General features: G+C 37.6%; 21 protein-coding genes across 35 annotated transcripts; 13 read left to right on the top strand and 8 right to left on the bottom strand.

Annotated features, from left to right (window-relative positions):
• The first annotated feature begins 7,501 nt into the window (after nt 1–7,501).
• On the top strand, nt 7,502–12,002 carry noxo1b (NADPH oxidase organizer 1b). Its single transcript, XM_079594968.1, has 8 exons — nt 7,502–7,796; nt 7,889–7,969; nt 8,052–8,124; nt 9,180–9,363; nt 9,554–9,762; nt 9,848–9,964; nt 10,051–10,168; nt 11,035–12,002. The coding sequence occupies exons 1-8, from the start codon at nt 7,656–7,658 to the stop codon at nt 11,624–11,626; spliced, it is 1,515 nt and encodes a 504-aa protein (XP_079451094.1). The 5' UTR covers nt 7,502–7,655; the 3' UTR covers nt 11,627–12,002.
• Nucleotides 12,003–13,252: 1,250 nt separating this feature from the next.
• rnf151 (ring finger protein 151) lies at nt 13,253–19,443 on the top strand (the record flags this gene model as incomplete). Its single annotated transcript, XM_079594382.1, has 4 exons — nt 13,253–13,258; nt 15,751–15,896; nt 18,529–18,625; nt 18,711–19,443. The coding sequence occupies 4 exons, from the start codon at nt 13,253–13,255 to the stop codon at nt 19,200–19,202; spliced, it is 741 nt and encodes a 246-aa protein (XP_079450508.1). The 3' UTR covers nt 19,203–19,443.
• Nucleotides 19,431–38,856, bottom strand: tex2l (testis expressed 2, like). Of its 2 annotated transcripts, none has more exons than XM_079594967.1 (12): nt 38,731–38,856; nt 33,250–34,503; nt 32,115–32,315; nt 31,658–31,943; nt 30,015–30,247; nt 27,019–27,165; nt 26,777–26,876; nt 25,353–25,485; nt 23,800–23,934; nt 23,079–23,291; nt 20,606–20,726; nt 19,431–20,434 (listed from the first exon to the last, which is right to left on the bottom strand). In XM_079594967.1, the coding sequence occupies exons 2-12, from the start codon at nt 34,492–34,494 to the stop codon at nt 20,270–20,272; spliced, it is 2,979 nt and encodes a 992-aa protein (XP_079451093.1). In that variant the 5' UTR covers nt 34,495–34,503; nt 38,731–38,856; the 3' UTR covers nt 19,431–20,269. The 2 variants fall into 2 exon arrangements, with proteins under 2 accessions (XP_079451093.1, XP_079451092.1); XM_079594966.1 differs by lacking the exon at nt 38,731–38,856 and adding an exon at nt 37,603–38,004.
• A 5,376-nt stretch (nt 38,857–44,232) lies between these two features.
• On the top strand, nt 44,233–47,061 carry neurl2 (neuralized E3 ubiquitin protein ligase 2). Its single transcript, XM_079595611.1, has 2 exons — nt 44,233–46,729; nt 46,816–47,061. Exons 1-2 carry the CDS (start codon nt 46,012–46,014, stop codon nt 46,929–46,931), a joined length of 834 nt encoding a protein of 277 aa, XP_079451737.1. The 5' UTR covers nt 44,233–46,011; the 3' UTR covers nt 46,932–47,061.
• A 1,118-nt stretch (nt 47,062–48,179) lies between these two features.
• On the top strand, nt 48,180–49,445 carry msrb1b (methionine sulfoxide reductase B1b). The gene is made up of 4 exons (XM_079596101.1): nt 48,180–48,428; nt 48,644–48,786; nt 48,875–48,989; nt 49,115–49,445. Exons 1-4 carry the CDS (start codon nt 48,374–48,376, stop codon nt 49,132–49,134), a joined length of 333 nt encoding a protein of 110 aa, XP_079452227.1. The 5' UTR covers nt 48,180–48,373; the 3' UTR covers nt 49,135–49,445.
• Nucleotides 49,446–50,246: 801 nt separating this feature from the next.
• Nucleotides 50,247–54,932, top strand: meiob (meiosis specific with OB-fold). The gene is made up of 14 exons (XM_079596098.1): nt 50,247–50,384; nt 50,676–50,749; nt 50,982–51,039; nt 51,121–51,252; nt 51,410–51,482; nt 51,585–51,780; nt 51,937–52,037; nt 52,128–52,180; nt 52,267–52,362; nt 52,473–52,571; nt 52,675–52,819; nt 53,942–54,128; nt 54,382–54,468; nt 54,554–54,932. The coding sequence occupies exons 2-14, from the start codon at nt 50,678–50,680 to the stop codon at nt 54,656–54,658; spliced, it is 1,404 nt and encodes a 467-aa protein (XP_079452224.1). The 5' UTR covers nt 50,247–50,384; nt 50,676–50,677; the 3' UTR covers nt 54,659–54,932.
• mlst8 (MTOR associated protein, LST8 homolog) lies at nt 54,933–60,239 on the top strand. The gene is made up of 9 exons (XM_079596099.1): nt 54,933–55,096; nt 55,320–55,476; nt 56,407–56,458; nt 56,578–56,740; nt 56,820–56,895; nt 56,990–57,142; nt 57,532–57,656; nt 57,780–57,943; nt 59,507–60,239. Exons 2-9 carry the CDS (start codon nt 55,348–55,350, stop codon nt 59,623–59,625), a joined length of 981 nt encoding a protein of 326 aa, XP_079452225.1. The 5' UTR covers nt 54,933–55,096; nt 55,320–55,347; the 3' UTR covers nt 59,626–60,239.
• bricd5 (BRICHOS domain containing 5) lies at nt 60,179–64,770 on the bottom strand (the record flags this gene model as incomplete). The annotated part of the gene is made up of 6 exons (XM_079596100.1): nt 60,179–60,305; nt 61,745–61,898; nt 63,562–63,669; nt 63,747–63,893; nt 63,977–64,105; nt 64,717–64,770. The coding sequence occupies 6 exons, from the start codon at nt 64,768–64,770 to the stop codon at nt 60,211–60,213; spliced, it is 687 nt and encodes a 228-aa protein (XP_079452226.1). The 3' UTR covers nt 60,179–60,210.
• Nucleotides 64,771–65,403: 633 nt separating this feature from the next.
• Nucleotides 65,404–67,441, bottom strand: pgp (phosphoglycolate phosphatase). The gene is made up of 2 exons (XM_079596003.1): nt 66,582–67,441; nt 65,404–66,493 (listed from the first exon to the last, which is right to left on the bottom strand). The coding sequence occupies exons 1-2, from the start codon at nt 67,186–67,188 to the stop codon at nt 66,168–66,170; spliced, it is 933 nt and encodes a 310-aa protein (XP_079452129.1). The 5' UTR covers nt 67,189–67,441; the 3' UTR covers nt 65,404–66,167.
• Nucleotides 67,442–68,472: 1,031 nt separating this feature from the next.
• On the bottom strand, nt 68,473–74,609 carry zdhhc4 (zDHHC palmitoyltransferase 4). The gene is made up of 7 exons (XM_079595903.1): nt 74,473–74,609; nt 74,123–74,255; nt 73,965–74,038; nt 70,657–70,835; nt 70,451–70,576; nt 68,947–69,191; nt 68,473–68,859 (listed from the first exon to the last, which is right to left on the bottom strand). The coding sequence occupies exons 2-7, from the start codon at nt 74,243–74,245 to the stop codon at nt 68,569–68,571; spliced, it is 1,038 nt and encodes a 345-aa protein (XP_079452029.1). The 5' UTR covers nt 74,246–74,255; nt 74,473–74,609; the 3' UTR covers nt 68,473–68,568.
• A 16,270-nt stretch (nt 74,610–90,879) lies between these two features.
• Nucleotides 90,880–128,740, top strand: grid2ipb (glutamate receptor, ionotropic, delta 2 (Grid2) interacting protein, b). 6 transcript variants are annotated; one of them, XM_079594853.1, is made up of 23 exons: nt 90,880–90,997; nt 93,138–93,391; nt 95,411–95,743; nt 95,820–95,974; nt 102,703–102,972; nt 109,327–109,412; nt 110,121–110,190; nt 112,162–112,455; nt 114,097–114,248; nt 114,337–114,462; nt 115,539–115,621; nt 115,720–115,864; nt 116,698–117,011; nt 117,910–118,680; nt 118,788–118,875; nt 119,975–120,220; nt 121,073–121,269; nt 121,351–121,506; nt 121,668–121,754; nt 121,917–122,046; nt 122,640–122,758; nt 122,920–123,084; nt 127,605–128,740. In XM_079594853.1, the coding sequence occupies exons 2-23, from the start codon at nt 93,146–93,148 to the stop codon at nt 127,674–127,676; spliced, it is 4,305 nt and encodes a 1,434-aa protein (XP_079450979.1). In that variant the 5' UTR covers nt 90,880–90,997; nt 93,138–93,145; the 3' UTR covers nt 127,677–128,740. The 6 variants fall into 6 exon arrangements, with proteins under 6 accessions (XP_079450979.1, XP_079450982.1, XP_079450980.1 ...); XM_079594856.1 differs by lacking the exon at nt 90,880–90,997 and adding an exon at nt 91,843–92,011 and having other exon boundaries at nt 120,143–120,220; XM_079594854.1 differs by lacking the exon at nt 90,880–90,997 and adding an exon at nt 91,879–92,011.
• A 1,410-nt stretch (nt 128,741–130,150) lies between these two features.
• On the bottom strand, nt 130,151–163,609 carry arhgap17a (Rho GTPase activating protein 17a). Of its 6 annotated transcripts, none has more exons than XM_079595169.1 (21): nt 162,949–163,079; nt 152,080–152,199; nt 150,220–150,259; nt 147,207–147,311; nt 147,024–147,100; nt 145,702–145,813; nt 145,512–145,588; nt 145,310–145,427; nt 141,226–141,294; nt 141,012–141,093; nt 139,485–139,612; nt 137,956–138,067; nt 137,787–137,868; nt 137,626–137,706; nt 136,638–136,751; nt 136,463–136,554; nt 136,209–136,365; nt 135,590–135,853; nt 134,683–134,813; nt 132,981–133,532; nt 130,177–131,624 (listed from the first exon to the last, which is right to left on the bottom strand). In XM_079595169.1, exons 4-21 carry the CDS (start codon nt 147,297–147,299, stop codon nt 131,509–131,511), a joined length of 2,457 nt encoding a protein of 818 aa, XP_079451295.1. In that variant the 5' UTR covers nt 147,300–147,311; nt 150,220–150,259; nt 152,080–152,199; nt 162,949–163,079; the 3' UTR covers nt 130,177–131,508. The 6 variants fall into 6 exon arrangements, with proteins under 6 accessions (XP_079451298.1, XP_079451295.1, XP_079451296.1 ...); XM_079595170.1 differs by having other exon boundaries at nt 152,080–152,196; nt 162,949–163,051; XM_079595168.1 differs by lacking the exon at nt 152,080–152,199 and having other exon boundaries at nt 134,683–134,810; nt 162,949–163,420.
• Nucleotides 163,610–164,450: 841 nt separating this feature from the next.
• lcmt1 (leucine carboxyl methyltransferase 1) lies at nt 164,451–177,246 on the top strand. Its single transcript, XM_079595174.1, has 12 exons — nt 164,451–164,652; nt 164,754–164,844; nt 165,182–165,273; nt 165,362–165,483; nt 165,687–165,763; nt 172,245–172,306; nt 172,411–172,513; nt 174,842–174,962; nt 175,924–176,025; nt 176,472–176,563; nt 176,686–176,783; nt 176,876–177,246. Exons 2-12 carry the CDS (start codon nt 164,759–164,761, stop codon nt 176,896–176,898), a joined length of 978 nt encoding a protein of 325 aa, XP_079451300.1. The 5' UTR covers nt 164,451–164,652; nt 164,754–164,758; the 3' UTR covers nt 176,899–177,246.
• A 1,512-nt stretch (nt 177,247–178,758) lies between these two features.
• aqp8a.1 (aquaporin 8a, tandem duplicate 1) lies at nt 178,759–182,535 on the top strand. Its single transcript, XM_079595176.1, has 5 exons — nt 178,759–179,162; nt 179,413–179,539; nt 179,654–179,868; nt 181,889–182,023; nt 182,255–182,535. Exons 1-5 carry the CDS (start codon nt 178,903–178,905, stop codon nt 182,295–182,297), a joined length of 780 nt encoding a protein of 259 aa, XP_079451302.1. The 5' UTR covers nt 178,759–178,902; the 3' UTR covers nt 182,298–182,535.
• Nucleotides 182,536–183,971: 1,436 nt separating this feature from the next.
• aqp8a.2 (aquaporin 8a, tandem duplicate 2) lies at nt 183,972–186,262 on the top strand (the record flags this gene model as incomplete). The annotated part of the gene is made up of 5 exons (XM_079595177.1): nt 183,972–184,231; nt 184,560–184,686; nt 184,775–184,989; nt 185,839–185,973; nt 186,078–186,262. The coding sequence occupies 5 exons, from the start codon at nt 183,972–183,974 to the stop codon at nt 186,118–186,120; spliced, it is 780 nt and encodes a 259-aa protein (XP_079451303.1). The 3' UTR covers nt 186,121–186,262.
• Nucleotides 186,263–187,579: 1,317 nt separating this feature from the next.
• Nucleotides 187,580–188,517, bottom strand: hbae5 (hemoglobin, alpha embryonic 5). Its single transcript, XM_079595945.1, has 3 exons — nt 188,194–188,517; nt 187,889–188,096; nt 187,580–187,792 (listed from the first exon to the last, which is right to left on the bottom strand). The coding sequence occupies exons 1-3, from the start codon at nt 188,286–188,288 to the stop codon at nt 187,664–187,666; spliced, it is 432 nt and encodes a 143-aa protein (XP_079452071.1). The 5' UTR covers nt 188,289–188,517; the 3' UTR covers nt 187,580–187,663.
• Nucleotides 188,518–198,086: 9,569 nt separating this feature from the next.
• Nucleotides 198,087–205,818, top strand: LOC306989062 (hemoglobin subunit beta-2-like; the record flags this gene model as incomplete). Its single annotated transcript, XM_079594381.1, has 4 exons — nt 198,087–198,506; nt 205,154–205,224; nt 205,362–205,584; nt 205,690–205,818. The coding sequence occupies 4 exons, from the start codon at nt 198,087–198,089 to the stop codon at nt 205,816–205,818; spliced, it is 843 nt and encodes a 280-aa protein (XP_079450507.1).
• Nucleotides 205,819–208,590: 2,772 nt separating this feature from the next.
• Nucleotides 208,591–209,232, bottom strand: LOC306989954 (hemoglobin subunit beta-like; the record flags this gene model as incomplete). The annotated part of the gene is made up of 3 exons (XM_079596067.1): nt 208,591–208,719; nt 208,803–209,025; nt 209,141–209,232. The coding sequence occupies 3 exons, from the start codon at nt 209,230–209,232 to the stop codon at nt 208,591–208,593; spliced, it is 444 nt and encodes a 147-aa protein (XP_079452193.1).
• Nucleotides 209,233–210,880: 1,648 nt separating this feature from the next.
• Nucleotides 210,881–211,574, top strand: LOC306989942 (hemoglobin subunit beta-like; the record flags this gene model as incomplete). The annotated part of the gene is made up of 3 exons (XM_079596055.1): nt 210,881–210,972; nt 211,088–211,310; nt 211,394–211,574. 3 exons carry the CDS (start codon nt 210,881–210,883, stop codon nt 211,520–211,522), a joined length of 444 nt encoding a protein of 147 aa, XP_079452181.1. The 3' UTR covers nt 211,523–211,574.
• A 701-nt stretch (nt 211,575–212,275) lies between these two features.
• hbae4 (hemoglobin alpha embryonic-4) lies at nt 212,276–214,732 on the bottom strand. The gene is made up of 3 exons (XM_079594965.1): nt 213,878–214,732; nt 213,271–213,475; nt 212,276–213,130 (listed from the first exon to the last, which is right to left on the bottom strand). Exons 1-3 carry the CDS (start codon nt 213,967–213,969, stop codon nt 213,002–213,004), a joined length of 426 nt encoding a protein of 141 aa, XP_079451091.1. The 5' UTR covers nt 213,970–214,732; the 3' UTR covers nt 212,276–213,001.
• A 12,504-nt stretch (nt 214,733–227,236) lies between these two features.
• rhbdf1b (rhomboid 5 homolog 1b) lies at nt 227,237–267,797 on the top strand. 4 transcript variants are annotated; one of them, XM_079596238.1, is made up of 19 exons: nt 227,237–227,339; nt 227,454–227,519; nt 247,683–247,830; nt 247,951–248,093; nt 257,281–257,494; nt 257,703–257,909; nt 259,133–259,255; nt 260,023–260,186; nt 261,220–261,471; nt 261,625–261,736; nt 261,816–261,890; nt 263,011–263,172; nt 263,257–263,357; nt 263,443–263,506; nt 263,590–263,684; nt 265,265–265,340; nt 265,529–265,629; nt 265,780–265,933; nt 267,020–267,797. In XM_079596238.1, exons 3-19 carry the CDS (start codon nt 247,711–247,713, stop codon nt 267,437–267,439), a joined length of 2,583 nt encoding a protein of 860 aa, XP_079452364.1. In that variant the 5' UTR covers nt 227,237–227,339; nt 227,454–227,519; nt 247,683–247,710; the 3' UTR covers nt 267,440–267,797. The 4 variants fall into 4 exon arrangements, with proteins under 4 accessions (XP_079452364.1, XP_079452362.1, XP_079452363.1 ...); XM_079596236.1 differs by adding an exon at nt 253,133–253,246 and having other exon boundaries at nt 227,237–227,519; XM_079596237.1 differs by having other exon boundaries at nt 227,237–227,519.
• Nucleotides 267,798–288,358: the final 20,561 nt, after the last annotated feature.

Below are 288,358 nucleotides of genomic sequence, written 5' to 3'. Positions count from 1 at the left end.
CAAACCTACAGAGCAGTTTTAAAAAAAATTATCTGGCTTTTGTCCTTCCTTGATGAAGTGAATGGCTTTGGCTGTAGCTTGAGTGTATCGGCTGTCCTTGATCCCCTTGCTGATTGCCTCAGCGATGGATTTGAGGACCTGGTCGTGCCTCCATCGATACCGGCCCTCACCCAGCGCCTTGGAACAGCTGCTCAGGATGTGTTCTAATGTCTGTTAGGGGGTAACAGTTAAGAGACCCGAGACCAGATATGATGAAAGAAGGACCAGGAGTCGTGGAGTTCAATCAAAAAGATAAAAATTTACTGAAGAATAGTCCGCAGTTCATCGGTAGAGCGAGCGTCAAAGTCTCACGAGGAGGTCGCAAGCCAACTCTACCTTACACAAAAATAATACACCAGTTATACCATTTTGCAAGGGCAAGCATCGCATCATCATACATCTGATTGGCTAAGAGAACATAAAAGCCTAAACAATTTCACACATGTGAGCAGATATAGGTGCCTATCGCCATTAGTTAGGATAGCTGTCGCCGATCCTTAGATTTAGGTCAGCGTTGACCTCGAAGGTTAGAAGAGAGCGCCGATGCGGCTGAGCGTTGTGTCCCAAATGCCTACGTAGAAAGTCAAACGCACACACACAGAACACCACAAAAAAATTCTCAAACACAAAAGAATAAATGATTATGTGATAATGCATATATTTGATTATTGATTTATATAAAAGTAATGTAAGCATTCAAAAGGATATAGAAATATATATATATATATATATACCGCCACGGTTCCAAGGATGGCCTTGTCTCTGCCTGCTGGACTGCCTCGGCTATACTGTAATATATACTGTAATAACTACATATTATATCATTATAATATAATATTATCATTATTAGTAATTATTTTGAAAATTATCATATTTAGCAGTAATGTGTTAATATAGATATTACAGTACAATTCCGTTTAAATTAATTACAGCAGAAGCAGACCAAATGACAAAATATAGTAAAAATACAGTAAAGTACTGTTTTGTAGTTTTTACAGTTACTGTAAATCAAAATACAGTAACTTGCTGGTATCCGTGCTGCCAGTAATTTACTGTAAAAATACAAGAAAATCAGTGTATAACAGTATGAAAGCAAGAAAAAGATCTTAATTTTAATTACATAAAATTCCTCTGCTTTATAGGTGTTACGATTTTCAGGATGAACCCAATTGCAGACAGCTTGCAGAACACAAGGTTTATTGATGACAAAAAACGGGGAAAAACAAAACCCATGAGGGGGCAAAACATAGACTGGACAAGGGTGACTAAACTTGACTAGGACTAGAAAGATTACAGAACAACAAACACAATCAGAATTCTCACCAGACAATACGTTTGACAGAATATCCACTAGGTCTCACAACATCAAATAATGAACCGGCACAGGACTGCAAACACATGGGGATAATATAGGGAACACTAATGACGAAGACAGGTGAAACTGACTAGACAATAATCACAAGACGAGGATAACAAGGGGGCGGGGTTACGTAACGAGACAACACAAGCACATGGCCCAAACAGGCCATGTGTTTGCACACAAAACATGGGTCTGTCATGATCCTGCCTCAAGACTAGAGAAAATCAAGGACACGAGGGCAGAATCATGACAATAGGATGGAAATTTTGACAGAACAAATAGCCCCAAATATTTAGGTGAAAGTAACAGAGTAAACTATTCTGGGAAATAAGTTATATTGCTATTGTTATTATTTTGGATCAATTTTAAGCATCAAACTTATAAAACTCATAAAACATTGAGGACTGCCTGTGAATGAATAAATATAAGAACAGTAAACCATCTGTTGTAAGTAAAATAATGACAAAGCATACGCAAATAAAATCAATAGGTTCCCTAAAAGCAATTCAATATATGACTGTAATAAACTGGTGAATGCTTTGGCAAGGAGATGAATAGAAGTGGTGCTGGAAGGGGTGAGTATTAAACTTTATTGTGCTCAAACAAGGAAAAAGAATAAATAATATTTCTCGTTACAGGAAGAGCTTTTGTCATATCCAAGAAACTGACTCCATGTTTATGGCCTGTTTTTTGAAGACCCAACCTAATAGTAACCTTGAGACTGAGGTCTGATTGTAAATTTGGAATAGTGCACATGGTGTGCATATGGACTAAAACATATTCAAGCAAGCCAATAAAATCTACTTTTAAGTTGTGATGTATCTTTGAAAATTAGCTGCTGAATATTGTCACTTTATTTTTCTGAATATTGTCACTCATACACATCACATGGACCTCGTTTTCAGTTTGCTCTGTCCTCTCATGTTTAATTTGTTGTCATGGATGTAAATTTGATCACTCATTATCAGCTCACATTTAAGTTTATGCTTTGTTGTTTTTCATTGTCAGGTATTGTTTATCAAGTCTTGCTTGTGTATGCTTATCTTTATTTGGATCATATTGTGGATTTATTACAGCCTGTTTGGATTTATCTTATTCTTCTTTGTCGTGCTCATGTGTACTAGCCACATACCCATGACAAATAGCTTTGTCTTAAATACTGTAATTTGTAAATACAGTGAAATTGAAAATATGACTTGAACCTGCATATGGGCCCTTGATGTGAGCTTTCACTGCATTGGTCACACTGTAATCACACAAAGAAATGTTGCTCAAATAACACTAAGGACGAAACGTTCTAGCCTTTTCTTTTAATCATATTTGCATAATGGACAAAAAAGAGTATATCCTGAATAATCAATCATGCTGACAAGCCTACATTTATTTAACCTTAACATTCTAGAGGAAAGAAGCAAGATGTCAAATTGAATTAAAGCGAAACAGAAAAGTGGGGAGAGTTTTTTCTTTGTTTCTTTTATATGCTTTCAATAGATGGATTCTGAAAGAGTATGCTGATATTTTGCTAATGTATAATGAGACATGGCATAGTCACAAAGCAGGGCATTGTTAAGTAACAGTGTTGTTAACTTGTTTTACTATAAAAGAAGTTCACTGTTATTTTATAATAAATAAAACCATGTTGCGCAACCTATACACAAAAAGCTATTGTCCAAAGTCACCCAAGTTGCTCTTTTCTAAACCCACACCCACACACCCAAAAGACTGTTATTACGGAGAAATCTCAGAATACGACTGACTGGCAGCTGGTAGTTGTTGTAAGTATCAGCAGACACTCAATATATTAAGTTTTTAAAAGTATTAAGATTGATAAAAGGATGGACGGATGTGATATAAATGCTTTTCCCGAGCTTGAAAGTTTAGTACTTTAGATAAGAAAAACAAATGTGAAAAGCTTCTTCCTTGTTCATTCTCAGCAGTGAATATACAGGTCCTTCTAAAAAAAATAGCATATTGTGATAAAGTTCATTATTGTCCATAATGTAATGATAAAAATTAAACTTTCATATATTTTAGATTCATTGCACACCAACTGAAATATTTCAGGTCTTTTATTGTTTTAATACTGATGATTTTGGCATACAGCTCATGAAAACCCAAAATTTCTAAAAATAGCATATCATGAAAAGGTTCTCTACACGAGCTATTAACCTAATCATCTGAATCAACTAATTAACTTTAAACACCTGCAAAAGATTCCTGAGGCTTTTAAAAACTCCCAGCCTGCAACCGCAATCATGGGTAAGACTGCAGACCTGACTGCTGTCCAGAAGGCCATCATTGACACCCTCAAGCAAGAGGGTAAGACACAGAAAGAAATTTCTGAACGAATAGGCTGTTCCCAGAGTGCTGTATCAAGGCACCTCAGTGGGACGTCTGTGGGAAGGAAAAAGTGTGGCAAAAAACGCTGCACAACGAGAAGAGGTGACCGGACCCTGAGGAAGATTGTGGAGAAGGACCGATTCCAGACCTTGGGGGACCTGCGGAAGCAGTGGACTGAGTCTGGAGTGGAAACATCCAGAGCCACCGTGCACAGGCGTGTGCAGGAAATGGGCTACAGGTGCCGCATTCCCCAGGTCAAGCCACTTTTGAACCAGAAAACAGCGAAGAGAAGCAGCACTGGACTGTTGCTCAGTGGTCCAAAGTACTTTTTTCGGCTGAAAGCAAATTTTGCATGTCATTCGGAAATCAAGGTGCCAGAGTCTGGAGGAAGACTGGGGAGAAGGAAATGTCAAAATGCCTGAAGTCCAGTGTCAAGTACCCACAGTCAGTGATGGTCTGGGGTGCCATGTCAGCTGCTGGTGTTGGTCCACTGTGTTTTATCAAGGGCAGGGTCAATGCAGCTAGCTATCAGGAGATTTTGGAGCACTTCAAACTTCCATCTGCTGAAAAGCTTTATGGAGATGAAGATTTAATTTTTCAGCACGACCTGGCACCTGCTCACAGTGCCAAAACCACTGGTAAATGGTTTACTGACCATGGTATTACTGTGCTCAATTGGCCTGCCAACTCTCCTGAACCCCATAGAGAATCTGTGGGATATTATGAAGAGAAAGTTGAGAGACGCAAGACCCAACACTCTGGATGAGCGTAAGGCCGCTATCGAAGCATCCTGGGCCTCCATAACACCTCAGCAGTGCCACAGGCTGATTGCCTCTATGCCACGCCGCATTGAAGCAGTCATTTCTGCAAAAGGATTCCCGACCAAGTATTGAGTGCATAACTGAACAATTATTTGAAGGTTGACTTTTTTTGTATAAATAACACTTTTCTTTTATTGGTCGGATGAAATTTGCTAATTTTTTGAGATTGAATTTTGGGTTTTCATGAGCTGTATGCCAAAATCATCAGTATTAAAACAATAAAATACCTGAAATATTTCAGTTGGTGTGCAATGAATCTAAAATATATGAAAGTTTAATTTTTATCATTACATTATGGACAGTAATGAACTTTATCACAATCTGCTAATTTTTTGAGAAGGACCTGTACAACTCCCCAATTTAGATGCTTGAGTGTTGTCATACATTATTGTGCATGAGACCTGAGGCATTTAAAGGCTCCTGAATTATGTGATGACATATTAAATGACCATTAAACTCGGTATGTCTTACAATTGTATTGTGGCTCAGATAAATAGAAAGTAGAAATCTTTTGTAACATTATAAATGTCTTTACTGTCACTTCGAATCAACTTAATACATCATTGTTGAATAAAATTATTAATTTTTATATAAAAAAAAAGATCTTACATACCCCATATTTTAAATGGTAAAGTATGATGGTTTCCACAAAAATAAGAAAGCACAACACTGTTTTCAACAATGATTTCTGAAGGATCATGTGACACTGAAAATAATGTTCCAGCAAGTCTGCTTGATCAATTACCAAAGAAGCATGTCAATATTGATCAGGAAAATATGATGGGTTTTTTTACTTTTTTGTTTTATCAAAGTAATGTGTTGCAACATATCATCAGTCTCCTGAAAGCTACTAAACAAAACAAAAAATAATAATCTGGTGCAAGTTAAAGGCAATTTTTGATCAACACAGAAAGAAAGAAAACAAGCATTGACTATTGATTATTCTTTCTTTTTTTATTAGTCTCATTAATGAAACAGAGGCATACTTTGTTACAAATCTATTTCCAAATCCAATGCAAATGTGCACATCTCAGCTATTAGCTATGAGCAGAGTGTCCTGATTATATTGGCAAATCAACAACATTTCATATGGCAAGAAAAATAAATGTATTGTAGCGAAACATATAGAAAATGATGCTTTAATGTACTATTACTATTTTTAACCTGACAAAAAAAAATGTAAGCAACATAAATTGAAAACCTATTTCAGCCGTATTTTAGAAATATTTTGGCAACTTTTCTAAGGGACTTTCTTTAGGGTGTTTTCCAAGTGGTCATCACATTGTTCATTACTGCAGCTGGCTCCAGATCAAGTCTGTGGGCACATATTTTCTCTCGTGTTGCCCCGGTTCAGTGGGTGGTGCACGAAAAGCACGTGTTTTGGTGCCTTCATCCGGACAGCCAAAACGTGCGCTCGGGGTCCTTTTCCAGGTGATGATGTGTGCATGCACGAGGCATTACAAACCCTCACTGCTGATGACCTTGAGCTGATTCTGAAGAGGAGTTTTGGCGGTTCTTCAAGGCCAGTGTGACGCCAGCAGCTTCAGATCAATGTTCCAGCTGTCTGCCCTCTCATCACCCTCAGTTTGAAGACACACCTGTGAGCCCCACTTAGCCTGCCCACCCCCACAAAACCACCAGGTCATCATGGGAAAATTACTAAAGGATGACAGGCCTGAATGAACTGCTCACGTTGGTTGTTTTGATGAAAAGTCATTATCCCTTACGGGAAGGGTACTATTTAAACCGCTAAGACTCAGTTAGTTATCCAATTTTTTTCTTTAAGACTTTTCATAAATGTTTTAAGTCAGGTACATAAAAATGTAGATAGGTTTTAATTTGATACTGAAAAGACTGATTACCCCTGACTAACTGCTACTGTAGGTCATAGTTCTAGTTCACCCAAAAATGAAAATTCTTTCTTTCAATTCACCCTCATGTCGTTCTAAACCCATAAGACTTTTGTTCACCTTCTGAACACAAATTCATTTCTTTTGATGAAATCTGCGAGCTTTCTGTCCCTCCATGGACAGCTACGCAACTACCACTTTGACGCTTGAAAAAGTTAATTAAGGGATCGTAATCCATATGACTTGAGCAGTTTAGTCCAGATTTTCTGAAGAGTCTCGATTATTTTATATGATTAACAGATTTAATTTGGTTTTAGCTGCTTGATGCGTGAGAACAAACCTCATTGGTTTGTTTGCGGAAGCTCAAACATGCTGCATAACACGAGAATGAATCTCATTGGTTCTCGCACGTCAAGTGAACATGCTTGTTTACCACAACTGATGTGAGAGTTGATGAATGTTTATGAATAAAAGCCTAAATTCAATCTGTTCATAAAGCGATCGTGTCTCTTCAGAAAATGTGGACTAAGCCGCTTACGTAATGCATATTAGTTTTGGATTAGTTTTATGATCTCTTTATGAACTTTTTTGAAGCGTCAAAGTGGTAGGGACAAAAAGCTCTCAGATCTGATAAAAAAAGATAATAATTTGTGATATTTTAAATCAACGATTTAAATCAACGACTCAGTTCTCGCGCATGCGTCGTGGCGCTCTCGTGAACTCACGTCAGAGGCCCACACAGAAGAAAATGAATAGTTGAATAAAGTCGTTATTTAAAAAAAAAAAAGTGCGCACAAAAAGTATTTTTGTCGCTTGATAAACTTAAGGTTGAGCCACTGTAGTCACTTGGACTATTTTAACGATGTCTTTACTAACTTTTCTGGGCTGGCAGATGCTAGATAGATGCTAGATAGATAGATAGATAGATAGTGTTGTTGTTTTCTTGTAAGTAGGCCTAATAAACTTCAGCTCAGACAACAATGACGTTTTATCAATGACAAAATTGTGTCATAAATTTTCCCCACATTGGTTTGAAGACAACACTGACGTTTCATTCCTGACAAATTATTGTGTCATCATACTTCTCCCTCTCTCACTCAATTTCGCACGTGCCCGCAGCCGCTTATCAGGCTATAGCCGCTTAAGGATTTTTTTTTTTGCTTATCAGATTTCTCTTTCACTGTTCACTCACGTGAGATAAACAACACGCCCATGGCTTTCGGCTATAGACTATAAATTACGAGGATGCTGGTGATGCTGAAAGAGAACAAGGAAGGAGAGATTTCTTACTGTGATCATTTATCAGAAACAGAGTCAGCTATGTGTGACCCTCGCTTTCCTGTCGATGTCCGTCTTATCGGAGTACTGAAAAAGGACAAGGACAAAGTAAGAATATGATATATTCGTAGGATAACTTTAAATACTGTCAATGCTATTGGATGTATGATTATAATTGTTTGTTTGTTGATTTGTTACAGAAATACATTACATCTGTGCTATGGTCAGACCAGAGTGAGCTGATAGTGTACCGATCCCTCCGAGACTTCAGAACGCTCCATGTAAGTTTTACAGCCATCTACTTAGCACAAATTGTTACTAAAATGAAAAACTCATTATTTAATTTACATTTCTTTCCAACAGAGGCAATTAAAAAATAGGTTTCATGTGGAAAACCAATTTCGGAAAGAGGATAGAGTGTTACCCAGATTTGGAGGTATGATTAACAGTTTTTTAGGAGATTAAAATGCACGTTGAAACATTTAAATGTACAATTTTTGGTAACACTTTATTTTACAGTGTCATTGTTACATGTTATGTACTTACCATATTAATAACAGTAAATTATTCATAATTACATGCAACTAACCCTCAACCAAATCCTAATCTTACCCCAATTCAAAAAAGTTACTCAATATTACTCACTACGTAAATATATAATTACTCTGTACACTCTAAAAAATGCTGGGTTGTTTTAACCCAATGTTGGGTCAAATATGGACAAACCCAAACTTTGGATCAAAAATGCAATTTAAAAATTTAACCCAATGGCTGGGTTTGTCCATATTTGACCCAAATATTGGGTTATAACAACCCAGCATTTTTTAGAGTGTAAAAATTACACCTTAAAGGGATAGTTCACCCAAAAATGAAAATTCTGTCGTCATTTACTCACCCTCAAGTTGTTTCAAAGCTGTATGAGTTTCTTTCTTCTGCTGAACACAAAAGAAGATATTTTGAAGAATGTTGGTGACCAGACAGTTGCTGGACCCCATTGACTTCCATAGTATCTTTTTTTCCTACTATGGAAGTCAATGTGGTCCAGCAACTGTCTGGTCACCAACATTCTTCAAAATATCTTCTTTTGTGTTCAGCAGAAGAAAGAAACTCATTCAGCTTTGAAACAACTTGAGGGTGAGTAAATGATGACAGAATTTTCATTTTTGGGTGAACTATCCCTTTAAGATAAAGTGTAACCCATTTTTTTTCCAAGTAAAAATTTTGTTTCAGCCTGACTTATAATAGCATGCATAAAGTAGTAACAAATTCCTGTATTTACTTTACATATTGATGCTCACATTGCAAAGCCTTTCAAATATTAATTATAATAATATATTATAATTATACTATTTTATGTTGGAGGGAAACAGCTGAACTTTGTCTAAATGTCCGCAGTACTCCCATTAACCCCCTAGAGGGCCCTGTTAAATACAACTCTTTTATCCACAATGTATTTGTTTTGTTGTTCATTGAGATTTCTGTTGTTTACAGCTCTGTGCATAATGCCATCATTTCAATTGAAAGCTCTGGCTAAGTCACTGTCCCGTCTGAGGAATCTGGAGAGCTACTGTTCCAGCCTGTTGCAGTGTGACACGGCTGTGTCACATTCCACAGAAGTCATTCAGTTTTTCCTGCCAAATGAGAAGGAGCTTCTGCCAGAATATACACAAAACAGGTAGGCCGTGTAGATTATCTCCCTGCGGCAAATAAGTAGGTAACTGCAGCATTCCAAGAATAGAAAACTAGCTCACTTCATATTTCTGATTTGATCTGTTTTGGTTGGCAGAGTTTAACATCCGTGTCAACCTGCTGGAATGTGTTTGTGCAGTAAATGTCGGTTAAAGCTGCTCTTTTCTCCCTACAAGTGTGATGATTCTGCAATCAAACAGCATCCCCACTGTCAACGGAGGACCTGACTTGGCAAATAAACGTCTGAGCAATGGCAACGTGACCCAGCCTTTTGTGTCCAAGACATATCGATGTGTGGCTCTGTATGAGACTAAAGATACAAAGAACAAGCCCTTTAAAGTAGCTGTGGATGAAAGACTGGATGTGCTCATCAAAGACAAAGCAGGTATGTATATTCCTTAAGGAAGTGAACTAAAGTTCATAGTGCAGATCCTTACAGCTTCTTAATATTTTTTCCGTGGTGTGATCAGGTTGGTGGCTTGTCGAGAATGAGGATAAACGTCTAGCTTGGTTTCCTGCTCCGTACCTGGAATTATGTGATGAGGAGGAAGAGGACGAGGATGAGTTTGACTCCCCTACTTTTGAAAGTAAGAGTACAGCTGTTACAAAAACGTTATGCGTTATTGAATCTCCAAAGATAACCTTGCTAACTGAACCATTTTCGTTCCCCTAGTGTCTCTGTATTGCGCAACAAGAAGTTACACATCTAAAAAAGAGGACGAGCTGTCTCTGAGCATCGGTTCTGTTGTGGAGGTGTTACAGAAGTCTGATAATGGCTGGTGGCTTGTTAGGTAATTAAAGTCGTTTACTCCAATTACATTGATATTCAGAGAATGATAGGAATTATCTTAAGACCGATGAACAGTATCAATAGACACAATGTACAGGTATGTGGACGATTATTATCTGATTGGCCATTTGCAACATTCTGCATAATGGCTGCATAAACTATATGATTGACCTGCCCTAGCAACCTATTTCCTACATAGCATGTCTTTCGTTTGCTTCTGACATATTATGCAAACTAGCAAGTAGCCTGGCAAGTAGCCTTGCAATAACCATAATATAGTCAGTCTGCCATTATTTAAAAAAAACCTCATATAAATACTACATAAATATTAATATAATTTACATTTATTCATTTAGCAGACGCTTTTATCCAAAGCGACTTACAAAGGAGAAACAATAGAAGCAATTAAACTAGCAGTAGGACAACAGTATGTAAGTGCTATGACCCTTCACAGTTTAATCTAACGCAATTATTTTTTTTTATAATTTGAAAACTGTTTTCTCTTTTAATATATTTTTTATGTAATTTATTTATGTGATGGCAAAACTACATGCCATTTCTTCATTCTCACATGATCCTATAGAAATCAATCCAATGTGTTTTGATAGATAGATAGATAGATAGATCGATCGATCGATAGATAGATAGATAGATAGATAGATTTTTTATCACTGACAAATAATGTCATAACTTTTCCCACTCTTGCTTTGAAGACAACACTGACGTTTTATTACTGACAAATATTATTGTGTCATAACTCCCAAAACTAATATTTAAATCTCTAAATGCAAAAAGGATTTTCTCTAAATGTACATGATGTGTCTGTCCCATACAAACCTTAACCTTCAGCTTGTATTCCCTGTGCAGATACAACAGAAAGGCAGGATATGTGCCCTCCATGTACCTGAAGCTCTACAGCAGCCCCAGCTTTGGCCTTCAGACTCTTCAGAGGAAACTTCACAGCTCCGCTATCAACCTGTCCGTCAACAACTCTTTAAAGCCTGAGCCTCAGGTTCACTCACGAAACAGAATGAATAGTTTCCTCAGCTCCAGCTCTCTGGAAATGCTGTCAGAGCCCCAGAGCCAGAACAGCGATCCGGGACAGCTCGAGGAGTCTGGCAGCTTCAGCGATGATGGAACCGACTTCAGCTTCAGTTCCTCGGACACCACCTCCATGAGCCCAAGCATGTCCAGCTCAGAGGGGGAAGAGGGCCTGAGAAAGCAGGATAAAGAGCCAGACAGCATTGATAGTGGTATGTCCAGTGGCCAGTCCAGCCCCATCAGCTCAGACACTGGCCACGCTATGAAAGGAGTCGTAGCTCCCAGGATACCACCCCGACCACAAACTCAGGAGATCCTACGCCGCTGCACGACCTACACCCGTAAAGTTGCTCTGGCGACATCTGCACGCCTTTTTGCGCCTGAAAGAGAAATCATTGTAGATGGAGGTAGAGATTGAAAGGAGTGGGAGAGCGTATGGGTGCAAATGATAATAAGAGACTTTCTACCTATTTTTCATCATCTTTGAGTCTTAAGGTAAAACAACATTAATCTGGGTTTATTATCATCTCCTTGTAATTTGGGGCTATATTAGATATATCTCAAATTAATCATGCGTTTTAAACATAACCTTATGGTAGTTACAGTGTACATAATATTTAATGGATTGGTTTTTCAGTATTATTATTATTTTTTTTCATTAACCTTATATTCAGACTGTTATATTTTTGTCTTGAAGTTAATAGTATTCCATACTGGAAAAAAAAAATGTTTTGGACCTTTGCTTGTATACTTGCATATGTTTCAATAAATGTTTTGACTGCATTTGAATGATTCTGATGTATTGGGACGTTTCATTGAATGAGGTAATTTAATATATAGGCTACAGACATATTTGCATGCACACATAAATAATTATATACATATATAATATATAGATAACACAATACAGAATCAAGCACTAAATATATGAATAATTTCCAGATCATAAAAAATAGATTGCTGAAGACACTGTAGAAAAGACGTGTCAGCATTGAGACTTGCTATGTTGCACCCAGCGCAATTGACTTTTTAGTGAAGGTTCAGCGAAAAGAGGAGGCGTGTTCCGGCGCAAACGTTCCCTGGTGCCATTTTGCAGTTTGAGAAAACAATTCCGCCACAGACCAGGAAAAACCTAGTCTAAAGTCAGTTGCACGTTATATAGCTGCTATTTTAATGGCACATGCTTGGCCATAATGTAGCGTGTGCACAACGCGCATACACTTTGCTTCTCTCTTCTACACAGACTCAGCAGTTCCCATTTTTGCAAACCATACAGAATTACAAGGGAAATATTACCACACGAGTGAAATCATTGTGGTGTCCATGAAGATGTGAAAAAAAAATAGGCATAAAGCTTACACATTTACCCAAATTATTCAGGCTAATTGTAGTAATGACGGATCAAACCTGTTTGATCAATAGTGGTACTGGCAAGACACATTGGTATAAGGACATCTGACAAAGTGGGTTGTCTGTCAAGAACCAGGAAACAAAATTCTGAAGACTGCAAAATCAACTTTACCGCGTGCGCCTAGCAAATTCGCCGTTATAATATCAATCCACCATGGAAGAGCGCCTGCTTTTAAATGGATTGTGAGAGGACGCTATGGTTGATTTATTGGACGTTACGCCCAAACCACACCTATGAGTAATGTAGATGTAGCTACTTCAGACCAACCCATTTTAGATTTGCATCGGGCGCAAGAGTAATTTATCCCGCCAGTATTAATAGCAACAACGCCCGAGATCCACCCACAAAGTTAATTGGGTTTCAGATCGTTAAAATAGGGCCCTTGCAGTGTAAATGCAGTCTAAAGATACTCACAGCACCTTCCTGTACAGCAATCCTTAAATAATGATCTTCACACGAATCACCTGTGAACATTAATTTCATTAGGGAGTACCCATTCACATTAAGTGTAGGCCTACATAAAACATTGAGTCATCATCACACTATGTTCCCTGGCTTCATACTGCAAATGTATAATTATATTAGGCCTACTATCAGAGTGTTGAGTTTGTCTTTCTGAAAATTCCCCCGCCTATGACGGTAAGCTAGACAAGTCAGCTATACCGGTAATAAACTTTAAACATTAACATAAGAAGTGCCTAAGATTTCTTTATAGGCAGCTGCATTTCCTTGCATGAAAAATTAAAACAGACATTCTCAGGGACAGTTTGTCACCTTTTATTGCTTGTTTGTTGATTATTACTATTAGATGTGTACGTGTTTGAGGACACTTGTGACAAAGTCAAATACTTCTGTAAATTTCCCCTTGTTAGGCCTATTGCGTCAAGTGAGTCATCTTTAGTTATGCCTGCTTGTAACACAGGTTGTTTCAAAGCAAGCAGCTTTAAATGATTCATTCATTTCAGCTGTACAGCAGCTAAATTAAATATTGTCAGCTGAAGTCAGTTCAGTGTTAATTCAGTTCCGTTGTAAAGATCATCAATTATTAAATGAGTAAATTTTCATCTATAAAGCAGTTCTGCAGAAAAACAGTGATGTCATGGTCCAGCTCAGTGCAGTTCTCATCCAATAGTGTCAGTGCAGTTAAATCAATAACATGGTTGAATTTTAAGCTGTGTTGGGAGTACTCATTACATGTAACTTGAGTTACATAATCAGATTTCAAGTAGGCCCTAACTAAATTAACACATTACTTTTTCAATTTACAAAAAACGTTTAAGTTAGCCTACCTTTTCAAATAGGTAACAGTTACTTTTTCACATTTATTGACTGGCAGCTCTCCTGTCCCCCCATGTTGAGACAAATAGCCTAAAGTGAGGAGGTTTTGTGTGCGATGTGTAAAAATGATGGTTATTTTAGTTCTAGACTAAATGTGAACATGCATTTACTCATCTCACTATAGCACGAAGACATTTAGTATTCCTCAAAATGAATAAAAACAGTAAAATGCAATCTCAGAATTTTAAGCAAAACTTTAACTACCTTAAATTACACAAATATACTTTATGTATTTAATCTCACCTTATTAACCAATGTCTTTGCTGCTGGCCTTCAATGATCTAATTCAACCATACCAATAAGCAAAATGACTTTAGATTAGATTTAGAAATAAGAGTGTTGAACTTCCTTCTCTTGTATCCTATTGCTCTTTAATCCAGAATAACAGCACCTGAGAGGTTAGTTTGAGCTGCGCCCTCTACTGTACAGGCGTAAATATGAATTTCCTTCAGCCTGAGGCTTATTCATTTCACTTTTGGTGTGAAAGGTCCTTAATATTTGCCAAAAATATAACTTTTTTTGTTGTTATCAAAAAACAAACAAGCCCAGCCCAGGTGAGAAAAAGTAACGCATTACTTTTATTAAAAAGTAACTAAGTAATGCAATTGGTTACTTTTTCTTTGGGAGTAACGGAATATTGTAATGCATTACTTTTAAAAGTAACTTTCCCCAACACTGATTTTAAGTGTCCCCAACCAATAATAATATTATTGTTCTATATTGATTATTTTGCTTCTAGTTTGTCCTGCATTCTAGATTTTTTTTTGACTGTTTTGATTGTCAGTTTCATCTAGATTTTTTTTTAATTCATCCACTTTAATATATTTATGCAAAATCTGTTATGTAAACTAGGAAGTGTAATAAAAAATAAAAACATTAAAATAAAGGGACAATTATGCAATCAAAAGTAGCCTAACACAACTTACCCATTGACACATCTTACCCCCATTCTCCCCTGTACATATGAATGGTGGCCAGTACAATCTGGTGTTTTCTTTATTGTAAAAACATTTTTAGCTTTTAGCTAACGCTTTTCTAGTAACAGTTGTTGACTAAGTTTAATTGTTAAAGTGTGGAACATCAATTTCCCATGATTTATGATATATTCTATTGTGTAGAAAGTGCTGCTGTGTGTTCATTGGCCATTCAGACCTGTGTGTTTAGAGAATAGGCCTTGTAGCCTCTAGAGCAGGCAGCCATTGAAGTTCACCGGTTTCCATAGCAATGCTTTTGTCTAATAAGTAAAACCTAGATGGTACCAAAATAGGGTCCCTGTGGCTAGTGTAAAAAAGTTTGTCAGGTGCTAACCACATTTGTCACTTGTGCTAGAATGGAAAAGAAGAGAAAATTGGACATCTGCAATGCATTTCTGAATGATCCAGGGTCAAGTGATCTCCTTTGGGATGTTTTGCTCTGTGTTGTGATGACAGATCTGTCTGTCTTTTTGCCTCTCCAGATTATTTAACATATACAGCGTATTAGCCGTGTCCTCTTAACACAAGTGAAAATGGTGAGTTTTTCTTTTTTTTAATGACATAAGATCAAATGTGATAATTGTGGGGAAAATACTGTATGTACATATTACAAGCTTTAAACATTATGTTTAAAAAGTATGATAATATATGACATGAATAATTTTACTATAAAAGGGTGGTTTGAAATAGTTTGATTTAATATTAGTAATATTAATAATTGGAAAAAAAAGTAATGATGCTAGCAGTCAGCACCCATATGCCATCACAATATATGAATGAAATGTTTGTTTATGAGAATTGTTTTTATTTTGGAATTAGACTGGAGGTTATGAAGTGGAGCAGTTTGTGGAGACCCCAGATGATGATCTGATTTGTGTCATCTGTAGAGCCGTTCTACGCACCCCTGTACGACTCAAATGCAACCATGTCTTCTGCAAGGAATGCATTTTACAGTGGATGAAAAGGTAGCAATTTTCAATATTTTATAATAATACAAACCTGATTAGATGAGGCTGGGAAGTGTTGTAAATGGATTTCAACAACAAAATTAAATTAAATAACAAAAATGAAAAGTGAGGTAGGAAATGAACATTTCCTGTCTGGGTTATAATTTGATTTATAGCTTAATTGCCATAACTGGCATTGTCTGAATTAGCAGGTTCTCTTGTTCAAATTTGAAATAGCCTACATTACACACAAGCTTTTTACATCTGCATGTTTAAAAAATATCATGGCTAACCAGATGGGATGGATTGTAACACTTTCCAGTAAACGTAAGTTTGAGGTCGGTAATGTTTAATGTTTTTGAAAGAAGTCTCTTATGCTCACCATGACTGCATTTATTTGATCAAAAATGCAGGAAAAACAGTAATGTTTTGAAATATTATTACATTTTAAAACAAGTGTTTTTAAAATGTGATTTATACCTGTGATCAAAGCTGAATTTTCAACATTACTCCAGTCTTCAGTGTCACACGATCCTTCAGAAATAATTTGCTTATTTGCTGCTCAAGATAAACATTGATAAAATATCTTATGCTTAATATTTTATATAATCTTGTTTTATAATAATCGTATGCTTAATATTATATATTAAGATTAAAATTGTATAGATTATTTTATTTTATGCTTATTTTATAATTGTTATGTGTTTATTATTTTTTAATAAGATGTAATATTTTTACATCTCATGCTTAATATTTTTGTGTGCATTCTGTGCAGATATGCATTTTTTTCAGGATTCTTTGATGAACAGAAGGTTCAAAATACCAGCATTTATTTGATTTTTGTGACAAAAAGACAAATCTCTAGTGGCACTTTTTATCAATGTATCTATGTATTAAAGGGTTAGTTCACCCAAAAATGAAAATTCTGTCAGTAATTACTCATCCTCATCATGTTGTTCCAACACCGTAAGACTTTTGTTAATCTTCGGAACACAAATTAAGATATTGTTAATTAAATCTGAGAGCTGGCTCACTCCTCCGTATGGCTTCTATTGTAATTGAAACTTGCCGGTGTTGTGCCGAATTTCGACCCCTGCCAAATTATTTGACCCCCCTTGTTGAAGTCAGTACCTGATTGCCTAATCCTAACCCCACCCCTAATCCTAACCCCTCCCCCACAACTAATCCTAAACCTACCAATGCTAGGGGGGTAATAATTTGGCGGGGGTTGAAATTCGGCACAACACCGGCCCAGAAAGTTAGTAAAGACATCGTTAAAATAGTCCAAGTGACTACAGTTGCTCAACCATAAGTTTATCAAGCGACGAGAATACTTTTTGTCCGCAAAACCCCCCCAAAATAACGACTTTATTCAACTATTCATTTTCTTCTGTGTGGGCCTCTGAGTGAGTTCACGACATGTAGTGTAACAGTGCAACGCTTCTGGGTTGTACGTCAGAACATAGGCTCACTATTGGCCGACGCTGGTCATGTGTGTGATGCGTGTAAAGGGCCTTTCAGACAGAAAAGTTCAGATAGATAGTGAAAGATAGTTCAGCGTTGCCCTTCAGATACAAAGCGATTTGCTCTGCTCTACGCTCAGACAGTATATAAGATGAACACAGATGGACACATAGGTTTCAATAGAGAAAAGTGAAGTCAATTAGAAGCACTCACTTCCTGATGGGTGAACTTGCGCAGGCTCAAACTGAGCTTGACGATGTAGATGTGACGTGAACAACCTGTCTTACAGTTGTAAGTTCTCTAGTAGCTGTTTCGAGAGAAATCTGAATCATTCCCTTCCGAATCTCGCAGAGACGGAGAGCGTGAGTAGGAGCTGTCCATGAGCTAGCAGCAAGATCTTGCGAGCTTCTCCGCCTGTCTATACGGTAATTTCTGGTCTGTGAGACAGAGAGTCGGGTGGTTATGACGCAATCGTTAGCCTATTTTTACAAAAACTGCTTCTACGGGGCCATAACGTAAGATACAAGGTAATGGAGACTTTTATACATTGTCGTGTTTCTTTAGAAATAAATAATGGACAAATGGAGTCTTTAAACGCCTCAGATGTAAAGTCATTCGCTGTCAAAGTGACGCCAAAATTAATGGGAGTCAATGGAATGCTTACAGCAGGTGATGGTCTGCTAAAATGGCAGCTGATGAATTACCCCCTTGGCTACGCTACGCTGGCCAGAGCAAAGTAGGCGGAGTTTTCAAAGTTCAAGTTTGGATGCCCCGTTTTCTATTGGCATAATAGAAAGCTGGTAATCGTCACAGAGTACAGCGGCAAAAAAACATCCTTGCACGGCGCAAGCCATTGAAATTAATGGGTTTCATAGCGCAGCGCCGCGCATTCCGCGTCCTGTCTGAAAGGCCCTTAATGCTGACCAATAGCGAGCCTACGTTCTGACGTACAACCCAGAAGCGCTGCGCTTGTTACACTGTTAATTTGTGTTCTGAAGATGAACGGAAGTCTTACGGGGTTGGAATAACATGAGGGTGAGTAATGGACAGAATTTTCATTTTTGGGTGAGCTAACCCTTTAATGTGTCCCTGCTGAAAGAAAGAAAAAACTGACCCCAAACTTTTGAAAAGTAGAGTACATCTGCTTTGGATGTTTGAGCAAATGTTAAAGCCAGTGTTGTTTTAGACAGGTGAAATGCCCTTGCTGCAGGCAGCCTATTGACCAGAACCAAATGCTGGTTTTGTTTAAGCTGAGTAAATCCATTGGCCGTTTACCAATCAAGGTACGCAACATTTTAGTCTAATATATAGTTGTGTCTCATGCTTAAACTGTGAATGTGGAACAACACCATGTGTCTGTGTCCCTAGTGTCGAAATGAACAGCAGGGCTGCAGAACCACTTTCCCGCTCTCGAACGAGTACCTCCACATCTCCAACTGTCCGTATGAGTGGCAGCTCTGTCCTCATGAAGGCTGTGGGCAGCAGGTGCTGAGGAAAGATGCGCAGGCACATGACCAGAGCTGTAGCCACTGGCGACAGCTGTGTCCCATGGGCTGCGGGACGCTTCTCGTCCGAGAGAACCAGGCCAGACATAACTGCTACCGAGAGCTACAGCAGCGCTACGTATCCGAGCGGAGGAAGCAGAGGGCCATCGCTGCCAACCTCCGCAGGAAGATGCAGCGCATGCAGAGCCGGATGGCACAAATAAGAAGACAAATCAATCTGATGTGTGAGAGCCTGGAGGTCGACGATCTGGAAATTGAAGCAGTGGAGGGACCCAGCACTTGGACAGGCGCTAGTGCCGCCAGTCCGAGCAGCAGCAGACCCCACCACATCTGTTCAAGAGTCAGATATAGATGACGGGAATATCCTTCAGGATTCAAAGAAAGCATTCGAGTTAGTTTTTTATGTGCGAGTTTTATTAAATGTATCTTTCCCTTTTTGTAATCATCTGGGATAGTTCACCCAAAAATGTTTACCCGCCTTCATGTCATTTCAAACTTGTATGGCTTTCTTTCTCCTGTGAAACATAACAGAATATGTTTTGAAGAATGTTTCAACTGTCCATACAATTAAAGTCCATGTGGTACAAAACAAGACTGGAAAAGAAAAAAAGGGAAAAAAATCTTCTTGTGTGTTCTGCAGATTGCAGAGTAAAGAAAGTCATACAGGTTTAAAAACATGAGGTTGAGTAAATGATGACAGAATCCCTTAAGGGCAGCACAACCAACCAATTTGACAGATTTATTGTTTGTATAGAGAAAAGCACGATAAACAGAAAAAGATATTTGTTTTAGCACATTCCTCCTAGAGCTTTGGGAGGTTAATAAAGTGAGACATTGATGCTAATGCAAAAATATTAAAAAGAAAAAACAATGACTGTAACATTCAAATGCCTGCTTAAGTTATTACAGAGTACAGATATTACAATCTTGAAGTGACACTTGACAAGAAAATGTGAAATCGTACAAAAACTGTCTTTGATACAATATATTAATTCATAATGTAAAAAGCAAACACTTGTGGAACATGTATGTAAGACTTTTTTCAGAACGAGTTGTATTTATTTCTAAAAATGAATTATTTAATAAATTCTTTGTTTACTATTTACTTATTATTACTAATGCTTATCTAATTTAAGCTATTGTGGAAGTTCAACAAATAATCAGTTGTCCTTAGTTTTTATATATAAACTTCTTAGGATATAAACACAATAAAGTAATAAAATGGTTTAAACACATATTAAGCCAATGGTATGATAGGAATAACTTTTTGGGGTTTCCAAGAAATGGGAATGTATGATAATGGGAGATAATAAAATAAGAGATAAAATGTGTGGGATGTTTAAATTAAGCTGATTACAAGTTACACTGCTATGAGCGAGTTCCTGGTCCCGGTGTATTGACTTGTCTGTCCACAAGGAGGCACTACTGTAGTTCTGCAGAATGTTCCAGATCACACCTGTCAGTGGAGGCCACAGAGGAATGCTGGGACAGCTTTGCAGGGTGTTGTTGGGAAGCTGTCGGGTTGTCCATCCCAGAGTGCATTAGCGGCAGGTAAATGTCATCCATGTTGGGCAAAACAAAAACTTCCTGGAAAATTATTAGGAAACCGGATAATTGTTATGGAGGTTAATTCAAATATTTTAAAGTACATAATTTAACTGAAATAATAAATGAAATATAATAAAATGAAAAGCTGTCATATACTTGTCATGTTTGGTAAGTTCTAAGTTAAGCTATCACAATCTCATCAAAACAAACCTGAAACTCATCTTGAAGCTTCTTTTCAATCCATTCAGTCACATGACAGAAAGTCACTTCTCGCTCTCCCAGTTTGGGCCTGACTCTTAGATCAAGTTTCGGAGGTCCGCAGAAACCATACCTAAAAGAGAAACAACAAAATGCGTATTATTCTGGTGCATGTATCCAAAGACACGTCTGTAAACCTGATGAACAGCAAACCTGAAAGATTTACAGGCAAAGAGAGATAGGTGTGAGATGCTATTTGACTAATATCTCTATTTGACTAATATCTGCTAAATGAATGAATGTAAATGTAATATCTGTCAGGTAGTAGTTACCCAGGTAGTAGTACCTAGACATTCTAGGTATGGTATTTTATGCAAGACTTTATTTTAATTATCACTTCAATATTACGTAAAAAAAAAAAAAACTGTTACTTAACAAACCTAAGTCACTTTGTAATAATGTCAAGTTAAAAGTTTTACTTTAGAGAACATTTTAAAGGGGTCCTCTTATGCCCTTTTACGAAGTCTTGATTTTGTTTTTGGAGTGTACTAGAATATGCTTTCATGCTTGATTGTTCAAAAAACATTATTTTTCACATATTATACATTACTACAGCACCTCTCTCCCCAGTCTGGCCCGAAAGCGCCGTTTATTTCCTGTTTCGATGAAGCCCCTCCTTCCGAAATACGAAATGTGCTGTGATTGGTTAGCTGGCTCAGTGTGATTGGCAGCGCTTAGCGTGTGTTCGGCAAATCTCACGCCCCGCACCATAACCGCAAGTTTCAACTGCTCAGGTGTAAATATTAAGGATGGCTTCAATTTCAAACTAATTCAAGCCTGATTTAGACTTAAGAATCTTAAACAAGAGGATCGCCCAGAACGGATTTCAAGCACGGACTTTGCTAGCACAGATTTCACAGGACGTTTCAGAGTGGTAGCCTACTGTGTTTTTTTATTTTTTATTTTCTTATACATTTTAGACACAAAGTTACACGCCATTTAATCATGATACTTGTTGGAAAACTATGGTAATACAAACAGTTATCGATCACAAAACCATGGTTAGTTTTCCTAAGTAACGATGAACAACCTTGCAAAAGCAAGAGCTTACAAAAACTACAGTAAACACTATATCAACACTAATTTTGGCTAATAACTTATAATTGGAACTGTTAATAGAAAACGCAACTAGACCCCATATAATAAGACATACTTACAAGTTGTGATCCACAAACAACAGAATGCCCTGACAAAGTGGTAACTGCTCCGTTTCAGGAGAAGCTTTTGTGCGTGGCCAGCATTGTCACAGATAAACTTTGGGATTATAATGTTCAGGAACAGTGTTGAAAATACATTTTACTCACTCTAAGTTCGTCAGCCTTAGGAAGGTCAAACAAATGAGTTTTGGAAACGGGGTGGACAAAACTGTGTCTCTTTGACATAGCAGCAGCTCAACCAGGCCTTGCTCCTTGTTTTTGCATATTCCGTGGGTGTGGATTAATTAAATGAGTAACATTGTGACTTCACAAGATCCAGAAAAAACGCGGTGTAGACCAAACGAGGCATCGTTGTAGTTCTTGAACTATCTCCCTTTGGGGTGGACTTTGAGCTTTGTAACCTTGCAGATCTATTTTATGCTCAAACAGCAACATTACACACTAACTAAAGTTGAAAAAGTGAAAAAGCATAATAGGACCCCTTTAAAACATTACGTTTTAATACTCTTTTGTCATGCTTTATTTTGATGTGTTGACAAACATAGTAAAGCGCAAGTTAAGTATTTGATTATATGTAGTGTGTTGTTCAACATTACATTAATTTAGTATATTTTAATTGTACTAAATTGCTACTTTATAATTGCAAAATGTTACAAATAGACTTCTACTAAATAGATGGTTGAATAGAAATGACACATTTGAGTTACCATATATTGTATGCCTGTCAGTACATCCAGCAGTATAATTTAACCATATTTCAAGACAATAAAAGTAATTATGAAACTACATATATAGATGTAACATATAAATAATATAAATAATAAATAATACTATAAGTTTAAACTATACTTTCATTTAATTGAAATTAACATGCAATTAAGTGTCTGGAAACATAACATTCAGTCCGGACCTAAGTATATTAATTTAAAGTATATTAATTCCATTAAAAAACATTTTTTGGAAACAAAAATTGTATACTTCTTTTTCACAAGGGGCACCAACAGTGAAATTTCATTGGTCCATAATTCTGCTCCTCCGCTTTGCATTACTGAATTCATCACATCATGCCCAGTTAGCAGACTTTGTCTCTAATCCTTAATTATCAAATCGAAATTTAATTACAACAAAGTTAAAGAGTGAATGACACCAATCATTAAGGAGCGTGATTGCTTTCGATAATCTCTGTAAACATTGTGTAAGCTTAAGCAAAGCTTCAATCCCCAATGTAACATTAACAGCGTGTTCAGTTGTGTGAGAATGGCTCGTACCATATTCTGTCTGTGGGGGGAGGAGGAATGTTGACGGCCAGGGTTCCGGAGAGCTCTTTAACTTCCACCGCAAGCAGCAGAGGGGTGTTGGACATTTCTTCTATCTTCTTCTTTATGTACTCATTTTCTTTGGCCTTCTGGAAGTACTTCGACTTGGCAATCTTGTCGACAAACTTCAAAATCCGCCTACTAGTGCTGCCTCCAGCTGCAGCCCTGTGGGAGGCAAAGTGAATTTTTCATCAGATGGCCTTGATTTTTAAAGAAATAAAAAAAGACAGATTATGTTTTATTGGCATAATTCACCCAAAAATCATGTCACTCCAAACCCTCTTGGCTGGAACGCAAAAGGGGACATTTAGCAAGATGTCTAAGCTGCTTTTTTCCATACATTGAAAGTGAATGGTGACCGTGGTTGTCTCTAGTCCCATCCACTTTCACTGTATGGACAAGAAGCGGGGTTTACATTCTCTGAAATATTTCAATATATTGCATGTCCAATTGAAGAAAGAACAGTTTGGAACGACATGAGGGTAAGAAAATGCAATTTTCGGGTGAACTATCCCTATAATTTCAGCAAGCCACTTGACCATATCTTGATGTTTAATTTACAAAGAGCATTTCTTAAATACATCCCATCCAAATAATGCAAATAATGCAGATCTCAGAGAATAACGAATTATATTTATTGAATTATGTTAATTGTTGAGTAAATAATAATTACCCCTCAACACCAGCTAGAGGCTTTTCTGTCAGGGTTCCTTGAGTGTCAGCGGATGAAACTTCCTCCTCATCAGAGGATCCTGCACTTGAGGATTCCTCATCACTGTCAGCCAGCACAGAGAGCCTGGACCTGCTACTGCACAACACATCCAGACAGGACCTCATCATAACCAGATAAACATAAACCCACAAATGACACTAGGATTGTACTGAGTCTTAATGTTTTTTTGTCTCTTATGCTCACCAAGGCTGCATTTACTTGATAAAAATACAGTAAAAACAGTAATATTGTGAAATATTATTACAATTTAAATGAACTGTTTTCTATTTAAAGTACCCCTATTATGCTATTTTTACATGCATCAAAGGTAAAAAAAACGTTCATTTCCTCATAATATACATTTGCACATCACCAGATTTTCAATGATTCTCAAACGACTCGTCAGATTAATCAATCTCTCTTTATCCCTCCTTTGCGCGAGCTACTCTGCTCTGATTGGCCAGACAGCTCAGTCTGTTGTGATTGGTTTACCTCGTACAGCACGCGTGTTGAAAAAAAAACGGCCATTGCCATAACGACGTCAGCTCTGCGTGTCCTGAGGCTTCCTACACCGCAAACTAAACACAGTAACTAACAATGACGTCGATTTTGCCATATCAATGCGAGCGCGAGTCCGATGATGAAACATTGAAAGAACTATTCATTCAACCCGAACCTTCATCACAAGGACGACTCGAGCAGGACGTTTCTCAATGATACGCTACACAGTTTGAGGTACATTATGAGATGTTGCAACTGTAATTCCTCACCATCAGCATAAACAAGTGCATGTCCATCAACCGACTATTTTACTTGTACTAATTTATTTACAGAGTATTTTTCTAATATATTGTGGTGAACACATGGAAACTGTATCAATAGCAGTGCATGTATGCAATTTATACATTAGCCGATCTCTATTGGGCAGTGAAAAACAACTGGCTTTACCTTCACATTGTAGAGCACAGCATCGTCTCAACATGATGCTATCCAGTATCCACAGGAATCAGCTGAAGTGTTTGAGGGTTCAAATTTTCCCTGGTGTCGGCGCGCAATAAGTGGGCGTGCAATAGGCTAATGTTTCTTCTTGACGTCACAACATTTAAACATATTTTTATTTAGTTTATTCCTGTGTTGCATATCTGAACTTTCAGCAACCATAACTCTTCAGTGTCACATGATCTTACATCAGAGATCCTTCAGAAACCATTCTAATATGCTGATTTGGTGCTCAAGAAACATGGCTTATTATTATCAATGCTAAAAAAAACGGTTGTGCTGCTTAATATTTTTGTGGAAACCAATATATAGATATTTTTAATGAAAGTTCAAAAGAAATAATAAAATATAAAATATTTGTTGTAATCTAACAGTGTTTACTGCCACTTTTGTTCAATATAAATATAATTTTTCTGCAGGTTATATAGTAGACTTTATATATGATATAATAAGTACTTGATAATGACAATGTTTGTCTAAATTCAGAAAGGTTATTTTATTATCCAAAAACTTACAACACATTGATTGTCTCCAACTCTGTCTCTGCCTCAAGGACTCCCTCCTTCCCAAGTTTGGAGAGGTTGATTTTAGTCTCTAGAGTCATCTGTAGTGCTCCTGTGTACTCCACCTCCACATGCAACCATAGACCTGACACAGAAAGATATTTTTCTTTTAATAATAGCAAAAGTTACCTGTTGTTGTTATAACTGTTGTTACAAAAACTTTTATATTCAGCAATAAATATCTAGTTCTGTCATGAAACTCTTTACCACATAGCACAAGCTGATTGGCCTTTGGTGTTTCTGCAACCAATGAGATTGCTTGCTCAACAACTAAATAGTCTGGTTCAGTATTCGCTGTAGGCTAGTCCTGCAGCATGCCATCAGAGACCCATCTGGATCAGATTCAGAATGATTATCAAAATATAGATGGAGTCAATACAACACCCCTAATCCTGGCACAGTCCTATACCTCGTCCTCGGTCGACATTTCATTCAGTAACGTTAGGCAGTTTTGATTTATATGCTATTTCATGTTGATGATCGTGGTGTTGATGACATGTTTACATATGATATCGCAAGATTCTGCATCTTCTTCACCTGTGTTTTGATATTCAGTACTCTTTCATAAGATGCATAATAGCACCCCCTACCTTATAAAAGTGAAAACACGGAAAGCCGTAAAAACTCGTCTTTGGCAGGGAACTGAGAAGCGCTTTCTCATAAAAGACTAGATAACTTGTCAATGGTAGGGAAATAATTAAATAAATGCTTATTCAGAAAATGCGTGGTTTCTTCTTATAAATTAAATAAAAAGTAATAAAAAAGAAAGCTCAGCTCACATACATTAATTTCCTATTTTAATATTGACTAATAATGTTGTAAGGCGCTGAAATCAAAGACTCTAAGAGCCTGTGTTACTAACCAATATGGTCAAGATTAAACCGATACGATCTGTTAATGGATGAAAGTCCATATAATTATAGCACAGTAAAATGCCCACAAGTCTTCTAGCACACATTATAAATCCATAAATGGGATGAGACCTGAGCGAGGGAGCCAGACAGTTGAAAGCCATTACATGTTACATAATGCTCACAGATCATGATGCGGAGAGTAAAAGACGCACACTGTGCCCTACACAATAACAGCTTCACTTCTCGTGGGGATAATACGTCCCGCATATGCTTCACATTGAGCATTTGACCATGCAGCTGAGCGCGTAAACAGACACGTGTACACGCGCTCACACACGAGCTGCTATTCGCTGAGGAGAGTGACGTGATGTTATGCGCTCCTTTGATCCCTGAGATTACAGAAGGATAATAACATCTCATCTACTGCTCAGTGCAGGAACATAACACATTCGCTCAAGCAGTCGTGATGGATGAATGACCTAATATGCTCTTTTATAAGAGGCTCTTAGGAGCCCCACTCACCTCTGCTGTTGACCTGTGGGAGTGAAGTGCCTGTTATCTGGGGCATACTGGAGCCCATGGCCAGTTCGGTGAGGGTCAGTTCATCCATGAAGTAAGGCAACTGTGGTAAAAGAGGGTAAACTCAGAAACACATGCACACAGGGCAGGACTATTATTATCATTATCTATTTATTTCACTTGAGGGAAAAACAAACACTTTATCCAGTTAAATAACATGACATAATTCCTGTCTGTTCCCTTACCCGAATTCTGCTCAGCTTTCGCTGTATTTTCTGTTGGACTTTATCAGCCCAGTACTTTTCATGGAGGAAGTCCCAAAAGATTCGACCAATTATTGCGTTCAACCAGACAGGCTTTGTTTCATCCTCACTGCAACAAAAGGTCTGCTCCTAAGACGGCGATGGAAGAAACATTGTAATTTTCTACAATGTGGGGTAAGCTGCACCCCTTTTGACTTAAATAGTCCTCTAGCAAGGAGAAATTAAATAGAGGTAGAAATGATAGTTCTTCATATATTTCAAGGTATTTGCTCTCAACTGAAAACACTGTGCCAAAAAATATTGCTTCTGAAAAAAGTGGTTCAGTGGCACAACTTGCTCCACTTTAGGGGTAAACTGTCATATCTAGAGATATGTTAAATAATTTGGAAAATATGTGAAAGATGTGCATTTTAAAAATTAAATATAAACTTTTTATTATTATTAATCCAAGTCCAAAATCCCACTCCAAAACTGTATGAAATTGTATGAATTTGTTTATGACATTATGAAAGTGTGCCTCAAAACAGCATTTTGAAATGTGATTAAATTAGCTTCAATTACGTTTCAGAATATTTTAATGCTGTAAAACATCTTTCAGCATTTTGTAATATATTTCCTGCATTTGAAGGCAAAACTAACAGGTGAAAAAAAGCTTAATTTAATAATTCATGGGTAATCTTTAGTCAAATAATTTATCAAGTTTTATATTTACCCAGTTTTATATAGCAATTTTACCATCATGTACTGTATAGCCAAAATGTTTGAGACCTGGATAAATGTGCTTATACATACCGGCCATGTAGAAAATTGACTTGCCAAAAAACATTTCAGCATTAAAAAAGCGCTTTTCTAGTCAGCGGCACACTAGCGTTCAAATGTTTGAGGTCGGTAAGAAATCTAAAATTTTAAGCGGCGAGGATGAATTCAATTACTCAAAAGTGATGGCCAAGCCATTTATAATGTTATTAAATAATTCTGATTTGCGTAAATGCTGTACTTTGAACTTTCTATTCATCAAAGAACCCTGAAAAAAGTATGTTTCAAAACCATTAACGGGGTGTCTATATACAATAGATCGCCTTTTTGGCAGAGGCTATTTACACTAACTCCACCAACTATTTTCTGATTCAGCCAGACAAAATTCCAAAAGAAATCCCATTGAAAACAGGATTGGTTGCGTGGTGGAGAATAATGCAGGTGGCGTTAGCTTTTAAAGTGACCGATCTGAGTTTGAATCCGCCTTTTTCCAAACTCATTCTTCTCCCTTTCCCCATTGCATATCAGCTCGGAGAGGTTATTAAAAATATGAAGAAGATATTTGAAAAGTGGAATAATAGTGTTTAATAGTGTGAATAATGTATTGTATTTATCTGGTTAGTGGTAGGTGTAGGGGAGGGCTTTAGAGACAAGGACGATTAAAGGATTAGTTCACCCAAAAATTTAAATGATGTCATTATGTCATTAATCTCTAAGACTTTCATTCATCTTCAGAACGCAGATGAAGATCTTTTTAGTGAAATCTGAGAGCTTTCTGTCCCTCAATTGACAGCCTACGCAGACTCCAGTGGTTTGACCTCGATTTTATGAAGCGAAAAAACATTAATTTGCCACATTATTTACAAAATATTTTGAGATTAAAATTTTGTATATAAAGTGGTAAATGATGTTTTTTTTTTTTTTGCACAAACAAATCACCACTTCATAAAATTGAGGTTAAAGGAGTCACATGGATTACATTTTTGGGTGAACTAAACCTTTGTCCATTAAGTCAGCATCCATTTATGACTTTAATAAATACATATAATCCTATACACTGAATGTTGTTATTATTGTATACTGTTTTATAATATACTACAATACACTGAGGTGCAAATAGTATCTGCCAAGTATAGCATCTAACAACAATTTATACACCTAGTGCAAATAATTGACTTAGTGCAAATAGGCGCTGCTGAGCTACATGAAAACTCAAACAGAGCACAGCTCATATTATTTTTACTGTATTTTTGGTCAAATAAATGCCTGGTTGAGCATAAGAGACTTCTTTCCAAAACATTTAAAAATTATACTGACCCCAAACATTAGAATGGTAGTCTATGATGAATCATTGGAGAATATATGAAATATTTGTATTTTAAAATGAAAATATGAATTTGATCATTGATAAATAAGCTAGTTTATTAATTCCATTCCACTATTTTTTGGGGGGCACATTTTCATATTGTCAGTGTCATTCTGTTTGTTTTGACTTTCACTCGTGACATGTGTTCCTTTGTTCTAGTTTCCCGCCACTCGTCAGTCACCATGGACACTAACTACGTTCACCACAGCTGTTCATCCTTTAGTTAAACGTCTCTGTGTATTTAATTCCTGCCGTGTTTCAGTTCATCATCCAGTATTGTTCGTGTGTGATGTTTGCACACTGTCTCAGTTCTGCGCTATGTAAATAAACCTTGTTGTTATTTGTTTACATCTTCTTAGTCTTCCTTGGATAACTGTGACACATATACTATAGCCAGTAAAAGGTTGAAATCCAGTAAACAATTAAAAAACTTTTGTAATTGTATTTCCTGCATTTAGAGGCAACACACATTTGTTTACTGTTTTTACAATTTTAGCAACTGCCACTAAGCACCTGACACACTTCCCACACCCACAGGAATGAATCACGTTGAATAATTAATGGATAATCTTTAGCTAAATATGTAACCTAGTTTTAAACATTAGCAATTCACCATCGTGTAAAGCCAACATGTTTTAGACCTAGATAAATGTGCTTTGACATACAGTAGGCCTACTTGCCATGCAGAAGATTGACTTTGACATGCTTTGGCAACATCTGTATATCAGTATATCAGGCTTTTGTACATGGTCACGTGACAAAGATTATTCACAGTTTGCTCGTTTACCGGGAAGACAAAGCTCGTCCACTGACACAAAGCGTTCTATGACACAAAGCATGTTTGTTCGAAGCTCACCTGCTCTTTGTCAGTAGGACTGCCCTGGGTGCTGCTTTGGCAGGGGCTTTGAACAGGACTGGCGTGTGCCGAGAAGACCAGACTGGTCATGTAAGAAGTATAGTCTGGTACAATGTTCTCCTTTACTCTGCCAGCCAGATCACTGTGGAACACGTCTTCACTGCTGTCCTTGACTGAGCCGTCACCACCATGTGACAGACCAAGAGTGTTCTCCTCACACAATACAGATTTATCTACAGAGCAAAAGAAATGATTAGAATAATGTTTTCACTTTGTTTAATTCTCATACATTTTAACTAATCGAATATTGCTTGTACCACATCTATCCATATTTAACCATATTCATACTGAGTCTGACTGGATGAATTTTAACTGAATGGATTTATGTTGATTCTAAGCTATTTTTTTATTAAATCAATAAATGCAAATAGTTAATAATAATACAAATAATACTAGTTAACAATCAATTGTTACCATGAAAATCTTTTTTCAGTGCAGAAATTTTTACTTCTTTCTTACCTTTTTCATGTATTTATGACTGACAATATTCATCACATTAAAGGGACAGTTCACCCAAACATGAATTATGTCATTAATTACTCACCCTCACGTCGTTACAAACCTGTAAGACCTTCATTCATCTTCGAACACAAATGAAGATATTTTGTATGAAATACTAAATTTTTGACCCCCTATAGACAGTAGTTGCCACTTTCGAGGCCCAGAAAGGTAGTAAAGACATTGTTTAAATAGTCCATGTGACTACAGTGGTTCAACCTTAATGTAACAACAAGAATACTGTTTGTGTTCAAAAAACAAACAGAAATAACAACTTTATTCAACAATTTCTTCTCTTCCGTGTAAGTCTCTGACACTGTTCACGTAAGCACCACAATGTATGCGAGTGATGCTGACGAAGAATCCGGCCAGCCGGCATTCTGACGTAGAACCCGGAAGCGCTGCACTGTGTTTACAAAGCGAAAAGCGTCAGAGACTGACGCGGAAGAGAAGAATAAAGTCATTTTCTGGACACACAAAGTATTCTCGTCGCTTCATAAAATTAAGGTTGAACCACTGTAGTCACATGGACTATTTTAACGATTTCTTTACTATCGTTCTGGGCCTTGAACGTGGTAATAACGTTGCAGTCTATGGGGTGTCAGAAAGCTCTCAGATTTCGTCAAAAATATCTTCGTGTTCAAAAGATGACCGAAAGCCTTATGGGTTTGGAACGATATGAGGATGAGTAATTAATGACAGAAATTAGCATTTTTGGTGAAGTAACCCTTTATGTTTATTAGTTTGTTTATATTAAAACTGTAATCGAAATGAATAGAAATTTGATATGCAATTCAAATACATAAATCTTAAATTTAGGCCTACATTTTTTTGGAGTGGTGGCATATTTATTCATTCTTTGTTTTTGACTGAGACAAAGCAAAGTTCAAATATTCCCTTATCAACAAAAATAAAATAGATTAAAAGAAATTATCAATAAATGACATTAAAAGCCTAATCAAATACGTTACATAAATCAAATATCAAAACGTTTTGTTGACATATTTTGTCAAATGTTTTTTGTTGTTGTTGTTTTTTGTATGTATGTTGTACGTTCACTTCATCATAAATTATTGCAACTTTACCACCAAATATAGATTCAAAAAGGTCCTCTTCTTTGTGAATGGACACAGAAAACAGTCGATGGAACCATTCCTCTTTCTCCCGTCCCGTTCGTCCAAAGAGGTAAAGTGTGACAGGAATGGAAACATTCATAGATCCAGGGGGTTTCTCTATTTTCTGAACCTCGGCCGGACCCTCTACTGTTTCGTCTTCTTCCACAGCTCCTTCTCCTTCAGCCAAACTTATGCAGATAGGATACTTCCTGTTCCACACTCTCTTGTGTGCCAAAGCCAGTGGCAGAAGAAATACCTGTTACCAAGGCAACAACTTATTATGATTATGTGACATCTATGCAACATTCTGCCACATTAGAATTCAAGCTATTTGGGTTTAGAGACCATAAGCAAAACTGTGTTGCACTGCCACTGAAGGGCAATGCACCTCTTTCTACGAAGGGGATAAAATCAGTGGGACACAAACCTTGCTGCCAGTGAGTCGAAATATCCGTGAGTGGGTGAATTGCTTTTCGTAGCAGGGCTCATCAAAGGCAGCCCAGCGGGGAATGTTGTTACGTGGGTAGTCAAGCCGCAAACAGGGTCCATCCAATGTGACATACACGGAGTGCATGAGAGATGGCTGATAAGTCTCTGGATCATAAGTGTAAATCTGGTTCATCCAGCCCTGGAACACAGATACACTTTGCTTAAACTCTACTATAATCTCTGCATCCTCGCTACAAAGTTTTAGCAAAAAGACTGACAAATTCAAGAAGTAGGGCATCAGGATAAGAACTGTGTCGAGCAGTGGGTATATTTTATTCTGCATCAAGACACTGAAGAGCAGAGTTTATAACATAGCAGATTAGTAATAAGGATTTTGCTCAGTTTTTTGGAGAGAAGCAAGATGCTTGATGCTTACTTTAGACACTGTGAAATTCACTGCAGTGTGTTAAAAAAACTGATTCCCGAAGGACATTGACACATTGAAGTGTAGGTTTTGGTTTAATAGCAGTCTGGAAGTCTCTGTTGCTTTTCTTAGCATTTAACCCTATAATGAAAAGCCCAACTGTCTTCTGCCCCCTCATGGATTGTCCATGTTCTTCAGGAAGTAGAAGGACTAACAATTTCCTAAATGTCTGCCTCTGTGTCGTGATGCATTTGTTTTTGCTGGGAAATTTGATAAAGTCAAATACCTGTAGAAAATTTAGTTTTGCCATCACAGGAATAAATTATTTTCAAATAGAAAACAGTCATTTTAAATTGTAATAATATTTCACAATATTAAGTGTTTTTTTATTTTGTATTTTGTTTTTATTATTTTATTACCCATACTTGCGGTATTATTATTTTTTTATATATATATATATTTTTTTTTAAATAATGCGCCCTTGGTGAGCATAAGAGTATATATAAGCGGATATTATATATATTACAGTTATTTTTAACATATTGTCCAAAAATTCAATAGAATCTTTTGCTATTCTGACTATTATTTTATACTGGGTTACATTACAAGTGCATGCATTGTATTAATGTATTCAAGTTTCAATTGCAAGTACAGAGTATAACACCAATTATTTTTTAACAAATGTATACGCAATGAAAATGCAACTCACCTTGAGGGAAGGTACATTGCTCTGCAGGGTTTCAAAGAGAATGTTATTATAGGGGGTCCCATGTAGTCTATGTTGGTGACTGGTTGACAGGTCTCTGATGGAGCCCCAATGGATGAGCACAAGCCCCAAAATTAATCCAAACACTAAACCAAGGAACAGGCCTGACCAATACGCTGACAAAGGAATGATAAAATAGCAGTATGACACTAATGCAATATAACCAAGAGCCACTCCTGGCACTGGAGAGGAGCGTTGCTTTGTCAAACCTTCATCAGTTTTGTTAATGCTGGTCTCCATCACAGGTCCAATGTCTATCTGTGTGCTATGGTGGTCATGGGAGAGGGAGGACTTCTGCATACACCGTTTACGATGTCTCACAGGCCAGTTGCACTCCGGTAGAACCTCACTTTCTACTTTCCTAGCACGTTTTGGAGATTCGGATGCAGTCAAATCAGTGTTCGATTTCCCGATTCCGACGTTTTTGTAGCTTGGAGAGTCCATCGATCCTGTGCTCCTTTGGTGCTTGGGGCTGCCAACACTGTCCTCACGCATGATCTTACTGAACATGCTCAGAGGTTCCTGCATGGCCTCTGAGAGCTTGCGTCGGGTGTCCTCCAGCTCCATTTTAAAGAAGCTTGCTTTGGGCTCAGTGGGGGACAGGTTGACCGGAGATGGAGGGGCGGTGCGGGAGTCACCATTGCGGCTTTTGGGCTGGGTGAATTGCGTCCACAGGTGTAGATTGAGCTTGGAATCAGACCTGGATTGAGACACTTCGGGCTCACTGCGAGAAAGCTCGGTGGAAATCGACTTTACAAGGCTGAGGAGTGGTTTGGGCTTTAAAGAGGACTCTTTCAGTTCCAGTTCTGTAGATAATGACTTCACTAAGCTGGCCAAGGGCCGGTGAGTAGGCGAGAGGAAGCCATACCCCGGAAGAAAAGAGTCTCCCAGGGAGCCTGATGAAGGTGGAGAGAGAGGAACGTTGAATGCAGGTGAACTGAGACCCCACTCTCCTTCTGTCTGAATGTCGACCGAACATGGTCTTCGGAGGGAGCTGAGTGACTTTTTGCCATCACAGTCCAAGGTGAATATGAGGTCATTGTCATCAAGATTGTCCCATTCACCCTCGGTGTCCGTCAGCTGGATCACTATTCCCCTCCGGTCCGTGTCATGCTGTGGCTGTAGACCCGGCCTCTGGATCTCACTGGACAATTTGTGGCTTCCTTCATTCCCTGTCATCCCTGCCATGATTTATCTCTACACAGCACAAGTAAAACATTTTTGAGTCAGCAAAAACGAGACAATGAAACTATTTTGCCCTAGTAGATATCTGGGCAACACAGTTATTTTGCTTCCATCAGCAGTTTTTAAAGCATTACAAAGCATTATGACTATGAGAAAGATTCTTTCTTTGGCAATGCTCATTTTGGACAAAACATTGACTGGATCAGTTTTGTTCCACAATGAAGTAACTTCTACAACTCCTTTCCCTCTACAGCAGTGGTTCTCAACCACGGATGACTTCAAATTATTTAAATGATTTATGTTAAAATATAAATTTACTCAAGAACATACAGTTCTTCTATAAACAAATTTTCTTCAGCACTCACACACCAGTTTCTGTTAATTCACGAGTTCACACTTACAAATAATCAGATTGAGTATATTTGCATATTTGGCGTGCTGTCCGAGGAGAGGGTTCCGAGCTCGGTATTTTGGCCCGAACCCAGAGTACTCCCTCCGGATCTCTGGTTAGGATAGTAAGTAACCAGGTGAGTGTGAGGAGATGGAGATGCTAAAAACTGTCGGGGAACATAGGTGATTGGGCTACGTATATATATATCTAGGCCTCCTCTCATGCTGATTGGAAAGATAATTTGAACGTTTTGATCCACTTCAAATGTTGACTACTGTATAAGTTTTGGGCGATAACAACTTTGAAATTCTAAACACTTTTTTAAAAAGTCAGAAAGCACTGACACTATGTTGTTATATAAGGATTTAAGAAAGATTTAAGAAAGTTCATGCACTTTGTGCCTGATTTTATCCTACTATATGTGTAGAAGGCAAAGCAATGGAGCAAGAAAGCAAGAAAGATTATGCTGAATATTTGCATTTACTCTGTTAATGTTACATTTCAGCATGTGTTCTGGTCCCTAAAGTGCTGAAAATACACTAAGATTATTGTTTTCTTTCTGTCCTCAATAAAAGTAGGCCTATTTAAAAGAGGTTATGTAATACTTCATTTCAGAATACACAAACAAAACCATTTATTTGTAACAGAACCCATATTCATTTTGTTTTTCCCATAAATTGTAATCATTTCCATATATACTGTAGCATCCTAAAATACTATTAAAGGGTAAGTTCACCCAAAAATTAAAATAATGTCATTAATGACTCACCCTCATGTCGTTCTAAGCCCGTAAGACCTCCGTTCATCTTCGGAACACAGTTTAAGATATTTTAGATTTAGTCCGAGAGCTTTCTGTCCCTCCATTGAAAATGTATATACGGTATACTGTCCATATCCAGAAAGGTAATAAAAACATCATCACAGTAGTCCATGTGACATCAGTGGGTTAGTTAGAAGTTTTTGAAGCATCGAAAATACTTTTTGGTCCAAAAATAACACAAAATAAGACTTTATTCAGCATTGTATTCTCTCCCGGGTCTGTTGTGAATCTGCGTTCAGGACTCCACAGTGACGCTGCTGACGGAAGACGCTGATGACGTGTTATCTGGTGCGCCCGAGCTTCGTTTACAGTCTGAGGGAGACGCACGCTATATTCAAGCTATTCTACATTGTTTGCGTGGATATCATTTTTTTAATGGTGCATAAATGTGCATGTCGCGGATGAGACACTTTTACAGCGTGCGTTTCCCTCAGTTTATAAACGAAGCTCGGGTGCACCAGAAATACACGTCATCAGCGTCTTACGCCATCAGCGTAACTGTGAAGGATTGACAACAGACCCGGGAGAGAATACAATGCTGAATAAAGTCTTATTTTGTGTTATTTTTGGACCAAAAAGTATTTTCGATGCTTCAAAAACTTCTAACTAACCCACTGATGTCACATGGACTACTGTGATGATGTTTTTATTACCTTTCTGGATATGGACAGTATACCGTATATACATTTTCAATGGAGGGACAGAAAGCTCTCGGACTAAATCTAAAATATCTTAAACTGTGTTCCGAAGATGAACGGAGGTCTTACGGGCTTAGAACGACATGAGGGTGAGTCATTAATGACATTATTTTCATTTTTGGTTGAACTAACCCTTTAAGTCCATCAAGGGAACCAGAATGAGAGACTAATATAAGCTATATATCTCTTAGGAGAAAACGGGACTTTAGTTGAGTCAACTGACTCAATTAAAAGCAAAGATTTCCCACTATCTTTCTAGGTCAAGTAAGGCATTTAAAAGTAAGTTAAAGACAGCCTTATGTGGTTATGTAACCCTGTGACACCAATTCTCCAGCAACTGGCAAACTCTCTTTAATCCCTACTCCATTCCAAACGGACTGATGAAATAATAAACCAACAGACTGTCCAAGGGCACATCTACACTATGATGTCAGAACTCATGTGTCATCTAATATACTGAACAATCAACAATGCTGTATAGGATACGTGCATAAACAGTGTGCCTATGACATCATTTGGTGAGGTAGAATGAAATATGAGTGGCTTTCTTTCAAGCTGAGTTAGCTGACCATGAAAGGGTTACAAATTCTGCTAAATAATATCTGTCAAAATACAGCTATGACTTGCAACAGGGTAAAAACATGATGCACAATGAAACATTCACTCCCAAAATGTTATTGATTACTAATTTAAATATCAGACTTGTATGGCCTTTGATAATCTCTTCTGATAACTACCACTGGCAGTAAAATTAATGTTGATGGACAGCCTACTGGAAGACAACCATAGAAAGATCTAGACTAAATGTTGGAAATAAACATGACATAATTAGAATGTGTTAAATAGAACAATTGCATGCAAATTATAACACATCACAGAAATGCACAGTCCTTAAAACTCCTTCAAATCTATCTGACACGTTAAAAAAAACAAAAACAAAAAACAGATGGATTATATTCATTAATAATTCTCAGAGACACGTGCCAAACAAATAGGTACTGAGCAATACGATAAACTTGAATTCATTGCAATGAACAGCAACACAGCAGGAGATTCATCACAGATGGTGTTCCTTTCCAGGATTCATGCAATGATCGGGGATTTTCGTATAAACTCGATTAAAGCAACTTTGTGACATTTAAGAAGCACTGGCAAATTACATTTTCTGTGATGACGAGATCATTTTAAAATAAGGAACTCACCCAATTTCTGCACCATCGCCTGATCTCCAAAAAAAAATCAGCTTTTGTGTCCCGTCAGTTACACTGAGTCGCAGTTACGAGAATCATTTCCAGAGAGGAGACAGATTACACTTTCTTAAAACGTCTTGCATGAATCATGAGTCTGACTCTGCACACAGCTTACCATCAGACTTTATGATATAGCTAAAACACAGTTACAGACCGATGTGCGTTTATATAGTCCGTTAAGGCTGTGCAGATGTGCATGTGTCGGTCGGTAAATCTGGACTGTGCAGCGCGTGCAGCTACGGAGTTTTGAATTATTATAACACTTATGCAGTACATCGCTGATATATTAGGCTTGTGAAGCTGTGTATCCCCATAGAAACTAACTCCTCCCCCTCACAGGCTCCATCCAGATGTGATTTTGCGAACAGCAGCTCTTCAATCTGATTATAGGAAGCATGGCTGGAGTCCACTTTAATCCCGATTTAAAAAATAAAAAAGCATCAACACGCTCATGAAGACACAACAGGACATTTCAATGACCCATAAGCACTCTACATTTGTCCTGAATCTGTGACAGTGACCACGTTTACATGCACAGCACTTTCAGACTAAGATTAATTTAGGCTATTCTGGTTATGCTTATTGGAAAATTTAATGCAACATGCATAAAATACAAATTTTCTCAGGACATAAAACTAGAAATGCTCACTCTTAATATTTTATGCGGGAATTTATTAATTTTGGACAATTTAATTGAAAAAAGTCTAATTCATGTCCTTATTTTTTCTTTTAATATGCTACACAAGACGAAAACACAAAGTATTATTATATGGGGTTTTTTTATGTTTGTAAAATGTAAATGTACTGTTCACTCCAAACATGTTTCTGTCAGGACAACTCTTGGAGAGATTGCCATGGTAATAAATATGGCAATGTTAATGTATTTGGATTAAGTACAGAGACTTGCTGCCAATACATCCAGACACGCTGCTGTGGCAGTGGCACATATAACATGAAATAACCCTCACTGTTACTGTACTAGTGGAGATATACAGGTGGAGCTGGGGAAGGTGGAGTGTTTCTTGCCCTGTCCAAATACCCATACTTGCGGTCTTTGCACCTGACTACTTGACTACTTACATGACTTATTTCCTGTATTTGGCCCAAGTCTTCGAGTTGGCGTGAAGACTGTGCAAGACTTTTGATTACCCAATGGCAGGGGTTCCGCTAGCAATTTTGGGCCCTATTAAAGAATATGAGGTTGGGCCCCCAACCACGCCCATTCCATTAATAAGATCGAACTCTGGGGCCCCCAAAAGTGCGTGGGCCCTCAGATTCGTCCTAACTTTCACCCCCTTAGCGTGTTTCACCCCCAAGTGTTTATAGAGATTTTCAATACTTTGCATTTTAAAATAAACTTCTAAATGTTTGTTCAGCAGTCGCTATGTAACTAACAGAAGACACAATATTAAAATTGTGGTGCTTCTAATTAAGTGATAAAAAAAGCAGTTGCAAGTACAAAATGAACACCCTCATCAGCACTGCATGCGTCTTGCGGAAGAACAGCAATACTCTCTGTTTATGTCTATGATGAGTCATGCAGTTACTGGGCTACTCCGCAGTGGTCCGACCCGAGTCTAAAATGGTCCAAATATAAACACTTATTATAGGTGTACCGTAGTGAATGACAAAAAAAAACTATTTGGAAAATGGATTCACGATGTACTCGCTCATTATATCATTATATCATAACTGTCAGGGTTCTGTTACTTCGGTCTGGGTTATATTCTGGTTGTGTCACGAACACACACAGGAACAGGTAGATCCAATCGCAGTAGTTTATTTAAAGGGTAATCCGTACTCACAATCAGTCCAGGCAAGGGTCGAAATCAAAAAGGCAATCCAAAGAACACAAAACATACACGATAAACAGGAACGGAAGTGTGGGGACAATATACAAGGACTCCGTGACAAACACTGAAACTGACAGGGTATATATACACAAGTGCTGAAGGAGGTGACAAGAAACAGCTGAACACAATGAACACTAAGTGACAGACAGGATCATGGGAAATGTAGTGAGAATGTGGATGACACCGTGGGGAAGAGGACATCTAGTGGACACCAGGAATACACAAACCAGACACTGTGACATAACCCCCCCTCTACGGAGCGGCTACCAGACGCTCCAAGACCCACAAAAAACAAACAAAACAAGAGTCCAGGCGGGAGGTGGAATGGTGGAGGATCAGGGGGAGGGATGGAGGGCCAGGACCATGAAGGAGAACAGGAACAGGGGATGACAACTTAACCGGCGGCCGTGGCGAAGCAGACAGTCCAACGGGCGGCCAGGGCGGAGACGACAGTCCATCTGGCGGCCAGGGCGGAGACGACAGTCCATCTGGCGGCCAGGGCGGAGACGACAGTCCATCTGGCGGCCAGGGCGGAGACGACAGTCCATCTGGCGGCCAGGGCGGAGACGACAGTCCATCTGGCGGCCAGGGCGGAGACGACAGTCCATCTGGCGGCCAGGGCGGAGACGACAGTCCATCTGGCGTCCAGGGCGGAGAAGACCCCTCGGGCGGCCACGGCGGTGAAGACCCCTCGGGCGGCCACGGCGGTGAAGACTCCTCGGGCGGCCACGGCGGTGAAGACCCCTCGGGCGGCCACGGCGGTAAAGACCCCTCGGGTGGCCACGGCAGAGACGACCAGGGTGAAGACGACCACTCGGGCGGCCATGGCGGAGACGACCAGGGTGAAGACGACCACTCGGGCGGCCATGGCGAAGACGACCAGGGTGAAGACGACCACTCGGGCGGCCATGGCGAAGACGACCAGGGTGAAGACGACCACTCGGGCGGCCATGGCGGTGAAGACCAAGGAGGGACAGGGACAGACCCTGGCTCAGGAACAGTCACAGACACCACCGGCTCAGGAACAGTCACAGACACCACCGGCTCAGGAACTGGAACAGACACCACCGGCTCAGGAACTGCAACAGACACCACCGGCTCAGGAACTGCAACAGACACCACCGGCTCAGGAACTGCAACAGACTCCACCGGCTCAGGAACTGCAACAGACTCCACCGGCTCAGGAACTGCAACAGACACCACCGGCTCAGGAGCTGCAACAGACACCACCGGCTCAGGAACTGCAACAGACACCACCGGCTCAGGAACTGCAACAGACACCACCGGCTCAGGAACTGCAACAGACACCACCGGCTCAGGAACTGCAACAGACACCACCGGCTCAGGAACTGCAACAGACACCACCGGCTCAGGAACTGCAACAGACACCACCGGCTCAGGAACTGCAACAGACACCACCGGCTCAGGAACTGCAACAGACACCACCGGCTCAGGAACTGCAACAGACACCACCGGCTCAGGAACTGCAACAGACGCGGACACCGGCTCAGGAACTGCAACAGACGTGGACACCGGCTCAGGAACTGCAACAGACGCGGACACCGGCTCAGGAACAGACGCGGACACCGGCTCAGGAACAGACGCGGGCACCGGCTCAGGAACAGGCTCGGCAGGCGTGACGTGAAGCTCAGGCTCGGCGGGCGTGACGTGATGCTGGATCGGGGCCGGCAGGGCGAGCAGCTCGGGCGGGGCCGGCAGGGCGAGCAGCTCGGGCGGGGCCGGCAAGGCGAGCAGCTCAGGCGGGGCCGGCAGGGCGAGCAGCTCGGGCGGGGCCGGCAGGGCGAGCAGCTCGGGCGGGGCCGGCAGGGCGAGCAGCTCGGGCGGGGCCGGCAGAGCAGCATGCCTAACCGGCGCGTCAGGGATGGCAGTCACCTCTGGGATGGTCTCTGGGTTAAGAACCACTGGACGGTCCTTTGAAGAGGTCCTTCTCCTTCTCTTCCGTCTCCGGACCACCGGAATCGGAACCACCAGAACCGACTCAAGAGCAGACACTGGCTCCGGCTCTGGAACAGCAGACACTGGCTCCGGCTCTGGAACAGCAGACACTGGCTCCGGCTCTGGAACAGCAGACACTGGCTCCGGCTCTGGAACAGCAGACACTGGCTCCGGCTCTGGAACAGCAGACACTGGCTCCGGCTCTGGAACAGCAGACACTGGCTCCGGCTCTGGAACAGCAGACACTGGCTCCGGCTCTGGAACAGCAGACACTGGCTCCGGCTCTGGAACAGCAGACACTGGCATGTCCAGGATCCGAGCCAGACGCTCCAAATAGTCCATCATTGCCTTGGCGGCCCCACAAATGGGCATCTCTAGACCAGTCTCTGACTGGGCAGACGGGACGTGAACAGTCTCTCTGGGCAGACGGGACGTGAACAGTCTCTGACTGGGCAGACGGGACGTGAACAGTCTCTGACTGGGCAGACGGGACGTGAACAGTCTCTGACTGGGCAGACGGGACGTGAACAGTCTCTGACTGGGCAGACGGGACGTGAACAGTCTCTGACTGGGCAGACGGGACGTGAACAGTCTCTGACTGGGCAGACGGGACGTGAACAGTCTCTGACTGGGCAGACGGGACGTGAACCAACTCTGACTGAGCAGACGGGACGTGAACCAACTCTGACTGAGCAGACGGGACGTGAACCAACTCTGACTGGGCAGACGGGACGTGAACCAACTCTGACTGGGCAGACGGGACGTGAACCAACTCTGACTGGGCAGACGGGCTGTGTCTCCTCCGTCCATGATGGCGTCTCGGTGGCATCGAACTCACCATCTCTGGGGAATTTACCGTCTCCTCTACGAACCTGGTGGCTATGGTCTCCTCATTCCTTCTAGCACACATTGAAAAATAGGCCAACAAAGAAATTGAGGATCCTTCATCCTTTCCCGGAGGGAAAATCTCGCCACGCGGTATCCACATACCGACCGGATCCTTACTGCTGGATCTATTTGTGACGGAGTCCTTCTGTCACGAACACACACAGGAACAGGTAGATCCAATCGCAGTAGTTTATTTAAAGGGTAATCCGTACTCACAATCAGTCCAGGCAAGGGTCGAAATCAAAAAGGCAATCCAAAGAACACAAAACATACATGATAAACAGGAACGGAAGTGTGGGGACAATATACAAGGACTCCGTGACAAACACTGAAACTGACAGGGTATATATACACAAGTGCTGAAGGAGGTGACAAGAAACAGCTGAACACAATGAACACTAAGTGACAGACAGGATCATGGGAAATGTAGTGAGAATGTGGATGACACCGTGGGGAAGAGGACATCTAGTGGACACCAGGAATACACAAACCAGACACTGTGACAGGTTGGTTCTGACATTCCCAGTTTGTCCTGTGTTTATGTTTAGTCTGGTTTATTGTGAGCACATGGCTTGTCTTGTATTCCTTGTGCCATGTGCTCTCCTGTCTATTGTCTAGCCCCTCCCATCTCGTTACCTGATAATTGATTAATCTTCCCCACCTGCTTTGTTTGTTACCCTCATTTGTTTGCTCCCTAATTAGGCCTTGTCCACACGAACACGGGTATTTTTATAACCGTGACTTTTTTTTTTTTTTTACGCGGTTCACCCGTTCGTCCACACGGAAACGCAGTATCAGGTCACTGAAACCGAACATTTTTGAAAACCCCTGCCAGGGTGAGGATTTTCAGAAACGCCGGTTGCAGTGTTGTCGTGTAGACAGTAAAACCGGAGTTTTTGCCTTGCGACGTCAAAGTGTGCACCGTTATCCGCTGTGTTTGACGTCAGATTGTGCGCCACTGACGGCTTCTGATTGGCCAACGTGGCTTTACGGTTAGGGTTATATCGCCGCCTGCTGGTGTGTAATGCTCTTGACGGCGCTTGATAGCGTGTTTTTGCGTTTTCATGTAGACGGAGATTTTTTTAAAAACCAGGAGGAAAAACCATAGACAGTATATAAACTGGACACAGCGACCCCATAGGTTTCAACGGAGAGAAATGAAGTCAATTAGAAGCACTCACTTCCTGATCGCAAGGCGAACTGCGCAGGCTCAAACTGAGCTTGACGACGTAGATGTGACGTGAGCAACCTGTAGGTCTTCTAGTAGCGGTGCCGAGAGAAATCTGAATCATTCCCTTCCGAATCTCGCAGAGACGGAGAGCGTGGGTATTTGCTGTCCATGAGCTAGCAACGGGAGCAACTTTATCACTCTCTATGGGCTTCTCCCTTGACTTTATGCCTCCACGTCCTCCCGATTGCTTGCGAGCTTCTCTGCCTGTCCATACGGTAATTTTTCGACTTGTGCGACAGAGTCGCGCGGGTATGACGCAATCGTTAGCCTATTTTTACAAAAACTGCTTCTACGGGGCCATAACGTAAGATACAAGGTAATGGAGCCTTTTATACATTTTCGTGTTTCTTTAGAAATAAACAATGGACAAACGGTGTCTTTAAACGCCTCAGATGTAAAGTTATTCGCTGTCAAAGTGACGCCAAAATGAATGGGAGTCAATGGAATGCTAACAGCAGGTGGGGGTCCGCTAGCCAATGGCGGCGCCCAGGTCGGCTTCAATGTCTTTCGGAACACTGCCCCCCTGGGAAAAACTCTGGTTATAAAAATACCCATGTCCGTGTGGACATGGCCTTAGTCTCCCTGTGTTTGCAGTCCTGAGGCTGTGCTGGTTCGTTGTCTATGTTTCCCTCGTGTTTCATGTTCCCGCCTGAGACCGCTCTTGTTTTCCCTCTTGTGTAGGTTTGGCTTTGCCTTTTATTTACTTAATAAACATCCTTATTTCCACACTTGTATCCTCGCTTCACTTTTGACCATTCCGTGACAATAACAAATTGAGTTAAAGGCGTCCTTGATCATGATGTCACTTTTTTTTTTACTTTAGTTAGTGTGTAATGCTGCTGTTTAAGCATAAACAACATAGGGACTACAACGAGCTTCTTCCATGGTTGGTGACATCACAAACCCTAAAGTTCAGTAGCCCCGCCCACTGATTCGAGCACGACAAGTAACTATAGGTAAATAACAGACGTGGATCTAGTAACTAAGCGATAAACATGCCATTGAAGAGTGCAAAATGTTGTGCAGTGCCAGGTTGTGGAAAAAGTAGCTGCATTGGTTTTGCAGAGAGCCTGACATTAAAATACTATGCTGTGCCTTCTATATTGAATCCGAAAGGAACGGCGCAACACACTTACAGTAGGTGAGTGAAGTTTTTACTGTGTCACTATTGCTTCGTTACAGACTCTCACCAAAACTTCTCATTAGAATCAACTATTTGAATTTATTATAGTTAATAACACTTTTCACGATTAGTAAACCTTGAGAACTGTATGTCAAAACGTACAAAACGTTTTCAAGAGAATTCCACCTGTAAAGATGTTAGCCAATCACAGCAGTGGGCGTTTACACTGAAGTCTCACAGCAGACACACCCCTTAAAACAGGGTAGGAAAAATGCCTTTTATTTTTTAATTATTGTAAAAATCATACTAACATCATACTAACGTTTTAAGTGCACCCCAGGAAACATTATAAAATAATAAAATAATGACCCCTTTAAGGACCTATCATGTGGCGCCATCTAGAGTTTCATGACAGAACTTAGTAGTTTTTCAATAGCCTTACATTTTATTTAACATCATCCTGAAATTACCTTTGTTTGGACATGTGCAGAAAAAAAATAATATTAAATGATGGTGGAAATATTCTGAATATGTTAGCAGCTTATTTGCTGTCTGAATTTTAGAAACTAGCCTACTGTTTCCGGTTAGGGGAATCAGATTAATCCATTCATACTAACATACTGTAATCATAATATGACCACACCGATTGATATAAGAATATTCTTTAGCATGTGGACGAGGTAATTCAATCTGACTTTTTTTTATTTTTTTATCTCCCAGAATGCAGTGCAAAAAAGAACCTCACTAATATTTCTTTATCTCAGACTGTGCTGAGGTGCGGTAAAAGAGGACAATTTGGCCTAGATAAAAGATTTGTAACACTGTATTAGCACAGCTTTATCTGTACTGAGAAGATGTTATAAGATATACATGCAAGCTCACTTTGTACTTCCTTATGAAAACCTTCTTTTTTTTTTCTCTAACAAAAAAAAAAATCTGTAACAATTTGGAGAATTATTTTCAATGAGCAGTTCTAATCTGAAGGCTAAAACTCCTACCAGTCATTATTCTTCACTCAGCATATCTGACCAGCTATTTAAAACCCCCAATACCACATGCAGCAGGTCAAAAATAGTCTGCCTTCCAGGACTAGAAACTTCCCCAGGCCACAAGGATACCATGGTGGAGGTATATGCTAAAAAGACAAGGACTATGCCCAGAGAAGAGGAGAGCAAACACTGAGGATAATGTAAATATTCTGCTTGCGAAAGAGTGAGTGACACATTGTTTTATCTTCAGTGCATTTGTATTTTAGGCTTGGAAATTTTTTCACTTATCTTGTTTAATTTAACTTGTAAAGAACTGTCAAAATGGCAGCTTTTTTTGGTCAGTTTATGGAATTTAACTCAGTTCATGGGACAAATGTGAAACTAGACCCCTCAGGGACTCAGGCCACCCGAGTAGAAAGCTTTGCAAATGGCGTCTGCTTCAGTAAAGACCCTTTAAGCCCTGGCGAGATCTTTCTAGTGGAGATTGAAGAGAAAGAACTGGGTTGGTGTGGTCATTTAAGGATTGGACTTACTGCCCTTGACCCACGAACACTGGAAACTGTGCCAGAATACTCTCTGCCCGATCTTGTGGAAATGGGAGACAGCTGGGTGTTCGCAATAACAAGAAACCATAATAAAGTCATTGAGGATGAAGGAGAAGTAGAGGGTGGTGAACAGCCAAATATAGGTGATGAGGCAGGAAACAAGCCTAAAACATTTTTTACAGACACTCATCTGTGTGTAGAAAACATGAGCATACCAAGAGACAAGTTGGTGGGACGCAGTCGACCCGGGAGGTACAGTCACATCCTGGATGATCTGTACAAAACCAATGCTTTACCCCCAACTGCCCGTCGCAGTCGGATAGGGGTTGTCCACGTACCTAAGGGACAAGGGTATGGTGACATGCACATTATCATCAATGGTGAAGACATGGGAGCCTCTGCCAAGAAGATCCCCACCAATAAGCCGCTGTATGCTGTTGTGGATGTATTTGCAGCTACTAAATGTGTCCGGATTGTCCAGGTGGAATATGGCTGTAAGTTTCATTTTTACTTGCTAATATGGTTTGACATTATCGTATGACAGACTATAATGATTCCACTCTCCGCCCCTGTGTTTTAGTTTCTTCATTGCAGACGCTCTGCCGAAAGACAATTCAGAAACACATCATTCACAGAATGGCTTTGGACTGGTTGGAACTTCCGGAGTTACTCAAACACTATTGCAAATATGAGTGAGCAAAACCTAAACATCTGGGTAGATGCAGCAAAGACTTTTAAGCCAGAGTCGCTAGACAGTTTTTCCTCTCCCTTTTGAACACAAGAAACATGTCATCTGAACAATTTAATAAATGTTCTTCAAACTCAAGCTTTGTTTACATGCAAATTATTACATCAAGAGTGGCATGAGCACATATGTTGCTAAAACTTGATAATTCTACTCATTTTCAATAATTTCAATTAGTAGCTATATTTGGTAGGCTACTGTGATATGTTTTATGATTTTAAATATATATATATATATATATAAAGAAAACATTATGTACAATTTTGAATAAGAATAAGAAATATGATATATAATGAAAATCATTTATATTATATATAATGAAGAGATATTTATGATGATTCACTATTTCTACTTTTGTAGGTCACTTTTCATTTGTAGTCTTCAACTTTTATATCCTAAACTGTTATTTAAAAAAAAAAAAAATCCATTGGATGTTGTTTAAGAACATTCCATGGAACATTTCAGCATTCGTTATTTAGCCTGCTATAACTTTATTATTAATTGATATAAAAAGTATAATTTATACCTGTATTCATACAAATATTAATTTATATAGCCTATGTATCCTTAGTACAATTGTGTCTGGACATTTCTTTTATGTTTGTAAAATGCTCATTTAAAAAGTATTTTCTTTGTTGTTGTTTTTTTTAAATGAGATAAATGCTAAATACTTACATTTTCACTTGTGGCCTCAGATTTTGGACCCCATATATTTTTTTAATAATATATATGAACATTCAATGCAACATTTCATAGTATTCTATTAAAACGTATTATCATTATTTTATTTTATTAATCATTTTAATTAAATAAAGTATACGTTTTTGCATATTGAGGTAGCACTTTACAATAAGGTCACATTTGTTAACATTAGTTTTAATGTATTAACTAACATACTAACAATGAGCAATACATTTGTTATAGTATTTATTAATCTTTGTTAATGTTAGTTCATAAAAATACAGTCGTTCATTATTTGTTCATGTTAGTTCACAATGCATTGACTAATGTTAAAAAATACAACTTTTGATTTGAATAATTGAGTAAATGTTGAATTTAACATTAACTAAGATTAATTAATGCTGTAGAAGTATTGTTCATTCTTAGTTCATGTTAACTAAAGTAGTTAATTATTGCTAACTAATGAAAACTTATTGTAAAGTGTTACCCATATTTCTTTATCAAACAATAATTGTACCACGTAGATTTGAGTGTTGGTTGATCTGCACTGACACCTAGCGGTTCTTTGGAGAAAGTTCAACCGAGCAGTTTTGTAATGGTCACGTGACCGGAACGTTGTTGTCGTCGTTGTTTAGTCAATTTCTAGCTTGTCCTCGTACTTGATCTGCACATAAATTCGCTGTTTGATTTATCTGTTGATCTCTGGCAAACAATGTCATTTTGTTCATTTTTCGGGAAGGAGTTGTATAAAGATCATTTCAAACCCGGTAAGTATTTTTTTTTCTAATTCATTATTTAACCTGCTCCCTTTACATTTAGGAGGATTATGATGTAACGTTAACTGTTAATAAATTGGATGAACGAACTGATGCAGCGACAGTCCCTTTACTATTTGCAGTACTACTCTATAGCTAAGAAAACTAAATGTTTGTGTTATGTTAATGTAAAAAGACCATTTTCCTGATTTATTGTTTCTCTGCAGGTATATATGTTTGTTCCCAATGTGGACATCCACTCTTTTCAAGCAGATCCAAATATGCCCATTCCACCCCTTGGCCTGCCTTCACAGACACCATCCGGGAGGACAGTGTAACTAAAATGATGGAGTCATTAACAGCCTTCAAGGTCAGATCAGATTAAAAACATTAGTTCCTATTTAAAGACACCACAAATATGTTCATATGTGTTCATACATTTTAACATGCATGTGCAGGTTCTGTGTGGCAAGTGTGGTAATGGACTAGGCCATGAGTTTCTGAATGATGGGCCGGAGGAGGGCTTATCACGTTTTTGAATATTCAGTCACTCGCTTAAGTTTGTCCCAAAAGGTAAGTTATCACCACCACCAGCAAATGTCATTTTCTATATAATGTGGTGGTATAATATGGCTTTATACTTATTTACATAACTAAGTAACCACTTGAATTCATCCTCAAACTTTTTTTCTCATCAGATAAGGTTGATAAACACTAAGCGAAGTGATTGTCCATGCTGATGAGGCTGCTGTTGCTTGCACACTGGTAACCGGATGTTCAGCTCATGAAGTGGACAAGGAGAAGCCTCGGATTCGGGGTCCTGTTCACAGATATATTATGACCGTCCCGGAAACTACAGAGACTAATGTATTTGATATATTTTTATACTAGTCTACATAAGCTAATATGAACATGTTAAAGATTTCTCATGAATGAAAGAAAATACTTGCGGTACTGATAAAACCAGTCTGTATTTGCTGATGTAAAATGTTAACTGTAAATCTTCAATAAAGCAATTTACGTGTCATTATCTCTAGATTATTATTAGGCCTATTATCATAGCTACTATTAACAACAATAAAATACTTTTTAACATTATAATAACCTTATATATATATATATATATATATATATATATACACATACATATATATACATACATATATATATATGTGTGTGTGTAAGTGGCCCCTGATTGATGGCGTTAATGGGAAGACTAATTCTGAAGCAAATAAACATAATAAAAATAACTCATAATAAAAATTGAAATGGCCCAAAAACATGGCGACTGGGTTTTTTTTAGTAAGCAATCAGCTTGAGGAAATTTAAGGTACATCTTCGTGTTTGTGACCAGCAGTGATTACTGAGTTTTGATTGATAAAATATTTATGATTGATAAACTATTAAAAAGTACAACTGAACATCAGTTCACAATGAAAATTTAGGATAAATTGTTACTGCCTTTAGTTATTTTGGAATAAGTGTAAAAACACTATAACTTGATGACATTTATACTTGGTTTTAATAAATGGAACATTAATACATTCATAAAATACAAAATAGAATTGTATTTGGTTTCTTTCATGTTTTTTTTCTGATAGTGTAATATTTATTTAACCAAAAAAAATTGACATTAAGTGAACCACTGCACACCACTACTAACACACCACTGCACACCACTAACGTGTGTGTGTTTCAACCGAATTGTTTATCCGAAATCTTATTGGTTTATTGATTCCTGCTGCATGAATTGTCTTTGTATTTTGAATTAAAACAATTATTTTTGTTTCATTTGTTGTTGTTGTTTTTAAATATTATCAGCAGTGACATCCATAGACTGTAGGTGACATCATGTCTTGAACCGCCAAAGTGACGCTGCTCCGCTCGCGCTCCAGAAGAAACGGTCACATTTCGTCATAGCTCGGAGTCGAGAGAGAGACCGTTCATTCTTCGCGCGCCCTTGACTTTGTAAGAACGAAGAGTGATTTTCCACGAAGCTTAACGTTAACCAATAATAACAATTTGATTGATTGATTAATTAAAGTGTATTTTAATTATATAACGAGTTATAGGTTACAAATGAAGTAACAATTAGCAGCGAGACTCGTTTACTGCTACCTCAGCGTTAGTTCGTCAGGTCAATAAGAATGTTGCTAGCTTTTTTTCTTTCTTTTTTTGATAACTCTAATTTACTAGTTGGATATTACTTATTGTAATTACAGTCATGAGTGTTTTTACGTTGTGTCACTGTTGTTACAGAGATGAAAATGACGTACGCTCCAGTACAACTATATGTGCCAATATGTGACCTAAACATAAACATCACACACTCGGTGAGAACTTATTGAGGCAAATATCAGAAGACTTATTCTTGAGTGCCTGGTTATGGTGGTAAACTAATTTTAATGAAAAAGTTGGCGAATTACATATTATAATTATTTATATCTGTTTATTCTATGCTCCTTAGTTTTGTGTTGAGTAATCGCTTTTAACAAATTGACCTTTTAATGCCTGTAAGGAATGTTTTTAATTAAAAAAATAAGGCCTTTTTTGTTCATTTTCCAGAAAGTGGTTGGAGTAATAATTGGGAAATCTGATTCAAGAGGATTTCCAGACAGGAAAAGTTGGTTACATTACAAATATCTTTTCTGTTTTCATTTTATTATATTAATTTTTTTTTAACAGTCTTTCCTTTTGATTTCAGATGTTGGCTCTGAAAGGTTCACATTCAGCTTCACCGTAAAAGATTCACCAGAACATTTTATCAACGTGTCTGCATGGGGAAACGAGGAATACATCCAAGGACTGAGCAGTCGCTTTCAGATTGGGGATTGTGGTGAGATTTAGCAGTAGTAATCATTCATTTTAGATGTCACATTCTTGTGTTAATAAAACTAACTACTAATAATAGATGAAATACAAAAAAAACGTATAATAATAGATAAACTACATTGAACTGAAACTGTGAGCCAAAATAGCATCTTCTGTTTTAGTTGCAATTGAAAATCCCCTCGTTGTGACCAAAGACTATGAGAAAGAAGAAAGATTTTGCCCTTCAACTCCCAGGTAAAATTAAAAAAAGAGGATAAAAAAAAAATCACATCTAACTAATAAATATTCTGTATCATGCTGTATTTGTAAGTGATGCATAACCATATTTCATCTCAGTACCTACAGGCTGTTGGTAACAGAGACTCACTCAAGCATTAGAATATGCTCAGATTTAGAAACGGAGGCCAGGATTTTGCCGCTATTCCACATCCCAATTAAAGACCCAAGGGACTTCTATTCATTGGGAGACATTACAGCAAATGGACAGAGTCTGGATGGACACATTATTAACATTCTTGCAGCTTTGCAGTCGGTTAGATTCCAACAATATACTGTCAGCCCTTCTCACGGATGTCAGGGAAGTTAACATACCCTGACATCAGTGGCTGGTGGGCAATAAAAAAAAAGCAATTTTCCACCCTGCTGATGTAAAGATCATTTTCAGTGATTGAGATTTTGTCATCCAAAGGTTGGAGAGGAGAAATTCTTCTCAAAATCTGATGGGCGCAAAGGACAGAGGCTAGAAATAAAGCTCTTTGATGACACTGGGACATCATTTCCTTTAGTGTGGTGAGTAAAATTACATTAATTCAGTTTGGTTTTTAAAATTAACAGCAAACATCAACTAAAAAAAGTGATTTAATTTTTTTTTTCATCCAGTTGGGATAAAGAAACCATTCGGCTGGTACAAACACTGACACAAAAAGAAACAGGTAATATGTTTATTTGTCTGTTTATTTTCCAATTGCAATTTCTAATATGCGAGGAATTGAATTAATTGTACTTATTTTTTCCCCAGTGCTGTTTATTGCAGATGCTCGCATCACCTTTGACAGTTTTCGTAGTTGTATGGTCGCAACAGCGACCTCAAAAACAATCATAACCGTCAACCCTGGTAGTGATGTGACATGCTAGTTTAAAGAATCTATTTAAAAACGTACTATTGTAATGTTTTAACAATCTGACTATCGTTAAAATCCTTATATTCTTTCAATTGCATTGTAGATACAGCAGAAGCCAACCAGCTGTACACGTGTATAAGGGAACTGTTAGAAGCCGGAGGACTGGATGACCAAGACATGCTCTCGGGTGATGATGTGCCATGTAAGTCGCTTGATCTATATACATCTAGACCTCTACATCAACAATGCAGTATGTGTAGCTCATAGTGTAACACACAGTAATACTGTATCCTTACATTTCTCAGTGGATTCCATTAGTGATGTTCTGACTGTGAACCAACTCAAAGCCAGAAGTCAAGAACATGCTGATGTCTTTCATTGCATAACATATGGATTCATCACAACTCTTGATCTTAGTTCCTCCATCTCCAAAGTCATTCGCATGAAATGGTAAGTGTGCAATGCTTTGCCAGTGTTGTGCAATGACCTAATCTGGGTCCCCACGCATCCTGGAAAATGAGAGAAAATGTAAAATCTCCTGTTTTCCTTTAGCCGAGAATGAAGAGTTTATTGCTCCCTGAAACAATTACCGTTAGTAGCAGAAAGTGCTGTGTTCAGGGACGCTGAGATTTGACACGTGAGAGAAGTATTTTGAATGGTCTCATATCGTCCCTTGCATCAGTTAGCTAATGTTATTAACTGTTAAAATGATTGCTGCAAATGTCAACCGATAAGCAGCTACCTAACCTTAACATTTCATTTGTTAACTTATTAACTAATAATTTTTATGCATAATATAAGGCAGAGGTCAGATGGCAACCTACAGCAGTGACACAGACTGTTTTATTTAGTTCTGATTGTTGTCAAAAAATACTTTGGTACTATTTCTATACTGAAATTTAAAAAAATGGTCCCGACTGATAGCTGACTATAGAGCATCAAAGGTTTCTGTGTTTTTTACAGCATTAAGCATTGTAGCCAATGTTGAGCACATGAACATCAATAAGAGGTGTTTAAGAAGTTAATTAGAATCCTCTCAATAGTGCTCTAGATTATAAAGGGTTAGTTTGTACAACCCTGACTGGTTTATTAACTTTTAACTAGATTATAAAGGGTTAGTTGCACAACTACGGGTTAGTACATAACCCATTCACCATTTTAATAAAAGTTTCATTTTTCACGCTGCTAAGTACACACTGCAAAGTTTCAGGAGGGACAGCCATTTTTGAATGTGGGAATGGCTTTAATTGATTGGAAATTAATTGGCTTTTATTGAAAAAGTTAATTTTTCCAATATTTTTTTGCTATGGTATTGAAATTGGTTTCGAGAATCATTTGTCATACTGTATAATTAAAAAAATATTAAATAACTGATTTTATAGTGAAGTCATGGCTATAAACTGTATGTCTTTTAAAGACTTAAAATAAATATATTACTTTAGTGCCTGATCCTTGTCTATTATTGCCGCCGTAGTGAAATTGAAAATGTCCTATAAAATGATCACTGAAAAAGAGTGGTAACCATGCCTAATGTTCACAAACCTGAGTTTTAATTAATAATTTCTCCACTAGTGCCAAATGCAAATTTCGAATCAATGAGGAGATTCAGACGTGCTCCAATGATGCGTGTCCAAATCAAGGACAACCGCTCCAGGCCACTAAAGGCTTTGATCTGCTGCTGGACATCAGTGATCATACTGGGACTTTGCAGTCGTGCAACTTGGCAGGAACAATGGCTGAGAAAACCCTGGGCTGTAAAGTGAGTGCATCTAATACTTGCATTAATGCTGGTCAAGACTCTGTAAATGTATCATCTCACCTTAACTTTTACAACTATTTTGTCTCTGATAAAAACCTTTGTGCATTGATACCAAAACCCTTGGGTTCATTAACTTGACCTGCGTATAATAATATATAAACATTTAAACAAACTATGTAAATAATATATTATAGAATGTGTATGTCTGTGCGTACTGTAAAGAATAAAAGTCAAATATATTTTTTCGTGCCAGACGGAAGCGTTTTTGTGTCTGTCGGAGTCTGAAAGGACAAGTCTGCAGTGGAAGTTCCTTCTGGAGAGATGCAAAATATATCTAAAGGTTAATCATGTTGTTGACCATTTGCCACTTTATTTTCAATATTGAATATTTAAGGATGTCATTTAATCTTCTTTTTAAATTGTAGGTTCTTCCATCTCCTAAAAGCAGAAGTGGAATGAGGGCAAGGATTTTGTCATGTGCACTCGCTGACCCCGTTGAAGTGAAGCAAAACCTTGCCTCTGTGGTTTGATGCTGTTTTGCAACAAAGCGACAGCATGGTTCCTCATGTGAAATCAAATAAACTATAGGCCAACTTGTATTCAATTCACTTTGGTTCAAATGCATATAGTGACTAATAATATATGTATTTTTGACATTTTGCTGCAATGTCGCATTTGATTTCATTTTTGTATTGTAACTGGTCTATACATTAATTAACTTGATGTATGTTTCTTTGCATGTTCGTTTCAAACTAATTTAATTTGCTCAAATGCTTTAACTAATAAAAACAATGAATACTGAGCATCGCTGCCTCGGAACCTTTTATTTAATAATTGTTTCTGGGAGGACTGGTTTGGAGGGAGCGCCTCTTAGGTTTGACATTAGTAAATAATGTTAATTTCGCTGTTGAGATCATAGTTTTATTACATTTATCTAATCGAATTTCTAGTGCATTGTTCGCCCTCAGGTAAGAACATTGTCTCTTTCTTTTTTTCTAATCAAGTTTGTCCAATTGCATATTTCAAAGAGCTAAAAACAATGTCAAGCTATCACAACAGATTGTTCTCTTGATCTTGTTGCCAACCTAAACAGAAACAAGTAACCTTACATTAAAACGTATCGAGGTATATTCGTGAAATATTCGTGAATTTTTAACTGCCACAGCTAAAACGAGTCATTCTCCTGCGAAGTTGTGGTTAGGTCTGGATTGAGTTCATCATGAATGTGAATCAAGGCACCGTGGGCAGTGATCCGGTGATTCTCGCCACTGCTGGTTATGATCACACCGTGAGATTCTGGCAGGCTCACAGCGGCATCTGCACAAGGACCGTCCAGCACCAGGACTCTGTATCCTTCACCAACAACAGCGCTCACTTTCATGACTACGCTTCTTAACACACTTAAGAACACTTTTAAAAGGGTCACTATGTATTAATGTCAAAATAGAAGTTTTGGTAACACTTTTTTTAGTGTCCTTGTTGTTACATGTACTTACTGTAGTACTAACAGCAAATTATGCGTAACTAACCTAAGTTACCTAACCCAAACCTATTCCCAACCACAACCATTTAGTAAGAACATATTGTTAATTAATATTACTTATATAATTACATATAAGTATTATACAAGTACATATAATTACATGCTAACAAAGTCACCCTAAAATAAAGTGTAAAGCATGTTTTAATAATCTTTGGTTGTGCTTTACAATTATTTTAAAGTGTTGACTACAAACAGCACATGTAAAGTACTTGATTATAATTGTAGTGCGTTGTTCAGTATTAGTATACTATAATTGAATTGTACAAAATTGTAACTTCTCATTACAAATGTGTAATTACAAATCTATTTAAATAGATGACATATAATTTCAATAGAAATAACAGTTAATTTCAACATAAAATAAGTGTATTTTATTCATCATAAATGTCTGTAAGTACATACACTAACCATATTTGAAAATCAATAGATGTAATTATGAAATGACATAAAAATGTACTTTAGTCCTACCTAAGTGGGTCAAAAAGTGTACACTGCAGATTCATCTTATTGCATTTAATAAAAATGTAACATATTATAAATTTTCATTTAATTGCAAAGAACATGTGACTAAGTTTATTAAGACATTAAATTCACTTTGCACCCAAGTCATTTTTTGTAAAGTATAATTTTTCTGCAATAGCCTAAGTACTACGTGTACTTTCCAACGTGTACTTCTTTTTCACAAGGGACTGCTGGTACAAAATATACTTTAAAGATGCTTAACTCAAACACCAGCAGGTAAATTCTCTTGAAGTAACGCCTGACAGAAGCATGATTGCTGCTGCTGGTAAGTTCAGCATGTACCTCATTACGTATACAACTACAAATAGTGCCAACTGTTTTTGTTTTTCTTTTGTTCTTATACTTGTGCAGATTTCACACTGTACTTTTGTTCTTGCATTTCAGGTTATCAACACATACGCATGTATGACTTAAACTCAAATAATCCAAACCCTGTGATCAATTACGACGGTGTCAGCAAGAACATCACGTCTGTCGGCTTCCACGAGGACGGTCGGTGGATGTACACGGGTGGGGAAGACTGCATGGCTCGCATCTGGGACCTGAGGTAGCGAAAGCTTTCTGCCGTATGTATAAAGTCTGTTTTGAGATGTTTTAAGTGCTACTTAAGTACTGTTTTCATTCAGGTCAAGAAACCTACAGTGCCAAAGGATATTTCAAGTCAATGCACCTATTAATTGTGTGTGTCTTCATCCCAATCAGGTCAGTTGGATAATATTTCATTATCTGCTGCTGATGCTCACAATCAAACCAGTCGAAAAAACAAGTCAATTTTCTCGAATTGTATTTGCTTTAGGCTGAATTAATCGTTGGGGACCAAAGTGGTGTTATCCATATCTGGGATTTGAAAACAGACCACAATGAACAGCTCATCCCAGAGCCAGATGTGTCCGTCAATTCAGTCCACATCGATCCTGATGCCAGTTATATGGCTGCAGTCAACAGCTCGGTCAGTAACCAATAACAGTCCTTAAAGGGATAGTTCGCCCAAAAATTAAAACTCTTTCATCATTTACTCACTCACATGTCGCTCCAAACGCATAAGACTTACATGTATCTTTGAATGAACGAAAATAGACAGAATGTCTATCCACCCAAAACTCAGATTCTTCAAAATATTTATAAAGAGATTGTAAAATAAATCTTTAATATCTCTTTATGAACCTTTTGAACTGGCAGAGATTTTGGTGAATAGTCCTCATTGGAACGACATGAGGGTGAGTAAATAACAACTTTCCCATTAAACCGTCGTGCTAATGTGTACTGCATATATTCATATTATATCTGAACCGTTTAGTTGAGGTTGGTCAGATTTGGTTTATTTGTCTTTCACTGTAGGGCAATTGTTATGTGTGGAATTTGGCTGGAGGAATAGGTGATGAGGTGACACAACTGATACCCAAGACCAAGATCCCAGCCCACAAGCGCTACTCGTTACGCTGCAAATTCAGCCCAGACTCCACGTGAGTGTCTTGCAAAACACTAATCTGAGGAACAATGGCAGAACAGTGAAAAATGTAAATTGTTGATTCTTGTTTACAACTACTATACAAATCAATGCATCATTTTTTTTGTCTCTTTACTAGATTACTGGCCACATGCTCTGCTGACCAGACCTGTAAAATTTGGAGGACCTCCAACTTTTCTCTAATGACAGAGTTGAGCATTAAGAGTAACAACCCTGGAGAGACGTCCCGAGGTTGGATGTGGGATTGTGCCTTCTCTGGCGATTCACAGTACATAGTTACAGGTGAACACACGCTTTACTTTACAGTCCTGTTCTGCATATATATACGATGTACTTATTTTAGTAAACTGGATAATAACTAGGAACTGGTCCTGAAACTACCCCTAAACCTAATCCTAACCAATGTAGTTGGTATGGTTAGGTTTAAGGGTGTAAGGGTGTCAACCGTGTGATTGCAGATGTTACTAAATAAATTAATTACAGATTTAATTACATGCAGGTATTTTTTAAATACAAGCACAATGTAACAACATGTTTGTACACAATAAGTGCATTATATCAAACTATTCATTTAAATGTTAGTACAGAGTACTTTAACCCCCAGTTTCACAGACTAGGTTTAAGGCTTGTCCCCGACTAAAATGCATTTTTTTAACTGAATGCAACTTGTACTGACGTATCTTAAAATATGTCAGTGTCATTGTTTAGTCTCCAGATGCACACCAGTAATGTTTTTTTTTCTAAGCCATGTTAATAAAAGCTACTTTAATGTCCTAATTGAACTAAGGCCTAATCCTGACCTAATCTAAGCCCTGTCCGTGAAACCAGACCTTAATATAAAGTGGCTCCAACAACGACAAAGCAACTATTGCAAATCCATTTTTTCTTCGTGTCAGAAGTACCACAAGCACTTTAAGTACGTCAACAAATGGGAGGAAGCCTAATTTTACTGTGAGGAATATGTCGTGTCGCGCCACATCCAGTGTAGACAGCATCAGTACTGATTATAATGGCTTTTTCCGCGTCGCGTCGTGCCGTTCGTGTCTGGTGTAGACACAATATAAGAGATTATTTTGTGTTGTTGTTTTGATTTGGTTCTTGTTTGGCTTGTTTTTAGTTTTTTTTTGGTGTTGTATTCTGTCATGAAGAATGTTACACATAAAAATACTTCATGCCAATTATTCTGGTCAGTGTGTCAGAAGTGTACTTCCTGTTTCTTAATGTTTGTTGCCTCATTGAGCATAAATAATTGCCAGCCTTTTGCAATAGTTGCGTATGCGTCCTGAGTGAGAAAACTGGATCTCAGCATCATTGAGCCTCTGTAAGGTGAACTCAAACGGGGCAGATCTTGCTGGGAAACCAAAGAACTTACAAGACCTGGCGTCAGTTGCATAATCTTAGCCACCATGTTCACCATTTTATGTAACTGACTAAAAAGTTAGAACGAGTTTTGAAGAAAAAAATTTGATCATTTAAATTAAATAAGTTTATGCAAACTCGTTTTAGTAAATCTTGGCCACATTGTACTAATTAGTTCCCTCACTTTGATTTATTTAAAACAAGGGAATTCATTGTTACAACACGGCCACGATTTAGGAAAACAAGCAAATTATTATATCGTAACAAGGGAACAAATTAGTAAAACGTGCTTGAGTATGAGTAAGTCGTTGGAACGAATTCTTAATTCGTGACTTCGTTATACATTTTTTTCCTGCATGTCGTGTGTTCTCCATGCATCAGGACAGTGCTAAATAAATAAAAATTCAAATGTTTTTAATTTTTCTTTCACAACTGTATGTTGCCCTGCTTATATGTTAATTGTTGTGTATTGTTGTGTATTTTCAGCGTCCTCTGATAACCTGGCACGTCTGTGGTGTGTGGAGACCGGAGAGATCAAACGGGAGTACAGCGGCCATCAGAAGGCTGTCGTGTGTTTGGCCTTCAATGACAGTGTCCTTGGATAGTATACCTGGATCTATGTACCATCCTCATGGTATTAAATGGACTTGTTGCATTAAAGATAACCCTCAATGGCTATGATGATGAAGACAGAAAAAAACTCTCAAAATGTTGTATCCGTATCATTGCTAATTCAAATGTATGGTAGGATACATATGCTTTGTTGCATATACCCAGTATTTGTATGCATCCACACATTTTGTCAATAGATTTGACAGTAACACAATCCAAATACATTTAGATTTTGATTATTATCCAGACATGACTGAATGATTCCCTTCTTGAATTAAAATATATGAGTGACTGAACACAATGGTGCTTTATTGTAGACCAGCAGTGTTTTCCATTACTCGTCTGCATCAGGTTACAGTCTTTGAGCCAAGTCATGTTCAAACCACTGCAGAAATGGGGCTAAATACAAGAGAAGGTGAAGATAAGGATTTATCAGATAACATGACAAGATGGTTCTGGCTTCGTTGCCAGATTGGCATTAAATATGGCATTTGTTTAGTTTCCAGTTGCTCTCTCTCATCGATGTCAACACGTTTGTTTGTTTGCCTGGCGTGTGCTGGTACACTGGTACAGGAATGTCACTCTGGCAGGTAGTAGAAACACACAGAAACGCAAATGTTGCTGGGGAAGCAGATGTCGATGCAGAAGTAAATAAGTCTTTGTTTCCCGGGACCTTCAGGAAAAAAAAAGGAAAGAAATCTCAAGGTTCTTATTTCTATAGATGTGCCGATGACAATCATAATCAATGTCCTGTTCCTTGTTCATGGTCTGCTGGTTGTCACTCTTAAAAGGTCACAACTCCATCTAACTGGACTACTGGATCAGGTTTCTGCCACACTGCGCTCTTTATAGAGAAACCCAGCTTGTTAAATGTCTTCTGTACATTTCTTGTCACAAAAATCAATTGATACAATGTTTTATTTAAAAGTAGAATTGACAGTACAATTTTTAGCTTAGTACAGCATTTGTGGTATTGATTACCACTCAAATTTATTTTCTCCTTTTCTTTAATTTTTAAAAAAAATCTGGGTTACCAATGGAAATGAATGGGGCCAGTTTGTAAATGACAAAGTACTCACTGTTTCAATAGTATAGCAACAAAATATAAACTTTGATTTTTAACATGATTTCAGTGTAAATCAAATAAATCCATTTTCTACCTTTCCTGTGAAGTTATACCCAAATTTACAACTTTCTCGCCATGGGAACGTAACACCTAAAACCCTAAAACAACCATAAAAAGGTTAGTAATATGTTTTAAAACGAATGCGGGTTTAATGTAAGGGTTTATGGCCTGGTTTTAGAGACAGGGCTTAGAATAAGCCAGGATTAGCGCTTCGGTTCAATTCAGGACAGTAGCTTTAATAAACATGCTTAGAAAATCAACATTACTGGTGGGTGTGCATGTTGAGACAAAACAAAAGCACCGACATATTTTAAGATATATCAGTGCAAGTTGCTTTCAGTTCAAACATCTCAAACATGCATTTCCTTGTCTGTTAATGTCTAACATTATATTCACTATATTTCTGCTATTAAATCATCGAAAACATTGGCCACTTCCACTGTACATGCTTCACTGTAACCTCGATTTTTGCCTAAAAAAAGTTTTTTTTTGTTTTTTTTTTGGTAATCAACATTATGCCACAAATGCCGTCATTTGATTGTTTTTTTTTTTTTTTTTTTTTGAAAGGCTTCCATTTATTTGATCAAAAATACAGTCATAAAATGTAATACTGTGAGATGTTATCACAATTTAAAACAACTGTTTTCTATTTTAAAATGTAATTTATCCCTGTGATGGCAAAGCTGAATTTCAATGTGAGTGGCGTGTCGGTTGTAGAGAACCTGCTCCTGCTTTGGTGTGCACATAGCAAAGGAAGTAAAGGGGAGAGAGATACAGAGGAGAATTCCCCCAAAAAAGAGATTCCCACACAGAGAAAAAATGTCAGAATATGTTTCTGACCAGTCTTGAGTGTCACATGATCCTTCAGAAATCATTCTAATATGCTGATTTGATGCTCAAGAAACATTATTATCTATATTGAAAACAGTTGTGCTGCCTAATATTTCTTGTGGAAACTGTTCTTTGATTGTGTGACATAATCTTACCATCAGATCTTCTAGTCCAGTACACAGAGGCCTGCTGACAGAGGGACTGAAGAGGTTCTTGAAGGGTGGAAGCTTCAACACGACTGCCGGGCAGCACTCCCAAAAACTCGGTGTGTTTTTCAGTCTGATTTCCCACCACCCAGACCTGACGAACCTGTGAGAATCATCACATATCTCACCGTATATCATTGCAGGGTAAATTATCCTCTAATGCTGTGATGCCGACTCACCATATTGTTCCTGTGTGAACGCATACGCTGTATAACTCCTAAATGTATAATTGTGTCTTAAGGGGTTTAAGTGTTTCCTCTAGTACAAAAGCCATTTGTAATTACACCACTTACTCCACTGAGAGATCAGATAGACACTTGTTAAAGCGGAGTGATGCTTGAGCGAGCCTGATACGAGCAGTTTATGCCTCTCAATAGCTCATTGTGCACCAAAAATTGGAAATCTTGTTCAAATAAAGGCTATTGACCACGGATTGGGTTTCCAAAAAGTTTTCTAATGGCTTTAATCAAACGCAATGATGCAAGAATCTCAACCGAGACCAAAGTTTTAAGTGGTCAGCGATACTTATCGGTTCAACAACCCATGCCATTCTGCACAGATCATAACCCAGCGCATGAATCTTGTTAAGTGCTGAGAGAAGTGTGTCCAGCGCAGGTCTCTGCTCTGTTTGCGGACGGGAGCTCTGTCTTTCCAGTAGTGACTTATAAGAGGAAAAAGCCAACAGAGTGGCCATTGTGCACCCTGTGGTCCTATCCTGTAACGCGATCCAGCCAAGGTGGATCAGATGGTCTGTGGAATTCGGACTCGGCTACACTAAAACCCTCCTGAGCTGGTGCGGTCCATTACTCCCTTTCTGGAGTCACGGAGGAGAAAGCAGCCAAAAGTGCTCTCTAATCTTCCCAAGAGCACTGGGGTGGAGCTGCGTTCAAGTGTCAGTCAATTTGCCAGCCAGCTTTACGTTTAAATGGCATATAGGGTCTTAGCTGCTGAATGTGATCCGGTTAAATACACCGTAGCAGTTGACATTCTCATTCATGCGGTAAAAATACGAGACTCGACAATGTATTCATGTGATGGCAAAGCTGAATTTTCAGCAGCCATTGCTCTTCAGTGTCACATGATCCTTCAGAAACCATTCTGCAGATTTGGTGCTCAATAAACATTTCTTATTATTATCAATATTGAAAAAAGTTGCGATGCCGAGTATTTTTTGTGGAAACCGTCATACTGTCTTTTTTCAGGATTCTTTGATGAATAGAAAGTTTTTAAAAGAACGCTTTTGAAACATTATAAAAGTCTTTACTTTCACTTTTGATCAGTTTAATAGACCTTACTGACCCCAAGCTTTTAAACGATTGTGTAAAATATTTGAAATATCATGCAAAAGTTCATTTATTTCAGTAATTCAACTTAAAAGGTGAAACTAATATATTATATAGACTCATGCAAAGTGAGATATTTCAAGCCTTTATTTGTTATAATTTTGATGGTTATGGCTTACAGCTTATGAAAACCCCAAATTCAAATTTACAATATTGTGAAAAGGTTTTCATAAGCTGTAAGCCATAATCATCAAAATTATAACAAATAAAGGCTTGAAATATCTCACTTTGCATGTAATGAGTCTATATAATAGTTTCACCTTTTAAGTTGAATTACTGAAATAAATTAACTTTTGCACAATATTCAAATTTTTCCAGTTTCACCTGTAAATATATATATATATTCCATATTTAATAGAATGTATTTTTGCAGGTTAACTTCAGATCTTTTGGTCTGGCACAAAACAAGCAGAAATCCTTTACCTGTTGCTCCGACTTGTTTAGTTGAGATTGCACATTCTCGTAATCCAAACTTTCCATCCGGCGAAGAAAGCAGCTGTCTTGGTTGTCAGGTTTATAGCATACCAACCCCTGAGGAAGAGAGATAGGGAAATGTAACCGAGCTTTAGAGGAAAAGCCTAATCTGTGCAGAAAGAAAAGAGCCTTACATGTCTCATGTCAAAAATCACCGTGGAGGTGTAGTTGACATGGGAAGTCACAGAGTAGGTCACTACACTGTTGTGCTTGTCAATCAAAGCCGTCTGATTGATCAAGTCACCCATGTGATCGGGAATTCTGACGACCTGCAGGGAAGACTGTGTGGGAAAAGGGTTTTTCAGAGCTACCGTGTTTAATAAAGCTTGAAAATGTTCACATTTTGAAATGCTCGGACTCTTACTTGTGTCTTATGCTGAAGCCCTAGATGTGCCGTCACACTGAGAGCAATGATAACAATGAGCAGCATGGCAGTGAGACTGCACCAGAGAACTTTGTGAGGAACCCTGGAGGAGCTGATGGGACCACAGTGCTAGGAAATCCAAACACACATTCATCTCCCTCCGAGTAACATTTAAGGCCATTGCACATTCACATTAAAGAATATTTATGGTTTGTACACATAAATAAGCAAGACATAAAACAGAGCTAAGCAAAACACAAACTGACATATTTGTGCTACACTCTTAAAAATAAAAAAATCCAAAAGGTTGGTTTTGCAGTGATGCAACGGAAGGACCATTTTTTACTTAGAGTTAAGAACATCTTAATAATCGAAATAACCATTTTTCACATACTGTAAAAAAAAATTTATGATTTATCACAAAACATTTTTTTTTTGTAAAATTTACTTAGATAATTTATGTGGTTCAGATAACCTAATATTTTGAGTATCTATTGATTAAACCAATCTCTTTCATTGTATTATATTTTTATTTTTATTTCAATGGACTTAAAATTGAAAGGTTATTTACTTTTTTTAAGTTAAACCAACAATATATATTTTTTACAGTCTATTAAAAAAAATGCACACTGGAAAGGTTCCATTGTTGCTAAAGAACAATAAAATAACTTATTTTTAACTTAAGAGTGAAGCATGTTTTCTGCTAATGGAAACAGCAATGTAACCACATGAACTCTCACCATGCTCTGTGGGTCCTCCAGACCGGCTTCTGAATGCTTCCAGCACCTCACCATTCTGCCCTGTTTTACTTCTCCTCACGGTACCTGTCTTACTCTTTTCTGTATAAGCCAATGTTCATGACTGAGACTGACCAGCAGAGCCTGCAGTATAGGTGTCTAACTTCTCCCTGCCATCCTCTGCCCCCCACCTCTTGCCTTACACCAGGTAGTCCAACCCACTGGCTGACTACCCCTAGACCAGACAATAGACAAAGGGGACAGGTAGATCGGCACTGTGGACAGGGCTTTTCGTCGCAGACCCAGTTTTAAGGCATCGACTGGCCTTGCCTTTAGGCTGCTGACTGACCAAGGTGACTTTAATAACTTCAGTTGTGGTCATAGTGAGAAAATTGAAGTACCCAAAACTGAAACTTCTGTCATCCTTTACCCACTCAAGTCATTCCTAAACTATACTTGCTTTCTTCTGTGGAACACAAAATAAGACGTTTTGAAGAATGATGGTAAAGGTTTTACAATATAATTTCTTAAAATATCTTCTACACTTACAAAAAGTTGCTGCCTTAAAATTTTAAGTATAATCACCTTGGATGTTTAAGTGACCTCAACTTTACATTAAACTGACTTAAAAATGAGTTGAGTCTTATAAAGGTTATTTATAAGGCCTTATAAAGGAGTATAACTTATAAAACAAAGTTGAAAATATTTTGATGAGTTAAAGCAATGTAAAAACAATGTTGTCGTAACTTATTGATCACATTTTATTTTTTTTGTGTATTATGTTCCTCAGAAGGTTTGTACCTACATGAGGGTGAGTAAATAATGACAGAATTTGGGGTGAAATACCCCTGTAAGTACATTATTAAGAGAAAAAAAGTACACTTCATTAATAATTCTTATTTATTTGATCAGTCACGTAAGATGAACACTTTGTTCAGACCGTGGTGAGAAGTAAAATCCTACCAGGTTGATGGGTTAAAGAGTGACGACAAAGCTGTTATTTAAGTGCAAAATATAATAATTACAAAAATGTATAACATTTTCTCACTTATGTTACAGGTAAAGTGAATTAACAGTAGAGTTGAACAAGTACTTCTAATAAAATAAACAAACAAACAGCACAATTTTGAGGGTCATTTGTTTTGTAGTACCCGAGTGTTACTGGTCAGAAAACACATTACAAATGTCACAAATTATTTTTTTAAAAACACAATAAAACAAACAATAACACTGACATATAGCCCTTATATTAACTTTAAAATCAGTGGGATATTCAAAAAAAGAGGTAGGCCAGTTTAAAATGAAGCCTTGATAGTAAATCACACTGCATATTTGTGAAAACGTACAATTTCTGTTAAACTGTAATAATAAAATAGGTTATTTTGTTCCATACTGACACCCATATATTGATAAATATTCTCTACTAAAGTCAGTAAATATCAAGTAAATTCTGACTATGCCTGTAGTGCAGGTAAAATATCAGCAATGCTGTCTACATAGTAGTCAGGCACCATTCTTTGGCGATGTGGACATTCGCTCTTCTGGTTTGCCTCGGCTTCTGCTACAGTGGAAACTCCTGTAAGGGTCAGCAGGGTCTTCATGCCACAGTTTGACCCTAGCATGATGTCAGTGTCCAGTCTATCTCCGACCATCAGGCATTTCTGAGGGTCCAGGTCGAACTGGCTGGCCACACACTCGAACATGAAGCTGCTGGGTTTTCCCACCACTTGAGCTTGGCGTTGTGCAGCGGTCTCTACCGCCTTTAGGAGGCACCCTGTCCCTGTAAATAAACAGAAGACAAGGTCGTTGTGATAACAAACACGACATTCAGGTGATTCATATTTGTGACGTCATTCACATTTGCTTACCGGGGACGGCTTTGCCTCCCTCCAGAGGCAGCCTCGTGTCCGTGTTGGTGCCCACGAACTGACAGTCGGGGTTACACAAGTACTGCAGAGCTCTGTTGAGCTTCATGTAACTGAAATGCTCATCAAACCCGACCAGTACAGCTTGGACCTCCTTATCGAGAGGAACATTGGCCCAGTCGATTTGAACTCCAGAGATGGGGTCAGGCCCCACACCGACCGGCTGGATTCCCACCTCCTCGAGCTCCTGCTTCATCGCGTTGCTCCCAATTAAATAGACTTTTCCGTCGAGTTTACACACATTTTTGAGGTACATCGCCGAGCAGTACGCCGTGCCGAACACCTCGTCCGCGGTGGCATTGAACCCGAGCTTGCCTAATTTATCCGCGTACATTTGTCGGGTTTTCGTGCTGTTGTTCGTGACAAAAAACACCCGCTTTCCGTTTTTCTTCAATGAATTGATAACCTCAGGGGCTCCGGGGATGGTCTGATCCCCTCGCCATATCACGCCATCGCAGTCAAACAGCACACTGTCCACCGAGTCGAGTAACGTTAACGTTAACTGTCTGCTCAGCGCGCCGCTCAGACTCGTACACTTAGATGAAGCCATTCCTTAAGTTACTCTCGTCCTGACAGCGATCGTCTTTCTTGTCCTCGGCCCGTCCTAAAAAAACATTTGATCTACAAATAGTCCGCTGCTGACTAACGTTAGATCGAGATGAGAGAATGACAGCGAGCCGAAGTTTACTAGTTGCTGCAACGGAACACTAGCGATTCATTCGTTTGTCAATGACACTCTACTGTAGTACGTGACGTTTTATAATAGTAGACACTTCCGCACCGGTTTAAAGGGCCAGTGACTCAAAGATGGCATGATGAAATAGACCTTAAAGGAATAGTTCACCTAAAACGGATTTTAAAACCATATAATTATCGCTATCTTTATAGTTATCGTCCTTGGTGTGAACAGGCCATTAGTCAGGTTAGGCTCTATTTTTCTATTTTGTAATCTTAAATGAAAACGAGGATGTGAGGGAAATGTGGTATTTCACTAGATTATATTTATAAGGTGTTATAACTACAGGAATAATATATATTAATTTTTGTAGGTGAAAACCTAGAAAAGAGTTAGCATTTTAGCACTTCTGGTTACATCATCGCAAAGTCAATGGCTTTTTAAATGGGTTGGGTTAAATGCCTAAAATAAAGCCGGTGGTTAACAAGCTCAAGCACTTTGTGATTAAAAAAAAATATTTTTACTTTAAGGCAAAAGTCTAAGTCTAAGACTAATACTACTTCAACCTTTCACCTAACACTTCAAAATAAAATAAATATTTTTACCCTATAATCTAAACGAATCACAAATCCCACATTAATTTAAAACTTATACAACAAAATAAATTCACAAACCACTATTATCTAATGACAATAAAATTTGATAATTTGTTCAGATCATGAACCTTATATTACAATTATTAAATTTCAAAATATAATCTAACCCTCACATCCTAAATAATAGCAATAATATGCTCGTGTTACCATGTAAGATTTTCCAAATCTCGTCATGATAACACGAGCACAAGTCTTACTCCTAGTCCTCCAGAAATATAGGTTTAAAAAACAAATCCTTGTAACAAAAACACTGATAAGCATGTTTATAAAAATTAGACATTCCATATGACTTTAGGACAGTACTTTATTGAATGGACTGCATATCCTTGACAGCCTATCCTTGCATATCCTTGATGCCATGGGCATCTATCCCGAGAGTACTCCAAGTACTCTGTATATACTGTATACATATTATATATACAAATGTGAAACTATTAGAAAATTCTTATTAAAAATAAGTCAGAGAAAACAAAAAAGAAAGCGAAAGGATACCAATAATACATAAAGCTGAGAAAGTATTTATTAAAAATCCCATTCACCCAAATAAAATAGTTTAGTACAAATATACTGTTAAAAATAACAACAACAACATTTTCGCTTAATTTTCTTTTTTCTGAACAGGACATAAGGGCCAAAAGATTTCCCCAAAATTTGTGAGGATTCCCCTGTGATAGAAACCTCTAAATGGATTGTATGAAGTCTGGCAGTTGTGTCCAGTGTACGGATGGCAATGTTGACAGTTGTGACCTTTCCCTTTAAACCACTCATTGGCGGTTTGATTTATCAAAGACAAATACATGTGAAACATAGAATAACCCGCCAAAAGGAAAAAGACAAATACCAGGAAGCCCAGCATGAAGACAATCCGTGGAAACGTCAGAAAGAGATGCTGTACAAAGAATGCAATGGGACAAGATTTATTAGAGAGATACTCCATGTACCACAGCACAGTTATTAGTAAAGAAGTTATTATTACCTGGATGATAAAGAGCGGTCCAGCGGGCTGTCGCACACCCTGCTCGTCAATGTAGTGAGCGTGCAGGAGTCCAGTTCGCAAAACAGTTTGGAGCAACATGTCTGCTGTAAGGACTGCGATATCACCTGCCATGACACACACACTCAGGAGGTACAGCAGGAAGTATCTGATGTTCTGGGCACCGATGCAGTTGTTCACCCACACACAATGATGGTCGAATCTCTGGACACATCGATTGCAAACCCCTGAACAAATGATATCAACAGCATATGTGGAATAATGTTGATTACAAAGTAACATTTTAAAAAGTACAAAAGAAATGCCATTTTTGACAGTACATTGGGCCATTAATAATAACAACAACAATAGTTTGTTTGCTTATAACTTGTACATTTTGTTTCTTTTTAAACTAAGGGACCAGGGAAATTATTTTGTGATAGCTTGTATTGAACGCTGAAAAGTCCGTTAAATTAGTTAATGTGAGAGAAAATGGGGTTAGTAACTATTTCTAGCTAGCTATTCATAGTTATTAGCTAAATATTAGTAGTATGATGCTAGATCTTTACTGTGTAAAATATGGTAACAATGTTTTAAGTTTCATGAATTTAACTTAAATTTCATTCATCTTTTTCACTTCCAACAGTACAATAGAGTCAAACAGTGCCCGCCCCCTTTTTCAGCGACGCTGGTTCCGGAAGGATTATTTCCATTCATGTTTCCAATTGGGATTTTAAAATGGTGTTTGTAAAAGAGTTATAAGCCATGAACCAAGCCAATCAGCTATAAGGTGAATCATAACATTACAAACTTTGATTTATGAAAGAAAAAAAGTTTATGAAAATCGGGACAGGTAAAAGATTGTGTAGTTTCGGTTTTACAATACCATGAAGCATTGGAGATGGAGAAATATAAAACTACTCATTAAAATGTTGATTTATATGTATAAAAAAAACATTTTTAGTTTATTGAAAAATATGCATTTACAAACATTTCAGTATTTTGAGAGCATAGAGAGATCGCCTCGATTACGTTATTCGCAATGCTTCATGGGAGTGGGCGGAGCTAAAGAGCTTTTTTCGAGACTGATTGGTGTAATTTTCTGTACTGCATCATGGGTAATATAGTTTTTCACCAGGAATTCCACTGTAAAACAATTATAAAATAAGCTGAAATAATGCAGGCTGCAGCTTCAGTAGAAGAACTTTGCGAACAACCTCGTCGCTCACAGTAGAGCTGTCTTTAAAGGTTCATAAGTTATTGTTCACAATCTTTTTCCTGTTTTTACATCCAGAAAAGGTTGTTTTTACAACTGTTGCACTCTATTAACCGTACTTTGCTTTAAAATTACATGGAATGTCCCACTAGATCTATTTTCTAAGTTTATAGTAAAGGATATATTAGTAAGATAACTTACCTTTTATAACTTTCTTTTTTATGTTAAAATTATGATATTTTTTCAAAGTGCATATTCCAAAGTTCAAATGAAGGATTAACAAATACTTACTACAGTGTTTAGATCGGGCAGGTTTGACCAGCTGACAGGTTGAACACCTGACTCCCTGCTGGAACAGTTTTTCATCATACTGGTAGACCTTCAGTTGTGTAGTATGGTTTGCCTTGGTCAGTGTCCCTTCAAAAGAAAAGTCAAACTGAATGGATTTGATTTTTTTTTTTTTTTCATGAAAATGAGACAAGTCTTCATTTGCTTACCTGGGTCTCTACTACAGCACAGGTAGAACAGATAGGACTTCAGAGCGAGGAGGACATAGGGAATGCACAGGCTGATTGAACTTGTGCCCATGTCCAAACAGAAGCCAAAGACCTCATAGGAGAATTCTCCATACACAACCACTTCAAGTAACAGGTGCAAGTAAAGGAAGATGTTGCTCCTGATGTAAAGGAAATGATTGGACATAGGATGTCAGGGAATGTTCAGGGAACACAAATACTGATAAAATAAAGACTTTGAATGTAAGATACATTGGATCAAAGTGTCTGCCAAATGCATGGATTTAAAAAGAAAAAAAACTGTAAAAGCACCACTGCCACTAACTTTAAAAGCAGACTAATTTGTTTGGAAGTTGATAGTAAATTGCATATTATATTATACAGGCAACTTAATATGTTTAGCACACACTCCGTTCAGAAGTTTGGGGACAGTACAATTTTTATGAAAGAAATTAATACTTTTATTCAGGAAGGATGCATTGAATTGATCAAAAGTGACAATAAAGACATTTATAATCTTACAAATTTTTTAAATAAGTTCTTTCTTCTGAACTTTATATTCATCAAAGAATCCTGAAAGATGATGTATTCCAGTTTCCACAAAAAATATTACACCAAATCGGAACATTAGAATGTTTTCTGAAGGGTCATGCGACACTGAAGACTGGAGTAATGATGCTGAAAATTCAGCTTTGCATCACAGGAATAAATTACATTTTAAAACATAATAAAATAGAAAACAGTTATTTTAAACTATAATAATATTTTACAATACTACCTTATCTTTTTACAGTCATTGAGATGAAATAAATGCAGCTTTGGTGACTTTCCAAAACAAAACTTGTATTTTTGAATAATATATGAATTGATAATGAAAACAAAAACAAAAGAAAAAAACAACTCTAGACCAAAATAAACCATTTTGAAATGAATCTAAACTAATCTATTCAAGGCCAATAGAGCTCCTCTGTTTCTCTTGGCTGAAAACTGAACACACTTACAAGTTGGTAATGTACATATGCTTACAAAATTATCTGGTTTCAGCTGCATTTAGTTTTTGAGATGTTATGAAATTAAAATGATCTGTCAGTTTTTAATATACAGTAAAAAAGGTTGTAGCAAAGCATGTCAGAGGGTTGTTCCATAAAAGACGCTAAGAAAAGCGGGGATTAAACTCCAAAACCCGACTTGAATAAACCTAACAAATAAGTTGGGGCTAAAGCGGTTTCATAAAAGGTCATTCAAGTTCACGGAATCCCACTAATTTGATCCAGGTTTATCTAGTCTAGATAACTGCGTGTGCACGCGTCTCTTACTGTAGGCAGCCCTAGAGGTCGATCATAGATCAAATCGATCCACCATCAAACAGCATATATATTTTGTGCAGTTTTATGCGTTTAAGACATGGTGTTTGCAAAACTTACATTTCACAGGAATATTCTCCATCTGTAAATCTTAGAAAGTCGTGCAAATATTTCCATTTTGCTGCTAGACTTCACATTGAACGAGCACTGCTGCGTGCCAAATGGGAGCGCAAAAATTCTGACTAATATATATATTTTGCTTGGACAATTAATAGGCTATGCGATATTTTATAACACCAGAAATATCTTCTAATTATAATAATTTATCTTTAGGATGTTGGATAAGTTGCAGTGAACTTATAGCTCACTCATATATTTTATATTTAAAATAATAATAGAAATTGAACAGAAGTAATTCAGGGAAGAATTTAAGAAACCAAATATAATAAAGATACAAAATATAGTTTTGGGTTTAGGACCTAAGCTACTTAATAAAGATTACTTAATAAAGACTTATATTATTTAGAATGCGGAGAATTACAGCTTTTAAAGCAATAATTGTTATTTTGGAGAAAGCAAGAATGTTTGGTTAGATTTAGTTTATACAGTACATTATGGACAGGATAACATGACAATAATAGCAAAAGTATACATTTTGAAAAGATATGTGCAACTCTAAAATCAAAGAATATTACATAAAATAAAGGAATAGATATTAGCCTACATTAAATAACCTTCCCTCCCTTTTAATTCTAGTTATCTGTTATTTGATTTATTTAATATTGAATATTTGATATTTAAATAATATTACTTGAATAACTTATTAGGAATTATGTGTCATCATAAGAGTTTAATATAAATATGTGAATTTTAAATTTATTGGTTATTTTTCTTATTATGTGTTTTTTAGGCTATGTGTTGGTAAGTATTATCACACAAGAAAAAAAGTAGAAGGAAAAATAAAAAAAACAGTATAAAAGTCCATTTGTATAATTGTGTTAAATGTGTTTGAATTGAAAGACATAATAAAGTACATAAAATATATATATGCTAAAATATTTGTTGTTGGACATTATATGTGCCTTATTTAGAATTTTAAACCTACAATTGAGTGTAAATAACTGTAAAGGGACTATTGCAATGGGGTAAATCAAGAGTAGGTTAATATAGCCAATTTCTAAGCTCAGATTCATTTTACCAGTTAAAATGCAGTCTGTGCTTTTGTAATTATTCATATAATTTTTTTTTTGTTTATTTTTTTTTAGATTGTAATGTTCTTCTAATAAGCATACAAATGTACTACAGCTGCCAAATAAAACCAGAGAGAAATGCATTCATAAATCTTTAAAACTATCTAATTAAATCTTGGGCACAAAACATTCAGCCAGTAAGAAAAGAAAACCTGTAGGATATATATATATATATATATATATATATATATATATATATATATAGGCTACAATGATAAATGAGACACTATAGACCTACAAACGTGTTGAATTATATTGTATACTATCAAGTGTTTATGTAAATATATATATATATATATATATAATATATATATTTTTTATTATTATCTTATATAACAACGTTAACAAACATTTTTATATACAATTTAACAAGTTTGTAGGTCTATATTATCTCATTTATCATTGTAGCCTTATTTAAGTTGATTTTCTTGTATATTTATTTTTGGTTTGATAGTGGTTAATAAAGTCAAATAATGGTATGAGAGAGTGTCAGTCATTTGGTCAGTGTTAAAGGATCTGTGAAACAACTGCGGCTTAGCCTGACAGTTAGCCTGCCCTGGACCAGGCTAGTTTCCCAGCATAAGTTGCCAGAGTAACTGAGTTTGAACTATTTTAAGTTTGCTTTATGAAACAGAATCAACCGACAATAAGCCTGACTAACCAAAATAAGCCTGGCTTGTATTTCGAATCTTGTTTTATGGAACAACCGGTGTGACCTGTTCAAATGTTAATTTACCTCTGATGGAACAGTCTATGCATAGTCCTGTAGCAAATGTTTTGGAGACATTGTGGGATCAATTGAGAGACAACCTAATAGAAAAAAACAGTTTATAAATTACACTATAAACAACTGAGGAAATCATTCAGTTTGCAGGAGTTGTCCTGCGCTCTTACCCCAGTGAATGTGTCGAAAAGCCGACCGAGAGGAGTTCGCTGATGTCCTGAATACTTACAAACCAGAGCAATGCAGGTGAGCACTGCAACCACATATATACCAAACAGAGTGAGGAAGTCCATTTGTCACTACCTAAGAAGCACAGGACTGTGAGTGAGTAACTGACTTCAAGTTTGTACAGATGCTTATGTATAATCAAAACCGAATGTACTCGTATTCCGAACCACAACTCATCAATAAAACCATATTCAACTGTTTAAAAGTTTATTTGTATACAATACTGTATATTGACACACAGGTCTAGCACTAGCAGTGTATACAAAGAGTGGCGAGCGAAGGAAAGTTTTACCTTTTATTCATCTAAGCACCATCCTCCTCACACCTTTACTCTTCCGTACAGACCGTAGTGTGAAGTAAACGTGACCACGAAACGGTGTTGCCAGATCTCAAAATCTCACACCCCTACTTTCCTCCCCAAAATAATCTATTTACAAATATAATTTTACGTTTAAAAATAAAATAGAACGTATTTCACTTTTGTATTCTGGGAAAGAAAGAAAAAAAACCCGAATAAGCGACTTTTTACTGCGGTCAAGCCAGCCGCGGTTTGAAAATACACGGTCAAGCCAGCCGCCAAAAAAAAAGCGTGTGCGCCTATTACTATGAATACGGTAATTTCAGTAACAGCAGCGTGAGAACGCGCTTTCAGAGCGCGTCATTTCTATCTCTATCTATCTATCTATCTATCTATCTATCTATCTATCTATCTATCTATCTATCTATCTATCTATCTATCTATCTATCTATCTATCTATCTATCTATCTATCTATCTTTCTTTCTTTATATCTATCTTTATCTTTTTTTTCTTTATATCTCTCTATCTATCTATCTCTTTCTTTCTATATTCTTTCTTTCTATTTCTTTCTTTCTTTCTTATATCTTTTTTCTTTATCTTTTATATTTTCCTATCTATCTATCTATCTATCTATCTATCTATCTATCTATCTATCTATCTATCTATCTATCTATCTATCTATCTATCTATCTATCTACAGTATCTATCTATCTATTTCTTTCTTTATATCTATCTTTTTATATATATTTCTTTCTTTCTTTATATCTATCTATCTTTCTTTATATCATTTTTCTTTCTATCTATCTATCTATCTATCTATCTATCTATCTATCTATCTATCTATCTATCTATCTATCTATCTATCTCTTTCTTTCTAGCTATATTTTTTCTATCTATCTATCTGTCTATCTATCTATCTATCTATCTATCTATCTATCTATCTATCTATCTATCTATCATCTATCTATCTATCTTCTTTCTTTCTATCTCTCTATCGATCTATCTGTGAGAGACGATATAAAAAGATGCCATGTTTCGAGAGTATTTGTACTTTACTCTGTTATCCTTTTAATTTACACTCACATTGTCTTAGCTAGTTGTGTATTTCTTTGACTAATGTTTTTTTTTTCTTTATAGGTCACATCTCAAGAATTTTTATGTAGAGGTTTACAGAAAAATTATTTGCAGCAAAATAAAGTATACACTCTTTCTAAATACATCTTTTTTTCTTCTTTTTTTTCATATATTTTTTGTACAATATAAAAATTTGACTTCAGAGGCCTATAAAGACCTCATTTCTAATAAGTAGAAAAAAATAATGGTCAGTTCTTATAGGGGACGTCCCATACAGTATACACACCTTATATCAAACCATTTTACTGTAGCATTTTGGAGATATGTCACATTATTCGACTTCAGAGGCCCATAAAGACATCATTTCTAATAAGTAGAAAAAAATAATGGTCAGTTCTTATAGGGGACGTCCCATACAGTATACACACCTCATATCAAACCATTTTACTGTAGCATTTTGGAGATATGTCACATTATTCGACTTCAGAGGCCCATAAAGACCTAATTTCTAATAAGTAGAAAAAAATAATAGTCAGTTCTTATAGGGGACGTCCCATACACTATACACACCTCATATCAAACCATTTTACTGTAGCATTTTGGAGATATGTCACATTTGACTACTTCAGAGGCCCATAAAGACCTCATTTCTAATAAGTAGAAAAAAATAATGGTCAGTTCTTATAGGGGACGTCCCATACAGTATACACACCTCATATCAAACCATTTTACTGTAGCATTTTGGAGATACATGTATGTCACATTTGACTACTTCAGAGGCCTATAAAGACCTAATTTCTAATAAGTAGAAAAAAATAATAGTCAGTGCTTATACGGGACGTCCCATACAGTATACACACCTCATATCAAACCATTTTACTGTAGCATTTTGGAGATATGTCACATTTTACTACTTCAGAGGCCCATAAAGACCTCATTTCTAATAAGTAGAAAAAACGAATGGTCAGTTCTTATAGGGGACGTCCCATACAGTATACACACCTCATATCAAACCATTTTACTGTAGCATTTTGGAGATGTGTCACATTATTCGACTTCAGAGGCCCATAAAGACCTCATTTCTAATAAGTAGAAAAAAATAATAGTCAGTGCTTATACGGGACGTCCCATACAGTATACACACCTCATATCAAACCATTTTACTGTAGCATTTTGGAGATACGTCACATTTGACTACTTCAGAGGCCTATAAAGACCTCATTTCTAATAAGTAGAAAAAAATAATGGTCAGTTCTTATAGGGGACGTCCCATACAGTATACACACCTCATATCAAACCATTTTACTGTAGCATTTTGGAGATATGTCACATTATTCGACTTCAGATGCCCATAAAGACCTCATTTCTAATAAGTAGAAAAAACTAATAGTCAGTTCTTATAGGGGACGTCCCATACACTATACACACCTCATATCAAACCATTTTACTGTAGCATTTTGGAGATATGTCACATTATTCGACTTCAGAGGCCCATAAAGACCTCATTTCTAATAAGTAGAAAAAACAAATGGTCTGTTCTTATAGGGGACGTCCCATACACTATACACACCTCATATCAAACCATTTTACTGCAGCATTTTGGAGATATGTCACATTATTCGACTTCAGAGGCCCATAAAGACCTCATTTCTAATAAGTAGAAAAAAATAATGGTCAGATCTTATAGGGGACGTCCCATACACTATACACACCTCATATCAAACCATTTTACTGTAGCATTTTGGAGATATGTCACATTATTCGACTTCAGATGCCCATAAAGACCTAATTTCTAATAAGTAGAAAAAAATAATAAACAGTGCTTATACGGGACGTCCCATACAGTATACACACCTCATATCAAACCATTTTACTGCAGCATTTTGGAGATATGTCACATTTGACTACTTCAGAGGCCCATAAAGACCTCATTTCTAATAAGTAGAAAAAACAAATGGTCAGTGCTTATACGGGACGTCCCATACAGTATACACACCTCATATCAAACCATTTTACTGCAGCATTTTGGAGATATGTCACATTTTACTACTTCAGAGGCCTATAAAGACCTCATTTCTAATAAGTAGAAAAAAATAATAGTCAGTTCATATAGGGGACGTCCCATACAGTATACACACCTCATATCAAACCATTTTACTGTAGCATTTTGGAGATATGTCACATTATTCGACTTCAGAGGCCTATAAAGACCTCATTTCTAATAAGTAGAAAAAAATAATAGTCAGTTCATATAGGGGACGTCCCATACAGTATACACACCTCATATCAAACCATTTTACTGCAGCATTTTGGAGATATGTCACATTTTACTACTTCAGAGGCCCATAAAGACCTCATTTCTAATAAGTAGAAAAAACTAATGGTCAGTTCTTATAGGGGACGTCCCATACAGTATACACACCTCATATCAAACCATTTTACTGTAGCATTTTGGAGATATGTCACATTATTCGACTTCAGAGGCCTATAAAGACCTAATTTCTAATAAGTAGAAAAAACTAATAGTCAGTTCTTATAGGGGACGTCCCATACACTATACACACCTCATATCAAACCATTTTACTGCAGCATTTTGGAGATATGTCACATTATTCGACTTCAGAGGCCTATAAAGACCTAATTTCTAATAAGTAGAAAAAACTAATAGTCAGTTCTTATAGGGGACGTCCCATACACTATACACACCTCATATCAAACCATTTTACTGCAGCATTTTGGAGATATGTCACATTATTCGACTTCAGAGGCCTATAAAGACCTAATTTCTAATAAGTAGAAAAAACTAATAGTCAGTTCTTATAGGGGACGTCCCATACACTATACACACCTCATATCAAACCATTTTACTGTAGCATTTTGGAGATATGTCACATTATTCGACTTCAGAGGCCTATAAAGACCTAATTTCTAATAAGTAGAAAAAACTAATAGTCAGTTCTTATAGGGGACGTCCCATACACTATACACACCTCATATCAAACCATTTTACTGCAGCATTTTGGAGATATGTCACATTATTCGACTTCAGAGGCCTATAAAGACCTAATTTCTAATAAGTAGAAAAAACTAATAGTCAGTTCTTATAGGGGACGTCCCATACACTATACACACCTCATATCAAACCATTTTACTGTAGCATTTTGGAGATATGTCACATTATTCGACTTCAGAGGACCATAAAGACCTCATTTCTAATAAGTAGAAAAAACTAATGGTCAGTTCTTATAGGGGACGTCCCATACACTATACACACCTCATATCAAACCATTTTACTGTAGCATTTTGGAGATATGTCACATTATTCGACTTCAGAGGCCCATAAAGACCTCATTTCTAATGCAGTGCAGCAGCATTTTTGGCTGAGGGAATTCCTGGAGGGACTTCATCAGAGCCAGTCACTCCCGAAGATCCAAGGGCCTTCATAAAATGTAAGAGGTTATTTTTTTTTGTTATTTTTTGTTATTTTTTATATAGGGTTTTTTGATTATTTATTTCCGTTTATTTTAGGTTTTTCGCTGGTCCCAACAGATTCTGATGGTTATATCTGTCTTTTGGAGCCTCCTGTCCCAACAGAACTCCAGGCAGTTGTAAGCCTCTCCCCCCCATCCCGCAGAGTGTGGAAGAACAACAGGAGGTCCATCAACTTCTGGTGCACAGATGAACACACTTCAATGATTTTCAATAAATGCCACAGTTTAATTCTGTAGAATTTTTTCAGTTGCCAGTTAAGGAGTTATATAGACTTCATCTTATTAAAACCAGCAATGAATAAATGTACAGAAAGAATGAATGAGGTGTTTAAACACCGCTTCCTCTTTAAAAAAGGGGAGGAGACAGCAAGAAACTCTGGGTTTACAACCTGCTCCCGACCAGGTTAGGTTCACAGAGTAAGTTGCCATGGTAACTGACTCTGAGTATAAGTTACCTCTCTGTCAGAAACGGGCTTGACTTACTCTGCTTTCTCGGGTTTAATATACCTCCCATTCTGAAACGGAAAACCCAGAGTTTCCCCCATTTCAGGGTTAACATACTCAGAGTTTTCACTTAACCTCCTTTCTGAAACCGGCCCCTGGTGTCTACTACAGAGGACATTCTAAATTTAATGACATGACAAATTAATATATTCAAAAATCTTTTTTCATGGTTCTGAGGAGGATATTTTTTCATATTTATATATTTTAGTTTACATGCTAACAGTGTTTTTTATCGTTTTTTATACGGGACGTCCCATACAGTACACCTCATATCAAACCATTTTACTGTAGCATTTTGGAGAAATGTCACATTTTACTTCTTCAGAGGCCTATAAAGACCTCATTTCTAATAAGTAGAAAAAACTAATGGTCAGTTCCGTGTTTTTACGGTGTAGTCATTTACGTATTTTTATCTGAGAGTACTTGTGTTATTTTTTGTTTTTGTTTGTATAGTTCAAAACACTAAACTAGAAAGTATTGTAAAATAATAGGGAAAAACACTTATATGTGTCATGATTAGTATTTCCCTGTCTTGTCTATTAGTTATCCCAGGTGTCTCTCTTCCCACGTCCCTTGTTTTCCTGTTTAGCTCGTTTGTCTCTGATTATTTAAGACCTGTGTTTCTGCCCTGTCCTTGGGAGTTCTTGTTTAATGTTTAACTGTTAACGTCAATGTTGGTTGTTCCGATTCCCGAGTACCGTTGTCCTGTCTAGTTTGTAGTATTTTGAGTTAGTCTGTTAAATAAAGCGTGTGCTGCATTTGGATCCTGCCTCATCTCTGCTTCAGCCGCACCGGCGTTACAATATGGTATGACATGCAGCATCATCTGACGATGTTTCATTCTCTTTCACTGTTCCGATGCATGATCAACTCATGTGCGCGCCTGTGAGGCGGGGCCATTCAGTATATCCTCTAAATGCGCACAGGTATCTGAAGTAGTAAAATGTGACATATCTCCAAAATGCTACAGTAAAATGGTTTGATATGAGGTGTGTATACTGTATGGGACGTCCCCTATAAGAACTGACTATTAGTTTTTTTTCTACTTATTAGAAATGAGGTCTTTATGGGCCTCTGAAGTAGTAAAATGTGACATATCTCCAAAATGCTGCAGTAAAGTGGTTTGATATGAGGTGTGTATACTGTATGGGACGTCCCCTACAAGAACTGACTATTATTTTTTTCTACTTATTAGAAATGAGGTCTTTATAGGCCTCTGAAGTCGAATATTGTGACATATCTCCAAAATGCTGCAGTAAAATGGTTTGATATGAGGTGTGTAAACTGTATGGGACGTCCCCTATAAGAACTGACCATTATTTTTTTCTACTTATTAGAAATGAGGTTTTTATAGGCCTCTGAAGTAGTAAAATGTGACATATCTCCAAAATGCTACAGTAAAATGGTTTGATATGAGGTGTGTATACTGTATGGGACGTCCCTTATAAGAACTGACCATTATTTTTTTCTACTTATTAGAAATTAGGTTTTTATAGGCCTCTGAAGTAGTAAAATGTGACATATCTCCAAAATGCTACAGTAAAATGGTTTGATATGAGGTGTGTATAGTGTATGGGACGTCCTGTATAAGCACTGACTATTATTTTTTTCTACTTATTAGAAATGAGGTCTTTATGGGCCTCTGAAGTCGAATAATGTGACATATCTCAAAAATGCTACAGTAAAATGGTTTGATATGAGGTGTGTATACTGTATGGGACGTCCCCTATAAGAACTGACTGTTAGTTTTTTCTACTTATTAGAAATGAGGTCTTTATGGGCCTCTGAAGTCGAATAATGTGACATATCTCCAAAATGCTACAGTAAAATGGTTTGATATGAGGTGTGTATACTGTATGGGACGTCCCCTATAAGAACTGACTATTATTTTTTTCTACTTATTAGAAATGAGGTCTTTATAGGCCTCTGAAGTAGTCAAATGTGACATATCTCCAAAATGCTACAGTAAAATGGTTTGATATGAGGTGTGTATACTGTATGGGACGTCCCGTATAAGCACTGACTATTATTTTTTTCTACTTATTAGAAATTAGGTCTTTATAGGCCTCTGAAGTAGTCAAATGTGACATATCTCCAAAATGCTGCAGTAAAATGGTTTGATATGAGGTGTGTATACTGTATGGGACGTCCCCTATAAGAACTGACCATTATTTTTTTCTACTTATTAGAAATTAGGTCTTTATGGGCCTCTGAAGTCGAATAATGTGACATATCTCCAAAATGCTGCAGTAAAATGGTTTGATATGAGGTGTGTATACTGTATGGGACGTCCCGTATAAGCACTGACCATTATTTTTTTCTACTTATTAGAAATTAGGTCTTTATAGGCCTCTGAAGTAGTAAAATGTGACATATCTCCAAAATGCTACAGTAAAATGGTTTGATATGAGGTGTGTATACTGTATGGGACGTCCCGTATAAGCACTGACCATTATTTTTTTCTACTTATTAGAAATTAGGTCTTTATAGGCCTCTGAAGTAGTAAAATGTGACATATCTCCAAAATGCTGCAGTAAAATGGTTTGATATGAGGTGTGTATACTGTATGGGACGTCCCCTATAAGAACTGACCATTATTTTTTTCTACTTATTAGAAATGAGGTCTTTATGGGCCTCTGAAGTCGAATAATAATGTGACATATCTCCAAAATGCTGCAGTAAAATGGTTTGATATGAGGTGTGTATACTGTATGGGACGTCCCCTCTAAGAACTGACCATTAGTTTTTTCTACTTATTAGAAATGAGGTCTTTATAGGCCTCTGAAGTAGTAAAATGTGACATATCTCCAAAATGCTACAGTAAAATGGTTTGATATGAGGTGTGTATACTGTATGGGACGTCCCCTATAAGAACTGACCATTATTTTTTTTCTACTTATTAGAAATGAGGTCTTTATGGGCCTCTGAAGTAGTCAAATGTGACATATCTCCAAAATGCTGCAGTAAAATGGTTTGATATGAGGTGTGTATACTGTATGGGACGTCCCGTATAAGCACTGTTTATTATTTTTTTCTACTTATTAGAAATTAGGTCTTTATAGGCCTCTGAAGTAGTAAAATGTGACATATCTCCAAAATGCTGCAGTAAAATGGTTTGATATGAGGTGTGTATACTGTATGGGACGTCCCGTATAAGCACTGACTATTATTTTTTTCTACTTATTAGAAATGAGGTTTTTATAGGCCTCTGAAGTAGTAAAATGTGACATATCTCCAAAATGCTGCAGTAAAATGGTTTGATATGAGGTGTGTATACTGTATGGGACGTCCCGTATAAGAACTGATCATTATTTTTTTCTACTTATTAGAAATTAGGTTTTTATAGGCCTCTGAAGTAGTAAAATGTGACATATCTCCAAAATGCTACAGTAAAATGGTTTGATATGAGGTGTGTATAGTGTATGGGACGTCCCCTATAAGATCTGACCATTATTTTTTTCTACTTATTAGAAATGAGGTCTTTATGGGCCTCTGAAGTCGAATAATGTGACATATCTCCAAAATGCTACAGTAAAATGGTTTGATATGAGGTGTGTATACTGTATGGGACGTCCCCTATAAGAACTGACCATTATTTTTTTCTACTTATTAGAAATGAGGTCTTTATGGGCCTCTGAAGTAGTCAAATGTGACATATCTCCAAAATGCTGCAGTAAAATAGTTTGATATGAGGTGTGTATAGTGTATGGGACGTCCCGTATAAGCACTGTTTATTATTTTTTTCTACTTATTAGAAATTAGGTCTTTATAGGCCTCTGAAGTAGTAAAATGTGACATATCTCCAAAATGCTGCAGTAAAATGGTTTGATATGAGGTGTGTATACTGTATGGGACGTCCCGTATAAGCACTGACTATTATTTTTTTCTACTTATTAGAAATGAGGTCTTTATAGGCCTCTGAAGTCGAATAATGTGACATATCTCCAAAATGCTGCAGTAAAATGGTTTGATATGAGGTGTGTATACTGTATGGGACGTCCCCTCTAAGAACTGACCATTAGTTTTTTCTACTTATTAGAAATGAGGTCTTTATAGGCCTCTGAAGTAGTAAAATGTGACATATCTCCAAAATGCTACAGTAAAATGGTTTGATATGAGGTGTGTATACTGTATGGGACGTCCCCTATAAGAACTGACCATTATTTTTTTTCTACTTATTAGAAATGAGGTCTTTATGGGCCTCTGAAGTAGTCAAATGTGACATATCTCCAAAATGCTGCAGTAAAATGGTTTGATATGAGGTGTGTATACTGTATGGGACGTCCCGTATAAGCACTGTTTATTATTTTTTTCTACTTATTAGAAATTAGGTCTTTATAGGCCTCTGAAGTAGTAAAATGTGACATATCTCCAAAATGCTGCAGTAAAATGGTTTGATATGAGGTGTGTATACTGTATGGGACGTCCCGTATAAGCACTGACTATTATTTTTTTCTACTTATTAGAAATGAGGTTTTTATAGGCCTCTGAAGTAGTAAAATGTGACATATCTCCAAAATGCTGCAGTAAAATGGTTTGATATGAGGTGTGTATACTGTATGGGACGTCCCGTATAAGAACTGATCATTATTTTTTTCTACTTATTAGAAATTAGGTTTTTATAGGCCTCTGAAGTAGTAAAATGTGACATATCTCCAAAATGCTACAGTAAAATGGTTTGATATGAGGTGTGTATAGTGTATGGGACGTCCCCTATAAGATCTGACCATTATTTTTTTCTACTTATTAGAAATGAGGTCTTTATGGGCCTCTGAAGTCGAATAATGTGACATATCTCCAAAATGCTACAGTAAAATGGTTTGATATGAGGTGTGTATACTGTATGGGACGTCCCCTATAAGAACTGACCATTATTTTTTTCTACTTATTAGAAATGAGGTCTTTATGGGCCTCTGAAGTAGTCAAATGTGACATATCTCCAAAATGCTGCAGTAAAATAGTTTGATATGAGGTGTGTATAGTGTATGGGACGTCCCGTATAAGCACTGTTTATTATTTTTTTCTACTTATTAGAAATTAGGTCTTTATAGGCCTCTGAAGTAGTAAAATGTGACATATCTCCAAAATGCTGCAGTAAAATGGTTTGATATGAGGTGTGTATACTGTATGGGACGTCCCGTATAAGCACTGACTATAATTTTTTTCTACTTATTAGAAATGAGGTCTTTATAGGCATCTGAAGTAGTAAAATGTGACATATCTCCAAAATGCTGCAGTAAAATGGTTTGATATGAGGTGTGTATACTGTATGGGACGTCCCCTATAAGAACTGACCATTATTTTTTTCTACTTATTAGAAATGAGGTCTTTATAGGCCTCTGAAGTCAAATTTTTATATTGTACAAAAAATATATGAAAAAAAAAGAAGAAAAAAAGATGTATTTAGAAAGAGTGTATACTTTATTTTGCTGCAAATAATTTTTCTGTAAACCTCTACATAAAAATTCTTGAGATGTGACCTATAAAGAAAAAAAAAACATTAGTCAAAGAAATACACAACTAGCTAAGACAATGTGAGTGTAAATTAAAAGGATAACAGAGTAAAGTACAAATACTCTCGAAACATGGCAAAATCTGTGACAAATCGTCTCTCACAGATAGATCGATAGATAGATAGATAGAGAGATCGATAGATCGATATAAAGAAAAAGATAGATAGATAGATAGATAGATAGATAGATAGATAGATAGATAGATAGATAGATAGATAGATAGATAGATAGATAGATAGATAGATAGATAGATAGATAGATAGAAAAATTATATAAAGAAAGATAGATAGATAGATAGATAGATAGATAGATAGATAGATAGATAGATAGATAGATAGATAGATAGATATATAGATAGATAGATAGATAGATAGATAGATAGATAGATGGAAAAATTATATAAAGAAAGAAAGAAATAGATATATATAAAGAAAAAAGATAGATATAAAGAAATAAATAGATAGATAGATAGATAGATAGGAAAAGATAAAGAAAGAAAGAAAGAAAGAAAGAAAGAAGAAAGAAAGAATGAAAATATATATAGATAGAAAGAAAGAGAGATATAGAAAGAAAGAAAGAATATAGAAAGAAAGAAAGAGATAGATAGATAGATAGATAGATAGATAGATAGATAGATAGATAGATAGATAGATAGATAGATAGATAGATAGATAGATAGATAGATAGATAGATAGATAGGAAAAGATAAAAGAGAAAGAAAGAAAGAAAGAAAGAAAGAAAAAAAGAAAGAAAGAAAGAAAGAATATATATATATAGATAGAAAGAAAGAGAGATATAGAAAGAAAGAATATAGAAAGAAAGAAAGAAAGAAAGAAAGAAAGAAAGAAAGAAAGAAAGAAAGAAAGAAAGAAAGAAAGAAAGAGAAAGAAAGAAAGAAAAAATATAGATAGAAAGAAAGAGAGATATAGAAAGAAAGAATATAGAAAGAAAGAAAGAGATAGATAGATAGATAGATAGATAGATAGATAGATAGATAGATAGATAGATAGATAGATAGATAGATAGATAGATAGATAGATGAAAGCGCGTTCTCACGCTGCTGTTCCTGAAATTACCGTATTCATAGTAATAGGCGCACACACTACTATTTTTGACGGCTGGCTTGACCGTGTATTTTCAAACCGCGGCTGGCTTGACCGCAGTGACTTTTTGGTGGGAAAAACAATCTCAGAGCGGACATGGCAACACGATACGGAACTTACTCAGTCACGACAACTGCGTTGTCAAAGTAAAAGTCGTCCCATGCTTCTTTTTTTTTTTTTAATGAATTAGATAGGCTGAAGCATCTCCATCGATTATGCGGCTGACTCTCGGACCCTGAAGTTAGGCACGTCGTGACCTTCCAGGTCGCAGATTTGGGTTGCTGGGCGCCAGCCTGTCCCGAACAAGAAGTCAGTCCATCTCCAGTAATACCAGTTGTTCCTTAACCTGTAACCAAGAAGACACACAGTACAGACACACAGCTTCTTCCAGGTAGGATTTGGTCAGGCTCTAATGATAAACAGGAGAGTCTTCTCAAAACATCAAGATAACATGTTCTTTATCTCAAGGAGAGGACACTTTAACAGTAAAGTAAAGCTTTAACAAAGAAATGGTCCCTTTACACTACTTCAATGACCCTTGTGACCATAGTTGTCAGGGTAGCCTACCCTAGAAAAGCAGAAGGATGCATTGACATGTTAAAGAAGTCCATACTTCATTTCTGGAAGCCGGGCTAAATGAGCAAGCACTGTTACTGCATTCCTGACATTGAGCCAGAGCCTCAGTCACCTCTCAGATATTCCACAGACTTTGAAAGGATACACGAAAGAACATTTTCGATTATCACACTGGTAACTTCAATAACAAAGTAAAATCTCACAAGCCTAGAGAAGTCATTCAGCTCATTTGATATTTAGAAAGAAAACTACTGATTAATTGATTATAGCCTAATAACTCATATATAGTATAGCTGTATATATAGTTAACTAAAACTAAAACCATAAAAAATTATGTTACCTATAAAATACACTTTAAATGAAATAAAATATAAAAAAAATTAACCTATTTTTATTGCAACTTTTCTCATTTTAATTTAGTTTAACTTGATAGCTGATACTTAAATAACTAAAACGGAAATAAAATTCAATAGACTACATAAACATTAAAAAATTAATAAGGATAACAAAAACACAACTAATTACTTTAGCTAATTTAAAATATGAATAAAACACCTATATAGAATAGTATCTCAAAGATATATATATATATATATATATATATATATATATTAAAAAAATAGCGTAATAAATATGTGAGCACGGTCCAACAGAATGATATCAATTTAACCTCATATGCCACATAGAAAGGTAGAAAGGCAGGACATCTAGTGGTGAACATATGAGGCTACAGGTGAAAAAGTCACATTCTCAAAACTAAATTTCACTCTGAACACACTCACAGACAAACAGATAAACCCAGACATACACAGTTGTGTTCAGTTGTTGGATTAGCAACAGTTTTTTTTTTTTGGAAAAAGAAATCAGACATATTGATTGATAATATAATAAAAATATGTTTTATTTGTTAAATGCTTTTTTAGATGCTCAGATGATGAGAGTGAAACCACAGCCATATGACTTGCTGAACCTGTTGTGTTTGTTGATAAGCAGGTGTTTCATGGATGGATCATTGACGTATCTTTCGTACAGTAACTGGCTTTGTATTTTCTCCTCTTTTCTGATCTTCTTCTTCTCTCTCTCTGCAGTGAGCTTTTTCTCTGCCAGTTGATAAATGAGAAGAAGTCCCTTCTGCTTTCTGCTGGACTTCTGGCTGGTTTTGCTGCTGCTTTCAGGCTCCTGTACGTGTGTCTTTTTCCCCTTTGCAGGAGGTGGAGTAATATCTGCCGCCTGCTCTGTCTTTCTATCCTCTATCTTTGCTTGTCTTTCAGGCCTTCTCTTTTCATCCTTTCTTTTTTTCTTATGTGTGACTTTTGCACCATCTCCATCCATCTCCATCCAAGCAAGCTTTGCTTTTGCTGGTGGTGGAGTTGCATATTCAGTCTTTATCTCCTTTTTCCTTCTCCTTTCTTGTCTCAGATCCACCTCCACTATTTCTACACTGTAAAAAAAAATATATATATTTTCATGATTTGTTATCACACTTTTTATCTTTTGTCAAATCAAAAATAATGAATGTGGTTCATAGCATAATATTTTGAGTTACTATTAATTAAACCAATGTCCTTCATTGTATGTACTTAATTTACAATATTTATATCAATGAACTCAATATTTTAAGGCAAAGGTAACTTGCTTTTTTAAGTTAAACCAACAATAATTGTTTAGTGTACACACCTCATCACTTTCATTACAGGAGTAACGTTATCTTCAACCTCTCTCTCCTTTTTTATCATCTCTTCCTCAGCCTTGGTATCTTGAGCAGGACTGACATCCATCCAAGCATGTTTTGGCGTTGCTGGTGGAGTTGCACCTGGAAGTTTTATAGTTGAAGATAGTTGTGTAGAGCTTAGAGCATGATGAGTCTGTCTCTTCTTCTTTTTCCTTCTCCTCCCTCTCCTTTGAGGTGGACGCTCTTGCTCCGCCTCAGCTGGTGCCATCTGAACCATCAGTGGTTCTGCCACAGTGGAGAAAGATATTTCCTCCTCAGAAAAAGTGGAGTGAGATACCAAGGTGCTTCCTGGACCATCAGTGTTTCTGCCACTTTAGTGAAGGAACTTGGCGATTTATTCACCTCATCAGGGGGAGTTTCCTTTTCAGCCATCAATGGTTCTGTGGAGAAAGATGTCCATGTTTCCTCCTCATCTGGTAGAGGATGTTGCGGTGCCACCTGGATCAACAATGGCTTTGCCACTCTGCAGGAACGTGGAAATATTTTCACTCCAGCATGTGGAGTTTGGGATTCAGGCTCCTCCACTGGAACCATCAGTTCTGCCGCACTGGAGAAATCTGGCAATATTTCCAGCTCAGCAAGAGAGTCCTCGTAGTCCATCTCTTCCTCCATGTGTGTATCTTCTGGAGGTCTCTGGACGGGCTCCTCCTGAATCCTGCATAGGTTGTCATCACTGCACTGTCTTGACAAGTGGTGTCTTGGCAACAAGAAGCTAAAGCACCCAAAAAGTTTGCTCAGAAATGTCATTTTCGCAATGGATCACAATCGATCACAATGGATTGTCACTTATCCAAAAATACAATATAGCAAAAATCAAAATGTCTGCGATGATACTTCTGCAATAGATTGATCAAATATCCCAAAATCCGAGTTGAACAAGCAAATATCAACAGTTGATAACACTGCTAATCGCTGTTTTCCTCCTGAACTCAACAGATCAACTTTGCACTTTACCGCGGCCGGATATTATGACATCATATAATGGAATTCTAAACAGCAGCCGCCAACATGGCCAAAGTCCTTGATTTGAGTCTGCTATTTTCAATAAATTGTTTGATTCGGTTCACCAACTTCTCTGAACAGGGACGGGTTCATGACAGGGACGGTTCTCGAGTCAAGGACTCAAACGCTATAAAAACGCCAAATTAATAAAACGTTGGAAGAGCAATTTTTTTTTGGAAAGTTGAGTCCTAATGGCCTAATCATGCTTGGGTTTAGTTATTATATTACGTCGGTAAAAAATATATTTAAAATAAATGAAGGGATATTTTTATATAATTAAATGAAGGGATATTTTCAGGGAGATGTGTTGTTATTGTGTTGATTGATAAAACGAACATTTATAAAGGCATATCAAAACAACATTTGTCAATTTTTTGAGGTTTCGTTTCTGCACTATGGGAGCGGATCCTGCAACACTTAATATATAAAACCTTTATATATATATTTTTAAATCTTGAATTTAAGCCGTCTTGGTTTTTTTTTTTTTTTTTTGTAAAAAAAAAAAAAGAAGAAAAAAAAAAAAAGCGCATATAGACACGATCGCTTGTTCCTCCACGAACAGCGGAACTGCTCACTGATTATCGACCCGCCTTCAGATCGCTGAGTATCCACACATTCAGGATGTTTTTATTTTTCATTTGTATTTTGTGTGTGTTTAATAATTCAGAATTGATCTATCATAGATACTGCAGCTATATTCAGTCATTTAGCGTCTCCCTGTGGTCTTGTTTGGTATTGCAGGTTGACTTGTGCTTATTTGTTCAAGCGCCCTGGATATTATTTGGGGACCACGTGTGATTTAGAAATTACATTTTACAGTCTATGGAAATTACCCACCCACCACCCACATCTGAATTTCGTGTGGCGCGCATTCACACGGGATAAGCGGGATGATTTTACTAGAATACTTATCCCCCGGATATGATGTCAATAGGTAGGTCTAGCTTATGATAGGCTATAACCAGAGACATTCTCTGCTATAACATAAACAGAAGAATGGGGGGCTAGCAGTATTGATTCGGAGAGGAGGGGGCCTTGGAGTAAAAAAGGTTTAGAGCCACTGCTCTATGCCTGTCGCAACAAGTAGGGGAGAAAAGACTCCACTTGCATTTCATATTTGGATAATGATAACTGATTGAGTAGCTACTATCATTCATCAGATGGCATACAACTTTGCTCTGCTAACATACCTACATTCTGATTAGTGATTACAGTCTTTAATTATTCTTCTGAACTTCAGCCCCCCCCCCCCCCCCCCCCACACACACACACACTTTGCTACATTTTGCAAATGTATTCTTTTAAAACATTAAATTATTATTTCTCAGAAGCAGATAGTTAATAAGTGTAGGCCTACTTGTTTTCAGTTCAGGGTTGCCATAGCCTTCTAACTGTTTCCTCTTACAGTTATCATGTTACAGACCTGCACATTCACTAGAGGTGATGCCTCAAAAGAAAGGGATACCACCAAAGCCCTTCGAGAATACTCCACCGAGCAAAGGCAGCTGGTATTTTCTTTTAAGGTAGGCCTATGCATGCATTTGTAAATCTATGTGTTAACAATATTTGTATGAATATGAAGAATTAATATGTGTTTTTAAAGTGATTTAAAAATACTTGGTTGTCAGACCACAACATATAATTTCAAATCAATTATAGAAGTTAAATGTGAGCTAACAAATTATTGAAAGCTGGAGAATGGTTTTATTTTTGGATATTTCAGTTACCACTCTTTTAATTTTTTCAAATGTTATTTTTATGTCTATGGATTCTCATGTAAAAAACAAGTTAATTCTGTTTAATTTATTATGTCTAATTTATTCCTGCAGTTATAATAACAGAGCCATTTTACATTTTAAATAATGAAGAGAGTATTTTCTGTCAGTGCAAGATGACATATTTTCCTTTTTTAAGTTGTATTGCAATAAAATTATATATTTTTTCGATATACACAACCACATTTCTGTTGAATTGGTAAGTTGAGATGTTGATTGAGGAACAGTGTGTTTGGAGACAAGCATTGGCACTAAATAATTCAGTTATCCCTGTATAACTTGTCTGCTTCAGTCCTACATAATACGTCTATTACATTTTACTGCTAGTTATACCGTTTCCTCATTCAGATTGTAACCGCACTTCAAACCGCACTACACACTGTTTATACTGTAGTGGCGTGTGGACTTTTTATATCTGCCCAGGCCAGAACTCAGAAAGCAGTCTGGAAGACCTCGGTTGCACCTGAGCTGCATGTCAGCTCACTCAGTAAATCAAATTTTTCCTCCTGAATCCCCCTCGGATGCATGACAGCATGTGTCCCTGCCATGTGGCACGAGAGATCTCGAGATGCAGCATTTAATCTGTCTAATCCAGAACAAGGGCTTTAATAGCACTGCTCCTGTTCAAAGATGTGTGACTGCGCTCTTCAGTGCATTCAGACGTTCTAATTATCCACCATCGTCCTGCCGGATCCCCAAGCTGCTACTGGGCTACTTTTTGTCCCTTGGAGAGACAGCTAGAAGAGAGAGCATGGGAAGGAGGTATTTATAGAGAAATGGGGCCTCACTTTACCCTTTTTAGAGAGAGAATCATTAAGGATCTGTGCAAGGTGTCCCAGTTTCTTGATTTGAGCTCTGCAGGCAGGACTAGGAAGACTCGGCAGAGATGCAGAGTCAACTTATAGACAGGAACACTCTGGCACTCGATGCAGTGTCACCCTTTTTTTAAGTGGCAGCGCTCTGCGTGCCACACGGCGATGGGGGGCATTCGCAAGGCGTTTCCCCTGAAGCGTTGTGCGGTTCAGTAGGAGGATCTCGGTGACACCGTAGAAGACGTGGACCAGGCGTTTCACCCATAGAATTTTTGATACCTGTTGACTTACGACAAAATGAAGAAATTCCTCCAGAATAAGAAAGGGAGATACTCCTTACGGCAGAACAAGCCGGGTCCTCGCATTCCGCCCAAAGATGTTTGTAGTAAGTGTTTAGTGTTCAAGAATTTTGTATTAGTAGTATAATGTTGGATTCATACTTGCATGACTTTCTTTCAGCAGCATATTTAGAGTCAATTTATATGCACAAGTAGGCTAATGCTTTGATGAGTGACCTTCTATCAATCTACGGGCCTAGGCTTTGCATGGACTAACCCATAAACACAATATTTTACCAGCCATTTAATTGTGAATGTTGATAGTGGGGTTATTTGAATGTCTTTTTGTGTTCTGGTTTCACTAGTGAGCACTTGCTATGCAAACTGATGCTGTGTTCAGGCAAATCTGTCTCCCAATATCGGATGATTTGGGAGCCTCTGTTCTTTTTCAATGAGGTCAATGTTACTGGGAGGTCTAATGTATCAGCTGAGACTCTGTATTTAGTGAAGAAGGTTACGTGGTTCCCTTTATGTTGGCCTGCATTACTTTGTCTTGTCAGGATAGGCAGAAATTCACATATCGTGACACATTTTAGCTTCCAGGTGTATTTATTTTAGGTGCTTGACATATTTTAGTGTCTGGATATTGTTTAAGCATGTGTCTGCAGTGCAAATTTCCATTTTTCTCAGGAGACTTGATCATTCTGGTGTGGATAAGCAGGTCTTGGCTGATTGACATTTGGACCCTAGTTTACTGTTAGAGAGCACATATCATCTTATTTGCCATCTTTTTCACAGTCCTCACCATGCCAGCATCCAACCAGAGCTGGCCAGAGGAGTTTGGCTTTCAGATAGGGGGGAACGGGCCCAGCTACATCCTGACTGTGGAAGAGGGAAGCAGTGCTCAACTGTCTGGACTGCAACCTGGAGACCAGGTCTTGGAGATTGAGGGGCAGAATGTTTCCAGTCTTAGTGCTCAAGAGGTTGTTGCCCTTGCCCAGTCACAACGAAACATCCCGCCCAGTATTGGAGTGGTTTCACGCATCCAACAGGTGGGTCAATAACATGATTTTATAACAATAACAATAAAAAACTTGTCAGAATGTACAATGGCACAGAGTGGCACAGGCTATTTACACTAACTCTGCCCACCATTGTCTGATTGAACAAGACAAAATGACAAACAGTGGCATGGAGAGTATGGCGAGTGGCATTAGCTTTTGACACAACCAACCCGAGACGAGTTCAAATTCGCCTTTTTCCGAACTAATTCTTCTCGCAAATAAGCTTGGAAATGCTTTTATTTGGGGGAAAAAATTGGAAAATATTCGAAAATTGGAAATAAAGTGTCTAACGGGTATTTAATAGTGGTAATAAAGTGTTTATTGGGTTGGTGTAAAATAGAGCTTTAGGGATAGGGACAAGTAATGTCCCAATAAGGCAGCATCTATTTATGATTTTAGAGGTACACTATGTAACTTTTGGCGCTGTAGCAGTTAATAAACAAATCTGCATGTGTCTTGTGGGAGAACATTGTAGCCGGAGCTACTTCTCTCTGTTTATGTATATGGCAAGTAATGCAGGTACTGCAACTCCGCAGCGTTTGGCGTCCAGCCCCGTCTTTAATAGTCTGACAGGGTTCGTACAAGGTGCTTAAAGTGTTGGAAGTACTCGAAATAGATTTTTCGACATTTAATTCCTGGAAAAACTTTGAATTATTGAAAGACTATATACAGTATATAGCCGAACCCTAACGCTGCTGCACGTTTGGCTATGAGTGTGATATTGTTGCTCATATATTTCCAAGTATCTAATATAGCTTTCGTTCATCAGGTCAATAATATATTCATGGGGAATAAAATCAGTTCAAATGAGGAAAGCGATATCTTTATCATAGTATCCTTTCAATGATTAAGGGGATTTTGCATGACGCATTTCTGGAATTCCGTTTCAGTCTGTCCATCTGTTTTATTAGTATGTTTATATTTAATTATTTACCTTTTTATTTTATTTTATTTTATTTTTATACAATTTCAAAGACAATAAAGATATTGTTTGATAATGAGATATCTGATTGTAGTCCTTGAAAACCAAAACAGTAGTGCTTGAAAAGTCCTTAAAAGTCCTGGAATTAAATTTTACAGCATCTGTACGAACCCTGGTCTGAATATAAACACTTATTAGGCATACCGTACTGATTCAGAATAAGACTAAAACAAGATGGCTTTATGGTGTACTCGCTCATTTTTATACATTTTGTAAATTTTAAACAAAAAAATACATAGTGTCCCTTTAATTAATGTAATCATATGCACTGAATATGTTGTTATTATTGTATACTGCAAATAGTATATGCCGCTAAGTATAAATGGGATTTAACTACTATTTAAACTTAGTGCAAAGAAAATGTATTAAAGGGGTGGTATAGTGTCCTTTTCACAAGATGTAAAATAAATCTCTGATGTCCCCAGAGTATGTATGTGAAGTTTTAGCTCAAAATACCCCACAGATATTTTTAGTTAAAGTTGTTACTTTTTGAGAGTGAGCTAAAAACGCAACGTTTTGGTGTCTGTCCCTTTAAATGCAAATGAGCTGCTGCTCCCGGCACAGAGGGCGGAGCTAAAACAGCAGCTTTGATTTACCTCACACAGACATGCACTGAAAATTTCAAAAACGTTCCGCCTTTTATGTTCAAACCGGAGTCAGGAAGATGGAGAGACTCAAGAAGTGACAACATGTAGCTTATGTGTAGTTATCTTCTAGTCATTGATTAGCATTATTATGTCTTGATAATCTATAAATCGTATTCCAGGGGCGGGGTTTATGTAAATTTTAGGGTTGGTGATGTCACTAAACCAGGAGTAATGTCGTGTAGTCCCTACCAGCCATTTGTTGTAGTCCTTAAAAAGCAATTTCTTTAAAAGCAAATATCTCCCTTTGCTTTGAACTTTGAGCTTCGTATCTTTGCAGATGTTGTTTATGCTCAAACAGCAACATTTATTTTATGATATTTTCTGTTTCTGTCAATAACAACGGGTAAAATGTTGTTGCATTTCACTGACTGTCTGCAGATGGATATCACTCCAGGCCCTGATGGTCGCTTTGGATTCACTATAGTGGGAGACTGCCCCCTGCTGGTGGAGGATTGCTCCCCCTGCTCCCCAGCGGGTCGTAGTGGTCTCCGAGCTGGAGATTATGTCATGGAGGTGAATGGGATCCCTGTGAAGCACCATGAGATGGCCGCGGCTTTGATAAAGGCCTCTCAGGGCCGAACACTTCGTCTCGGGGTGCTGTGTATGGGCAGTCGTCAGAAACGCAGCAGCGGATGCATAGAGGGGTCTCTGAAAGACACAGACGGCTTGCGTATGGACCGCAAACACAAGGCTCTGGAGTTCAACAGGAGGGTGAGTGAGTTTATCTGACAGACTTTGAATGCACTTTTACGAATCGGTATGATTATCTCAATGGTTCCTTTTTCAGGTTGAGGAGATTTTGAGGAACGATCCAGAGGTGAAAGAGAAACTTTTTGCTGTGCTGAAACAGTTTGCTGCTGAGAGGAAGGTGGACTGGCTCGCTTCCGTTCTTCCTGACATCTTGACAACCGAAGAGCAGCAACAGCTCATCTCGAACATCAGGTATCTATGACAACTCCATCTGCCACCTACAGTGCTCATTTATTTTTTCATCTCAGGGCCACTCTCTGACCCAGATGTTCTCAGCTACTGCATTTAGCCGTGCAGAACAGACTGAAGGCCACCAGAGGGCATCAGTTTAGTGTAGGTTTTGCTAAATATATGATATTATGGTATGATATATATGATTTTTAGTAAATGTTTTGCTGTTTTTATTATTATGTTCTAGAAAGTCATACTGTGAGAAACATATTTGCAGTGAGAGAATTAATTAGCATGGCTTTTTTCTGTATAAACTGGGTTGACCTAAAAAGGACACTGATAGATGTGTCTCCATCTGGTGCTGCAATGCAAACTGATAATCTTCTAACCCTCTGATGTATGCTGACGCCGTTTATAGTGAAATTCCCTTTCCAGTCAAGCCTATGCCTCAATGCCAACTGGGTCAATAACATAAGACGGCACTGAGAGAGAATCTAGTGTTGATCCATTTGTTGGCTTCTCTCTGGACTCTGTCAAGTTGTTTGGCAAGTGATGCTTAGTAGGTCAGCTTACACAGTCTAACAAGTGAAAAGTGTTCAGATGTTTTCACTTAATTAGATGTTTGATTATAATACACCTTTAAAAAAATTTGGGGTCTGCATGATTTTTTTGCTTACCAAGGCTGTGTTTATTTGATCAAAAATAAGTGGAAAATTGTGAAATGTTATTACAGTTTAAAATAACTGCTTCCTATTTTAATATATTTTAAAATATAATTTATTCCTGTGATGGCAAAGCTAAATTTTCAGCATCATTACTCCAGTCTTCAGTGTCACATGATCCTTCAGAAATCATTCTAATATGCTGACTTGGTGCGTTACAGACAATTTATTATAGTAATATGACATTTCTTATTATTATCACAGTTAAAAACAGTTGTGCTGCTTAATATTTATATGAAAACCATGATGCATTTTTTATTCTTTGATAAAGATTCAAAACAAGAGCATTTATTTGAAGTCGAAATCTTTTGTAACATTATAAATGTCTTTACTGTAACGTTTGATTACTTTAAATGCATCCATGTTGAATAAAAGTTTTACTATCTTTCAAAAAATGGTATGAGAATGGTAGTGTATGCAGTTCTAAGAAATATTTGTATATTAGTTTTAGTTTGGTGAAGATATTTGATGTGCAAGATAAATCAAGTAAAAGATTTCAACTGTATATTACATTTTCACCTACGTCAAGTCAATTTATAAGGAAGAACATCATTAAGGTAATACAAAGTGTTTAATATCATGTTTGCTAAACAGAGACAAGCTATTTTCTCTGCACAGTAGGTGTTGTTCCTTTGTCTTATGAGATAATAACCTTTGTCACTGCGTGTAATCCTCTTTAGAGATGTGTCTGGTGAAGGGGAGTGAATGGGGATGTCACCATATGTTCAACAGCTTGGGGATCTTGAGTTCCCTGGGATTTTTGTACTACGTAATGCTAAATGTGCTGATGTTGAATAGATGGCATTTGTGAAAATAAATTAACCATCTGTATTGGACTGTTGGCACTTAGTATTTGTTATTCAGTATATTTTGATCCGTTACATTTGAACATTACCTGGGACGGATTTTAAGCATATCTGGGTAGATTAAAGGGGTGGTATAATGCCCTGTTCATAAGATGTGAAATAAGTCCCCAGAGTGTGTATGTGAAGTTTTAGCTCAAAATATATTTGTATATAGCATGTTAAAGTTGTCCCTGATTGAGGGTGAGCAAAAACGCACTTTTTGTGTCTGTCTCTTTAAATGCAAATGAGCTGCTGCTCCCGACACAGGGGGCGGACCTACAACAGCTTGTGTCCTTTTACCTCACTCACACAAAAACTTTTAGCCTTTTATGTTCAAACCGAAGTCAGAAAGATGGAGAGACTCTAGAAAAAGTGACAACATGAAGACAACATTTCTGAATGGTTAGTTGGTGAATTTATGTAGCTTATGTAGTTATCTTCTAGTCATTGATTAGCACATTCTGTCTTGATAATCTATAAATCACATTCCCGGGTGTGGAGTTTATGTCAATTTTAGGGTTCATGATGTCACTAACCCGGGAGGAATGGCGTGTAGTCCCTACCAGCTGTTTGTTGTAGTCCTTAAAAAGCAATTTTATAAAATAGAAAATGTCTCCCTTTGCTTTGAACTTTGAGCGTTGTAACTTTGCAGATGTTGTTTATGCTCAAACAGCAACATTACACACTTACTAAAGTTAGAAAAGTGAAATCATAATCAACCACCCCTTTAGTTTGCATTGGCCTACTAGGACATTTGCCAGCTCCTAAAACATTTGAGCTATGCTCTTTTAGTTGACAACAAATATGTATCTGGGTGCAATCATAATTTCTAGAAATCCCTCATTTAGGCCCCATTGGCAAGCCAGTTTAAGGTGTCATTGTCTATTGTGCCATCTTCAGTTTGAGTAGTTAACACAAGTTTGTTGTTATTCGTGATTCAGGAAACTGAATGCTTTGAAGGGAGAAAGATATTAGAGAACAAGAGTTCGGGTCGGTAAGATTTTTCACCAAGACTGCATTTATTTGAAATAAATAAATAACAATAATAATTGTGAAATATTATTATAGTTTACACTTTAAAATAACGGTTGAATATGTTTTAAAATGTAATTTATTCATGTGACAGCAAAGCTGAATTTTTTTCTGGGTCACACGATCCTTCAGAAATCATTCTAATTTGCTGATTTGGTATTCAAAAAAAATCTTATGATAATCATGTCGAAATGTTGAAAACAGCTGTGCTGCTTAACATTGTGGAAACAGTGATACATCTTTTTCAGTATTCTTTGATAAATAGAAATAACATCAGTTGTTAGAAATAGAAATCTTTTGTAACATTTTACCTGTTTTTATTGACACTTTTGATCAATTTAAGGCATCCTTGCTGAATAAAAGTATTCATTTCTTAAAAATAAAATCTTACTGATCCCAACCTTTTGAACAGTACTGTAGGCCTAATACAGTTTTTTATATACATTTAATATATTTGACCACTTACAGTAGCTTGTATCCTATAAGCCATACTATCCCCACCTACTGAAGTAGCATCACACATTATATGTGTACTTTTTTCTGGTGCAGATATGTGCACATGCAAGTTTCTTATTAGTTACTTGTAAGTTAACATACATTTTTATGTATACAATTATTAGACTACAAAATGGCTATTATAGTTGTTGAGGGCCAATTAATGTACAGTTTACCCAATTAAACACATGAATTGATAAATCATATCACACTGGTATCATTTAATCTTCTCTTTTAGACTCACATGGCAGTTTCTCTTCAGTGCTGATCTTCTGCAGGTCATTGTATTGAGGCAGCGGTCTCGACACAGTTGCAGTCAATGGTTCTTGATGGCTCTGGGGCTTTTCAGTTGGGTTAAAGTGACACTCATTGTTCTAAATATATCGTTTAAGTAGTCACTTCACTTTCATCTGGTTCTGAGTCATGATACACTTAAAGATGAGTTGCTTTGGGTGAGAACGTTTCATTTAACTTTAATATCATTCATTGATCTATCTAAATGGAATTTATTTTGCAGTATTTTGCTGAGAACATGATCGTGATAATAATTTGATATGTTGATTCATCTGCAGAATGGTTATGAAATGGTTTTTTGTCTTTGCCATGAAACTTTACGTCTAAGATTTTAACTGGTCATATAAAAAAGGTTTGTGTTCATGTTGGGCCAATGATATTTAGTTTAGAGATGTGTGTCATTTTTGGATTACAGTGAACTGAAACAGAATTCATAATCATTTTGTAATTGTGCAGTCAGAGTATGTAATTAAAATATTAAAACAGAGCTACTCATATTAACCTTTTCTCAAAATGTCCCATTCAAGTGTATGTTTTCTTAATGCAATTTGGTTAGAAAATAGACAGAGCATGGCACTGTCTGACCCCCTTAAATAAATTTCACTTTACAAATGCAAATTCCGTCTTTCTGAGAAGCTCAATAAATGTTAATGCACTGGTGTATGCTGTCATTCAGAATACTCATGCTAGTGCTGTAGTATTAAGGTTTGTAGTGGCCTGTTGAGGCACTTAATGCTTTATTTATTCTTGTCTGCTGTCTGAAACCGCTGCCATTAATGCAGCGATTGTTGCGCCACCATAATAATGTGAACCTGAGGCAACTCTTCTCTCTAGAATTGTCTAATGGTGTGTTTTTGTCAATACTGTCGCCCAGGCAATGGGGAGAGACAAATGTTATTGTGAAACTGTATCATTTTAAATCATATTTCCTGGTAAATGGTTATGATTGCATAGTACCTACAGATAGTACAGAATAATAGAGACTGTGCTTATAAAACTGAGTTGTGAACACCCCCCGATAATCTTTTTTTCCCCTTGGTCGAACATTATTAAAGTTAGAGCTTATTTAGAGACTTAATCTTAGTCTCTGGCTTAGTGCAGGCGCTAATGGATCCGAATGTTGTATCTCGTAAATTACTCCACTAACTCGGGCGGTGCAGCGAAAAGAGGAGGCGTGTTTCGGCGCAAACGTTCCCTGGTGCTATTTTGCAGATTCAGAAAACAATTCCGCCACTGATCAGGAAAAACCTAGTCTAAAGACAGTGGCGCGTTGCGCGTGTTATTTATGATATTTTAAGGGCGCATGCTTGGCCATAATGTAGCGTGTGCACAACACGCATAGACTTTGATTCTCTCATCTACACAAACGCAGCAGTTTTCATTTTTGCAAATCATACATTATTACAAGGAAAAATATTAACACACAAGGGAAATCATTGTTGTGTCCATGAAGATGTGAAAAAATAAATCTAGCTTACACATTTACCCAAATTATTATACGCCTGTTTAACCAAAGCTAATTTGGGTGGGTTACTCCCATCCCCAATGTCACTTCTCGGTGTTTTACGGCCCTGGCAAGAACGTCGCTCTCCTCGGCTGTGAACCGCTCCTGGCGTTCGCCTGGCAAATCCGCCGTTAAAATAGCAATCCGCCAGGGAACTAGCGTGCCTGCTCATAAAAGGAATATGAGATGACACTCTGATTGGTTTATTTCACGTTACGCCAAAACCACACCTATGAATAATGTAGCTACTTCAGACCAACCCATTTTAGATTTGCGTCGGGTGCAAGAGTAATTTATCCCGTCGGTATAATAGCAACAGCGCCCGAGATCCGCCCACAAAGTTACTTGCGCTTCGCGTTTGATACTTGCGTTTCAGATTGTTAAAATAGGGCCCTAAGTTGTCAATTTTTTGGATATACCAAAAAACTTTTTCAGCAACACCGGGTGATCGCGCAAGACTTTTGTGTTTGGCTCGAGGTCATGGTGCAAAGGACCCTAGGTTGAAATTACTCCGAACCATCCCTATAAGGGATAGTTCACCCAGAAATGAAAATTTTCATCATTTACTCTCCTTCATGTCATTCCAAATCTGTATGAAAACAGAAATATATATTTTGTTACAAAAATTCTCTTTGGGTGAGTAAATGATGACAGAATTTTCATGGATTATCCCTTAATATATATAGTGCACTTTATGTTAGCAGCTCTGATATGTTTAGTATTAAAATAGCTTATGTGAGACAGTCTGTGATATAAAGAAAAGTAAATAAATTACATTCAGTTTGTGTTTTTATTACCTATTAGCCTCATTGAATAAATAGTTTGTCAGTGACAATTATGGAGACCTAAACAAATATCAAGAGAATTTATACCATGACTCAGCGAAATGAATGTGATTTTTATTTGATCAACACAGAAATATTTTAAATGCAAATGTCAGTGCATCACCTTCAGAGAACAAAGCAGACAGAATTGCGCTGACGTTACACTCAAGGTTATTAAGGTTACATTTGCCGAGGTTTTTCAATGGGGGTCTTTTTACTGTTTCCCTGGTGGGTGGCATAACAGGCTTTTCCATAACCGCCAACGTTGGATAAATGTGACAAACATGGCCTTATTTTTATACTCCATCCTATAAAGGCGGAGCTATCAGAGTCAAAATTGTTTTTGCATCCTGTCAAATGTTTTCCCCAAACAGTTCAAATCGTTTCACTAATTTCAGTATGCGCTGAATCTCTTCAATTATATTTCGAATGTCATGCTATAAGTGAAAGAATTTGCAGTGTTGCATCTAAAATTTGATGCTCTTCCCAGAGAGCATGAAACATCACTAACAGCAAAAAGAGAATGAGGAATAAGGAGAGAGAGGAAGGGAGAGAGAGAGAGAGAGAGAGGGAGAGAGAGAGAGAGGCGGTAGTGTTATATACTCCCACACCTTTGCTATTGCTGGATTCTGGTATCTGTACCAGAGCTTCTGGAGTGGGAGTTTCAGATGAAGACGGTTCTCAGAGAGGCTGCTACAAGTTGGAATTCGATGAAAAATCTGGATGTCCTTCATTTCTTGGCTTACTTTGAGTTTTTTTTTTGTCTCTGTCACCCTTTCCTGTTCTCTATCCATCACTATTGAATACACTCATGGATTTTAAACAAGTGTCACAGTGATCCTCCTCATCTGAATGACTGCGTTGGACTCGAAACCGAAGCTTCTTCACTTTGATTCGTGATAGAAACCATTGGATGGGAAAACTGACTGGCTGAATTGAACTAGCAACCTTTAAAGAGTCTGAACGATAATGGCTCCTCGTAGCTGATTTAAACCTTTTTTCTCTGTTGCCTTCCTGTGACCATGTTTGCCAGGATCTTCATTCCCAAGAAGCATCGGCAGCGCTTTGATGAAGCCGTCTCTCAGAGTCTGCTCAACCGTGTGTGTCGTAGCAAGAGCCTTGGCGAGCCCCAAAACAGGCTCCGCCGGAGCCGAAGTCAAGACCACCACGAGCGTCCTCAAGGCTCGAAACGGGCCAGTTCTGTGCCCAGAGATACTGCAGATGACCCGGCCCAATCCGACCGTGGCCTTAGGAAGAGCACCACCATGGTTTCCAGCCACTATGTCACTGGAGCCAACCAGAGGTATGTATCATATGCCTTCTTAATGTGGTAGCTTTTCGATGTTCCTTTCGTGTTTCGAGGTTTCCTTTTCGATGACCTATTATTTTACGTATGAAAAAAATGTGTTGTTAGATTTCATCTTCCATGCTGTTTTGAAAAGACAATTTTATCCCAAAACACTGCAGGAAGTCTCCTCAAACGCACAGAACACTGTGTAATATGTGGGAGACTTTGTGTGTGGGTGGGTGAGAGAAGCACTATTGAGTTGTGTTTGTTTCTGTGCCTCATGCTTTCACACACACACATGCACACACACATGCACAGACTGTCCACATCACGAGCACTTTTTCATATGATGATCTAGTGCTTGAGTGTTTTATAATGCAGGATATTTAATCAGCTTATCACACTTTTTTGATCATTAAAATCGTGACTTAACCTAAATGGAAAATGGCCATCATATCACATTCAAGCCACAAGGCTGCTTATTTGAAATTCAATCAAAATAAAAGCAGATCCTCTTGTTGTTTGGTTTTTCCTCTTGTACATTTGCTTGTAATTGACATTTACAGTGTGCCTTTCTATATGATGTCATCAGTATTCTTTATTTGAGAATTGAAAATGCTGTCCCCTTACTGGGGAAGTATCAAGCAGAGTGTTCAGATTTATTAAATACTACAGCAAAAGTAGATCTGATGTGCTGACACCCTGTAGACTAGGCTATATTCCACACCTGCTCTTCAATAAATAATGCTTCCTTGGCTCAGTCCTTATGTAACCCCCATAGAGAGTTTTCTATTTTTTTAACGTGTCTTTGTGTATCTGTCATCCCCTTTCTAATCCGCCATCAGTGTTTGGTTCTAGCGGCCCATCTTTGTGTAAAATGGCACTGCGACAAGAAGCAAATGTTTCTATTGCTTTCCTTTATCTCTGTTTACTCAATGGTTCCAGTGTCGCCTTGAGGTGTTGCCACAGCAACTGCTAAGGCTAGCTTTACTCTAATGATGTGTCATAGGTTTTCTTTAAGAAGCAGGGAAATCGCATCTACAGTATATGGCCATTCAAGTGGTGCTTCGTTATACTTGTCTGTTTTGTTTAATATAGGTCATTATCATAAGAATAAGTTGCTATGAATCAGTATTTGGACGTTTGGCCTCTGAAATATGTTTGTCATTTACTGTCAATAAACAAACTAGGATCAGTTTTCATTAATGGAGCTTGTTTCATAAGTCTTGTACAGATTTAAAAATAGAGATTTTGAGTAAAACCTATTTCTAAGGACTTGAGTAGTGGCAAACAACCAGCAATTTATAACAACCATCCTAGAACTTCTTAGCAACCACAACTGCTCTTTTGAATTAAGCCAGTAAGCAACCACACAGAACACCCTATCAATGCCCTAGCAACCACCTAGAACACCTTAACAACCACAAAAAAGTCAAGTCACCTTTATTTATATAGCGCCTTTTACAATGCATATTGTTTCAAAGCAGCTTTTACAGTGATAACAGGAAAATAATGCAACAAAGCTTGTTTCAGCTGTACAGCAGATCTAGAAGGAAATAGCGATATAATCCAGCTTAAGTAAGTTCAATGATGGTTAATTTTCCTTGTAAAAAAGTGATTAATTTAGTTCATTTATATATATAGCCTCTCTTGAGAATACAGTGATGTCATCGTCCAGCTCAGTTCAGTTCTCATATAATGGTGCCAATGGAGGCAGGTAGAGCCCGAAGCCATTTGTTTCGAGAATAATGGCTGGCTAATGAAGTTATTGGCTGGCTAGCCGGCTCAGCCAAAACCTAAATGGCTGCTGCAGCCGCCAAACCTTTCATAGCTGCAAATGGCTGAAGCTACCACTTCAGGTCTACAGATGTCTATGTTATACTTTTGTTGAATTTATGAGAAATCTACAGACGCAAACAGATGAAGTGTAGTAAAATAAAGACCTAAATGTGTATTTCGGACTTTTTTTCACCACAAGTCTGAAAGAAGACATGTTATTGAAGACAAATATCCAAAAATCTCAAAATTGACCAGTAAAAAAAAACTATGTTTTTGCCTGCCGTGTCTCGCCTTAATATAAACAGTATTCAGTATTCAGTATTCATTATATATCAGTATTATTTTGGACAAAGTTTTGCACATTTCACTTCAATGTACACTGAAGCATGCGTCGTGAATTATCAATGTGGAAACGGTGGTTTGTTACTGCAGTAATATCACGTTCAGTGCTATAAATCTCTCCGTTCCAGAATATTTGGTTTATAACATCAATCTTTGATTCAGGTGTTTGTGCAACAGTGCCCTGAAGATTTAACAAAAGTCTGGGTAGGCCTAAGTTAAAAAAAAAGTAAGTAGGAATTATGAAAGTATGTGAGAAGGGAGATCAAAATTACCTTGCTTGCTTCTTTCCGCCATTTCACCTCAGTGCGAGAAAAAAATGCATCGCTTCTTCTGTACGGAAAACGAGCAATTTTAATTGGTCGTCAATTCACTGTGAGTCTGTGTATCGTAGCAACGAGCACAAGACTGTGCTGTTATGAATCCAGTGGGAAAGTAGATCTTGTGTATTGTTTATATATTTAGTGTGTGTATGTCTCTATGTGATAGAATTATAATTTTTATTCAAATAATTCTAGCCGGCTCAGCCAAACTTTATCAGATGGCGGCTCAATTTGGCTTACGAAATTATTGGCTGGCGGCGGCTGAAATTCTAAATGACGCAAATGGCGCAAATGGCGGCGGCTTCGGGATCTAGAGGCAGGTCAATAATATTGTTGAACCAAAGGTGACAGTGGCAAGGAACCAAAACTACATCAGGTGACAGAATTGAGAAAAAAGAAACTTGGGAGAAACCAGGCTCAGTGGGGGGGGGCCAGTTCTCCTCTGGCTAGCGAACGAACAGTGTATGATTATGATTCAGGAAGCAGTACAGGTCAGAAGTCAGAATGTATTGGAACATTCAGAATATTATCCAGTTCCATCTGGTTGAAGATCGGAGTCACGCCGGTATGGAGACGAGTTTGTTGTTGAGAATCAGTGCCGTTGGCTGTCGTGTTGATGAGGCCTTCAAAGGGGAGAGTCTAGTTGACACATCTCTGCTGACACTTCAGGGATGTGGTCGTGTCTAGGCACAGGTCCAACATCTGATCTAGATATGGAGTAAACATTAGTGTAGATGCCATTCTTCTTATGATGTAACAAGTACTCTCAGGTTTAATGGGAAGTGTTCCCGGTTCCGGCTGACCTAGTTTATGCAGCCTAACAATCATATAACTGATTTGAATAATAGAAATGTATAATGTTCTATGTGTATGGCAGGCTAAAGAGATGTGTTTTTAGTCCAGATTCAACTTGACAGAGTGTGTCTGCCTCTCGAACAGACTATTCCAAAGTCTATGTGCTAAATAGGAAAAGGATCTACCGACTGCAGTTGATTTTGATATTCTAGGACTAGGTATTATTCACTGGCCAGAGTTTTGAGATCGCAATAGATGTGAAGGACTATTGTGCGTTAAGCGCTCGCTCAAGTACTGGGTAGCTAAACCATTTAGTGCTTTGTAAGTAATCAGCAATATTTAAAAATGTATACGTTGTTTAATAGGCAGCCAATGCAGTGTTGACAGAACAGGGCTAATAAGGTCATACTTCCTGGTTCTGGTAAGAACTATAGCTGCTGCTTTTTTGACAAGCTGGAATTTGTTTATTATGCGTCCAGAGCAACCACCCAATAGAGCATTACAATAATCAAGCCTTGAGGTCACGAATGCATGAACTAACTGTTCCGCATTTTTAGTTTTAAAACATAAGTCGTTGTGGCGAGCAGGACGAGGTCGAGGGACGTGAGAGAGCGGCGCGAGACCGGTGGCGTGATTAATGATGAACGACACCTGCGCGACGCACCGGTCTCGTGCCGCTCTTTCACGTCCCTCGACCTTGTCCTGCTCGCCACAGTCGTTATTTACCGTAGATATATTTTTAAGATGGAAGAATACGGTTTTACAGATGCTAGAAACGTGGCTTTCAAATGAAAGATTGGTATCAAAGAGCACACCCAGGCTCCTAACTGACAACGAAGACTTGAAAGAGCAGCCATCAAGTGTTATACAGTATTCTAGGTTACTACGTGCAGAGTTTTTTTGTCCAATAATCAGAAATTCTGTTTTTTTTTCAGAATTAAGTTGTAGGAAATTACTAGTCATCCCATTTTTATATCAGCTGTGCATTCTGTTAATTTTGTGAATTGTTAAGTTTCGTCGTGAAGAAATATAGAGCTGAGTATCATCAGCATAAAACGAATGCCATGCTTCCTAATGATATCTCCCAAGGGTAGCGTGTCTGTACATGCAATGGTCCTAGTACTGAGCTTTGCGGTACTCCATACTGAACTTGTAAAGTTTTAGATTTCTTTAGAACAACACCACGACAACTGCTCTTTTGACTTGAGCCTTTAAGTAACCACCTAGCAACCACACAGAACACCCCACCAATGCTTTAGCAACCACCCAGAACACTCTAGCAACCACAAAGTAACACCATTGCAACACCATGCAACTTTTTTGAATTGGGCCAGAAAGAAACCACCCAGAACACCCCATCAAAGCCCTAGCAACAACCTAACACACCCACAAAACAACACCTTGGCAACTGCTCTTTTGACTTGAGCCAGTAAGTAAGTAACCACCTACCTACCACACAAAACACTACAGTAATGCCCTAGAAACCACCTAGAATGCCTTAGCAACCGCAAAACAACACATTGGCAACTGTTTTAACTCTGGCCAGCAAGAAACCACCCAGAACACCCTAGCAACCGTAAAGCAACCCCTTGGCAACTGCTCTTTTGACTTGGAAGTAACCACCTAGCAACTACATAGAACGCAACCGCAATGCTCTAGCAACCACACAACGGTAAAGCAACACATTGGCAACTGTTTTGTTGCAATCAAAGCCCTAGCAACAACATAGAACACCTTAGCAACCGCAAAACAACACCTTGGCAACTGTTTTGATTTGGACCAGTACGAAACCACCCAAAGCACCCCATTAAAGCTCTAGCAACAACACAGAACACCTTAGCAACCACAAAACAACACCCTGGCATCTGTTTTTACTTGGATCAGTAAGAAACCTCCCAGAACACCCAATCAAAGCTCTAGCAACAACATAGAACACCGTAGCAACTGCAAAATAACACCTTGGCTTCTGTTTTGACCTGGGCCAGTAAGAAACCACCCAGAACACCCAATCAAAGCGTTAGCAACAACATGGAACACCTTAGCAAACACAAAACAACACCTTGGCAACTGTTTTGACCTGGGTCAGTAAGAATCCACTAAGAACAACCATCAAAGCCCTAGCATAGAACATCTTGGGAACTGTTTCGACCTGGGCCGGGTTTCCTGATAACGATGTATTTTAGCTCTTAAGAGCGCTCTCTACGTGCAAGGTTACGAAGGTTACAAGGCTATGTGCTACTTAAGAGTCGCTGTCCATTTGTGAAGTGCTGAAATATAACATTATATGGAATCGTATTCTGAACGTTTAACCTAATAATCGTCATCTATTGTGGATTAGCAATCAAGACAAGTCTATATAAACCTACAGGCGGAGGCACTGACAAAATGGCTGAAAAAAAAAAAGAAAGAAGAAAAGATACCTTTCAAAAAGATGAAATTAAAGAGTGCCCTTACTTAACAGGGAGGAAGACTGCATGGGACCACATGATGGCCAACCAAGAAATGCCCTATACATGGCTGGTTTTCGTGCACGTCAGCAAGTCATTGACAGATTTTTTTTTATTCATCCCATTTTGCCCAGTCTTTGAAGCATATTTCCCACATTACTTCTTTTAAGAATTGTTTTGTTCATTCATTTAATTTAGTTTTCTTACGATGCACTTGGGGATTTACGATTACTCCAGAGCACTCGTAGATCCACGAAGATTTTCAAGTGCTACTTAAGTTACGATGCTTTTGGGAAACAGACCATAATATTAAGATCAGTTGTATGATCGTTTTTACGAACTTCTTAGGCTTACGATGCTTTTGGGAAACGCAGCACTGGGCCAGTTAGAAACCACCCAGAACACAAATCAAAGCCCTAGCAACAACATAGAACACCTTAGCAACCCCAAAACAACACCTTGGCAAATGCTTTGTCTTGGGACAGTAAAATCACCCAGAACACCTTAGCATGTGTGAAAAAACCCACTCACAGCACCTTAGCAACTACATAGCAACCGCACACTACACCCTAACAATGTGGCAGTTTTGCACATGTTCTTCAGAAAGTGTAAGAATCTAAGTATTGTATATTACCACACCTACAGTCAGTCAATATTGTCAGTAATCCCTCTTTTACTTCCTGCAGAACAATCCGTGTGTACCGGGGTAAGAAGAGTTTTGGCTTTACTCTGAGAGGTCATGCTCCTGTGTGGATCGACTCCGTAATGGCAGGTGCGTATGAACTTGTGATGAATAACGATAAGCACTTGCTACCTTTCAGTACTTATCAGAGTGAAAAGAGACCTGACTCGCAGGGGAATCAGGCTTTTCTTTTTCTCAAGGTTTCTGATCTGATGCAGAATTATACATCCTGGGATACAGAACTAGCGCTAGAATACATTTTTACCATCATATTTTTGCCACCAGAATTTGTGGGATGTTGAGGGTCATATCGCTGTAGACGATATAAAAAGGCACATGGAAAGCACAGCTGTGGTCAGAGGCTTGTTTTCAAGGGGGATGTAGTGTTTTTTTTGGTGCATTGTGAAAAAGGAAGGAGTGGGCTGTTGTACTAATGAACAAGCTTTGGGTACATTTGTACTGAAGTCTGCACAATTGTACGTTGCGAGTGGAGAGAGGGCGGTAAGTGTGTGAGGGTCTTTATGACGATATTCGCCCACTGCAGGCCTGTGCTGAGGCTAGTTAACACTGACTCAGCCACCCTGCTTATGAAAACAAGTAGGAGTCCAGCATCGTGATGAGAAAACAGATTACACACCCTCTCAGACCCTTTGACGGAGTATCTTGTAGTGTTTTAATTACAAACAATCACAAATGGCAGCAGTATTACACATTCGTAAGATTCACTACTTGTGGGTGTGTTTATTATTTACTGTATGTGTTTTTATTCTCAGTCACAAACCCTTTTTCCCATTACAGGTAGTCCAGCTGAGGCGTGTGGCCTTAAACCGGGAGACCGCATATTGTTCCTCAATGGCCTAGACATGAGGTGTGTTTATTTTTCTCATGTTTTGATGATGCTTTAAAAGTTGCATGGCAGTGAAGTGTTATTACAGTAGATACTGTGGTAAATGTACAATTACTGTTCATTGTTTCATATCACTTGAGGGGTAGATATTATTTCCTATTACATTATTAGCTTTGCCATCAAGCTTAATATACTTAAGAATTTAAGAAATTAAATGGCCTCAAAGTAGTTAAGTGATTTCTCAGAAACATAATCAAGTTAACCTAATGTGTAGCAATTTCACAAAACCCAACCATTTTTTTATTTTTTGGGTTTCGGGTCAGTAAGGTTTTGAAATAAATTAATACTTTTATTCAGGAAGGATGCATTAAATTAATCAAAAGTGACAGTAAAGACATTTATATTGTTTCAAAATATTTACAAAAATGTTTATTTGAACTTCCTATTAATTAAAGAAATTATGAAAAAAAAAATGCATCTTGGTTTCCACAAAAATGTTAAGCAGCACAACTGTTTTTAACACTGATAATAGTAAGAAATACAACAAACAAGATTTTTTTATATATATATACAGAGTAATGGCTGCTGAATATTCAGCTTTGATCAGGAATAAATTACATTTTAAAATATATTAAAATAGTGATATTAATATATATATATTAAATCAGCCTTGGTGAGCATAAGAGACTTCTTTCAAAAACATAAAAAAAATCTGACTGACTCTTGAATGGTAGTGTCACTATTTGCAAGTAGATGTAACTCAAATGAGCCATTTAAATAGTGTTTTAACTAAATTTCAATTGGCAATGGAGTTAAACATTAATTGGGGCAGGGAGTTTTCATCTCCCAGCATGCGTTGTGTGCGGCTGGATGATAATATTTTTATTTTATTTAATAATATTTATTTTTCACATGTTCATTTGTTGGGAAAGACAAGTAATACATACACCTTTTAGTACTTCATGTGATTGTTAACTTATATGAGGATTTGAAGGGAGGTATTTTGAGGGTTAACAATGTTGTTTTGAGTAAAGCTGTTAGTTAGGTCAGAAACAAACAAGCTATTATTAAATTTGCTGTATTCATAATTTCATATTATACATTTGTATTATGCATTCTGCTCCTTAACAAACCTTTGTTGATTTAGGCCTAAATGTAAATCCCTTTCCTGCGGCCATGATTTAGCTGCTTCTTGGCTGTGTACTTAATCTCAAGAGCACAGCAATTTACCCGACTACTGTAGATGCTCAAGTTCATGCTGCCTCTGGGGGAATGACAAACACTGAATTATGCCAATAATTTTTTTTCCACCAACACCAAGTGTACAAAATGTACATATATGCATAAGTATTAATTAAAAAAAGATGCTACTTGCACCCCATTTTGTCCCATATTATAATCCCTCTCTGATCTGTACAGATGTACAAATGTCTATGAATCTTTATTTAATCTATTAATATTGAATTAATGGAATTAGTTGGTTGATTTTAAGTAAATAGTTAACGGTTTAGATGCTTTCGGTACGCCAAAATTGTATGTTTTTGTGTCTATGCATGCAAACATAAGTAAACGTATAACCACACTTATGTAAAATACATACAAATACTAATGAGATCACTTTGTTAAAATAAATCAGTTATGGTTTGAATACTAAAGATCTTTATATATGAGTTAATTAAACAATAATAATTTGTAAATTACAGTGACAATGAATGCCTATAAATGTATGAACAATCTAGAGGCTACAATAAAAACTATGATTTAGCTATTTTGCAGGTGATTCATAATGCTTAAAAGTATTATAAAATGCTTCCTAACATTATGTTATATGATTTTATATTATTAAAGTTAATTAAATAATTAAAAATATAATTTAAGTTTGATTTTAACAAAACCTTGAACAAAGACTATTGAAGAACAAGATGCATCAATGCTAATAGTTATTCATTATTTATTCAAATTACACATGAATTATATTCAATGCACATTTAGGAACTGCTCCCATGAGAAGGTGGTGTCCATGCTGCAGGGCAGTGGTGCCATGCCCTCTCTCGTGGTGGAAGAGGGCCCTGTAGACTATCCGCTGTCAGATTCGGAGCCGGAGGAGACCCCCACCATCCAGCGCTCACGTTCCCCGGCCCTCAGCTCCCTGCAGTGGGTGGCCGAGATCCTGCCTCCCAGCATCCGTGTGCACGGCCGTACCTTCAGCCAGCAACTTGAACACCTCCTCACCCTACAAGAAAGATACACCATTTGCAAAGCTCTGGAGACATTCTTCCAGCACAGGTCAGGTCAAAATTCATAATGACTTGAGTGGGAGAAGACACATGACTTAGTTGAGGTTGGCAGCACTGAGATTAAAAACAGTCTTGTCTAAGTTGTTTTAGTACCAACTTCGACCTTAACAACAGTATTGTGTATACACGTCAAAAGCTTGGAATAAAAAAAAAAATAATTATGTTGTCGATAGAAGTTTCTTATGCTCACCAAAGCTGCATTTATTTGATAAAAAATACAGTAACAACAGTAATATTGTGAAATATTATTGAAATTTTGTACAAAAAGTTGTAATTTGTATTTTAAAATGTGATTTATTTCTATGAGGGCAAAGCTGAATTTTCACCATCATTACTCCAGTCTTCAGTGTCACGTGATCCTTCAGAAATTATTCTAATATGCTGATTTTGTGCTCATGAAACATTTCTTATTATCAATGTTGAAAACTTTTTTTTTTTTGTAAAAATTAATAGTTTTATTCAGCAGGGATACATGACTGTAAAGATAACTTTATATTCTTCCAAAAGATTTCCATTTCAAGTAAATGGTGTACAAAAAAAATGTATCATGATTTCCATAAAAATGTTAAGCTGCTAAAACTATTTTCAACATTGATAATAATTTGAACCAATATTAATAATGGAGCAGCAAATCAGTATATTAGTATGATTTCTGAAGGATCATGTGACACTATAAACTGTAATGGCTGCTGAAAATTCAGTTTTGCCATCGCAGGAATAAATTACATTTTAAAATATACTAAAATAGAAAACATTTTAAATTGTAATAATATTTCACAAATTACTGTTTTTACAGTATTTTTTATATTTTTGCAGCCTTGGTGAGCATAAGAGACTTCTTTCAAAAACATCAAAGAATCATAATGTCACAGACGGATGATGATGATGATTAAGATGAGGTGTAGAGCATGAAAATGAATTTTATTTAACAAAAACAAATTAGCATAATCCAAATTTAAGGATAATCCAAACAGAAGAAGAGCAACGTAACAGCGTGTATCACACAAACAACAGCAAACAATGAGGAACTGAAACAATGAGGAACTGAAACAGAGGGCATTATATACATTAGAACAACTAAACTACTGAGGGGCAGGTGTGCTCTAATAAAAAAAAAAACAATGAATTACCATGACAACCAGTGACAAGCGGGAACATAGGAACACAGGAAACAAAGAGAAACAAACCAAAACACAGACAAAACGTGACAATTATTCCAAACTTAAATTTCTTTTAGTTAGAGGAGTCATTGTATTTTATAGGTATGACTGTACTAGTGACCAATGCAATTGTTTGTCCAAAAATATACAATGAGAAATGTGTTAACCAATTCTAGGCAACAGAGCTAATTGACATTCGTAGACTGTAACCACCTTTCCGTGTGATTACAAATGTCATAGCACGCTTTTCCCACAGCGAGGGATTTTCTGCAGCTTGGCAGCAGAAAGGCAAATGTGAGAAGCATTCAAAAATAGCTTCAGCCTCAAGCACAAATAGATAGGCCTACTCATAATCAGAAACAATCTGTGGTTTCTTCCATATTTAATAAATAACGCTCGCCGGTGCGACTGCTTGCTGAGAGAGCAGCCCAATTATTTCTAAAATGGCTCCCTCTGTTGCATGTAAACAGGAATGTGGACACGCTCATTGTAGATGTGTTTCCTGTGCTGGACACTCCTGCCAAGCAGCTGATTTGGCAGTTTATATACCAGCTGCTGACCTACGAGGAACAGGAACACTGCAAGAGCAAGATCGCCCGCTTCCTGGGCTTCAAGATTGCAGGTTAGCCGTGAGTCCACGGTGTGAATGTCATCCCTCTAGTGGCTTTCTGTCCTGAATGCATTGTAATTGTTCATGTGTATTACTGCAGAACCAGAGACAGGTCCAGAAACACACAAACGGAGCAGCTCCATGCGAGTGTCAGGTACCTCTCACAAAAACAATGTGAGAGAGAGAAGCTCGGATGACTGCATTATCGGCACTCACCTTGGAATGGGTATGTCATTTTCCACTTGTCAGTGTGCTGGGTTTTAATTGATGAGCAGGGTGCAAAATGAACCTTTCCCACACTAAACATTTACAAAAATAATATAATATAATAATATATAGAAGACTCTATACTATACTCTATACATGCTCACTGCATGTGTTAATGCAAGGATGCATTTATTTGATCAAAACATACAGTAATAAAAATATATTGACATGTTATTACAAAGTTTAAGTATGATTTTTTCCTGTGATGGCAAAGCTTTGAGCAGTGACTCTTCAGTGTCACATGATCCTTCAGAAATCATTCTAATATACTGATTTGGTGCTCAAAAAACATTTCTTATTATCATCAATGTTGAACACAGTTGTGCTGCTTAATATTTTTGTGGAAACCATTACACGTATATTAGGGATTATTTGATAAATAGAAAGTTCAAAAGAGCAGCATTTATTTGGAAAATGTTTTTACTTTCACTTTTGGTCCATTTAATGCATCTTTGCTGAATAAAAGCGTTAATTTCTCTCAAAAACTTCTAACCTCATCCTTTTGAATGGTAGTGTAATTTATTATTATTTTGATTTCCTTTGAATTATTTAGATTTTCCCCTTGCATACATGAGATAAGCTAGTCTCAATGCCTCTATGAAACTACATGCGTCTCAAAAAAAGTCAAAACCGACATTTCATTTACTCGCCAAAATCACTTTTTACTCCCATTTGATGATTGTTCATTTTGGATCCTGCTGATAATATGATATAACTAATATAGTTTATATAGAATACTGTATCTGCTACTACGCATCGCTTCATTTTAACATTTGTTCAGCTATAGCCATGCCATTCTGTCACTCTTGTGGGATAAACAAGCAGTCTGAACTCCTCTCAGTCATGTTTATGATTCACCAGCATCTATTAGGAAATAGTTATAAACTGCTTGCCAAGCGCTGTGCGCCTCTCATCCGCCCCCCTTCCAGAGCTACTGCTAAAGCTCACTGCCCTCAGTCTCTTTTTAGCTCTTAAAGGGCAGGCGGCTTTCAGTGCACATGCTCTGTTTCTGGACTGGCTCTCTCTGTGTCTCAGGAACATTCACTGACCCTGTGACTCCAGAAGAAAGACAGTGTGGGGATGGGACTTCCTTCCCAGAGTCCCCAGATCTCGACCACGTGGGTACCATTTACTGCTCATCCGCAATTCATTGCACGGTCATCACTGCTATTATGAAATCATGCCTAGTCTCATCTAACCACGCCCCAACCCGTAGATGTCAGGAGTGTACACGGAGCTTGGGAACGTCTATCCCGGGAAGAGCAACCAATCTCTCCAGAGTCACTCCTCACCCAGGGCTGTCGGCTTGGGCCACGCTGAGAACAATACATACACTTTGTCTTTCTCGCATAATAACGCAGGTATTCTGAGCTTACTCTGACATCCACAATTGTCACATGGTGCCTCAGATAAAGAGACGATATAGAATCACAATATTGGCTGCGTTAGGACCTGTGTGACCATTTGACACTAAATGTGCTTGCTTATGTAGATAATTTAAGATTTTAACACAGGGGTTTTCAAACTCGGTTCCAGGGAGCCATAAGGGACTGCAAGGTGTTTTTTTTTCTTTGAAAGAATTTAAAAGAATTATAAAATATACTTATTTCAAACTAAGTTAACACACAGCTTTTTAATTAAATATCTTTTTTGCATAATTTCTTTAATATTATTGTTTTATCTCTGCTTTATAAAGACTAGTTGGTTGTTATTAACCGTAATTATATTATTTTATTGACAACACTATATTTTAAAGGTGATAATTTTTTGGGGGAATATTATAAGTTGGCAGAAAAAAATGGATTAGGGTAAATATTTATCGTGATAATTATTATACACATTTTTTTTTTCAATTTTGAATCTTTCTCTTCAGAATTATACTCTAGTTCTAGTATTAAAAGTGGGTTTAAAAAATAAATAAATAATAAGTTTTAAAAAATCCAGGTAATATTCTAATACAGTAGTTGTTTTGCTGAAGTATAATGACAATATAAAAAAGGTTACAAGTACAAGTTCCTTACAAGTAGCGCCGTGGAATCAACAAGTTTGAAAATCCCTAATTTAATGTATGTATGTTTTAGTTTGTGTTTTTTTTTTGTCAATTGGAAACTTTTTAGAACATTTAGTAATATCTCTCATAGTATTCCTGTGTATTATTTATAAAATGTTCCTCATGATTTCGTTCATTTTGCAGGGAGCCGTAAGTCAGGCCTCTCTCTTTCATGGACTGAACCCATACCTGGCTCTCAGTATGATCCTTACCAGCAGACTGTCCCTTCTCCAGACAGTGTGGAGTCTAATCCTTATGTTAGTTTGGATAGTCCCCCTGTCTCCCCCCTGCCTTCCGATGAACCTAGTCCTCTGCCCCAGCGTAGGAAGCTCTTCACCTTCTCACGCCCACCTCGCAGTCGAGACACAGACAAGTTCCTGGATGCTCTGAGCGAGCAGTTGGGCCACCGGGTCAATATCGTGGATGACTTTAAGGGAGGAGAGAATGACTATGAGGAGGTTAGTGTCAGACACAGAAAGATTTATTTTTTTAATTTTCAGATTGGTAACCTGAAATTTGCGGGTTCGATTTTCAATACTGGCAGGAAATGACTGAAGTGCCCTTAAAGGGATATTTCATCGCTGGAAAGATGAATGTGTATTTGAATTGGGTCATTTATGTAGTAGAAATATGAAATTATTTTAGAAGTTGGTGCCTTCTAGACTGAGAAAAGCCAGAAAATGTATTTTTGGCTCATGTGGATGAAAGACAACAACTCCCAGAGTGCACTTGCTTCGCTGCCCTGACACTCCCAAGCCACACCTACCGGTTACAGAGGGCAGTATCGGAAGAAATGATACAACTAGGCTACTAGTTGACGCGAAACTGAAAAGACGCCGTTTTATTTTTAGTCTCCGTGACGATTTAGTTGATAAATTAATTTTAATACTGATCGGATTTATATCCGTTTTGCGAAAAACCCCTATGGGCGGGTTGAAAACATGTGGAACCAGCTCCTACTACTGGCTGTAGTCTCTAGCCTCTGGCCAAAAAAGCCTCCGATGACGCTAAATGACAATTTTTGCGTCATCGGAGGTCTTTTTCCAGACATACAATACAGAAATCTCTCGTCTCAGGGGGACATGAGGGAGGGAAGCACGGTCATTCGTAAATACTACCGGGTTTCTACTGATACAAATCTTAATGCTAATCGGTGAAGGCTCCCAATCACTCCCCGTGCACTGCAGTGAACTATTATTTTATTTTTTTATTATTATTATTTGTTTTTAAATCTCTTGTCCTATGTAGGGTCACATTTCTGATTTTTGATTTATTTGTTGTTTTTGCAAGAGCATTATATACATTTATGTACCATGATGTTTTTTTAAGCCCTAATTGTCTTTGTGACACTGTCAGATGAGTTTCCAGGATGAACAGGAAGTGAACATGCCTCATGAGTTAAGCAGTGCCAGCAGTGAAGACAACAGCTGCAGTGATGATTCCACCTCAGTCACCTATTCCTCAGGCTCTGACCACATCCCCCCTCCCCCCCGGAGTCCTCCGCCCCCGCCACCACCTCTCCAGTTCACCGACCCGCCCTCGCCCCTCCCCCTCACCCCGGAGCACTTACCCCAACCTCCTCCAGCCTTCCAGCACCACCCGATAATAGTCCCGCCCCCACCACCACCTCGCCCCTTCCTCACTAACCGCCCTTTGTTACACAAAGTGCTGCCCACCAGTGATGAGCTCAGGGCTCAGCGCACCCTTGTCCGACGCTCCTCTCCCCAGCCCAGCGCTCAGTCTGTTCTCCAGCTGCACCAACCAAAGGCTCATCCCATCCTACAATCATCCCCGCACACCTCCCCTCAACCCCCACATGCAAGCGCACAGCACACTCACCTACGACATCACACCCAGTCCATCTACCAGAGCCAGCAGACCTCTGCACCCAGAACCTCCCCGAGCCTGACCAAACAAAAGAGCCTCCATTCCCAACCTTCCCAGCAAAGCTTTGAAAGCACACTCTCAAGCAAGGTACCCCCACCACCGCCACCTCCTCTACCCCCACCTTGTGATCCACCACCTTTGCCCAAATCCAGTCCGAAAGCCTCTGACAACAACCACATGAGCGTGAAAAGACTGCGCTGGGAGCAGGTGGAGAACTCTGAAGGAACTATCTGGGGACAGGTTGGTTGTGATGCATAACAACCACAGTGCACATCAGAATTGAATGTTTAAGTGCAAGTGGAAGTCATGTGATGATGCATTACTGAGTGGATATATCTGTTTGTTAGCTTGGAGATGATCCTGACTATCATAAACTCAGTGACATGGTCAAGTACCTGGATCTGGATCTGTACTTCGGCACACAGAGGAATTCCAGTAAGGTTTCTTTTATTTTTTTATATCCGGCTCAATGTGATATTGCATGTACATATCATCATCCCCTGTCATGCAGTGCTGTGAAAAAGTGTTTGCTCCTGACTGTTTCTCTGTGTTTTTACACTGAATGTCATCAGATCCTCAACCAAAATCTTTGAATGTTTAAAAGTTGTCTTCATGAACAAAAAAAACAACAACAACAAAAATATTTCATCATTTAAATGCAGTTATTTGAGTGTTACAGAACAATGTGAAAGAATTTAGGTAAAGACTTTAATTAAATTATGAAAATAATTTCAAGAAATAATAATTTTATTTATTTATTTAATGTATCGGTCATTTATGAATGTATTCATTTATTATGTAATTTATTCAATAATACAGTTTATTACAAAAGTTTGGGGTTGTTAAGATTTTTAAATGTTTTTGAAAGACGTCTTTTATGCTCAATAAAAAAACTGTTATCTATTTTAATATATTTTAAAATATAATTTATTCCTGTGATGTCAAAGTCAACTCAGGAATCACAATCACTTCAAGAAACATTTATTATTATAAATTATATTATCTATGTATTTCATTATATTATCAACATAGTATTATCAATGTTGAAAACATTGTGGAAATAGTGATACATTTTGGATTCTTTGATGATTAGAAAGTTCAAAAGAACATATTTTTTTTAGAAATAGAAATCTTTTGTAACATTATAAATGTCTTTACTGCCACTTTTGATCAATTTATAGCATCCTTGCTGAATAAAAGTCTTTTAAAGTAAAAAAAAAAAAAAAAAGTCTCATTGAACCCAAACTTTTAAATGGTTTTGAATGGTAGATATACAGTATCATCATGTATGATGATTTAATAATATCATAGAATTTTTTTTTTATATGTACTCCCATAATAAAATTCAACCACATAAAATGATAAAAATGCAGAAATTCAGGGGGCAAAGACTTTTTTTTATAAATTATTCATATGTAACATCTCATCAGTCTTTATATTGCTGTTTTCATCCACATGTAGCATCCTTTTTGTAGCTTTTAATTTTGCTGCTGAAAATGAACTCAATTACCTTGTCTATTTTTGTACTTTTCAGCTCATCTCTCATGGAGAGCTATGTCTCTCAGATCCCATCATTCCCATCCAGTTATCGGCATCACACAGCCTCTTTTCATTCTCATAACCCTCCATATATTGTTTCCACTACTGGTGCAAGGAGAGCACATCCTTACATTGTTATTAAATGTGTCAGTCTCTCTTCCAGAGCCCACTTTCCTGCCCGAGAACTTTAAAAAGAAAGACGTGGTTGAGATACTCTCCCATAAAAAGGCCTACAACGCTTGTGAGTATAAGTAGGAATGTGTTGGAGTGCAATCATCTAGATTGAGCTCTGGGTTGAGTCAGGTTTGTTGTCTCGTGTGACGTAGATGTGTAGGAGTGGGTTAAAGAGGTGCTGTAGGTATTTGCTGCTGTAGCAACAAAGGTATAGAATCCATGTCTTATTAAAGGGTTAGTTCACCCAAAAAATGAGAATTATCCCATAATTTACTCACCCTCAAGCCATCCTAGTTGTACTGTATATGACTTTCTTCTTTCAGTCGGAGTTATATAAAAAAATATCTTGGCTTCTCCAAGCTTTATAATGGGCGTGAATGGTACCTTAGATTTTGAAGCCCAAAAAAGTGCATCCATCAGTAATTCATACGGCTCCAGGGTGTTAATAAAGGCCTTCTGAAGCACAGCAATGCATTTTTGTAAGAAAAATGTCCATATTTATAACTTGGTTTATATCACTGGCTTCACTGGGTCAGAGGTCACTCTTCCGCCAGAACTAGACTCACATATAGCCGTTACCAGAAGTGATTATAGTTTATAAAGTTATAAATATGGATATTTTTCTTACAAAAACGCATCACTTCACTTTAGAAGGCCTTCATTAACCTCCTGGAGCCGTATGGATTACTTTTATTATGGATGGAAGGATGCGCTTTTTAGATCTTCAAAAACTCAAGCTCTACTCACCCACATTATAAAACTTGGAGGAGCCAGGATATTTTTTTTAAATATAACTCCGATTTTGTTTGGCTGAAAGAAGAAAGTCATATACACCTAGGATGGCCTGAGGGTGAGTAAATTATGGGATAATTTTCATTTCTGAGTGAACTAACCCTTTAAATCTGGCTGCGCTGTTCAGCTATCCTCATAGCGCATCTGAAGCTGTCCCCGAAAGAACTGCGGGAAATCCTCGTGACCATGAGCACCGAGCGCCTGGAACCCGCACACATTAAACAACTGCTGCTCTACGCTCCCGACGACGAGGAGGTCAAACAGTTTCAGCATTACGATAAGGACCCCGCCAAGCTCAGTGAGCCCGACCAGTTCGTCCTACAGGTGCTTTTACCTTTTACCTGTTTTTCCTGACTTCTGTTATTAATGTAAATAATAATTGATTCTGATGGGCTTGTTCTACAGATGCTACTAGTTCCTGAGTATAAAACCAGACTTAGGAGTCTTCTTTTTAAGACCACTGTGCAGGAGAAAACAGAAGAAATGAGAGCCGCATACGAATGCATATACAAAGCCTCATTAGAGCTCAAAAACAGCAAGAAATTGGCCAAGATCCTGGAGGTAAAACACTTATTTCAGCAGATATGCCACTAATAATGAATTATAAGTGTTAATAAAATCCTGGATCTTATGCAAAGGAGTTGGTGTTTCTGAGCCATTCATTTTTAAACATCTGCTATCTTAATTATAAACATTAATCTTACAATATGCACTGTTTTTAGTTTGTTTTAGCAATGGGAAATTATCTCAATAATGGTCAGCCCAAGACGAATAAAACAACAGGATTCAAAATTAATTTTCTTACTGAGGTATGTTTGTTTAATTAAACATTGTTCATAATATATATATATATATATATATATATATATATATATATATATATATATATATATATATATATATATATATATATATATATATATATATATATATTTTACATTTGTCTAATTATGAATTTAAATACCCCCCAGTTAAACACAACTAAAACAGTTGATGGAAAGTCGACCTTCCTCCATATTCTTGCCAAATCACTATGCCAACACTTCCCAGAACTCCTCGGCTTCTCCAGGGACCTCATAACAGTGCCACTAGCTGCCAAAGGTAAGCTGTCAGTACAATTTCCTATTAGATTTTTGTATATACACTGCTGTTCAAACCTTTGGGGTTGTTAAAATGTTTAAAGGGGACCTATTATGCCCTTTTTCAAAGTCTTGACTTTCAAGAAACCAGTTTGAGATGATTTGGGCTCTGTGGCATGGTGCGTTATCCGGCTGAAAGTAGCCACTTAAATTACATTTCTTCCCAATTATAATCCTCAATTTGAACTTTAGCAGATTGTCTTGTCCATGTCTACATGCCCAAAATACATCAAGTTGCTTTAAATGTTGAAAACAGTTGTGTTGCTTAATATTTCTGTGGAAACCATGGTACATCTTTTCAGGATAGAGACGAAAAAGTATTAATTTCTTTACACACACACACACACACACACACGCACACACACACACACACACACGCACACGCACGCACACACGCACACACAAAACTTACTGGCCCCACATTTTGAATGGTAATGTATTTTTCTCTTTTGCTGTTGGATCAAATGGAAATGCAAAAATAATATTTGTTATTGTGTCAATTAGGCCTAAATGTATTGATGAATGATTGATGTTCACATGTTTACTGAAATGCAGTAAATCAGAGGACCGTTACTGCTGATCTCAGTGACCTTCACTCCACCATCCAGGACATAAGAACTTCCTGTGTAAAAATCCCAGCTACTTCAGAGGATCGCTTTGCAGCGGTTATGAGTGTATCCACCAATCAACAGCGTTTTTATGAATAAATTTGATTGTGACAAGAACTGAATAAAAACTAAAGTAGTTACTCGTACAGATTGAGTCAGCACATAATGTTATCCTGTGAAAATATATCTATAAGTTGCAATGTATCAGCCCTTGACCCTGATATTAGAGCTTCCTGGAAAACTGTCATCCAGCTGTGCAATCCCTAGACTCCTTGCAGCAAAGAGCAATGGATGAGTTTCATAAAGTGGCGTCCTACTTTGGAGAAGACAGTAAGGCCACAACCACAGAAACCTTCTTTGGCATCTTTGCTGAGTTTATCTCCAAATTTGAGGTGAGTTTTTTTTAATATTTCAGTAACACTTTACAATAAGGTCCTATTAGTTAACATTGGTTAATGCAGTGGTTCCCAACACTTGAGAGGCCGTTCACATGACACCGTTTTCAAGTAAAAAAAAAATGTATGCGTTTTGGCCGTTCATTTACCTGACACTGGGTTTTGGGGGCTTGAAAACACAAACATTTGAAAACAGTTTTCAAAGTTTAAGTTACCATTAATCATCAACATATAAAATGAATGAATGAAATTGCATGTGCATGCTTATTATGTGTTCAGTCTATATGTGCATCGTTTTTCTTTTCAAAGCCAACTACTGGCCTGGCATTTATAATACAGCGTATTTAATCGTTTTGGCGGATCCGTGTGAACGGTGATCATTTAACAACATTGTAAATGCAAAGGAAAAACGTTTCTGTTTTTATTACATCATTGTCGAGTAAATGTACACTTAGATGTCTCCCTAATCAAACACACCAGATTCAACTCATCAGCTTGTTAGTAAAGGCTCCGAGACTTCAGATGGGTGTCAAATAAGAGAGACATCAGAATTGTGGTTGGGAACACCTGGGTTAATGCATTAACTAACATTATCCGTAACACTTTACTTAAAGCCTTTATATATAATGCATTATAAAAACATTTTTAATGCAATCATTATACCTTGTAATGCACCTTATAATGCATTGTATGGTCTCATAAATAATTGCAAGCACAGTTATGATACATTATAATATAATATGTTATGCCTTTAGAAAGACATTTTTGATGTAACAAGGAATCTGCAAATATTATAATGCATTTTAACTTTGGTTACAATTATTTATGAAAACATGCAACGCATTATAACGTACATTATGAATACCTTTACAATGCAGTATGCAGTACATAAAGGCTTTACGTAAAGGTTTACCACATTATCTAACAATGTGCAATACATTTGTTACAGTATTTATTCATCTTTGTTAATGATAGGTAATTGTTTGTTGATTCATGTTAGCTTGGGGCCATTAAATAACATTACCAGATACAACTTTGATTTGAATAATGTATTAGTAAATGTAATTAGTAAATTAATAAATACTTTAGAAGTATTTTTCATTTCATTGTTAGTTCATGTTAACTAATGTACTGGTAGTAAACTAATTTTAACAAATGGAACCTTGTATACGGTCATGTGAAAAGTACACCCTTTTGAAATCTATGGTTTTAAGTATCAGGACATAATATAAAATTATCTAGTCTTTGGCAGGTTTTAAAATTAGGTAAATATAAACCTCAGATGAACAACAACACGTGATATTTACACCGTGTCATGGTTTATTTAACAAAAACTATGCCAAAATGGAGATGCTATGTGTGACAAACTAAGTACACCCTTACTGCTTCCATAGGAATTTAGAAGGTACTGTAAGTAGCAGTCAGGCGCTGCTAACCAAATGCCTTTGATTAACTGATCATTAGCAAGCGTGACCAACTCTATAAAAGCAGAAGTTTTGCTGGTAGAGAGCATTCAGGAGTGTGTTAACACAATGCCAAGGAGACACCTTTTATACAAAAATTACAGACCTCTGATTAGCCAGCTGTACATACGCATATCTGCGTCTTTATGCAGAGCTGATAGGCTTATATGTGATGAAATATAGCCCATTTAATTTTATCTTAACATGTTTATAAGCCCACGAAGAGTATGTCCTTTTTGGGTACGAATGGTTTCAGTTGTTCCTACATTTTTTTCGTGATTAGTAATACATTTTAGAAGGAAAGTTATCGATGAATCATGATTTGTTCGTGAAAATGTTCGTACACAGATTTCACTCACAAATATGTGTGTATGCATACTTAGTGAATGAGACCCAATGTCCTTTGGACTGACGAGACCATAGTGGAGATATATCAGCACAAACACCTTATACCAACTGTCCATCACAATGATGGAGGGGTGATGATTTTGGGCTTGTTTGGCAGCCACAGGACTGGGACAGCGTGCAGTCTTTGAGTTGACCATGAGCTCCTCTGTATACCAATGCATTCTAGAGTCAAATGTGAGGCCATCTATCCGACAGCTAAAGCTTGGCTGAAATTGGGCCGTGCAGCAGGACAATGATCCCAAGCACAATAGCAAATCTTCAACAGAATGGCTGAAAAAGAGTAGTCAAGTCATCTTCATTTATATAGCGCTTTTAACAATGTAGATTGATTCAAAGCAGCTTTACAGAGATAATTGTATAATTTATCTTGAAATTTATTGATAAAATAAATGTATTCTTGAATAATGTTATTTTCCAGCTAAAGTTAGTTTTGATTGATTCACTTCCGTCGAAATGATCATTTGTTATTAAATTAGGGGGCGCTAACACGACACCGTTCTCTCTAAACAGACTTTTAACGCGAACCTGTGAGAAACGCTGATGGCGCTCACGTGCGCATTAAGAATGAATTCTATAGTTATGTGCGTTTTAATATATGTGCGCAGGTTTGTAAATTCCCTACAAACCATGCCTAAACAAAATACTTGTCTTGCCTATAAATTGATAAAGAATTTTATTTTATCACTTCGGGGTAGGTATGCAAACCGAATTTTCCCACAATGCAATGAGTGGTAAAGGGATCCTCCATAGGGAGAGGCTAGTTGGCACTTCAGCACTGCATTATCATTGGGTCCAGGCGAAGGTCCTTCGTCAGATCTGGATCCGGCCTGGATCCGGCAGGCTGCGGGAAAACCTTGAGATAAACAAAGACACTAAAATTAGCGTAGATGTCATTCGATCTTATGATGTAACGAGTACATCAGGATTAAAGGGAAGTTTAAAATGTATACGATGTTTAATAGGCAGCCAATGCAGTGTTGACAGAACCGGGCTAATATGGTCATACTTCCTGGTTCTGGTAAGAACTCGAGCTGCTGGGTTTTGAACTAGCTGTAGTTTGTTTATTAAGCGTACAGGGCAACCACCCAGTAGAGCATTACAATAATCTAGCCTTGAGGTCATGAACGCATTAACTAATTGTTCCGCATTTGTCAATGAGAGCATATGGCGTAATTTAGATATATTTTTAAGATGGAAAAATGCGGTTTTACTGATACTAGACACGTGACTTTCATAATGAAAGATTGGTATCAAAGAGCACACCCAGGGTCCTAACCGACGACGAAGACTTAACAGAGCAGCCATAAAGTGTTAGACAGTATTCTAGGTTATTACGTGTGGAAGTTTTTTGTCCAATAATTAGAATCTCTGTTTTTTTAGAATTTAGTTGTAGGAAATTACTAGTCATACAATTTTTATATCAGCTATGCATTCCGTTAATTTTGTGAATTGGTAGGTTTTGTTAGGTTTTTAAGAAATATACAGCTGAGTATCGTCGGCATAACAGTGAAAGCTAATTCCATGTTTCCTAATGATATCTCCTAATGGTAGCATGTACAGAGTGAACAGCAGCGGTCCTAGTACTGAGCCTTGTGGTACGCCATACTGAACTTGTGATCGATAAGACATCTCTTCATTCACTGCTACAAACTGATAACGGTCAGATAAGTATGATTTAAACCATGCTAGTGCAATTCCACTAATGCCAACATAGTTTTCTAGTCTATTTAAAAGGATGTTGTGGTCAATGGTATCAAATGCAGCACTAAGATCAAGTAACACTAAAAGAGAGATACAACCACGATCGGATGATAAGAGCAAATCATTTGTGACTCTAACGAGAGCTGTCTCTGTATTATGGTACGGTCTAAATCCGGACTGGAAATCCTCGCAGATATCATTTCTTTCTAGAAAGGAACACAGTTGTGAGGATACTGCTTTTTCTAATATCTTTGACAGAAAAGGCAGATTCGAGATCGGCCTGTAATTGACTAATTTTTTATGATCAAGTTACGTTTTTTAACAAGCGGTTTAATCATAGCCAGCTTAAAGGTTTCAAGGTGTTTCATTGGCCCAGTCAAAGTCAAGACCTCAACCTGATTGTAAATGATGTGGCGGGACCTTAAGAGAGCTGTGCATAAACAGATGCCCACAAACCTCAATGAACTGAAGCAACGTCGTAAAGAAGAGTGGGACTAAATTCCTCCACAACAATGTAAGAGACTGATGACGTCATATAGAAAAATGATTAGTTCAAGTTATTGCTGCTAAAGGTGGTTCTACATCATATCATAGGGTGCACTTAGTTTTTCACACATGGCTTCTCATTTTGGCTTTATTTTTGTTAAATAAATAATGACACGGTGTAAATATGTCATGTTGTTAATCATCTGAGGTCGTATTTACCTAATTTTAAGATCTGCTAAAGACCAGATGATTTTTAGTATGTCCTGACTCTCCTGATACATAAAACCAAAGAATTCAAAAGGGTGTACTTTCTTTTTCACACGACTGTAGCCTATTTTTGCTTTGATCATCATGTGCCTTATGTTTTTGGTTGTTCCCAGTTTTGTTTTGTACAATTAACAATAAAAGTGGGGGTAAAAATCACCTGAGGTGAGAGTTTGCTGTGTTTCTCTTCAATAGAGAGCACTGAGCGAGACACAAGGAACTGAAAACCCCAGAAGCCCCCGAATAGCCTCGCCGTTGGCCTGGTGAAAGCAACAGCATCTGCTGTCTCTAACCCAGAATGCCCATGTGCCAATAAACACGGAGAACTTGATAGCGTGAAAGGACAACCCTTACTTTAAAATGTCTTGGATGAATTAAAAATATCTTTAGAATAAAGAATATATATTTTATACAGAACTTCAGCCTGTTCATTGAGAAAGTATATTAATATAGCTTAATTATTATTAATTTTGTTTTGAGATTTGCTGCTTAGAATGTAACGGGAACATAAACACTTCATGTGGAGAGAATTGAGGGTATTTTTGATGGTATATTTTTGGTATGGTGAATGAATGTTTACTCATCCTCAAGCCAAATGTATTTGAACACACAATTCTTCACAGTATTGTGTTTTATTGTTGAACTCCATTGTGATTCGCTGATACCACAGCCGAACAAGAGTGCACACCCTTCTCTAAAACTAGTTTCCGAATCTGTATTGCAAGACTAGTTGTACAGTTGATCGGTGGTTCCATCTCGCATGAGAATCTGTGGTAAGTTTTACATCATGAATCGGTTTTCAATTATGAAAAGACGACGATAAAGAATCACATTATTAAATGGCAGAAGGGTTCACAAACCATCTGCTGTTTTAACACGAGTATGTAGCTTGTCTGACTTTTTTAGGTATTATTGTTTAAGGTAACATAATGCATTTCTTCCTGACGCCTTCTGTTCTGAACAAATGCATGATCTTCCTTATTGCCTGTCTTTGTGTCACGTGTATTTTTCTTTGTCAGATCCTCCGTTATTTCTCTAAATCAAAGACCATAGATGAGAAAACACAATTTGCATTTGCATGTAGCAAAGTATTTCTATTTATGTAATGTGTTAACGTTTTGATTGTTTCTGTATCAATTTGTTATATTGAACTTGTTTTATCAAATTAATTAGTTGTAAATTAATATTTGTGTACAAACTGTTGGCGTGACTAGCCTAGTGTTTTCCTGAGCAGTTCTATATCGGCTTCAATATCAACAGGCCACATATTGCTGCGTTTTATTGAGATGTCTAATTTGTTTTGCCTGAATAAATACGCTTTTGCGTACATTAATCTCTGTGTAATTATTTTTTATTACTGTAACTGTTTTAATGGAGCTGTGGCTTCTCTGAGTCACGCTTAGATTTTTTTCCCTCAAAACGAAAAATTACTTTTGGGAAATAGTTGCCTATACGATGCTGATATTTATCTCAGTAATTTCCTGTTATTGGCATTATTCTTCAGGGTAGACAGTCTTTATTTTTCCACATATGAAAAGGAGGCAATAAAGAATGAACATATGTTAGGTTGTATGGTTGATTGACTGAATAAATTATGGGAAAATTCTTAAAATTGTATTGTTTCTTTTTAACAGCTGCTTTATTGTTATAATTAACCACAATTTTACATTTGAATTAAAGGTGTAACTTCAACCTTATTAAACATATATATGTTTTTTTCAAGGCACTCTTTCCATATCCAATATGAACGTCATCATAACGTCCTTGTTACCAGGCAACGCTATAAGTGCTTCAAATACCAAAGATCTTAGATATGTATTTATATATCACCCTGTCATCATACAGAGTAAGGAGGATACATGAAAATAACTGATAATAAACCTCAGCCAGCCTCTTCAAGACCCTCAAACCCTTTAATCATTCATGAACTCACACACACACAATCCTATGAGGTTAAATTCTTTCTTCATAAATAAATGATACATTTTAGAATGTTGGAATGATATCTTGTTTATATCGGATCCTTTACACTAATCTAAGGTGCAGAAACATCTGAATGAGGAGAAAAGCCAAATGTAACCAACAACACAAGGTACACTGTAAAATATTATTTTCATGATTTATCACAACTTTTTTTCTTTTGTCAAATCAATTCAATTAATGTGGTTTAGAGTTTATGTTGATTAAACAAATCTTCACTGTATTAACTAAAACATCTCAATTTTAAGGCAACCAGGTAACTAAGTTAAACCAACAACATTTTTTACAGTGTACAGCACAATTGTTTAGGTTTATTTAGATCCAATATTAATTCATAGACATGTATTAGAGCCGTCTTGATTATGATTGGCTATTGTGTTTGTTCTGCAGTTAAATGTTTGTTTATAGGGAAATCCACTACACTGCATAACTGACCGGTGTCCTCTACAGTTGTAGGAAGTTGATCGCCTAAAGCTGTGCTCAGTACTTGCTTCTCATCACTATGGTTTCTTTCGTTACATAAAATAACTATTTATTTTGTAAGTAGGCATGTAAAAAGAATGTACAGTACATGAGTAGAATGTAATAAGTAGAGGATGGACTTACATTGTTTAGATATGATTTCCCACAATGACAGCTTCAACTGACAACGCAAAAAAAGACTTGAGGTTGTTCAATTAATGAGCATATAACATTTAATTCTCAGATGTAACATTTACATTCAGTTGAAGTCAACAACTACATAATGAAACACTGAAAGACCAGTTCTTATTTCACTTTTTTATTTCACTTTGAAGCAGTAATACAAAGCATTTCTTTTGCTTTTTTCAAAATTCTTCTGACATAAAGCCTCTGACCTCCAAAAGCACCATCAACATTTAGTTTCATAAGTGTGAAGTCAGTTTACTTTCCAAACCTTGGTAAAATAGCTTTTGTAAGTGTACTTAGGTAAGGCAGCATGGTAAAGGCAAGGAAAATGTACAAAGAAAAGCTAACAGTGAGCATGATCGCCTACATTTTTCTCTCGCATGAGAATCGATCAGAATCATGTGAACGTGATGAATCAATTCATCAAACATCATATCATGATTGACAGGCCGATGATCAGTCTAGTGATCGTGTCAAAATGGTTAAGTTGCAATTTTGAATTATTTTAATACTTGTAATGGAGACTTTATAGAATATGAGACGAGGAGGAAAAAAATGTAAGCAATAACGTCTGCTCTTAGCTATTATACAGTAAGAATAACATCCAAGTGGCACATTTTCCCCCACTTTGGTACCATATCTGGGATAAAAGGAGGGAAATACAAAGCTATTCTTGACAAGGCCTGGTAAACATACAAACAAAGCCATTACATAAGGTTTCCATACCAGGATATCACTAAAGCACATGTTTTGACCTTTTCCATCACATAAACTGACAGCGGAACACTTTAACTCTAATTTTAGCAATCAAATGTCCAATAACATATAGCCTCTTTCACATACGCACCAGTCAGGATTACTTTTACACATAGCTGAGTGGCGCTCTACCACATATATTTAGGTCCAGTCATATTAATGCCCCAAAATTATGAAAACATCAGCTGTGAAAGGCAGAAAATGAATCATTCAGCATTTGTATACTTTAAACCAATGTATTGCATGTAGCTAGTATCCAAACTGAAATAGTAAGGCTTGCAAATGAAAAGAAGGAATGCACTGTATTGGCTGACTGGAGACCTGCAGTCACAAGCTATACAAAAAGCCAGAGTTTTAGCTTTTGATTTAGTGTCTTTCACTTTTTATTTAGAGTATTTGCTTTGTTTAGCTAAGGCCACTTAAGACTCACCTCAAAGTACCTCATAACAATCAATTTAGTTTCTTGTTCACCAAATTCGCCCATCACTGTACAGACCTAGTTCCTCATGCTTTTTGCTGTCATCAGCAGCTTTAAATAAACATGCTACATCTTGGGGCGTTTGTATCCCTGGTGCCACTGGGATTGTTGATTGTCTTAAGCGTAGGATATTTGAGAAGTACAGTCAAGATGATAAACACTTTGGTAATGTGAGAAGAGCAGCCCTTTAGCAAACCTTTTGGTTAAGGGAAAAGGGTGTCAGGGTCAAGGCCATCTTTACAGGACGGTGCTCTCTGTGTCAAGGTCTGAGTCCTTCAGTTGGGTAACAGGCTTCTCAACGGCGATGTCAGGAATAAGAGCTCGACCAAGTGCTTTAAATGTCATCCCCGAATCTGCAAGACACGAGATTAGGAAGTTAGACCATACAGAGTGATGGATTGTTAGTAATAAAAATCATTCAGCTTGTTTGAGACAAACAGAACTAATGAATGGAAATGCTGTTTGACTTGCTGTGACGGCCATGCTGACAGGAAGAAATCAACCAATTTTACAACCAACATGATACCCATTATTTTTAAGTTTCCAATAACAGCTATGCAGAAGTGAGATTTAATAACTGATTTATTTAAGCTTTTTTGCACAACCCCAGGAAGTTTTATTTTATTTTAATATTAACTTTAACAGTTGATTTTATCATATCTCACCCTAGGCTTTATATATATATATATATATATATATATTTTTTTTTTTTTTTGGGCACTATTCTTTAGAAACCTATCAATTGGCTCCATGTATTACTTGACATGGTATTTAAAAAAATATTAATGTCCCCCTATGGTGAAAATCAAGCTATTAATGTTTTCTGTCTATGTGGTGTTTTTAATACGCTTTAAGACAAACCATGTACAAATGCATTAGTCAACACCATTGCTGGTATTAGTATGCAAGTATTTTCTCCTTAAAACTGCAGTGAAAAAAAATGCAGTTTGAAATCGCTGGTGTTTCTGATGTCACAAACTACCTTGTAACCAATCACGTCAACGAGTAGATCTATGAGCTGGCGTGAGTGGAGGCGGGGCCTAATTTGCTAAATTTTCATAGAACCACGTATACTAAATGAAGCAAGGGTGTAGACTAACGTTCTAGCTATTTTAAGGCATGAAGACATTTTGTTCGAAGAACAAACATTTAAACGTGTCATTTTTGGTGATCAAATATGAGTTAAGGGAAAAAATTATTGACTACAGGGGGACTTTAAAAAAATGCTCTCACGACAATGAAGCGACCAAATGTTTTCACAGCCAGGTAGTGCAATTCTAAAATGTTAGTCTATTAACTTATATATATATATAAATAAATTCTTTAACTGCTGTTAAACTTAATAGCAGGACACATTCATTTATACAGTGTGATCTCTGTGTAGGCTTTCTGATGTGAAATCATGTCTTTATTAAACTACTAAAAAACAAACCATCTTTATGTAAAAGCAGTGGTATTACAATTGAATCCAATTCATCAACAAAAAAAAGGAATGAGATATCTCTTTTTTGATTTAGCAACTTCATTTATAACAAATAAAGGCATCTCAGCAGACAGAATGTTGATCAAACATTGGATTCAGACTGGGTTTATTGTCTTTCTACGTCCGTATCCTAACTTTCAGCATTCAGGCACAGCCTACACCTCACAGAAATGCAAACAAACATGCTGTTAAACAAGCTAGTGTGACAGAAATAAAAGAGCTTCACCCATTGTTTTGAAGGCAGCACTGCAAATTCCATTGCTGTCGCTTCCTGTGGCTGGAGGCTGGGGTGGAGGGGGAACAGTAGGTCTGTTGCGTGGTTTAGGCACAGGCCTCGGGCGAGGAAGCGATCCTGACTGGAACACCGGGGGAGCCGTGGGACTGGGACTGTCGTGAAACAATGCCATGGGCGGAGGGGTGCTTGGAGGAGTGGGAGTGCTTGGAGGGGAGGGGTCTTCTCCGGGGTCACCAGGAGCGGTGGGTTGGGGAGGGGGCGTGGCCTGTGTGGGAGGCTGGGGGGGTGGATGGTTGGGTGCCTGAATGGGAGGCTGGATGCTCGAGTAGCGACGTGGGGTCGCGTTTGCTTGAGCCTGAGTTTGTGTGGGGCTCAGATTGGTGGGAGAGTAACTAGAAAGTGGTCTAGGGGAGGGGCTGAGGGACTGAGGGGTGCCGAGGGACTGAGGGGTGCCTGAAGAGGTTTGCTGTGCTGACTGATTGGTTGGTTGGCTTGGTGGAGGGTTGGCTGGTTTAGGAGGAGCTGGGGCCGGCTTCTTTGTACCTACAAATAAAAAGAGAACTTAAAACAAGCTCTTTCTGGGTTTCTGAGCTGCTCTTGTCATGTAAAGGCCCTGACATACTTCAAGCAAAATCGAAGAAGGAACTGGTGTGATGTCATCTCGAAGTTTGTTTTGAAGTACGAAACAGCTTGTCATAGCAAACTTTCCAGAAAAGATTGCTCAGGCTAGTACACAACACCATCAAAATACCCCTGGTCTGTGACGATTATGCAATAGGTAGCTGTGCTCTGGGGCTCTGCTTTCTTTGATGTTGAAATCTTTTCCGATTCTTTTGTTCTTTTCAGACGCTGACACTGTTTTTTATGTTTAATACTGTCAAGTCGGGCTCAGACTACAGGAGTTTCAGGTCGATTTACCACTCCCAACATTCGAGAAAAAAAAAAGAAAAAAGATTGAGTCCAGGGCATCGGTCAGTTCCAATGTTTGGCACAGATTATCAGGTAATGCGAGGCATTTACAGATCAAATCTTAAACCTCTCGATCTGCTCGCGGACACATCGGGGCCGCCCCGACAATATCAAACATGTTTAATACTTAGGATCTTAAATCGGAATGATTACGACAATGATTACATCAGTACTTACACAATAGCCAATGAGAGACAAGTCTACAAGGAGACTGAAATGATGAAACTTTTAAAATGGTGACTGCCATTTTTCAGATCTTATAGTGAGTGTGTGTGCAGGTTTGAGATTTAAAAAAAGAGAATCTGTGAAAATGCTCCTTATGTGCGTGATGCAATCAGATTTCTCAATCGTTTTAGATTTAAAAACCACAGTAGTCTGAGCCCGGCTTTAGGCTGCTATCTTTAAAGCAATCTATTGTGTAAAGTGCTATATAAATAAACGTGACGTGACGTGACTATGGTGCAAACATATTCATGTCACTATGATTGGATGATTTCTAAACTGATATCTTCTCACCGCTCTTATTTTTGTTGCATGTTTATTTTGTTTTTGAAAGGAGAGCGTCCAGCGCATATTTACAGATTCAGCTAAACGCGGGTGGAGTTTAATAACAATATCCCTGATCAGGCATTTCAAATGTCTTTGTACCTCCAAGGAAAGAACGAAAAAGAACTTTGCTGTAAGCATATCAGAGCCTAAAGACTTTTGAGGAAAGTCCACTGACCTCTGCGAGCCATGTGAGGACTGGGTCCTGTAGATCCAGCCACAGGCGTCCCCACACTCAGCTGTCCTGATCCTCCAGTGCCATTTCTCTGAGCTGGAGGAGTTGAAGCAGGGTCTCGGTTCTTTGAGCTGCTAAGCAAACGGAGAGAAAAATCAAGCAATATTTAATAACATTCCGCAACATTGACATTCCACAAAATGAAAACTGCAAATAAATATGAACTTAAGCCTTTTCTGATGGAATATTTGAATATTAAACCATTTGAAATGCTCAAAGCCATAGCCATTCAGCATTTCTTAGTGAAAACCATTACAAAAATGCCCATGCCTTTTTCCAGTTCTAGCAATATACACTACAGAATAATGTGACTGTTTATATCATCGCAAAATGTAAACTGTATTATCACACGAAGTTGGATTTATAAGCATGTCTAACTTTATCCGCATACATGCAGTATACGTGTGTAGTGTAATACTACAATACAACATATCGCAAATGCTTGATTTCTTGTAAACAATGTATACTGTGAAAAGTGCTACACTTAAGTCAAACATTAAAAATTAATTAAAATTAAAATGTAATTCGTTTTAAGCCATCTTGTTTTTGCATATTTTATCTGTCAGACAGTGTAGCCTAATACAAGCTGTTTTGTTTTAAATGGAGTAGGAGAATGGGGACAGACATTATTAAATCACATGACCAGTTGAATACTACTTGCTTTATCTCATGAACTGTTATCAGACACCTTCACTTATGGAATAAATTCATCAATCATAGCTAATTGCCATCGGTTACTAATTGCCAAAGAGTTAAAAGACCCGTTTTGTCCCTCCACAGCAACTCCATGCGCATGCGGGGCTGATTCATTAATGCATTGCACTGGTCTGGCACATTGCAGGAGTCTTACCTGATCTCCTCAGTATGCTGAGCTAGAAGCTGCTGTGCTGCTGCCAGGGCGGCCATCCCCAGCGCCAGCCCGGGCTGGCAGCTCTCTAAGCCCATGCCCGCATGTGCAGGCTGCTGGAGCAACAGTTCAGTCATAGACTGACCCCCTGCACTACCTGCAGCCTCCACTGGGGGCAGCGGGGGCTGGAAGCCAGGCGAAGCGTGCTGCTTTCTAGGTACAGTATTGCCTCTACGAGGATTGTGGTCCATTAATTTATTAGCAGAGCTACAGAAAGAAAAGACAGCAAAGACACCACTAGTGCTAATAAGTTCCCAGGAGAGCGACACCACAGAAACCAAGAGGGTAATCTGCATTGGTAGAAATCCCACTCACATCAAACATACTGCAGGGTTAATAGGAAAAAGCAAGAGATTTATCAGTAGAACTGACAATACCCCAGAGGTTAATGGTGAATGTAATCTAGTCCGCTGTTTTAATTGCTCAATTAAGTGAATTGATCAATCTAAATTGATTCTAATCAATTGAATTGCATCTTTGTGAAGCAAGAGGAAATAACCAGTGTGATTGATTCAGGAAATCAAACTGTTAAAAAAAAAATGTGTGTGAAATTAGTGTTTACCTGTCTCTCCGGGGCATGTCACCATCTGGGCCCACCATGCTGCCAGGTCTCTTCCTCTCTATGGTGCCCGTGTCATAATCTGGCGGGGTCAGGTGGTTGACGTTGTTTGGAAGTGGTGCGGGCATCGAAAACATGCCGGATACATTAAAATCCACATCTGAAGGAATAACAAGAAACAGGTTCATCTTAAAACTGATAGCAATACTTTTTTTTCATTGGAAAATACCATACATTTAAAGCTTTATGGCCCCTACCTTCAGGGAAAAACCAATCTGCATGCTGAATGATGGGTTCAATAATAGTAACCACATGGACAGAGGTTGCAGCAGCCATTTCTGCTAGGCTCCTGTGGGTAAAGACAAGAGCGTTAAGAAAAAGGCACAATTAAATAAGTTAGCGTGTTTGCTGGATATTGCAGAATATTCTGACCCCTCGGTTTTGGCCCACAGTAGATTCGGTCCCAGGACAATGGCTATGTTGCTGGGGGTCATCTTGTTAACGTCGCTTTCCTGTACGAGCTTAGCAAGGAACTTAATAAGGTATCTGCAAAACAGAGCAAATTCCCGAATAAGAAGAATGCAATTTAAAAACTATTTTTAATCACCATCTGGAACTCCTCTGTTGTTGTAGTAAACGGGAAAGCGGTATTCTAAAGGAAATAAACTTTGCACACATGGTCTTAAATTATAATTTAAAACAAACGTTATTTCAGTGATCTGCTGGTGTCAGAAAAGTTTTGTTTTTACACTAAAAAAAAAAATTCATGTCTCTGCTTCTTGCAATGTTTTGTGTATTTGAGGACCGGAGAAGAGTGTCTAAGTCTAGCATTTGTTGTTGAGTACTGTCTTAAAGGGGGCCTATTATGAAAGTTTTGATTTTGGGGTCTAATAGAATAGAAAAAAAAACATTATTTGTTCACATATTTTACATTGTTGCCTCTCTATTATGATGTGTACCGTACGTTCCTGGAAGAAAACTCAAGACTACAATTGAGACGTTTCAGGGAGTTCAGAAACAGTGCGGTTTTGGACATTTGAGGGTTCTGCCCGACAACGACGATATTCAAGATACATTCTTAAATATTAAGTCTTAATATTTTACTGGGGAAAAAGAAAGATATTAAGAAGAAATGTATTTACTATTTATTAGTTACTTTATTTTATTTATTTTTAATATAATCATATTTATTTTTAATATAAATAATATCTTATTTCCTAGGTCCACGTTTCTAAACTGCGTAGTATCGTGTCAATATGTATATGGAAATAATATGCCAATGATTTACAATAAAACTTTAATCAATCAATCTAAAAAAAATTGTGCAAACACATTTTAAGATCAAATCTGTGCAGTTTTATACACAGAACCCCAGAACTTTGCACAAACTTATTACACTTCAGATTTAACTGAAACCTACCTCAAGTTTGCCTTGTTGTTTTTTGGTAATTGATCGCAGGTAACCCACAAAGCCTGTAACCGCTTGTCTGGGTCAGGGACACTTAAAGTAAAAGCACAGTAATTAGCAACACAAACATGATTCCTTTAGACCTTTATGTAAAGTACTGCAAGATGGCTTACTTGGATGCCTGTATCCACTCATCATACATCTGGTAAGTCATCAAAGGTTCAGGCAGCTCTCTGAGATACGACTTTAATGCCCCTTAAACCAGGAGAGTACGATTCCAAATTAACATACATTAAGTGTGAATGACACGTTACTTATACATACAACTAAACAAGGCTGTACCAGCAACGGCATGTGGGTCGGAGTAAAACTCCTCCAGCTGTGAGGTGGAGCAATCCAGAGCTGCCTTCAGCTTCTTCAGTTTCGAGGCTCCTGCAGCTATTCTGAAAAGACCCTGGAGAATGACCAAATTAAAGAGCATATTTTCAGGTATATTTTCAGCCAAGACCCAAATTCATCTTCTAACATATTATTAAATGTTTATTTGACAGTTACAGTGACATGATAACAATTAAGACAATTATTTTTAGACATCTCTAAAAAAAAAATGTCTTAATTATAATTACAATACAGTACAATGTGGACACATGTTAAAGTTGAACAATACTTTGTGGTTCAATACACAACTAAAAGCATTTGCTGATATGCCTTGAACAGCCTGGAAAAGATTACTATGGTAGATCAATTAGGAATGTCCAGATCAAGTATTTTGTGCCTACGATCCGAGTCATTGAATACTGAGTATCTGCCTATACGGAGTCCCGATCAGATACTTGTATTTTCCTAGTGCTTCGTGCACATTTCAAGTACTTTAAAGTTATTCAAATCAATCCAAACCAATCTAAACAGAGCTGTGCAAAGTTTCTCAGTAATTCCAAAATAACAATTACTACAGTATTTATATTTACTATAAGATACTCACTCTCTCTCTCTCTCTCTACACTGAGACATTGGTAGATGTAAACATCTGTTAGTAAACAGGATAAATTAGCATGAGCATGCAATTAAAAAAGCCTATGTAAAAAGTGCCTATGTGCGTGATTTACTGACAACGCGCAAATTAAAGAACACAGACACAATCGGATCATTTCCATAATGACCAACTTAAGACATGCTTTTTTTGGCCCAGTAAATAATGGCAAATATACCAGTAAATTGACTAGCGCAAACGTTAGTAAATCACCTTGGATGATTAATTTAAATACTCTCTTCCCATTGCCTTTTCAGCGCAAATTTTTCACTGCGTGTCTTTAGTACTGTAAATCCTGACAGTAGTTTTAAACGCCCAAAGAGGGTTTGTGCTGGTGCAAGCTGTTAGTAAATCGAGCTCCTTGAATTTTATTTGTACAATAAGCAGAAAAGAAAAAAAGTGGAGATGGAGATGGAGTGGAGAAGTTAAAAAAAGCATTAAGCAAATTGCCAGTCGTTCAAGTCAAGTCCGAAGAAACGCATTGCAACATCTCAGATAGTCTGATGGCAGATAAAAAACAAACTGTAAATAAATTACTTTTGAGTGATTCGTTACAAAAGTGAGCATCAAATATGCTAAACATGGAAGTTCGAATGTGCATGTGTGACGTCATCGGTTCTCGCGCATCATGCACGCACGCACATTTGAGCTTCTTCTTTATCTTTTAATGCTGGTTGGCAAGCCCACTTTAAGGTGCAAAATAAAAGGATCAGGCTTAACCAATCAGTGCTTAACAGCCCCGATACTGATCCTTGAGATCGGCTTGGGACATCCCTATCAACAATACAACACTTGATTTGTATGACTGATGCATTGTTTAAACGCTTCGGTCGTGCCGTACCTCCTCTTTCATTCCAGTCTCCAGCAGCATCATGACGCAGGCCTCTATAGGCAGTGCGATCTCTCTGCCACTGCGCTTCAGGTGCTCGTCCAGAAGAGTTCCAAACGCTGGCTTCTCAGTCCACGAATCTGTCAGGAAAACATCAATAACTAGTTACTAGCAGCACAAATTTAAAAAAGCATCACTTTATTAAAATAACAGATGTGAATTACAGAGGGAGCAGAGGGATTCATCTGCTTTCAAGACACTAAATACTACATCCTGCTGTTAAGTCCACTTTAAGCTCTTTTTTCCTATATTCTTTCTTACTGTTTCTGAAAAAGGCAGATGAACTAGGTGGGTGAGATGTGAGAAATATTACTCATGGACCACATGCTGGGACATCAAGTCTGTTTGCCTCACGTGTGCTCGCAGGAAACCATCACAACAATTTATAGCACTCAAGTGCCAGATTTATGGGCACAAAGCAGAACGAAAACAATTAAGCGCCTCTGAGGACTGCACAGAGAATCACTGGAACACATCATCAAGCTAAATTCACAGCGTTTCCGTTTGATACATCAACATTAGTCACTATGGACGGTCACAATGTCCAAAACTCACGTAACAACCAACTAGCTGATTAGTCAGTTTAATAGTTTATCTAGATTTTCCTACAATATTGTTTAGTTCTTATATTTTCAGCAGTAGTGCTTTAATTAGTGTTTGTATTTGTATACAAATGTCTTTCAAATGTGGGAAAAATCATCTCTCTTCAGATTGACGTCTTTTTACGAAACCAGCTTAAACAGAGTTCCCCCATATATTAATTATGTCATCATTTACTCACCGTCAAACCTGTATGACTTTCTTCTGTGGAACACGTTTTAAAGAATGTTGGCAATTAAATAGTTCTGGTTACCATCGAATTCCATTGCATGGCCAAAAAAAAAAAAAAAAAAAAAATACAACAGGAGCCAATGGGAACCAAAACTGCTTTCAACATTCTTCAAATATCTCCTTTTGTGTTAGCAGAAGACAGAAATTCATATAGGTGATCAGAATGACAAATGAGGGTGAGTAAATGATGACAGAATTTTCATTATCCCTTTAATTACACAAGGCTTCCTTAAAGGAACTCAAAAATGAAAGTTGTGTCATCATTTACCGGTACTCACCATCATTTCATTCCAAACCAGTATGACTCTCTTTCTTCTGCAGAACATAAAATATATTTTAAAAAAGGTCTTTTGAAAATATTTTTCTAAAGGTTTTTCTTTTTGGACCCTATTAACTTTCATTACATGGACAAACGTAGTAGAAACCTTCTTTAAAATAACTTGTTCAATGTTCTACACAGCAAAATAAAGTCATACTGGTCAGGAGCAACATGTGAATATGTTGACAAAATCTGGTTTTAACTATAATTAGACAACTAGTCATCGATTCTGAAAATATGTAGTTTTGTAGATGCCTATTAATCACTAAATTAGGTTTCATTGGTAGTTATATAATCAGTTACACAGCAATAAGAAACTGTGCCGTCACCTTGTTGGGCTTGAATGGTTGGCAGGACGCTCTCGAGCAAGGTGAGAGATTTTCTGTGGTAATCAGCTTGTGCCTCTAATAACTGAAAACAGAGAAGACATTGAGGAAGGAAAGACGCACAGCAGAATGAACTGAACATGGAACTGAACAGGAATATACATCGATTCGCAAGTGAGTTATTGAACCCATGGATGAAAAACAAAATGCTTCTTACCATTACATAGTGGCGGGCATAGTCTGCCTCCTTTGAGAAGAAATTGTACATGTCTGCTGAAAGTTGATCCTTAAAAAAAAATTGACACGATTGAAACTATTGGTATGATTCTGACTGTGACTGTGCAGATAGAGAAATTGGATATTACAGGAAACAAGCACAGTGGTTAACCAAATGCATTTGACACAATCCATTATGCATTTGGCAAATACTTTTATTCAAATTGACTTGTACTCAAGCTGTACATTGTAACAGTAATGTGTTCCCTGGCAATCAAATCCGTACAGGAACACACACGTTGAGCCTTAACTGCTCATGCGGGTGATGCAGGTTTGAGACCTTTTTTCATGTCTCCACTTAACAAAAATGACTATTCAGACAGAAAGAAAAAAATTCTCTATGAATACAACAGTGATTACACATCAGATTTTCACAGTTCTAACAACCGCTGCATCATAAATCAGTCATCATATGGCTGACTAGCAACTCGATGGTTCAGTCGTCGCCAGACTCATTTTTGGATTTAGCAGATTGATGTCTGGTCTTATTTGAGACTGATTTGTGATTAGAAATATAATGTTTGCCATTTGAAAAAAAAAAAAATTGTGGGTTAAGAGCCACGGTTTTCATTGAACAAACTTTCAAGGTTTTAAATAAAAATAAAAACGGATGTTGAATATTCACTTATAAAATATACACCTACACTACCGTTCAAAAGTTTGGTAATAATAACAGTATTCATTTGAAATATTAATCTTTGGTAACATTACAAATCGTTTTTACTGTTAGGTCCGTGTATCATCCGATCATTTCATTTCCTATTTGGAATGGAATAACGAGGAATGAAAAAAACAGCTCGTTTATTCGTTTTTTTGTTTAGTTTAAAAAACGAAAAATTAGATTTTGGCTCGATTTTTCATTTTTCGTTTGTGGTTTACAAATCGGTTTATGGGTTCGATATTTCGTCCGCGCATGTGGGCGGCGCTGAAACGCCCCTTTCATCTGATTGGTCAAACCGCTCCGCCTTCAGTACAAGCTTTTCTTTCTGTCGGCAGAATAAGAGTCAGTACGAGTGCGGCACTAACATTACTGCACTTTAATAAAATAATGTCTGAAACCACCACTCACTTTTAAGTTGCACAATATTTGAAGCAGAAGTATGTTCCAGCGACCCCATTAATGTGAGCCACAGTAGGCTATGACAGATTATTTTAGCATGATGTATTTCTCATTGATAAATAGAGTGCAAATAGCCTAGTTCCGTCTCTTTGGATAAAACGTAAGTGGAAATAAAAATCAACATATAGGCTGAATTGTACCATATATGTCCTTAACATTAGATGTCCGTAGATGGCCTAACTGTTAGCTACGTTAGAGTTAGGGGATAACACAGTGTGTACAGTATAAAATCATTATGGTTCCCATAAAACATGAAAACCCAACAACCCAATGGGAATATATCCTTGTTGTGTAAAACATCTGTTCATAATCCGTAATTATACAATTTCAATAGGCTACGAATAGCACCGGGATCGAGGCGTCTGGAATAACTATGATCAATCCGCATTTTTAAGACAGCTAATTTTATAGGCTAATATTCAGAATGTCCTCGTATAATGCCAACGACCGCTTCCTTTGAGAAATATAGCAGACCACCTTTTTTAAACTGTTATTTAAGATTATTTGTGCATAAATGTTTGTGCATAAATGTCCGGACAGACAGACAGACAGACAGACAGACAGACAGACAGACGGACAGAAGTTTAAATGTGTTAGGCCTATATAAATTTAGGCACATACTGTATAACAAGTATTACAAACTACAATAGCCTAAACAGAACATGGCAAGCCATGGCAACTTGTAGGCTATAGCCTACTTAAAAGGAAAACAAATTTGCTGAGTAAAAACAGAGCTTGTGTTGTTGAATCATATTTTTTCTAGTATATCTTAAAATATAGAGCTCATGACAAATAAAAGTTCCAGATGGACAAATTTAAACGCAAAAAACAGTGTGAATGACAACATCTTAGAGTGGCAAACTTTGAAGTAGGGTTCAAGTTTTAATTAGTTGTATAACTTGAAGTGTAAAGCTTGTTCTCATACACAGATATGGCCTATTTATAAATGAAATTCATGCATTTATTTGTCATTTAAACTGATGCAAACAGGAAAAGAGAGTAGAAAAGACGTATTATCCTGTCGCCCCCTCTAGTGGAGAGCATGAACTATTACGGCCTTCATTGCTCAGATAATGCAAGTCAATGGATTTTTTGGGAAAGTATGTCTGACCAGTTATAAACATAGACAGGATATAAAGGGTTATAAATGATATAAGCGAGTCAGACCAGTCTGGAGGTCTGAGCTGAGTTTGGTGAAGCATTAAAGTGAAGCACTAGGCGGAGTCAATTTCTCATAATAAATAATAATAATGTTTAAAATATGCTGCATGGCTTTCTCAAGTCAACATAATGAAGACAACTCAGAGAAAAATTGACCAATTCAGAATGTAATAAAATCGTATTAGTTTATAATAAAACTAATAACATTTTAAAGGTATGCTGTGCTCTTCAACCGACATGATTTTAATGAATCCCAAACCCTGCTAATTTTGACAGTATTAACGTTCACTGATTTTAGCTTCTCTCTTTTCTTTCTCTTTCTTTTCATGTGAACTGAGTAGGCTACACATGCTTACATTTATAAATATAAACTTTATTTCTATTCAATTTTCAAAATTACTAAATTAGTAGAGTGGTAAATGTTACACACTATAATTGTGTTACATATAATAGTAGCCTACAGTTCAGCCTATTATTGGTTTTTATTTCCACTTCCCTTTTATCCAAAGAGACGGAACTATTTGCACTATCAATGAGAAATACATCATGCTAAAATAATCTGTCATAGCCTATAGCTCACATTAATGGGGTCGCTGAACATACTTCTGCTTCAAATATTGTGCATAGTAACTTAAAAGTGAGTGGTGGTTTCAGACATTATTTTATTAAAGTGCAGTAATGTTAGTGCCGCACTCGTACTGACTCTTATTCTGCCGACAGAAAGAAAAGCTCGTACTGAAGGCGGAGCGGTTTGACCAATCAGATGAAAGGGGCGTTTCAGCGCCGCCCACATGCGCGGACGAAATATCGAACCCATAAACCGATTTGTAAACCACAAACGAAAAATGAAAAATCGAGCCAAAATCTAATTTTTCGTTTTTTAAACTAAACAAAAAAACGAATAAACGAGCTGTTTTTTCATTCCTCGTTATTCCATTCCAAATAGGAAATGAAATGATCGGATGATACACGGACCCTGTTACTTTTGATCAATTTAAAGTCCGCGTGAACTGGAAGTTGCAAACGACTTTTCTCAAGTGTTGTGACGCATTTCCGAGTGAAACGGAATATTGAACACAGGGCAGGGTTTTACTTCAGCGCTCCTCCTCTCCATCTCTCGCCCATAGCAGAGTAACGGTTTGAGGGGAGTGGTTAAGCGTTTAACCAACCCAAGTTGTCAAGCCTATGTCATCAGAAAAAGACTCATTCCAGACCCGGAAGTAACTTTTCAGACTTTAATTAAAGATAACTTCGGCAAACAATTTTTTTCCGTGTATTAACTTGCACGGATTAATTGTTCACCATAAGACTAGTAATATCCGCTAACAAAGTAAATAGGGTCAATTTTGATTTCATGCCGACTTTAATGCATCCTTGCTAAAAAAACAATTAATATTACTTTTAGAAAAATCTAAAAACTCAAAATTCACCCCCCACTCCTGAAAGCATCACCTATATTTATATTAAACATTATATTTTGAGAATTTCATTGCGCTTGGCCGAACAATCCTCCCATGACTAGCACCCACTTACTTTCCTTCCAGCAAATCAATTAGAACAACTGAGCTAATGTTGTCATCTAATTAGTATTCATGAAGCAAGCAGAGGAGGTGTATGATGCGCCGCCCTCCCCCACACTTTTCAGATCGTTCTTACGCCCCTGCTATCATACGCTGGTGTAAAATCCAGAACTAAGCGGCTCATAAGGAGTAAAGCATGTTTAGGCTTGTTTGCACATCAGTACCTTACACAGCTCCATTTTGTTCATAGCTTCGTCGACTTCTTCTTTAAGCGAGTCTGCTTTGGCTGTCAGTGCATGCGTGTTTGTTCCTGAGATTATCGACTTGGTTGCCTGCAACCACCTATGAAGAAAGCGATTCAGTTGTGAACTGGGTCAAATTAGAGTTATGATATAATGAAACCTAGATGCATGATCGAAACGTCACCTTGCTCGGGCAGAGTCATAGTCCAGAACCAGCTTGGCTAACTGCCGCCTCTGTTTCAGGATGTTAGGAATGTCCATCTGACAAATCAATAGGATTAGGTATGCATCGATATTAAAGTTCTTGATACTTATGATCATGTGTCCAGCCGATAACCAATGAATGGCTGGAAATTAGCATGCATAGTCCGTACCTCTGCTAGTTGATTGAGAGGGTCTAAGATCTCCTTCTCAATGATCACCTCGTGCTGCATTAGCTCAGATGCCAGTCTGTTCTCGGCATCTCCGCACATCTCCATCATTTTTCTGCACGGAAGATACTGAATATAAACTACCATAAAAGTTTGAGGTTGGTAAGATATTTGTAAGAAGTCTCTCATCAAGGATGCATTTTTTTTATCAAAAATACAGTAAAAACTAATATTTTGAAATATTATTATTATTTAAAATAAGTGTTTTCTATTTTAATACATTTTGACATATAATTCAATTCTGTGATGGCAAAGCTGAATTTTCCGCAGTTGTTACTCCAGTCTTCAGAAATAATTCCAAGGGATTGTTTAAACGACCTCGTTTTAAACTAAAAAATGTAAGACTTTACATGCGTTTTGCCCATTCATTTACATGACAACGGCGTTTTGGTGGCCTAAAAAAACACAAGCGCAAAACAGGTTTCAAAGTGCACGTTTTTGAAAGCGATGCCGTTATCGTTTCAGTGCAAATTACATGAAAAACGCTAATAAAAAAACGTTTCCATTTTTAGTACATTATTGCCATGTAAATGTATGCTACATTTTGTATTATTGTGAATGTTGAAAACAGTTGTGCTGCTTAATATTTTTCTGGAAACGGTGAATTTTTTTTTCCATTTATTTGAAATGGGAATCCTTTGAAACAGAATTAAAGTCTTTACAGTCACTTTTTACCAGTTTTATGCATCCTTGCTGAATGAAAGTATTAATTTCCTAAAATCTTACTGACCCCAAACTTTTGCAATTAAAAAGTGCACTGACAGAATAACATGTACAAAACCTCAAATATACCTGCAGTTGTGGTGATTTTTTTTTAATGTGTGACTCAAGCTCAGCAATATAGACCTTATGCACAGCAGAGCCATCTTTGTGAGGCTGTGAGGGATAGACATAAAACTCTTCAGTGGATTGTACTGTTATTTAATGTGTTTTTTAATTGTTCTTCCGACAAAACACTGCAAAAATATATTTCCAAGAAGCTTCAGTAGACATAAAACTCCAGACATCACGAGCAGTGGGAAAACTATAAGTGATCTAGGACCTTTATACAGCTTTTTACAGAGGATGCCATTGAAAACATGTTAAGTCTATCCCTCACAGCCTCACTTTCATGGCGCTGCTCTGAATGTCTATAGTGTTCTTTTGTACCATTATCTCATTTGTATGATACAATGAGCTTATCCATTAACAATCTAAACGATAAAGAACCAGATTTAAGGGGAAATCAATTTAAATCTATTTAAATGTTGATCTCATCCAATTACCCAATCAGAGAATCCTCCCCCAGCTGGTTCCCACCATCTTGCATGGCCTGTGACAGCGCTGTTAGTGGAAGCTTTTTCTGTGACAGAAACACAGAGAGTTAGTGACACATCATGTGCAAAGCAGATCAAATATAAAGTGAAGACAGATATTGTGTGCAGTCATAAGCCCCGTTGTGCCCTTACATGTCTCTTCTCAGCATCAGTGCCGATCTGCCCCTGCAAACACGCAGTCATTCTTTTGTGCGTGTTGTGCGAAACGACTCGCACCGACTCCATACGCCGCTCAATCTGTGCAGGATAAAACAAGACATCAATAACAACCCACAATCCATATTGAGCCGTGGCTACAGCTCAATGCAAAGTCTGCATGCATTGTTGTGAAAGTAAACAGCCTGTAAAAAGTGCCTAAGGCATGTTATGTAATAAAGCAATTGATGCCTCTGTGAGATGAAACAGATTTCATAAAATTCAGCATGTCTTGCTCATTGCCTTCACTAGACATTTAACCCTACAACCTTAGAGTTTGTGTCAATTAACAAGTGTTGCTGATAAAAAGGACTTAAAAGAACACTTCTCATAGTCTTGAGGGTGTGGTAAGGTCAAACTCGATTTATTACACCACTCCCTTTGGAGGCATGAAAAAGATATGTTATGTTAGAGAAAGAAGACAATATGACTCATCTGCCCTATTGGGACGCCTAAGATTTAGATGTGTGAGCTCAACACTGGGATGTCATAAATAGAAAATACAGATGCAGACCAGACCCTCTTTTTCTACTTCTATCTGTTATATAAAAATGGGGTGCCAATGATGATGGACCCTTTTCACATTTCCAGGCTCTGAGAAGTCGTCGCCGTTATGGGAAAGCGTATATAGCGGTGAATGGGAGACGAAAGCAAATATAATTTTTGCATTGGCTCTAAAAAGCAAAAAAAAAAAAAATTGAAACAGGGAGAAAATACAGAGAGAAAGATGTCAAATTTGCCGTCACTCTCTCAGCTGTTGTATTAGAAAGGTAACATAATAACACAAAGTATAGTAATGTGCTATAACATTTTTTAAACGAAAATATTAAAAACTTTACTAGATTTGATGATATAAACACATCATCAGTCCATGAAAAGGGTCTATAGATTAACAAAGTAAAAAAGTATATGAAAGTAAGAGAAAAAAAGACAAAAGGTATCAATCCCATGAAGCACTGCAAATTATGTAATAAAAATTAAATAACTGACTATATAAAACTACTGATTTATAGTCATTAGTTATACAAGCATAAACTATAAATAATCATTTTAAATATATTGCAAAATATTCATGCAAACATGACTCGATTACATTATTCACAATGCTGGTGCTGCAGCGGAGTTCTTTTGTCATGATGATAATCTGATTGGTGGATTTATCTCCAGGATTCATTGGTAGTGTAGTTTTTTATCTGGAATTTGATGATTTAAAAAAAAATAAAAAAATGAAATTTGCTTCGGCAGAAGCATATTCCATTCCACTGACAAAAGCTAAATGCAGTAAAGAAAAAAGTCATTCTAAACCAATAAATACATCTGCAGCAGAAAGTATTTAGCAATTACTACATGTAAAATAAAATAGCTTTATACGATTGTTTACCCCCCTGCCAGTGAACAATGCGTTTCCGATTGTGTCTGTTGGACGGAAACGGAATTGACGACTTCTGATAATCAATGAACTGTTCCAATATTTATAAACTGATAAATCTTTTTAACTCCAAGCCCTTACAAAATGTGAAATGATCAAAGTACAATGTTTGGTTAAATTGATTTTGGATTTGACTGGCATTTACTTTTTAATTTATTATTTATTTATTACTTATATATTCTAACCTCAATAAGTTTAGGAAAAAAATGAGGGTGTCATCTTGTAAGTTTTGTCAGAGCAGAGGTCCACTGTTGAAAACTATCGTCATGACAGACATGTCAGCTTTTTGATGCGCGCAGGGTGGGCCTGCTCGAACACATGTCAGCCCTAAAAACAACCATGAAAAGAATGTTACTTCAGAACTGTGAGAGCGGTACGACTGAACAAACAGTGAGGATCCGAATGAGAGAGAAAAAAATCTGACTCATGTTCCAAAAACAGCCCAGTTCAGGAATTCCACAGGCTGGGAGAGGAGATAACCTCCTCCTCACACTTCTCTGCCTCCTCTACGTCATAACATTCCCTCACAGCCGTCCAGACGCAGCTGGGTCAAGCGCGCATTCCGCTCAGGCGTCTCCGGCATGAGAACACCATGAGAAGGGGAATCACTGACTGTTATTGTCCGGGCTTTTTCTGCTGAGGGAGATCCTGTTCGAGGGGAGTTGTTTGGATTATCTGGTGTGAGCTCTTTAAATGTTTGCCTGTTGCCATCACAGACTAAAAACTGGCGAGCAAACGGCAGACTAAACACACAGAAACAATGCTTTTTTGTAACGGAACATATTATACAATGTTCAGAAAACGGGGAAACACCACTATAATACTGATTAGTCATTGGCGAAATGAAAACCGCAGGCACATCCTGTTCGGACAGGCGATTTGGGAAAAACTGGACGCTGTTCAAATGGGAAGGGAGCTACTATCCAGACGCTCAAGATTGTCAATGCAGAATGCATGTGTGAGTGGCACATGTGTAGAAGCCCTGAAGTAACATGGGTGTCCAGACAGCTGAGAATGGGGTGATGGGAAACCACTGTGATCCTCCCTGAGCCCCATGCAGAACCCAGAATAAAAACATGTGCGCCACGGGGGATGTCAGAATAATTTTCGCTTGATGTGTCCAAACATCAAGAGATAATTTTAGCCGCAGCCGGCTAAGAGCGATAAACAAGCTGTCAAAAAAAGCTAGAGGACACAATATCGGTGGAAGTTTAGATAATGAATCACGTTCCTAGATTTCTAGAAGGTTGTTTTGGCACAATTTCCATAGCAACAAAACTTTTTTTTTTGTACAATTTCACTGGGGACAGTTTCACATATAAAGAGACCAAAAGTAAAAGACTAAACGTGACGCAAACCATTATGCTGACCGTTCAGAATGTGACAAAAATAAATTGCATGGAATGTATTTGCTTGACATAAATGAGTTCACCTTTCCCAAACCAGTGACTCACTAGTTTCCCATGCAAGATGGATAAGAGCCAAAGAACAGGAGACAGAGATGGAAAGGAAAGCAGTCACCTGTAACAGGTCATCGCTGAGGACCTCTGTTTTCTCCGCTCTGTAAAAGAAGTCAACAGACCATTAGAAACAAATCCCATATTTACTTAAAGACACAGTTTGGCCAAAGTTTTGTGAGTAGGCTATATTATTAATAATAATAAATTATTATTATAATTACTATAATTGTTTAAATGAAATAAAAAATAATAAATAATTTCACTCTAATAAAATTACAATTCTAATATTTAAGGCTGTTTTAATTTCTTCATTTTTAAACCATTAATATTTTATTTAGGTGGAAAAACACAACAAGCCCTTAAAGGCCCACTGAAGTGCCATTACACGTGCAACATTATTCAATGTGTTGTTGACGTTCCACTGATACAGGAAGACAGGACGGGACTTATCGGGCAGCCCCTCCCCTTTTTAAAAATATCCAATAGCATTTTGTTTATTTCATAGCTCGTTGAGCTTGGTAAAGCCACAGTTCCCTCCTAATCTCCATATCGTGTTAAAACACAGCATTCTGTGCAGAATTCAAATGGGTCCAATACGTTTTGTGGTCTGCGCCGACTTGCGCATATGATCCACTCTGTGCTATCATCACTCATTCGCACGAATGGAAAGCATATTTACACTGTCTGAATCGTTCCCTATCCCCTAAATAGTGCACTATGTGCCATTCACTATGTAGAAAATAGTAAAAGTGACCGATTTTAGCCACAGCTTCAGCGTCTATTTATAATGTAGGGGGCGGGACGCTTCAGATTCTAGAGAGCATTTGATTGGACAGAAAATCTGATGAGAAGCTGAAGTGCAGAGTGATGTCATCAAAATCACTGATCCATATTGGCAAAAGTGAGAGATTGCTTATATCTTCTGAAAGCGAATATTATCATTGTTTTTGGAGCACACTAGCTTATAGATAACAGTAAGGCTAACATATTTATACTAAAAGACAAAAAATAATAATTTTGATTTCATGGGGACTTTAAAGCTTCTCTTTTGCTGACAACAGCTGGTATAAAGTGCCTTTGATTACAAGTTTGGAAAAATGGTTGAAATATGTTGCGTTCCCAAATGCACATTTTAAGTGATACAAACTCAGAGCAGATGTAGAGATTAGTTAAAACACAGCATTCTGTGCAGAATTCAAATGGGTCCAATACGTTTTGTGGTCTGCGCCGACTTGCGCATATGATCCACTCTGTGCTATCATCACTCTGTGCTATCATCACTCATTCGCTCGAATGGACAGCATATTTACACTGTCTGAATTGTTCCCTATCCCCTAAATAGTGCACTGTGCCATTCACTATGTAGAAAATAGTAAAAGTTTGTATGGAGCAACATTTACTGCAAATCGAGCCATTCTGAGACATAGAAAGCAAGTTAGTGCACACACATTAGGAGTAGTGGGTAGTGAACACACACACACACACGTTTGTTTTGCTATACTTGTGAGGACATTCCATAGGCGTAATGGTTTTTATACTGTACAAACTGTATATTCTATCCTCTTACACTGCCCCTATCCCTAAACCTACCCGTCACAGGAAACATTCTGCATTTTTAATAAAACATAGTTTTTTAAAGCTATTTGAATTATGAGGTTAGTTGTAATACCAGTGTAATACACATCATTATACAAATTTGTGTCCTCATAAATCACATTAACAGGAGCACACACACGGAGCAGTGGGCAGCCATTTTTGCTGTGGCGTCTGGTCTGGGGAGTGTTTGGGTGGTTAGGTGCCTTGCTCAAGAGCTCCTCAGTCCTATCCTGCCAGTATTGAGAATCGAACAACCAACCTTCAGGTAACCAGTCTGACTCTCTAACCATTAGTCATGACTGCCCCTAAACCTCATCCAACACACCTGTCTGTAATTATCCAGTGCTCCTGAAGATCTTATTAGCTGGCTCAGCTGTGTTTGATCAGGGTTGGAGCTGAACTCTGCAGGAAGGTGGATCTCCAGGAACAGGATTGGGCACCACTGCTGTAGAGTGTAGACATTAGTAATGGCCAAGTCTAGGAGTAGCCAACAGCTGACAATCTCTCTGGTGAAACCAGCTGTCCGAAATTGCATTTACTTTCCCAGGGAATTTTAGCGGTACACTGCTGGCCTTGTGAACAAATAGTTAAGGCCCTATTAATAGTAAACTAACTTTGACCATGGCACTCTATCTGAAACAGAGAATGTGAGAGGACAACACCAGCTCAGTTCACACACACACAGACATCTATCACACTACGGTTTCAGAACAATGACTCGGAGACAGGTTGTGTGACCTCACCTAGAAATAGTCCTCCTTAATTATCTGGTTACTGTTTTGCCAGTGTTAGTTACCTGAGTGTTTGCTACTGCAGATCAGAAAGGATATAACTGTGTATGTTCAATCAAACATACTGAAGTAAGCGGAAAAACAGTGATAACAGGTGGACGCTTATGATCCGAATGGATTTATGATCCTACAAGTTCACATCAACATATAAATTATCATACAACAGTTTGTGGCAATAAAACACTGCTGAAATGTGTCCTGTGTGTGTGTCGAGTTGGGACTGTTTCTGTGTCTGCACCTTCTGTTGTGGCAACGTAATATTCGAAAGCATGGAGGATGTCATGTTACACAATAGTGTAAGCTTGTCCGTCATAACCTAGTATTAGATTCACTCTTAATTGTTCTCCAGGAGGAAGACCGTAATCATGCTATTGTTTACAGCTAAGACCTTATTTTGCCAGTGTCTTGGAAGTCAGTAACTTACCATAAATATCAAGTTTCCTTTAATTATAACAATTATATAATTATAAATGTATAATAAAGTAAATGTAAATTATAAAGGTTTGTTTCCTTTAATTATAACAAATTAATTTCAATACTACTGATTGTAATGAAAACAATAACATAATTGGTTAATTGTAAAAGTTACCATATACACTATATACTGTACACACCATTCAAAAGTTTGGGATAGGTAAGTCTCTATGTGTGCTACTGCTGACCATGGATTATTTTATTTGATCAAAAATACAGTACAACAGTAATATTGTGAAATAAATATTATTACAATTTAAAGTAACTGCTTTCTATTTTATTATATTTTAAAATGATGTCAGCATCATTACTCCATTCTTCAGTGTCACATGATCCTTCAATTATCTTCTGATTTGCTGATTTGGTGCTCAAGAAACATTTCTTATTATTATCAATGTTTCAAAAATTGTTGTGCTGCTTAATAATTTAGTGGAAACAGTCATACATTTTTTTCGGATTATTTGATGAATAGAAAGATAAATTGCAAATAGATCTTTTGCAATTATAAATTCAAAGAAAACAGTCTACTGTCACTTTTGATGAAATTAACATACAGATCCTTGCTAAATAAATGCATTAATATCTTTAAAAAATATATATCTTACTGACCCCAACCTTCTGAGCAGTGTTAAAACAATAAAACAATGAAAGTAGCTTTACAGTAAAATACTGTAGAACATACAAACCCTTAGAATCAATTGATAGTGAAAACAGAAAAATGACATTTCCTCATTATATTGCATTTTATGCTTATGTTTCTTCTATTTTCGTCACTGGCTATGTATAAGATGTTTATGTTACATTTTATGTTGTTCTATGTGAGCTCATGTTTATTGCATTATTTATTGTCATGTATTATACACTAACCAGTTCTAATCATGAATGCTCATCCCCAAAGCCAATGAGTTGTCTTTCTTTTTATGATTTCATTTTATTTGGTTTAAATTATTCTAAAATCTCCAGATGTAAAAGCGTGCCTTTTGTCATTTATATTATTTACCATCACATCACGTCACCAGAGCTGGCTTGAGTTAATTATGGTAATTTTAAGACTTTATGTTTTCTTTTTGTTATAAAAAAAAAAACAGAATAAAACAATTATTGTCATTGTATTTATTGAGGAGCAACCAAGCAGAGACGGTCGATCAGCATTAGCTTAATTGAGCCTGACTAATGTGGTTAAAGCAATACAGAGTCTGATTCTGTACAGTTTCACGTCTTCCTTTAGTCTGCCATGTTACCCACAAATCTCAGCCCCAGTTCCTCCTCCTGCCAAAACGGCACAGTTGTAACCTCGTGACAGTGGAGGACAGCTGCTTTCAATTAACACAGGAGGGTGAGACAAAAGGCCTACAAGACTTCAACCATTCCAGATTGAACTAAACATCTTGAGTGTGTCTGAATCAAGCTCTTGATGTCACATGTAAAGAAGAACTGAAAGTAAAAGGTTTCCAGAGATCAGCAAAAAGGATTTCTCAGCACGCCTATAGACAACCAATTGATAAAAATACAATAAAAACAGTAGTAAGGCTACTTCAAATTTCTTTTGCATACAATTCATTGTTTGTATACCATCCATTGTGCGTTTTTTTCTTCTTCATTTTTTTCATTTTGAGGAATAATAAATCTATTTTTGTGCAAGTGAGAGGAGAAAAGATAGTTGCAGAAAACAGCATCTGTCTGGTGTCTATATTTAAGGAGCATAGACGTATGTTAACACGAATGTAACTCAAATGGATCATTTCACGAAACCATATAATTTTTTTTCTAATCTGTAAACTGTATCTGTATGCATTAACGCATTACCTACATTAAAACAAAGTGTTTTGCTACTTTTTTAATGACATGAATATGACAGCACAGCAGATCAACATCACGTATACACATCATACCATTTCACAACACAAATACTTGTTTTAAGTAAATGAGTGGGGTACTGAAGATTAGAGAGTGGTGCAGGGATGATGACGAAATCCGGAAGACTAATTTAGTTTTTTAAAAGCTGTTTTTTTTTGCTGTTTACATTGTAGAGTAAAACGTTATGTTACGTTACGAGTTATGTTTACCACAGACCTTATTTTACTCTTACATTGAAAACCCTGATAGGAAAATCGTCATCCCTGCAGCACTCTATTAAATCCTGTCTAACGCTACAACAACTTTTCCAACCTTTCAAAACTGAATTTCAAAAACAAATTACAAATCCTCATCAGTGTTAGCCAGATATTGAATGTTAAAAATGCAGTATTAAGAAACTAAAATATAGCTTGCACTTACCAGGCATTTCTTAACACTTATTCCTGTTTTCTAATTTAGATTAGGGCTATGCTAATTCAGACAAGTTTCTGTCATGTTGTGCACTCAAAAAAATAAGCTGTTGAACAAACTTAATTAAATTAAGGAAAACTTTTTCACGAAATACATTTTTCCAACAAAATCTAGATTGAAATATGTTGTAATCTTGTTGTATGAACTTAAATTTATTTAGTCAAGACTACTAAAACAAATTGTATAATTTCCTACTAAAAGTTTTGTCATGCCTAAGAAAGAACATTTTGTCAGGTTAACTACGTTTAATTTTTGTCCTCTCAATTAAATTGCCATCTATAATTTTAGCTAATTAGACTCTACGGTTACGTCCAATGAAAGTTAAATACTTGTGGTCATTTAAATTAAAACCACTTTTTACATAGTAACAAAAAATATTACTTTTATACTAAGTGCCCATGCCTAAACAGTCACCCACTCTTCTGCATAATGGTAACCACAAAATTCAAAAAGATTACAGAAAGTCCTCTAAGTTTCTAACATAACTGAACATTAAACATTAAACAATTTTCGTATGCATTTTTTTCGTATTCGTGATTCGGCTGGCTCTGAATTGTCAAAACACCATTCAATATGTTTGCTACGGATGCGAAAAACGCAGAAAATCGAACCTGGTCCACATTTTTTTTATGACGGACGAAAGTTTCGCAGACACTGTGCAAACGCGATTGACATAACATGAGGTTCTATTTATTTTTTAACGTGTGAAAATTTCGGATGCGAATTTCGGATGTGCAAGGGCCTTAACTAACAACATATTGCCATTTACTGAAAAACACATAAAATAACACTTTAATCCCTAAATGTACCCTCCTAATGCAGTCCCTTGCAAAGCATGCTGGGAACTACCGATCCACTGCCTAGTTAGTTGTCAACAAAAACTATTCATGTTTTCACAAAATGTTAAAAATGTGTGTGTGTTTTGTAGGGTTACCATCATGGTGCGAAGTGGAGCATGAGCTTGGTTTGCGAACAGATATGTCAAATGTTCTATATTGCCATAATCTTTCAGCAATTCCTATACTATGATAATGTTATCAAAGCATTATGTTACCAACTAGCAAGTAAGCATTTATTGAATTAGCTAAAGCTAGCCAATTTGTTTAATTTGAGATGATAACTTTATGGTAAATGTATTACAACGTATATGAGCACAAAATAAAAATCTGCCAGTTCTGCTTACCTAAAATGAGAATTTCTTAACTTACAAATTTTGATGTAACTGATTACCTCAACTTTTTTGAGTTTTGCCAACTTGTTTGGGTGCAGAAACTTCTCAGATCTCCTTAACATTTCTTCATTTGTGTTCGGAAGATGAAGGAAGGTCTTTCAGGGTAAATGGTTACAGAATTTTTGTTTTTGGGTGAACTAACCCTTTAACGGTGAAGATTTACAAGGCAGCAAGAACAAGCTTCTCTCCCTATTGCTGTGTACGATCACCATGAAAGTTCATTGCAACAGCCACTAGGCAGCGAATTTCGACAGTCGTGCCTGAATGTCGTGTGCAGCAGAAAGGCGGCTTTACACCAAAACATCTTAAGCGTGCTTTGTGGAGCTTTGTTTTTTGGTGCATCAAAGGCGAAATTGTTGACGTCATTTGTAAGTTGTATAAAAAAACGCTGTTATAGAACTCCACAACATAGAACTTGAGCAGTCTTCTCACTCCAATGTTTTCTCACGAATGTCATGATGAGGGTCCAGCAGTTTAAAAGTTTTTTTAAAACATCAAGTACTTGAAACAAAGTCATGTAATTTCAACAAAATTAATTTCGATAAAAAATGCTTGCTTTGGTTTATTTTCTCATTGTCCTGCGCCTTTTTATGGGCTTAGGAGAAAATACAGTACTTTTTCCGACTCTAACACAAAGTATGTCTTTTAGACTAATTCTAATATTATTATAATTAAGAAAGAAATTCAAATAAAATTATCCAGCCATTTTGACAGCTCCTTGGTAAGCATAAGATAATTATTTAAAAAACATTAAAAAAGAGGCTAGTGTAGCGCAAAACTTTGACTCTGGGTTTTTATTTTTATTTTACTTTTGTATCTCATTAACAATTTTGTATACACAGTTCCATTTGTTAAATAATATGAAAACATTAAAGCCAGTCAGTCTATTGCCTTGTAAACACAAATGTTTTACATGTGGATAAAAGAGATTCAGCTGGAATTCTCATCTCTTCCTGAATTTATTTTGCGAACAATAAATCACTTCAGTGTGATGCAGAAAGCAGACAAGAAAGCGGTTGAGGGTCAGACAGACGAAAGGAGGGGGGGGGGGGGGGGGGGGGTTGTTGAAGTGGCTGGGCGCAGGGCTCAGCTGGTCCCATGGTTCCTGTGATTGTGAGGAGGCAGTACACAGTGTTCGGCATGCAACCCCTCAAAGGAAATCTCTCCTTATTCTTTTTTAAACAGGAAGTCGTACTGAGGAAGCTTCATTTCTATGAATGAAATCAAAGAATCAACTCTGTGGCAGATCCAGCAATGATCTGGGGTTTAAACTGTGTAATGTAAGATTATACATGACGATCTAAACTTGTGCATAACACCGTCCCAAGGCACATTAGTGCCACGTTACCTCGCAATTTATCAGAAGACTAGAACCACCTGTCAGTTTGCTGATGATGCACATCTATTGTCTGCTCAGGCTTTTCACTGGCCTCGGGTGATGTTTGTTTCAGCAAAGAGGAAAAGCAAGATTGTAGTCATTAAAGTAAAAGCATGGCTGTTTTGATGGCCTGTTACAGAAATCAAGCAGTAAATGCAGAGATTTCTACGGTGGATACCATATCTACTCTTAATCATCTTTGATTTTTTAAATAAAAATCTGTTGACAGCATGTAATGCTCAGCTCATACCATGAATGGACAAAGTGCTTCAGGCCAATCACTAGCCATGTGTTTATTCACTGAATAGAACATCAGATAATAATAAGATAAAGTATAGTTTTATGTTGATGGATATTCTTTTTCCCCTTAAGGATATAAGGCCGTCCACAAAAAGCCTAAATTAAATCTGTTCAGCATGTAAAGCAATCGTGTCTCTTCAGAAAATGTGGACTAAACCACTCAATTCATATGGAACAGTTGTATCCATATCCATATCAGAAGCATCAAAGTTGTAGTTGGACTATCAATGAAGAGACAGAAATCTCTCAAGTCAAGTCAAGTCAAGAATATTTGTATAGCGCTTTTCACAATACAGATTGTATCAAAGCAGCTTCACAGTATTAAATTAAAATAATACTAAAACATGTTGGTCCATGTTTGGTAATGCTAATCAATAGTATTATTGATTGATTCATTAAATTGAACATCCCCAACTGAGCAAGCCAAAGGCAACAGTGACAAGGAAACGAAAAACTCCCTCAGGTGACCTAAACCTCCATCAGGTGACCTAATGGAGAAAAAAAAAACCTTGGGAGAACCCAGGCTCAGTCGGGGGCCAGTTCTCCTCTGGCGGTTATGAACTAGAGGCCAGATTTAACTGTAAGATTAAAACATTTATATGAATGCCTGGCTAAAGAGATGCGTCTTTAATCTAGTTTTGAACTGGGAGACCGAGTCTGAGCAACGAACAGTATCAGGAAGGCTATTCCAGAGTTTTGGAGCTAAATGTGAAAATGATTCATTTCGTCTCAGATTTCATTAAAAATATCTTCATCTGTGTTCCGCAGATGAACGCAAGTCTTACAGGTTTGGAACGACATGAGGGTGAGTAAATGATGACAAGTTAATTTTTAGGTGAACTATCCCATTTTAGGCGCATCTCTTGCACTAAACGGTGAGACTCGCAGAGACGTGTCCAACTTATATTTCTGACTGCTTTTTCTTTTTGCGTAGTGGAACAGCAAGAGCCTTTATCCTCCAAACATTCACATGGAGGAATGAATAAATTAATGCAAACAATAAACAGCTGTGCATATATAGGACAAATGGCCGCCAATAAATTTGGAGGGAACATAGGCCTATGGAGACAACATTAAAACAATTATGTGTGAATAAAAGTATTAAATGAATAATTTATTACTTATCAATAACTGTGCATTTTTAAAAGAATCAAATGTTTCTTAAAGTTAAACAAAAAAGTAATTAATTTCACCTCGGGATTGGTGAACCAAAGCAGGAACTGATTTGATTGGAATATACACAGTAGTCGACCAAGTCAAAATAAAATGAATGCATCCAAAGCTCAAATAGGATCTGAAATTTCCGCAGGTAGTCGGGACCCCACGCAGTCCCAGTGCGACTCTCAATTGGAAATGTATGACTTCCGGTCCATCGACCATCGTTTGTCGTGTGCAGCCCACTATCTCATTTAGTCCCGTAGCGCACAGAACTTTCAAACTGCTCCTCAAGCTACCGTTACCCTCCGCTTATTCACCATGATGAAATAAATAAATAATACATGTACGAATAGGCTATATCCACTTAAAACAAATAACCCTCAAAATAGCTGAAAGAAAAACATGGGTTTTCTAGGGCTAATCAACGCAAATAACTTTAATACTTTAATAATTATTATTCATAACTAACATTTTCCAGAAAAGCCCAAGACAGGGATGCCTGGAGAGCTCTTGTTGACAGCCTATGCCCCAGGAGGGGTAGCAGGCAAAAATGAAATGAAATGATGAACATTTTACAGAAAGGGTTTAAAGAATAAAGTTTTATTGCAAATTTTCTGTTAATTCTCACCCCGCACTCAAATTTTTGGTTAGAATACATCATCACATCTGGGGGAAGCGTTTCCCAAAAGCATCGTTAGCCAACTATGGTCGCAAGTTCCATTGAACTCTATTGGTAACGACAGAACTTGCGACCATAGTCAGCTTTGGGAAACGCACCATATATCGAAAAAGGCATATGATCTAGCCTCAGAAGTTCAAATATTTCAAAGCATCTGAAGCTCAAATCGGATCCAAAATCTCTGTATTATGCATATGATCCCATGCATATGATCCCTAACCCATGCAGCTCCTGTACCACTCTGTATTGGAAATGAAAGGCTTCCGGTCTGACGCTTGTCATTTGTCGGAGATAGTGGAAAGTAAGATCTCTTGACTCTTTGAGTCCCCACTCTTTTTCCAGTTTTCATTTATTGAACGTAAAAAAAAACCTGCATGTATTTGAAGTAGAAATCTTTTGTAACATTATAAATGTCTTTACGGTCACTTTTGGTCAATTAAATGTATCGTTGCTGAATAAAAGTATTAATATCTTTTAAAAACAACAACTTGCTGTTCCTTTCCAGATAATATACTAAATAAAAAAGGGAAGATTACAGGTCAGGTGGACTATACTTCATCATATCAAATAATACTGCTGAAGTGTTTATGATCTGTCAACAGACTGAACACTACAGAGCGTCATACTTCTATGTAAGGTCAAATGCCATGCCTAACACAACAGCTCATTTTGGGCATATGAAAATGTATATTTGAGGCCCTGTCACAGACATCCATAGTTGTGAATATTACTGATGTAACTGGCTTTGCCTGATGCTTGATATCTGAATTAGGTTGAATTAAAACCAAATTAGGCCTATGCTTTTTAAGTTCATTACTATGTAGATGTAAAAGTATAGTTTGACACCTTAAATTTTGTGAAAACACACTGGGCTGTTTTGTGGCGGTGGATGAACTGCCTTCTTTATAGAAGATAGTCATTTTCTGAGGTGACTGAGATGGCTGTAAAGTTCCTGCCAGGTATTCCAAACTGCAACAATTATAAATCACCTCTGAAAGGGAAAGGCCTTGCCCCCAGTTGGGCTTAGTGTGTGTGAACACCAGTAAACTATTAGCTACTGACATTTTTCTTCTCATACGCTCTATTGTCATCAGGCTAGCAAAGTCTCTGGTGGCTGATCGAATTGCACACATTTAAAGGGAATGAGGCTGAGGACATGGATGCCAAAGGTCAGGTTAACCACCAGTTAAATGAGCATAGCTCATATAGTGCATTCCTCCCAGTAAATGTGCTATGATTTACAGCAGTAACACCTCCCTGTGATCATCATCTGCCCTGCATGTTGAGAATCAGGCCCATTTACCCTCAAGCAGCCTACGCAGAATGAAGAATGCCGTTTGAGGCTTTATCAACAGTCAGAGGAGTCAGAAATGATGACCATGCACATACCATTTCAATGTAGGATACAAACTATGAGCTCAAAGCACTCTGCTAGATGACAAACAAAAATTTGAAAATACAAAAGAGCCCGGGTGTTCTCAATGCACATATGAACAAGCAACATTTCTGGTATTAATGGAAGTCAGACTTATTTGTCATGGATTGGTCCTGTTCAATAAATGTTCAATAAATGATTCAACAATTATAACACGTCATGATATCCCCTGCGTGGTAAACAACATTAGGCTAAATGTACCAATAAAGAAATATGTAGTCACGTATTGCTATTTATTACATTATTTGTATTACGTTTTAATAATAGGTGTGTGTGTGTGTGTGTGTGTGTGTGTGTGTGTGTGTGTGTGTGTGTGTGTGTGTGTGTCATGATTCAGCTCATAAAAAGGTTATTTTATAACCTAAATATAATTTGTAGTGAATGAGTTTTAAAACAAAGAACTGCTCCGACTGATTCATGAGTGAATCGTTCACTCAATTCGTGAACAAATTGTTCAGACCGTTTTTTTTTTTGACAGAACCTACCAATTCATTGCAAAGATCCGACTCTATAGAATGATTCATTCACGAATCAGATACATCTACAGTAGCTTATCACGTACTTTAACAAGCATATCAATTCAGAAAGAGATTTGTATTTACAAGGCCATGGTAAATGTCTGGCTTTAATAGTTTTGTGTTATTTCGTAAATGGCTCTGTGTAGCATATACAAAAATTGATAATGAGAAACAAAAGTAAAATAAAATATAAACCTGTCCACCAGTAGTCAGAAAAATTGTGTTACAATACCATTCGAAAGTTTGGGGTGGATCAGATATTTGAATGTTTTAAAGAAGTCTCTTATGCTCACAAAGGCTGAATTTATTTTATCAAAAAAATATTACAATTGAAAATAGTTATTTTAGAACTCAACATAATTTGCATAGAATGAGTTCTAGAACTGAGAACCGCTATTCATGAGTGAATCGTTCAGTCGATTCGTGAACGAATTGTTCAGACCATTGAACAGATCCGACCAATTCATTGTAAAGATCCGAGTCAAAAGAATGATTCGTTCACGAATCAGACATATCTAATCTTCTTCAGTAGCTAGTTTATCAGATACTTTATCTAACATCATTGTCCCGTTAATATTTAGTATTAAATAAACACTAACGAGGCCGCAACGAACCCTAGTAACAGTAGCCTATTCTTATCAAAAGTAACATCTAAAAAGTTGAGTCTGTGGTCAAACAACTGCGTAATCGTTGTATATAATGTCAAACAACGAAGAAAGTTTACTGTTTAGCTAATTGTTGTTACTATGTGGTGAATCGAAAATATGTGTTTTAGGCAGCTGTTTAATTCGGCTACCGCCTTGACAACATAACATAACAACAACATATCAAACCATGACAGAGCTGTCCGTGCCCATCCATGAGATGGCAAAACCAGATAAAAACTTTAAATCTGTACTCGCCTGCCAACTGTTTGATTGGCGAGCTGTTTCATCCGATTAAATTGTTTCTTCATTTTAGTGTCGTCGGCCTCAAAACCCAGTTTTTAAGACGTGGAGAGTGTGTTCGTCGATGCCTCATGAGCCGAAAGATCCTTGAGCACGATGGCGAAGTCGTGTGGATAATTACATTAAAACAGCCCGGTGTTCGGTTAGCTCAAGCAGCTAGAAAACTAGCCGAACGGGAGAGAAAAAAACAGTAGTGTGGAAAAAAGTTAGCTCCGGTGAGTAGCGGTGCTCGTTTCATGACACTCCGTGTTGCAACTGCTCTCAAAAGCGGGAGTGAGTGGTGTTTCCACGTATATGCCAGCCCGTGACAACTACGGGAGAGAGTGGAAGTGCACGGCAGCAGCGGGCTGATCACTCCATCCGTGTCGGGTACTGTGTGTGTGTGTGTGTGTGTGTGTGTGTGTGTTTCACAGGTCAGATCAGCGCAGCTCCAGGCTGATCATGATGCCATTAATGTGGTCACAGGGGCTGTCCTGAATCCTACTGCGTTGACTAACGTTATATAAACATTAATGTTATGCCCAAAAAGGGGTCTCTGTTTGAGACGCAGCATGAAAGACTACGCAGAGTTCATTGTCCACTCATATTACCTACTGTGATGATGACCATGTTGCCTACACTCCCTGAATGGACTGTAGGAATTTACATCATAGCGAATCTCTTAGTGTTCAACCAAAACTGTCCTTCTTTTCTTTTTTTAGTTTTACTAATATATATATATATATATATATATATATATATATATATATATATATATATATATATATATATATATATATGCAAATATATATATTACTTATACATAATATACCGGTAAGTATTTTAGTTTTCTGCTTTTACAATATTGCCAAAAACAGTATTTAAAATATTAAAATAGATGCAAATTAACTGCAAACATATATATATATATATATATATATATATACATATATATGTGTGTGTGTGTTTGCAGTTAATTTGCCTCTATTTTAATATTTTAAATACTGTTTTTGGCAATATTGTAAAAGCAGAAAACCATGCTAATAAAATGCTTTTTTTTGTTTTGTTGACTCTCTCTATTCAGAACCCTGACAAGGCTTTGAACCCTGATTCAATCCAATCCAATCCACAACAGTCATTTTCTAATAATGCGGTCTCTTCTTCTAATGATATTTCACAGGCTTCTAAATGACAGGTTTAAACAAGTAATCGAATTTTTTATAACCCTCATATCCTTGACGTCTAATATGAGAACGGGACATAGCTATGAGATAATATGAGAACATTTGGAACGGGACATTCCCCGTTATCATTGACCTGAGTGATGCAGAAAAAAAAAAACAGCATTTGTAAAATGACTCTTCGTGCGATTTGCATCAGCGCAAACATCTGAAGAACTAACAATGTAAATGTTACACAAAATTGTGAATTAAATTGACTGTCATGCGCAGTAAGCTCTCCTCTTCACCTCGAGGTGTATTATGGGAAAGTTCCGTCAGCGGAAATAGATGTAAACATGTGATAGTCAACCTAGGCGCTTGGTGTTCTGTTTATGTTATGCCGCTGTAAAAAACAATATGCTTGTTTCAAATAAATGTGTTTGAAAAATATTTAAAGAATCTGTTGATAATCTTGGCAATGAAATATTGAATCTTAGGCTGTTGCGGTTTTCGAAACCCGGTCAGTTTAGCTAACATTTAGCCTCTGCGTTCATAGGAATACAGCATGAGTATTTAACGCAGTGTTTTTCAATAATTCTCACGTTGCTTCAAATCTGTTAGTGTTCATGGCATCCAAACAGCCATATACATATTCTGACACTGCTGATGAAGCGGTCAGAGCAACTTGCGACGACGCATCGATATGCAAAAGGTAGCACGGTTTGCAAACACAGATCGGAAATAAAATGATTAAACATAATTTTCGCGTAGTTATAAATGCTGTGTTTTCCTCATGATATTCTAGCACAATGTTAATGACCATCGTATTATCACCAAATAGGCAAAATATTGTACTACTGTCATGGTTGAGCACAATGTTGCAGACATGATCAAATTGATAATATATATTACTTCAAACTATTTCATTATTTACATATAACTTAGGTCAGCAACAGTGCTGTAGGTATACATGTCGTATGCCATTTATGTGTAATAATAACAATTTTATTTATTGAATATAACCGTAAAGTTTTTATTCTGTATTATAGGTTTGCTACCAGTAAAGGTTACTGGACTGACCTCTACGCCCAGTATTTTGTGAGGCAAGTTGGTGAACGTAAAGCACCTGAGATCAACAGAGGTAAGATTGTTTAAATATCTCCACCTGCTGGTCAATGTTTGCAGCTGCGTTTAATCTAATTGGTTTTTTATTAATTATTGTGGTGTAGGTTATTATGGTCGTGTCAAAGGGGTGAATCTCCTTCTTGATGCTTTTCTTGAGAAGACGCAATGTGACTGCCAGGTGGTGAATCTTGGGGCTGGACTGGATACCACTTTTTGGAGATTAAAGGTTTGTTTTTTTGTTTTTTTCACATGTAACTATTTTGAGATCCAATAATAATAGCTATATATATATATATAAGGAATATATATAAATGTATATATATATATAAAATAAGGAATAATGTGTATCCTTCTACATACTAATGAAATAATTATTGATAAACAATCAAAGAAAAGTATATCTTTTTAATGTGTATTCTTAATTCTTAGGATGAAAAAATTATGCCGAAAAAGTTCTTTGAAGTTGACTTCCCAACGATTGTTGCTAGAAAAATACACCACATCAAGTAAGGTGTTGTTACTTTTATAATATTATTATTGTTTTTATTTTCAATCATTTGCTTATTGACATTAACATGAATGATTTTGTAAGCATAGCATGTTCTTTTAGTCATATTCCTCTAGAGGGAGACAGTGTCTCTGAGTAGTTTAGGGACCCTCTGTCTAGCTAGGTCCACCCTCCAAAGCAATGGTTGGATTGTTTATCTATCATCATTTTTGTATTAAATGTATCAGTCCTTTGGTGCTCTTTATTAGTTTAAAATATCCCAACTGAATTAATACTGTTCAATTGCTGTTATGCATATGAATTACTATTCATGTGCGGAGGATGTTTTGTCATGGGTGATTTGATGTTTTTTAGTGGTCAGTGGAACCTGCTGTATGTACAGCTGTGCAACATACACATTTAGCCGACTCTTATCCAAAGTGACTTACAATAGAGTGGTGCAGTTATGGCATCAATGGCTTTCTTCAATTTATGAGTAAAATAGGGTCTGTGGTAAATATAACTTGACAATATTTTGATGTTTCGTTCAACTGCACACACTCACATCCCAAACGTTCTTATCTAGTTACTCATTAGAAACATACATTTTCAAAAATAAACAAAATTAGCTTTTTCGGTATGGGTGTGTGTAATTTACTTTAAAACAAAATATTATCAAACTATGTTTACCTTATTTTGTACAAATATATTGCACACAATTGGAAAACGAATCCAAAATGATCAGAATAGCAAACAGCGTGGTCACGGATAAAATAATTGAAATAATAAGCGTGAATCAAAAAATTAAAAACGCAATTAAAAAATAAAAATCATGAATCAAAACTTTAAACACACTTAAAATGATTTAGCTCAAAACTGAAAAATTAATGCAAATCACACACAAAATTATGTTTCCGTGGTTTTAATATTGCTCTCTGAAATGTTCTGCTCATATAAAAAAACGTTGTATGCTTATGCTATTCCCTTTCGAGGTACATTGCGACACTTAAGGAAACTCCTTCACCAAAAATACTGAAAACTGATTGAATCACACTATTGCTACTGCAAAACCCATCAGTCGACCACCTCAGGCGGTGTTTTGCAGAGTGCGAGCTCAATGCAATCCAGTCTAGCAGTCGAGAGCTTCCCCGTCCCCTGTCCCCCGGGCCATGGATCGCTCTTCCGCCCTGTCTGTGTTGAGTCGAGAGACGTCCTGCCTGCGGCCAGTTTACAGCCCTCGCCACAGCAGAGGCCGCTGTAACCCCTGTCAGACTGCTTGAGCACGTTGGCAGCGCTCACAGCAGTGTCAGACTGGGTTATCAATACTATAAAGACGGCTATTCACTTCGGCTTGCGCACAGCTTCAGCGATGTGATTCTGTCAGAGGTATCAGAGTAGGACGCTCCTATGCTTTGCAGAGATCCAGACTCTCCTGACCAAGCAGGCAGTAGAAGTGGTATCTCCGGAGCAATGGCAGTGTGGTCTGTACAGCCACTTCTTTCTCATTCCGAAAAAGGAGGGCGACTTGCGTCCGATTTTGGACTAAAGGCCGCTGAATCGAGCCCTAGCAAAGTGCCCGTTGAAGATGACCACTGTAAAGCAGATCCTCCACTTGTTTATAGCGGTGGAACTGAAGGACGCTTACTTTCGCATCCAAATAGCCCCTCATCACAGGCGCTATCTGAGATGCGTGTTCGAAGAAGACGCATACCAGGTCAAAATCCTGCCGTTTGGGCTGGCTCTGGCTCCTCGTACAATCACAAAGTGTGTGAATGCAGTGCTTTCCTCCTTGAGACTCCGTGGGATGCACATTCTTAATTGATCTTGATGACTTGCTTCTCAATCCATCACATTCCTGGGGGATGATGCTGGATTCGCAATCGATGGTTCCGACCATACTCAATGCTCTGACCGCGTTTGTACAGGACAGAACCTTTCCTCTGAAGTAATTTCAGAGACTGCTAGGGCTAATGGCAGCTGCAGCCTCAGTTTGCCACTTGAGTTTGTTGTACATGAGTTCTCTGCAATTTTGGCTGAAAGATCGCGTTCCGCGGAGAGCGTGGAAAGTGGGGAGAATGTGCATTGTGGTAACGCGAGTATGTCTCGGCGCTCTATCACCCTGGTCCGACAGGACCATATACGACCAGAGGATCAGCATAAGCGTGATCAGAAGGAAGGTGGTCACTACGGATACATCGTTAAACAGCTGGACAGCCCTTTGCGGCGGCAGGCCGACGTTTGGCAACTGGACGAGCGCCCAGAAATGATGGCATATAAACTGCCTGGAATTGACGGCTGTTCAGGCCATTCGTGAGAGGTCGTCATGTTCTCATTCGAATGGACAATACGGCGGTGGTGGCGTACATCAATCGCCAGGGAGGTGTGTTGGCGTCCCCTCAGAGGCTGACAGAACGCTTCCTCTTATGGGCGATTCCTCTTGATACGGGCAGTTCATGTGCCAGGCAGGCTGAACTGCGGACATGCTGTCCAGAAAGGGCGTTGTTCACAGGAAGTAGAGGCTGCACCAACAGACGGTGTGCTTGATATGGAGTGTCTTTGACAAAGCGGAGGTCGACCTCTTTGCCACAGAGGAGAATGCCCACTACTGCCCTCTGTTCTTCTCTCTGACGAACGCTCCCTTGGCTGGGTATGCATTGTCGAGCCGCTAGTCTAGGAAGAGAAAATATGCTTTCCCTCCAGTGAAGACAATGCCGCTAGTGTGAAGTCAGAAACGATTCAGGTGCTATTTAAGTGATCTAGGAGACTTATTCGGGGAGAGAGGTGTTTCGAGCTGCGAATCTGTTGCGTCAGAGAAAAAGCTACGAAGACCATTGAAAACAGCCGATGAAGCACGGAAGAGAAGAACGCTTGCTCTGAAAGCTGATCGCGTGTACAAGAGAATAAAAAAGCACTCATCCTAAAAGAATCACGATGCGAGGAGTGACGAATCACATAAGTGTCTTATGAAAAAAGGGATTGCTGTAACTAAAGAGAGTTACGAGTGAAAGGACAAAAAGATTGAAAAGCACGTCAGTGACGAGTCAACCCGAGACACTGATGGTTATCAACCTAATCTGAACCTAATTTGTGGCTAATTTGAACCTAAACTGCCAAGCTATCTTCAGTCAAATATAGTCAACAGATTTTAAAAGACTTTTTGAACAAACAAGTGTATTCTATGACAAAGAATGTTCAGTAACTCGAGTCGGTATGTATTTTAATAACGTTAAAATGGTGTAATATTTAAGAATTTGTTTATGTACTTATCCATTTGTTTCGAGTGCAGTGTGCTTGCCGTGAGAGCCTGTCCACTTACCCTTCTGATTGGCTGTGATCTTTGACTGATTTTGCCGCTTTTCGTGGTCTCGCCTGGTGTGTGGACAGACAAATTTCTTGTTGCAGGAATATTAACGCATCATGTGTGGTTAGGACACAGTGTAAAGCAGACGATGAATCTACTTCAAACGTCACAACTAGCAAAACAAGGTGTCTACACACTAGACACGAGCGGCACAACAAAAGCAAATAGAAACCATTGTGATCAGTGATGCTGCTGTCTACACTGGATATGGCGCAACAAATTCCCGACAGTAAACTGATGCGTTCTATTTTTGACACACTCCAAGTGCTCGCGCAACTATTGACACAAGAAACAAAAGGCTATCCAGTGCAGTGTCTAGCTGTTAAAGCGCAGAAAATAGAAAATATGACGATGCATATCTCGCCCTCAGATTCACCAATACAACACAGTGGGGGCCCTATTTTAACGATCTGAAACGCAAGTGTCAAAGCGCAAAGCGCAAGTAACTTTGTGGGCGGATCCCGGCACTGTTGCTATATTCCCGGCGGGATAAATGACTCTTGCGCCCGACGCAAATCTAAAAGGGGTTGGTCTGAAGTAGCTTCATTATTCATAGGTGTGGTTTGGGCGTAACGTGAAATAAACCAATCAGAGCGTCCTCTCACATTCCCTTTAAGAGCAGACGCGCTTGTTACATGGTGGATTGCTATAATAACGGCGGATTTGCCAGCGCACGCCAGGAGCGGTTCACAGCCGAGGAAAGCGACGTTCTCGTCAGGGCTGTAAAACACAGAGAAGTGACATTGGGGATGATGGGAGAAACCCACCCAAATTAGCTTCGGTTAAACAGGCGTATAATTTGGGTAGTAAATGTGTAGCCTAATCTAGATTTTTTTTTTTTTTTTTATCTAGATAGATCTTTTTCACATCTTCACGGACACAACAATGATTTCCCTCGTGTGTTAATATTTTTCCTTGTAATAATGTATGATTTGCAAAAATGAAAACTGCTGCATCTGTTTATATTAGAGAATCAAAGTGGATGCGCGTTAACATTATGGCCAAGCACGCGCCCTTAAAATACCATATCACTAACGCGCAACGCGCCACTGTCTTTAGACTGTTTTTTTCCTGGTCAATGGCGCAATTGCTTTCTAAACCTGGAAAATAGCACCATGGAAGTTTTGCGCCGGAACACGCCTCCTCTTTGCGCTGAACCAACCGCCCCCGCGAGCGCAAGTTCATTTCCTAATTTACCGACGTGCGTCTGTGGAGGGAAAAGTCCGCTGTGCGCGGGTGCAAAATCAAGGGTGTAATCCATCCGCCGGAAACTGAAGCCTCCGCGGGCGCCGCCATTGTAGCAGAACTTCACCTGCTGTTAGCACTCCATTGACTCCCAGTCATTTTTGCGTCACTTTGACAGCGAATAACTTTACATCTGAGGCGTCCAAAGACTCCATTTGTCCATTATTTATTTCTAAAGAAACTCGACAATGTATAAAAGGCTCCATTACCTTGTACCTTACGTTATGACCCCGTAGAAGCCGTTTTTGTAAAAATAGGCTAACGATTGCGTCATAACTCGCGCGACTCTCTGTCGCACTGTAGAGAAATTACCGTATAGACAGGCGGAGAAGCTCGCAGGCAATTGGGGGAACGTGGAGGCATTAAGTCTGATAAAGTGAAGGGAGTAGCCCACAGAGAGTGATAAAGTTGCTCCTGCTGCTAGCTCATGGACAGCTAATACTCACACTCTCCGTCTCTGCGAGATTCGGAAGGGAATGATTCAGATTTCTCTCCGCACAGCTACTATAAGACTGACAGCTGTCAGACACGTTGCTCACGTGTTCAAGCTCAGTTTGAGTCTGCGCAGTTCGCCTGGCGATCAGGAAGTGAGTGCTTCAAATGGGCTTCACTTTTCTCCGTTGAAGTCTATGGGGTCGCTGTGTCCATCTTATATACTGTCTATGTGCAAAATAGGAATGATACATGCGTCGGTGTACAAAGTCAATTGCGCTGGGTGCAAGATAGGGCCCAGTGTGTTGTGGCCCTCAAAATATTAGCTTCTGAGAGTCTTTAATTGGGTGCATGTAGGTGGGTGGGGCTTGAAAATATTTTCCTCTACAAAAAGGGTGGCTGTAGAAAAAGTTTGTGAACCACTGCAACAGAGAAACAAAATTCATAGTGTACAATGTCAGGTTTATTAGAAAACTACACTAGGAAACAAGCCAGACCAGAGGTGAAATGCAAAGAAGAGGAGGATTTCTATGTCTGTGTAAAGTGCCTTGGTTTAAGAGTGTTAGTGGCATATAGTACATAAATACACAAGCTGTGTACAGAGGGAATTACATAATACAATACAATACAATCCCGACCCTCAGTGCATTAGATAACAGAATACCAAAGTGTCATCTGCAAACAAATGATACTAGACCTTTTCTCACAACCTTTTTTTGCAGTTGCCTGTAACTATCTGGTGTTGTATAAGTCTGTTCCCCTCAAGTTTAAACAAAAAGTGTCCAAATTGTTCGAGTAATATTTGTATATTTTTGAGACTACTCTACAATAGAACACAGAGAGATGCTAAAGGCCTATATTGTCACCATTATATTCAGTTCATGCCTTCCTTTGTTGATTTTCCCGCCACAATCTATCACCATGGACACTAACACCATTTATCATGGCTGTTCGTCCTTTTAGTCAATCATCACCGTGTATTTAAGTTACTCCCTCAGTTCTGTTGTTTGTATCAGTTTAACACTCTGTTACGCCAGTTTCCTGCTATCTAATTAAACTTCATACATATTTGTTAATCCTTCGTGTGACATATATATGTGCAGAACAGTTTTCAGAATTCAAACTTGTATTTTTTATGTGGACTTTCTGCAAGTTGTTTGATGATAGGAATGACTTTGATGATAGAAATCTGAAAACTGATAATGATCTCATTATCTCAGGAGATAAAAGTCCTGTTTTCCATAAAACAATTGAGTAAATGATTAACTTAAGTCTATCCATCCATCCATCCATCCATCCATCCATCCATCCATCCATCCATCCATCCATCCATCCATCCATCCATCCATCCATCCATCCATCCATCCATCCATCCATCCATCCATCCATCCATCCATCCATCCATCCATCCATCCATCCATCCATCCATCCATCCATCCATCCATCCATCCATCCTTTACAGGACAAAGCCTCCACTATCGAAACCTTTGATTGAGACGCACTCCACTGATTCACTCCTTCTAGGTATTGAAACCGAATTATGATGTTACAGATCATTTTACTTTACTATTGTGTGGTGATATTTTCCACTGTAACCTCTCACCTGTTCAACTTTGTCTTTTTGACAGATGGTCATAGCCTGGACTCGGACAGATATTGTATTATCAGTGCTGATCTAAGAGACCTCCCAACTTTAGAAGACAAACTAAAAAAGTTCCAGATAAATCCAGAGTACGTACTCTAATATCACAACCTTGGCTGAGTTAAAAAATAAATTCAATGTTTTTTTTTCAGTGTTATTATTACACTGCATATTTGTGATGTCTTATCAACATTCAAGATTATATATATGGCAGTTATAACATCAGGACGAGCCTCTCTTATATTTATCTTTCTGAAAGGTTCACACGTTTAATTCTTTGCCTCGGTCGCATGCGAGAGTTGTATAATGTTGAGACTAAAATTAACGGCCGGTGGAACGTTGTGTATCAAAACAATAGGATTTTGAGATATAATTTGACTTACTAGAAAGTGAACCTCACAATTCTGTGCATCCTACATAGGGTTGATCCATCCTGTTTGGCCTCCCAATAGGATTTGCACGCATCTGTTGTTTTGTTTTCGTGCATCTGTTGATGCCCCTGATGACAATAGTACACTTGGGAGCATTTAGAGTTTCCTCAGATGCGTCAAAAAGTACACGTTTTCTTTGATGTGATCTGATGAGACCCGAAGGAAGCTACCGTTCTAGAAGGTGTATGACATCAATGGCATCATTTCCAAGGTCTCTTACCTTGAGTTTTTTTGTGTGTTTTTTTGCAACTTCCTGTTCAGTCCACCCTAATGTGGCGTCTTGACGTTTACCAGCTTGTCTGCAAATCCCATCAGTGTCTCACTTGCTAAATGAAAAAAAAAAAAAAAAAAAGTCTGGAAAATCTATTGTCATAGCATGCGAACCTCTCTTCCAAAAACGTGATTTCCTGCTTTGTACTTTTAGATATTACCTTAATGATTCGGCTTCCAGGAATAAACTTCTTGTTTAATGCATGAGCTGATTAAATTGTGATATTCTTGATAGAAAAAAATGCAAGCCTATCTTGAATTTCAAAAGAGAACATTTTCAACTTTTTTTTCTACTGCAGGAAATATAATTTGGTAACACTTAAAAATAAGATTCAATTTATTTTTCAATTTACATTTGTTAATGCATTGGGTATATAATCAACTAACACATATTTTTATACACTTCCGTTCAAATGTTTTTGAAAGAACTCTCTTATCCTCACCAGGACATGTCTGCATTTATTTAATCAAAAATACAGTATAAAAAAACCCCCGCAATATTGTGAAATATTATAATGTTAAAATAACTTTTTCCTGTTTTAACACATTTTAAATTTGTATTTATTCCAGTGATTGCAAAGCTAAATTATCAGCATTATTACTCTTCAGTGTCACATGATCCTTCAAATCATTCTAATATGCTGATTTGGTGCTTAAGAAACTTTGCTTATTGAAAACAGCTGTTCTGCTATATTCTGTAATAAAATAAATTCAGGATTCTTTGAATAGAATGTTCAAAAGAACAGCTTTTACTTTACATTAATCTTTTGTAACATTACGGGTTCTTCTCAAACGGAAGGCTGCGTCCTAGTAAGGCTGCATATCTCGGCTGCCGCTGAAGGCCAACTCAATTTGAAGGCACAGGCAGCCTTTGTTTTGCGCCCTTCATTCAGCTCATTTTGAAGGATTACATCAAGTATATCCTTTGCATCCTTCAGTCACCCACAATCCTTTGCACACATTCCAATTCACGCAAAAGAACTGATGGAAAACGAGTCGGCCCAGAGTTCAAAATAATGTTTTCAGAGATGAAGGCATACATGTTATCTTCTGTCTTGGTTTAAATTAATCACTTAACAACACTAAACTGCCAATAATGTAAGCTACTAGGAGACCGCAGATGGTTGTCATTCACTGCATTGCATTATTAGAAAGCCGGTTAATATAAAGATTTTTCATACAAAGTATCTTTCCAAAATTAAGTTTTAGTAGTATTTTCATGTTGGTGACTGTGGAGGTGTAGCCTTGCGCACTGACTAGACCATCTCAATTCTAGCGTTTAATGCTGAGAACTCAAGCCTACAAGCCTTCGATGGACTGGACTAGGAAGAACACACAGTCAGCATCACTAGGATTCAGATCCAGGAGAGGAGACGGTGTTGAAGTCAATCAGTATATGGGGATGATTAGGAGGCCATGATAGATAGAGGCCAATGGGCAAATTTGGCCAGGATGCCGGGGTTAAACCCCTACTCTTTTTCGAAGGACATCCTGGAATGTTGTAAAAGTAGTTTATGCTGCTGTTCATTGTTAGTTTATGGTAATTCTTTAATGTTATCGAATTGTAAAATGTTGCCCATAGTTCACAGTTAAATTCAGCCTCTATTTAGAGGAAGCTTAATCATAAGATGGGTGTTGTAAAGAAACGCTTCCCAACCGTTGATATGAGCCGAAGGATTATACTTAATAACAGTATTCCTGCTTCTGTCCACCCAGGTTGCCCACTCTTTTTCTGTCTGAATGTGTACTGGTGTACATGACCCCTGAGCAGTCCTCCAAACTGGTGCACTGGGTGGCAGACACCTTCCCTACGGCCATGTTCATTAATTACGAACAGGTGAGTTAATATCATAAGCTGCCTCGTTATAACAATCCTCGTTCAGATTTTTTAAAATTCAAAATGTTCAGTTGATCTTGGTAGAACAGGGTGTCTGCGGGGCTTAAAAAGCTCTTTAAAAAGTCTCAATTCTCAAATGAAGACCTTAAATCAGCAGAAATTCTTAATTTCAAAAAGTCATGGCATTGAATGTTGCATGCATTACCAAAATGCTCTTTAGTCATTTTGTCCTTTTTTCAAATTTAAACATCTAAACATATTTAAGTCAAGATACATTTATTTGAGTAATAATATTTGTTCTTGTTTTAATCATAAACTCACTGTTTTTTGATACATTTAACAGAAAACAAGACTTCATATTTAATTTTTATCTCCAGTCAATGCATCTTGATTTGCATTGTAAAACCAGACAAAAATATTGATAAAGAACATTAGTTTTTTGCTGAATGATCAGTAGGTACAGTAAAAGTTATTTCCATATACTATTGTTTGAAAGCAGAGGCATTCCAGCTACTTTTTTGATAAAATTAATTAAAAAGTAATGGATATCTGTTACAGATACAACTCATGTGTTTCTCCCAATGCATTTTCATTTAACATAGAGAACATGTTAACGTATTTTATGTATTACTTAAAGTTTCTTTACTTGGTCTTAAAAACCACTTCAATTAACTTCAATTAAGAAATGTTTGAATTCATACTGTGATCACAGATTGCTTTTTTATTTCTGCAAATCTGAGCATTAAGACATTTTTTTTTATCCAAAGTGATTTATATTACTTTCAAGGTATACTTTTCCATTTTTAGCAGTTCTTGTTTTCCCTGGGAATCGAACCTATGACCTTGTCATTGCTAGCGCCATGCCATTCTCTACTGTTTGAGCTCCAGAAAAGCATGTAAATGTAAAAACATAAACTATAAAGTAGTTGTGAGCTCTTGCTAACTGTCCAAATCTTTTAAGGTGAACATGAATGATCGCTTCGGGCACATCATGATTGAGAATCTGCAGAGACGGCAGTGCATTCTGGCTGGGGTGGATCTGTGTCAGTCTTTGGACTCGCAAGTATGACGCTCTCACATTTTAGGACTGGCGTTAACTTTACTCATAATGTCCTTCTAAGAAATTGTACAGCAGGAGCTGTCAGATTGAATGATTGCTGATTGTTCTTCTCCATAGAGTAAAATAGTGTCTTGCTATGTACAATCAAAACATTACACTGGGTGGTAGTGCTTGGAATTCAAAGTTGTTTTCCTGCTCAACATACAATGGGTCATCAAGACTCAGGAAAACAGCGCAGTTAAGCTCAGGTCATTGTTTACTGCAGCCACCCCCAACACTTCAGTCTCACAAAAGCAGTATCAGTGCAAGTCTCAAGGTTACCACCACCACCACGGTGACCTTCTGTAGACACCTCAGCATATCTGCAAATCTTTTTATATATGTATATATATATTTATAATATCAAGAAATGGTTTTAGTTTTAGTGACAACAATGTGTGTTTCCACAGAAAGACCGCTTTCTGTCGGCCGGCTGGGAAAGTGTCAACGCACTGGACATGATGACCGTCTACAGCATGCTTCCTCAGGGAGATGTATCTAGGTAGTCAAGCCAACACTAATGTATAGTTGAAATCAAGTGTATATTTATAACTGTACAACCTGTGCTGGGAAAGATTGAGATCGGAATCTCTGCAATGGCTTTCTTTTGTTTTACAATCACAGAATTGAACGCCTGGAGTTTTTAGACGAAAGGGAACTCCTCCAGCAGCTTCTACAACACTACTGCATCTGCTGGGCCGTAAAAGATAAGCTGAGTTTAGGTGAGGCTTCCAGTTTACCCAATTAACGTCATTCTAGAGTTTCATGGACAGTTTGACGTCACTTGTAACTAATAGCGGACTTCTCTTTTCAGGCCTCTCTCAAATTGGGTTTTAAACGTCAATGGGGACTTGGTTGTAAAAGTTTCTTTTGAAACAACATGACCAAGAGTCAGAGGACAGGAAAAGGAAGTCATTTATATCTTTATTTCCATTTTTGAGGGCAATAAAAATGGAGACTGCTGGCATCAGTGTCTTTTCTTCTGTTTTACTTGTCTCTCATGTGACTGTGTCTCACTAAAGTGCCATTTAATTCAGGCCATTGCCATTATTAAACCATTGTGAAACATTCATGAGATCGCAAAAAATTATATTTATTTTACCTATGACTTATTTTGTATGAATATTCATGAACAGTGATGATGATGAATAAAGACAAAATGAATAAATTGATATTTAAGTGCATGATTTATTGTTGCACTTTAGGATACCTTTGATTTGAAACCATTCTAGTTTTCATCTATACATTGTGTAATTCAAAAAAAATCTCATTTTTGTAAGCAGCACTCAAATAAAAAAAGTTATGAGATGACTAGACTTTTACATAGAGAACACAAATGAAAAATAATATATTTCAATATATTATGAAACTATGTTCACTTGTTATATTTAAAAAAAAAACAGAATAGCAACTATTTAAATTACTTTTCAATGAGTAATGTAACCAGAAATATCATAACTCAATTATATTTTACATTATGCATGCATTAATTATCTGAATACTATGCAAAATAATATATTATTTTAGAAATAAAATTTGATTTAATACAATATTTTTGTTTTTCATTTAAAATGTTGCTATTTTTATTTATTTATTTGATTAAAATGTTGACTGATATGTGTATAGGATGAATAATAAAAAATAAGCACATTTCTTTTCTCTGAAAGCTCATAAGTTGTATGTTTTGGCATGTCATGGCTTTTCTTCAGACTGTACTCTACTAAAAGTTTGGGGTCACTAAAAATTCCTTTAAAAAAAAAACAAAAATAAATGAATGAATACTTTAATTCAGCAAGGATGCATTAAATTGATAAAACATGACAGTAAAGACATTTATAATGTTACAAAGGATTTCTGTTTTTAATAAATGCTGTTCTATTGAACTTTCTATTCCTCAAAAAGAATCACAGAAACAAAAATATATCACGTTTTCCACAAATATGTTATTCATGTTTTCAACATGGATAATAATAGTAAAAGTTTCTTGAACACCAAATCATATTTATTAAAACCATACATATTCAAATAGATAAGAGTTATTTTAAATGGTAATATACTTCACAACTATTTGTACTGTATCTTTGATTAAATAAATGCAGGCCTTAGTGAGCATAGAGACTTCTTTGAAAAGCATTAAATAATCGAACAGACCCCCACACTTTTGAATGGTTGTGAATGCGAATGTTTTTCAAACGTCACAAATAATCACCAGGAAGTAGTTTTAGAAAACAAAAGGCGATTAAAAGAGACAAAAAAAGGAAATGTTTCCTCTTTAGCCGTCAACGCCAGGCATCCTGCAGTCTTTCTCTGTATTCATTTTTGTCAGTGAGTCCCTCAAGAGAAACATTAACCCAAAGCGACCTTGTGATGTTATTTACTGCCGCAGGAACCCTGATTTGATGCATGAGAATGAGAGCAGATGAAATGCAGATTTAAAAAAAAAAAAAAATGCTGCAGGGCATGCTGACATGCACAGCGATCTATACCATGCCATTAGATTTATAAAGTTTGGGAAACTGCATTAACTCTAATCAATCCAGTTGCATAAGACAGTCGAGAAGACCTTGAGTGACATGAGAGTTCGTGCTCTTTTTATTGTCCTCAGTTGTGTAATAGCAGTCTGGTGGATGATAAGCAATATCCTGAACCCGTCACCCCCCCCCAAAACAATGCTCTCCACTGCTGTAATTGTAAAGTGTTTTTCCCAAGCCAGCATGAGTGATGACAAAGGAGACTGTTGGCCCGCCTTACCACCACTCCACCCCATCCTCTGTCCACCTTTATCAGTAGAAAGCTGCAGAGCGTGTGTGCACAGAACACCTGAAGCTTCAGACAGACAAAATGACCTCAGCGGAGTCCAAGGCAGATCTCTTTACAGTAGCCACAGGCGATGGAGGGGACAACCACCAGAACACGCAGAAGAAGTCCTTCTTCGAGCACTACATTCAGCCGTGCCTGGCGGAGATCCTCGGCTCCACTCTCTTCATGTTCGTGGGCTGTGTGTCGGTCATGGGGAACGTGGGCGTCAGTGGGAGCATCCAGCCCGCGCTGGCACACGGACTAGCGCTGGCCATAGCAATTGCCATTTTTGGAGAAATCAGGTAACTGCCTTATGTTCTGTGTTCTTGAGTTTTTAACAGAGAAAATGTTGATAATATTTAAACTATGTGCTTGTTATATTTACAATATTTACAAAATAGAATATCAACTATTTAAATTAGATTTCAGTGAGTAATGGAAAAAAAAATCTTTATTGTTTAAAAAAATTAAATTAAATTTTATGAATAAAGGATCATTTCATATTTGTATTTGTCATTTACATGCTTGTCATTTACATCTCTTGTTTTCCAGCGGTGGTCACTTCAATCCGGCCGTGTCTTTGTGTGTTTACCTCATCGGAGGAATGGAGCTGATGCTCCTGGTGCCATACGTGCTCTCACAGATGTTAGGTGGAGTGATTGCTGCCGGCCTTGCCAAAGTATGTGTGCAAGCTTCTCTATCCATATTTGTAACTGCGTTTGTGACTTATAGACTTATAATCTGTGACACTTTTGACAATGCAACATAGACATTCTCTTTTCTTTCCCTTTAGGCTGTCACTACGGATGAGGCATTTGGAAATGCAACCGGAGCAGCGTTTGATGCCGTTCAGTCCTCTCACGGCGTTGGCCCTGCGACTATGGCAGAGATGATGATGACGCTTTTTTTGACTATAGTTGTCAGCATGGGTGCCGTAAACGGAAGGACCCGAAGCCATCTCGCTCCCTTCTGCATTGGACTCACCGTGACTGCAAATATTTTGGCTGGGTAGGAAACTAACATTTAAAACAATTCATACACTACTGTACAGAATACTTTGCCACACTACATTTTAAAAGAAAAAATAATCTAGTCTAGTGTTTTGAGGGCATAAAGAGCATTTGTGTTAAATATTTATTTACAATTCTGCACCTACTGTATACCTTGAGTCTCTTTCATATAATATTCCTATATATATATCTGATACAAATGAAAGTAGAATTCTACTTATACCTGAACTGTGTAGATTACAGTTTTTTTATTCGCTTTGGTACTATTTTCCGAAATAGTTGCAAAACTCCAAACTGATCACACTCGTAACACAGCTAGTCATTCTTTCAAAACCTGATCTCAGGCTTTCATTCCACATAATCATTGTTTCAAAACACAAGATCATTGTGATATGTAATGAGAACGTTTGGTTTAATCACTGAACAGTATGATCCTTTTTCAATTTAGTACTTTTAACAATCAGTTAATTCAATAGCAAACAATGCAAGATCTTTCAAATCACCCTTGTTGCTAAAATAATTACAGTAATACAGGCTACAGATGCCACATTAGAAAATACACATACATTTACATTTCCTAACTTATGTAATTGAACACATAATGTTTGCAATAGTATCAAGTGTTATCAAAATGTGTGATGAAGTTATGAATTGGCCATTAGGTTTTGTGATAGAAGAGAGTTTGCTGGCAATACAGTAAATGTTTTACTGTGCCAAATGACTGAATCTATACTATGAGTTACAGTAATGTGTCAGTCTCTACCATTTGAATCTATTTACAGTATCACATGGCATACTGTAGTGTAAAATGTTGTATTTGATGCCATCTGTCTCCTACTGATACATCTCTGATCAATCTGATGTTACGCTGTCATTAACTGTTTCCTCTCCCTTGTATTCCATCCTGCACTTCACAATTTGTTCACAAATGGCAAATCTCTCTCTCTCTCTCTCTCTCTCTCTCTCTCTCTCTCTCTCTCTCTCTCTCTCTCTCTCTCTTTCGCTTTCTCACGCACACACACATGCTCACACATGTGCACACACTTTGAACATAGTGCATGGTTATCATCTAAGATAAATCACTTATGTAAAAATTTTGAATTACATTTGGTAATACATATCGGAAATTGCAAACAAGTTATATAAAAAACTATTTCTACAGAAATATCTAATATCTACAGAAACCTACAGGTGTGCCAAATATTTAATTTATTACCCATTAAGTCCAGTTGGATTAAATAATAGACAACTGTATTAAACTAAACGAGAGTAATTCTAACATTATACATTTTTATATTATATTTTAAAGTTAATTACATTATAATTGTCCATATTATAAAACTTGACTTGGTGGATCCTTATTGCTGAAACTTGCTATAATTTGCTTAAAAAAATAAATAAATCTAGAAATATTATGGCTGAGCAGACAGGGAGGATATACTTCTACATTCTGCCAAACAATAAACTATAGAAATATAAAAATTATATAATACTATTGATTACTACTACTACCACTACTGATAACAATAATAATATTTCTACCATTTAACAACCATTTAACTAATTATTAACTAGATTTGACTTGTTTTTTTTCTGTAGTGCTGTCCCCTGACTCCACCAGGGTGGTGTTAATGTATGATAGTGATTTTAACACATTAGTGCCAACCCCGGTAGCTCATCTCTAATCAGTGAAACTGATTATGTTTTATCTTATTCTGTTACTTCCTGTCTAACTGTCATCATATGTTTCATGCTTTTATAAGCAGATGTTTTCTCACAAGTCGCTACACTTGTTTCTAAGTGGCGAATGAGGTGTTTTTGAGGAACATGGCAACCAAACAAACAGGAAATCGCAGGATATTTTACAGGAAACAAAGACACCAGGAGCCTTAGAATAATAATGGCAAAAGGAAATGTTAATTCCTAACACTAAAATGTGATGATATGCTGTATTTGGGGTAATTTTTTCAGTTTTGAGAAGCTCTGATTTAACTGATTTTGTCTTGCATGTCAAACAGGGGTGGAATATCAGGAGCATGTATGAATCCGGCACGGGCCTTTGGGCCAGCGATAGTGTTCGGTCACTGGACGTACCACTGGATATATTGGGTGGGACCTTTGACTGGTGCTTTGGTCACTGTCAGCCTTGTGAGGTATTCTGGCAACTCACTTTTTCCTTACACAATGAATGATTTTCTTCATTTAGGAGGAGTATCAAGTCATGTGTATCAGCTTAAACAATATATGAAGACTTATTTAATTTTGAAGCCATTCATATTGAAACAAGAGTTAATATTTGATATGGGTTTTATGTGTTTAAAGCACAAAACTTCATCTTAATATGCAAGTATGAGTATTCTGATCAATTGCTTGATTCATTCCAGGTTGATAATGGGAGACAAGAAGATTCGTGTTATTTTCAAATGATGGAGATGAAGGACTTATGAGGATCCTGCGGTGTTGCAAGCTTTTTAAGCTTTTCAAGATTATTTGTAAAGCATTGTATGATATTGTCAAACATTTATATTAGTGCAGTTTTCTAAACTTTTCTGTATTCTGATGCTTCATTGTCTCTTTGACACATGTATTTGTTGTTTTAGTTTTATAACCTGCCATTATGTATTCTGATGTTTTATGTTAATAAACATAACATTTTTTTCTTAAATATTGCCTGAATGTATTTCATGTATCACTTTGCAATATGTGAATGTGCATATACACTGACACAAACACTACTGGGCACAAAAAATAAAGTTAAAATGGGCCAAGTCAAAAAAGGCAAAATATTTAGTGTCTTTTATTGGTCTTAACCATTTTAATCACAAATCACTGGTCAGGAAATTGCACAAATGCTGTAGATAAAGTAACTTTAGCACAGAATATCCTTCCCTAACTTGCAGACTAGTTCTTTATAAGGAGAGTCACTGTTGTCCCACTCAGTGTAATGGCTTCAAACAGTTCATGAGTAGTTGAAACATGTCTCCCAGTCCATTTGTGTGACCAAATATTCACTATACAAATCTGGACTCTGACCTGGCCAAAACCCTGACGGACTTGCTCTCTAGCCTCTTCTTGGTTCTCTCTTCTTCCTCCATACCTCGCTGTGGTGGAGATGCGTGTATTATATATTTCTCAGCAGATTTTCGAAGACACCGCTCTCGGTCATCATCATGCAACTCGTGTTTCATTCATCACTCCACACACAACTGCCTATATTCTGCCAAAAACCAAACCTCATTCTGTGTTCAATGTTTTTCTGAGACAGCAATGGCTTTTTAAGTTCATTTGCTTACATTTTGCCAATTTCCTGACTAACATAATTTGAGGTTAAGACAAATAAAAGCCATTTTTTGGATTTATTTATGTCACACACACACACACATACACGCACACGCACACACACACACACACACACACACACACACACACACACACAAATGGCCTAAAGTGATGTCAGGAGAGTATATTGGTTTTTAATCACCATCAAAACATGAGGAAAATATATATTTATTTATTTTTAAACGTGAGGGTGGAACAAAACTCTAAACTTGGTATTTATCTAAACATTAATCTTATATACATCTTTTATTTTATTTTATTTTTTTATGGACCTAAATATATCAATATAATTATTAATAAATAATAATAAATAAAACAACAAACTCATCACATTTCAAAGTTCACCTTGAAGTGTTTTATTGTGCCATTTGGGTTGATAGCATTTACAGCCAAGGTCAGGGAGTTATCACACACTTGGCACGCATATCAATAACACAGATATAATAGTGGAAAAAAATACTGTCCAAATGTAAAGCAACTTATACATCTGATAAGGGGAAAATACTAACTCTAGACTGAACATGTCTGTGCTTATAGCTCACAGTTATTGTTGAAACTTTCCAGATCTTTTCATTGTCTCCTAAAACTTGGTTGTACAGTACGTGGCTGCTGCGTCCTTCATAATAATCATATGATAATATATCAGTCTTTCAGGGATATAAGAGTGATTTATGGTGGAACAAGTCAAGTTGGCTCTTTTATCATAGTGCTAACCCTCTGCCACACAGTCACAAAGTTACTCATTGCACTTGATGGTGCACGATGTCAGTGGCAGTAGAGAAGCTAGAGCTCAAAGAGCTGGACAAAACTTTGCTGAAGAAGAATGAATCCTCACCCAAACCTCAGAGCAAATATGAAAGAATAATCCAGCCATGTGTTGCCGAGCTGGTGGGCACAATGTTTTTTGTCTTCATTGGCTGCGTGTCTGTCATTGAAAATGTGGAGGCAGCCGGAAGACTACAGCCAGCACTCGCACATGGTTTGGCAGTGGCTGTGCTGGTGGCATGTATGGCAGAAATCAGGTAAGAATCATTTATTTTAAGGTGTCCTTGTTACAGTAGCCTATAATTATTCATTAAATTACTGTGTATAACAACATACGGTATAAATATTGGGTTAGGATTAGGGTTATTTGCAAGTAATTATGCATAATATAGCCCCTAACGTTATTACTACATACGTAAACATAACATAAGGACAAATAAAAAAAAGTGTTACAGTTTTTACATATTTTTCTGCACTTCTTTTGATTTGTTCAATTATTTTTGAGTGCTGAAGGGGATTTTTCTGAAATCAAAGCAAATGAGTGTTATATCTCACCTGAATTATTATTATTTTTTCTCCATGCAGCGGATCACATTTCAACCCTCCGTTCACCATCGCTATCTGGTTGTGTGGTGGACTTCAGCTGACGATGGTTGTTCCCTACCTTATCAGTCAGATTATCGGAGGTGTGCTGGGAGCTGCAATGTCAAAGGTGTTTAAAAAATAATACACTTAATACAACAACAGAAAATAATATTGTTGGTTACACAAAAGTGCTCAACAGAGAATGTATTTTCAAGGTTATGACATCACACAAGAACTACATGAACGCTACCGGAGCGGCCTTTGCTGTTCTGAAGTCTGATGAGCAGCTGGGGAAGGTTGTGTTTGCTGAAATGGCCATGACATGTCTAGTAACCATGGTAGTCCTGATGGGGGCAGTCAATGGAAAGAGCAAAACCCCCCTTGTGCCCTTCATGGCGGGCTGCACTGTTATCATCAATATTCTGGCAGGGTGAGTATTGAACTACCGAGTCTATACCAAAATCAAGCTCAAATGGAGTTAACAAGGTTTTGACCATGCAGCGAATGGCTGAGGCCTCCGTATAGGCTGTTTTGCACGTCATTAAACTGCCGCACCTGAGGCAGTAGTATAGGTTATATCGCATTAGGTTTTCAACTTTTAAACTTATAAAGTTTATTGTAGCTATATGGGGCTCAGTATTGTAATTTGTCCAACATTTTGTTTTATAATATAGGAAGTGCTATGACGAGGCTATTTAAGACAGTATTGGCTGACTGGAGTCGACGACAAATGCTGTAGACTAAAACACTTGAGTAAAGAAAAAAACACTGTACTTTTTCAAAGAATCAGTTCTTTGTTGCATTACAAACAAGCAGAGACATCCAAAGATGATAGAGGTGGGGAGGAGTAATGAGGTTTGACTGACAGTTTGAGGATCCAATGGAGATAAGGTTTGGTCAGAACTTGAAGCTCTTTTTAATACTTTTTTAATTTAAATATTTGCAAAACCCACAGACAGATGTAAAGGGCGACCAATAGTAATGATTTATTTGGGGTGTCTGCCTATTTAAAATTGTGTTAATTTATTTAGATTTGTAATTACCTTACAGAGATTTACCCCCCCCCCCCCCCCATACACACACACACACACACACACACACAACACACACACACACATACTCTCCACTATATAATGCCTATATGCGTAAATCTGGCCCTGAGAATGGCATTTTTAGTTTTACAAATGTTATGTATGTAGACTACATAACATTTCTGCTTTGCTAATGCTATAATAGAATGTGTATCTGTCTGAATAATCTATGTTGTTTTATTTCATAGAGGAGACGTTTCTGGCACCTGTCTGAACCCTGCAAGAGCTTTTGGACCTGCATTGATCGCTAACCACTGGTCTTATCATTGGGTTTATTGGGTCGGCCCGATAGGGGGAGGTCTGGTGGCTGCGGCTCTCGTGAGGTTGGTTTGCCTTGATATTAAATATGCCATATTTCCTTGTTGAGGTCTTCCATGATAAGAAATATTTTTTTACAGCAGACTGTAACTTTATTCTTTTTTTACAGGCTTCTGCTTGGAGATGAGAAGACACGAGTTATAATGAAATGATATAGGAGCATTTCAGCATGCAAAGCCTCTCAATTCATGATGCCATTATTACTTCTAAACACTCTAAATATGTCATGTCTATCTTAACTGCATATATTGCTATTTAATTTAAAACTGTGGCCAACCCTTTTTCTTTTTTTCCAGCAGATGTCACTAAATTGTCTGTTGATAATGTTTCACATAAATTGTTTTATCTCAGACTGTAGATTATAATTTACTCTAAATAAAATGTACTCCATATTTGTATATTATCAGTGTGTGTGTGTTTTAATATTGCACATGTCAACATTAATACTGTTGGAGCATTTCCTGTATTTAGCTTCAAAACAAGTTTCTGTGTAAATCATCAATCAAATGTCTAAATGCAATTTTCTTATTATTTGTTTCTTTCTGGTAGACACCATATACCAGGATTATAGGAATAATTATATATAAGAAGAAGATGAATAAATAATTGTAGGCTATATTATTATTATAATGATTATTATTATTGTGGGTTTTGTTCTTGTTTTTTAACAGAAGAGATATGGGAGACCTAGTTTGTACAAGTTGCCACAATCTATACTCTTAAAAATATTCTGGGTTATTTTTAACCCAAATGCTTGGTTCAGCCTGTTGGGCCATTTTATTTGGTGATTTTTTTTAATGATTTTTTTACCTAAGTGCTAGCTAGTTCTGCGTAACTTATCTTTTGGGTAATTTTTACAATGTTGGGTCAGTGTAACATAAAGTAGTTTCTGCCGAGCCTGCTCCTGTCACTTCCTTTTCTAAATGTTTTATGATAGTCAAAGAATCATAATGACTTGTCAATTAATAAAAATTATTTGATATGAACTTCTGTAGTTATAACAGATTTTAGAGCCTAATAACCTTCAATATCCAGTTGTGTGACACTATTTAAAACAACAACAACCCAGCAAATGGGTTATTGTGTACAATTAATGTAAAAGTTGGGTCAAAATAACCCATGTTTTCTGTCCAATATTTACCCAGCAGCACTGGGTGGCCAAACGACCCAACCATGGTCTAAAAAAAATATTTTGTCAAAGTTATAGCCTACATGAATTTTGAACAATACCCGCGTATAGCCTACATATCCATACTCATTTTTATATAATAGGCTATAGGCCTAAAATATGTAGCTATATTAGGCCTACTTTGTACATAAAGGTCTTAAATATTTTATAAGCTAAAAGAAACTTAATCAATTACGGTATATTTTGAACATTGCATGGTGAGCCAAAATGTGAAGATAAGTAGGCAATATTTATTCAGCAACAAGCTTTAATTTATCCAGTTAATTCCATGTCCGCTGTGTGATTTAGTCTAATCCGAGTTTAATGATCTGAAACTATTTCAGAAATCTAACAGAATTAATATGATCCAATAAATATATTCATACTGCAAACAATTTTAGATTTTGTTTTGTCATGTGTTAGGGAAGAAATGCATCAGATGAGTGTCTCCAGATTTGTTTTAATTGACATGTTGTTGACTAAATAGACAAAACAACATTCAAACTGCTTAACAAATATCAAACAGGTTAACGATATTTGTCAGATAAAGCCAGGGCCACTCTTGCGAGGAACTTGTCCATGGCCAGGTGGGCTTCAGGTGTGAAGTCATCAGGGAAGAGCATGGACAACACCACGAGAATGTTATGGGCCAGGATCTGTTCAATTGAGATGAATAATGATTAATAATAATGACAACTAAAAGTATGGCTCAATTATTAATAAAGTAAGCGTCAGACACAACAGTATTTTACCTTGAAGTTAGCAGGATCGACTCTCAGCTGGAAGGCATGCAGCTCGCTGAGACTGAGCAGGCCACCGAAAAGGTCGTCGATCTTTTCAATCGCCAATCCGAGTCCACCGAGGACCTTATTTCCATGCTTCCTCACCGGGGCAGAGCCGGGGGTCAGGTCGCTCCAGTGAGAGAAGTAGGTCTTGGTCTGAGGGTAGACCAACAGCATTCTGTAAAACGAGGGGGTAATGTAAGTTCCAGTTTTATCAGACCCTTACCATAGATCTGCACAATTATTTTTTGACGAAATTCAAGAATTTGTCTTACCTGGACAATGCCTCATTGCCGATATCCTCAGCCTTTGGGGAAATCTTTGCCCAGAGGGCCTTCACAGCAGCTTTGTCCTTAGAAGAGAGACTCATTTTGAATCGATGTCTGGAATGAATAGACGTGGTCAAATGACTTACCCATCTAAATGTTGGTCCTCTTTTTAAGCGTTTGTAGTTGAGATGGGCACGCCCAAGATACAGACTAATTGCGTGTCAGATTGAACTCCTGCCAGTGAACGCTGCAAATTGACTTGATGCCCATTTTCCCCTCCTCATTTTTGGGGTGATACGTGATGATACTGTACGTGCGCGCGCACTTGACCCACTGAGCAAGCGACGTCTGTGGACATACAAAACAGGTTGATATCCCGTCGGTCCGTCCAGGCCATGATCTGAACGTCCATTGACAGCCAGAATTAGTCGATTACTGACACTGAGAAATTATGTCCAATCAGGCCATAATCTAAACGTCCACTGACAGCCAGAACTAGTTGAGAAAAGACGTTCATACTGACTATAATCTAAACGTTCGTTGACATCCAGAACTAGTCAGTAAAAGACGTGAATAAAGATGTCCAATCTGGCCACAAACTATACGTCCACTGACAGCCAGAACTAGTTGAGAAAAGACGTTCATTCTGACTATAATCTAAACGTCCATTGACATCCAGAACTAGTCGATGAATGACGTGAATAAAGATGTCCAATCTGGCCACAAACTATACGTCCACTGACAGCCAGAACTAGTTGAGAAAAGACGTTCATTCTGACTATAATCTAAACGTCCATTGACATCCAGAACTAGTCGATGAATGACGTGAATAAAGATGTCCAATCTGGCCACAAACTATACGTCCACTGACAGCCAGAACTAGTTGAGAAAAGACGTTCATACTGACTATAATCTAAACGTCCATTGACATCCAGAACTAGTCAGTAAAGGACGTGAATAAAGATGTCCAATCTGGCCACAAACTATACGTCCACTGACAGCCAGAACTAGTTGAGAAAAGACGTTCATTCTGACTATAATCTAAACGTCCATTGACATCCAGAGATAGTCAGTAAAGGACGTGAATAAAGATGTCCAATCTGGCCACAAACTATACGTCCACTGACAGCCAGAACTAGTTGAGAAAAGACGTTCATTCTGACTATAATCTAAACGTCCATTGACATCCAGAGATAGTCAGTAAAGGACGTGAATAAAGATGTCCAATCTGGCCACAAACTATACGTCCACTGACAGCCAGAACTAGTTGAGAAAAGACGTTCATTCTGACTATAATCTAAACGTCCGTTGACATCCAGAACTAGTCGATGAATGACGTGAATAAAGATGTCCAATCTGGCCACAAACTATACGTCCACTGACAGCCAGAACTAGTTGAGAAAAGACGTTCATTCTGACTATAATCTAAACGTTCGTTGACATCCAGAGATAGTCGATGAATGACGTGAATAAAGATGTCCAATCTGGCCACAAACTATACGTCCACTGACAGCCAGAACTAGTTGAGAAAAGACGTTCATTCTGACTATAATCTAAACGTCCATTGACATCCAGAACTAGTCAGTAAAGGACGTGAATAAAGATGTCCAATCTGGCCACAAACTATACGTCCACTGACAGCCAGAACTAGTTGAGAAAAGACGTTCATTCTGACTATAATCTAAACGTCCATTGACATCCAGAGATAGTCGATGAATGACGTGAATAAAGATGTCCAATCTGGCCACAATCTAAATGTCCGTTGACATCCAGATTTAGTCAATAAATTACAGAAAATATGTTAAGGCCACAATCGAAACGTCCACAAATAATAATAAAAAAGACGTCCACGATGGCTATAACCAGAAAATGACAGTAAATTTTTTATTTATTTATTTATATGTATATATATATATATATATATATATATATATATATATATATATATATATAGGCCTATTGTAGTGGTGAATGCTGCAATATTTTAGGCTGGCTGAAGGCATGGCTAAAGGCTTTAATTTTTTTATTTTTTTTATTATTATTATTAAATGCTTGTAGAAGAAAAGTACAACAAAACACGAAAATATTGAATTTTAAACCCCCTAGTTTGGAAAAAAAAGAATAAAAAAAAATAACATTAGGGATCAGATTCCAGATATAGGAGGGCTTAAAGTTCTTTATCCAATTTATTTTGAAGGTGTTGTTTAAAGTGGTAAAATCAAGAAAGTTTAAACCGCCCTTCTCAATGTTACATATCTTCTGACAAAATGGCTAAAGACAACATTTATGTTTCTGTTGTCTTTAAACATAAACTGGCTGGCAGACACCTTGCAAATAACCTCAGAGTTATCACTATGTGCTAGCTAAGTGTGTTCATCTATGCATATTGGCTATATAAACGGTTTTTGTATCCCTTTCAGTATCACGATTGTGTATTGCATTCAACCTTCTCTACATAATTAAATTATTTTGGTCACCTTGCTCTTCAGTGGAAGGATGACTTTACTGATTTTTTTATGATCTCTGAGAGGTATAGTAGAGGATACAGGCAGGTTGGCACAAATAGACAGATCAAGATGACAAGTCCCTCAAACTCAAGGAATAAACCAAATAACTGTCAATAAATAGATTTGGGCTATGTGAAACTGATAACATGTAAATTATAGCCACATGATTTTTGGGAACTGGGAATAGGGGACAAAGGCAGACGGTGACACACTTCTTCCAGTCCATATGGACTATATTTATTCTAAAGTTTTTATATAAAATTACATTTATATTCTAGAAAAAGTGATTCATTTATTGTCTTTTTTTATTCGTCTTTGTTTGAGGGTGATGGGTAACTATTTCCAATTATATATTGAGCCTTAAGTGCTCTTTGAAGGCCTGTGCCCGGTTCCAAAAGAGCATCTGTTCAAAGCTGGCCACCTTGACCCCTTCAGCAACATGGGACCAAGCCCAAATATGTGTGAAATATGTTTAAATTGTTAAATTTAATGTTAAATTTCACCCATAACAATTATACTCCTCCAAATGTCAGCTGTAAATTTGTCCATTTATTTTATATTGTTTTGTTGTTATTTTTTATTTATTACGTGTATGCTGCTTAGTAAAATTATATTTCAAAAAAAGTGATAAGCATAGATGTTTTTCGGATAATATGTATATTTTTCGTTTTTTTATTTACTATTAAGAGTGGTGGAAAACGCGGTTATTGGGTACTATTTCCTGTTCCAAGTAGATCGTGGTATCCCTCCCCTGTGAAAAACAGTTCTACCTTTATACTGATAATAAATAATAGGGATTATTTTGATATTTTTTTTTTTTTTTTACTTTTATAACATGGTACTGCGATTTTTGAATATTGAACATGCTTGGAATACAAGTTTCTCCAGTTCTGTGGCGGAGGGATATGTGACTGCAGTCCGCGCGCGCAGCATGCTCCGCAGTCCTGAGTCCACTCCGCACCAAGGAAGGCTGTCTTCGTCTCGTGTCGCTGTCTCGTGTTGCACTTGACGTCCCCATCAAGGACTTTGTAAGTATGTTATAATATTGGTAATACTAATAGTAAGTGATTCCCGAAATGTTAATCATAAAGTTTTTTTTCGTTAGTCCCAGTAGGTCCAGCTAAGTCATCATTCAAATGTATTTTCCTCTAAATTGACGTGCTAGCCTACTTAAGCTAACGTTAGCTTAAGTTAGTTGGCGCCAATCAGCCTCAAACCGGACTTTCTATGGCAAGCCTTTTTAACATTTAATCATTTAAACCGACTAGTAACGTTATCTATTTTTATGCAACTAGTTATTTTTTAGATACTAGTATCCCATTAATTACTAGTACTTATTCATTAGCTACTAGTGCTTATTATTTAGCTATGACTAGTCAGAACAGCCACTGTAAAGTTCAATTAAAAATCTTACTAGTAAAATTAACAATCTTACTAACGTTAGTAACATTTGGAATAAATACTACCGGTATATCTAATAAATAGATACTAGTATCTATTGAATAAGTACTAGTAGCGAGTTAAAAAGTACAAGTATCTAATTAATAGGTAGTATATAAGGAATAAGTACTATAGTATCTAATCTATTTGATAGGTACTAGTAGTTAATGACTTAGTACTAGTATCTATTGAATAAGTACTAGTATTGAACAAGTAATAGTAGCTAATGAATAAGTAGGCTACTAGTATATATTTAATAGGTACTAGTATTTATTGAACAAATACCTGTACTATTATTTAGTGTTGTCAAAAGACCCAGTACTTCGGTACCATTTCGGTACTAAAAAAATGAAATGGTTACGGTATAGTGTTGTCACGGTACCAAAATTTCAGTATTCGGTACCGATACCTGTAAAAATCCACGGTTCTCGGTACCAATTTCGGTACCAAAGCTAATTTAGATTAAATTTGCATATATTAAAGTGTATATCCATTTGTCAGATAACATTAGATAAATGACCTAACAATAGTTACATACACTGAAGCAATTATTCTCCTTGGGGTAATTTAAAAATGTAGCCTACCAATACATTTTTAAAATCAAAAGTTTTATCTGTTCATGAACAATCAAGTGTTTGTATTAAATAACATTCACAAACATACATTAATGTTGTAAAAATATATTGTTCACTCAATGTGTTGAAGTTAGATAAGGCATTAAGTAATGTTAATGAATGGTATCTTATTGTAGTGTTACCAACTAAACAGGAGATAAAACGTGTTTTATTTGACTTGACTGTCCTTTTATTTAATCCAAAACTGCGTTCATATTTAATTTTAAAATGGATTTTAAACAAGATACAACCGCACACGATACCATTTTAGGGGCCGTTCATATATCGCGTTTTATGCGCGTGCAAATTCGTTATTTCAAATGTAGGCGTGCGGCTTATAATAGAAGCATCTCAACAAGTCATGTGACACATTTGAAATAACGAATTTGCACGCGCATAAAACGCGATATATGAACGGCCCCTAAAATGGTATCGTGTGCGGTTGTATCTTGTTTAAAATCCATTTTAAAATTAAATATGAACGCAGTTTTGGATTAAATAAAAGGACAGTCAAGTCAAATAAAACACGTTTTATCTCCTGTTTAGTTGGTAACACTACAATAAGATACCATTCATTAACATTACTTAATGCCTTATCTAACATCAACACATTGAGTGAACAATATATTTTTACAACATTAATGTATGTTTGTGAATGTTATTTAATACAAATACTTGATTGTTCATGAACAGATAAAACTTTTGATTTTAAAAATGTATTTTTAAATTACCCCAAGGAGAATAATTGCTTCAGTGTATAACTAGTGTTTATTGTTAGGTAATTTTATCTAATGTTATCTAACAAATGGTTATACACTTTAATATATGCAAATTTAATCTAAATTAAGCTTTGGTACCGAAATTGGTACCGAGAACCGTGGATTTTCACGGGTATTGGTACCGAATACTGAAATTATGGTACCGTGACAACACTACTAGTATCTAAAAATAAGTACTAGTACCTAATGAATAATAACATAACGGAATAGTTGATATCTGACTGACCCCTGGAAGTTAATGGCAACATTTTTTATTTGTTACTAGTAACAAAAGAATAGTTACTAGTCATTATCAAAATAAGTACTAGTATCTAATAATAAGTACTGGTATCTAATGAATACGTACTAGTATCTAATAATAAGTACTGGTATCTAATGAATAAGTACTAATATCTAGTGAATAAGTACTAGTGTCTTTTTAATAGCTACTAGTACGTAATAAATAAGAACTAGTATCTAATGACTAGCATCTAATAATAAGTACTAGTATCTAATGGCGCTTTTCCACTGAATGGTACGGTTCGGTACGGCACGGCACGCTTTGGCGCTTTTCCACTGCATGGTACGGTACGGCTCGGTTCGGTACGGCTCACTTATGGCGCATTTCCACTGCATGGTACGGTACGGTACGGCTCGGTACGGCTCGCTTCGGCTCGCTTTAAATGGTACCACCTCTGTTGAGGTTCCAAGCGTACCGTACCGATACTATAATGTGACGTGAAAACACTGGAGATCACTGATTGGTCAGACAGAATCGTCACTTCAGCGTCATTGTATTTGCGACACCAGACACTAAACCCGCTAGATTTAAATAGCCAGACAACAGCCAACGCGGTAGCACCTGTTTTTAGAGTATTTACTTGACAAAAAAAGTAAAAAAAAATCTAACAAGAAATGGCTGAATCGTGTTCAGTGGACGAGGTGCAGACGTTCCTCTAAGGTTGCCGAGGAGCAGAAGTAGCACAGCTACAGGACCTACAACTATTAACGATCAGTCCCACCCACTTTGAAGCGGTACTAACTGCAGTGGAAAAGTAACCGAGCTAAAGTGAACCGAACCGTACCGAGTCGTACCACGCAGTGGAAAAGCGAGCCGAACCGAACCGTTCCGCGCCGAGTCGAACCGTACCGAGCTGAACCGAGCCGTACCATGCAGTGGAAAAGCACCATAATGAACAAGTTAACGGATCAAACAGCGCTGACGTGGAAACCAGGAAGAAACATTGTAGGTCTACTATCAAGTAAAGTTACGTCGGTTTTATTTTGACATTATGAATAAAATTGCTGCCCTCAAATGTTAATCTAAAATATAATCTTTGTTTATAACTACTACAATATTACATTTCATTTTTTTATAAGTAGCTTGTTTTATATGTCAAGTATAGCTCCATCATTGCTAAAAGTAAAAAATTATCATACTTCATGATGTTAGTTTTAATAAAATAAAAAATGTCGAAAATGTACCGAACCGTGACACCAGTGTATCGTATCATACAGAACCGTGAATATATTAGGGGTGTAACTTTCACAAAATTCACGGTTCGGTTCAATACAATACACTTGTACATGGCACAATGTTTCTTCCTGGTTTTCTACGTCATCGCTGTTTGATCCGTTAATAACGGAGAAATGTGAATGTTTCTCACTAGATCTCGCAGCGATGTTATTACTTAAGTAGCGAATTCAAATGCTTTCTTTACTGGATCTCTTAGCGCTGTCTAGTAACAGTGTAGCTTGATCAAGATCGGCTCGTGCTGCATTGGTCCAAACTGATAAACGGTCCATGAAGCACAAAATAACGAGTAGCGCAGTTTAGTTCCACTTAGCCTACATTATAGCCGCGTTTCCACCGCGGGAACTTTCCCCAGGAACTAGGAACTTTGGGCTGGTACTCGGTGTGTTTACACCGCAGGAACCAGGGTCTAAATGAAGTTCCAGGTAAATATTTCCCCCTCAGAAAGTCCCTGCTGGCGAGGTAGTACTTTTTCAAAGTTCAGGAACTTTCGGGGGTGGGACTTGTGCGCTGAACATGCTGATTGGTTGTGTTCACGCCGCATATTGACTGGAGGACTCCACGCAGCATTCTATTTTAAACCGGCATTTTTAAAAAATCTATTGCGGTTCGTGGCTTCATGCATTAAGAGTTGTCTGTCTGCAAATATGGAATTTAATTATAAAAAAACACTGGACCGACGACGAGGTTCAGGCTTTATTACGCATATTTGTGTAACAGGAAATTTTCTGCGCGTTCGTCCCAGCCGTCTCACATTCAATGTCCGCAATACATCACAAACAACTGCAGCACAGTTTGAATCTCCTTCATACTTATTATAAATGTGGCGCTCAAAACTGATTACTGTGCGTCGCAGACTGGGAGGAGCAGTCGCGCGCAGTTTATAATCTTCCCGGTACTTTAGACCGCGGTGTAAACGCAGAAAGCAACCGGTCTGGGGCAAAAAAAGTTCCTGGGAAAAAAGTTCCTGGGACAAATTGTTCCGGGTAATTTCGGTGGAAACGCGGCTTAAGTTTGCCATTTGATGTTGGTCAATGTTGTGGTCACGCCAGCATCTCTCACATTATGAGCGGGCTTGCCACGCGCCTGTCACAGTGTCTGGTTTGTGTACCACTAGAGGTCCTCTTTCCCCCACGGTGTCCTACACTTATTATTACTACATTTCCCATCATCCTTGTCTGTCTCATCATTGATTATCGCACGCAGCTGTTTCCCCTCACCTTGTTTGTGTCTGTGTATTTATACCCTGCCTGTCCAGTCATTGTCACAGAGTCCTTGTTATTCATCACCACACCACTTTTGAGGTCTGTTTCCGCTCTGTTTTTGCCTGTTTATTGTTTTGTGTTTCAGATTGCTTATTTGGATTTTGACCCCTGCCTGGACTGTTATGAGTTACGGATTTCCCCAATAAATACTGCATCTGGATCTAACTGTTTCATCTGTGTGTGGATCGTGACTAGGGCTGGGCGATAAAACGATAACGATAATTATCGCGATATAATTTTTCTCGATAAAACGATATCAAGAGTTCGATAAATGTTCGATAATGTTTTCGCGCCAAAAGCGGAACGAATCTCATTTGAACCGCGCGCCACACGGACCGTTTATCCGCTCGGCTCAAAGTCCAAACGGCAGCGCGAGCTCACTCGAGCAGACGCGTTTACTCTGATCGGTCTCGGTCACTAGATCCAGTGAGAGCGCTTGAATTCAGCGAGGAACACAAATGTCTCAGTGATTTAAACCAGTTTAAAGGCAGATGAGACCGCGCTGACGAACAGCAGAAACACTGTGCGCAACGATACAGTCAGAAGGCTTCTCCGTCTACACATTTCCATCATTTACCACGGATTTAACGTTACTGTAACGTTAGCCTAGTAATATTAACTGCACCATGAAATGTGGGATATATATATATTGAATTGTATAATATTATTAATGTAGACGATGTATTGAAGGACTAATGGAATATAATTACAGTTTTTAATAATGTATTTAGGCTACTGGTTTTCATAAATACCATAGAAACCATAAAGTTACATTTTATCTGTGGTTATCATGATCTAAATGCATGATGCTGGATGACCAATGGTTAATTTTAATAAAACTAAAGAATATTACATTTTACCAAATAAAAATAATGTTGTTACTTTTTTTTTTAACAGATGTTACTGTTTTTGTTAATGAACATAAATTGTATATATAGTAAATCTGCATCCTAACTCAAGCTAATACTACTGAAATAAAGATATTTATTTTGTGAAGGAAAAATGACAAATGTTTGAATGTTCTACCTCGGATTTGTGAATGTTCACCTGTTTGGCAAGTGTTTGTCATGATATGTTCTGATAATAGTTTCAGATGATTCAGATGATAGTTTAAAAACACAATGCTCTGGTTTCTACAGCTTTCACTTAGGAGTAAAAATCTGTCTTTAAACTTGAAATAAATAAAGATTTGACATTTATCGATAATTATCGATATCGACTGATATAAAAAAAAATATCGTGATATTTTTTTTTGGCCATATCGCCCAGCCCTAATCGTGACAGAAGGACTCCGTCACAAACAAGATCCAGCGGTATGTGTTTTAATGTCTCTTCCCCAGCCACCGAGCGGGAGGGAAGACAATTTTTTGAGGGGACCCGGTTGGTCAGATGTCGCAGGACCAGTGGAGGCCACAGTGGAGGAGGTGGTCGAGAGGAATCCCAACACCATTCTCCACTCTGACCCCAGCCAAGAGCTCTGTTCGCCACGGTTTCCATCCAGCCCAGAGCCTGCACATCGCCATCCGAAACGGCGGAGGAGAAGGAAGACCTCTAGTCTCCCCAAAGACCCAGAGGTCGTCCTCTAGCAGCCCGCTGTCGCCCTGGAGGCCGTCCCCGTGCAGCCCGCTGTAGTCCCGGAGGCCGTCCCCGTGCAGCCCGCTCGGGTTCCGGAGGTCGTCCCCGTGCAGCCCGCTGTCATCCCGGAGGCCGTCCCCGTGCAGCCCGCTCTGGTTCCGGAGGTCGTCCCCGTGCAGCCCGCTGTCATCCCGGAGGCCGTCCCCATGCAGCCCGCTGTCAGCCCTGAGATCGTCTCGGAGCTGCCCACCATCAGTCCTGCCACGGCCAAGAGGGCTGTCTTCCTCTTTTATGCAGTGGCGGTACTGCATGCATGGAGGAGGCACAGCACGTCTGCTGATGCAGAGACTGTTCCTGTGCCGGAGGCTGTTCCCGTCAGTCCTGCCACGGTCAAGAGGGCCGTCTTCACTTTTTATACGGTTGCTGTCCTGCGTGCCTGGGCTGCACACAACACCAAGATGGCAGCCTCCAGTCCGGTTGGAACCCCGGACACTCTCATTCAGCCGGTGTCTGTTCCTGAGCCGGTGTCCGTATCTGTTCCTGTGCCGGTGTCCGTATCTGTTCCTGAGCCGGTGTCCGTATCTGTTCCTGTGCCGGTGTCCGTATCTGTTCCTGAGCCGGTGTCCGTATCTGTTCCTGTTATGAGTTACGGATTTCCTCAATAAATACTGCATCTGGATCTAACTGTTTCGTCTGTGTGTGGATCGTGACAGCGCCTACATTTGAAATAACAAGTTTTGTTCAGCAGGAAAAATGGTCCAACAAACCGTTTGGTTTGTAATGCGTACCGAACACCGAACGGTTTAATACGAATACGTGTATCGTTACACCCCTAATATATATATATATATATATGTGTATGTGTGTGATGCTTAATTTTACTTGATTTGTGATTTAATACTGTAATTGTTTACTGTTTTAACAACATTTTCTAGCACTTTTATTAATAACTTTACTGTTCTGACTTTTTAAGTTTTATTATTGGGTTAATTTATACTTTACTGTTCTGGTTTTAAGTTTTATTGTGTTAATTTTTACTTTACTATTCTGGGTTTAAGTTTTGGTAAAATTAGTAATAAAAATATATTTTGTGATTTAAATAGTTGATTTCTTGGAGTGATCCGTTTGGTTTACAGTAAAATGGTAAGCAGTTTATTACAATTATATTGATAAGATATAAAAATGCAAGACTAGTATAAACTACACAGTTTTTCAACTGAATATACATTATTATAAATATTCATTAAAATCTAATTTAGATCTATGGTCTTTGTGTCTGCAATATTATGACACGACGATCATTAACAATGAGTAACTGGGTTTTTCTCAGTGAGAACTAACTCACTGCCACTGTTTTGAAGTACCTAAAAAAAATTTTTAAAGTGCAAATATGCACAGATGTGATTTCCATGTCAGTATGGGTCTTTAACAGTCTTTTTTGACATTTCTACTACAGAAAACATAATACAACTTTTATTCTGGCTGCCTTTAGATGTCTTAACAATTACGTCTTTAGCACGTCCTTAATTGACGTCTAAACAATGTCCTGATAAGACGTATAAAAAACTTTCATTCTGGCTCCTGTGAGGACGTCTTCTGGATGTCTAACAATTACGTCCATAGCACGTCTTTAATTTACGTCTATATAATGTCCAGAAAAGACGTATAAAAAACTTTCATTCTGGCTCCTGTGAGGACGTCTTCTGGATGTCTAACAATTACGTCCATAGCACGTCTTTAATTTACGTCTATATAATGTCCAGAAAAGACGTATAAAAAACTTTCATTCTGGCTCCTGTGAGGACGTCTTCTGGATGTCTAACAATTACGTCCGTAGCACGTCTTTAATTTACGTCTGTATAATGTCCAGAAAAGACGTATAAAAAACTTTCATTCTGGCTCCTGTGAGGACGTCTTCTGGATGTCTAACAATTACGTCTGTAGCACGTCTTTAATTTACGTCTATATAATGTCCAGAAAAGACGTATAAAAAACTTTCATTCTGGCTCCTGTGAGGACGTCTTCTGGATGTCTAACAATTACGTCCGTAGCACGTCTTTAATTTACGTCTGTATAATGTCCAGAAAAGACGTATAAAAAACTTTCATTCTGGCTCCTGTGAGGACGTCTTCTGGATGTCTAACAATTACGTCTGTAGCACGTCTTTAATTTACGTCTATATAATGTCCAGAAAAGACGTATAAAAAACTTTCATTCTGGCTCCTGTGAGGACGTCTTCTGGATGTCTAACAATTACGTCCATAGCACGTCTTTAATTTACGTCTATATAATGTCCAGAAAAGACGTATAAAAAACTTTCATTCTGGCTCCTGTGAGGACGTCTTCTGGATGTCTAACAATTACGTCCATAGCACGTCTTTAATTTACGTCTATATAATGTCCAGAAAAGACGTATAAAAAACTTTCATTCTGGCTCCTGTGAGGACGTCTTCTGGATGTCTAACAATTACGTCTGTAGCACGTCTTTAATTTACGTCTGTAGCACGTCTTTACTTTACGTCTATACAATGTCCAGAAAAGACGTATAAAAAACTTTCATTCTGGCTCCTGTGAGGACGTCTTCTGGATGTCTAACAATTACGTCTGTAGCACGTCTTTAATTTACGTCTGTAGCACGTCTTTACTTTACGTCTATACAATGTCCAGAAAAGACGTATAAAAAACTTTCATTCTGGCTCCTGTGAGGACGTCTTCTGGATGTCTAACAATTAAGTCTTTTAGACGTGTTTTAGACTACTTTTTGCTCGCTGGGGAGTCACAAGTCGAGGGTCAGATCGTAATCAGCGCACGTCCGCATCCTCATATAACCCCACAACCTGATTTAAATAATTATTAAATGTATTTAGTAATTTGGTTAGTTTAGTTCTTATGGAAGATGCTTCATGTGTCCTTTAAATTTAACAGATTTTTTTTTTTAAATAAACTCACAATGCAGTTTATTTTGCGTGCTAATTTTTGAGCGCCTGTAAGCTTGTAAAAACCTATTTCAGTCAAATAGGCTATATTCTCTTTTGTCGTGAACCAAACATTGGCCTCAGATGACACACAACACCGAACAAATACACAGACAACTTTCCTGCTCAGTGAACACTGAGATTAATACACAGAGATAAAACTGTAACAAAAACGTAATACGTTTTGCTGGTCAATGTCTATTACAGTAAATGAAAGAGTGAAGATACAGTAAAATACAACAATGAGCTTTAATAAAAAAAAATACAAAAGTTTTATTACATTACTGTAGGATATCTTACAGCACAAATAAAGTAAACTTTAAATACAGAATAATTGAATATTAACATGTTATGCAACACAATAGGTCTTTTAATACAGTACAATACAGTAAACCTGTTGCATTTTACCCACAATTTTGTGTGAAGTTTTGCAGAAATCATTAAGATTGTATATATCATAAACGTTTTGTGAAATGTGTCTGTTTTGAAAACTGAACGAATGGTTTGGGAAATTGTGCCAACTGCAGTTATAGTGTGTTAGCAATCGAGAAAAATTATTCTTAAGATCTAAAAAAATTATAATAATAATAAACATGTATGTTTTGTTTTTATTACAAGCCATATATTGTGTAAAAAGAAGACCAAAAAGGGAACGGAAGCACAGGTTCTGATTTATTTATTTTGTTTATTGTGTGTGCTAATTTACTTAGTTCTTAGTATGCAACAGCTGAAAGGTCCATGTACACCTCTGATTTTACTAAATACGACGTAGCCTATATCACATTTAATTCTTGCAAATTTGTAGCCTAGGCTAATATAATAACAGTAGCCTAACAACAATAAACGTGAACATTTGTTTTCTTACAAGGCACATTAGGCTATTGCAAAGACAAAACGACTAAAAAGGAAACTGAATCAGTTTTTGATTATTCTGATTTTCTTACTCTGAATTGATTCATAATCATTTATTTCATTTATTGGCACTCACATGTTTGCCTGGTGAATCGATAAAATGCCCACGCCCTTTTTATTTGGTTTTCGGTGAGACTGGATTTTTTTTTTAACCACTCAGTCAAATGCATTTCATTTTGAGATCTACGTAATTGAGAGTCTGTTAGTGGAGATAAGCAGAGTCGTTTTGAATATGTGCGTATGTATGAATGAGATAACCAACAGCTGAGATCACGACAATCATTTATAGTCTTTGAAAGTCACGTTCACAACTGATCAGGGGTGCGTTTCCCGTACAACTATATAGCTCACTGCTTAACTATCATAGTATGATGCATCGTTGGAGAAATCAACTAGCTCGTCACGACTGTTTCCCGAAACCATATGTCGCAAAGTATCGTTCAACCACGCTGGTTTATGACGTCTCGCACGTGGTGGACTAATAAATTATTTTAATTAATCTGTTTGAGATCGAATTAACGCTAGATTTTGTCATATAAGTTACAGACATGGCATCTGAAGACCATTTCTAATTTTTCTCAGTTATTTTGCTTTATTACCAGACTCAATATTTGGCTCGTTCTTACATAGTTGAGCGCATTCGCACATGCGCAGTCTTCAAAAACGGTGTTTTAAATCTCTTGACAAACTAAAAGACGTAAATTACATTTGTATGTATTCTAAATAAATAACACGGGTTGTACTGAATGTCAGCTTGCTTATTTTGCTAAAGATAAGGATTTATTCAGTCTACATCTCATGTAAACTAGAAACTATGCTTCTAACCACAGCTCGAGAGCAGTCGTTCCAACCACACAAGTTTGCGATGCTGTTTGCGAACGTTCGTTGGAACGATGGTTTCGGGAAACACCAAATCGTTGAACTATGCTGATAACGACGGAACTTGCGACCATAGTTGGCTAATGATGCTTTCGGGAAACGCACCCCAGACAAGGATTAAAACAATTACATAAAGGTGTAGGAATAGTATGTTTGATCTAAAGACATTATCCTTTCCAGCATTTGTTGATCCACTTTCTATTCAGCGACAGCGTCATACTATTTTTTATTACTCTTTTCATGAAAGGGGGCGTATGTTATGCTACAAGTATTTTGCTACTTACATTAAAACTTCTAGAAGATTGCAAACGTTCAGAATCACTACATATTCAGCGCCCTGCCCATGAGACGTTTCAGCCAATCAACTGTAAGCCCACTTGTATTGGCGATGCAACCCGATGGCATAAATAGTGTCGACAAGAGTGGAAAGGTATGATTCTTATTCCCAACGGAGAAGAAAATCATAAACTGACAATATGGTTGTGTGGACCGACCAGGGGTGCGTTTCCCGAAAGCATCGTTAGCCAACTATGGTCGCAAGTTCCGTCGTTATCAGCATAGTTCAACGATTTGGTGTTTCCCGAAACCATCGTTCCAACGAACGTACGCAAACAGCATCGCAAACTTGTGTGGTTGGAACGACTGCTCTCGAGCTGTGGTTAGAAGCATAGTTTCTAGTTTACATGAGATGTAGACTGAATAAATCCTTATCTTTAGCAAAATAAGCAAGCTGACATTCAGTACAACCCGTGTTATTTATTTAGAATACATACAAATGTAATTTACGTCTTTTAGTTTGTCAAGAGATTTAAAACACCGTTTTTGAAGACTGCGCATGTGCGAACGCGCTCTACTATGTAAGAACGAGCCAAATATTGAGTCTGGTAATAAAGCAAAATAACTGAGAAAAATTAGAAATGGTCTTCAGATGCCATGTCTGTAACTTATATGACAAAATATAGCGTTAATTCGATCTCAAACAGATTAATTAAAATAATTTATTAGTCCACCACGTGCGAGACGTCATAAACCAGGGGTGCGTTTCCCGAAAGCATCGTTAGCCAACTATGGTCGCAAGTTCCGTCGTTATCAGCATAGTTCAACGATTTGGTGTTTCCCGAAACCATCGTTCCAACGAACGTTCGCAAACAGCATCGCAAACTTGTGTGGTTGGAACGACTGCTCTCGAGCTGTGGTTATAAGCATAGTTTCTAGTTTACATGAGATGTAGACTGAATAAATCCTTATCTTTAGCAAAATAAGCAAGCTGACATTCAGTACAACCCGTGTTATTTATTTAGAATACATACAAATGTAATTTACGTCTTTTAGTTTGTCAAGAGATTTAAAACACCGTTTTTGAAGACTGCGCATGTGCGAACGCGCTCTACTATGTAAGAACGAGCCAAATATTGAGTCTGGTAATAAAGCAAAATAACTGAGAAAAATTTGAAATGGTCTTCGGATGCCATGTCTGTAACTTATATGACAAAATCTAGCGTTAATTCGATCTCAAACAGATTAATTAAAATAATTTATTAGTCCACCACGTGCGAGACGTCATAAACCAGCGTGGTTGAACGATACTTTGCGACATATGGTTTCGGGAAACAGTCGTGACGAGCTAGTTGATTTCTCCAACGATGCATCATACTATGGTAGTTAAGCAGTGAGCTATATAGTTGTACGGGAAACGCACCCCAGCGTGGTTGAACGATACTTTGCGACATATGGTTTCGGGAAACAGTCGTGACGAGCTAGTTGATTTCTCCAACGATGCATCATACTATGGTAGTTAAGCAGAGAGCTATATAGTTGTACGGGAAACGCACCCCAGGGGTGCGTTTCCCGAAAGCATCGTTAGCCAACTATGGTCGCAAGTTCCGTCGTTATCAGCATAGTTCAACGATTTGGTGTTTCCCGAAACCATCGTTCCAACGAACGTACGCAAACAGCATCGCAAACTTGTGTGGTTGGAACGACTGCTCTCGAGCTGTGGTTAGAAGCATAGTTTCTAGTTTACATGAGATGTAGACTGAATAAATCCTTATCTTTAGCAAAATAAGCAAGCTGACATTCAGTACAACCCGTGTTATTTATTTAGAATACATACAAATGTAATTTACGTCTTTTAGTTTGTCAAGAGATTTAAAACACCGTTTTTGAAGACTGCGCATGTGCGAACGCGCTCTACTATGTAAGAACGAGCCAAATATTGAGTCTGGTAATAAAGCAAAATAACTGAGAAAAATTAGAAATGGTCTTCAGATGCCATGTCTGTAACTTATATGACAAAATATAGCGTTAATTCGATCTCAAACAGATTAATTAAAATAATTTATTAGTCCACCACGTGCGAGACGTCATAAACCAGCGTGGTTGAACGATACTTTGCGACATATGGTTTCGGGAAACAGTCGTGACGAGCTAGTTGATTTCTCCAACGATGCATCATACTATGGTAGTTAAGCAGAGAGCTATATAGTTGTACGGGAAACGCACCCCAGGAGCGTGCCTATATCAAGGACATTTTCAGCAAGCTTAACTATGAGGACGCTGGCCCAAAAGCCTTGCAGAGGTAAGACCCATGCCCATTAATGTGCTCCTCATTCTCATAATGCAAGTTTTCTTTGTACAGAGAATATACAAAAGAGCTGGATTCTTTTAATAATTTTTAATCTGATTAATTTGTGGATGTTATGTTGTATATTGCAGGGTATTGATTGTGTATCCCTGGACACAGCGGTACTTCGGAGGTTTTGGAAACCTGTACAGTGCAGAGGCCATCCAGTCCAATCCAATGGTCGCAGCCCACGGAACCGTTGTGCTCCACGGGCTTGACAAAGCCATGAAGAACATGGATGATATAAAGAACGCATACGCCGATCTGAGCGTTCTGCACTCTGAGAAACTGCACGTGGATCCTGACAACTTCAGGGTATGCCAGCATAACAGCATTTAAAACTCGTACAGATGCACTCAAACAGTATTTCAAATATTTAGCAAACAGTTGCGTGACACTCTTCTACCTTTTCTGTTCCAGCTGCTGGCCGACTGCCTGACAATCGTGATTGCTGCGACGATGGGTTCCTCTTTCACCGCTAGCGTGCAGGCAGCCTGGCAGAAGTTCATCGCTGTTGTCGTCTCTGCTCTGAGCAGACAGTATCATTAAAAACTCTCGAATATGGGGAAATTATTGTATGTCTCTAATGCAATAAAGAGGAATTGATACGCACCTGGGCCGTCCGTTTAAACTCTTCATTATCCGAATAAACAGAGAGCTGAATGTCGGCATTACTCACCCTCATTATTTATTAGACTCCATGACATTTATCACAAAGTTGTAATTAAAAATGAGTTGTAATTGGGTGTAATGCTCATCTTGTTTGGATCTACAGAATTGTTTAGTAAGATGATTATAATAGCTGCTGGCTGCTTAAATGGTGAAACATTTGTGATAATAGCTATAGCCTAAAATATATATCTTTTTTTATCAGCAAAAGCCATAAGAACCATTTTCCCCAAATAACCTTTCAGCGAGCAGTTCCTCCATTTGTGCGATTAATATTTTAATAATCTAAAATAACATTTTGTGCAATGGAAAGAAAGGTTCCATGATTGTTCAAGGTTCTTCATGGAACCATCAATGTCAATAAAGAACCTTTACTTTTAAGAGTTTAAACACTAAAGAGGCATGATGTCTGCTCTAAAAATTTTGTTTAAATGTATTTTGTGAACTTGTCGGTAATTACGAAAGGACAACTATCTTGTCTATTAAATTAAGAGATTTATGTAAATGTTGATCAATCTGATGCAATTAAAAAGACACTAAAACGTGACATTTCTAGAGGGTTTTTCTGCAAAATACTCTGCGCATGTCCTCTGGCTGGGGCTGGACGCATATAAGGGAGTTCAATACAACATTAACACGAATTCTGGCATGAACTTCATTAATGCGTTCCCTTGTAAAGAATATGGTTCCGGATGTGCTACTCCTCCTCTGTGCCCACCAACAAGCTGTCCATTGATGGAAAGTTTGTAGAATCCAAGAGTCCAGAATGGTTGGACATTCACAATCCTGCCACCAACGAGGTCACTGGTCCAGTGCCAAAAGCCACATATGAGGAGATGTTGGCCACTGTGGACTCATGCTCGCGGGTTTACCATACCTGGTCCAAAACTTCCATTCAGGCCCACAGATCTTCCTTGACTATCAGCAGCTCCCAAAAGACAATAGTAAATAGCTGGCCAATGGCCATGTTGGTGACCCTGGAGGAGGGTAATACCCTGGCTGATGCTGAGGGCAATATGTTCAAGGGACTGCAGGTGGTAGAGCACACCTGTGGTATCACATCCCTTTTGCTGGGTGAGTCCCTCCCGTCTTTCACTAAAGACATAGTGCACGTACCCATACCGATTGCCCATTGGCGTATGTGCTGGCATGATTCCTCTGAGGATGTTCTCATTGGGCATGGTGTGTGCGACCACCTATTTACTGAAGCCCGCAGAGAGTGCTTGGCTGCACCATGATGCTTGCCAAACTGCTGCAGGACACCGGTGCTCCAGATTAAACATAATCCACGGACAACATGATGCTGTGAACTTCATCCGTGACCATCCCACCATCAAAGCCATCAGTTTCGGTGGAATCCTCATTGGATGAACTGGTTGAACTTGCAAGGAGTCTCCTTGTCAATGCAAGTGATCAGCCCGTTGCTGATGTGCAACCTCTCATGAGTGAACAGCCTTATTCAGAGTGGTATTGATGGAGGAATGTGAAGGTCAAGGGTTACGCAAACGGGAACTTCGTAGGACCAACCATCATAGCAATGTTACGCTCGGAATAAAGTGAGGAGATATTTGAATGTGTATTGGTGGTTCTGGAGGCTGACAGCTTGGATGACACCATCAAAACCCATTCGGCAACGGAACTGCCATCTTCACCACCACAACGGTAAATACACCCATGAAGGGGATGTTAGTTAGATTGGAGTTAATGATGTTACAGATGCCAGAGATAATGTTCCAGAGGCTCATTTAGGGGTGAAACAGATTTCTATGGAAAGCAAGACTATATATAGATATAGATATAGATATAGATTTAGATAGCCTAAATGATATAGATATATAGTGAAAACTTCAGATCCAAAAGCCTCTAAGTGCCATCTGAAATTTTCTTCTAAAATGAGCATTTTTATCAAGCTCGTATATTTTAATGACAATTAATAGGTAATTTTCATCATCATCATTCAGTTTTTCAATCTTTTACATTTTAACTTATGCTTGTCCCACTGCAAGCCAGCTATATTTTAACTATGATCATACTTTTCAACTGAATAAATTAAATTGTTTTCACAATGAGCAGATTTATGCTGATTCTTAGCTGTTTGAGTAAATGTCTGTTGAAAATACAATTATTTAAATGGGGTCTGCATTTAACTGCAAATGGTTTTATTTGAGTACAGAAATTTCTTTATGGTTTCTTTAATGTATAACTGACAAATGTGGATCACATTAAGTTAATTAGTTCGTTTATGTTAAATAAATCATTTAAACCAAAATTTAAATGCAGATGCATTAAATCTTACATTTAGGCCTAAATATTTTGGAGCGTATTTAGAGTCTTTTACAATAAAGTCCAACTGCATTTTGGATCTTCAGTAAGAGAATTTTAGACATTAAAGATTGCAACAGCTAAACATATCTTTTAAGGTCTTGCAAGGCGTGAGAAAAGGGAGGAGCAGGAAGTGGAGATCAGATCAGAATGAACAAAGACCTCAAATGGCCTTCGTGATCCCTATGCAACCTTCTTGTAAGCCTGCGTAAACCTTTTTGATTTGAAACGTAAAGACAACTCAGTGGACAACGAAATCATCTCAGTCATTTATTTTCATTATGCAATAAACATTTTCAGTACAAGAATCTCCTCGTCCAGTTCACGAATCTAATAATACTGCCTTCTTAGGGCTGCTATAACAACAGAAATGAACTTTTGCCAAGCAGCTTGGATGTCTGGGGTGAAGTCAGTGCCCATGCGTCTAGCGATCACCACGGTCAGGCAGTCAGCCAAGAGCTGTAAAAGAAGTGGGGAAAAGTAAAGCACAGTTCCAACATAATAACCAACATGGTAACCGCGCATTGCTTTAAGACGCTAACCTGGAAATTGCCTGGGTCGACCTGCAGTTTCTCTGAGTGAAGCTCGCTAAGGGCAGTGAAGGTCTTCTTGATATTATCCATGTTTTTGAGAGCTTTCTCCAGTCCTTGAAGCACTACAATGCCGTGCGCCGCGATTTTTGGATTAGACTTGATTGCCTCCGCGTTATACAGGTTTCCAAACCCACCAAAGTACCGCTGAGTCCAAGGGTACACGACCAAGCATCTTGAGATCAGACAATAAAGACAGGTCAGGAACATTAAAAGCATTGATGTACCACAAATACTAGGCTACAACAAATACGTCCACTGGATTGAACAGTGGAAAGAGAAAATATTACCTCGTCAAGCTCTCGATGCCCACCGACTCGTAGTCGAGTTTGGCGAATACACCCTGTATCGCAGCGCGTTCCTCAGCTGTCCACTGAACCATCGTGTCTTCTTGTGGCTTCACGGCTGGACAGATGTTTAAATAGGACTGGTAGGCCGCCGCCCATGTATATCAGGCAGATCTGTTCGGCCGATAGTCCGGAGGAAAAGGCGGCAGTTGACCGATAAACTGTGAATAAACTATTGACATTGTTTCATCACCAGAGTGTGAATTTTTCATGCTGTTTATTTGTTAAACCTGACAGAGGGAGTCTTCTGTTTATGCTGCAAATTATATAGGTCTAATGTAGCTATACAAATGTCCGATCTGAGTCGAATTAAACTTGTCATATTTGCGTATAGAGATGTCAAAAGTTGAAATAACAGGCTTAGCCTATAGTTCACTGTTTTCTAAATTAAAATGATATGCTCTAGCCTATTGGGGCCAATGTAGCCTACTGTGTTTTACACTGTGTGCGTAGTAGGCCTATTCATTTTTTCACGTTTACACATTTACATTTAATTTTGTGTTGTGTTTTAGGGTTAAAGAAAATGACCGTAAACGCAACGAAAAATGTTGTGGCAGAAAATTAGGTAGGCTACAAGAACTGGGATTCCCAATGATTTCCATAGTGTTGAGATTAAAAGTAGCCACTTCAGTGAAAGTAAAGTTTCAGCTTTTAATGTTCTATTATTTTCATTTCTTAAATTTTCAGATTGACTGACGAAATCACGAGAAAATTTAAATGTTCTTACTGAAGTAATTTGAAAACCAAACTTTGAAATCTTCAGCAGCTGACTTTTAGTTTTTTTGACAACTGAGACGACTATTTCTATATATAGGCTAAACTGACCGTCAAATTCACATCGACTATTTTAAGTGATAGGCTATATCTTCTTGTTCTTTACAATAATAAATGATAACGTATACATCACATATAAATATATCAGGCATGACTTTATATTATTTGAGTAATGAGTGACAGTGTTGCACTTGATCAAGGCTGTCGGTATTAATATCTAAGGGACATGATGTTTCACGTGGGTGTGGCGCTGTCCAGAATTCAGTGCTGAAATATTGGCAGAAGTTTAGAGGGAATTGTGACGCTATCCGTTGTGCTTAAAGCATTTAAACCGTATGCTTTGCTTTACCTGAGGGTCAGTTACTTTCTGTCAGAAAAAACGTGCAAACCTTTAACAATGCCATTAATAGTGTATTATCACTAGGTATAAGATGGGGTAAGATGACCAACTTCATTTTCTCTCTCTTGACCATAGAATAGGCATATGTTACAACATATTTGAGTCTAAATTTAAGAATTATATATTTAGATTGCATATAAAATGTCCATTCATTTGGATCACTATAAACTATATTCATATCTGCCAGCCATGCATAAATGAAATAAACTAATTTTAAATTGATAAAATGAATGTGTTTTAAATACAAAATAACCAATTTAATATATCTTAGACCTATATTATTTGCAGCATAAACAGAAGACTCCCTCTGTCAGGTTTAACAAATAAACAGCATGAAAAATTCACACTCTGGTGATGAAACAATGCCAATAGTTTATTCACAGTTTATCGGTCAACTGCCGCCTTTTCCTCCGGACTATCGGCCGAACAGATCTGCCTGATATACATGGGCGGCGGCCTACCAGTCCTATTTAAACATCTGTCCAGCCGTGAAGCCACAAGAAGACACGATGGTTCAGTGGACAGCTGAGGAACGCGCTGCGATAAAGGGTGTATTCGCCAAACTCGACTACGAGTCGGTGGGCATCGAGAGCTTGACGAGGTAATATTTTCTCTTTCCACTGTTCAATCCAGTGGACGTATTTGTTGTAGCCTAGTATTTGTGGTACATCAATGCTTTTAATGTTCCTGACCTGTCTTTATTGTCTGATCTCAAGATGCTTGGTCGTGTACCCTTGGACTCAGCGGTACTTTGGTGGGTTTGGAAACCTGTATAACGCGGAGGCAATCAAGTCTAATCCAAAAATCGCGGCGCACGGCATTGTAGTGCTTCAAGGACTGGAGAAAGCTCTCAAAAACATGGATAATATCAAGAAGACCTTCACTGCCCTTAGCGAGCTTCACTCAGAGAAACTGCAGGTCGACCCAGGCAATTTCCAGGTTAGCGTCTTAAAGCAATGCGCGGCTACCATGTTGGTTATTATGTTGGAACTGTGCTTTACTTTTCCCCACTTCTTTTACAGCTCTTGGCTGACTGCCTGACCGTGGTGATCGCTAGACGCATGGGTACTGACTTCACCCCAGACATCCAAGCTGCTTGGCAAAAGTTCATTTCTGTTGTTATAGCAGCCCTAAGAAGGCAGTATTATTAGATTCGTGAACTGGACGAGGAGATTCTTGAACTGAAAATGTTTATAATGAAAAATAAAGGACTGAGATGATTTCGTTGTCTTTACGTTTCAAATCAAAAAGGTTTACGCATTAAATCCTGTGGTGCTAAAGTTGTGCTAATATTCACAACTTTAGTGACTTACAAGAAGGTTGCATAGGGATCACGAAGGCCATTTGAGGTCTTTGTTCATTCTGATCTGATCTCCACTTCCTGCTCCTCCCTTTTCTCACGCCTTACAAGACCTTAAAATATATGTTTAGCTGTTGCAATCTTTAATGTCTAAAATTCTCCTACTGAAGATCCAAAATGCAGTTGGACTTTATTGTAAAAGACTCTAATAACGCTCCAAAATATTTAGGCCTAAATGTAAGATTTAAGCATCTGAATTGCATATAAAATATATTTAAAATTATTTATTTAACATAAACTAAAAACTTAATGTGATGCACATTTATCAGTTATGCATTAATAAAACTGGCAAGAAATGTCTGCAATCAAATAAAACCATTTACAGTTATTTGATTCTATTTAAATAATCGTATTTTCAAAATGCATTTATTCAAATGGCTTAGAATCAGCATAAAGCTCCTCAGTGTGAAAACAAATAGGCCTAAATGTATTCAGTTGAAAAGTACGATCATGGTTAAAATATCGCTGACTAGCTGTAGAACAAGCTAAAATGTAAAAGATTGAAACAAACGGAATGATGATAAATATGTAGATTTGTTATTTTGTATTTAAAAGAAACATTCAGTTTATTATTACAGAAATCTTGTTTCTTCCATTTATGCATGACTGACAAATATGAGACAAAGAGAAAAAATTAAGTTGGTCATCCCATCTTAGTGATAATACACTATTAAGGCACCTTTAAAATGTAGATAGCTTTGTTAAAGTTTTACACTTCTTTTGTGGGTATACAGAAAGTAACTGACCCACGGGTAAAGAAAAGCATACTGTTTAAATAATTTCAGCACAACGGACAGCGCCACATTTTCCTTTGAACTTCGGCCAATATTTCAGCACTGACGCCTGGACAGCGCCACACCCACGTGAATCATTATGTCCCTTAGATATTAATACCGACAGCCTTGATCAAGAGCAACACTCAGTGATTTATTTCCTTTTGCATTAGTATTTAATAATCAATTTCACAACATGAAAATGTCAATGTCAAGAATAGTTTCGTATATTCAATAACATTTTATTAGGAAGCCATAATACTGAATTCCTGTCATGGATTAAATCAGTATAAACCATAAACAATACGGACACAAAAGATTACAATGAGTACAATGAGGGAGGTGCATGCCACAAGATTAGTATTATTGTTGTTATTTTTATTGAATATTCCATTGCATTACACGCATATAAGACACACGTACTTTGCAAAACATTTATTATTAATTTATTGAAGAAAAACTTTTGCAGAACCATTCGATCCTTCTTCGGAGGCTCTTCATCGGAACTTCTCGGCTAAAACAGCTGAGAATGCCGAAAGAAACTTGTCTATCGCCGCGTGTGCAACTGGTGTGAAGTTGTCACCCATGTGGCAGGCTAACGTCACGAGGATGCAATGATTGAGAAGCTGGAAAAATGTAAAAATGGTAGGTTAGTGAGTTAAATGAAAAAAAAATATACCACATCACATAACATCACATCACGTATTTGGATAAATCCTGTTGATGTGTACTGGATCAGTTAAGTGGACATATGTTGCATTAACACCTTGAAGTTTGTAGGATGTATTCGCAGTAGATAGGCGTGGAACCTGCTTAGTGGAGCCAACGTAGTAGCAAGTGTGCTTATGTTCCTCGCGCCCTCGGCTAAAGCCTGGACGATCTTCTTCCCGTGGCAGCGTAAATGGTCTGAATTGGGGCTGATATCTAGATGAGAGAAGTATGTCTTTGTTTTGGGGAACGTTGTGAACATCCTGTAAACCAGTTAATAAGGGAGAAAACAAGGTCAACAAGACAAGCACAAGACCCCTATCTCCTCCCTCTCGGTTGCTTGCGTCATCACTCATGGGCAAATATGCCAAATATGCCAAGACAATCATTGAAAAGACTTTTCATATTAAGAATATTGAACGGCGAACTATTAAGGATCCACCAAAGAGCGTAAGTAAGACTTTAACTGGTTTAATTCCCAATGTTTTACATAGTTTAAAGAAAAGCAGCATCCCAGCACGAACACTGTAAAAGTCAACGGTGAGGAGTTTTTGGAGAAAAACATCTTGTGAGTTTTTATACCTGTAAAAAATATGCTATTTTGTATATAGAAATATTTGTATGTATCTCTAAGCGTTATGTTTGTTTGATATAAGACAGCATACCTTAAAAGAGCTTCAGATCCAATATCTTCTGCCACTGGAATCATTGTGTCCCATATCTGAACAATCAGCTCTTTTTCGGTATTCGAGAGCATTACGGCGTGGTACAATTAAAATATATTTATAACTACTACCCAAATGAGTTAGCTTCTGAACAACGCGAATAAATCGATTGGTAACGATTTGACCGTTTTGCGATGCAGTTTCGATCACATATTAACCACAAACTCTCTCGACCTGATAATATGCAAAATGCAACAACAACAAAATGGAAGAGAACAGTTAGCAGAAATGTAGTTCCCGTCGGTCGCTCTCTTCAACTCACCGGCAAACGAGAGTTAATCACGTGAGAGGTGAAACTGCGCAAAGTTAGTCTGCTGTGCGTCATATTAGAGGAGCTTATGTTGTCATGTCGGGATTCCACTTGTGTTTTGAGTGACTTCAGTGATAGGCTAAGCAATTACACAATACAATGCACAAGCAACAATGAGATGTGTAAACTGTTTTGTTAGGATACAATAAGCTTGTTGCACAGTAATTCAGCCTAGAAGCGAAATTCTCAATAATTGCAATATGCTATATTAGATTTTGTTAATAACATTGATTTGATAACATTTAAACATAGGCTATTAATTATGCAGGCGATTTACATGTAGCCTACATACAATATGCAAATGCACTATTGCTACCAAATAACTGTGATATTTTTTTATATGTAACTTCCTATCTTAAACATAGACCTATTAAATAAACAGTAAACAGCTTTCAAAAGATTAAAAACATGTAGCACCTGCGTTCTCTGTAGTGATTTTACCATACTGCCAAATGTCACTCCAAACAACAAGAAAACAAAGTGAAACTGTGAAGTGCTTACACTTATGATATTAAATGACTTTGACTCTAATTTGTAATGACTATGAGCATGCACTACTGTGATAGGGAGGGGCCATGGCACGGAATCTGATAAACCTTCACGGCTGTCCCTATCAGTGGCTCAAGCTGCGGGCTGAAAGTGGGTGGAAGTTGAGGAGCAGCGTAATCACCAATCTCACTCCTGCCAGCACACACGACTACAGCATCAACTACCCATGACTCAGCTAAACTGAAGGACTACCTCTTCACGTAATGGAATCCATATCTTTTTGCATATTAATAAATGTGCAGTACCACAGGCAGTGCATGCCTGTGCTTAGGTTCATTCTTGGTTCTCTCTCTCTCTCTCTCTCTCTCTCTCTCTCTGTGTGTGTGTGTGTGTGTGTGTGTATATTAAGCTGATATAGAGTAGAAAGCTTCCGTCCATATAATTTTTTTTTTCTAATTATTATTATTTTATGTTATTTTATGGTGGCTAATCATTTACTCTGTGTTGATCATTGCTTTCAACCCTTTATGTATTTTTACTCAATGACATCTTTATTCCCCTATCTTCAACACTGCATCTGAACTAAACTTTCTCCTGCCAAAGCCCTCCCTTTAAATTTTTTATGTTCTGTTTAATTTTGTGTCTGTTTCTGTGTGGAAATTCTCAACTCTCACAACCTCAAGTGACATATCATTATAATTAATGTGGTATAAAATGTTAGAGTGTTAAAAAGGTGATAAAGTATGATTTCACTTTTCTAACTTTAGTTAGTGTGAAATGTTGCTGTTTGTGCATAAACAACATCTGCAAAGTTATAACGCTCAAAGTTCAAAGCAAAGGAAGATGTTTGCTTTTAAAGAAAAGGACTACAACAAACGGCTGGTAGGGACTACACGACATTCCTCCCGGGTTAGTGACATCAGCAACCCTAAATGTACATAAACCCCACCCCCGGGAACACACAGTCCATGATGAGAAGAGGAAAAGTTGTTGTATAAGAGTACATTTGAGAGTCAGCTCAAACTTTAGCATCCATCTTTTCACATACAATAGAAAGTCAATCTGTGTGCATCTCACAACAGTTCCTATACGAGCGATTTATAGATTATCATGAAAGAATATTCTAGTTGAAGATAGTTAACTCCACATCAGCAACATTTATTCATCAACTAACCATTCAGAGATGTCCCGTTGCATTCTGCATGTTGTCACTTCTTCTTGTGTCTCTCCATCTTTGTCTGACTCCGTTTTAACATTAAAGGCAGAATAGTTTCTGTCATTTAAAGGAGAACTCCGGTGCAAAATGAACCTTTGGTCTAATTACACATTGTTACCTAGTCAACCGTTATCTGAGATTTGTTTTCATGATTATCGAATGTAAATAGTTTTATCTCTAAAAACAGTTTAGCCTATAACGCTAGTATAACGCTAGTATATGGGGCATGGAGTAATGACAAATAAAAATCGCTTGTTAATACCACTAACAAGGCTCAAAATAGCCCCACACTAACACGGTAGCATAATGAAGGTCCCTACCTTCAAACCGAAGCATTGAGAACTTTGACAGTGTCCAAACAGTTTAATAAGAAGATATTTTATACATACAGTCAACTTCACGTATACAAGCAGAATCCATCTTGGAAAAACAGTCTCTATCAATCGATCTACGAACCACCGATCCAAATGCGCTGAACTGTGTAGAATCTCATATGGTCCAGCGCATTTGGATCGGTGGTTCGTAGATCGATTGATAGAGACTGTTTTTCCAAGATGGATTCTGCTTGTATACGTGAAGTTGACTGTATGTATAAAATATCTTCTTATTAAACTGTTTGGACACTGTCAAAGTTCTCAATGCTTCGGTTTGCATGTAGGGACCCTCATTATGCTACCGTGTTAGTGTGGGGCTATTTTGAGCCTTGTTAGTGGTATTAACAAGCGATTTTTATTTGTCATTACTCCATGCCCCATATACTAGCGTTATACTAGCGTTATAGGCTAAACTGTTTTTAGAGATAAAACTATTTACATTCGATAATCATGAAAACAAATCTCAGATAACGGTTGACTAGGTAACAATGTGTAATTAGACCAAAGGTTCATTTTGCACCGGAGTTCTCCTTTAAGTGTGTCTGGTAATCGCAGCTGCTAACAAACAAACATGAGCTCTTGAAACCCCGCCCTCTGCAGCAGCTCATTTGAATTTAAAGGGCCAGGCACAAAACGTTGCGTTTTTTGCAAACCCTAAAAAAGTGACAACTTATATAAAAATATCTGTGGGGTATTTGTGCTAAAACTTCACACACACACGCTGGGGACATCAGAGATTTATTTTACATCTTGTGGAAATGGCATTTTACAACCCCCAAACACCAATTAAAAAGGGTCTGTTCACTATAAAAAAAAAAAAAAAAAAAAAAAAAAAATCAATTTATGAATATTTGAATACAGCACAGACTCTAAAGAAGAGTAAAAGAAATAAAGATTTTATGATAAGGGATGTTTATGAAAAAACAGTGGGAAATGATGAGTTTGACAGACAGAGAACTCAAATTGAAAAAACAGATGCTTTGCAAATGTTTTGCTCTGTGTACACTGTCCTCTGGATAACCTTGTGTCCTTAAAAAACATTCTCAAATGAAAGTCTTGAAAAATATAAAACTAATATATAAAAAAAATATCATTTTTTTTAAATAAAAGCTTTATATTATTACTATGTTTTATATGTCATGTCATACACTAGTTGCTATACTTTTATTCAGCAAGGGAGCATTCAATTGATCAAAAGTACTTTTAAAGATATTTTAGAGTTATGAAAGATTTCTATCTCAAATAAATCTATTTTTCTATTTCTCAAAAAACGCTGAAAAAAAAAAGATTTCTGAAGGATCATGTGACACTAAAGAGGAATAACTGCTGAAAAAAAACAGCAGTTGTTTTACTGTATTTTTGGACGAGTGAATGCAGCCTTGGTAAGAGACAAAAACACATGTACCTTTCTTAAATTAAAATCCCTTCCTTAAAACTGAATTTAAAACAACGTACCATGCTTTCCACTAGATGGCGATAGCGCACCAAAAGCAAACGTATGTAAATCTTATGCAAACCATACTACCATATATGGGTATAAATCTATATGAGGAAATTACATTTGTATGTACTCATCCATTTATTAAAGGCTATGTTTTCAAACAATTGCATGAATAATGAATATAAAAAGCGAAGCAATTTGGTAAAGTGAGATAATATTAAATAAGTGCCAGCACAGCTGAATAAAGAAGCCAATGGGTTACCAAAGACAGATCTACCTTTCATCTCCTCGAAAGGCACGAAATACGGCAAACAGGATTACAGATTAATTATTTCCCACCGCTTTAATCCTATTGATGTGTAGTTTGCTTGAGCGCTCTAGATCACACATGCCACCCACACTGTCTAGTCTCAGCCTGCCAAACACTCAGACGTGTTATATTGTGACTGGATGGCAACGCTGATAGATATTCACTGCAGTTTACATTAGATTAGAGGATTTAGGAAGCCCATGAGTCCATATGAGGGCTGAATAGGGGAAATGAGAGAGGAAAGCAACTTGAAACCTCAATGACTTATTTAATCTTGATTGTTCTGCACATGAAACAAAATATGTGAGTGGTACATTGAAATCTTGCCAAACAGAGGCAATAAATCACGTGCACGTCTTTCAACATGACTATCTATTTGCTCACCTCTTAGGCCATGTCATGTCGCCTCATCCTGTGAATGCCCCCATGAGGGCCTTTAAACATTTATCATTCCATGACAGTTAATCCTCCTTCCCAGGACAAAAGCCACAGACAGCCATTGTGATGTGAAGCTCTGGGAGAAGACATCTGTAGTGTTATCTACAGTGAGAACTAAGCACTGCTGATGTGCGAACTATGTGCTAATAATCTAACTTTTCAGCAAGGATGCGTTCAGTTGATCAAAAAAGACAGTAAATACATGTATAGTGTTTGTAATAGATCTATATTTTAAATTGAGGCTGTTCTTGAACTTTTTATCTTTTTATCAGGATCCTGAAAAAAAAAAATGGTTTCCACAAAAATAAGCAGCGCAACTGTCAACATATTAGAATGATATCTGAAGGATCATGTGACACTGACGACTGGAGTAATGGCTGCTGGAAATTCAGCTTTGCCATTACAATAAAAAATAATTTATTCCTTCGAATTGTTATGATGTTTCACAATATTAGCTACTGTTTTTGTGTTTTTGATCAATTAAATGCAGCCTTGGTGAGCATAGGAGACTTCTTTCTAAAATGTTAAAAAAATCGGTAACACTTAGAGTAAGGTTTCATTACTTAACCTTAGTTAGCTTCTTTAGTTAACATTAACTAATTAACCACTTCTACAGCATTTATTAATATTTGTTAATGTTAATTTCAGCATTTACAAATACATTAAAATCAAAAGTTGTAACTTTTGGCTTTTAACATTAGGCAATGCACTGTGAACTAACATGAACAAACAAATGTTTTTTTTATGAACTGACGTTAAAAAATATGAACAAATACAGTAAAATATGTATTGCTCACGCGTTAGTTCATGTCAGTTAATACACTAACTATAAAATAAAACCTTGTTGTAATGTGTTACCAAATAATCTTGCTGACCCCAAATGTTTGAACGGTGTATTTAAAAAGTAATTTATTGTTATTTATTGATTATGCATTTATGCATATCATTTACTTGTTTGTACTTGTTTATGGTAATCAATAAATTACCATAAAAAACATCAAATATGTAACAAAAACAGTATCAAATATAGCCTATTTGGATCCAAAATGACTTATTTTTGAAACATTGACTGTGGAGTTTTCCTGCTCACAGTTGCACTTGGTCTTTGCATTTAAAAAGATTAATGAATGGCCATTTGCTCTTAGCTAAGACAAAAGAGATGAGACTTTTGGATTTTCTGCACGTATAGTGGAGGATTTTGGCAAGTTAGAGGCTGAAATAAAAAGTACAAAAAAAAAACATCTAAATGAGAACGTTTAAATGCAGACTTTTGCAGCACAATGGACTTTCCAAAGACCAAATGAGGCCCTCAGCACTGGCAACTGTTGAAAAGAGAGTGTCCTTACATGCACTGAATTGCTGTTACTTTAATTCTAACAAATTTATTCTATTATGAATCAATTATGTTTTAGAGTCTGATATTGATAACACGATAGAGATAAATGCAGATGATGATTTGTTAGCTAAAGTATGATGCATCGCTTCAATTTGGTTTGGATCGTATTTTCTGTATATATACACATGCTTTTATCCACATTCTCCAGACTGTCTAAAATGTTGATGAACAACCTCAGTAATAAATACTGTAAGTCACCAGGGATCTGGAACATCTCCCCTGAACTATATGTCAATGTATAGTTAGAGACAAGCAGTGGATTTACTGTCTGCACTGTTTAGAGAAAAACATCTGCAGCAGTCTCTCTCTCTCTCTCTCTCTCTCTCTCTCTCTCTCTCTCTCTCTCTCTCTCTCTCTCTCTCTCTCTCTCTCTCTCTCTCTCTCTCTCTCTCTCTCTCTCTCTCTCTCTCTCTCTCTCTCTCTCTCTCTCTCTCTCTCCACCCGAAAAGAAACAGAAAGAGCTCTTGTATCTGGCTGTTCTTGTCTGCTAACAGTCAGTGATTTACAAGAGAAACTCCTCATTTGCTTTCAGTTGCAAATGAGATACTAGAATGACTCGCATGTTACTAAAAGGAACCAATGCGTGGTTTCTTTATTGATAGCTATAGCTATACATTGTTGAAAACAAGCAGGTCTCCGAGTCAGGTTCTCTAAGGGAATATGGACATGTCATCAGGTGGAGGGCTACTGTAAACTAGTACTCCCTTCTGGCCCCCATAAACTAGAAGGTCATGGGGAACACAAGAGAGCAGAAGCACTTTCAGTTCTCCTGTGAACGGCTGCCAGCTGTGCTTCCTGCTCTGGGCCTCGGCAGGGGAACAGGGATCTTTGAAGCGGTCACGGCGTGTAGGTGAGCAGCCGGCAGTGGTAAGAAGCTGCAGAGCGTACTGAGAGAGAGTGTGTGAAAACAAGGTTTACAGAGTGTGATCTTTTTAAGATCATTAATTATTGAGAGAACACAAGCAAACATGCTCTTGTTCTGAATATCAGGGATTCGGCTTTAGGCAAGAGACTTACAGTAATCAACTGAGAAAATGATTTTATGATTCACTCATAATTTAAAGACAATCCATGTGTTCAAATATGCGCACTTTGCCACTACACCCTAAAAGCAACTGATTTGCCTCAACGACAACCAAAAATAAATTACAGTAAGAAATAAATAACACAATAGCTTGTATCAATCTTTTTGAGTTATGGCAACTTTTATTGAAATTGTATTTAGTAAGTTCCAAAATGTCAAAAGTAATGAGTAGTGATTCTGGAACCAATTCTATACTTATTTAGTATGTACTTTTAATGAACATGTAAAATATTACTTGTCACTAGCAGTAGTTCAGTTAGTGCTCAAGTACACAACCTAACCATGAGCATTGTTCTTTAACACAATGGTAACCACAAAAGTGAAACATAACACGCTCTTTTAAATGTCAAACACAACTGCATTAAATAACATGTATTTCCCTTTACTAAAGGAGAAACAAAAAATAACAATTCTGTTTATCAATTTATTTTCCTAATCCAGTCCTATATATGCAAAGGACACTGGACAACTTTATTTAAAATATAATTATAATTATTATAATAATTATAATAATAATAATTATTATTATTATCAATTAACACAGAAATTTAAATTACAAAAGCATTGAAGGAATAATCATAACCAGATGCCACATGGTGTATCCGGGATTACACAGTCCACCCAAAGGAATAATAATGTCTGAGGAAACTAGAAAATCTGGGATCTTACTCACAAAGGCTCATGCTGTTATGATTGATCTGATGATGAAGATGAAAGGCACAAGAGCATAAAGCAGAAATTGCTAAGTATTCCCTGGCAGGTGCAAGCTTTGAATATCAAAAGGATGAAACATCAATGATCTGTTTTTATTTCTGGATGTTCCAAACAAAATCAAGGTCTCTATTGGCACACTTTTTGTGTAGTGAAAAAATGATGGTAATCTGCTTCCTGCTTTACAGAAATGTCTGATGATGATTGAACAATACCACCTTATTGTCAGGTGGTTCATCTTAACTTATGTAAATCCCTCAGCAGACCCAGATACTGGGCCCATGAAGCCAGAGCCAGTGTGAACGCCAGAAGCCATATTTGTCCCCGAGCCTGAACCAGTCTGATGTGCGAGAGCCGGCACCAACGTCCGGTCCTGTGGGTATTTTAGTGGCGATAGATGGCATGGAGTGGAGCCCTGCTCATATTCCTACTGAGGAGGATTTGCTTTTTCCGTTCCATGCACACTGTAAAAAATGTGGCTGCGATTAGTTAAAATTTGTTGAGATAACTTAAATATCCAACTTAACCAAACTAAACTAAAGTTAACTAAACTTAATATTTTAAGTCAAGCTTGAACACATACTTTTTAAAGTTGAAACAATGTTGGATTCTAAGTTGTGCTAAATAATCGCAGCAATTTTTTTTTACAGTGCAGTAATAGATGATGACATCGATGATGTCCGTTCTCAAAGCCTCTATCAGAGCTGGACAGCAGTGAATATTGGGCTTAGTATAGAAGCTTGTTTTTGCCATGGAATAAAACAAATTAATAAGGTAATTGTAAAGATATAAACTCACATTTGCAAGACACTTTTTAGAATCTTGAAATATACAGTTGCAATTGTGAGAAAAAAAGGTCAGAATTGTGAGATAAAAAGTCTCAGTTATCTTTTTTTATTGCATGGCAGACTAGCACAGAAGGAAGAAGTTTAACCAGCAGGATCATGGGTCACAAGAAAATGTGTTTTTGTAGCTGCTGTATAGGCTTTAGTAGTGACAATTCAGTTATGTATTTGAAATTGCAATGGCCAACACAGCCCTGTCCATTGTAATATTATACACTGTGTTTAAAAGAAGCCTGTCATCAGCTTTGATGAACTCCTGGGACTCCCCGGGACTCCCCTCACCTTGACATCCTGGTTCACAGAGTCAATGTCCCAACATTAAATCTGGACAAAAACTTCCTCTACTCATCTTACACCAATTTACCACACCATCCTGGAAATTCCTGGTGATCTAAGGGTTTTTCCCCATCATGGTTAAGATTTAGCTGCTTTCATTTCATCAGTTAAACTTCAGTGAAGAACTTTCATCAGTTACCTTACGGTAACTTAAGCTTCCCAAATAATGATTTTGCTTTTCTTTCTTTTTTTTTGGATCAACATCAGATTCTGTACATATTTACTGCTTTGTAGTCGTCTGTAGTATCTCACATTCCCAAAGCTTCCCTGAACAATTTATGGTCCCAAGATAGACTAGAGACTAGAGGGATAATGAACCATCATCTTGTCGCCCCTGAGCTACTACGAGTTTAGCAGTGCTCCTGGTCGTCTTTATCTGGCTAATAAACAGAGTTTGCGGGGAGCTATGGAAGCACTTACTCTTCTGGCGTCTAATCATTTCCGTTCTCTCTCTGGTTTAGCCTGGAGAACCGGAGCAGTTGAGCTTGCCAGTATTGGTTAGAGGGTATGCAGACAGAAGCCACATAAACAACATTTAACCTCAAATCCCTAATACACTGTGACAGATAACTGACAATATAGAGGAACAGACTCAATGGCTTTTGTATAAGCTTTCAAAATGTCACAAATAAAGCAGAAGCAAGTGCCAGATGATTCGGTTTTGAATACGATCTTCACATTTGCTCGTTGGATAGACAAATTTGGAAGATAGTAGATATCCGACCATACCTCCATAATTTCTTGAGTCGTTTTAATTTCCATGTAAGTTCACGATGCACACCTGAAAAAAAAAACTATAATATAAATCTGCCTTTAACTGATCCAAATACTGTATTTATAATTAATTATAACGAGTTAGGCTAATTCATTTTTCATACCTTGAGATCATTTGCTACAACAACACAATTAGTAATTATGACATCATTAAGACATGAAAAGTTGAAATTATGAGGTTGATCAAATAAAATTATGACAAAAACGTGCTTATTATGATTAATTAACTACTTATTATAATTATTAATTATTTTTGATCCACTAAAAAGACTCAGAATCTTATCAGAGTCATTTGTTTGTGAATAAGATGCTGTGTCTCATTCCGAAGGCCCTCCGGAGGTTGCATTTGTTGGCTGCATATTGAGGATGCCTCATTTTAGAAAAGCAACCATTATAAAGTTGATAGAGCACTGCAATAATGACGTATTGTGTAAGCTAACCCAGAAGTTAGCATCACCCATGGTTCCCTCGACAGAAAAGCACGAATTTTTTAATTGGCTTTTGTATTATTGCAGAAAATAAGCTCTGTGACGAAATGTTTATGATTATTATAAGTTTTGTGCATTGTGATAATCTTCACAAATGAACACAACTTTTATTTGTGTTAAAAATACACAATTTTTAACACAAAACTTCCCTCCTGAAAGTTTGAGTTAGAATAGTCTGCAAGGGTGCAGCCCTTGAAATGAGACACAACAAGAGAACACACTTTATCAATTGCTATTATCTTGTGGGTTGTTTTTAATCGTATTACATTAAGGTAAAAAAAAATATTTTCTTCCCTTTTTGCCATGGCGAAGAAGATTCAACAGCAGACGAGTGATTAAAGGGCAAGTATTTTTGAGCTATGAGCATAGAACAGCATGAGTGAGTGTGAACCACAAACACACACCGCAGTGCACAAGAAGACATAAAGCGTACAGGGTTCAGACAGGGTTAAATCTGCAGGTCAGAACATAATGTCTTCCATATGCTGATAGAGCTTTAATGACATGCATGCCCTCTCCTCTTTCTACCTGCATTCCTTCATCAACACAGCACTAAATCTCTGATAGCTCCCCCATGCAGGGATTGATTCATTGCAAGGGTGATTCAAAGATATCTGTTCCTTTTCTCTTCTTCCTCTGTGTAGCAAATGTGCCCTCATGTGGATCAGCATTTCTGATTTGTTCTGCTTTCAGTCGTGGGCTGATGTTGTAATATCAGTGTGTGGAATCAAAGCTCTCCACACCTCATGACAAAAACGTAAGATTGAGTGGCAAGGAGCAACTGCAGAGTTTAAGAACAGAGCAGAGCTCTCCATTGCATGAGATCTAGAAGTGTGTGTATGCACTTTGTAAATAAGATTGTTCTTTGAGGTACATTTTTTAATTCTGTTGCATTCCGTTTCTTTAGTATATATCAATTATAATTAGGGCTGCATAACGATTAATCGCAACTAATCGTTTGCAGAATAAAAGTTTTTGTTTACATCATAAATGTGTGTGTACTGTGTAAAATAATTATGTATTTTGCATGTATATATTAAAAAAAATATTTACATGTTTATATACATTTTTATATTTAAATATAATTTATATGATATATAATTATAAATACTTACAGTAATATATAAATAGATTTTTTTTCTTAAAATTTATACATGCATGTTTGTGTATTTATATATACATAATTATTATACACAGTACACACACATTTATGATGTAAACAAAAACTTTTATTCTGCAAACGATTAGTTGCGATTAATCGTTATGCCCTAATTATAAGTCAGTTTTATTTTTGAGTATTGAGAATTTAGTAAGGAAAGAGTTTTGATGTTAATGAATAAATGTAAATGTAAAATAAGCCTAAAATGTCAAGCACTGGAAAATCCCAGCCGGAATTTTGTCCATCCTGCAGGAGGAATGCTGTTCATTTTCAGGAAGGGGAAGAGGATGCATCCACATGCAGATCCAATCAAAATATAGGGATCAGCATCGTCTGGTTCTTTAGGGACGATCCTATCGTCCTATGTTTACTTTTGTTTCCTCTCATCAAATGTGGTTTTCTGTGCCAGAAGGAGGAGTGGTACCTGTCTGAATTAAAGACACGCTCCACTGCCGAAATATGTCATAATCATCCAGATGTTATATTCAAGAAACATGTGTTACAATTTTTTTTGAGCCGAACAAAGAGAGGCCGGGTCTAAAATGATCAAGGCTACTTTTCTTTCCTATACAGCACTATTAGCATTACCCTGCATCTTTTGAATGTGTGTGTTAGATTTCCACAATTATCCTCTCATTTGGTTCATTCTCTATGACACTTTCCTATTACGGTTGCTACAGTTACTGTGTCCAAATTCAATAGTGAATACACTGAGCATGGGTCTCCTTTCTGAAAAGTGAAAAGCAATCATTGTAACTTTGAAGCTAAACTGAATCCATGGATGAGAGATCTCATTACTAAGACATTTAGTCCATGGCGGCACACTAACACGGCATGAGGAGCTGTCAGTTTGAGTTACTTCAGTTTCCCTCACACGCAACTGAAAGTGCTATGATAGTTACCTTAATCTTTCCACATGATAAGGCAAAAGGAGACATCTGACCCACAGATATCATTGCATGAAAGTCACATAAAGTCACACAATTTCATATTTTGCACAGCTTAATACTTCTGAACATCCAACATTGGCTAATCAAGCTTTTATGTAAACATTCAAGAATAAATGTATAATAATACATGGGGAATGTACATCAGCTGTTGAGTTTGTGGTCCTAAAACATGGAAGAGAATTAGGATTTTCAAGCTGAGGGTTTCCTCTGGAATTTCCTGTTTTTAAAATAGCAGTTTTGGATGTAGATGTGTAAAATACGATCTGTGATTGACTTTACTTAGAGATTTCATATTTTTTGTACATAAATTATACATATTCATACCTCACATGTTAATTTGATTTGTTTAAAAAAAAAAGAAGAAGAAAAAAAAAAGTTAAATGGCCTGCCACACATATGTAGGTTTGAGTGCTTGACTAGGCCTACTCAAACCAGTGCATGCCTTTTATAGATATAGCGGATTATGAACAATGGCTTCAGAATTCCCGCCTAATCTATTGTGTGTAGGCTATAACATGTAAAACTAAATTCGAAAGCCTCATTAAGTAAAACCAAAACGTATTTTACTCCTAAACCGAAAACCACATTTCTAAAAACCCACTGGAAATTCCTAAGGGAACCTATATGGAGGATGACCTACAAATTGACATCATGCCTGAATAGCTAGGCTATAGAAAGTCTTATGTGTTATAAATAAGAGTCTATATTAGCAATTGTTAAATTATGTTAGAGGTTCAAATGAAGGTTCAATTATATTTTATTTTGTGCAAAGGACGGGAAAAATCTCAAGGCAATGTACAGGAGGCAATGTATGTTTATTCTAGAGCAGCACTTGATGTTTCTTAAATGACGCACAACAGCGGTTTCTGCATCCTCCTTTTGCGGTTAGGCATCAGTAGCTAGGTTACGCCCATGGGTGCCGCTGATTGGTTAGTGACATCTGCACGTCCATGTAGTCTCCGCCCACTCTGTTTCTTTCTGCGCGTGTGGGCGTATTTTTGCAGCTTGAAACTGAACTAGACTGAAACTCTCCGCCCTGCGCTGGACTTCAAGAGTGGGAATTTACGAGGCTGGCAGCATGGTTTTTATTTACAGCCTTGTCGCAAACTTTGGATTCAGGATTTGACTATGTAAAATCACATTTCTTTCGTACTGTTTAATTATGCTTTGACAATATATTTCTTCTGCGACGAAGGCGCATCACACTGAACTCCGGTTAATGAACAAACCTAGTCGCTGAGATCTGAAAGTCCATCAGAAGGTATGGCTTTATTTTAATGACACTTTACGTTTGGTGTTTTAAAGTTGCACCCATGGTAACAGATGTTGCATCTTTATTGGTTGAGATTAGGATGAGTGTCTAACTCACGTGCGGCTGGATGCATCCTGGATTTGTTTTCATAAAGAACAGCATATTGCCCGAGCTTGTGTGCAGAAGTAGGCTACATTGCACATTATTTTTTCTAAATGATGGCTGTTTTACAAACTAGTGAGCTGCCAACCTAGATAGCATTTTGGGTCACCGTATTTGCCTGTTGTGGCTAAAAAGGAAGTCTAGGAAGCTCACCAGGTTTTTAGACACAGCCCATAAATGTGTGCTACTGTAAAATGATTTTGCAAAGCTATTGCATGCATCTGTAATCTGGCTGCATGATAATCTGCAGTTGGTGGATTAAGTGTAAGCGTCACTGCTTTAGTCATTTTAATGGACACGGATTCTCCTCAGTCTGGGGCTTTTCTCCATGTTCCAGAAGAATAAACCACATAAGAATGTCAACAAATATGAACAACTCCAACAACTTAATATCTCTGTTTTATATTTTAAACTGCTTTTTGCCATTTTGTCATGTTCTCAGGACAATAATATTTCTCATAAATGTCAGGCTTGGGCAAGATCTCACATGTTTTAAATGTTAGAATGGTAACGCTTTACAATAAAGTTTCATAACGTTAGTAGCCTAAGGCCTGGTTTCACATACGGGGTTTAGACTAAGCCAGGATTAGGCCTTAGTTCAATTAGGAAATGTAATAGATTTTTTAAAACATGCCTTAGAAAAAACATTACTGGTGTGCATCTTGAGATAAAACAATGACACTGACATATTTTAAGATATGTCAGTGCAAGTTGCTTTCAGTTAAAACGGCTGAAACATGCAGTTTAGTCTGGAACTAGCTTAAAGGGATATTTCAAAAATGAAACATTTGGCATAATTTACCTGCCCTCAAATTGTTACAAACCTGCTTGAGTTTCTTTATGGTGTTGAACACAAAAGAATATATTTTAAAGAATGTTGTTTACCAGACAGATGACAAGAGCCGTTGACTTCCATAGTAGGAAAATTTTTTTTACTATGGAAGTCAACTGACTGGTTACCAACATTCTTTAATGTATTTAGCTAATTGTTCATTGTTTATGCTATTTCAAAGTGCATTAACAAATATTAACAACTTAAGTTTATAAAAAAAAGTATTAGTAAATGTTGAAATTATCATTGGTGAAGCTTAGTAAATGCTGTAGAAGTATTGTTCATTGTAAGTTCATGTTAACCAATAGAGTTAACTAATGTTTACAACTTAAACCTGTGAAGTTTTACCATTTTTGCTGTTTCATAAATTGTTCTGTTTCATAATTATTTTACTGTTAACCTATTATAGGCTGTTTAATACCAGCTTCCATTGTGACAACTTATTCCATATAGTATGACAACAACCCAGCTATCTTTTTTTTGTTTGTCTATGCAGAAATCCTTCATCTTTATGAAAGCTGCATCACATTTTAGTGGTTACACCTGCAGGAATGTGCAAGGTGCACATGCAAAGTTAATTCAAACATCTGATGTCCTGAAACTGGTTGTTCTTTCGTTTATTTGAGTGACTACAATTTTATCAGTGGATGGATGAAAGCTTTTCCCACATGAATTTTTTTCTCACTTGTATTTTACTTACTGTCTTACATGCAGCACTGAGTATTAGGCCTGTCTGGACACTATTAAAGGGTCCGTGAAGGTGAAAGTGTAGCCCAGGGAATACAGGAACGCATCCTTCAGTCCTGCTCTGAGCCATTAGTGCTGTATATGAGCAGAGGCGCTGAGTTTCATGGTGAAAAGAACTGTTACAATACAATGTCCTTCTCAGTGGACCTCAAGGAAGTCTCTTACATCATTTGTATCTGACTATTAATCTCTAAATCAGTGATTATTCAATAGTGGACAAACATGCTGCGTGCAGATTTTTGTGAAGATGACGGGCCAACATTCAACCATCTGGTGACTACAATGCTCACTGAATCTTGTTTAATAGATCAGATTTGCATAAATAGGGCTATTTACTTATATATCAAGCTTGGCCATTTTAGAGTTATCGGTTTTTCTTGTTCTTGCGAAAGAGAATAAGTTACTTTCTCGTGGGACTGTTGCGATTATTAAATAGTAGTCTGATCATGGTTATTCGATCAAATCACAATTATTTGAGATAACCGCAATAATTGTGCAGTTTAACATTTTAAACATGTTTTTCCAAAGAATATAAAAAAACACTGTTGTGACAGTCAAAGCAAGCTCTACAAAATGAGGTTTTGTGGGTTTAATCGCAATGCATTATTATATTATATTTTATTAATTATTTTATATTATATAAACATTAATTTTCACAGCTTTAAAGTAAACCACAAGGGTCTATTTTATTATAATTTTATTTGTATAATTTGAATTATTATATATACAATTCCAAGTAGGCCTAAATAAATAACATATGGGACTTACAGAGTGGCATGAACAAAACTGAATTAAATTGTTAATCGCAATTATTTGTATGACAATTAATTCAGAATTCATGATCTTGACAGGCCTACTTTCTTGTGCATGTTTTGAAATAAAAGCTAATACATATTTTGGCTGCTGTATGTATGTATCTAAAGCATCTAGAGATGTTACAGTGTGAGGTAATCTCCTCTTTTGTGAGGAGTATATGATCCCATTTGTAGATTTATCATAAGCTTGTCTGATTTGAACCCACACACTTTACCATAGCTTTGCGTCTCTCAATTTGGTAATAGCATGTCAGATAAACACAGCAATTGACTGTTTCTTGGAATAGGTGTTATATTATGAAATCACAGCACACTGTACGGCTTTGTTCAGCTGACTCTCACACATCTCCCTCAAGCTCATGTTCTACCTCTTCCTTATGCAAGGTCATATTATTGCTTATGATTTATAATCTTTTAAGATTCCAATTTTTTTCCTAGCTGTTTGGTAATCAGTATAAACGTGAGTTTTGCATCAGACTGGACTGAATTTCCTGGCGTCTTTTTTACAGCATTGTAATTGAAATTAGAGTATGGCTCATACACTATCATTCAAAGTTATTATTTTTTTTAAAGACACCGAGGACTAGAGTAATGACTTCTTAAAATGTAGCTTTGCTATTAAAGGAATTAATGACATTTTAAAATATAATTTTAGATTTGATCAAATAAATGCAGCCTTGTTGAGTGAAAGAGACTTATTTCACTTCTTTCATTTATTTCATAGTCATACAACCCCTAAACTTTTAAACACTTCCCCCAAAATGTAACCCACACCTAAAAATCTTCTCAACACTTAATTTAAAACCAAACCTAACTTTTTATGAGCTTTTTTCATAAAGAATGTGCTTTTGCTTATTTTATTTTTTTCAAAATAAATACCACTTGGTTTGATGTTTTAATATTCAATGCAATAATATGCAAATCATTTTCATGTCTGTAACATGCTGCATTTATAATAATGCAAGTAACAGTCAAGTGGACAAAAGTTTTCTTGCAGCTTTCAGGAAGTACAGACTAGTTCAGACATATCCCAAACTACCATACAAAAAAAGTGAGACATAAGAGCTGTCAGATCACAGGGAGTGCTTTCAATTCCATATTTCTTTTTAAAAATCTGTTCAGTTGATAACCAACACATCAAACGGATCTGATTTAGATGATTACTTTGTCAGCATGACAGAATTTTATGTGACTTTATAGAGTAATGGATGGTTTGATTTAGCAAAAGGCCTGTTAGTCAGCCATGCGCAGGCAGTGTTTTGGGTAACTCGTTACAAGTAACTGTTACGTAATCAGATTACTTTATCAAGTAACTAGTAAAGTAACGCATTACTTTTTCAATTTACAACAAAATGTGTGTGTGTGTGTGTGTTGTGTAAACATGATGGTTATTTTAGTTCTAGACTAAATGTGAACATGCATTTACTCATCTCACTTGCATGAAAACATTCAGTATTCCTCAAAATGAATAAAAACAGTAAAAGGCAATCTCAGAATTTAACGCAAAACTTTTATAATGAACTATATTAAATTACACAAATATACTTTATGTATTTTAATCTCACTTTATTAACCAATGTTTTTTCTGCTGACCTTCATTGATCTAATTAAACCATACTAATAAGCAAAAATCACTTTAGATTAGATTTATAAATAAGAGTGTTGAACTTCCTTCTCTTGTATCCTATTGCTCTTTAATCCAGAATAACAGCAGCTGAAAGGTTAGTTTGAGCTGCGCCCTCTACTGTACAGGCATAAATATGAATTTCCTGAGGCTTATTCATTTCACTTTTGGTGTGAAAGGGCCTTAACTTTAGCCAAAAATAGAACTTTTTTGTTGTTATTAAAAAACAAACAAACAAGCAAGCCCAGCCCAGCCCAGCCCAGGTGAGAAAGTAACGCAAACGTAATGTAACGCATTACTTTTCACAAAAAGTAAGTAACTCAATAAGTTACTTATTTTGGAACACTCTAAAAAATGCTGGGTTGTTTTAACCCAAATTTGGATCAAATATGGACAAACATTTTTAATTAAAAAATGTAACCCAATGGCTGGGTTTGTCCTAAATTTGTGTTGAAACAACCCAGCATTTTTTAGAGTGAAGTAACGCAATTTAGTAATGCATTAATTTTGCGCAGGTATGGTCAATTATTTTCTGTTAAGTTAAGGTATTGTGTTGTGGAAATTAGAAGATGAAAAAGTATATTGTTGGGTGTTCACTAAAAGTTGATTTGAAAAAAGAAAAAAATTGCGAGGACATTATGGCATGAAGTAATGGAAATAAAAGCAAATCAAATTAAAACTGATGATACAGCTCTTGTGGAGAGAAATTACCTTAATTTGTGATATTTTTACCTTTATTCTTTATTTTTTCTCTCTTTCGTTCTCTGTTTCCTGGCTGCTGAATTTGGGATAAAAAGCAGACTGTGGTGGGTAAACCCCATGTGTGCATTACCAACTATTTCTCTGCTTGTGTCTCTCTCAATTCTGCTGGTCCTATCAGGAAACCACAGGCCTCATCCAGACTCTGTCTGTTGTGATGATATACACGGTTGAAAAGACGCCACATTTGTATTAATTAGTGGACCTCTAGACCTTATATGGAACAGGATTGGACTGTAATTTTATTGTTACTGTAAGCTGATTTTTTTTCCACTTTGCTTTGGAGAAATACATATTATGAAGAATTAAGTTTATCCTGAATGAGCAGGGGTTTTATAATCCCAGTAGCCTCAGCAGAGAGACATGGGTTGTGTCTGGGCCTCAGGACATCACGTGGTAGGACAAGTTCATCTGCTCTCGGGCAGTCTGTGCGTCATCATATATTTCAGAGGCTTTTAGGCTCTTGTCGATGACCTGAATATTTCAGATTATTTAAATAAATGTCCATCACTGATGATGAAAATGCTTCTTTAAAAAGTAAAAAAAGAAAAGAAAAAGAAAATCACTCGGTGAAGAAAGGCTGAAGTTTATGTTTTACTTCCCTCCCCCCTCCTCCTGCTATTTTGGCTTCAAAACTTTGTAAGTGTTTGGTAAAGATGATCAGAAGTCCCTCCAAAAGGATGACTGTGCATGCATTACAGCGGCTTTATAGGGCTATCCTCCTCTTTCGATGAAGCCCCTCCTTCTGAAATATGAAATGTGTTCTGATTGGTTTGCTAGCCCAGTGTGTTGTGATTGGCGAACCGCTTACTGTACGTTCACACCGCGGCCGGCGAGAGCGGCAAAAGTCGCTCTCGCCGCCCTGCCATCGACGCCGTGAGATTCGGGGATTCTCTGGCGCTCTGACGTAGATTTTAGAATGCGTGATTTTTTAAAAACTTTATTTAAAGGAGCCGCAAAGCAAATAAGAACTGAACATAAATCAGTATCCTATTTTGTGCATACTGGCTACACGTAGGGTAAAAGTTAACCTATTAACATCTTTTAAATGTGAAAGTAACAAAACACCAACCATTTCAGACACCTTTTTCCATTCGTCGTTCTTTTTATTAATGTCCCTGTATGTAAACAGGGACACGTCGTACAATAACGGGAAACCCGCAACAGAAATAATTAACTTTTCCTCCATTTTGCTTAGGAACTAATGTGGTCGGAACCAAAGTTTACAGTGTTGTGTTCTCTGGTATCCTCTCAGGCGGAGCACTTCTACATTACGATTGGTTGCCGCTGGTTGCCGCCGAACCGCGTCATAGCTTATTACCATAAAGTTGACTTGATTTCAACTCTTCTCGCCGCTCTCGCCGGAGCTCGCCGCCGGCTCTCATTGAAAATGAATGGCTTCCGGCCAATTTGACGCTCTCGCCGCCTGCGGTGTGAACGCACAGTTAGAGGATGTTCCGGAAATGTCATGCCACTTACCATACCAGCAAGTTTCATTGGCTCAGGTGTAAATATTAATGATGGCGTTAATTTTGTCTTACCAGTTCAAGCCCTCTAAACACTGTATTAAGGGCCAGGTTTACTAACAGCCTGTGCCAGTGCAAACCCTCTTTTGGCTTTAAAAACGACTGCCAGGATTTACTTAAAGGTACACTGTGTAGGAATTTCTCCCATCTAGCGGAACCGGAAGGTTGGTGGTTCTATGGTTCCACCTGACCAAGTGTCGAGGTGTCCTTGAGCAAGACACAAGCTGGATGGCGCCTTGCATGGCTGACACCGCCGTCGGTGTATGAATGAGTGAATGAATGGGTGAATGTGAGGCAATATGTAAAGCGCTTTGGTGGCCATGGGTCTGTTAAAGCGCTATATAAATGCAGTCCATTTACCATTACTACGGTAGCCGTTATGTACCAAGAAGCTATGATATGAAGATAGAAGAGTAGCAAAACTCGAGAGCACATAGATGTGAATTTGAACATTTACACAAACATTTACACTCACAGCTCCGATGTGAAAAATAAAAATCTGAAGTTGAATGTTAAAATTTGCACTTGCAGACAATAGTCACAAACCTGTAATCTGAATTTGAAGCTGCAGACAAGATGTGTAGAATGCCATTCACGAAAATACAATCATAGTCACAAACTTACAGGCACTTCAGTGGCGGCGAGAGAGAAAGAGGGGCGGGAGCGGGGGTGTTCAAAGGAGCCGTTTTATTGGTTGGCGCCTAGCCAATGAAATGGGACTTCTATTGTACGCAATGATGTCACGAAACCCGCGTCTTCGGGGACGCTCTGAAACGCTAACATGGCTTAATGCATTAGACTGATATTAAAAGAAATAAATTATATTATCAAACTTGTTGATTTACAGGTTTTCACATCGGAGCTGTGAGTGTAAATGTTCGCTTACAAGTATAAATATTTATTGTACAAGTTCTCAAATTCACATCTACGTGCTCTCGAGTTTTGCTACTCTTTTACCTTCATACTATGACAACATGTCTTCCAATATAACAGTGTATCTTTAAGACACGCAGTAAAAAAATTGCGCTTAAAAGGCGTGGACAGGGTTATTTTTGCGGCTGACCTTAGTAGGAGTTTTATGGGAAAATTTATGGGAGGAGAGTATTTAAATAATACAGATGATTTACTAAGGTTAGCACTATTCAGTTTAATGGTATTTGTGCTATTATTTAAATAAATGTAATAAATGTATAAATTTCCCTATAAAACTCTGAATGCATAAGCGATAAGAGCAGAGCCAAACTGTTTTGGCTTTTGTTTTCATTGCAGCAACAAAATAAAATGAATTATTGGAACTTTTAATAGAAAACACAACAACAAATAATAAAGCATACTTACAGATTGTGATCCATAAACAACTGATTGTCCCGACAAAGTGGTAACCGCTCCGTCTTTCAGGAGAAGCTTTTGTGCGTAGAACATTGTAGTCTCTTAGGATCTGGAAGCTGTCCTCCGTAAAATGTGCACACAGATAAACATTGGGGTTCCAATCAATGATCCAATCAATTCCAGGTGGACGAAATCAATCCCGCCCTACATTTTTTTTCTTGTCCGAGAAGCAGTTTCTCTCGGATATACGTCAAAATAGGGAAGAAAAGACTATCACAACTTCCGTTTCATGCTGACTTTAAAGCTCACTTGAAAATGAAAATTCTGTCATCATTTACTCACCCTTATGTTGTTCCAAACATACTTGGGAACCAGCGGCTGTCAAACTCCAAAAAAGCATCATAAAAGTAGTCCTTCGGATTCATTTCATATGAAAACTTTTGTGTGATGAAAGTAATTTAAATTGTTATTCATTATAAGGCTCAGTCTGTTTTTAGCTTCTCCTGCAGGTTGATGCATCAAAAAGGAAAATCTTGAAAGATGGATGCAAGTACTTCAGAGACATTCATGTCTTTGAATTTTTCCATGAGCTTTTACATTTTACCTGAGTGGCTGAACTGGAAATATGTTGTTTGGAACTGATCTAGTTTTTCCTTCCAAAAATATTATAGGATTAATATTTGACCTTTTTGAAAGCATCCTTTTGGTCTTACTGCCAGTAATAAGAATTATTTGAAGGATAGTGCTGCTTAATGGTTATATTTATAGTCAAATCATATAAATGTACAGTTTACTAGCAGTAAATATCCAAAAAATATGCGATTGCATGCTATGCAAAAACACACATCCTCAGGCTTTTTGATTCACCCAATAAACTTAGGATAATTGTGGTCTTATAAATGGTTTTCAATGTTATTTAAAGCTTGCGACAGCCTGCTGCTTCTTAACTTAAAGACTTGAAGCTTTCCTGTTTAAATAGGGGAGAATTTCTACCAATTCCTACAGAAATAATCACTTGTCTTTCTGTTAAAAAGAGTCTTAAGTCTTTTGGGGAGGAAACATTTGGCTTTCGTGTGATTCGAGAGACCTTGTGCGTCTTTATTTGATCTTGGATGTCAGATGTTTGAAACATTCCTTTTATTGTCTGTTTTCTTTTCAAGCTCATGCACCATCTGCGTACAATTAACATTTTATTTTCATACAGCGTGATCCAACAGAGGAAGTGTTCATGTCAAATTCACAGTGTGAAGATGCCTCATAATGAGCACTATTGTGAAAGCAGCCACTTCTTAGACAAAGGCGGCGATCCACCCCACAGCTCTCAAATACAACACCATTTGCCCATCTGCAGCGCTACAGATAGACTTGATCATTCTTGTGCTTTCCTATGAATAGAAGCCGTTTTCATTTTTATATGAGCACCATTCATGTTCTGCTGTGTAATGCTCGTGCGAGGCTTAGCCTGTTTGAGATGCATGTTTCTGCATGTTGATGGAAGCTGGGATTGTGAAGTATAAAGCAGGGAAACCGCTCGCTCAGTGGCTATTAATTGGGTGTGTTGGACTCACTGGAGAGAACTGATATGTGAACACAGACGGCATTCTTTGTTATATCCCAAAGTCAAGCTCTTGGCAGACATGAGTCAGTTAATGGAGGCCAGACAAGTTATTTTTAAGAAATATACAAAGATGATTACATTGCATTTCTCTAAAATTTGATATATGGGTCAAAGACATGTCTTTCATTTGTTTTTTAAAAATCAATACAAATGCAATTCATGCATAAGTTTTCTATGATGAGCATGTTTTTCATTTCTGCATTTAAATGCTTGAAATACAACCTTATGTAGTTTGGCTTAATTTTTTTTTTGGAATAATTTTTTTAGGGAAAAAACTTTTTCCCACTGCAATCTTAAATTGCCCCTATTTTGTTATTTTAAAGGTCAATCATTTTGTTTTGGAGATGACCTTTGGCATCCAAGGTAAAAAAACACACTCAATTTTATAATATGCATTACAGCATCACCTCTTTTCTTACAGTGTCTGAAACAGTTAGATTTAAGGATTTGTTCTCTCTAAACCCCTCGTTTCTAAGAGCCTACTCTGCTCTGATTGGCCAGATGGCCCAGTCTGTTGTGATTGGTCTAATGCTTACAGCGTATGTCGGAAACCACATCTGAATTTCAACTCCGGAGGCCTCGTCAGCACTTGTGTGAAATGAACAGTATTGATGGTGTTGGTTTCAATTCGAGTCCTCATCCTTTGGAAGAGCATGCAAAGTGGATTCACAGAACAGAAAACAAAACAGCATCTTATTGACATGTCGACAACACGCACCTAACTCTACCAGGCTTCAGAACTACAATGTTTGAGGGAAGGTCAAAATGTGTTCGCGAGCAGCCAATGAATACCATAGGCTGGAATTATGCAAATTCGTAACAAACATACAGTACATAAGTCTGAAGGACTGGAATTATTTTGTCTTTTGGGACTTGGGAGACAATGGGCCCTATTTTAACGATCTGAAACGCAAGTGTCAAAGCGCAAGTAACTTTGTGGGCGGGTCTCGGGCGCTGTTGCTATTTTCCCGGCGGGATAAATGCCTCTTGCCCCTGGCGCAAATCTAAAATGGGTTGGTCTGAAGTAGCTTCATTATTCATAGGTGTGGTTTGGGCGTAACGTGAAATAAACCAATCAGAGCATCCTCTCACATTCCCTTTAAGAGCAGGCACGCTTTTTCCAACGCGGATTGCTATTATAACGGCGGATTTGCCAGGCGCACACCAGGAGCAATTCACAGCTGAGGAGACTGACGTTCTCGCCAGGGCCGTAAAACACAGAGAAGTGACATTGGGGATGATGGGAGAAACCCACCCAAATTAGCTTCGGTTAAACAGGCGTATAATTTGGGTAAATGTGTAGCCTAAACTAGGTTTTTTTATTTATCTAGATAGATTTTTTTCACATCTTCATGGACACAACAATGATTTCCCTCGTGTGTTAATATTTTTCCTTGTAATAATGTATGATTTGCAAAAATGAAAACTGCTCCGTCTGTTTATATTTGAGAATCAAAGTGTATGCGCGTTAACACGCTACATTATGGCCAAGCACGCGCCCTTAAAATACCATATCACTAACGCGCAACGCGCCACTGTCTTTAGACTGGGTTTTTCCTGGTCAGTGGTGGAATTGCTTTCTAAAACTGGAAAATAGCACCAGGGAACTTTTGCGCCGGAACACACCTCCTCTTTTCGTTGAACCGCCCCCCCCCAAAAGTCCGCTGTGTGCGGGTGCAAAATAGGAATGATACATGCGCCGTCGGTGTACAAAGTCAATTGCGCTGAGTGCAAGATAGGGCCCAATAAATCTATTTATTGTGCACTTTGATCTTTTACACAGACCTTTAACAAAAACAGCTATATAACACACCATGAAAGGTAATATCTGAAAATAATTAATAGGGGCACTTGAGTTTTTGAACAAAAATTGTATGCTAACTCAAAGTCATGGATAATTAAGGTTATGTTAATGTCACTTCCCCAAAACCTTAATGATATTTATATTAATTAATAGTTCATGATACTTGACGGTCCTACAAGCCTATAAAGTTTGGCATGTTGGTGTCCATCTTACTGGAAGAGACTTAAATCACTGTGGCTTACAGTAAATGTAAATCAGGGACTGGTTTGTGTCTCCACACTCTCTCTTACGGGGTTTCGACGGCTGTTTCCTGGTGGTTCCACGCAAACGACATCAACATCAGGTTTGCGTTTTTGTGTGCCATTCATGTGAGTGCCAAGTTTACTCATTTCTGGTTGTGAGATTTGGACTGTTTTTGCTCATACTCTGCTACAGTTGTCAGATTAACCGAGCGTCTTTCTGCCGGTTCTTCAATGAATATGGCTCGAAAGTTCCCTCTATTTTCAACCATTATTACGCTGTCACAATCACAGCATATTAAGTAGAAAACAGTCTGCCAGACCAGCCACTCTTGTAAAGGTTTGTCTGTTTTTAGAGTTGAGAACTATATTATTCTCAAACAGCTTCTTTGGCAGTTTCAAAGCCTGATTCACTTGGGAGTGAATGCATAATTGAAGGGATTTTCCAGAAGTAAATTGCTTTTGTTTCTGAAATATTGCATTTTTTTTCTTCCCTTGGGTGATGTTATGGAAGTGTTGAAGCAATTGTGTCCCTCTGAATTAATGACACAGAATAACTTTATTAGCACAGTTTTAACGTTTCCATCAAAAGCCAGTGAGGATTTTAACAGCAAATCAAATCAATACGGACAGCCCACACAGCGAGTCCTCTAGTGGGAAATGCTCCAGGCGGCCATCACCCTGGAAAGTATTTAAATGGAGATCACATGCTGTTTAGGCATGTGCTGCAGAAAGTCCTCTTGGCTGGCGATGGACGCAACTGAGACAGAAAGATGTTTGTTGGCAGGTCAGAAGATGGATCTGAAGTCCCCTTGCAGGAGCCGTTCAACACCTTTGCTCCTCCCAGCATGCACTCTGGGATCACCACCAGTGCCACTCTATCAGCACACTGAAATCCAGGCATACTAATTCTGATGTTTTAAAGCGGCATCACTCTGAAGCACAGCCATGGAGTTTTAATGGACCGCTTTGCTAATTTAAAGAGCCGTAAGTGTGTTCAGTCTTCAGCCATAAGAAACAGAGGAGCTCTATTGGCCTTGAATCGATTAGTTTAGATTCATTTCAAGATTGTGTATTTTGGTAGCCTGGCAAGCCAGACCCACATCAAGATGTTGGGTCTGGGAACTCACTATTGGGATGGCTCAATCCGAGGGGCGGGATAAACGGTTGTCTTTCAAATTCCCTCTGCACGCAATAGGGTAGCGCTACAACCAACCAGCGGACCAATCAACCAGCGGAACTAGTTGATATATTAAACTTGTGGCGTATCCGGTCGGCAAAACTCCGAACACATCTTCCTTTTTTAAGAATGACTGAAGTGCAGTTCTTTGTTCTTTTCTCAAAGAAAGTCCTCCAGAGTCGCGGCCAAAGCCGATTCGGAAGACAGGGGTTCGCCAGCAGCAGCAGCCGTTCTTTGTTTTCATGTAGCAGGGAACCGTCGCAACTCTGTCGTCATTATGTTAAGCCCGCCCGACGACTCTATACACGATGTGATTGGCCCGACTAGAGTTTGTTTTTTTCAGCTCGAAAGCCAACGGAGAGTTGCTAGACTACCCTGGCTGCAAAATAAATTTTGCTGCCGCTAGGGTGCGTCTAGATTTCTAGGCTAGTATTTTGGTCTAGAGTTTTTTTAAATATAGACTATTTTAATATATTTTAAAATGTAATTTATTCATGTGATGGCAAAGCTGAATTTTCTGCATAATTTATCCAGTCTTCAGTGTCACATGATCCTTCAGAAATTATTATAATATGCTGATTTGCTGCTCAAGAAACATCTTATAATTATCACTGTTGCAAACAGTTGTGCTGCTTAATCCCCCCCCCCCCCCCCCCAAAAAAAAGAACAGCATTTATTTTCAAGAAACATTTTAGAACATTATAAATATCTTTAATCTCACTTTTGATGTTTCATGCATATTCGTTGAATAATTTTTTTAATCTTACTGACCCCAAACAGCAATGTACATTAAAGTGCAATTCATAAGTACAATAACTTAAATACACCTTCTCAATATTATGAGCATCTTTTTTTCTGTATTAAAATTCCCTTTGAAATTAATTTCTCCTGATATGATAAAGAAAACAAATCTTAAAAGAATGAAATTCATGAAAAAAGAAAAACAAGTAATTTAGCATACTCTTTAATTATTTTCATATAAACAAATATATAATCTATCAACAATACTACAGAATTGCTTATTAATATTTGTATTATATTATTTTTTCATTCATTTTCTTTATCAAGAACACTCCTGTTTGTCATTGACCCTTAACTATGATGCTAACCAGCAAATTTAGCCTTTGAACTGTTTTTTGGTGATTGATCAAAAGAAATCTTGCTGCAAGGTTAAGCTACAGTAGGCTATAGCTTGCTGGTTAAAACGCTGGAGAGTGAGACCTCCATCATATGAGCACTAGTTGACCCATCATGCAGAGGTCAGCTGAGTCATTATAGTGCACTCTATCCAATCGTAACCTCACTGGCCAACCAAAATAAATGCGATGAAATAGTGCAGAACGGCTCTAGCAGTCCAGTGGTATGTGCGGCATTTCCCAGAATGTGCAGGGAGCGCTCTGCCCGGATCAGCCGGATTCATGCCCAATCGCTTGGTTCCTAAAGGGGCATGCAAGTTTTTCAGCATTTATTGATGCCAAATGCGCCATTTAAAGCTCCGATACGCTCAGTGACAACTAGTAAATGGATGCTTATATGCTAAAGCACTGCACAGAGATTATCATTGGACATGTCTGTCTTTGTTTAAAATATTAACCTGGAGCACAAACCAGAGTAAATATCGCAGCAGCGTATCAGTTATTAGAGTTGAATGAATGTGCCTATTTTGTGAAGGTTTCTATTGACGTCAAAAGGATGAAAAACACAGATCAGATTCCTGTGGCTTCTGAATGTCTTTGTCGTCCCTCTTTTCTGTGAGGAACTATTGTGTCAAATTGTTGCTCATGGAATGAATTTGTCTCAGTTGAGCCAGTGTTTCGAACAAGACCAGCAGTTTTTAGCCATCTTTTGCAGAGAAAAATGTGCGTGTCCCATTAGTCAGTCAGCAATGGGTTGTTGAGTTTCTTACTGTAACCATTTTGACCTTCTATATTAATATATTTCCAATAATTATTTAAAGATTTGTTTGAAAATTAAATAAGTAATTGCGAGAACTACAGATTGCATCCAAATAATAAGGAAAAATGCTACGGTGTTGAATCCCGAGCACATCTTTTAATAGAATCGTGTATGTGAGAGTAAAAGCAGAGAAAAAGCATCCCTGCTCAGGAAGGAAGTGCTTTCCAAATGAGGTCATTCATCATGTACATCTGCCTTCTAGTCCTGTCTACAAAAAACAACTCAGTGTCCCATTGGAACATCTGGCCCAAGTCAAAACATCACCCATGTCCTTTCCAGCACAGACCTCCTGTAGGAGGACCTCAGGAAGGAGAACTACTGATTCCAAAGGAGGAAACGCATTAATTGCATCAGAAGAGTAAAAGACTAATTTGGGTTCATTACAAGTTGAGCTCAATCGACAGCAAAAAATCAAATGTTAATGGAGAGTCACTTACAATGGAAGTAAATGTGGCCATCTTTTTTTTAAATGTGATGTTTATAATTTCATAGAAATTGTGTTAAAGGGGTGGAATAATGCCCCTTTCACAAGTTGTAAAATGATGTCCCCAGAGTCTGTATGTGAAGTTTTAGCTCAAAATACCCCACAGATATTCTTATATAGCATGTTAAAATTGTCACTTTTTAAGGGTGAGCAAAAAAACGCACTGTTTTTGTGTCTGTGCCTTTAAATGCAAATGAGCTGCTGCTCACGTCACAGAGGGCGGAGCTTCAAGAGTTTGTGTCCAATTACCTCACACAGACATGCACTGAAAATTTAAAAAACGTTTAGCCTTTTATGTTCAAACCGGAGTCAGACAAAGATGGAGAGACTCAAGAAGAAGTGACAACATGTAGACAACATTTCTGAATGATTAGTTGATGAATTTATGTAGTTTATTTGTAGTTAACTTCTAGTCATTGATTAGCATATTCTGTCATGAAAATATATAAATTGTGTTCCCGGGGGCGGGGTTTATGTAAATTTGAGGGTTAGTGATGACTAACCCGGGAGGAATGTCGTGTAGTCCCTACCAGACGTTTGTTGTAGTCCTTAAAAAGCAATTTCTTTCAAATAAAATATCTCCCTTTACTTTTAACATTGAGCGTCGTGACTTTGCAGACGTTGTTTATACTCAAATAGCAGCATTACACACTAACTAAAGTTAGAAAAGTTCAATCATAATCAACCACCACTTTAATTATTTGTTAAATATTTAATAATGATATTTAATATTTGTTTTATTTGAGCTGTAACACTCTCATAATATTGTATGGTTGCTTTTGGTGTGTGACATTACATTTTCATGGCAAGAATACTGTTAAAACATGATTTAACTTTACACAGAACAGTTTTCATTTTGAATCAGTTCTGGTGTACAGTGTTTCTCATTTCTACACAGATGTTTCATTTATTACCAGTAAGCAGAAGTTTATTTTTAGTCATGTTAATTGCACATTTGTGAATCCAGTACAAAATACCTCATTTGGTGGATTGCGGGTGGCATGCAATTGCGAGTAGACCTGAAATTCCACATGCTGAACTGTTTAGCGAATTTGCGCCTCAGATAATGAGAGAATATTGAGGCCCCTGATGTGATACTTTTGATGTTATAAATGTTTTTATTCACCACAGTGCTCTGAGAGACTCAGTATACACAGTATTTTGCTTTAATAACAAACTTTACAAACACAACAGAACAGCCTACTCATGTGGGCTCCTTATGTCACTTCTTCTGTATGGGAAACAATTCTTTTGGATCACTATCATTGAACCGTTTGACCAAGCTGTGATGAATTCAAAACGGAGAATATATACTGTACTGCTTTAAAAACCGTAATTGATTTATATTCTTGGATAAACAGCTCTATTTTCATGTAATGAATGAAACGCATCACATCTGAGTCATTAATGGAGGGAAAATAACCCCTTTAGTGTCAATATAACTGTAGTAATCCATATTTTACATCAGTTAATTTGAGAGTTCAGATTGTGCGCCTTCCGAATAACCTGATTAATATTTTATGAAGTGTTTGCTGAGAGATGTATATCAGGTCAGATTTATGCTAGCAGAATGTTTGTTTTTATTGCAGTTTGCTTGTTGCTAACAGCTATGAGCTGAAAGTCTTTATATGGTAACTAGCAATTAGGTTACTGGATTCAAGTGGATTTTTGGGAAATTCTTGGTTCCTCTAATGCCTTGTTTCTGTAGTGGTTTTGAGTCAATCGCTGTGGTTTTATCAGCAGTTTAGATGATTGGAAGGGGAAGACTATACCATTTCTTGTCAAAGGCAGAGAAGATAAATTGTATGAATCAAGAGCTTAAAGGTTGTATCTGACCTTAGCTAATCGTTTACCAATTGTCAATTTGCTTTGACCTGTGCTTCCAATACACATTGCAATGAAGTCAAGAGATTAAATAGTTCTGGAAAATACTGAAAAATTATTTTGTTGGTTTATAGAGGTCAGTGGCAGTGCTACTCTTTTGCTCAAACCTGAAATTTCTACGACCACATTTTATTGTGTTTGTTTGGATAAAATTGTGCTCTGTACTAGGATGTGGAGGGATTTTTTTTTCCACCATAGGGTGTTATTTGAAGGATTAAGTTTTAGTAAAAGTAAGTGCCTTGGTTTTTGTAAGCAAAAAAGTGCTATTCATTCACAATGTTTCTGCAATGCTTCATGATCCAAACTGTCTGTATAGTCACTGAGAGTAGGTGTCAAATAGCACTTTTGGCTGAAGTCATTTCAAATAAAGCCAATGAACATTGACAACTAAACAGAAAACGTTGAGTGACCATCTGTCACTTTGAAAAGTTAGATTTTCACTTACAACCGAGTAAACACATTTTTTTGTTATTTTTTCATAGCTTTTATGACATCTTGAAGTTTGAGGCTTCAATAGTTTCTAGAGAATCATGCTTTATGAATGTATCTATATTTACATTGGTGTAATACAATATTAAAATACACATAAAAAAGTATATTAGGCCTATTATTTATTTTATTTTATTTGGCATTCCAAAAATAGATTTGTATTTAATATTAATTTAAAGATGTTAATTTTACTATATATATTGCAATCATTACAAGTCTCGGAATTGTTTTATTTATTCAATATGGCACTTTTAATACTTTTAGTGGACTATCTGCTACGCTGCTTCTGTTGCTTATTGCTGCTGCTGCTGGAGAGCAAGCATGGACTTGCTACTGCCAATATACACATACACACTGCTGTGAGCATGTAAGATAAGCTGCTGCTGCACAAATAGACATAGGCCTACTTAAATCCCCTAGCAGATTTATGCAGGTGGAGCCGTTGTATGACTAGCTTGAAACTATCAACAGTTCTGGAGCTGTGCTGATATGAATAGGGAGGGATTGGTTGGGTACCGAAACCCGGTATTAAACGGGCCCCGGGGCTGAATTTTGAAAGACCGCTGTATTGATAAGCTCGGACGTTATCGTTTCTGCTGTCGGTAGCCTACTGGAGAAATTAAGAAAATACACATAGGCTACTATTATTGCTATAAAGATGTTATTAAAAAAAAAATATTATAATAATATTGTATAATAATATTAAACCATTTGTCTGTGATGCATTTTTGCTATTCGCAGTCCAAGAGAAAGAGAGAGAGATCTCTCACACACGGAGCCACAGCGCGCACAACACGAGCCCTGCTAATGACGACGGAGGACAGGACTAAACATTCAGACGGAGCCTGGTGTCACTTTAGATCGGTGATATTAGTCTCATTTTATTTTAGATTTCGGCTTCCAAAGATTATAAAAATAATATATTGAGTAAGGTAAAACCATTAAAAACTATAGCCGCATTCTGTCTAGCGCAACTTCTTCCCTTCGCAGCAATATGCTGAATTTCTCCGTATGTAAGAAATGTCACTCTTGCTTGTCTTCAAAACTTGAGAGCCCTGAAAATATCTGTGGGGTATTTTGTGCTAAAACTTCACACACACACACACACACTCTGGGGACATCAGAGATTTATTTTACATCTTGTTAAAATGGCATTTTACCACCCCTTTAAATGGACGTAGTTATGGAAATAGTTGGGAGGGAGAATATGGTGGATCAGTAGCCTTACTAGCCTATTAGATCTGCACTTGGTCTTAAAGGGGAAGCAGCTAATTATTTAATAAACATGCTGACGATTGCGCCATTACTAATAAGGCAACGAGAAAATCACTCACAGCTCTTGAATGAAAAACTTCAGCTTAAATAAGCATTAATCCATCTATGATAAACCAGTTATTTTACATTTGATTACTTTATTAGATTTCTTTTTAGAAACCATATACCTGAACAGTAATGTTAGTAGACCTTCCTGAAATTAAAGCACTGTGTAGGCCTATATAATGTGTATCTTTGTTTAATTGTTTAGCTTTTGTTTATATATTGTTTATCTTTGTTATATATATATATATATATATATATAAAGAACCGATAAGAATACTGTTAAAGTACCGGTCCGGATCAGTATTGGTAAGAGTAGTAATACAGTTAAAACCTTAACGATGCCCATCCCTAGACATTAACCATTTTGGTTGTGCATTTTCTGTTTGTTTGCCTGTGCGGTTTAAAGTTAGCAGCTCTAGGAAATGCTTTTCATCATCAGTATTGACCTGCAGTGCACTAACAGCAGGGACAGACCCACTTGAGTTAGGTGCCTTGATAGAGAAGGACTGTGATGTTACTGTTCTAGTGACCCCAATTTGAAATTGAACATATTGTGTTAGCAGCCCAGTCTATCTGACCACCCAATGACAAATTGAAATTTTATTAAAAGCATTCCTATAGGAATACAAACTGCTCTGATTTGAAGGGGAAAACTATAAATGGGCAAATGGGCAAAGGCACACTCTTAAAAGAAAAGGTTCATGGGATAATTTTATGGATTTATTAATTTTGTTTAAATTCAGTTTTAACTTTCATTAAATAGTTTGAATAAACAGCTTATAAATGTACTTTTAGTAGAAAAAATGAAATAACCTGTTATTTGAAAGCATGAAAGTATTATTATGCAATCATTTAACACATTTCTCCTTATATAGAATTTTTTGGAATAAAAGGTTCTTTATATTGATTCAAGGACCCTTTTTTTCTCTAAGATTGGTCTCTATAGCTACAAACAAGTTCAAATGATTAAACTGCTGAAAAATAGGACAATTTGCATCCTCTGGTGGAGAAGTCGGGGCATACACTTTTCTCACATTTGATATTTTTAAGTTAACTGAAGCATTGTAACAGGCCACAATGAATTACCGTATTAGTGTTCATACTGTATATGCATAGCTGCCCATTTCATAAGATGATTTTAGTGTCAAAAAAGTGCAATTAAAATATGTCTCAGCTGAGCATTGACACTGAGTCCCAGGAGGACAAAAGCAGCTGTAGTTTTACTCTGATGTGACTGCAGTCTCAGCAGTGCATCATCATGTCTCAACAACCAGATGGAAATGCGGATTATTTTGGCATGTGTCTTATGTAAGGCAGCAATGTTGTGTGTGTGTGCATTGTTCACCCATATCTGTGCATTTATGTGTGCTTGAGCTGTTTATCTGACCCGGTTTGATCCTACAGCTGGCTGGCGAAGGGAGGGGTGGCAGACATGGCCGAAGCTGAGGACGAGAGCACGGACAGCAGCCTGCAGAGGAAGAAACCGCCCTGGCTCCGATTGCACATCCCCACTGTCTCGAACCCCATGGAGGAACAGAATCACTTTCTCCAGGTGGGTATTTGATGCTAGACATTTTCTCAAGATCAAAGAGATATTGTTTTACTTTGAAACACTTGTGTTTCCATGAAATACAAAATTATTCAAATATTTTACTATTCACCTGTCCTACAGCCCGTCATGCGTAATAGCTTGTACCTGCGGAGTGCCAGTGTACCCACTGAAAACATCCAGCTCAGATGCCCGCCGGTCGACCCCAATGCCTGCCGCAGACCCTCGGTCCTGCGCAAACCCTCTATCTCCCAGACAATCAAGAGGTAAAATCACACATCCATAAACACTACCGTTCAAAAGTTTGGGGTCAGTAAGATTTTTCTTTTTTAAATAAATAATTGTTTTTATTCAGCAAGGGTGCATTCAATTAGAAGATTTCTATTTCAAATAAATGCTCTTCTTTTGAACGTTCTATTCATCAAAGAATAGCGTATCATGGTTTCCACAAAAATATTAAGCAGCACAACTGTTTTCAACATTGATAATAATAAGAAATGTTTCTTTGAGCATCAGATCAGCACATAAGAATGATTTCTGAGGGATCATGTGACACTGAAGACTGGAGTAATGATGCTGAAAATACAGCTTCGCCATCGCAGGAATAAATTACACTTGAAAATGTATTAAAATAGAAAACTAAATTGTAATAATATTTCACAATATTTTTAGTTTTTTTTTTTTTACTGTATTTTAGATCAAATATATGCAGCCTTAATTGGCGAGTATAAGAGACTTTCAAAAACATAAAAAAATCGTAACAACCCCAAACTTTGAACAGTACTGTAAATCTAAGGTGAAGTGTAGAATGTCACTCATGGAACTAAATGTAAAAAAATATATATATATATTTAGTTTTCAATCAGATTCCACTGGTTTGACAAACTAATTGTCCCATCCCAAACTTACGCTATCAGTTGAGCCAATGTTTTTCTAGCGCTGCAAAAGGCATAGTATTTACATTTTACTGGCTTAGTTACTTGTAGTTAAGTGTCTTAACAGTAGAAAAAAAAATGTAACAATGAAGATATGAACTTTATTTACTGCTCTCTTGTACTTTACAATTGTCTTTGGTGTGTACCACACATACCATTGCATAGTTGTGTCCTTTGTGATGCTGTGTTGTGTTGGGTCATTTTCTTGACAAGCTCACGGTGGCTAGCTAATATGCATGCAGGGATGTTAAAAGTAATTTGAAGTGTCATTTATCTTGTCAAATTCACTAAACAAACAGATACATCCATGCAAATCCACATATAATAAAATCTGCATTTGCATAATGCTGACTGGCACAGTAGAAAAACTGATAACATAGTGTTCACAGCCTTGTTTATTTCAGTGTCATATTGGAGTTGCTCAAAACTTGTTTTAATGCCAGGTTGGTACACTGGCTTTTTGAAGAGGAGATTAGGAGTAAAAGTTTTTTGGCCACTGTTGTCTTATTTCAGTTCCATGGGGGAAAGATGTTTCTGAAAAAGATGCACAACTTCTTCTAAAATATATTCTTAATTTAGTACATATACTGTCTTTAATGATTCATTAGCCTTTTGGCCTCCTGTAAAAACACATCTTGAGCTTTTAGCTGAGTTTATAGCTACTCCAAACTGGTCAACCGGATACTGAATTGCAAAAACATGTTTTACCACCTTAAAGTGGTATGGCCAGCTAGCTGGTCCAAGATGGTCTATTAGGATTAATGACTGTCTGAGACCAGTTAAAAACCATCTATATGTTCCAAAACACTAGAGCTGGATTTTCCAACAGAGGCATTCTAGTCTCTGATTTATAAGAGTAGTTCACTTTAAAATGAAAATTACCCAATGATTTACTCACCCTCAAGTCATCCTAGGTGTACAGTATATGACTTTCTTCTTTCAGACGAATACAATAGTTATATTAATGAACACCCTGACGCTTCCGAGCTTTAATGGCAGTGGATTGCAACCAACAGTTCGAAGTTCAAAAAAGTGTATCCATCCATCATAAAAGTGCTCCACACTGCTCCAGGGGGTTAACAAAGGCCTTCTGAAGCAATACCATGAGTTTCTGTAAGAAAAATATTCATATTTAAAACTTTATAAAGTAAAATATCTAGCTTCTGGCCAAACGAACATACAGATTCCACTTAAGTCTAAAGCGCAACTTATGCGAGTAATGTGACATACTGCTGATAGTTCCGCTACGCCATGACACACAACACTACTTCTGAGTACTTAGCGTACTTAAGTAGACTGCGTATGTTCGTTTGGCTGCAAGCTAGAATCTTACTTTGTAATGTGTTAAATATTAATATTTTTCTTCTGATGGTTGCAATGGTTGCAATCCACTGCCATTATAAAGCTCGGAAGCGCCAGCTGACCCTGGGGCCCCGCAGAAATGCGTAATCCCCAGTGAGCCTTCTAAAAAGCGGCTATGCGATTCATTGTCGCTTGGTTCAGTGATTCTCATCACACTCGGGTGTTAAGCAGAAATGTTCCTGAAGCTCAGTGATTTTCATCACGCTCAGGTGTTGAGCAGAGATGCTCCTGAAGCTCATCTTCTTCACACCTAGTGTTGATCAGTGCTCCTGTCTTGTGCAATGTGCACGTATGTCTCTTGCACGTACTGTGCTAGGTCAGGAGTGGAGCAGGTCTTGATAATTGCCCCTTTTTTGGCCCAACCAGAGCTAGTTCCCCTCGACAGCCTTTCCTGACTTGCTGCATGATGGCACCCGCATTCAGACCCCTGGAGAGATTCCAGGCCGGCCCTAAAAATGGTTCAGGTGGTTACCGCAGGAAATATGTGGTAGTCACCATCACTTCTGCGAGAGCACCCCCTAAGAGGAAGTGTTGCTTACGCCGAATAGAAGTAACCTATTCGTTGGGTGAGTGTTCTCTCCGTGAGAAGATCCTGAAAGCGTTCGGTCATTTCAGTGCTCTCTTTCCTGCAAGATGGGCTGGAGTGAGGGCTGTGTCATCCACTCTCAAAATTATGTTGCCTCTTTTTTTCTTTGATGCAAATCATGATGCATTAGCTGGGAAGCACGTCCTGATAGTCATGTTCCTGAGGGAGCAAGGTAACTGCCTTGCACCCCTCTTTATCCTCCTGGGCCTTATGAGCCCCTGAGCCTCTGCAGGCAGTGAGTTAAAAATTCAGTTTTTAAAGAAACAGTTCTCCTGCTCGCAGGGTCTCTACTCAAGGGGAGGGACTTGCTCACTTTCCGTCAACGAGTTGTGCCGGGAATTTGGGCTGGCTAACTCTCACGAGCTCAGACCCCGGCCTGGATGTGTGCCCAAGGTTCCTACCTCTCCCTAAAGGTGGGACCAGGTGGTGAGCCTGCAAGCGTTGCCCCGGAGGAAGCAGACACAGCCCTGGCTTTCTCTGTCCGTCCGCTTCATTGCGGTTATACGTGCACAGAATCAAGCCTTAGGACCTCAGACCAGCTCTTGTCTGTTAAGGAAATCAGCAGAAAGGGAAGGATGTTTCCAAGCGACGTTGGCCCACTGATAAAGATGGCTGCCTTCATCTTGGTGAAAAACCTGAGATGCACGTGTCCACTTACGTGGTGAGCTCCTCTGAAGTGAGTGTGTGCTCCCGTCTAGGCGTTGACACAGAGTGCTTCGCTAACAGATATTCTAGAGTTGGGGGCTGGTCCTGTAGGAACAGCAGTGACTTCCCTGGCCTAAAGCCCTGTCCCTTCTCCGCCTTAAATTGCGGGGGGATAGGCACTGGAAGGTGGCAGCACTAGTGGCGCGTTCAAATAGATCCCCATTCAGTCGACATCGACTACGCCTGACGTTCTCGACTGAAAGAGAACATCCTGGTTGCATATGCAACCCACCGTTCCCTGAAGGTGGGAACGGAGGACGTAGTCCCCTCGCCACTACTGCTGGACAACCGCTGACTCCGGGGGGCGCTCGGCTCCTCAGCGAAAAAGCAACTGGTGCGTGCGTCCACTTCCGTGTTTATACCCGTGCTGCGGGGCGGGGCGGAGTGTGTAATCAGGCACGCCTATGTTGAATAAGCGTGCCCCATTCAGTCGACTACGTCCTCCGTTCCCTCCTTCAGGGAACGGTGGGTTGCATACGCAACCAGGACGTTCATTTGAACTGAAATAGATCAAATGTAATTGGTTCCATGGCTACAACTCAATTATATTAAAATTAGTTGGAACTAGAGCTGCCCTATTCTGGATAAATTGAGAATCACGATTTTTTTTTTTTTCAAATAGAGATCACAATTCTCCCACGATCCTGAAGGGACACCTAAACAAAACATGTAATTTTACAATATTATTGTAAAAATATGAATTACTGCAGTCTATTTAAATAATTAAATACATTTTTTTTTTTAAATGGGTTGATTTGAATGATTCAATGACTCATGAATAAATACTTCACTTAATTGTTTCATTACTGGACAAATGAGCGTTTTTGAATCAGCAGGGGGTTTTTTTGGCACCAAGTCACGCTATTTTGATTGCTACCGTAGACATTAGTGTTTATATCCAAAATATAAACTTTTATCTCAGTAGGTACTTCTTTGGTAATGTGTGGTTGAAATGGTTAGTGAAGCTGTTTCATCTAAACGTGACTGCTTTCTCAATCTGGGTCTGCGAACACATTTGATTGTTTAATAGACAGGCAAATTATTTAATAAGATCTTATTGTTATTTAGAAATAAGATTGCGTGGGTGTTCGAATCGATGTTGCAATCTTTTAACGATTAATGTGCAGCTTACATTCTTTTTAATAACCAACTTTTCAAAAATGTTATTGCTAGAAATTATTAAGTTCCTCTAACTAAATGTAGGGTTACACATCATTTCATTAGAAGTTGTCATAACTCAAAAACTGTTGCATTAAACGTTTTAGAGTAACTTATGCTGTGACTAAGCTAAAAGGCTAATATGCATTACAGGTACTAAACAAGAATAAACCTAATGTTTTAAATCTCTGACTGCTCCTTACTCAGTAAAGTGCTGTTTATCTTAATGGCTTGCGATGTTTTATCTTCCTTGTATGGATGAAGTCCTCCACTGCGAGGAGACACAGTAAATCAAACTTCGTTTTGACTGCATGTGTGCATCTTTTTCAGCATCTGTTCTTGTGTTCAAATTTGGTATGACATAGAGTCTGTCCTCTTTATTAACCTCCTTTCTGCTTTTCTACTGCAATTAATATGATCCTGTCAACTTTTTAAATGCATCAATTTTTTTTCCCATCTCTGCTTTTCTTCTGTATCCTAACTGGTTGCTTTTCTATCTTTTCTCTTCCCCTGTTTTCTCATCTGCCTTTCCTGATCCTCCTCACTTCATCCCCTCCAGTCCCACAGGGAAGAGGGTACACTTTGAGCAGATGAGCACCAACCTGGTTAAAGGCCAGTGTGTCTCACGTCTGGAACCCCCCAGACGTCAGTCACTGCCGCAAATCGTCCTCAGGTACCGTGGAACCAATATAGATCCTCTGAAATCAAAAGTTATTTACAGTCAGTTACATTTGAAAGTTTTTTGGGTGTAGTAGTTTCAGTGTGTAATTTCAGAATGTGGCGTTTTTCTAATTAATTATGTGGTGGGAGGCATTTTTGTTGTCTTTTAACACTCTTTCATAAAAAAACAAAAACATATGTTGGACATCCAATCTGTGAACTCGGGGCAGATGGATAAATCCCGACCTCTGGTTTTCATCAGTATTTTGAAAGACATTTTAAATCCAGTTCGCCCACACTAAGTTTAAGATGAATTATATAAAATAGCATAGGCCCTCCGACAGCTATATTTGCCGCTCCCTGATCATCCATAATATTTCATTTGGCTTTGAAAGAGTGTCAGAACACACACACACACAGACTCCTACACAAACTTGAAAAAGAGTTTCTTTCTTCCTCTACACAAAAACAGGAGCGCATCAAAGCCTTCACATCTGTGTCTTTGGGTTTGGCTGTGTTCTAAGATAATCAACGGATAGTGTATTGACTCTCGAGTCCACCATGTGTCTACCATCAAAGGAATATCTGAGCTGTGGGAGAAGAACATGTCACGGCAGAAAGTGTTATTCACAATGCTGTAAAAATTGCTCATGAGGGCCTCTTTCGGCTATTTTCAACTCTGCCGCTGATTGTGACTCATGCTTTATTAATGTAAACGTTGTTTTGCACGGGTTTCTGGAGTGTAGGCTTGAAGTTGTGGATGTGTCTTGTCTATATTATTACTGACTCATTTGGGGAAGAAAAATTAATAATCATTGTTATTTTATTGTATTGACACCATACAGCCCTAGTTTCTACCAGTAAAGAAATACAAATTATATGACAGGTGTTTAAAATAACTGTTTGCTATTTTAATATATATTTTTAAATGTAACGTATTTTCTTTATCTTTATTCTCAGCATCATTACCGCAGTCATCAGTGTCACATGATCCTTCAGAAATCATTCTAATAAGCTGATTTGAAATTTGGAAAAAGTTTTGCTGCTTAATATTTTTGTGAAAATTTAATGAAACTTTCCATTAAATAAAATACATCAAAGAAACCTGAAAGACTATATATTATTTATTTATTTAATTATTAAAGTTTTTTTTTTTAAAATATTTAATTCAGGAAACATATCTTACCTTAGCCTGGCTCCGCCCTCCTACGTACTTCCGCTCAATTTTCATTTTTCTTCAGTACCATGTCTGGGATTGTGGTATATTCTTGGGTTTTCTCCAGTGAAATTTTTACCGGTCCAATCAGCGAACAGAGCGAGTCGCTGAGAACGATGACGTTGAGGTTGTGCGCTAGTTTGAGTCGTCATACATCACACGACCAAACGTTAGCGATTGGTTATGGCAGATCTAGAGAGGCTCTGGGCAGATCCAATAGTTTTAACCTTCTACAGAGTACCCTCCTTCAAGGAAGTTAACGCTTGTCAATTGAGAAAGGCCAGACTCTGAACAAACGAAATGTACGAGAGTCTGGTAGAACCAGGCTAATCTTACCTTACTTTAATCTAACAAAGTGGGTCTTTATATAAAGATATATAGCTGCCGTTATAGTTTATTAATGGGATCATCATATATTTAGGGGTCCTCAACTTGTTTGAAAACCCCTGCTCTATAACAGAGTATAACCGTACCATATCCCCATTCAAATCCTCTGCCACTGACAAAACTATCCACAAGTTAATTGATTGACTGTCCAAACTCATAACTGTTCAAATTCACTGATGCTTATAGTGCATGTTGGGAATTGCATGTCAAATTAAGATGGGTGGTGAATGATCATGTCTTTTCCTCCACCGGGGTATTTGAAGGATGGAGTAATTTGTCTTGGAAATGTGTTATCTTTACCCTTGAAGATTTGGATTTCGTGTTATTCAGGATTGTTGCCTGCTCTGTAGGACATTGTATTATTGCTTGAGGCATGTGTAATTGTATGTGTGAGTGTATGGTCATGATTGAATTGTGCAAACCGAGTCTAGTCCCAGTTCTCACACTTCCCTCAAGTTTCGACACGTCCCCTACCCTCTCTCTCTCTTCTCTCTGTCTCTCTCTTAGTCAGATGAGCTGGTATTTTACTGGATGTTTACACACACTCCTCAAACATTATCTGAGTAGGCGGCAAGAGCAAAGTGGAGTTGCTGCCGGGATACATGTGAATCACTGCTGTATGGTCTCAGACACATTAAGGATCCGTTTAAGTGTTTAAGCGAGTCTTGATCCTTTGGATTGAAGCAGATTTTCTGCTTGAGCTCTGGCAACAAGGAAATGTCTTATTTGCTGCTATGACTTCATGTGATGTAGAGGGTAGAAGGAATGAAAAGCCAATATTTCACTCAGTGTGAAGGCTTCTGTTCCTCCTCTACCTCAGACATGACCTTCCTGGCCTCCTGGGATGAGTTAGACAGGTAGGTCAATGGAGCTGTTTTATGTTGCACTGTGTCTTTATGATTGAGGAACTTCTTATTGTGGATTTTTGTATAAAATATTTGAGCCTTTTGGATATTTTGCAAATTTTCAAGGCATTAATAAAATAATAATAATAATTTCATATAATTTAACCTTGTCTTTGAAGAGTGTTTGTTGTTGTTGTATCAAAGCAGTTCTTCTTTAGTAGGCTTGTTAGTTTGTTTTTTTATGGTCTGGTTTGGTTTATAGATCATCACCATGTGTTTGGTTTTAATCACACAGCTCTCTCATCTGATTGGTCAACAGCTGCAGATATATTTGACCATTGTCGTAGGTTTAAGTTTCCCACATAGTTTGCTAGTTTCATGGAATAAAGATTGTGTTCCCCTTTGTTAATTAATTCATTAAAAATAAAGCATAAATCTCAGTAAATTGTTAGATTTCTCTAAAAGCAAGTCATTATATTGCGCCATTACTAATTTAATTTTGCATCTAAAGTAAATTAATCTTGTTTAAGAATGTTTATTTTTAGTTGAAAACAGGAAAAAAATTGTTGTCTGTAATGGATGTGCCCAGTGTTTTATTTCATCACCATATTGGTTACAGTAGATGAGTTTGTTCAGTTTTTCAGTGGATCGCAGAACAGTTTATTAAGTTATTTTCTTATATCTCATGGCTGATTTGAAATGTTCTTTCTCAAATCATTCCTCCAAAAAGAGGGGGACATTATGGCGGTGACTCCCCCTCCGCTGCCTTAAAAGGCCTCCCCTCAGCTGGCCTTCCTTGTAATGATGCACAGCCGACTCTGTTATTACTATGTGGCCTTTACTCTAAACACTGCTGATGTCCTCACTGTACTACCAGCATTTGCACACACTTCAAACACTTAAAAGAAAAAGAAAATACTCACAGGCTCTGTCCTAGGTTGTCTCTGTCCTAGGGGTACACACTAATGTTTTTTGGTCTTGTTTGCCAGTAAAGTATCTAAACAGGCTTAAAATAAGACACATTTACTTGAGAAGCAAGTATTTCTTAACACATTGGTGAACAGTTGGTCTTAAGCATAAATACATTTAGAGAAAAATCCTTAATGCAATGTATATTCTCTGAATGCAAATAGTAAGATGACAAAAGTCTTACGGGGTTGGAAAAACATGAGGGTGAGTAATTACTGACAGAATTTAAATTTTTGGGCGAACTAACCCTTTAAGAAGACAAAATTCAGTGCAAGTATGATTTCATCATATTTCAAGGCAAGGCAAGTTGATTTATGTAGTATGTTTCATACACTATGTCAATTCAAAGTGCTTTACAGAAAGGATTTAAAATAAAAAGTAGCTTTATCCATCAATGTTATGAGTGCTTACAAATCATTTGCTCAGAAAGAGTTAATGCACTCAATCGGAATCGACCATGGATGTTTTGGATGTCTCGGTTAGTTAGTTTGTTGTTTTGGCTCTTTGCTCAGATTGCCCAAGTGGATTTGATTATGTTTTTCCATTTTCTCCTGAGGGCCTATTAGTTTGTACGCTTGGTGTGGTAAAACTGCTGTAATATAACTATAATAAACAATGATTTGACTGCAGGGGCACAGCAGACTGGTTTGGGGTCAGCAATGATGTTGATGCCACCCAGAAATGGCAGCGCAAGAGCCTGCGCCACTGCACCCAGCGCTACGGCAAACTGAAGCCTCAGGTGATACGCGAAATGGACCTGCCCAGCCAAGACAATCTGTCCATGACCAGTACCGAGACCCCTCCTCCTCTATACGTACCACCTGCACAGCACGGCATGCAGAGGGTAAGCTGGACACATACAGATCCCTTTAACGGTACAATCCAAATTGCTTACACTGTTCTAGGGAAACAACTGTTTCTATAAACATGGGACTTCCATAAACAATATACCATAGATGATGCACACTATTAAGAGCTGATGGTTTGTGATACACAGTCACACAGGGTGATCATGACTCACTGTTTAGGTTTGTTGTTGTCGGCCTCTGCAGATCGTAGACCCGCTGGCTCGGGGTCGAGCGTTCCGTAACGTAGAGGAAGTGGACGGCCTTAGTATACCTCAGACCCCCATCACCCCCTGCGCAGCTTCCCTGTGCTCCTTCACCAGCTCCCGCTCTGGCTTCAACCGACCTCCCCGCAGACGTAAGCGCGAGTCTGTCGCCAAGATGGGCTTCAGAGCAGCTGCTGCTCTGGTGAAGGTAAGAGCATAGAGAGAGCAACAGTGTTAAGCAAGTTGCATTAGCACGCCATATTATTTATAACAGTGATTCCAACCAGGGGCCCTCAGCTAACTTCCTTAGAATTGATCAAATTAAATTAAATTAAATTTGGACTTTTATTGACTTTTGACATTTATTGAAAATTATATATATATATATATATATATATATATATATATATATCATTTGTTCTATTTTATTTGTTCTATATTTGTTCTTATTTTATTAATCACCTGGAATTGCTAAATTAATTGTGGTTAATTGTTTTAAAATATAAACACTACCAGTTACTGTTAATAAAACTGTCTCAAAACAAGGAACAATCGCATAATTCCAGTAGAAACACCAGTGGAGAATATCTTCGATTATTATATTAGACAATGGAGGGCCTTCAAGTAAAAAAATATTGAGAACCACTGATTTATACCATTGTAGATATGTATTTTAGTTGCATAGAACTGAATAGCCCCAAAAAGTGATTTAATTCCCCAGATTTCCTGTGAAGTCATGCTCTGGTTTTATTATCATCCTCCGGACATGAACAAAGCAAGTTCCCAGACAGGAACAAACAACAGGATAAAGCGGCAGACTCATTTCTGACAATTGCTAGAAGAAAAAAAAAAAATCACCATTTGATTTGAATCAATAATCATTCCTTAAAATTCGGAAATCTCCTTTGAGCTTGAGTGCCCCAAATGCCAAAGTGACGTGAATGCAGTTGGAACAAGGCAAGGGCCGTCCCATAAACCCAGCCGTAGTGATTATCATAGATTACTTCAGAGGCTCACTTTGACGTCCTTGTAAAGATTGTAATAAACAAATATTACCCTCCCCCCGATAATCTGTTATGTAAAAGTTTATCTCTGGCTTGACTTGTTGGCCCGGGATTTGGCCCAGTTCCATTTAGCGCCTGAGCCCAGATGACCAGGCTAAAGGCCTGGGAACAACGCTAACAGATGGCTATGATAATTCCACGGGAATGTTCAGCTGTTGGTCTGATAGAATATTCTGGAGCAGGTTGAGGTAATCTCCTGCTTGGCCTCAGAAACCGCACAGCTGCATTGGAAAGGACATTAGATCTCACCCATTGTTTGTGATGTTTAATATGTATATCTAGATGTTATGTACCCTTGTGTTCACACATGAATATTGAGTAGTAGTAGTAAACATGATGCTGTTGATGAAGATGACTCTGGTTTTAGGGGCGCTCTCTGCGGGAGGGGAACGTTCGGCGAATGCAAAGGCGCAGTTTTGCTGCAGCCAGTTTCCTAGATGAGGACACTGTGGATTTCCCAGATGAACTGGACACCTCCTTCTTTGCCAAGGTGAAACTGACTACAAAAACCTGGCGTTTACAGTTTACCTCGATGCTGCCACCTAGTGTTGGAATATTTAAATACCATTGAGGTGAAATGTATAAATGCTCCACTAGCAACAACTGAACAGCTAATATTAGTTTACCTGAATACTGCCCGACTTCCATTGGTCGACAAACAGATATTCCCGCCCCAAACTTACACTGGTAAAGGAGGTGTTACTGTGTCTAGTGGTTTGAGATGTTCAAACAAACAGATCAATGTTTTTGATAGGGTTACGTCCTGTCAGTCTACAAATGGGTTACAGTTACCTCTGTATATAAGAGGGATTAGTATTATTTATATATTATTATAGTATTTACTAATATTTAGAATTACCTTTTTATTTTTACATTTTCAGTTTTCATTATAGTTTAGGTTTAAGTTTTACGTCATTTTGTTGTTTTTTTGTCATTTTTTGTAGTTTTTGTTTTTTTGCATTTCTATTTATCCTAATTTAATTTTCTTTCATTTTTTTATAGTAATTTTAGTACTTCAATTTTTAACTTAAGTTAGTTACCATGGCAACATGTCTAATTTTTGTTTTCAATTATTTGTAATAGTTTTAGTTAACAATAACAACACTAGCTTGGATAGGATAAATAGCTGGGAAATATTTAAACATAAAAACAAAATGACACATCTGAGAAAACAAAAGACAAGTGATCCAAGAAATGAAACATCAACAATGTTTTTGCACACCTAAATGTGTCTAATGTGGCCATTTGTTCCTTTAGGATGGGTTTACACACGAAGAGCTGTCCACATACGCAGACGAGGTGTTCGAGTCGCTTTCTGAAGCTGCCATTAAAGAAACTGATGCCAGTAGAGCTGGAGATGAGAGGGACTTGACGGGCAGTGCCCTAGAGAAGACGGAACTGGAGCGGAGCCATCTTATGCTGTGAGTTACGTCTGCACTTGACAAATACTTTTGAGTTTGTAACGTTATTCTGATGCTCTTAAAAGCACTTAAAGCTCTTACAAACACACTTAACAACTGTAAATCCGATTATGAATGTAATTTGATACTTACGACTGATCATCCCCAAACGCGCTGAGTCAGAGACAGTTGCGTTCAGTCGGTGTTCAGTCGGAGTTTAAAATCTGCTCCAGTCGTTGGAAACAGTCTGAAAGTGTGTTCAGTTCAGTCTTGTTTCAGCTAGTCGTGAAGTCTCTCCTCGGCTTAAAGGAATAGTTCACCCAAAAATGAAAGTTGGCCCATGATTTACTTACCCTCAAGTCATTCTAGGTGTATAAGACATTTTAATACAATCGGAGTTATATAAAAACATTTCCTTGCTCTCCTAAGCTTTATAATGGCAGTGAATGGCCGTTTCTGTTTTGAAGTCCATAAAAGTGCATCTATCCATCATAAAAGTGCTCCACATGGCTCTCGGGGGTTAATAAAGGCCTTCTGAAGTGAAGCGATGAATTTGTGTAAGAAAAATACCCATATTTAACACGTTACAAAGTAAAATTCTATCTTTCTGCCAAACAGCCATACGTATGCCTAAAGCACAACTTGCGCAACTAGTGACGTCGGTAGTAGCGTAATGCGTCATGGCGTAGTGTAAATATCAGCAGTACGTCGTGTTACTCGCATAAGTTGCGCTTTAGACTTAAGTGGAATCTGTATGTTTGTTTGGCCGGAAGCTAGTTATTTTACTTTATAAAGTTTTAAATATGGATATTTTTCTTACACAAACTCATTGCTCACAGCCACTCACTGCCATTATAAAGCTTGGAAGAGCCAGGACTGTTTTTTATATAAATTGTATTCGTCTGAAAGAAGAATGTCATATACACCTAGGATGACTTGAGGGTGAGTAAATCATTGGCTAATTTTCATATTTGGGTGAACTATCCCTTTAAGTGGACTATTCTCTGTCTGTACTATATAAAAGCTAATTTCTATGTCTCTCCGTGTCTCTCAGGCCTCTCGAGAGAGGCTGGCGTAAGGGAAAGGACGGTGCTCTGGTTCAGCCTAAAGTGCGCTTACGGCAGGAAGTGGTTAGTGTGAGCGGTCAGCGGCGTGGACAGCGCATTGCTGTGCCTGTTAAGAAACTCTTTGCCAAGGAGAAGCGTCCTTACGGGCTCGGCATGGTGGGCAGACTGACCAACCGCACCTACCGCAAACGCATTGACAGCTATGTGAAGAAACAGATTGAAGACATGAATGACCACAGGTATTTAACAGCATTGTGTTTGGGTGCTTGGTGTTGACTATTGAGATTGCATGATGGTGTCTGAATAGATGCATTTTGTGCATTTACAATAACTGCACGTTATGAGTTATAGGTGTCTGTACAGGTGATGAATTGAGGTCTTTTATCCCACAGGCCTTTCTTCACTTACTGGATCACCTTTGTCCATTTGCTGATTACCATCTTGGCAGTTTCTATCTATGGCATTGCACCTGTGGGCTTTTCACAACATGAGACTGTTGATTCTGTAAGTAAAATGTGTTTTCGCTTTTGTTGCATTGTGCTTGTGTTTATTATGGTGTGTAACAGGTTGTCATCTGTTGTAGGTCTTACGGAACAAAGGGGTTTATGAAAATGTCAAATTCATGCAGCAAGAAAACTTCTGGATTGGACCAGACTCTGTAAATATATTTACAAAATTTAAACATGGATTTGCCTTAAAGTTAGTGTAAATTGTAATTGTGCTTCTATGTTTGTATTTATAAAACAAAATAATCTTACCAACTATAGGGACCTGAAAAACAACAACATTTTCCTTAAAGAGAGGCCTTTAGCCCTTTTGTAGGTTACCAATATTCCTTTTATGTTGTTTGAGGTTTTAAGTGATATTCAAAGTAATATTATTATAAAATGACGTGTTTTTTTTAATTATTTAAAAATACTTACATTTATTATAAAATGCTGTTTATAATTGTCTTGTATTGGTGTTGTTTTTAGTAACTATAAGTAATACTGGCAAAAATAAATGGTAATACTTTACAATAAGTTCACATTTGTTAACATTAACGTAATCTTAACTAACATTTAGCAATATGTATATGCAATAACATTTAATAATCTGTGTCAATGTTAATTAATAAAAAAGCAGTTCTTCATTGTTTATTTTAATTCACAGTGCATAAATGAATGTTGACAAATATAACTTTTAATTGTAATAATGTATTAGAAAATGTTGAAATTAACATGCTGTAGAATTATTGTTAATTGTTATGTCATGTTAACTTTAACAAATGAAACCTTGTAACGCTAAATAGAAATATTGATAACTCTCTACAATAAGGTCCCATTTGGCAGCATTAGTAAATGCATTAATTAGCAAATAGTAATACATTTGTTACATTATTTATTCGTCTTTATTAATGCTAGTTAATAAAAATACAACAGATGTTGGTTCAGGTCTGTTAAATAATATGAACAAATACAACTTTTGATTTTAACAATGTATTAGTAATTGTTTTAGTAAATGAGTGTATTAGTTTATGAATGCGTCACGTATTTTTCATTGATAGTTACTAATGTTGTTAACCAATGTTAACAAAATGAACATGACAGGTCATCGAAATATTAAAATAAATAAATAAATAAAAATGATAAAAGTGCACAAAATACTAAAGCTAAATATATAAATTAACACAAAAAATATGAAAATAATAGATATATAAAAATAGTAATAAATTCATTTGAGTTGGCGCATTACCATTACGCTCTTGCCTAATCTGCAGTTGTTCCCCTGTCCTGCAGGAGGCGCTGATTCACCTCGGTGCTAAGTTCTCCCCCTGCATGCGTCAGGATCAGGAGGTGCACCAGCTCATTCAGGAGAAGAAGGACAGTGAGCGGCACTCGGCGTGCTGCGTCCGTAATGACCAATCAGGGTGCTTGCAGACCTCTCAGGAGGAGTGCTCGGTCAGTTCCTCTTTGACCTTGCATGTCTACATTAATGTGTGCTCTCAACCTATTTTTACACAAATGTCCCTGTAATATTCACAGAGTACCCTGGCATTATGGGTAAAGTGGCCTCAGCACCCAAGTGCTCCGTATCTAGGGGAGAACGTACGTCAGTATGGCTCTGTGTGCCATCAAGACCCCAGGTACAATTCGAACCCTTTTTACTCTGTTACCCATTCACACCGCCTGCGGACTGAACAATCTTATTTCACACATTTGTGATGTTAGGATTTGTCTGGAGCCTGCCTCGGTTACTCCTCACGAGTGGCCTGATGACATCACCAAGTGGCCGGTGAGTGATGGTTTCAGATGACTAATATGAATATTCATTATTGCTTCAGTTTAATACTGTTATACACCATTTCTCTCTCTCAGATATGCACCAGGTTCAGCACGGGGAACCACACTAACCTGCCACACATTGACTGTGTCATCACTGGCAGACCCTGCTGCATCGGAACCAAAGGAAGGTGAGGAGAACCCACACACACACACACACACACACACACACACACACACACACACACACACACACACACACACACACACACACACACACACACCAAGTGATTCAAATCAACTAACAAAGACTGATAGCAGTGACACATTTTAATCCATTTCATTCTTTTAAGAGCCTTTATAAAAATAAAAACAATACTTAATGGTAAACATCTACTGTAATTAGGGTTGTCCAGCGTTTAAAATGTTTAAACCGATTAATTACACAATGTGCCGATTAATTAAACGAATTAATCGCACATCAAATTTGGCTGAGAAATTACCCCCAAAAGATAATTTAAAGTCATTATTGTGTTAAATGAGAAAAGCGTCTGGTAGACATTGCAGAAAGTATCTTTAGAAATAAATATTTTATTTTATTCAACATAACATTTACTACACAAAACTTTAAGGCTTCAAATGCCATGGTTTCTTTTTCAGAAGCTGCCTCTGAATTGATATTTAGATACAGTATATTTACAGACCAAAACAGTTTGGTTACCAACATTCTTCACTATGTCTTCTTTTATGTTCCGCAAAAGAAAGAAAGTCATGCAGGTTTGAAACGACATGAGGATGAAATGTAAATAAACAAAAGTTTATTTTTTGAGCAAACAATCGCCAATATATGAAATACATTTTTTATTGAGATGATACTCTAAATAAGAAACTAAAACTACCAGTAGGTGGCGGTAAATTTTTACAAAATATAAAAAAGAAAACAAGCTAAAAGGCCTTTTACTTTCTAAAAAAAGTATAACCTATCAATCAGACAACAGACGGCATGTAGTAGATTATAACAGGTTTTTAGCAAATCATTCATCATGCTGATCATTTAGAGGCCTTAGAGATTTGCAAATCAAATATGATACAGTAGGCTTTATTGGGTTAATAACCCTCTCATGTACATGTGAAACTCGAGAAATTAGAATCAGTAATTCAACTTAAAAGGTGAAACTAATATATTATATAGACTCATTACATGCAAAGTGAGATATAATTTTGAAGCTGTAAGTCATAATTTTGATTATGACTTACATCTTATGAAAACCCCAAATTCAAAATTAGAATATTGTGAAAAGGTTTTCATATGCTGTAAACCATAATCATCAAAATTATAACAAAAGGCTTGAAAAATCTCACTTTGCATGTAATGAGTCTATATAATATATTAGTTTCACCTTTTAAGTTGAATTATTGAAATAAATAAACTTCTTCACGATATTAAATTTTTTCGAGTTTCACCTGTAAAGTTAATCAGACAAAATGTTACTCCTTGCTTGAGTTGTGACGCACTCTATGAATGCTAGATTCATGAAAAAAATGGAAGGCCTCATCTAGCTTGGGATGGTGTTATGAACGGGAAAATAAATCTTCAGGGTTGAAATAGGAAGGAAATCAAGCTCTGAATTAGCAGATGATTTAGGTTTTAAGATAATGAAAACATGATCAAAATTCATATAAAAGCTTTCCAAACGTTTGACCGGTAGTTCATCTCATGTTGTCCTTTAGTAGGTCAAATTTAAAACGATGTAAATTGTGATCTGCACAGGTGTGAGATTACATCAAGAGAGTACTGTAACTTCATGAAGGGATACTTCCACGAGGAGGCCACATTGTGTTCCCAGGTCAGTGGACATTTCTTATACACGATCTTATACATACGTACGGTAGTGCAATGTGGAATTTTATAAATTGCCAGCAGGGGGTGTAAAGAGCCACGTCTGTGCAAGTGCCTATAATTAGAGTGTACAGACATTTAGCTATAAACTGTCATTTGTGTAATTATGGATAAAAACTGATTATCCTCTCTCAGGTGCATTGTATGGATGATGTGTGTGGCCTCCTGCCTTTCCTGAACCCAGAGATCCCAGACCAGTTCTATCGGCTCTGGCTCTCTCTCTTCTTGCATGCCGGGTGAGTAGGAAGTGTGATCCGTTGCAGGGGGGCCCATTGTGAATTTCGCAATAAATGAAATGCAGTGTCAGATTACTTATCCTGACTGCTCTTTCTTGACAAAGGTAAAGCCTTGTTTGATTGATTGTGAAAGTCTCTTCCTCTCTGCAGGATCCTGCACTGCCTGGTGTCTGTGTGCTTCCAGATGACCATTCTGAGGGATTTGGAGAAGCTGGCGGGCTGGCTGAGAATCTCCATCATCTATATCCTCAGTGGGATTACAGGAAACCTCGCCAGTGCCATCTTCTTACCGTACAGAGCAGAGGTACAGCCCCATGAGTCTGGATCAGGCGTCTTAAAATCCACACATTCAGTAATGAGATAATTTAATATAAACCCTCAAATGGTAACGGTTAAATCCAACCTGCACATCAATCTCACTTTTTGCATTGTTCTTTAACGTTATCCTGTAGTTATTGTTATACAGCATTATACAGTACGAATATTTACATGGTTAGTGTTATTATTCTAAACTTTCTATTCATTAAAGAATCCTGATGCATTATGGTTTCAACAAATATTGTAGCACAGCTGTTTTCAACATGGATAATAATAAGCACCAAATCCGCATATTAACTTAATTTATTTTGATGGTCCACTTTAGACATTCTAACTGTAAGTAACTTTGTAACTACATGTTAACTATCATTAGAGTACTAGTAGACTCCTGTCTGCTGAATATTAGCTAACACTTTATTTTGATGCTTCCCCAACAGACAGTCTACTGACTATAAGGAACTTTGCAGGAAGTCAGTAGACCATCAAAAGAGTTACCGCATATTAGAATGATTTCTGAAGGAAATTATGTTTTGTGACACTGAAGACTGGAGTAATGCTGCTGAAAATTCAGCTTTTCAAAAACGCTGACAAAATCTAACCGACCCCAAACTATTTTCTTCCCCCCATGACTTATTACAGGCCTAAATCACGGGTGTAAATGTGCAATTGCAATCTAGATTACGACAACTTCCATCAGTCAAAAAGTTACATGCATGTGCATTCTAAAACTGTCATAATGATGAGTGTGTTAGCATTTGATGAATTACTTCTCGGCTGTTAGTAATGCATGTTCTATAAGTAGCCAGTGTGTAGTATGTAAATAATCTACCAAGTTAGAATTGTCATGTGATCAAGTTGTCACTGGGATTAAAGGGATAGTACGGTGTCAATCCGATGTGCCGTTTGCAGAAGTATGTTCATTTGAAACAGCTTTTCACATATTATAAATAGGCATTTTCACCTGGTTATGGCCAACCATGTTAGATTTATAGGTTAGGTCTAGTTGGACCAGTGCAGGAACTTGTTCAAGCCATAAAACTAGTAACTAGTAACCCCTTCTCTGTCATGCCAGGTGGGTCCGGCTGGCTCTCAGTTTGGCATCTTGGCCTGTCTGTTCGTGGAGCTGTTCCAGAGCTGGCAGATCTTGGCACGGCCATGGAGGGCCTTCATCAAACTCTCATGCATAGTGCTGTTCCTCTTCGCCTTCGGCTTGCTGCCCTGGATAGATAATTTCGCCCACATCTGCGGCTTCTTCTCAGGCTTCTTCCTTTCCTTCGCCTTCCTGCCATACATCAGCTTCGGCCGCATGGACATGTACCGCAAACGTTTGCAGATCCTAGTGGCGCTTACTCTTTTCCTGGGCATCTTCTCCGGTTTCGTCGTTCTCTTCTATGTTTACCCCGTCAAGTGCGAGTGGTGCGAGCTTCTCACCTGCATCCCGCTGACGGACAAGTTTTGTAATAAATACGACCTCAATGCTCACCTCCACTGAGGCCTTGCAGAAGAAGGGCTGCAATGGAGGGCAACTCCAGCTTTTCTGCAGGCCTGGATTGATTTCATTACGGAGTCTTTGGCTTACAACATACAATCTTTTTATACATAACGTACTTTAAAAAGAAGGTTTTATTGTTTTTAATTTCTCCGGCTCAGAGAAGAACCCGCCCCAGGAGGGAAGAATATTAGTTATGCCAATAGTGCCTTTTCACTCAGTACCAGCTACTGCCATATCTGAGTCCTGTTAGATCGGAGACAAACCTGTAATGTCTGTAGTGCTACTGCAGTGCTAATATTCGGTAGTGTTTTAGCTACCTGATCACATGCAACACAAAATACAATGTGAAGAAATCACTAAGTCTGCCTTCGTTTTTTTTCCTGGTCATTTTTCCCTGCTTAAAATAACGGTTCTGTTTTAGCGGGCTGCCTACATAGTCAACATTTTTATTTGCATTGGGACAATACAAAAAACATTTAAGTTGAAAGACTAATAAATGATGCTAATTTGCATCTCAAGTAGTTCGCATAGGCGCCGCACCCAATCGAACGTCTGTTCCAAACAGGAAGCAGCATAATTATGTGTCCTTTGTGGAGAAACCAGTCCCATAATGCATTGAAGCAAGCTCATTTCTATACTGATATTCATTTGATACTAAAACATATCAACGAAAAGAGTTAAAGCTATTGAAAAATATAAAGAGGAGATGAACAAAAGTGACAGTGAAGAAGACATTTACAATGTTAAAAAATATATATATATATAAAAAAAGCTGTACTTTTGAACTTTCTATTCAATTTTCTTTTTCAACGGTAGTTCACGGGAGATGGCGTAGGCCGGCGTAGGACGTAGTGTAGGAAGCGTTGTGACGTAGAATGAATGCGACAGCGCAGCCAGAGAGCAGAGCAAAACAAAACTCCACTCAGGATTTCCACGATTTAAAAAACGTGTATTTAAAAGAAAATGTCGGAGGATTCCGATATTAGAGAAGAGAATATTGAGTTCTACGTCACGACTTTAATGTTAGTAGGCTATAAAGTTGTTGTCAGAATTATTGGCACCCCTGGTAAATATGATCAAATATGGCTGTAAAAAATAAATATGAATTTTTTTATCCTTTTGATCTTTCATCCAAAAATTTGCTAAAATATAACCTTTCACTGAAGTAAAATAATTGAAACAGGGGGGAAATCACAATATGAGATGAAAAAATTTCTTCAAAACACGTTGACCACAATTATTGGCACGGCACCCCAAGAATTTTTTAGGAGTAAAATATCTCTGAATTATATTCTGATTCATATTTATATTTTTGGCACACCAGGGTGACTAGGAACATGAAATTATCTAGCTAGGACTTCTTATTTCACAGGAGTATAAATGAGGTAACACAAAGGGCAAATTCCCTTAGTCATTCATCACAATGAGCAAGACCAAAGAATATAGTTCTGATGTGCAGCAAAAGATGAAAAAGGCTAAAGCTAAAGCATTGAAAATTCCCATTTCCACCATCAGGGCAATAATTAAGATGTTCCAGAGTTTGAGTGGCCAAAGACTCTTCAAGGATCACAGATGGAGAATTGCAGAGATTAGTTGAAAGCCAAAATATATATACGTATATATATATTTTTCTTTATAATCAAACAACCCCTATATCACCACATATTGTTTGGGAGGGTTTCAAGAAAAATATAGTATTCCAGCATATTCCGTTGCCAGACACGACTGGAACTTCAAAAGGGACTGGATTCTATGGTCAGAAACTAAAAAAATTGCTTTTTGGCAGCAAACCCACCAGATGGGTTTAGTGCAAAATAAACGGGGATAAAAAAGTACCCCATGTCCACTGTAAAATATACCACTGAATCTTTAATGTTCTGGGCCTATTTTTTTGGTGGCGGTCCTGGACAACAGTATCATGGATTCTAGCAAATACCAACAGATAAAAAAATCACAACCGAAGGCCTCTGCTAGATCTTATAATGGGCCGTGGTTGGATCTTCCATCTGGATAACGAAAAACAAACATCAAAACCAACACATAAATGTACCACTGTGTGAAGCTTAACAGAAATCACAAAATGAAGCTTCTCCCCAGACCTGAACCCTATAGAAAATAAGTGTGTTGTGAACTGAAGAGAAGACGCACCAAAATGGAGCTGGGAATCTGAAGGATCTGGAGAGATTCTGTATGGAGGAATGGTCTCTGCTCTCATGTCAGGTGTCCTCCAAACTCATCAGGCATTATAGGAGAAAACGCTCTGTTATTCTGTCAAAAGGAGGTTGCAAAACGTATTTAATAAAAGGGTGCCAATAATTTTGGCCAACATGTTTTGGAGAAAAGCATTTATTTCATATTGTGATTTGAGGGTCATTGGCATCAATAAGTTTGAACATCACTATGTTATAGTGTTGCGGTGTTAGCTTAGCAACATGCTAATGTCAAAGTCAGTTGAAATGTATTGCGAGTCGTGGCTCGGTTCACTTTGTTCAAGCAACTTAATTTGTAAGAATTGCAGGATCAGAATCATTCCATTTCAGTTAGGAAGCTGTCTGTGTACACAGTAAACAAGTGCGCTCTCTTTGTTTTGTGAGTGATAATAAATAATAATGTAGATATGAATGAACAATAGATGTCACGTCCAAACTCTCTTCAGTTGAGAATCAAAGAAATATAATAGAAAATATTCCCTATCGTTTCTGTTCCTGCAAAAAGCATGGCTTTACGTACCCAGAGCCTCGACGCGTGCTCACACGTCTGTTCCTCAGACAGCTGCATGTGTTTGCATACTCATCTGTGACAGAGGATGATTGGCCCTGATCTCAGAGCAGCTCTTTGTGCCGTAAGTGTGTGGGGGAGGTTCACGGTTCGTGTGCTCCGCGCTGCCTGCCATCAGCCTGAAGGATCTGCAGGAGTCTGGAGAGCGCATCACTGCATTAATGGAGCTCCATCTTCACGGCCCAGCGTCTCTCCTCCACCTCCTGTAAAAAATAAAAAAAACAAGAGAAAAAGGCTCCTCTATTGTGGACTATGCTAATTACAAGTCTCCCATCCCCCGTTTCCCTAATGTAGCAAACACAAAACAGCAAACCCTGTGTTAGTTTAGCCGAAATGGTAATTAAAAGCTAGCTAATTAATGTGTGCGCTGGGCTCCGGTTTGCAGTGGTCGCTCAAGTGCTCTTCTGCTGCTGTTCACAAACAGTGCCACTGTGGCATAAACTCTTAGATCTGTCACAAGGAACAATTCACTGCATCCCATGCCATCATACTGCATGCGTTTTTAAAGAGGAACATTCTTTCATGAATTACTCGCCCTCATGTCGTTCCAAACCTGTAAAACCTTTGTCCATCTTCAGAACACAAATGAAGATCTTTTTGATGAAATCTGAGAGCTTTCTGTCCCTCCGTAGACAGCTGCGCAACTGAGAAAGCGTAAAAATAATCCATATGAATTGAGCAGTTAAGACCCGATCACTTTATATGATAAACAGACTGAATTTAGGCTTTTATTCACATTTAAACATTCATCAACTCGCATATCATCAGATATGGTAAACAGAAGCTCAATCGTGTTCGCTTGACGTGCGAGAACCAATGAGGTTTATTCTCGTGTTACGCAGCACGTTTGAGCTTCCAAGTCAAGCATGTTCGGTTGACCTTTGCCTGTTCACTGAACTATGTTTTTATACGTGGACAAAAGCCAAAATTAAATCTGTTCATCATATAAAGCGAATGAGTCTTTTCAGAAAATTTGGACTAAACCGCTCAAATGATAGAGGGACAGAAATCTCTCAGATAAAAAAAAAACAACTTCATTTGTGTCCTGAAGATGAACAAAAGTCTTATGGGTTTGAAACGACATGAGGGTGAGTAAATTATGACCGAATTTTTTATTTTTGGGTGAACTATCCCTTTAACTTCTTCACTAACCTGTCCGCTTCTTCCCTGATAAGGACAAAGGAGCAGCTGAGGGAAACACTGCAATCAGATCTTTTTAGCAGCTCTATAACCTCACTCAGGCACTTCAGAGGAAATTAGCCATCTCTCGCCCAGCCCCCAGCTTCTCCGTCCACCGGCCTATAGACATGGTAATTTTAGGGTAAGAGGGCCATATCGCAAATCATTGATCATAATCAAATCAACATCCAGGGGGATCCTCTAATCCCACTACTTCAATTGTGCATAACAGCTATTTGCTGATTAGCGAGTCGCTTTCCACCAGAGGCAATATTTGAGATACATTGCTATGACGTCTCTCTCTCTAATCTCCTTGATTTCTGTATTACATGCTCGTCTGATTTTTTAAAATAGTGCTTCTTAAATTGACTCCAGGCAAAAAAATGTGAATACAAACGTCTGATTTATGCATTTTTTTTTTAATGGAATAATACAGAAAAATACAGTGGGTTCAAAAGTCTAGTGAACACTACAGTTGATGGGCCCCATTGACTTCTATAGTAGGGGGAAAAAATACTATGGAAGTCAATGGGGCCCATCAACTGTCTGGTTACTGACATTTTACAAAATATTGTCTTTTGTGTTCAGCAGAAGAAAGAAATTCATACAGGTTTGTAACTTGAGTGTGAGTAAATGATGGCAAAATGTTCATTTTTGGGTGAACTATCCCTTTAATCCTGAGGCCTCCTTAGAAAGTTAGGTTCCGGCCCCCTGGTTGAGAACCACTGTGTTAGACGCACTAAGATGTCTCATACGGTTTGGCTTGGCTGATTATGAACATTTACCAGATTTAACAGTTGACCCCTCTGGTCAAAGAGGGGACATTTTTGTCTTCCAGCTGTTGACAGATTAACCACACTTCTGATCAGTGAAATGAGACATCCTGTAGTCCAGTAGGCAATAAATAAATAAAAAAGAAGCCAGTTATTGGTTTGACCTCTTCTTGAATCTGTGGCACAGTGGTTATCTAATGCTCCAGATGCAGCTTGTCTAGCTCAATGTTATCTTTTTCAACATCTTTATCCAATTAATTTCCCAAAATATAATGTTAAAAACAAAATCAACTTTCTTTCAGACCAGGCTCACCACAAAGCCTAAAAAATGGCCACTTTGTATGTATTTAGGTGTAAGTATGTTATGATGTTAAAATTCTGTCTAATAAGCCAATAATTATCATATGGCAGATATTAAAATGATTAAATATAAAAATTTGTCTGATTAAATTAACACTCTAAAATCAACTAAAAGTCAAGTCAATTCACTTTTATTTCTATAGCGCCTTATACAATAGAGATTGTTTCAAAGCAGTTTTCAGCAAAAGAAAATAGTGTCATTGTTCAGCTGAAGTCAGTTCAGTTCTGTTGTAAGATCATCAATTATCAAATTAGTTGTAGTTCTACTCTGCAGAAAACAGTGATGTCATCAGCCACCTCAGGTCAGTTCTCATTAAAAACCGTCATTGTTCGGCTGAAGTCAGTTTGGTGTTGATTCAGTTCCGTTCAAAAACTGTGTAAAGATTATCAATGAAATTGATGTCATATCCAGTTCAGCTCAGTTCAATTCTTATCCGATAGTGACATTGCAATCAAATCAATAATATTGTTGAATATTGAATCAATACATTGTAAAAAAAAAAAAAAAAAAACTTTTTTTATTTTGTCAAATCAACTTAGATAATTAATGTGGCTTCAGATAACATAATATTTTGAGTTTATTAACTCAAATTTTTAATTTCAATGAACTTAAAATTAAAGCAACTAGGTTACTTACGTTAAACCAACTTAAATTATCTTTTTTAGTGTACAAGCAACGATACAAGCTACACGTACATTTGAACATCACAACACTAAAATGTACAGTATGAAAAATACATTTTCACGTTGAGATTTGCTAAAAGACAGAGTTATTAAATTATTAGTGGGTTAAAGATTAAAGGTAGGGTAGGTCAGAATTGTCTAAAAAAAACTTTTATTCAAATTTGTTTAAACTGTCTTTATATACCAATGCATAATTAAAATGCAAGTACTCTGAAATAGAGAGTATAAAAAACCGAGTGACTCTTAGATTATTTAATCTTCAATAAACACAGCTCATTAATTCCATTCACTCCCACCTAAAAACAGGTGCGCGACTGCGCGCACGTGGGCAGAGCCAGTAATAGCGGCGGTAGTCATGGCGACGGAGAGTGACAGTCGCGCAAGCCAATCCTGTGATTCGTCCCGAATGGAAATAATGAGCTGTGTTTAATGAAGATTAAACGGTCTAGAGTCACTCGATTTTTATACTCTTTTTATCAGAGTACTTACATTTTAATTATGCATTGATATATATAGAAAGTTTAATCAAATTTGGTAAAAAGTTTTTATATAAATCCTACCTACCCTACCTTTAACTTTGAATGTTAAATAATGGCAAAGGTAATCTTAATGTAAAAGTAGAGGAAATGAGCAGGCACAATTAAATATTCAATATGGCAATAAATAAAATCTGGTAACACTTTACAATAAGGTTCATTAGTTAACATTAGTTAATTACATTAGTTAACGTTAACTAATAATGAACTGCACTTATACAGCATTTATTCATCTTTGTTAATGTTAACTTCAACATTTACTAATACTTTAGTAAAATCTTGTTAACATGAGTTAATGCACTGTGAACTAACATGAACAAACAATGAACAGCTTTATTCATATTAACTAACATTAACAAAGATTAATAAATGCTGTAACAAATGTATTGCTCATTGTTAGTTCATGTTAGTTAATACATTAACTAATGTTTAATAAATGAACCTTATTGTAAAGTGTTACCTAAAATCTTATATCAGCCGTTAACCAATCTGGTATTGTTATATCGTGCATCTCTAGCTGTACGCCATATTCCGGCACTGCTGTGATGGGGATGATAAATGGCAGCGTGTGCCACCGTACCTCCATTCGATCAGTCAGAGGAGTCATACTGCAAGCAGAGGGGTAAGGGATGGGGGGGAGTGCTGAAAGCCGATTCTGAAACAGGAACCTGGCAGCTGCGCAGCAGGTGGTCAGTGACAGGCTGTCTATCCTCATTGTCCCTCAGATGAGCACGTAGGCCGCAGCAGACCCCCAGAGCCACGGCTGCAAGTCAGGGCTTACAGGTGAACGAGTCGGGGGGAGGGGAGCTGGATGGATACCACACACCTGCTTCAGACACCGCAGTCATGCCTCAGTGGACAGAGAGGAGCCCCTGCTCACAAAACGTGGCCTATCTGCCACCTGTGCCTTGCCCCCGTCATTTTAGAGGGGGCGAGAGGCATCAGGTAGATGAATTTAAAGGGTTATCTGTCCAAACATGCTAAATACGGTCCATTGAAATCACTATGAAAATTTGTTTATTGTACGATGGTAATTAAAGCCAATGAAAGTGATTGAAACCACAATTCATTCGATTTTTTTCGGTGCCATTAGGTTTATGATAATTTATGGCTGTCGTTCATAGGTGTTTTGTCCGAGTTGACCAGGGAAGCTGTGCCTCTTACAGAAACGTTGGATTAGAAAATAGTTGACAGTTAAGAAATAAATAGTACTATTTACAAAGTAAATACAAAGTAAAGCACAGACTAAAAGTCATGAGAGGAGGACCATGTAAACAACACAAATGATCTCTGAGTGACCCTTTGAACCTCACGACACATGATCTGTTTACCAAGGAATTAACTAATCCAAGAAGAAGTTAACTAGGCAAAAAACTGTGATGATTATATATGAGGAAATGTAAAAACATTTTAATAAAGTTGATGAGACTTTGATCTCACTTGGTTATAGTATGTCAACATAAATTATAGTAGAGATAGTTTTGTTGATGATGATGATGATGATGATGTTCAGTAAATGGTGTTCTATATACACGACCATTCAAAGATGTGGGGTCAGAATCTTTTTTCAGAGTCTCTTATGCTTTAACAAAGCTGCAATTTTTTTTCATCAAAAAATAGTAAAAACTGCAATTTTGTGAAATATTATTCACATTTAAAATAACAGTATCTATTTTAATATAGTACCAGTCAAAAGTTTGGAAACGTTACTATTTTTAAAAGAAGTCGTGTATGCTCATCAAGCCTGCATTTATTTGATCAAAAATACAGAAAAAAACAATGACATTGTGAAATATTATTACAATTAAAAAAATAATGGTTTTCCATTTTAATATACTTTAAAATGTAATTTATTCCTGTGAAGAAAAGCTGAATTTTCATCAGCCATTACTCCAGTCTTCAGTGTCACGATCATTCAGATATCATTCTCATTCTTTAACATTTTATTTGGAACATGTCACATTTTTTTCAGGATTCATTGATGAATGAAAAGTTAAAAAGAACAGCACTTATTCAAAATAGAAATATTTTCTAACAATATAAATATTTACTATCACTTTTTTATCAATTTAGCATCCTTGCTGAATAAAATGAATCAAAAAAAGAAAGAAAAAACATACAATAATATTTCACAATATAATTTTTTTTCTGTATTTTTGATCAAATAAATGCAGGCTTAATGAACGCAAGAGACTTCTTTCAAAAACATTAAAAATAGTAATTTCCAGACTTTCGCCCAGTACTGTGTTTTAAAATGTAATTCATCCCTGTGGTGGCAAAGCTGCAGCTTTTTCAAATATTTCGCAACATTATAAATGTATTTACTGTCACTTTTGATCAATTTAATGCGTCCTTGCTGAATAATGATAATTTCTTTAAAAAGAAAATACTGACCCCAAACTTTTAGTGTACATTTAACCTGGAAAATGTATAAACATCAATTCATCAAACATCTATAAGACTGCACTATTGTGTGAGGCAGCCCAGTCAGCTTTCTTCCTCCAGTGTTTCAAGAGTTAACCGTCATGCTTTATCCCCTCCGGTTCTTTCCTTTGCCCGCTCAGCTGTCAGATCCAGGCCTCAGACTGTGAGTGTGAGGGCTCTGTGATCCTCGAGCCTTCATTCTCGGCTCCGCAGCCCTCCGTTTGTAAATTACATTTCTGCTATAGGGACGAGTTTAACGAGCTCCTCTAAACCCACACAATGCCCTCTCCACGAAAAATCCCTGACCTCAACGGAGCAGATGCACAGCTGGTAATCAATTCTATTAAAACCAAACTGATGTTTGTGTATATACATCCAATTATCCATGCACATATTCTGACAATTGCCCCAAGAAAACATGCATTAAATATTTGACAAGCAAATATGCGAGTAAATGTCAGACCAATTAGACAGCTACATTCTTTGTTTTACCCAGTTCCTTTTTCTAAGGAAAGAAAGAAAAATGTTTTAGAGATCAACTAATATTACTTTTTATGATTGAAATGTACAAAAAATGGTTTTAAGTGTCTGATAACGGATATGCTGAAACAATGAGAAATTATCGCTTAATAATTAGATTAAACAATTACAAATAATAATACACACACACACACACAAACACACACACACATATATATATATATATATATATATATATATATATATATATATATATATATATATATATATATATATATATACATAAATTAGTATCATTTATATCCTAAAAACTTTGCATGAATATACTCTTATTTTTTTATATTATATATTTTTTATATTTTTATATATATTATATTATTTATAGGATTGTGATAATTCTAAAATCAATAGTAATATAATTAGTAAAGTTTATAATATATAATATCATATTATTGCTATTATTAGTTATAGTTGTTAGTTATAAAGTTTTTTATGATTTAAATGTTACTAATTTATTAATAAACCAGTTACGAATCTATCAAGTTTGCATGAATGACTTTTGTTTTTTACCCACAGTATATTTTTTAATATTTATAAACTTTATTCTTTTATCTATCTATCTATCTATCTATCTATCTATCTATCTATCTATCTATCTATCTATCTATCTATCTATCTATCTATCTATCTATCTATCTATCTATCTATTAGTATATTTCATATTTAATGGTATAATATTATATTTTACATCCTGATTGTATCTGGAACAAACGATTACTAGATGTAATACTGGTTCAGCAACATATCAGTGGTTACCACCCCCCACCCAAAAGTGTCAATTCTAATTATGCATAAGTATCCATTTTCCTAACCAGAAAAACAGAAAGCATTACGAGCTGGACCTCCCGAATGCTGTTTGACCCATTGTGTTGAGGAATGGTGCATTGTTCTCCCTCACAACTAGCGTGTCTAATCAGTAAACAGAACATGTGTGGGCTTGCCTGACCCGAGGTGCGGCTTGTGTCTCAGGTTATTCTGTGCTGGATCAGCGTTATGAAAGGATTGGTCGGAGCATGAGGTTGTCAAAGATATTGGAGTGTCTCACTCTGAGGGGGTCATGCTGAATAACTTCATACAGACAATTGTTCTTTAGTTATAAAGAATGCCACAACTGTCCATAACACTGTAGTAGATACTAATGATAATGGTCATCCATGAGCAGAGTAAAGTCATGGATCCAAAGCGAGTTTGTTGTGAGTCACCTGATTAACATTTAGATTAAGAAAAGTCATCTCATAACCCCTTCAAGTACTTCATTAAGGCTCATCAGCTGCAATAGTGAGAGATCCGAGACTGGAGCGTTTTGACATGAATAACCACACAGATTTTAAGCCAACTGCTTTTTCCCCTTTACATTTAAATTGGCTATTTATTAAATCTGACACATTCAGCTTTCACCTTTCTCCTGCAAGATGTTTCAGTAGGGCCCTCGTTCAGCTCTTCATTCATCAGACCTCATGAGAATGTAATGGGTTCAATCATAGTGATTATAGGTTTTCAGTCAGCTCGACCGGAGCAGATGCGTATAGACACACGCACGCACACACACTTTATGGGGACTTTCCCCAAATGATTTTTATACTTTACAAAGTGTATATTCTATCCCCAAAACCCATCACAGAAAACATTCATAATTTTTTAACAACATAATTTTGTATGATTTATAAGCTGTTTTCCACATGGGGAACAAAATGTCTACTGGTATTTCTATCCTTGCGTAAATCTCACACACACACACACACACACACACACACACACACACACCACACACACACACACACACACACACACACACTTTATGGGGACTTTCCCAAATGACACAGATATAACACAGTTCTACGCTTTAAATTGGAATCAATAAGTCAAACTTTCAGTGAACATGATTTTCCCAGCCTTGCTGACCCCTTACCACTGTTGTCCACCTGAACAGTTTAACTTACACTGAATTAATTTCCAGATGGAGATAACAGAGCAGAACAGCATTTCCTGCTTCAATAAAGAACGTTTCTTGGAACCATTCATAAACCACGTGATTTTGCATGCTATGTGAGCTAGATATTCTGTCCTATGATTTCGTTGACCATCCACTGCAAGTCAAGGTGAGATGGCTGATGCGGGCATGACATCGCCCGGGCGAGTTCAGACATGTTTGAGAAGCCCTCCCAAGGACTAGGCACGTGGACCGTTGTACCAGGAACAGCTCTCGTCCAATCACAGCCAGTCACAGTGAATGGCCTGCCAGCTTAATTACAGCTTTGCTGATTTGAGCTGGAGTGGTTTTCTAAACAGGATAATCTAGTGTTGCCTTCAAAGCTGACAGATCACCTCATAATGAAACTCAAAGTTCGGAGGAAGATTACTTCAGCAAAATCACAATTCTCTATTCATCAAGATCCGTATTTAAAGATGCACCATATAAAAAGCTCAAGTGAAAATATAGAGTCCAGGAAAAGCTGTAACATATTGTGAATATTAGTGAATATTTTTCAAGATAGGACTCAAAACCTTAAAGTTACTGAGATTTAACCCTTTCTGTTTGACAACTAGCCCCGGTCTCTTCTACACTTTAAAGGGTATCCTGTCACGCACTCCAGACAGTTCATTCTTGTCCGTTTCTTTCAAGTGTAACGCATCCAAAACAGTGGCCCTCTCCTTTGAAAGCGCCACACAAAGTTGAGCCATCTCATAAAACTAACAGGCGTGCCATCCGCTGCACGACCGTATGGTAAATCAGGCATGCATTGTCCCCGTTTAAAGATGAGGCTCATCCGTTCAGTCCAGACTCTTAACAAGAGCTTTACAATGCGGTGTGAGTCGCTCGAGTGAATGAACACACCGGTGGATGAGGCTCAGCCTTGGGAGGTTGCTCAGCAGGCCTCCATTGTAATGCTAAAACAGAATCAGGGAGCCAGGATACACATTTAAAGGATACGAGATGGGGAGAGACTGAGAGGGCTGGAATCACAACACAACAGACAGGCAGCAACTCCCCTTCCATCAGAACCCACCCTGAGAGGGACAACAACATGTTCAAGGAGCTTTTAAGACAGCAGCTTTTTACTGAAACATTTAATAAGTTGTGTAGCCCAAAAGCTGTGACTGTAAATAAAGGAACATCATTACCTACTTATTGCAGTGATATAGTAGCATATTTGTAAGTAGCATAATTTGTGTTCATACGGCATTTTGTGTTCTGACAGAACATTCATTTAATTTATTAAACTGCTCTGCCATTATCGGATGAGAACAAAATGAAAACTGAATTAAGCAGGAAAATGACAAGTTTGTAACATCAACACTTGTATTGAACTGAACTGAATCAACATTGAATTGACTTCTGCTTATAGCTAAATTGAAATTGTTACATAACTGTTTAACTTTGTAACACTGAAAGCTATTGAACTGACCTGAGCTGAATAATGACAGTATTATCGTTTGTAAAGCTGCTTTACTGCTGAAATTGAATTTGCTTCATAATTGATGAAATCTCTAGCATTAACAGTTTTAAAAATATATATATTTCTGCACCATAGCAAGCAGTATACTTTTTTAATTAAACTTTCCGAATGTCCCAGCAAAGGTTTAATTAATAATAAGATTTGCATTAATAATACTTTTGTATTTTATTTTTTCAATGGGAAATTTTACTGTACTGGCAGAATTGAAAATAGTTACTAATCAAGCATATTAAATCCACTGTGAGAAATAGTTCTCATCCACACAAGCAGCACATATTGTACTGTACTGCAGGACTGCATGGCTTGTTTATTGTGTATATTACATGTAGATTGTGCATGGCACTATCTCTCCGGACTTCAATAAGCCGCCATTCCCAAACAACAAAGTTAAAAGTCTACACATCTTTTCTATGACCTCAGTTGGCCAAAAGGTCAGGACAATTAGCAGATTACATATAAATGGCACACAGGAGCTCTTCAGGAACAGGCTGAACTTTATGAAGGCATGTGCATTGTGATCACCGTTTAATAAACATCTTTGTTTTTTCTATGCAAGTCCTCAAAATCACAATGGACGTGAAGCTTTGCCGTCATCCTGTACACTGGACACTGAGTATCTTTTGCATATTTCCAAGTGTTTTTGAGACTGTGTTTAACTGGCAGCTGGCTGGTTTTGTTTGGAATGGAGTCAATTCTGCCCATTATGAAGAACAGAGCGGTCCCCATAGTCCTCTTTGAATTGGAGAGTGTGAAGCTACACTTCCAAGTGTCCTGGAATTATCAGCTCTTTTTTTTTCTTTTTTTTTTACAACTGCTGCTTTTCCAGAACTACGCGAACAAAATATGCATGTCAGACCAACAAAACTGCATCTTATAGTCAATGGCTGCTTTGACAGTTTCAGCTTGTTGGCTCAAATGTATCGCAGTTGTTTTGCTGCATCTTTTGATTCCCAGAGTAAGGACAACTGCTGTGGTGTTAGCAGTCAAATGACAGATCTTGGATGGTCTCTAAACTCTTTCGCTAAAGCTGTGGTGGTTCTGTCTTCTTCTATGCACACTGTTCTTTTAGTTTGGCTTGTGCAGCTAATATCTGGCATCAAGTCAGACCGTATGGCCTTCTGTTTCAGCGGCTGGTCTTACCTGGTCAGGGATAGGGACGTGGTGTAGCTGTCCGGTGTGAAACCTGTGATTGGAAAGTACAGGACCCACAGGACTGTCACTCCTGTTCACCTCTTCTAATGATACCTCAACTATCATTAGACTGGCCCAATGCATGTAATTTTCTCTCCTCCTTACCCATCCTTCTATCCCCTGGCCTCTAATTATGCATCTGTGCAACAAACCTGTAAAGCCCACAGAGACATCTCAGCATCATAGGCCCCTTGCAGCCAATGACAGAATATATGAAACCATCTCACGTCAACAATACACCTCCCTGATTTCTGCCATGTACTTAAAATTCATTGAACTGATTAAAAACCCCCGGTAGTCAATCATTTTATCCCTTAACACTCATCTTTGATCGCCAAAATGACATATTTTAAAATAATTCCTGTGAAAAGAAATCTTCATGCCTTAAAATAGCTTGAATGTAACTCTACACCCTTGCTTCATTTAGTACACGCGGATCCGTGAATATACAAATGAGCCCCGCCTCCACTCACTCATAGAGCGGTGTCTACAAGTCTATAAATCAGAATGATGATGCGTTTTATGTTTCACTCTCTACAATGTCAGACACTTACCGGTAATTCATATGATTAGCCTTTTGCTTGACTACATTATCAATCATTTTGCAATCATTTTGGGATCCTTCCTCAGACATCGCGTGTGGTGTGTCCTGTAAGGTAGGGAGTTTGGTGCCTATAATCATTCAGCTGCCCTCACAAGTCTCCGAAGGGTCTTGTGATCGCTGATAGCGCAGCCTCCATACCAGACAATCAGGGATGCTCTCAATGGTGCATCTGTAGAAGTTTGTGAGGATTTTGGAGGGGGAGACCAAACTTCTTGAGCCTCCGTAGGAAGTAGAGTCGCTGATGAGCAGACTTTACTACTGATGTGGTGTGCTGGGCCCAGGACAGGTCATCAGAGAGGTGGAACTTCATGATCCTGACTCTTTCCACAGCCGTTCCTTCAATGTGTAGGGGGCGTGACTGTCCACTTGCAACCTCCTAAAGTCCACGATCATCTCTTTGGTTTTGCTGATGTCAAGGCAGAGGTTACTGTCATTGCACCACTTAGTGTTTTTACCTCATCTCTGTAGGCCGTCTCATCGCCGTTCGTGATGAGGCCCAGGATGGAGGTGTCATCAGCGAACTTAAAGAAGATGTTGGTGCTGTGTTTAGGAAGTACAGTAAGGGGCTGAGAACGCAACCCTGTGGAGCACCCGTGCTCAGAGTCAGCGTGGAAGAGAGCCAGTTACCAATTCTAACCACTTGGGGTCTGTTCGTCAGAAAATCCAAAATACAGTCGCATTGTTGTTTGTTCAATCCTAAGTCTTCAAGCTTTACGATAAGTTTGGCCGGGATGATTGTGTTAAATGCAGAGCTGTAACCGATTAACAGCATTCTCACATTGGTGTTTTTCTTATCCAGGTGTGTGAGAGTATTGTGCATTGCAAGACTGATGCCATCATCTGTCTATCTGATTTCCGGTATGCAAATTGGAGAGGGTACAAGGTGTCCGGCAAGGAAGTGCAGATGTGGTTTTTGAGTCACTCAAAGCACTTCATGATGATAGAGGTCAGCGCTACGGGGCAGTAGTCATTCAGGCAGCTGAACCCCATCAGGGCCTGGTGCTTTTCGTGGGTTGACCCCCCTGAACGATTCGAACATGTCAGGTAGAGAGATTGTTAGAGCACCTTTGTTCTCGTCTGCTGTAAGTTTCACTGCAGGGAAGGTATTGCAATTTTCAAAATTTCACATTTTAGTATTGGCACGGCTCGAGGTGGTACTAAAAAAAGTAGGTACTGTACACAGTTGCGGAAGCGGAAGTCGTCATAGTTGCGTTAACTTTTACAGCGGTTAATGGGAGACTACATTAGATTTTTTTTTTTTTTCCAGTTGCTCAAATCGCAAAAAAAAAGTGAATCAATTATGATAATTTTTTTTTATTTTGGGATAAATCCCTTTCAAACTAAATGTCTTAAGAAAAATAAACTTAATTAGTCACATATATTACATGTATGTAATAATCACCATGAAGCATTATAATTACAAGCAACTACCCCCTAAATCAAACCCTAATCTTGACCTTAACCTTGTGGTAAGTACATGTAGTTAATTAATATCACTTAGTACTTATTTGTGTAATTACACTGTAACTACTTCAACTTAAAATAAAGTGTAATCTATTCTACAAAACAAGTTACTTGTTGTCTTTTACAATCAATCAAATGTATCGTATTAAAGCTGTTTAGATATTCTTACTGTAAAACAAGAACATTTTTGCCATGTAAACATTTTGTACATTGTGCATATGTTTATACACCACATTACATATTGCTGTTTCAAATAATAAAAAAACATATTCTTAATTTCTTTGTCTCCATAAACAAACATCCTTAAAACAAGATATCTAAAAAAATATTTAGTTGTTTTCAGAGAATGTATACTGAGTGCATGCATTTTGTCCTGTCATATGGCTGATTTTTTTCACCTTTTTTTACTTACATTCTTAAGATACATTCAATATATATTCCTTGAAAGTATGTTTCAATATTGTATCATGTTTTAAAGATATTTAGATACATTTCCTGGAAAAAATACAAATATATTCTTATTAAAAGTATAATTTATTTTACCTTTATATTGGATAGTACAGAACAAGCAGAGGGAATGGGACAAGACCCAGAGCAGGCTTGAATCATGGGTATCCATGAGCCAATAATTCCTTGTAATATGTGCCATCATGTGAGCCAAACGCTATATAATACCTTTTTTATTTGGCAGACACTGTTAAGCATAGCCACCTTCGGGGCTTACATTTTATCAGTGTGCGAGTTCCCTGGGAATCAAACCCTTCATGCTCTACCAGTCAAGCTAAAAGATAACAGATATATATCACAATAAACAAAATACAAGCTGGCATAGTGGTAAGCCAGTTAAGTTAACATTTTAACCCGGTGTTTGTTTCCTCTCAAATGACTATACAGTAGCATTTCTGTTTCTTGCCAGTGTGATGTGTTGTCAAACAACATGTATTTAATTATAAACAGTGCAGTACTTAACACACGGGTACACACAAATCGCATATATTTCCTTGCTTCAGCTTCCCCATCTTTCTCCCCCTCTACCTCTCATCTCTGTCCCGCAGGAGAACTATTATCCACCTCAGTCCTCCTGGGCCCAATTACGAGCCTCTGAGTCGTCAGAGGTGTTCACTTCTACCCTACTGTCCTGTTGTACTGACTGTACGTTTGACTGTGTTTATGACTGTACATGTGAATCCATGTGTATCTATATGTGTGTTTGTTTAGAGCTTGAATTCTGTCATTTATTCAGCTTCATTTTGTTCTGAACCTATGACTTACTTACTGAGCCCTTTTTCAAAATATATTCTATTGTTTTCCACAGAGGAAAGGAAGTGTACAGGTTTGGAACAACATGAGGGTAGTAAATGATGACAAATGATGATGACGCAACTATGATCAACAGGGCTAACACACGGATCCAACAGAACCGCTTTTTGTCATTGAACTAGCCTTTAGATAGACAATAGCTTTTAAAAAGCCGTCATAACAAATACATTCAGTGTTTGAAGATTTCTGTGCCTTTCTAAACAGCATATGGAAAATTCCATTTTTTTTTTTTTACTGTAGCACACTTAACTTATGGTGCGTTCTCCAGGTATGAAGTTCGTATTCCTCCTGAAGTTAGTATTTACGAGTTAGGAAGATAACCACATCAGATGCATTTGTCACTTCGTTCAGAGCAAGACAAAAAATTCAGCATTTTTTTAAATACAAAGTTCTGGCATGAAACTCTATATGGTGCAGGCTAATAGTTCCTTTTACTCACCTGTTCATAATCACATCATTATAGGGCGCAGCTAATTGGTTGCTACCGTATCAGTAGCCAATAAGCTCGCTGCGCAACCTTCAAATACCTGGGTAGCATTTGCCTTAGCAGTGCACCGCAGTTCAGAAACCCTCCACCTTCCCCAGCTCCACCTGTATAGATCTGCTACGGGTAATTCATGCGCGCTATATTGTACAGCAGCATCTTATTTGCTCACAGCCGCGTGTCGTGTATGTATTGGCAGTAGCAGCAGCAGCGTAGCAGATCTATTCCACCAAGACCAGACATAGCTACAACATTATCATACAAATTACCATGCCAATCACTCCGAGAGTTGTCATGACAGAACTAGAACTACTTCTATGAAATGATGAATAAAGAATGTGCATTTGCTTTTACGTCTTTGCTTTGTGCTTTTATACAATATAAAGGCAACGTAAATTGAATCTTTATATATTCCACTGTCATTTTACAATATTGTTATATTTTATACAAGCAAAAATTTCATTCACTTCAACTCAATCTATTGCATAGTGCGTACCCCATATTTTCTCACTGACACGCCCTCAAATCAGAAACTCTTGGCTTAAAGAAAGTTTCCCACTCGTAATTCTGACATTGTGGTGGAGTTCGTGTGTGTTCGCTTCGTAAATACGATCTTTCCAACATGACTTGAATGCATCATTACTATGTAAGGGTGTCATGTGACCTGTGCCCCCTAATCCACCTGCTGTCAGCTTGATTACAGGAAGCCGGAGGAGTGCGAAAGCGCACACATGGAAGTGCGGGGAATATCCATGCAGTGCACTTTCCAGAGACTCCCACTGCTTCTGAGAATCCAGAGTACTCGTGTTCTCCTGATTGCGTATTTGCAGTGTATTAACCCAGTTCCCCTGAAAGCTGAAGCCACGGAGCATGTGTGTGTATGCGTGTGTGGATCCCAACCTGCCCGGAACAGGTGTGGTCCCTGTGGGTCCAATCAGTTTTAATGAAGCCCTGGTGGTAGTGTTTGCTCTACAGGAATAGGCTGATGTTTGCTCTACCCCTCTCTCAGGTATCAGCAAGTATATCTGCACTGCACCACCTCTCTGATTCAGCTCTGAGTTTTATAATCTAATTTACAGAGCAATTACACATCAGCTGCGCACTGCGCGCAACCGAGGCTCAGTTCAACGGGCAAACGGACAAGAACGTCATGAATAGAGTGATTAATGTTCTTTGTTTAATAATTCACACACACATTGTCATAAGCTCTCAATTGTCACGGAAAGAGAACAAATGTTCTGAACTGATGTTTTTACATTCTAAATGACATAACACGGTTCTTAGTTTTCCCAAAAGCACAGAGTCCCATAGCATTCTTACAGCCACAGGGGTGTAGTATGTATTCAAATGATGCATCTCCAGAGAGCTTTTATGTGCCTCTAAAGAAGACATCTTTATTTTTGACAAACAGAAAACACCCGTAGCTCAATGACAAATGTCAGACCATCACCACAAGGATGAAATCACTAACAACTATGTATCTCTGTTCACAAATATAAGAATTTACAGTATAAAAAAGTTCTGTTAGAATGTGATTTGCAACCAGATTAATGCATTCTAAATGATAACTGTGTTATCTGAATCAACTCTTGCTTGATTTGATAACATTTTCTCAAAACACACCCGAATACGTTGGTAAAACTAAAACAAATCTGACTTAATCAGTTACATACATTTTTTTTTTAAGATAAGAAATTCAAAGTTTAAGAAGGCAGAACTGGAACAGATTTATATTTTGTACTTTCACAAGTTCCTTTGCCCATTTAATCCTTAAGCTAATAAGGTTAAGCATATTTGGCTTGCTGTCCGCAGTGGGGGGGCTCGAGGAAGCAGCTTCAACTTGAGCTTAGATTTACTCACCAGTGGGACTACTAATGCTTGGATGATGAGTATGGTAACAAGATGCCTAAATTATGTTGGTGGAGTTGGGGAGGTGGAGGGATGCCAAAACAGCTGATGCCAGAGCAAGGTGAGCGGCTGCTTATATGCTCCGGCAGTTCATTGAAAGATTAGACGGGAATTTACATTGTAAACTTTTTTTCTTTGAATTAATTTGAATGGCTCTTGATATATTTGAGTGAGCTAATTCATACATTTCACTTAAGATGTACTGTACCATGTAATCTCAACTTTCATTTTTTTAGTAGTGGAAACTTGGCTAGCTTTAACTAGCTAATGCAGTAACTGCTAACTTGCTAGTTGGTAACACAATGCTTTGATAGCATTAGCATAGAATTGCTAAATAAGTACAGCAATATAGAACAAACCATTTAACATGTATCTTCTCAAAACAAGCTCATGCTCCACTCATCACCATGATGGATGGTAACCCCCCAAAAAACCCAACATAACAGAAACTCTTCTAAATTAGCATAGCAAAACATTAAACACCACTAAAAAACATATACCACTTCATTTGAGCATTTACTCTCTCTTTCGAGTGTCATGGCAAAATGCTAAGAAATAGAAATCCCAGTTAAATTGAAATTTGATTCAATTAAAATAAACTAAATCTCAAAAAAATGCTCAAAATGTTCTAAATGCTAAAAGTTTATTTGATTGAATTAATTTGTTTAATTTCAGTTTACCCTACTCAAACCAATTAATAATTCTGAATAAAATGTATTCTGTTTTACTTTTTTTTTAATTAAAATGCAAATGCTTAAAATAAAATGGTGTGTAGGTGGGGAATTATACCCAACAAATAGTAATAATTTGACAATTTTGTAAATAGATGTAAAAATTGTAACTTGGAAATTCTCACTGAAAAAAGGGGAAGGTTATACAAAAGTGCTCGATACTCTACATTAATTTACTGTTAAAAAGTTGTAGAATTCAAAACAACTTGAATTTGTAGTATATACATGTTTGAACTTTATATTAAAGTTTGAGACAAATAGCTAAAACAACACCTAATCCCAGACGTTTAAAGCTTAAAGCATTACACCCATTCCCGGTCAAAAACCTACACTATGACTGCACTCAATTAGCTGGACTTGAAGGGGACACAATACATTGTGGGCTTCTGTTCTGAGCCAAGTGTCAAGTTCAAGCTCATTTAAGCTTCTGGACACCTCATCTCGGCACGGAGCCCGTACACGCAACGTGCGGGTCGGTCATCAAT

The sequence above is a fragment of the Phoxinus phoxinus genome, assembly GCF_949152265.1.
Source record: "Phoxinus phoxinus genome assembly, chromosome: 21".
Lineage (NCBI taxonomy): Eukaryota > Metazoa > Chordata > Actinopteri > Cypriniformes > Leuciscidae > Phoxinus > Phoxinus phoxinus.
The sequence above is the reverse complement of the archived record's forward strand: the minus strand, read 5'-3'. Positions and strand labels throughout refer to the sequence as shown.

Bases quoted from the DNA above. Each gene is read 5' to 3' on its own strand.
- noxo1b (XM_079594968.1), top strand. From the start codon at position 7,656: ATGCTGGTGATGCTGAAAGAGAACAAGGAAGGAGAGATTTCTTACTGT. The intron at 9,763-9,847 runs GTATGTATATTC...TGGTGTGATCAG, and splicing joins GCTCATCAAAGACAAAGCAG to GTTGGTGGCTTGTCGAGAAT. The intron at 10,169-11,034 runs GTAATTAAAGTC...TTCCCTGTGCAG, and splicing joins AATGGCTGGTGGCTTGTTAG to ATACAACAGAAAGGCAGGAT.
- tex2l (XM_079594967.1), bottom strand. From the start codon at position 34,494: ATGGCAGGGATGACAGGGAATGAAGGAAGCCACAAATTGTCCAGTGAG. The intron at 26,877-27,018 runs GTAAGGGAACAG...CTTTTACCACAG, and splicing joins GAAAGCTGAGCAGAATTCGG to TTGCCTTACTTCATGGATGA. The intron at 20,727-23,078 runs GTACGAGCCATT...TTTCTCTTTTAG, and splicing joins CCCCCCACAGACAGAATATG to GTATGGTTTCTGCGGACCTC.
- neurl2 (XM_079595611.1), top strand. From the start codon at position 46,012: ATGGCAGCTTTTTTTGGTCAGTTTATGGAATTTAACTCAGTTCATGGG. The intron at 46,730-46,815 runs GTAAGTTTCATT...CCTGTGTTTTAG, and splicing joins TGTCCAGGTGGAATATGGCT to TTTCTTCATTGCAGACGCTC.
- meiob (XM_079596098.1), top strand. From the start codon at position 50,678: ATGAAAATGACGTACGCTCCAGTACAACTATATGTGCCAATATGTGAC. The intron at 50,750-50,981 runs GTGAGAACTTAT...TTCATTTTCCAG, and splicing joins ACATAAACATCACACACTCG to AAAGTGGTTGGAGTAATAAT. The intron at 54,129-54,381 runs GTGAGTGCATCT...TTTTCGTGCCAG, and splicing joins AGAAAACCCTGGGCTGTAAA to ACGGAAGCGTTTTTGTGTCT.
- mlst8 (XM_079596099.1), top strand. From the start codon at position 55,348: ATGAATGTGAATCAAGGCACCGTGGGCAGTGATCCGGTGATTCTCGCC. The intron at 57,657-57,779 runs GTGAGTGTCTTG...TCTCTTTACTAG, and splicing joins AAATTCAGCCCAGACTCCAC to ATTACTGGCCACATGCTCTG. The intron at 57,944-59,506 runs GTGAACACACGC...GTGTATTTTCAG, and splicing joins TTCACAGTACATAGTTACAG to CGTCCTCTGATAACCTGGCA.
- pgp (XM_079596003.1), bottom strand. From the start codon at position 67,188: ATGGCTTCATCTAAGTGTACGAGTCTGAGCGGCGCGCTGAGCAGACAG. The intron at 66,494-66,581 runs GTAAGCAAATGT...GTTTATTTACAG, and splicing joins GGGAGGCAAAGCCGTCCCCG to GGACAGGGTGCCTCCTAAAG.
- zdhhc4 (XM_079595903.1), bottom strand. From the start codon at position 74,245: ATGGACTTCCTCACTCTGTTTGGTATATATGTGGTTGCAGTGCTCACC. The intron at 69,192-70,450 runs GTAAGTATTTGT...TCATTTGTTCAG, and splicing joins TGCCCGATCTAAACACTGTA to GGGTTTGCAATCGATGTGTC. The intron at 68,860-68,946 runs GTAATAATAACT...TTCTTTGTACAG, and splicing joins GACCGCTCTTTATCATCCAG to CATCTCTTTCTGACGTTTCC.
- grid2ipb (XM_079594852.1), top strand. From the start codon at position 92,359: ATGAAGAAATTCCTCCAGAATAAGAAAGGGAGATACTCCTTACGGCAG. The intron at 112,456-114,096 runs GTCAGGTCAAAA...GCATGTAAACAG, and splicing joins GAGACATTCTTCCAGCACAG to GAATGTGGACACGCTCATTG. The intron at 118,876-119,974 runs GTAAGGTTTCTT...TGTACTTTTCAG, and splicing joins CGGCACACAGAGGAATTCCA to CTCATCTCTCATGGAGAGCT.
- arhgap17a (XM_079595167.1), bottom strand. From the start codon at position 163,001: ATGAAGAAACAATTTAATCGGATGAAACAGCTCGCCAATCAAACAGTT. The intron at 145,589-145,701 runs GTACGGACTATG...TTGATTTGTCAG, and splicing joins CTCTCAATCAACTAGCAGAG to ATGGACATTCCTAACATCCT. The intron at 137,707-137,786 runs GTAAGCCATCTT...TTTTACTTTAAG, and splicing joins GAGTGGATACAGGCATCCAA to TGTCCCTGACCCAGACAAGC.
- lcmt1 (XM_079595174.1), top strand. From the start codon at position 164,759: ATGGCATCCAAACAGCCATATACATATTCTGACACTGCTGATGAAGCG. The intron at 176,564-176,685 runs GTAGTCAAGCCA...TTACAATCACAG, and splicing joins CCTCAGGGAGATGTATCTAG to AATTGAACGCCTGGAGTTTT. The intron at 176,784-176,875 runs GTGAGGCTTCCA...TTCTCTTTTCAG, and splicing joins AAAAGATAAGCTGAGTTTAG to GCCTCTCTCAAATTGGGTTT.
- aqp8a.1 (XM_079595176.1), top strand. From the start codon at position 178,903: ATGACCTCAGCGGAGTCCAAGGCAGATCTCTTTACAGTAGCCACAGGC. The intron at 179,540-179,653 runs GTATGTGTGCAA...CTTTCCCTTTAG, and splicing joins TTGCTGCCGGCCTTGCCAAA to GCTGTCACTACGGATGAGGC. The intron at 179,869-181,888 runs GTAGGAAACTAA...CATGTCAAACAG, and splicing joins ACTGCAAATATTTTGGCTGG to GGGTGGAATATCAGGAGCAT.
- hbae5 (XM_079595945.1), bottom strand. From the start codon at position 188,288: ATGAGTCTCTCTTCTAAGGACAAAGCTGCTGTGAAGGCCCTCTGGGCA. The intron at 188,097-188,193 runs GTAAGACAAATT...CTCGTTTTACAG, and splicing joins GGCAATGAGGCATTGTCCAG to AATGCTGTTGGTCTACCCTC. The intron at 187,793-187,888 runs GTAAAATACTGT...TCAATTGAACAG, and splicing joins TCGATCCTGCTAACTTCAAG to ATCCTGGCCCATAACATTCT.
- hbae4 (XM_079594965.1), bottom strand. From the start codon at position 213,969: ATGCTCTCGAATACCGAAAAAGAGCTGATTGTTCAGATATGGGACACA. The intron at 213,476-213,877 runs GTATGCTGTCTT...ACTGGTTTACAG, and splicing joins GGATCTGAAGCTCTTTTAAG to GATGTTCACAACGTTCCCCA. The intron at 213,131-213,270 runs GTGTTAATGCAA...ACATTTTTCCAG, and splicing joins TACATCCTACAAACTTCAAG to CTTCTCAATCATTGCATCCT.
- rhbdf1b (XM_079596236.1), top strand. From the start codon at position 247,711: ATGGCCGAAGCTGAGGACGAGAGCACGGACAGCAGCCTGCAGAGGAAG. The intron at 263,173-263,256 runs GTCAGTTCCTCT...TAATATTCACAG, and splicing joins CCTCTCAGGAGGAGTGCTCG to AGTACCCTGGCATTATGGGT. The intron at 265,341-265,528 runs GTCAGTGGACAT...ATCCTCTCTCAG, and splicing joins AGGCCACATTGTGTTCCCAG to GTGCATTGTATGGATGATGT.